The 273,337-nt window shown below is 42.0% G+C and overlaps 7 protein-coding genes, 1 non-coding gene and 1 pseudogene across 21 annotated transcripts; 7 read left to right on the top strand and 2 right to left on the bottom strand.

Annotated features, from left to right (window-relative positions):
• The first annotated feature begins 8,699 nt into the window (after positions 1 to 8,699).
• MTRF1 (mitochondrial translation release factor 1) lies at positions 8,700 to 31,328 on the top strand. 4 transcript variants are annotated; one of them, XM_040991340.1, is made up of 10 exons: positions 8,700 to 8,972; positions 10,338 to 10,723; positions 12,195 to 12,286; positions 13,633 to 13,714; positions 13,909 to 14,016; positions 19,278 to 19,450; positions 21,077 to 21,194; positions 23,557 to 23,693; positions 25,304 to 25,402; positions 31,090 to 31,328. In XM_040991340.1, exons 2-10 carry the CDS (start codon positions 10,510 to 10,512, stop codon positions 31,201 to 31,203), a joined length of 1,137 nt encoding a protein of 378 aa, XP_040847274.1. In that variant the 5' UTR covers positions 8,700 to 8,972; positions 10,338 to 10,509; the 3' UTR covers positions 31,204 to 31,328. The 4 variants fall into 4 exon arrangements, with proteins under 4 accessions (XP_040847274.1, XP_040847271.1, XP_040847272.1 ...); XM_040991337.1 differs by having other exon boundaries at positions 10,298 to 10,723; XM_040991338.1 differs by lacking the exon at positions 25,304 to 25,402 and having other exon boundaries at positions 10,298 to 10,723; positions 31,090 to 31,317.
• A 6,173-nt stretch (positions 31,329 to 37,501) lies between these two features.
• On the top strand, positions 37,502 to 42,047 carry KBTBD7 (kelch repeat and BTB domain containing 7). The gene has a single exon (XM_040991336.1). The coding sequence runs from the start codon at positions 37,740 to 37,742 to the stop codon at positions 39,831 to 39,833; it is 2,094 nt and encodes a 697-aa protein (XP_040847270.1). The 5' UTR covers positions 37,502 to 37,739; the 3' UTR covers positions 39,834 to 42,047.
• A 17,913-nt stretch (positions 42,048 to 59,960) lies between these two features.
• On the top strand, positions 59,961 to 62,019 carry LOC121163788 (kelch repeat and BTB domain-containing protein 6-like). The gene has a single exon (XM_040991551.1). The coding sequence runs from the start codon at positions 59,986 to 59,988 to the stop codon at positions 62,017 to 62,019; it is 2,034 nt and encodes a 677-aa protein (XP_040847485.1). The 5' UTR covers positions 59,961 to 59,985.
• Positions 62,020 to 66,001: 3,982 nt separating this feature from the next.
• WBP4 (WW domain binding protein 4) lies at positions 66,002 to 104,667 on the bottom strand. Of its 2 annotated transcripts, XM_040991333.1 has the most exons (10): positions 104,033 to 104,667; positions 103,230 to 103,302; positions 100,751 to 100,813; positions 100,541 to 100,664; positions 94,549 to 94,731; positions 91,678 to 91,724; positions 91,226 to 91,301; positions 81,753 to 81,943; positions 76,731 to 76,894; positions 66,002 to 67,108 (listed from the first exon to the last, which is right to left on the bottom strand). In XM_040991333.1, coding segments are annotated over exons 1-10 (1,131 nt in total). In that variant the 5' UTR covers positions 104,035 to 104,667; the 3' UTR covers positions 66,002 to 66,900. The 2 variants fall into 2 exon arrangements, with proteins under 2 accessions (XP_040847267.1, XP_040847269.1); XM_040991335.1 differs by lacking the exons at positions 91,226 to 91,301; positions 91,678 to 91,724.
• LOC121163660 lies at positions 74,280 to 75,506 on the top strand (annotated as a pseudogene).
• Positions 104,668 to 104,824: 157 nt separating the features above from the next.
• On the top strand, positions 104,825 to 194,686 carry ELF1 (E74 like ETS transcription factor 1). Of its 6 annotated transcripts, none has more exons than XM_040991331.1 (9): positions 104,825 to 104,874; positions 145,538 to 145,832; positions 170,305 to 170,485; positions 180,917 to 181,024; positions 182,201 to 182,368; positions 183,970 to 184,053; positions 185,014 to 185,206; positions 187,709 to 188,158; positions 192,694 to 194,686. In XM_040991331.1, the coding sequence occupies exons 2-9, from the start codon at positions 145,761 to 145,763 to the stop codon at positions 193,295 to 193,297; spliced, it is 1,860 nt and encodes a 619-aa protein (XP_040847265.1). In that variant the 5' UTR covers positions 104,825 to 104,874; positions 145,538 to 145,760; the 3' UTR covers positions 193,298 to 194,686. The 6 variants fall into 6 exon arrangements, with proteins under 6 accessions (XP_040847265.1, XP_040847261.1, XP_040847262.1 ...); XM_040991327.1 differs by lacking the exon at positions 104,825 to 104,874 and adding an exon at positions 122,345 to 122,719; XM_040991328.1 differs by lacking the exon at positions 104,825 to 104,874 and adding an exon at positions 130,179 to 130,540.
• TRNAE-UUC lies at positions 104,905 to 104,976 on the top strand. Its single transcript has one exon. It is a non-coding gene; the product is annotated as a tRNA-Glu (tRNA).
• A 5,283-nt stretch (positions 194,687 to 199,969) lies between the features above and the next one.
• Positions 199,970 to 231,879, top strand: SUGT1 (SGT1 homolog, MIS12 kinetochore complex assembly cochaperone). Of its 3 annotated transcripts, none has more exons than XM_040991326.1 (13): positions 199,970 to 200,362; positions 200,451 to 200,508; positions 209,908 to 209,998; positions 211,361 to 211,430; positions 211,968 to 212,038; positions 214,279 to 214,332; positions 214,695 to 214,711; positions 217,883 to 217,902; positions 219,798 to 219,894; positions 220,257 to 220,364; positions 223,424 to 223,514; positions 228,337 to 228,518; positions 231,759 to 231,879. In XM_040991326.1, exons 1-13 carry the CDS (start codon positions 200,325 to 200,327, stop codon positions 231,858 to 231,860), a joined length of 999 nt encoding a protein of 332 aa, XP_040847260.1. In that variant the 5' UTR covers positions 199,970 to 200,324; the 3' UTR covers positions 231,861 to 231,879. The 3 variants fall into 3 exon arrangements, with proteins under 3 accessions (XP_040847260.1, XP_040847257.1, XP_040847259.1); XM_040991323.1 differs by having other exon boundaries at positions 199,972 to 200,362; positions 200,448 to 200,508; positions 217,871 to 217,902; XM_040991325.1 differs by having other exon boundaries at positions 199,974 to 200,362; positions 217,871 to 217,902.
• Positions 231,880 to 247,094: 15,215 nt separating this feature from the next.
• Positions 247,095 to 270,300, bottom strand: CNMD (chondromodulin). Of its 3 annotated transcripts, none has more exons than XM_040991039.1 (7): positions 270,229 to 270,300; positions 269,789 to 269,929; positions 262,660 to 262,800; positions 257,707 to 257,820; positions 253,961 to 254,119; positions 250,789 to 250,959; positions 247,095 to 247,310 (listed from the first exon to the last, which is right to left on the bottom strand). In XM_040991039.1, the coding sequence occupies exons 1-7, from the start codon at positions 270,298 to 270,300 to the stop codon at positions 247,095 to 247,097; spliced, it is 1,014 nt and encodes a 337-aa protein (XP_040846973.1). The 3 variants fall into 3 exon arrangements, with proteins under 3 accessions (XP_040846973.1, XP_040846974.1, XP_040846976.1); XM_040991040.1 differs by having other exon boundaries at positions 250,789 to 250,952; positions 253,966 to 254,119; XM_040991042.1 differs by having other exon boundaries at positions 247,095 to 247,307; positions 250,789 to 250,952; positions 253,966 to 254,119.
• Between the last annotated feature and the right edge of the window lie 3,037 nt (positions 270,301 to 273,337).

The following is a 273,337-nucleotide window of genomic DNA, read 5'->3' as shown; positions in this document are numbered from 1 at the left end:
TAGCTGTTGGAGTCTAGCCAAGTTTGGTGCACCCCAGATCTAGTCCACACTTCTGCCAAGGGACACTGCAGTTATTTCCAGACTAGATTGCAATACCCACTGCTGCCCTTGTACTCACCAGTGAGAACCACAACCCAACCAGGGCATCCCTTTTGCTCCCCAACCAGGTCTATTCCCAGCCACAGATCTCTTGCACGTGCCAATGGTTGCTCTGACCCAGCGTGGCATAGCCCCTCCCCTGTCTTGGCCTTTGCGTTTGGATGCGGCACCCTGGCATGACCCAGAAGGCCCCCAGTCCAAACTCTCGCTAATGGGTGCTAGAACCTGGCCCTGCTCAGTCTTCTCCCATCCCTAGCTCATGCAAACTGGTAGGTGTGGCACCTAGCCTGGCATGACCTGAGGTCTAGCCTGTTTTCTGCCATTGTCAGTAAGCTAAGGTTTGCTCGGCCCTGCCCAGTCTGCCCCCTTCCAAAATCAACCTGCACACTTGCCAGTAGATGGAGCTATCTTGTCCAGCCTGCTTCACCCCCAGGCCTGAATCACATGCTCACCAGAGGGAACTACAGCCCACCAGATGGGTTTCCCAAGTTTCCCTACTCGGCCTACTCCCAGACTCAGATTTCACATATGCCAGTGGGTGCTAGGTCCTTGCCCACATAGCTTGCCCCTCCATCTTGGCCTTTGTATGAACTGGTGAATGTAACAGTCCAGCCCACTCCACACCCTGTTTTAGGATGCACATGTGGGTGATGCAACCCAGACCTGCCCAGCCTATTCTCAGCTCCAATGCCTGTGAGTGTTGGCGAATTTCATGGTCACACCTAGCTCAACCCACCACCCCAACTCTTAAGCTAACCAACAGGACTTGTATTTCCACAGGTTTTGCCCACATATCCCTCACAGAATCTACCTCTGGACCTGGTTCTCTCGCATGCTGGTTAGTGTCATGGCCCTGCCTAATGACTCGTCCCCTGTTCCAACTCTCAGTCAGGCACTGTGATCTAGCCCTGCTAGACAGGCCCCCAGTTCTAGCTTCCATGTGTGCTGGCATGTGGTGTTCATCAATGTTCTGTGCTAACAAGCCCAACTGAGTACTCCCATGTGGGCTGGTGCATGAGTCTGACCCATACAGATCTTCCAGTCTCTCCCCTCCAAACCAACGGGCCTCAGTCTCCTTGCTTACCTAAAAGCACAGTGGTCCCATCATTTGGAGTCCCTCAGGATATGATGGACTTATCCATGGAAGTCCAAAGGCAGTAATCCCACTCCCCCAGGTCCTCAGAGCTTGTCATCAGATGGCCAGCAGGCAAAGCCCAGCACTGTTGGAACCCTGGTTGCCCAGGCCAGGATGGCTTCACCTGCCATTGGACAGCCAGAGCTTGCTGCACTCCTCCCACCAGCCAAAAGAGGCCAGTGGGGTTGAGGATCCTGTTTGCGTGCCCCTAGAATATTATTTTTGAAGAAAAGCATATTCAAGATTTTTGCTAAACATAAACCTAATCACAGCTATTTGTTAAACCCTTCCATGACTTTCAGGAACAAACCTAGTCTCTTTAGCTAGCTGTGTGAAACACTTTATGCTCTAGCGACTTCCTATATTTATTTTTCATTTATTTATTTGAAGATACAGCCAGAGCTCAAACTCAGGCACTTTGACGTGGGATGCAGCCATCTCAACTGCTACACAAAATGCCCACCCTCTGCTGTTCTTTGTAGCTTGTATCTCCACTAAACTTCCGGTTTCCCAAGTTTTTATTGTGTATCTGTGCTGCTCTGCTATCTTTGCCTAGCTGACTCCTACTTCAAACTTCAGATTAGATATCAGCTTCTCACAGAAACCATCCCTTTAATCTAATCTAATGTGACTGCCTACCCTATCAAGTGTTCCAAACACTCTAAACTCTAATCTAGCACTTATCTTGTTACGTTGAACTCATAAAGTCACTTATCCATTTGATCCCATTAGATGAAAGTTCTTTTGCTTTGGACAGCTTGTGCCATCTGATTGGGTATTCCATATGCTTTATCATTGGAGCCTGCACACTCATACACACATACACAACAACATTGCTGAATGAACCACCTTCCTGTATCACATAGCATAGCATTTTATATATTGTCAAAAACATATATGTTAACATTTAACCACAGTTGCCTTTACCTCCTCAGCAATAGAAAGCTAATTATCTTTTACTGATATTTGGAAGTTAGGACTTACATCCTGATCTCCCAAACTATAATATAAATAATACATTGCTAAGTATAATGCTACAAGGGAGGAATGCTACATTTAGGACAGTAATTAAAATTATGTGGGAGCTTACAGGAAAAATTGATCGTGATTAGGTGGCTCACAGAAGTGACTTTTACATGGATCTACAAACCAGGAGAACAGCTGGAGTGTTGCCTGTTTTCCTCACCACTGAGTCCCCAGCACCCAAGTAGAACCAGGTCCCAGGTGTTTAGGAAGTCTTGGCTTAATGAAGAGTTTCATTGAATAAATTCCAGATGGAGGTGTCAGTATAGTTAAGAAAAATTGTGAAAGACTTTGAAATGGGTAAAAGATGATGGGATGTCTTATTAATATGTTTCATTCTCTTTAAACTATCATATAGTTTAATAATACAAAACCTTTAAACTATTATATGACCTAGTAAATTGAAGAAAACTGATAATTCAAACAATTTTTAATTTACTCTTTATTTCAATTAGCAATAATTGTGCCTCGGATAAACCTCATTGACTATGATACTGGCACTGTGCAAAGCTGCAAACAATTCTTGCTGATAGAAATACAAACTGTATGCAGGGCAGCTGTTTTTTGTTTGTTTGTCTGTTTGTTTCTTTATTTGAATAGAGAGACAAATGAAAAGAGATCTCCAAAGCCAAGGATGGTAGGGCCAAAACCAAAAGAAGGGGGTGCCCAAGAGGGGCACCCTACAGGCACCAGGGACCTGGGCATTTGAGATGTCACCTGCTGCTTCCTAGGGTGACAGAGCAGGAAGCTGTAATTGGACCTGGATCTGGGATTCAAACCAGGCACTGTGCAATGGGATGCAGCTTATCCCAAACAGCCATATTGGCCACTGAGCCAGAGCCCTCACTACAAGAGATTATTGCCTTGTATATATTGGAAAGTTGTACATCTTTTCAACAATTTCTTTTTTTTTTCTTTTCAACAATTTCATTCCACCATTTATCATAGTGTGTTTATGTGTCTACCTGGGATTTCCTTTAGTCATTTATAATATCTTACTGGTTCATCATTAATAAATTAAAATGCTGCCATGTATTAAACTTTGTATGTGTATAATGAGTCGTAATTCTACTTTTTGAGACTACTTTAGCAATATGAACAAAAAAAGACAAGTCTGACAGTGCATTTTGGATGAAACAGATCATCTGTATGAGCTGAAACAGAAGTTCTTGGAGGATAAAGAGGCCGGGGGGGGGGGGGGGGGGGGTCAGATCACAGAGTGCTAGAAGAATGAGCCTTTTAGCGAGACAATGTTGGCAGCCACACAAGGTCACAGTGCAGCCTCGCTCTCTGGGTTCAAATTCCTTTGGTAAAACCTTGAGCAAATCACCTAGCAACAACCGTGCCTCACTTTGCTAAAAAGGACATTACCATTGAACCTACTTTCTGGAGTGTGGTGAAGGTTGAGTGAGTTAGTAAGATGTTAGATATTTGAAACATTGTTTGAGAAGTATAAGTTCTGAAGGAATGATCACTACCATATTTTTGTTACAGTTCACAGTGTCTCAAATACTTGGAACCAAACATTTTTCAAATTTCAGGATATTTTGAATATGGAAAAGTAAATGCATATATTGTAGATTGTATAATTCTCTTAGCCAGATCCTAGGATGTACCCTGCAATCCGAGACATTAACGTTGCTCCAATAATGTATCAATATTTGGATAGACACAGATATAAATAACTTCACATCAGCTCTGCTCAATCTACCTGTCAAAAGTTCTGACAAGGTCAAATTTAACCATGAAGTTAAGTTATTTCAAAAATTTTCTACTTTCAGAGAATTTTTTAAAATTAGAAATAAGGTTTCTCAAAGTTTTGAGGATTTGAGAATTGCAGATAATTATTGCATTAAGTAAAAAAAAAAGTAGGATTAAAATAGAATTTATAGGGCCCATTGTGGTAGCCTAGTGGCTAAAATCCTCACCTTGCAGCAGCTGAGAGAGCTGATTCATGTACCAGCTTCTCCACTTCCATCCAGCTCTCTGGTTGTGGCCTGGGAAAGCAGTTGAAGATGCCCAAAGCCTTGGGACCCTGCACCCACGTGGGAGACCCAGAAGAGGCTCTTGGCTCCTGGCTTTGGATCGGCTCAGCTCCAGCCATTGTAGTCACCTGGGGAGTGAATCATCGGACAGAAGATCTTTCTGTCTCCCTCTTTCTGTAAATCTGACATTCCAAGATAAATAAATAAATAAATCTTTAAAAATAGAATTTATAAGTTGTTCATTAAAGCAAGATCTTACATTTGATCAGCTTTCTGCTTTTGTCAAACTTTTTAGATTTTTCTTTGTAAAGGCCAAGGAATCATTAATGAGGGAGTTTCGTTTATAGATGTTCGACCTAATAAAGTGGAGGAGGAATGAAAAAATATTTCCATTTTGCCACCCTTCCCATGACATAAATCAATAGCCCTTACTGTCATTTAAAAAGATACAACCAGATATTTTGTGCCTTCTTATGAAATTACCTAGTTTGTCTATGATACAGTTTTGCCAAAAAATAATAAATCTGCATATGATCGAGATTCTAGACCACTTTATGGAAAATGCAGAAAGAAAGGATATATGATATATCTCAAGTCTAGAAAAATCTTGACTGCGTGAAACTCGTCAGGATAAATAATCCAATTTCTTCAAAAATATGTGGCAAGGGATTTGATTGGGGGAGGACATTACAGACTAAAATAAAAATATGATGCCCACTTGCAGTAAACGGAGCTTATATTCTGATACAAACAAAATGAAGAAAAGAAAGTCTTACATAATTAGACATTTCAACACCAACAGGACATAAGCAGCTGTATGTGTATATATATATATATAGTGTGTGTGTGTTTTGTGGGGGTAATGATATCTTTGAAAGCGTTTTTCTTCTGGAGATATGTAGTAAACTAACAGTGAAAAGATAGTAATGTTTTGTATTTGCTTTAAAATAATCTGGGAGCATGGGGAAAAGAGGGAAGGAGGAGGACAACTGAAACAGTGAGTTCTTAACTCCCAAGCCTGGGTCCTAGGTACACGGAGGTGCCTTACACTGGTCTATCTTCAAATGTAGCTGAATGTTTAATAAAAAGGGGGGAAAAACATCTTAAGATACATGCATAAAATATAGATTCTATTGTATTTGTGAAGTCTACCACTTTGGGTTTAAGTTGGAAAGCATCCTAAGGCATATAAAAGGATAAAGATTACTTTCAGTAGAAACATATGAAAACAAATGTATTGGGGTAAAGATTTAAGAATGCATAATTCAGACGGGGAGTACATGAGTTAGGAAAAACATGTAGCACAATATTTAGGAGGACAGACGGTAACAGAGTTACCATGAACACCGGACCATGCTAACAAAGCTGACTTTCATCTATGCAATCTTAGTTTTTAGTAGAACGAGAAGGGAGCTTCCAGGATTGGTTTGTCTTTGCCTGTTATGCACCCCTTCCTTTTTTTTCCTAAAAAAAAAAAAAAAAAGTTGACTTTTCCAGGCCATTTATATGTCTATGGAAATTATTTAAGAGGAATATAGGCTCATTCATGCCAGTAGGTGGTGCCATTCTTAGTTATGTTTTGTTTTCAAGCTAAGAAAAATTTGAGAACTGGTATGAACACATGAAAACTTAAAATGCTACCTTTTCATCCTTCTAATTCTGCCTCTCTAAGGGAAGAGCTTCTGATAAACAAAAAGATTCTTTTGTTTTCCACTTTTTCTTAATCCCCTTATTAAAAGTTTGAATGAAAGTGTGTATTAAATGGGGGAAGGGGTAACAGGTACCATGTCTAGCTAGGAAAGTGGAAAAAAACAAAGCCCTGAAACAACCCAAGAAGCAGATGGATGAGGAGGATAAGGCTTTCAAGCAGAAACAGAAAGAGGACCAGAGAAACTCAACTCAAGCAACTGAAAGCGGAAGGCCATGGGGGAATGTTGCAGGGTGCGACCAAGATCACACCAGACATGTCTAAGGCTTATTAAGCAGTCTTTATTAACCAAGCTTGGTGATAATAGAGCAAAATAGCAAATCAATCAACGGCAATCCAACCAATCATAATCCAACCAAACATAATCCCAAAAGGAACAAATGGTCATTATTCTTAAGTCAATCCATTAAGTTGAAGACCTATGTCCCAGCTTCCCCAACAATATAAGTTATCCCAAGAGACATGCAACAAATAACTGGGACACACTTACAAAGAACCTGGACACACTTACAAAGCTGTAGACATTCACCTTTCCCTGGCTTCTCTGCCCACATTCCACTACTGCCGGGCCCCACCCCTCCTGAAACTCCTGACAGCACACAAACCAGAAACATTATGATAACCATTGCTCCATCTAAGCAGTACACAGGGACCATGCTCAGGAGATCACCTGTCCTGGGTCAGCCAAGAGTGGAGGTGTTAGCATAATGGAAGCACCTGGAGAGAGAGAGAGAGAGAGAGAGAGAGCCCCTGGGCTGCACGTGGAATTAAGAAATCTGGCAAAAAGTAACCTGCTTCTCGCCTCTGAAGTAATGCTGCCCTTGACCCCATGCCGATCTGAACATTCAGCTTCCTGGCTGGAACATCTTTTGCCGCCTGTATTTAGAATGAAGTGTTACTCTCAAGCCCGTTATACATTTAGAAATAAACTTTTATTAAAAAGAGGGGGGAAACACACACCAAACCAAGACAACCAACCAAACAAAACAAGTGTGTATTAAATTAATAACATTTTATTCCACTTTGTGGTAAAAAAATCTAATTAAAATCCCAACTTGTTAATATTCATACTGTGTGCTATCTCAAGATATGATCAAGTACTTAAATTCCTGAGAAACAGAAAGCCAGGTGAATCTTTTTTACTTATTTATTTATTTAGTGGGTGAATCTCCATAGTGTATTATAAGTTGTAGGGTCATGGCTGATGTTCCAAGTGGAAATTTCCCAGGTAAGACCGAAGATTCAAACTTAGCTTGGAACCAGCCTCCACAACCAGTGTGAACTAGCCCTGCAAAGCATGTCCAAGGCTGTGGAAACCCTGGTGGCTTCTCTAAGGAAAACTCCTAAATGGATACTACTGATTGAAAATTCATGCAGAAATTCACAAATGAATCTCTTGTTAATATTTTAAATGCAAAATATTCTCAGAATCAAAAAACAGCTGACAAATATCTTTGAGGAAACAAAGTGCAAATTTTCAGTCCCTACTCCTTTGTAATTTGGGCAGTTTGATCTGATTGAACCTGAATAATGTTCTTGCATATTCTGTTGTTTTGTTTTTGTTTTCCAAGTTGGAGGTGGACATTTAGGTATTCCTAAGAACACTAACTTTTCAGTACCATCCTTAATCCATTCAAATATGAAACTAATTATAGTTACCAAGTGTGTGGTGGGTAGGATCGGGCTGGGTTTCACCACCCATTTGATTTGCGTACAAGACAAGGCTGGAGACAGAAATGATCCTGCAATTGCAAGCAACAGTGTGTGTGTAGGCTGATTTGGGTGATGGACTGTGCCAGACACTGTACTGGCAAGCACACACAAAAACCAGGTCTAGGATCACCTCAAATGATGTATCTTCAGGGATCCCCTCAACTGAACATGTGTTACATATTATTTCTTCTTTATAACTAGTTCTACTTTTAAGTATATGAGAATAGCATAAGAAAAAATATTTTTAAGTCAGTAAGAAGGGTTATTAAGATTTTTTTTGGTTGAATTTTACTATAGTGACTTCATCCAGTTCTCCCATGGGGACGACTGGTGCCCAAGCACTGCCATCATTGACTGCCTCCCAGGTGGATGGAGATCCTTATCCTGTTGTGCCACAGTGACTCCCCATGGAGTATTTCTGCCTTGGCATTTTAGTTAGAAAAACTGAGGCACAGAGATCAAATGACTTATAAATACTATAGCTAAGTCTCTTCCCCCTAGAATATTCAAAGAGAGGCAGTATGTTTACACTTTCCTGGGATTGCTTAATTGGCTTTTGAAGCTCTTTAAGTGGGGGTTCACAATCTGTGAATGTAGGCTAAGCATGTGTATGTAACATTATCCTCAAAGCCCACGAGTTATTTTGGGGTTCTATCATGACTTTTTAAAGATAGGTATATATAGTCTTCTTTGGTATTATTTTTACAAGCAACGGAAACTCAAATTACAAGAGTTAACATAATCTACTGACCTTTTGGATGATGGAAATGATAGTCCTAATTTTTAAGAATTACTGCTTTAAAGGTTCCTAACATAGAAGGCAATTCTAGTAATTTAACCTGTAATCTTTGTGTGTGGTAAAGCTTGATCTCTCAATCGATCTGAGAAAATGTGTCTCTTTGGGTTTACAGTGTGATTGTGAAAACCAAAACTCCATCTTTGGTTCCCGAGTTCGGGTGTAGGATAAACTACAACTCCCAAGATTCCTTGGAAAGAACCTTCCGGCCCTTCTACCCTCTCCATCCATACCCTGGATTTTCGATCTGGAAAAATATGGTACTTTGCGATCTCGCAAAAGGATTTCCATCTTGTTTTACTCCACTGCAACGCACTGTTTTCATGTTGGCCCGCTGCAACGTATACTCAAAGAACTACTGCAGAGAAATTTCGAGACGGGGAGGAGGCGGAAACAGGTGCTAACCCGGAAGAAGCAGTGGTCCGAGGTGTTTCCTGAAGGCTTTGGCTGTCACGGACGGGTTCGGCGTCTGTAAGGAAACATAAACCTGCTTTTTCCCCTTCTGTTTCTTAGGTAGTTAAAATTCTTTTTGTGCTCCGAAGAGGGTATCTTGCTTTATCCCTTTGTCCCTTCCCCCTCACGTTGCCTCCTTCTGCAGATGCTCCACACGTGCGGCTCGCCTGCGTTGTACTTCTGCAGATACACCCACGGCAATGACTTTTCTAAAATATCAGAATAGTACTGCCCCTGTGATGGGTGATGCAAAGTTCTTGGCATCACCCAGATAAAGATAACATTGGGGGAAAGAGGCTTTGTTTCTAAACGTTCATGACCTTGAAAATCACTCATTCTATCACTTCATGAGATGGAACTTTCAGCTGGAAGTATTGCAGCAAAAATCTGTTTTCCTTTTGTTCTGTCTTCTTCCAAATGGAGACACTTCCTCTGATGTGTTTGTGTCTTTACGTACAGACACATAGAAACTTCTGCCAGGGGAGAGTTACCTTGTGTGGCTGCCAAGCCCGGGTGTTTTCTTGCACAGCTCAATTCCAAATGTGATTCAGTATGTTCAGTCTGAAAACTGGATAGTCTAGAGATCATTCTGAGAGACTTCCTAAGCGATAATACTCAGAAGATTTAAAGATTTACTGAACTCCTATGTGAACATATCTGTTAATATATTAGGCATGATGGAGACAGTAAAGGTTTAGTCTAATAAGATTTGACCCTTGTTTCAACTTTGAACCATAGGATTTTAGAGGCAAGGTATTTTCCTAAAACGGCTAATGTTCCCTTTCTCAATAAAATTTTTGTGGACTTTTATTAGTTCTTGATTATTCTGTTGAAAGGGAAGAGAACAGGTAATTATTGCACATAGCCAATACTGCCTAACCTGTAATTTATAAAATTAACTTCTTTTATTATTAGAAGGTAACATGTCTTATCTGTGTAGAAGCTTTGAGAAAGTAGGAAAAAAATGTGAGTTAGGCAAAAGGTATCCATAATTCTACGTTTTATTAACATTTGGTTTTAAAAACCACATAAGCCAGATATTGTAGAAAGTTTTGAAAATACATTAGAGATTATACTGTTCTGTATTGTGTTTTCACATACTATAATTATCATCACTGTTGCTTTTTCATATGACTTCCTTTTTGAGTTTGTTACTATTTGAAGTTTTCTTCCTTTGGGATTTTTGAGCTAAAAGGGAAGCACCTTGTAAAAGTGACTGCAGAATTGAAAAATAGAAGCACTGAGCCTACAATAGCAGGTTGGGACTGGGCCAGGAATTTTGCTTTTTGGGTTGTTGAGTTTGAGACTGTGTTCCAAGAGAGTTGATGCAGTGAACTAAATAAGATTTAGAGTTGATTTTCTCAGGTATATTTATTGTATTTCAGATGCTGAGATGAATCATCACCTGTATATTTGGCTTTTTAGAAATCCATCTTTTACTGGTTCTCTGCAGCGTCACATCCATCTTTATGCTCATCAGTTAAAACACAAACATCTTCATATAAGGCTGCACATTTTTAAGCAAAACAGAAGTCATATTCTCCATCCTCTGTTAAATAAGAGTTGGTCCAGGAGATACTGTCATAAAGACACCCGAATGCTTTGGAAATACAAAGCACTGCAGAAATACATGGAGGACCTCAATAAGGAATACCAAACACTTGATAAGTGTTTACATCGTGTCTCTGTAACTGATGGGAACCGAAAGTCCTTGAACCGAAGACATGCCGAATTAGCACCCCTTGCAGCCATATACCAAGAAATTCTGGAGGCCCAACAAGCTATTGAAGAATTAGAGTCAATGTGTAAAAGTAAGTACAAGAAAAAAATGTTTAAGTACAGGGTTGTTTTTCTAAGTTAAAGTTTTATTGGATTGAGTATTTTTAAAAGCCTTTAAGAAGTAAGTTGAATATGTGGAAAAGATGGGATTTGTTCAATAAAGTCTTATATGTTCCAAACTTTACATTTTCCTGCTTTCTGATAGTGGTACTCTTGTAAGTCTTCTAAGTAAGTTTAGCGAAGTTTTTTTATTGGAAAGATTTACAGAGAAAAGACACAGAAATATCTTCCATCCACTGGTTCACTCCCCAAGTGGCTGTAACGTCCAGAGCTGAGCCAGTCTGAAGCCAGGAGCTTCTTCCAGGTCACCCATGTGGGTGCAGGGTCCCAAGGCTTTGGGCCATCCTTCACTGCTTTCCCAGGCCACAAGCAGGGAGCTTGATGGGAAGTGGAGCAGCTGGACATGAACCAGTAGCTATATGGGATCCTGATGCATGGGCTAGGATCTTGATGCATGGGCTACTACGCCGGGCCCTAATGAAGATTTTTTTTATTTTCTTACTGTATAATGTCACTCAAATTTGTAATTAATTTTGAGAAGTTTGCTTGGCACATAATTGGCGCTTCCAAATGCTTTCTTCTTAAATTCACATAACCTCTTTGAGCCATAGGATCATTATCATCTGTAAGATTAACAAATTGTAGTTCTCTTTTTTTTAAGATTTGTTTATTTGGAACACAGAACAACAGAGAGTTGGTGGAAAGAAAGAGAGGGAGAGGAAGAGAGAGGAAGAGAGATAATAGATATCCTCCATCCACTGGGTTACTACCCAAATCACTACAACATCCAGGTCTGAACCAGGCTGAAGCCAACAGCCAGGACTTCACTCTGGTCTCCCACAAGGGAGACAGGGGCCCAACACTTGAGCCATCCGCTGCCGTAGCAGGAGCATTAGCAGGGAGTTGGAACAGGAATAGAGCATCAACTCTAACGGCATCATAAGCTTCAGCTTTACCTGCTGCCCTGCAAGGACGTTGGAATAAATAATTTCTGAAGACTATAGCTCTACAGTTTTGCTTTTCTCTGGTAATACAGGTACATTTGTACTACATCTTTGTGTCAGGCACTAAACCAAATACTTTGAAAATATTTCATTTGAATGATCATTGGCTGAACCCTTTTGAAATCTGATTAGTCACTGCTTTCCATAATTCTGAACATTGAAATTACAGGCTTTGGGGGATAAAGTCATACAGTTATCATAAATACAGGGGAATTTCAAAAAGTTCCTGGAAAAACTGAATTAAATGTTAAATTTATTTTGTTGCAAAAAAAATCTTTGTAATCCACACACTATCTTTTGTTATATATATTGTCCATGATTGCTCAGAAGGTTCCTCCTGTGCGTGGGGTGGGTTGTCTTCCCAACTGAAATAAAACATTGCAAGGAACACTGAGATAGCTTTTCTGTAATTTAAAAACTTTACTGTTCTTCTTTTTAGGTCTAAATACACATGATGAAAAGCAGTTACAATCACTTGCATTGGAAGAAAGACAAGCCATTGAGGAAAAAATCAGCATGTTATACTCTGAGGTATATTTTAGGTAGACTGATTTAAATAGTGTTAAAATACAGCTGTTCTTGCTAGGCTAACTTCACTGCTTTCTAAACACTGGCTTATTAAGTGTTTCTTGTGTCATTTCAGAGTGGAGTCTGTTATCTGCTAATGTGCAAGACAAGAGAACACATGCTAGTAAAGACATTAATTGCTTAATTGATTGTGGAGAATAGTCAACATTTTTTAAATGTTGGAAGGGTTAGGGTAGGTGGGTTCATAATCCTTAATTAGTGATTGAAAACTGACACTGGGTAGAATGGGATGAAACCTGTGGTGTAGAAATAGTTGGTTAACCCAGATCTTTAGTTAGGACTAGTAACAGTCTTGGCCAACTGAGTCTCTCAAGGCTCATGAACATTTCCTCCTGGACGTGTAAGTAGAATATTGTGGTCTGTCTGCCTTCCAGTTCAGAGGCTGGTTTCTCCGCAGATGGTGCAGAGCCCAGTGCTAGTAGATATTTTCCTCTGTGCTTTGTGCTATCTTCCTGCCTTTAGTTGTCTTACCCTTGGTATCTAGGAAATGGACTATCTGAGGGTTTTGGTGGCTGAAGAAGAGGTATCAGTTGTTATTTTTTTTTTAATGAATTTAATCAGTGAGTCCAAGGCAGAAGATATCTGACCCTTAGTCTAATATTCTCTCCCACAGACCATATCATTTCTAGCAGTGATGAAGTATTTCAGAAATTGGCAATAGGGAGAGCCATGACCGAAACGTACTTTGAGTTTTATTTGAAAGACTTTTCTTTCCAAGAGGAAAGTCGATTGCTTCATTAGGAGCCTTTTTTTTTTCTTTGGGTCATGGTTGAAAAACGATTTGGAATTTTCAACAGTCTTTTAAAATGAGTGGCTCTGCTGAACGAGCATGGGATGACCTGTTGTCTACTTTGATTTATAGCAGGGGAGATTATCATCACATATTAAAGTTCATTTTCTCCAAATGAGGTCTTTTAAAGCTAGGCTTCGATGAAAGAAGCCACTGTGCAAAACTAATTATAAGAGGCAAAAACTCTAGACTTTGATCTAAACTTCTGCATTTTAGAAAATTAAGGTATTTGAGGGGAAAAAGATAATTAGGATATTCTGATAGTGTTATGGACAATATTCTGAAAAGTAGCCTCATTGTTAACATGAATTGAGTACCTGGTTTAGGTCTAATCAGATGTATTTATTGTAGCATTTTAGGAAGAACTTTATTAGGAGTCTACGATTTTGTTCGTTACTAATTTTTAAAAATGTTTTAAAGGCTTTTCTCTAAGTTCAGATGATAATAGCACACTGAAGAAAATGTATACTCAAAAGTTGATTTTTTTTTTCTTTTCTAGCTCTTCCAGAATCTAGTTCCAAAGGAGAAATATGACAAAAATGATGTTATTTTGGAAGTGACATCTGGAAGAACTACTGGAGGTCAATAAAATAATGTTATTATAAATGAAGTAGAAAATACTTTTTACTTGGTATGATATCACTGTGACTTTAAAAGTCCATTTAATGTGTTTAACTTCAGAAGTAGTTATTGCTTATTTTCTAAGAGGCTTGGATCTGGGTATAGCTGTCTTAGAAATTTGTGCTGACTGAATATTTTTTGTACTTTCTTTCAGGTGATATCTGCCAACAGTTTACCCGAGAAATATTTGACATGTACCAGAATTATTCACGTTATAAACACTGGAAATTTGAACTTCTAAATTATACACCAGCAGAATATGGTAGGCATATTTGAGGACTCTGTTCATAGAAGATGCCAAAAATTCTTTTACCTCTCATTTTCAGTAGAACCATATTGTCTAACTTGTAAATTTTATTTATTTGTTTCTTTAAAGACTTTGAGAGATAGGCATCCTCCATCCACTTCCTTAATACCATGCAACAACTGGGGCTTAATCACTTTGAAGCCAAACTCAACCCAGGGTTGGTACTCAATGCTAGGGACCTATCTCCTTGAGCCATCATTTGCTGCCTAGGGTGCACATTAGCAGGAAACTGAATCAAAAGGAAAGCTGAGACTTAAACCCAGGCACTCCAGTGTAGAATCCAATTGTTTTAACCAATGCATTAAATGCCTACCCAGAGTCCCTCTTCATTTATCTATCTATCTATCTATCTATCTATCTATCTATCTATCTATCTATCTATCTTGAGGTACTAAGGCAGAGCTCCCATTGACTGGTTCAATCCTCAGTTGCCTGGGACAACCAAGGATGGATTAATCCAAAGTTGGGAGCCAGGAACTCAACCCAGGTCTTGCATATAGATCACAGAAGCCCAGTTACTTGAGATATCACCACTGCCTGCCAGAGTCTGCAGGAGCAGAAAGCTGGAGGCAAGAGCAGTAGTTGGGTACTGAACTGAGGTACTATGTTATGGGACATAGACTTGTAAACTGGCATCATAAACACTAGGCTAAACACCTGCTCTATTGTCCGGTTTAAAAAACATTTGATCTATATCTGCCAAACACTGTGACTACTTACCTTGCTTTGAAAAGTACTGTATTGTAAAGATATATTAAGTTTTTACACGGAAAGAATTTTAGAGATGTGGCTGGCATTGTAGCATAGTTGGTGAAAGTCACTATTGGCGGGGCTGTAATCCCATATGGATACCCTTCTCCCTTTCTGACTATTCCACTTTTGATCCAGCTCCCTGCTGAAGTGCCTGGGAGAGTATTAGAAGATGGCCCAGGTGCTGAGCCCCTGCACCCACATGGGTGACCCAGATAAAGCTCCTGGCTCCTGGCCCATCCTTGGACTTTAGGCATTTGGGGAATGAATCAGCAAATGCAAGACCTCTTTTTCTCATTTTCTCTCTTCTCCCTTCTCCCTCTGTAACTGCCTTTCAAATAAACAAAATCAATTTTTTCCATAAATTTTATATAATTTATATGATATAATCAGATATTAAAAATTATACTGAGTGCCTAATGATGTTGAAGAACCTAGATGTTTTCTGCCTTTTGTGATTCTGCCTTAATGGCTTGGCTGGGGGCTGTGTGAACTCCAGGCCTGATGGTCTATGTGACACCGACACCCGGCAGGACACCTGGCAGGTCACGTAGGCAGACCACTCCTCGGGAAGGACGTACCTGGTGTTTGATAAGATTCACCACCCTATAGCTCATCAATTTGTACTTTTTGAAAATTGCTTGCTTCAAACCCACCAATAGAAGCCTGCTAAATCATGACTATATAATTAATAGCCTAAAATATATAAGAACGCTGGGCTGTTCAACTGAGGAGGGGGGCGTGGCTCGGGGCTCACTCTCTCTTTCTCTTTTTCCTTCCCTGCTGATCCTGCAACAGCCTCGGCTGCAGCGGCCCTCCCCCTCCAGCCCTTCTCGGCTGGGGAAGTGGCTGGGAGACCTAGGCTAACCTGAATAAACCACCTTCATGCCTTAGCACCAACTTTAGACTTGATGATTTGCAAAATCCAGCACAACAATGTGTTGGATTCTTACAGGAAAGCAGAAAAAGCTAATCCACTTGTGCTTCTTTTCAGGAAACCTGTAATTGATAAATATGTATATAGCATAAAACTAACAGTACAGATCTTTAAACCTTTAAATAACCAAGTATGTTAATTTAGAACACCTGCAGTAATTCTCATTTTTGTCCATTCTTTTGGTTCTTCTGAAAAACTTTTGTCTGCTTGACTAGACAGGAATGCACCATAGTAGAAAGCTCATCACAACTGCAAGTGGGGAATGAGGAGTAATGTAAGGTAAACAACAGAGAAATGGAAGCCAGAATTGAGCACAAGTAAGAGGTAGTTGGTGCAGATTGTAAGTACAGCCTGTGCTCGGGAAGAGGGAGTGCCAGTGCGGGCAAAGGGAAGGGACGACATCCCCAGCAGTGCGGTGCTGGGAAGTAACCCGGGGGTTCACGTACCCACGGCACACTGGGAGCATGGGATGTGACAGCTGAAATGGGCTTAAGGGAGTACTTCTTAAGGGCCTTGAATGTTGAACATGTTTGGTTGAGAGGGCATAGGGAACTGTTGAAGATTTTATGAATTTGAATACTATCTGCTAGAAGACATTTTTAGGAAGATTATTTTGACATCGGTATGAAGGATGGATGAGAGTCTTGATGTAAGAGAGACTGCAAAGAGGTTGTTAGAACAATCTACACACGACTAAGAATTGGGAGGAGTCCCACTCTATAACTCTGAATTTCAAATATATATATATATATATATATATATATATATATTTTAAAAAAAGAATTGGGAGTGGAGATACATGTGAAAAAAAAATCTCCAAAGAATGAATGGGCAATGTCTGATTGTCTGATAGTGGATAAAAAAGTGCTATTGCTTGCTCAAGTGTGTCTTACATAAATATCCTCACCACTCTGATAAATAGATATCACTTATCTTATTTTACAGATCAGGATCTCAGCTCAGAGAGTAAGTGATTAATCTATGGTCCCAAAATAAGTAATAGCAATACTGGGGTTAAATTTAAGTCTGGCTAATGCGGAGCAGGGTCCCAAGGATTTGGTCCGTTTTCTAGTGTTTTCCTGGCCTACAAGCAAGGGAGCTGGATGGGAAGTGGAGCAGCCGGACATGAACCAGCACCCACGTGGGATTGTGGCAGTGAGGACTTTAGACACTAGGCTACCGTGCCGGTCCCAAATAAATATTTTTTAATAAAAGAAGAATCAAAGAACCAATAGTTTGATTGGAGTTTAATAATAGGTTCCATCCTTGGTTTGTAATAATTAGGAGACTTTCAGAGATAATGGCTCACTAGCAAAGTAAGATAAAGATATTTTTAAAAAGTTAAAAAAGTTTTTTTATATTTATTTTATTTATGGGCCTGCACAATAATGGCTCAATGGATAAACCCTCACCTTGCAAGCACTGTATAATATCACACTAGGCAATCAAATATTAGACAAGGGAAAGTGTTTCCCTATAGTTGTATTTTAAAAGATAATTAAAAAATTATAACCTGTGGGCCCAGCGCTGTAGCCTAGCTACTAAAATCTTTGCCTTGGACATGTTGGGATCCCATATGGGTGCCAGTTCTAATCCCAGTGACCCTGTTTCCCATCCATCTCCTTGCTTATGGCCTGGGTAAGCAGTGGAGGATGGCCCAAAGCCTTGGGACCCTGTACCCACCCATGTGGGAGACCTGGAAGAGGCTCCAGACTTCTGGCTCTGGATCAGCATGACTCTGGGGAGTTCTCATTAGGGAGTGAATCAGAGGACAGAGGATCTTCCTCTCTTTCTCCTCCTCTCTGCATATCTGCCTTTCCAATAAAAATAAAATAAATTTTTAAAAAATTATAGGCCTAGGTTATCACTGTTTTCTAACCCCCGTGATACATTAAGCATCAAAGGCTATCAATACTACAAAAAAGAGAGCCATCCAGACATTTTGTGCCTCCTATAATCTTACCCAGAGGCCAAAGCTGATATCCAAACCAGATTATAGCCAATGCAGAAGGTATCAGGACAGGTGGAATTACCCTGAGAACATTCAATCCAGCAAAACCAAATCGTTGGGAGCCCACGTTCCTCAACAGATGATAATGTTTAGAAAATGAATAGTGCACACGGGGCTTAAGACCTATCTGAAAGACCTATCAAAATGTTTCATAGGGGAAGACCAAACAATAGTACCTCGGGCTGCACATTTAGGTAATGAAATTATAATAAGGAAAGGAATAAAGGCATAATGATTATTCCAGAGGGGAGGGAAGAATTATGCCTGGAAAGGGCATTATGGGAGGGATTGTGGAGTTCTTGACAAAGTTCTTTTTGTTGATCTAAGTTGTGGTTACTAAGTCATACATTTGATTCTTACCATTTTCTCTATATGTTTGTCATTTGAAAAGTTTTTTTAAGCAGTTATCTGAGAAGACAACCTAGGCATTAATAATTCTTAGTGTTAATCATTCTGCTCCACAGTGAAGTAAAAGAGAACTTTCAACAAATTCTTAAACTTGGAAGAACCTATAGAATTACTCAATGTTATAAAATTGTTGTTTTGAGCATTCTTGTATATATGATCTAAGTTTGCATGGAGTAGTTCAGTGCAGAAAAGGACCTGCTTTTTTGTCCTGGTTATAAAGGTAAAACTTGTGCATCATAGGAAATTTAGAAACAAATTTACAAAAAGCATAGAAAACAAATGTTATAAAATCTGTTATTCTGGGGCAGGTGCTGTGGCGCATGGTTAAGCCACTGTCTGTAGCCATAGCATCCCAAATGAGTGCCAGTTCAGATCTAGCTGCTTCATTTCCAATCCAGTTTCCTGCTAATGTATCCACTGCTCCCCTGAATCCACAAAGGAGACTTGGATAAAGATCATGGTGCCTGGCTTTGGTCCAGCCTTGGCTGTTGTAGCCATTTGGGAAGTGAATGAGCAGATGGAAGCTCTCTCCCTGTCCCTCCCTCCTTGCCTCTCTCCTTCTTTTTCTCTGTAGCTCTTTTGAATAATAAAACCTTTTTTTGTAATTTTTTTTTTCATTTTTATTGGAAAGGCAAATTTACAGCGAGAAGGAGAGACAGAGAGAAAGATCTTGCATCTGCTGGTTCACTCCCCAAATGGCCGCAGCGGCTAGAGCTGAGCTGGTCCAAAGCCAGGATCCCAGAGCTACTTCTGGGTCTTTCCCGTGGATGCGGGTGCCAAGGCTTTGGGCCATCTTCTACTGCTTTCACAGGCCAGGAGCTGAATGGGAGGTAGAGCAGCTGGGACATGGACCAGTAACTGTATGAGATCTACGTGGTTGCAAGGTAAGGAGTTAGCCACTAGGATACTGCACCATGCCAATAAATAGATCTTTAAAAAAATCGTTCTATTGCACAAAGATAACCAGAACTAGTATTTGTTATGTTTTGTTTAATACATTGTTACATTAATAATTGGAAAATGTAGTCAGACTTTAGGTTAGAATAACTTAGGGTTCTGATCCCTCTTGAAGTAGAATTCATTAATATTTTTGGATGTTGTTTTTTCTAGGTGGACTACATCATGCAGCTGCCCGAATTTCTGGTAACAATGTCTATAAGCATTTGAAGTATGAAGGTGGCATTCACCGAGTTCAGCGCATCCCTGAGGTGGGCTTGTCATCGAGGATGCAGCGTATTCACACTGGGACAATGTCCGTCATTGTCCTCCCTCAACCAGATGAGGTAACTTCCCTGGGAGCCCTGGGGAGCTCACTCTGTGTAAATGTGTGTTCTGCTAAGAAGCCATTACTCCCAGAAATTTTTTTTTTCTCTGAATGGTTATAGATTGGATTTTATCATCTCTAATGGGAAATCTTTAATTCCAGGTAAAGTTGCTCCTCTTATACCTAATGAAGGCTTTTTGATTTATTTTGTTTTGTTTCAAATAAAAGTCACCTTTTTATTTTTAAATTTCAGAAGTAGAATTTAAGGAACTTTTTTTTAAAAAACACCTTGTTTGCGTTTTTTTTAAAGATTTATTTATTTTTATTGGAAAGTCAGATATACAGAGAAGAGGAGAGACAGAGAGGAAGATCTTCCCTCAGATGATTCACTCCCAAGTGACCGCAATGCCGGTGCTGCACTGATCCAAAGCCAGGAGCCAGGAACTTCCTCCAGGTCTCCCACGTGGGTGCAGGATCCCAAGGCCTTAGGCTGTCCTCGACTGCTTTCCCAGGCCACAAGCAGGGAGCTGGATGGGAAGTGGAGCTGCCAGGATTAGAATCGGCACCCATATGGGATCCTGGCGCATTCAAGGCAAGGACCTTAACCAGTATGCTATCACGCCGGGCCCATTGTCTGTGTTTTATTCTAAGTAAAACTAATGAATTCCAGATATTTTAAATTAGTGATGTAATCTCTGTATGAGATTTCTATCTTGAATATAGCCACACTGCCTGTTTGTTTTCTCTAAGAGAATACATAAAGTTGAAAAAAAAACACAATGAAAACTTTTAAAGCCATTACCTGGGGTCAACAGCTGCTTTGCATTTGTGTGATTCCTATATATGTATGTAGCTAAATCTTCAAATGGACTATAAAGGATGCAGCAGATACCATAAGACTTTTCCCCTCAAATCATCCACATCACCTAAGATTATGGACTTTCTCCTAGATAAGCATAAGAACACTATCCATGAAAGTTAATCATAACTGCCTAATATCTAGATCATTCTGTGGATTCTCTGATCACTCTACAAGTATTTTCATAGATAATCTTTTTAGGCATACTTCAATCAAATTTCACAGGTTGCATTTATCTGCCATAATGCTTTTAAGTATGAAACAGTCTCCCCTCAATTATTTTTTATGACACTGATGCTTTGAAATCTTCCACCTTCAGGATTACTCTGATGTTTTGCTCATAGTACTTCTGAACTTGTTCCTTTACTCTCTCTATTATATTGAAAGTTGTATCATAATATTCCATTCCATTATGGTTACACATTTCAAGCAAGAATATGTTCTAGGTATAGTCACAGACGAGTCACATCTTATCAGAAGGCATCAAAGTCAGATTATCCCACCTTTACAGAGCTTTAGTTTGATCATTTAGTTAAGATAGATGGTCACCATATAAATAGCTCCATTGTAAAGTATATTTTTGCCTTTGTAATTACTAAGTGGTTTCTAGGGCACATACACCTATGCTGAAACACCTCACATTCAGGTTTTAATTGTCCAAAAATTCATTGATATTCTGTTGCCTTCCCTCCCGTACCTCCCAGTTGCTCCTTCCTTTCTCTTTTACTTGATCTCATTTCATTGTAAACTAATGATTCAACTTTTATGCTATGCCTTTTGTTCTAGGTAGATGTCAAAGTGGATGCCAAAGATTTGCGAATAGATACATTCCGAGCCAAAGGAGCAGGAGGACAGCATGTTAATACAACAGATAGTGCTGTCAGACTCGTCCACTTACCCACAGGTAAACAAGGCCCTTCATTTTATACTTTCTACAGACATAGAGAACTCTCATTGTCTGGTTTATTCCCCAGTTGCCTGCAGTGGCAGTGAGTGGGCCAGATCATAGGGAAGCACCAAGAATTCAATCCAGGTTTCCTGGGCGAGAAAGACCCTCCATTTGAGCCTTCGCAAATGCTGCATCCTGGGATAAGCATTAACAGGAATCTGGAACCAAGAGCCACTTGGGGAGTGAGGAACTGGATGAAAGATCTTTCTCTCTGTTTCTCCTTCTGTCCATAAATCTGTTTTTCCAATAGATAAATAAATAATAAATGAATAAATAAATAAATAATCTTTAAAAAATAATAATTCTGAAGTCTTTAACATTTCTGTTTTGGGATTGCAAAAAAGTTTTTTTTTTTACTTTTTCACTTTTAAAAATATTTATTTATTTATTTTTTTTAAAGATTTATTTTATTTTATTGGAAAGGCGGATATACAGAGAGGAGAGACAGAGAGGAAGATCTTCTGTCCGATGATTCACTCCCCAAGTGAGCGCAACGGGCCGATGCTATGCCGATCCAAAGCCAGGAGCCTCTTCCGGGTCTCCCACGCGGGTGCAGGTTCCCAAAGCTTTGGGCTGTCCTCGACTGCTTTCCCGGGCCACAGGCAGGGAGCAGGATGGGAAGCAGGGCCGCCGGGACTAGAACCAGCACCCATATGGGATCCCGGGCATGCAAGGCGAGGACCTTAAGCACTGCGCCATCGCGTCAGGCCCTAAAATTATTTTTAAAGGATTCATTTATATTTTATTTGAAAGGCAGATTTTATGGAAAGAAAGAGAAAGAAGGCCTTTGATTCACTAGTTCACTCCCCAAATGGCCACACATGAACTAATCTGAAGCTGGGAGCCAGGAGCTTCTTCTGGATCTTCCACATGGGAGAAGGGTCCTTAGGACTTGGGCTGTCCTCCACTGCTTTTCCAGGCCATAAGCAAAGAGCTGGAGCAGCTGGGACATGAACTGGTACCATATGGGATGCTGGCACCGTGGTGTAGAAGATTAGCCTGAGGTGTCACCACCATAGCCCATGAGCTGCCAGTAGTTTGAAGCTAAGTCTGCTAGCCTAAGCCAGTAGATGGGAACAGCGCAGGTGCTTTGGCAAAAAATTCATATAGGTTAGCTGGCAAGAACAGGAATTTGGAGAAAAGCTCATGAACATGTGGCCATCTTTAAAGAAAATTTTCCATATTTTCTTAGGTGGTAGAAAAAGAGTCCTAGATGCAAGAGAGCTCCAGGCAGATGGCTGGGAGATGGAGGGAATTTGAGAGCCCCTGTCCAGCTCCATGGCTACAATAAAGCAGAGAAGTACGTTTACCTTTGACCACTACCAAAAAGACAAAGATAACAAATGCTGGTCAGGAGGTGAAGAAAAAGAATTCATTCACTGTTGGTAGGAATGTAAATTCATACCACCGTTAGGAAGACACCATGGAGATTTTCCAAGAAATTACAAGCAAAATTATCATGTGATGCTGTCCCATTCCTGGGTATGTAGCCAAAGAAATGAAGTCACTTGTCAAAAAAAGATCTGTACTTCTGTGATTATTGCAGTACTATTCCTAATCACCAAGGAGAGTAGAGGTGATGGAGGATGGGAAGATTGATCAATGGGTTCTGAGAGTCAGTTACATTAAGACAGAAAAAATACATTCTGATATTGTAGAGTGACTCTAGATGTAGATGATGATAACTTTGTATTTTAAGAAAGCTAGAAGAAAGGATTTTGATTTTTTTTTTTTTTACCATGAATCGATGATGTGTTTGAGGAGATGGGTCTATTTATACCAGTTGAAACCTTACATAATATATTCATGTATTGAAGTATCACATGGTCTCCTTAAATATGCATCATTTTCCCGTCAGTTAAAATGCAAACTGGGAGGAAGAGCCAGAGTTTAGGAAATGAAAATGCAGGCTTTGTATCTTCTATCCAAAATGTCTATGACCAGGAGTATTCAGATTTTTGAGTTTTCAGATTTAGTAGTATTTGTATTAGACTCTGCTTGCCAAGAAGCTCTCACCTAAAAATCTGAAGGGCTTCAGAACTCAAGGGTTGTATCAGTACACACAGTTCAGGATTTGGGTTTTTCAGATTAAGGCTGCTCATCCATCTGCTGCTCTGTCTTCTCCAGCAGAATCCAAGCAGCACTCTGCGGCTGTTACCACTGAAACCCAGGTGCACGTTCTGACCCGTGCCAGATCTGAAAGGTTTTCATCTTTTGTCAGCCTTTCTTGGTTGGCTTTTCCTTTCTAATGTTCCTCAGGTCTATCTTAATTTGGCATGTGGAGAAGAGTTCACCTCTGATCCTTGCTATTTTTCAGGATTAGTAGTAGAATGCCAACAAGAACGATCACAGATAAAAAATAAAGAAATAGCTCTGCGTGTGTTGAGAGCACGGCTCTTCCAGCAGATTATTGAGAAAGACAGATGTCAACAACAAAGTGCTAGGAAACTGCAGGTAAGATTAATTTCCTGTAACCATTTAATAACTAAACAAAAGTTATTACTTTATATAGAAAATGTAATGTTTGTTCATACTTAAATTGAAATGTTTCAGCTGGTATAGTGGAGTAATAAGCTAAGCTTCTGCCTGCAATGTTGGCATCCCTTAGGGGTACCAGTTTCCCTTCAGCGTTTATGTCATAACTGAAAATAAAGTCAATAGTTGTTTAGAAGTTGAGGTTTTCACAATTTTTTAAAATTTAAAAACCTGCACCATTCTTATAAAAATTTATTTTACTTATTTATCTTTAAAGAATTCTTTATTTTTATTGGAAAGTCAAATTTACAGAGAGAAGGAGAGACAGATCTTTCATCTGCTGGTTCACTCCCCATGTGGTCGCATTGGCTGGAGCTGAACCAATCCAAAGTCAGGAGCTAAGAGCTTCTTCTGGGTTTCCCATGCAGGTGCAGGGTCCCAAGGCATTTGGGCCATCCTCCACTGCTTTCTCAGGCCACAAGCAGGGAGCTAGATGGAAGTGGAGCAGCTGGAACATGAAATGGTACCCCTATGAGATCCCACAATATGCAAAGTAAGGAATTAGCCACTGAGCAATCAAGCAGGGCCACAAAATGTTACATATTGGAAAGCATACTGTGGGGACAGGGAGGCGAAAGACAAAGAAAAAGAGAAGTTTTTGCCTTGCTGCCCTACATTTGAGTTTAGGTACCTAGGCAGAACCATAGGTGCCTGAGCCATTACCTGCTGCCTGCCAGGATATGTTAGCAGTAAGCTAGAATTGGAAGCAGAGCCAGGACACGAAGGATGCTTGTGTGCTGAGCAGAGTCTTGACACCTGAACTAAATGTCTGTCCCATTCCCCATCTCTTTTTTTATTATGACTCTGTGGGGACAAATTTAATGATGGTGCAAATAAATAAATAAAGTCATACACAGCACCTGGGGATGATGATTGCTACTGCTGGAATCAGAGGATGGGGAGAAGGGAGATTTATTTTCCATTATGTGCTCTTTAAGATGGGAAGATGATTAATTGTTTTGATGATGTATTTGTTGGGGCTAACATTGTAGAGCAGCAAGTGAAGCCACTGTCTGCAACGCTAGCATCACATACTGTAGCACTGGTTTGCAACCTGGCTTCTCTGCTTGCATGTGGCTCCCTTTAACTGTGCCTGCAAGGACAGCAGAAGATGGCCTATGTGCTTGGGCCTCTTCCAGACATGTGGGAGACCCAGATGGAGTTCCAGGCTTCTGGCTTCAGCCTGGTCCAGACCCAGCCCTCCAACCATTTGGGGGTAAACTAATAGATGGAGGATTTCTCTCTCTGTTGTTCTGCCTTTGCAATACATAAAATGAAAGAAGAAGAAAGAGATAGAGATCCTCCATCTGCTGGTTTGCTCCCCAAATAGCTGAAATAACGAGGCTAAGCCAGGCCAAGCCAGGAGCCTGAAACTCCATCCTGTTCTCCTGTGAAGTTCTGCTTCTCACTTTGCAGAGACGACTTAGAAAATACTTAATTGTTAAAAGACAAAATTCATCTTTCAGGTGTATTTTCCATTGTAATGAAATTTTCAGGTTAAATTATGAATGGTTTTTGCTGTGGTGCAGGTGGGAACAAGAGCACAGTCAGAGAGAATTCGGACATACAATTTCACCCATGACAGAGTCACTGACCACAGGATATCCTATGAAGTTCGTGATATTAAGGTAATATTTACTAAATTTGCTGAAATTATTCTTCAGATATACACCATACACAATACTGGTCTCTGTGCGCACTCTGTGAGCGGGAATTATAAACATGATGTGCACCAAGGGCCATCTCAGATTCAAGAGTACCTCAGTGTGTAAATTCATTAGATTCAGGTGTTACAGTTAAGCAGCTGTGAAAAAGACCCTGTGAAGACTGAATGAACACCAGCTACCTAAATCCTGTCTATCCAGGACTTTTTGATAGTACATTAATAATGAGGCAAAGAAAAATTTCCCTTTTGCTGCCAATGGAGGGGGAAGTGAACTTGATAGACTTGGTTCTCTTGGTTTGAGAAGCAAACTGTTTCCAGTGTATTTATAAATTTCACGTCGATTATGCCACTTCCTCTGTCCATGTAGCAGCAGCTAAGGCTTTCTTGTGTGGACATGGAGGAGCTGTGTAGAGAAGGGGAAAGTATTTGCTAATTTCCTTCTCCTCAGGAAATGCAGTCTTAGCCAAATGTGTTTGGCCATATTTCTCTAATTGCACCATATTCTTTCAGTTGTTTTTCTAGTCATGATGACAGTTTTTTTCCCTGAGACAGCCACATTTTTATGGTCTGTAGCATCCTTTATTATTTTTTTCTTTTTTTTCTTTTTTAGACTCTATTTATTTATTTAGGAAAGGCAGATTTATGGAGAGAAGGAGAGGAAGGAGAGAAAGATCTTCCATTTGCTGGTTCACTCCTCAGATGACCAGAGCTGAAGTGATTTAAAGTCAAACACATTCTCCTGGTCTCTGACACAGGTGTAGGGTCCCAAGGCATTGGGCCATCCTCCACTTCTTTCGCAGTGCATAAAGAGAGAACTAGATGGGAGGTGGAACAGCTGGGACACACATATGGGATGCTATTGCTTGCAGGTTGAGGATTAGGCAGTTAAGCTATTGCACTGGCCCTTAGCATCTTTTAAGTAGGCATGAAGGTGCATAGTATAGTAGTCTGTCATGAAACAGGCATGGCACCTGGCCTCCTTGGTTCTAAACATCTGATTTTTGCCTACATATATGTCATTGCTAAATTAGCATGCCTGACCCAGAAGTAATGAGGAAAATAATATCGGTGTATTTCAACAATCACTAACCAGAATTTAGAAAAGAAAGATATTTGGGGCCCGGCGCGGTGGCGCAAGTGGTTAAAGGTCCTCGCCTTGCACACCCGGGATCCCATATGGGCGCCGGTTCTAATCCCGGCAGCCCCGCTTCCCTTCCAGCTCCCTGCCTGTGGCCTGGGAAAGCAGTCGAGGACGGCCCAAAGCTTTGGGAACCTGCACCCGCGTGGGAGACCCGGAAGAGGCTCCTGGCTTTGGATCGGCATAGTATCTGCCCGTTGCGCTCACTTGGGGGAGTGAATCATCGGACGGAAGATCTTCCTCTCTGTCTCTCCTCTCTGTATATCCGCCTTTCCAATAAAAAATAATAAAAATAAATCTTAAAAATAAATAAATAAATAAATCTTTAAAAAAAAAGCGAGAAAAGAAAGATATGCTATTGAAAATAAATGATATAAAAACAACATGGAAAAATGTAACAAAACATGAAAATCTCTGTGAAGGAGGCAGGAACAGAAAAGGGAAAAATTTATCCCAGAGTGCAGTTTCAGTTTGATGGGAGGCATACACTTTAACCATGTACTGGGAAGAATGATGACATAAGAAATAATGCACTGTGTATTTCAAAATTGCTAAAGCTGGGCATTTAAATGTTATCATGACCCATAACAGATACATGAAATGTTGGACTTGTACTCCAGCATGATTTCATTATTCTCCATAGCAAAGCATACCTTGCACTGCATAGATATATACAGCCTCCAACTTACGGTGGTTTGACCTACAATGGTGCAAAAATACACCCCTATGGCAACTCGGTTTTTCCCTTTCAAACAATATTGAGCGAATTACATGAAATATTCAGCATTTTACCATAGAATAGTACAGGTATTAGATGATTTGACACAAGCATCGTCTGGTGTAAGTGTTTGAGCACAATTAAGGTAGGCTAAGCAAAACTCTGAAGTTTAGTAAATTAGGTGTATTAAATGCCTTTTATATTTACAATATTTCCAATTAGGGATGAGATTTTTGAAACATGAACACACTAAAATCTATGGTATATCTGTGTACAATAATTATTTGTCAATTAAACTAAATTTTTATAGTTAAATTCGTATGAAGGACAGTAAAGAGACTAGTAGACACAAAAATTTTAGAAATAAATTGTTTGAAACAATGATAAGAATCTCAACCCCAGAGTAACAGACAATGGATGGAATAAACAGAGTGGATGGAAAAGAAAGGAAATATCTTTGGGACATTTTGCTCAGATCTGCCTTATTCTAGAGCTTGCCCTTCTTTGTGCTCTACCCAGAAAATCCCTTTTGAAATGACTATGGTGTTACATGATCGTGATCTTTAGTGGATTTGTTTGGGGTGGATATCGGAATAAACCCCGTTATGGGTTCTTTCCCAGGATTGTTAAAAAAGGAGATTCTTTTAAACAGTATTTTTTAGTGGCTAAAAATGAATATGAAATACTTATAAAGCTAAGAAGCCACGTTTCTAACGCTGACAAGAAAACATTCTTCAGTGAGAGAAGATTGAGGCTAATAGAATGAGAAAAACAGAAAGTAAGAAATTGGCAGTTGGGCCTGACGGCGTGGCCTAGCAGCTAAAGTCCTCGCCTTGCATGTGCCAGGATCCTATATGGGTGCTGGTTCTAATCCTGGCAGCTCCACTTCCCATCCAGCTCCTTGCTTGTGGCCTTGGAAGGCAGTCAAGGAATACCCAAAGCCTTAGGAACCTGTACCTGTGTGGGAGACCTGGAAGAAGCTCCTGGGTCCTGGCTTCGGATTGGCTCAGCTCCAGCTGTTGCAGTCACTTGGGGAGTGTATCATTGGACAGAAGATCTTCCTCTCTGTCTCTCCTCCTCTCTGTATATCTGCCTTTTCAATAAAAATAAATAAATCTTTAAAAGAAGAAAAGAAGGAAGGAAGGAAGAAATGAAGAAGGGAAGGAAGAATGAAAGAAGGAAACAAGGAAAGAAATTAACTGGCAGGAAGAAGCCAAAAGACCTGGAGACCCACGCTCATGTATTTCTATGGTTCGGAGGTAGCAGCAGCCGGTACATTCCTGTGAGATCATTTGGCATTTTTCCAGAATTCTCCTTTTATTTTATTTGCATTTATCTAAAAGACTATCACATGATGTATCATTTCACAAATTCTGTTTCTCAAACTCTTTGTACAGATTTCTTAGTATGTCTTACTTCCTTATATTGCATTTACACTAGAAATTTCCCCTTGCCTTGGAATTCATTTATTTTAATTTTTAAAAAGATTTATTTATTTTTATGGAAAAACAGATATACAGAGAGGAAGATCTTCCATCTGATGATTCACTCCCCCCACGTGGCTGCAATGACCAGAGCTGTGCCAATCCATGCCAGGAGCCTGGAGCTTCTTCTGGGTCTCCTACGTGAGTGCAGAGTCCCAAGGCCTTGGGCCATCCTCCACTTCTTTCCCAGGCTACAAGCAGGGAGCTGGATGGGAAGTTGGGCCACCAGGATTTGAACTGGCACCCATATGGCATCCTGACGCATGCTAGGCCAGACTTCATTTACTTTTTAACTAAAAAAATTTTTTTTTGCCCTGGACTTTAAATCTATGTATTTCTGTGCCTATTTTCATACTTATTCTCTTTATTGAAACAGCAGCTTACTTGTGGAAATACTATTCTTTTTTAAATTGACTTTTTTTTCTTTAAATATTTACTTTTGAATTTATTTGAAAGATTTGGAGAAAGAGAGAAAAATCTTTCATCCACTAGTTCACTCCTCAAATGACTGTAACAACCAGGTCTGGGCCAGGCTAAACTTGGATTTCATGCAGGTTTCCCACATGGGTATTAGGGAAATACTTGGTCCATCTTCTACCATCCCAGGCATTTTAGCAGGAAGCAAGATCAAAAGCTGTGTAGCCAGGACTCAAAGCAGCACTCTAGTATAGGATGCTGGTGTCTTTACAATGCCAGGGTGTACTTACTTTATAAGCAATTTCCTCATATTCAAAATAAAATTATTCTTAATTTTAAGGTTACATCATAGTGTTTCTGTTATCTGTTTAGAGTTTTACTCTACTGGCATTTTTAGGAATACAAAGATATTAACACATATCTTTTCCTTTAGGGCTTATTTGAAGATGTAATGTGTACACTTAACCTTTCTCTACTTTAAGACTGTTCTTACATCAAAACTTTCAATGTCCCATGTTTCAATATCAAAATTAAAGTATTTCTATTAAGCCAGGGTCTGAAGTTGAATATTTCTAAAATATGAGAGTATGTGAATTCACTAATCCCAACCCCTCTGATCACATCTAGTACCAGAGGTCATTATTTTAGTAATTTTTCAGAGGAAAAATGTTTGGGAGACTGTAGGAGGTCTAATTGAAACAGTTGTTACCTATTGGAGTATTTGGAGGTAATTTGTAATTGCACATCTTTTTCTAAAGTTTACATTTTGAAAATTGTCAAACATATATAAATTTTAAAGACTAGTTCAGTGAATACTACATAACCTATACTGAAGTTTAACAATTGCTACCTTTTGCTATATTTAACTATTTTTTTCCGCCTGTACTTCCTTCTCTCTATATACATCTATGTTAATTATTGAGCCACTTGAAAAAATGAGTTGCAGATCTCAAGGAAGTTTTCCTAGGTATTCCACCAAAGATACTTTTTGATTACACAAGACTAATAGAATTTTAAATTACTGTACCTACAATGTATCAGAAAACTTGTAAATTAGTTACAGATTAAGGATCTTAATTCTAAAGAGATGGTACAAGAAAGATAAACTGGCTTAGTCCGAGGAGGCTCTGTCAGAGCCCGATTCTGAGAGATTGGTAACAAAACACCTGCCAGGTTGAGACATTTCAGTCAGCCCCTGGAAGCAGCATGGTGTGAGTGAGAAGGGTAGGATTGTCAGGTCCAGAATCAAAAACTTATAAGCTACAAAAGAGGGAAGAATTCACCAAGCTTATCTTGCTCAAAATCACCCGAGAACCTAGTATTATGTTCAGGTTGATTCATATTTCTTTCCTTTGTCGTATCCAGAGTTGCTGGAAAGCAAATCTCAGAAGTTCATTTTAAAACAAAATTTGAATTTAAACAATTTGAGAAGAGGTAACATTCTATTTGCTATAAAAAGCCAGAAAAAGTTGCAAATCCTCCCAACAACTGCTTATGATGCTGCAGAACATTAGAAATCCTTTATTGCTATTAAATAATGACTGTAAAGAAATAAAAGGAGTGGGCATTTGCTCTAGCACATAAGATACCAGGTGAACATGAGTGTCCTGACTTTGTAGACCTTTGGACAGCAGGTATGCCTGAAGTGATTGGCTCCCTGCAGCCCATGCAGGAGACTTGTTTAACTTCCCAATGCTAGCTTCAGCTTGGCCTGTCCCAGCCAACACAGGTATTTAGGGAGTAAAGCAGAAAAGAGGAGCTGTGTGTGTGTATGTCTATTTTTGTTTTTTCCTCTCTCAAATGATCTTTGAAAGGTCATAAACATATATTAAACATGTTCTTTCTTTATTTCTAATAACCAAGTTTCACAATAACTCTGTTTTTTTTACCAGGAATTTTTATGTGGTGAGAAATGCCTGGATCATCTAATTCAGAAACTGCTTCAATCAGCAGATGAAGAAGCCATTGTTGAAATTCTTAACCAAAGTCTTAAATCAGCCAAATAAATGCTAATTTATTATAAAACGAAATGGGTCTTTGTCAAGAAGCACATGAAAGCAGGGATATCTTAATGATTATTTGTAAGGTGCAGCTATAAATATATTGTGCAAGTATATTTTAATGAATCAGAATTACATGTCTTGGCCTAATTGCTTATCTTAGGGTTTCTGTAAAGAATTGTCCAAATCTTTAAGCGGAAAACAATCATGCATCATTGAATAGAGAAATATGTTGATCAATTCAAGCTCAGTAACTGTAAAAGAACTGTAGTGGAGTCTTAGAAATTACAGTTAGGAGACACAGATAACTGATTGTTTTCACATAAAGGAAAAGTAGAAGTTCCATAAAGAGGTAGTGTAGTAGAAATTCTTTTGTAAGAAACTTATGTTAAATATTATGAGAGAACATAAGCTAGAAGACCAATTAAATATAAGAATGCTGATACAGGCCCATTGCGATAGCCTAGTGGCTAAAGTCCTTGCCTTGCATGCGCCAGGATCCTATTTGGGCACTGGTTCATGTTCCAGCAACTCCACTTCCCATCCAGCTTCCTACTTGTGGCTTGGGAAGGCAGTCGAGGATAGCCTGAAGCCTTGGGACCCTGCATCCGAATGGGAGACCCAGAATAAGGTTCTGGCTCCTGGCTTCGGATTGGCTCAGCTCGGGCCATTGCAGTTACTTGGAGAGTGAATCAGCAGACAAAAGATCTTTCGTTCTATATCTGCTTCCCTCTGGAAAGATTTTTTAAAAATTTTTATTTTTACTGGAAAGTGGCCTCAAAGGCTAGAGCTGAGCTAATCAGAATCCAGAAGCTTTTTTGGGCCGTCCTCAACTGCTTTCCCAGGCCAAAAGCAGGGAGCTGGATGGGAAGTGGCACAGCTGGGGCATGAACCAGTGTCTATGTGGGGTCCTGGCCAGATGAGGATTAGCCACTAGGCTATTGCACCAGACCAAAGACCATGTTTCCTGTTAAGGAGTATGAGTATTTGCCCAGTTTAATGTTTGTTGACTGTCATTTAGGGCTTACTGGATACATTTAATTAATAACTCTTTTTTTTAAAGATTTATTTTTATTATTTTTTTCATTGGAAAGGCGGATATACAGAGAGGAGAGACAGAGAGGAAGATCTTCCATCCGATGATTCACTCCCCAAGTGAGCGCAACGGGCCGATACTATGCCGATCCGAAGCCAGGAGCCTCTTCCGGGTCTCCCACGCGGGTGCAGGTTCCCAAAGCCTTGGGCCGTCCTCGACTGCTTTCCCAGGCCACAAGCAGGGAGCTGGAAGGGAAGCGGGGCTGCCGGGATTAGAACCGGCGCCCATATGGGATCCCGGGTGTGCAAGGCGAGGACTTAACCACTTGCGCCACCGCGCCGGGCCCAATTAATAACTCTAATGTGGGCAACTACAACTTCAAGTCCTAAAGCAGGTGAAAACATGGAAAAACTGACTCATGCTACTTGACCTTCACAAGTAGAAAATTGTTAGAGACAGTGCCAACAATGGCTAGAACATGCCCCTGTTCCAGAGAAAATCCAAGATGCAATATCTTATCCCAATGGGGCAAAAGCTAGAGGAAAAGACTGGCTCCACAGAGCCATTTGTTTCTTTTAGGTCCCACCCAGCAAATTCCAGGGGATGGTCCCAGTCAGTTCTAAATTGGCCAGAGGATATTAGGGTTATTATATTTGGAATAGCACTTTGTTGAGTACCACCAAAGGTGCGAGTACAATTTGGTGATTGATTTTAATGTGGTTATCTTGATCCCAACAGAACTTCCCTATCAACAGGTAAGGCACTTAAGTCTGTCATGTAATTCAGGACTACTTAGAATTAAGTTAATTAGAATTCATCCTAACAGGTTGGTGAAGTCATCCTGGGCCTTTTATTCTCTTTTTTATTGATGATCTTAAAGCCCCATCATGTGAAGGCATAGAACATAGGAAGACATCAGATTATTCAGAGTCAAGAAGCGAATCCCAATTTGTAGTGACAGAAGACTAAAACAGGATGACCTCTTTCAGACACACCCAGTTCCTTAAGGCTTCCCAGTTATTCCCTTGTAACAAGGATGTCCACCAAGAAGTCCAGAGGTGCTAGACATAGGTGACCGACAATATAACAATTGCAAGTGTTATTGAAAACAACATGGGGAAAACTTGTTTCAGAGACTATTTCTGTGGTTAGAGAAGTGGATTTGGGTGGGTTTTTTTTTTTTTTTTTTGTCTGTTTTTGTTTGTTTTTACTGTGTAGAGCGCCAGAAGCCATGAGGAGGAAGTGCAATGTTCAGTACTTAGTGTTGTTTCATTGCAACTACCATCTATCATTGATGATTGTCCTGCTTCATGAAGACTGCCACTGAGTGGTTTCCATGTTAAGAAAAAATAGCATGATTCAGTCCTTTGGAGAAAACAATTGGAATCAAAGGTCTTGGGAGACCTGATGCTGTGTGCTTAATTTTTGTAAGGTCTGATGAGTTACTTGCTGGGCTACTAGTGAATTTGACATCCCCACTGTCAAAAGTTTTTAATTTACCTATGAGCACATGTGCTGTAGTTTAATAACACAAAGGTTAATTAACAACACCTGATATTCCATCCTTGTTGCAAATAACTTGGGAAGATATTTCTGGAATACATAATCACCAGGGTAAACACTGTGTGATAATATTGTTTGATTTCCTGGGATAATGCTGTGACAAGATTGCTCTACAAATCTCGAATTGCTCTACACTCAACAGTAAGTAAGACTGCCTTTCGTAAGAGTGATTTCATAAGAGGTTTTCACAGATTCCTTCACTAGTCTCATCGACCTGCCAGGAACCATTTCAAGCAATGACAACTTGCTTTTACCTGAATGGGTAACTTAAGATTAAGTAATATTGAGGTTAAAGGGCCTGGCGGCATGGCTTATTAGCTAAAGTCCTCTCCTTGAACGTGCCGGGATCCCATATGGGCGCCGGTTCTAGTACCGGCAGCTCCACTTCCCATCCAGCTCCCTGCTTGTAGCCTGGAAGGGCAGTCGACGACGGCCCAGTGCTTTGGGACCCTGCACCTGTGTGGGAGACCTGGAGGAGGTTCCTGGTTCCCTGCGTGGGATCAGCACAACACCGGCTGTTGCGCTCACTTGGGTAGTGAATCATCGGATGGATGATCTTCCTCTCTATCTCTCCTTCTCTGTATATCTGAGTTTGTAATAAAAATAAATAAACCTTTAAAAAAAAAAACCAGGGTGAATAGATTCCAGGAAGTAGAGTATTCAGCATGTGGATGACAGGCTTCAGATACAGAACCCTAAGGAGTTAATTATCAGCCAAATTCAAAGGAAAACATGAGTGGGACTGCCTCAGGAAAGCAGACATCTGGTCTCTAAGAGGCAACACGTGAAGTCACGAGACAATGCAGCATTTTTAGAAGAGCTCAAGCAGAGTCTGCTGTCGAAAAAACTCATAAATAGCACAGAGGTGAAAGATTTCTTAGGAACCAAAACCTTAGCTTGTTGATGACCAATAAAATCACGAGGAAAAACCAGCTCTTTTATCTTCCTGGCAAAAAGAATGTATATTGCATTATAAAAGATTATGAAAATTGTGAGAAAACTTGAGGAAACAGAAAATAAGGTTAGTAGCAAATTGTGACTGGCAGGAATCAAATAGTACCAGAATATAATGTTAAGGCACCCAGCAACAGATTGGAAAGATGCAGTGTACTGATCCTCCCAGAGCATGCATCCTGCGATCCATCATCTGCTGGACCTTGAGAGGAAGCTTCCTTTATCACTGCATTATCTTTATTATGATTCTGTGGGAAAGAATTCTATAACTTTTTTTGTTTTAGTATTAGCAATTATGAAGTAGATTCTCCTGAGAGGACATGTAATATACACAGCATAAAAGCATCAAAATGAGTAATACTGTTCATTGAGTCTGGCAATTGTATTCACACCCATATAACCACAAGCCCAAAAGGAAGAAAACATTGGCCTCATGTCTGAAAGTTTCTTCATCTTTCCTTCCAGTCCCCCTAGCAAGCTGTCAAACCCCATCTATCACTTGGGCGGCAGTATATCTTATCATTTTTATTTCCCAAAGCTGTTTCAGAACTTCAGGGTCTTGTGAAGTTCTGGCGGCTTTTGCTTGACAAACTGAGAAGCATCTACGTTATTACATGCATCAGAGTTTATTTCTTTTTATTTTCATTATCTTGAGATATTGTTGGATTGTTTCTGTTTTTAGTTAATGTGGACAAAGCTACTATGAAAAGCAGTATACAAGCCTTTTTGTGGATAAAAATTTTTACTTGCCTTTTTGAAATGCCCAGGAGCTACCAGGGAGTATTCTAAAATAGATGCCAACTTATATTCCTATTATAAAGATATGAATGAACTCCAATGCCTCCACGTGTTCACAAAATTTGGTATCTTAAGTGCAGTCATTCTGGTGGTTGTGTAGTATTTCCTCTTCATGAATTTAATTTCCTGATTGTGATTTCAGCATTGGGTAAATGACATTGAGTGCATTTTCTTATGATTAGCCACTGGAATGTTTTTATGGTTATTTTTTTTCCAATCTGTGAGTTACATTTTTGTTTCACTATTTTTTGGTGGGAAAAGCCTGTATTCTGAAGTACACTTTTTCTTTAGGATTAGTGTTTATTTATTCGACCCCCCAAGTCACAGAGGTGTTGTTCTATTAAGAGATAGTTTTAACTTTTTCACTTAGTACTAAGATCCATTTTTAATTTTCACTTTTTGTTTTTTTCATTTAATTTTACTTATTTTTATTTACAATATAAAACGTGGGTCAGGTTTAGTTTTATTTTTTAAATATTTATTTTATTTTTATCGGAAAGGCAGATACACAGAGAGGAGGAGAGACAGAAAGGAAGATCTCTGTCTGCTGATTTACTCCCAAAATGGCTTCAATGGCTGGAGCTGAGCCAATCCAAAGCCAGGAGCCCAGAGCCTCTTCTGGGTCTCTCACAGCAGGTGCAGGGTCCCAAGGCTTTGGGCCATCCTGCACTGCCTTCCCAGGCCACCAGCAGGGAGATGGATGGGAGGCAGGGCTGCCAGGATTAGAATCAGCACTCATATGGGATCATGGTGATTAAAGGTGAGGACTTTAGCCACTAGGCTACCGCGCCAGGCCCTCACATCCAGTTTTTGATTCACAGCCGAATATAGTTGTTCCAATACCATTGCTTCCAAGTACTATTTTTCCTTCAATAAATATAAAATCTATGTCTATGAAATTTAAAATTCAGGTCCTTGGCTTCATTAGACACATTCAAGTTACTCAAGAGTTACAGGTGGTATCTGGCTGTCATACGAGATATAAAATATTTCCAACACTACAGAATATTCTGAGTGACAGTGGTGCTGTATGTCTTACAGGACAATGACTAATATTTATGATTTTGCAAAAGATAATTAATGCCCACCAACTGACACAGTAAGAACAGATATAAGGAAGTAAAAAAAAATCAACCACTGAATCTATATCAGTGTCTAAGTCTCTTTAATTAGTATTAAAAGTGCCGGGGGCAGGCCATTCTCTACAGGTCCGGGGGCCTGCTCTGAGGCGGTCCCCCATCAGGTGCCGCAGGCAGGGAGCGTGTGCGCGCACAGCTCTGTGGTCTCTCTCCTTTTGAAAAACCCACAAGTGTTCGGTTATGGCCTTTTCTAATAGAATCACTTTCCAAAAGCCTTATCTTTAAATACTACATTCAGATTCGCTTTTCCTCCTCTCAGTCTTCACAACAGCGAGTAAATGTCAATGAAAGAAGTCTTAGGGACAGAAGCTCTATTTTCGTGAGAGCAATAAGACAGAAAGTGGAAAGGTGGGGCTGCGTGAAAAGAAACAGTTTCTTCCGGGGATGTAATGGTGCTAATTGCTACAAAAAGAACGTGATACTTGGAATGAAATAATATTTAAAAAATGTCCTAAATGTCAAATAACCTATTAAATATTCTTATCCATAACTTACAAAGAATAAAAAAATTTCAGAAAAAGTTCATACATTTGAATAATTCTGGCCTTCAATGCGAATCTCTTCCCCATCAAATCCAAGAGAATTAACGCTTTCCAGTTGTTAGAAAAAGCGGCCCACCACCGAAAGCTCGCGATATTACACAAACTACTACTCCCAGCATGCAAAGCGGCTTCCGCCGGGCACTCTCTTCACTGGAGACGGGAAGGCCCCAGCATGCCTCGAGGCGCGAAAAGCACTTGGGACCGGTAGTTTTCCTGGCGACTACTGGTTTCGCCAGCGCGGCAGTGGCGGCTCTGGGTTCCAGCCAGCAGGTCCACTGAGGGCAAGCTGAGCCAGAGAAAGGGCGTGGAAGTTAAAGAGGGTGAGTCAGGCACTGTCTACGCGATAAAGGGACGAGGTGCCGGGCGGTAGGGCGGACTTACGTAGGCGGCCGGTGCCGCAGCCTGCTGTGAGGCGCCGCTGTCCCCGCGTCAGCGAGGGAAGGGTGAGGAGGAGCCAGAGCCGCGTCCCTGCAGCCGCTCTCGCCCTCACGCTCCGCCGCCATCTCCACCATGCAGTCCCGGGAAGACGCTCCGCGTTCTCGCCGCCTCGCCAGTCCCCGCGGAGGGAGGAGGCCCAAGAGGATTTCCAAACCCTCGGTTTCGGCCTTTTACACGGGTCCCGAAGAGTTAAAGGACTCGGGCCACTCCGCCGCCCTGCTGGCACAGCTCAAGTCCTTCTATGACGCGCGGCTGCTGTGTGATGTGACCATCGAGGTGGTGACACCTGGCAGCGGGCCTGGCACGGGGCGCCTGTTCCCCTGCAACCGCAACGTGTTGGCCGCCGCGTGTCCCTACTTCAAGAGCATGTTCACGGGCGGCATGTACGAGAGCCAGCAGGCCAGCGTGACCATGCACGACGTGGACGCCGAGTCCTTCGAGGTGTTGGTGGATTACTGCTACACGGGGCGTGTGTCCCTGAGCGAGGCCAACGTGCAGCGCCTGTACGCCGCCTCAGACATGCTGCAGCTCGAGTATGTGCGGGAAGCCTGTGCCTCCTTCCTGGCCCGCCGTCTCGACCTGGCCAACTGCACGGCCATCCTCAAGTTTGCTGATGCCTTCGGGCACCGCAAGCTGAGATCCCAGGCCCAGTCTTTTATAGCTCACAACTTCAAGCAGCTCAGCCGCATGGGCTCAGTTCGGGAGGAGTCTCTGGCAGATCTGACCCTGGCCCAGCTGCTGGCCATCCTGCGCCTCGACAGCCTGGACATTGAGAGCGAGCTGACAGTGTGTCACGTGGCCCTGCAGTGGCTGGAAGCCGCCCCCAAAGAGCGGGGCCCCAGTGCGGCAGAAGTCTTCAAGTGTGTGCGCTGGGCACTCTTCACTGAAGGTGACCAGGACTACCTGGAAGGGCTGCTGGCCAAGCCCATCGTGAGGAAGTACTGCCTGGACATTATCGAGGGGGCCCTGCAGATGCGCTATGGTGACACGCTGTGCAAGTCCCTGGTGCCAGCGCCAAACAGCAGCAGTGCCAGCAGCAGCAGCAGCAGCAGTGGCAGCAGCAGCAGCAGCAGCAGTGGCAGCAGCTCTGTCGTGTCTGCAGCAGAAAATCCACCCCAGAGGCTGGGAATGTGTGCCAAGGAGATGGTGATCTTCTTTGGCCATCCCAGAGATCCTTTTCTTTGCTACGACCCATACTCAGGGGACATTTACACCATGCCTTCACCTTTAACAACCTTGGCCCACACTAAGACCATCACCTCCTCAGCTGTCTGTGTCTCTCCAGATCATGACATCTACCTAGCTGCCCAGCCCAGGAAAGACCTATGGGTGTACAAACCAGCCCAGAATAGTTGGCAGCAACTTGCAGACCGCTTGCTGTGTCGTGAGGGCATGGACGTGGCATATCTGAATGGTTACATCTACATTTTGGGTGGGCGAGACCCTGTTACTGGTGTGAAGTTGAAGGAAGTGGAATGTTACAGTGTTCAGAGAAACCAGTGGGCACTGGTGGCTCCTGTGCCCCATTCCTTCTATTCCTTTGAACTTATAGTGGTTCAGAACTATCTTTACGCTGTCAACAGTAAGCGCATGCTCTGCTATGATCCCAGCCACAATATGTGGTTGAACTGTGCTTCCCTTAAGCGCAGTGACTTCCAGGAGGCATGTGTCTTCAATGATGAGATCTACTGCATCTGTGACATACCAGTCATGAAGGTCTACAACCCAGCCAGGGGAGAGTGGAGGCGGATTAGTAATATTCCCTTGGACTCTGAGACCCACAACTACCAGATTGTCAATCATGAGCAGAAGTTGCTGCTGATCACGTCCACCACCCCTCAGTGGAAAAAGAACCGGGTGACTGTGTACGAATATGATACCAGGGAAGACCAGTGGATTAATATAGGAACTATGTTAGGTCTTTTGCAGTTTGACTCTGGCTTTATTTGCCTCTGTGCTCGTGTCTATCCTTCCTGCCTTGAACCTGGTCAGAGTTTCATCACGGAGGAAGATGATGCTAGAAGTGAATCCAGCACTGAATGGGACCTGGATGGATTCAGTGAGCTGGACTCTGAGTCAGGAAGTTCAAGTTCTTTTTCTGATGATGAAGTGTGGGTGCAGGTAGCACCTCAACGAAACGCACAGGATCAGCAGGGTTCTTTGTAAATATTTTGAAAGTACTGAGGTGTCTCTACTGCGTTGTGGAACATACCTTGACAAGATTCTTTCCTAAAACTGACTAGGACCACAGATTTGATTTAGAAAGGGTAATATTTTGAAATACTAATGTGATGTTCTAAAATGTAAACAGTCTGTGAAATCACCCTGTTTAATAATTTACTCAGCTAAAAGCCCACATTAAAATATGCAAAATGAACCGATTAGTAGCCTTTGTGATTTTTTTCATTATTTGTGTATTCCTTGTGAAAATGAGTTATTTTGGTTATTTCTAGATATATTTACAAATATATATTTGCATTACCCTCATGTAAATTGTTAGATTTGATTTTCATGAGCAATTTACTTATTTTATTTGTTTAATAGAAAATTGGGCTCAGAATTACTGGTAGAGTTTTAAATAATGATAGCTGATTTTCACAATTTTACTCTAGTCCATTTCTGGTACTGTAAATTAAGTACATTTTGTTAGAATAATGATTAGTTTTCTTCCCTTTTGCAAGGAAAAAAAATTAATGTAAGTATTGTTTACTGAATAGTGGTTTCATTTTGGTAATATGTACAATGGTTTTATAAGTTCATAGAAAGTTTTAAAAATCAGGATTTCACTGTTTTAAAGGATTAGCAATTTTATTTTGGAATATAAAATTTGTATTTAGTAAACACCAATTTTGTAACTAAAAAATTCCATTCTAGTGTCACCAAAATATGCTTCTAAATTGACTCCCCTCAACACAAAAAAGGAAAATTTGTTTTATAAATTCACATTGTGATCTGTATGTGATACATGCCTCATGGAGTCAAAGCAACAATCCTTGTTTTCACTAGAAATTTGTTGGGTGATTTAAATTTTTTCTCTGTTGGTCATGCCTTGTTTTAATAGCTTATTTGTGGTCTTAAAATACTTTGGTATTAGTGTTGATGTTTCTCTTCAGCAAGAAGCAACTTAACTCTTGTTTTGGAAATCTACATAAGCTAAAAACAGTATTTTATTAGTATTACTGGTCATTTTGTCTTACCATCTTTAAGATCAAGTGCCAGCAAAGACCTTTAAACTTTAAGATGTATATAAAACTGTTTTCTGTATTACTTAATATTCTGTGTTTTGTAAGTCATGTAAATGTTTTTGATTATCAGCTTGAAGGTATTTTTGTATTAAAAGTTGACAGAAAACTTAAGTGGATGTGGCATTTGGGGCCAATAGTAAAGTATCTTTCCTCTAAAATATTTCCATACTAAGTGGTAGTATACACGGTTATTTTATTATGGCATTTCTGTTCTGTGTTTCTTTGTGAACTGTACTCCAGTCTTTGTTTCTTTCACCATAAGTTAGGGAAAGTCTGGAAAGACAGACTAAATTACGCAAAACTGATATTGCTAAATATGAGAAATATAGGTGCTTACCTTTTGAAGCTTTATTAATACACATGGCTATCACAGTACTTGTACACATGAAATGGTGTACATATACATATATGAATATTTATGGGATATAAATTTTTCTATGGCTGCTTAAAATTATCTTCCTGAATCTTTTTTAAATAACACATTAATCCCTCACCTGTGTTCTCTGTTGACAGACTTTTTACTGTCCTGTTAGAGCGCTGAGGAATCTGATTGGGATGGGGAGCTGAATTTTTTAATGAACACAAAAATGGATAACGCACACACACAGTGTTTTCTAAGCCATTTTAACTGGCTATTTTAAGAACCTACAAGACATTCCTGTTTAACATTTCTACCAAAATAAGATATCTGCTCTAGCATTTCATGTTTCTTCCAAAATGTTACTATATTTTGTGGACTATGGCTAAATTTTGTCCTATATTGACTCCAGGGATGTTATGAGCACTTCTCTTAACATAGAATATTATTTCTCAATACTGTTAATTTTTTATCAGCTTTTCATTAATATCTTGTTGATAGCTTTGTGTTCTGTGAGATTGAGATGTGGCAATCCTTATCTTAAGAGATTATCCATCTGTGGAATTAAGGTGTGCAATTCATAAAAGTTCTCTAATTTGTCACTCTTAATCTTTGAGTTACACTAAATAGTAGTAATATTTTATTTTACAATAAGTTTCTCTTGGGGAGACTTCTGGTTTTGTGATATATTCATGAGATAGGGAGTAGATGTGAACCATTCTTTTATAAAGTGGTTTGTATATGGTTAGTTACAAATAAAATCAATACTAGAACCCAGTCTTCCTGACTTTCTAATTCAGCGTTTTTGCCAAATGTGTTACACCCTTGCTTCATAGTGAATGACACAATTAGCAGTGTTGAAATTCCTTCATGACAAGCTAATCCCTGCGACTGTTTTCAGTTAACAGCATGCGTTTTAACAAACGTTCAGTATAATTTAATTTGCAGGAATACCATTTGTAATCACTTCTATTGCCTCTTATAGCTGTGTGCTAGTAATCTGAAAATCTGAAAACCCAAGTTATTTTAGATAGTTTAAATTCAAATGATAATACAACATTGGAGTTTGCAAATGGATAAAATATGAGGTGACTTATATAGAAGACTATTGCTAAATAACTTGTATAAATTTGGTTTTAGAATTATAATTCTAGTTCTCTTCTGTCACCTATACTGTGCAATGTTTCTGTTTCCTATATTAGTATTTTGATGGTAATTGAGTATGATAAAAACTTATAACCAGTTTCGTAATTCATGGGTATAATGACACTTTGGAAATTCATCCACACACACATGCATCCACCCGTACAAAATAAGAGCACTTGTGAAAGAACGAGGACAGCTCTACAAGTAGGAATTAATTCTTTGTTTCTATGAGACACACATGGTTCGAGTGTCGTAGGAGAAAGGGGCAGTACTATGTCATTCCTAAAATAGCTGAAGACATTTATTGGCAGAATGGGATTTGAAATTTAATGAATTCCTCAGCGCATAAGCAAAGTTAATATTTCTGAAATTCACATTTATTCTTGAAAGCCATTTACAGAAAAGAGGAGTGACAGAAAGATCTTCCATCCACTACATCAATCCCCAAATGGCCACAACAGCTGAAGATGAGTGGATCCGGAGCCAGGAGCTTCCTCTAGGTCTCCCATTGTGTGTGCAGGGCCCCAAAGCTTTGGGCCATCTTGTTGCTTGCCCAGACCATAAGTAGGGAGCTGGATGGGAAGCGGGATCAGTCTGGACACAAACTGGCACCCATAAGGGATCACAGTGCTGAGGATTTAGCCATTGGGCTATCACACTGGGCCCACACATTTACTCTTGCTTAAATATTTAAAACATGTAAACAGTTTAAAGGAAAAATTTATATGCAGTAATGTATATGACGGCTTTGAAGCTTATATTTCACACATGTGAGTGGTATGATTATTCAGAACACTGTATATATTTGTTCTTAAAGCAAAATATGTGTTTCAGATATTTTAAAATACTCATATCATGGCTATTTGTTAATGCATAAATAGCAAAAGTTCTTCTCATAATGAGCAGGAAAATAAGTGGCTGGGAAAAGGTATCTACCAACAACAAAAAAAAACCTGTTGAAAATGTATTTAAAATATAATTAGTTTGGGGCCCAGCATGGTAGCCTAGTAGTTAAAGTCCTCACCTTGCATGTGCAGGGATCACATATGGGTTTGAGGACCCCATATGGATGCTGGTTCATGTCCTGGCAGCCCCACTTCCCATCAGCTCCCTGCTTGCGGCCTGGGAAAGCAGTGGAGGAGGCCCAAAGCCTTGGGACCCTACATCCCCATGGGAGACCTTTAAGAAGCTCTGGGCTCCTTGCTTTGGACTGGCTCAGCTCCTGCCATTGCAGCTGCTTGGGGAGTAAATCAGCGGATGGAACATCTTCCTCTCTGTCTCTCACCCTCTCTGTATATCTGACTTTCCAATAAAAATAAATTATATATAAAAGACACACACACATATATAATTAGTTTGGCACTCAGTTATCAGTAATCTAGGAATGGGGACTTGGCCTGATGTCATTTTTACCAGTTTGTGCTGAAATGAGGGAAAAACATAAAGCATGATGAATGAGTTGTAAAACCAAAATCACTCTGATGGATTTGTTTATTGTAATATTAATAAACTGAAAAACTACAAAGACTCAACTTACATCAGTCCCCTAAACTTTCAAAGTAGATGGACCTTTGGAATTCTGAAGTTTGATATTTAGAATACAGACATCTACATTCTGCTTTGAATTTGAACTCCACACAGCCATAGCTGGGCCAGGCAAATACCAGGAGTCAGGAATTTTTCTGGAACTTCCACCTGGGTTCAGGAGCCCAAGCTCTTGGCCATCTTACACTGCTTTCCTAAGTATGTTAGCAGGGGATAGCTGGAACTCCAATGGGCACCTGTATAGGATTCCAACATCACAGGTAGAAGTTTTACCCTCTATACTACAGAAACAACCCTTTCAATTTTATCACTAAAGTAATAGTTTTACATGGAACCATATAGTATTTAATCTTTTCAGATTTTTTTAAAAAAATTATTTTTATTGCAAAGTCAGATATACAGAGAGGAGGAGAGGCAGAGAGGAAGATCTTCAGTCCGATGATTCACTCCCCAAGTGATCGCAATGGCCAGTGCTGCAATGACCCAAAGCCAGGAGGCAAGAACTTCCTCTGGGTCTCCCACTTGGGTGCAGGGTCCCAAGGCTTTGGGCAATCCTCGACTGCGTTCCCAAGCCACAAGCAGCTGAAAGAGAAGTGGAGCAGCCGGCACAAACCAGCGCTATATGGGATCCTGGCGCATGCAAGATGAGGATTTAGCCACTTTGTTCCTGAGTGTTTGCCTATCTCTTGTCCTTTCTGGCTTTCACATAAAATGATTTTAAGCGGGAAGTTCTAGGTTCTATATATGTTGAAACTTCCTAGTGAAAAATAACTTCATGTAAACTATTTCTTTGTCTAAGTTGCTGTGTAGTAGGACATTGTGACCCTAGAGGGTCAGCGAGCACAGGATTACAGTTGACTGGATAATATTTGCATGAGAACAACCCAATGGCTACTTTTTGTATACCTGATTGGATATCATTTGTATAAGGACAGTTGAATGGACAGACAGTATGTGTATGAGAACACTTGGTGGAATATACAAGACAAAAGGAGTTCCAAACAAAAGCATAGAAACTGTTACTGGGTTTTGTTGATGAGCTCAATACTTCCTCCCTTATCCCATATGACCCTCAGTGTATAAAGTCTGATGCCACTAATAAACTTCCGGCTTTGACCATCAGTCAGGGTCCATGTGTGTTATTATCGGCTCCGTGCACCAAGTCCATCACTGCAGGACAGTGACAGTTGGGGACTATGCAGTGGGTGTGGAAGACAGGAAGGTGTGAAGAGTATTGTTTCATTGCAGGCAAGGCAGCAAGGAATTTCCCGCTGCATGGCAGTGGCCTACAACCACCTGAATGCAGCTCCACCTCCCTTTGCATGGACACTGGACAACCCTGCTGAGAATTCTGTAATCTATTTAGGCGTTGTCTGGTGCTTACTACCAATGTGAGCTTAGAAATTGATGTTGCTGATACAGTTTTATCAAAGGGACCTTATATTATTCATGCTGTCTCTGTCTCTATCGCTACTGCCTCCATTGACCATCCTTGATCTTTCTTTTCTTTTTTTTTTTTCTTGTATCTTAGGAGGTTTATTCCAGCGGGGCAGGAGAGGGGTGGAGGTGGAAGAGATCAGCAGGGGGAAAAAAAGGGGAAAAAGGGGAGATGGAGGCACCTGCGGGCCCCTTATGTTCAGGTAGGCCTCCTAGGTGTAGGGGGTGGGATTGGGAGGGATTGAGGGCAGGCCCCAGGGGATTGGCAACTGCAAGTGAATGCCTAGGGATGATTGGTGAGTGGGCGGGGTTAGGGAAGGGGCTGGAAGATTGTGGGTGGATTCTCAGGTGGAATGCCAGGTTATATTTGATTAGTGGATGGCTAGACCAGCATGAGCTGTGAGGAAGAGGAAATGGTGCAGGGTTCAGGGTGGGATATTGGAATAACGCCTTACATTCATTCCTCCCTTTTGTTATATATACAGGAAGAAGGGCATTGTTCTCTATGGCTTCTTGGAGCTGTTTTCTCTTGGCAGTGGTTGCAGCCTGGTGGGAGGAATGGGAGGACCATCCTTGATCTTTAGCTCCCTCCTTCTGTGATGCTTTTCATCCATTAACTGATTCAAGATTAAGTTGTAGGATGAGGATTGTAGTAGGAATGTGTTACTGATTGATATTCACCATCAACTGAGAACTTCCTTTAAGGTGAAACAAACAGCAGAATTATCCTTGGAAACACCCACTTGACCATGATGTAAAAAGGCTGTGCCAGAGTTTGACTGCTTCTGTATAAATAAAGCAACAGCTTTCTCACATTGTCCATTATGATCCTGGAATTGTAATGGTCCGTTTCGTTCCTCTTTGCACCTCATTCACGCACCCTTCGCGAGTTCTGAACTCAGCTGGAGCTGGACTCTAACTGGCACCAAGTTATTTATATTACTGAAGAAGGTAGGAGCATATTGTTAATTCATTTAATTTCCTAAAGTTCACATGGCCTTAAAGGCATGATTCATAACATTTAACAAGAGTAAACACTTCTCTGAATCCTATGCTGAGGCAGTCCTCTTCTTGTCTAGCCTATGGGCTCATTGCTTGCTTCTCTATAGATCCTTTCTCACATGCTTAAATTCTCCATTTATCAATAATTGTTCATTCTTTATGATTTGTTTTCTTTGCAACAGGGCACACCCCACCATTGGAGGACCATGTCTGTCATTTTCACCTGTTCTTAACATAGTGCCAGGGATGGGATCCGGTGTTTATTAATGGAAATAAATGAACGTATTTAGTGCTGGCTTGAATTTCTGTGAAAATCAACCTTTGCAAAAAAGACATTATTACTCTATGTTAGAGTTATTGTCATGCCAACCAGCCAGCCTCCAGAACCTCAAATTAATTCTAGGTGCTTTTTTCTCCCAAGGACCAGACAGCATTTTAAAAAAAATTTTAGTTTTGGTAATTTTACATAGTTGATTAAGGTGGTTAGGGTCAAGGGCTACTGGATGGTGAGATCACAATTTCCATGTTCTCTTTCTTCCTTCCTTATCTGGGGGGAGACAAGGACAGGAGCCACAACAAGCCTCACAAATGCCTCTGTAACCCAGGAGGGAGGGCAGGCACCTGACACCACCCCAGGTTCCCTGATGTGGGGCATGCTCTAAGGATCCAGTTCTAACGGTCCTGCTCATGAGGTTTCGGTAGATCCATAGTTTCAAATTACTGCTGATCTCACCACCTAGCATGATGAAATCTCTTCAGAATCCTCTGATTGATAAAGTCCACCTTAGAGTCTCCATTTGCCCAGATGTTCACTGCCAACATTTGCCTTGGATAGTTGATCCTCCATTTGTTCTGTCCTCCATCCTCTGTTGTGGTACCAGGTGTCCTCTGCACGTTCCAATGGACTGCCATATCCTCCATGTGAACCTGGATATTCTGTCCACTGCTCCATCTAAGCCACTGAAGCTCAGCTCTGACACATGCACTCCATGGTCAGACCACAGAACCTGCGATTCTTTCCATGTTTAGGGTTCTGAGTCCAGCAATTCAGCTGGGGGGATCCCTAAAGAAACATCATCTGAGGTGATTCCAGACCTGATGTGCTCACGAATATAGGGTCTGGCACAGTCTGTTGCCCCAATCAGCTCATGCATATGCTAGTGGTTGTAATTGCTGGGTCAGTTCTGTCTCCGTCCCTGTCATTTACACAAACCAATGGGTGTTGCAGCTGAACCCAATCCTGCCCACCATACTATCTTCCTTCATGGACACTAGTGGGAGCTGCAGCCTAGCCGGAGTGACCCGCAATAACCCTCACCAGACCAGCTCCCTGCTCTGGTTCCTGTGCTTGCCAGTGTGTAAGGCAGACTGGTCCAGTCTGTTCCACATCCCATTCAGCTCTCATATATGTCAATGGGCATTGAAGCCTAGTTCAACCCAACCAGCTCTACTATCCAGCCCACACACGTGCTGGTGGGTGCCACTCTCTGTCTAGCCATGCCTACCTCAGTCCTGGTTTTCATGCTCACCAGTGGAAGTAGCAACCCAAGAGAGAGATGCCCACTCTTTCCCTACTGAGACTATTCCCACTCCCGGAACATGCACTTTCCAAGTGGTTCTGTACTTCAACTTGACAGAACCCCCAGTGCCAGCATCTGCCAGTTCATGCTGCAGCAAAGCCCAATCAACCCTCACCCACTCTGATTTATGCATGCACCAGTCGAAACAGTCAGCTCAATCTGGCTTCTCCCTGATCTAGCTCACATGAGGCCCACAGGTATTGTACCCCTTCCTGGTTTGGTCTGCCCCATCGTGATTCACGCTCTCCAGTGGGAATAGCTGTCCAGCAGGGCAGCCCTCCACATTCCCCCTACAGGCTTTGCTTCCTCCGCCCTGGTTCTCACATGTCCTTGCCTCACCATTTGCCAATGGGTGCTGTAGTCTGGCCTGGTCCAGCCCACCTCCAATTCCAGCTGATGCTGGTGAGGGTTACAGCCTAGTCCAGCCCAGCAGGCACCCAATCCCAGCCATAATGTGTACTAGTATGTGTTGCGATCGAACCTGGTCCAACCCACACTCTGTTCTGGTGCTCGGATTCGTGAGTAGGTGATGTGAACTGGCTCAGCCTGGTCTACCCCTGACATGTGCCAAATGTACCCAGGTGGGTACTGTTACTTGGCTTGGTCTGGGCTGCTTCTTATCATGGTTCTTGAGCTCACTTGCAGGGACTATGTCTCAACAGAGGAATTCCCCAAGCTCCCCCATCAGAACCTCTCCAATGCCAGATCTCACGCAGACTGGTGGTTCCATGGGTCAGCCCTACTTAGTCCATTTCATGTCCTAGCAGGAAGAGTGGCCTTTCCTGACTGGCCTTCACCTATTCCAGTTATTACTGTTGGATATTTCAGCCCAGCCAAGTGTGGTCCATACCCAGTCACTCACTGCTCACACAAGGCTCCTTAGGGGCAAAGACCTAGTTTAGCCCATCCTACACCTATCCTGATCCTCCAGAGCACTAGCTGGTGCTGGAGTCTAGCCCAGTCTGGTGTGCCCAGCCCAAGTCCACATTTGTGCCAAGGGAGACAGCAGCCACACACATCCAAACCAGAACACAGCTCCCACTCTGGTCTTCACACTCACCAGTGGGAACCCTAACTCAGCCGGGGTGCCCCCTTAGTTCCCCAACCAGGCCTGTTTCCAGCCATAGGTCTCGCATGTGCCAGTGATTGCTCTGACCCAGCTTGGCATAGCTCCTCACCTTTCTTGGCCTTTGCCTTAGATGCTTTGGCCTAGCATCCCTGGCTCATGCAGACCTTTAAGAGCTAGCTCGGCATGACCAGTGCTCCAGCCTGATTTCTCTTCTTGCTTGTAAACTAATGTTTGCTCAGCCCTGTTGGTCTGCCCTCTTCCATAATCAACTCACACATTAGCCAACAGTCAGAGCTACTTCGCCCAGCTTGCCTGACCCCAGGCCTGGACCATGTGATCACCATCAATGGGAATTTCCCATGTTCCCCCACTCAGACCACTCCTGTACCCAGATTTCATACATGCCAGTGGGAGTTAGGCTCTTGCCCAGCATAGTCTGCCTTCCATCTTGACCTTGTAGGAGCTATTGAACATTGCAGCCTGGCCCGCCCCACATCCTGTTTTAGGATGAACATGTGGTTGCTGCAGCCTCAACCTTCCCAGACTGTTATTGGTCCCTGTACCTGTGAGTGATGGCAGATACCATGGTAATACCTAGCTAAGCACATCACCACCCCAACTCTTGAGCTAACCACCTCCCCAACAGAATCTACTCCCGCACTTGGTTCTCTCGCATGCTGGTTAGTGTCATGGCCCTGCCTAATGTGATTCGTCCCCTGTTCCAACATTCTGTTAGGTACTAGGATCTAGCCCTGCTAGACAGGTCCCCAGCCCTAACCCTCGCATGGACTGGCATGTGGTGGTCAGCATTGTTTGGTGACAACAAGCCCTACACAGGACTCACATGTAGGCTGGTGTATCAATCTGACCCATACTGATCACCTGGCCTCTCCCCTCCAAACCACCAGGTCTCGGTCCCCTTGATTACCTGGAAGTAAAGTAAACCTGTCATTGGGAGTCCCATAGGATTGATTCCTCACCCACATGCACAGTGGCCTCATTCATGGACATCCCTAAGCAGCAATTTGACACCCCCAAGACACCAGAGCTAGCCTCTCGGTGGCCAGCAGGCAGAGACTGGTGCCAGTTGACATGCTGGCTGTCCAAAGCCAAGGATTCGCTCACCACATGGCAGCAGTGGCTGTGGCCAGGACCACTGGAGTCCGACCTGACTTGGGTACCGTCAGCAGCTGCCATGCTTCTGGAAGCTCCCTCCACCTAGGCTCCAAGGTCAAACTCCTCTCTAACTTTCAAGTAAGATAAATCTTTTTATTCTAAAAAATGATGCTGTGTCAGGAATTATGACACAGTTTGAGCTTCCACTTGGGATGACTGCAATCCATTCCCATAGTATTCCTTGCAAAAACCATGGAAGGCTGTGCAAGTTTGCCTATTCTGGGCATGGTATTCTGTGCCTGAGGCCTTCTCTGTGACATGGGCTGGGCAGCAAAACTACCATCAACACACAATGGTCAACAAGATTTCCAAGGCTGGGCAGGGCTGCCAGATCAAGGATGGCACAATGATTAAGTACAACAATTCCATTGATTATGACCTGTCCAATAAGAGCATCATTTCTCTGGGTGCCTGTATCCTCTGTGAAATGATCAATGGCTTAACTCACAACAGCAATGACATGGAAACAACAAAGATGACCTAGCGTCATTCCTTGCAGCTTTCCCAGGCTAGCAGGGGCTAGATCAGGAGCAGAGCAGCCAAGACTCGATGCAGTGCTTTTTGGGATGTAGGCATTGCAGTTAACACCTTAACTTGCAGCACCACAACGCTAGTCTCCCTAGTAACATGCATTCAAGCTGCCTCTAAGACTTTTCATGTCTTAAAAGATTATTTTTCTCCAATGCTGAATTGTCTGTGCTAAAGTTTGTCCATTCTCCTATTCAAAGACATCATGGTTGTTACTAATTTTGGCCAATTATTCATAAAACTACTATATCCATGCACAGTTTTTTTGTGGATATTAAATTTTCACTTATTTTTGAGTTAGGACCAAAAGAGCATGACTGCTACATCATACAGTAAGAGTATGAATAGTTCTATAAAAGACTGTCAAATTGTCTTCCAAACTGGTTATACTATTTTACACTCTTACAAGTGAGGAGTGAATGTTCTTTTTGTTCTACATCCTTGTCAGCATTTGATGTTGGTGGTGATGTGAATTGTGCCCATTCTAATAGGTGTGTAGCAATATCACTGTGTCATTTTAATTTGCACTTCCCTGATGAAATATTATGTGAGGCATTTTTTTTATCTTTCCCACCTGCATATCTTCTTTGTGGGGTACCTACTGAATTTTGAATTCAATTTTTAATCAGAATATTTGTTTTCTCACTGTCAAATTTTAAGAGTTCTTTCTATATTTTGAGTAACAGTAGCTTACCAGTTGGTCTCTGGGAAAGTCTAGCTTGTCTTATCTTTCTTTTGACAGCCTTTCACAGAGCATTTGTTAATTCTAACCAAGTCCAATTTACAAACTTGTTTTCTTTACCAAAGCATGCTTGATCATCCCCTAATTCAAGATTATCTATATTTTGTTATCTTTTAGAAATCCTATAATCCTGAAACATACATTTAGGTGTATTTCACATTTTGAATTAATTTTTGTGTTGATATCAAGTCTGTGGCAAGAATTAGTTTTTTGTATGTAAATATCCAATCATTGTATTTGTTGGACTACTATCTTTGTCTACTGTATGGTCTATAGTCTTGCATCAAAGATCAATTGCTTGTATTTTTGTGAGCTCTTCATTTTGTCTATTTGTCTAGTCTTTTACTAGTAGTGCAATGTCCTGATTATTGTGTCTTTAAGGTTTTATGGTGGAGGGCCTGGCGGCGTGGCCTAGCAGCTAAAGTCCTCACCTTGAACGTGCCAGGATCCCATGTGGGCGCCTGTTCTAATCCCAGCAGCTCCACTTCCTATCCAGCTCCCTGCTTATTGCCTGGGAAAGCAGTCAAAGACGGGCCAAAGCTTTGGGAGCCTGCACCCATGTGACATACCCGGAAGAAGTTCCTGGATCCTGGCTTTGGATCAGCACAGCATTGGCTGTTGTGCTCACTTGGGCAGTGAATCATCGGAGGGAAGTTCTTCCTCTCTGTCTCTCCTCCTCTCTGTATATGTGACTTTCCAATAAATAAATAAATATTTTTTTAAAAAAGGTTTTATGGTAGAGTATCACTAGACCTCTAACTTTTCTCCTTCAAAATTGTGCTGCCTAGTCTGGGTCTCTTGCCTCTCCATATTAACTACAGAATCAGTTTCTTAAAACTCATAAAGTAATTTGCTGGAGTCTTGATTGGGATTACTTGAATCTACAGATGAATTGACAAGAATGTACTAGCTAGCTGGAACCAGTAATAACCCACTGACATACATAAAATCTAGCAGAACCAGTTCACATTATCCCCAAAAAAGTAAACATTTTGGAATAAATTTTACCATAGAAGTGAGAGATTTCTACAATGAGAATTGTGAAATATTAAATAAACAGAAGATACCAAAAAAGGAAAAATATTCCATGTTTATGAAATGGAAAGATCAATATCATGAAAACATTCATGCTACACAAAGCAATTTGTAGATTCAATGCAATATCAATTAATATGTTACAGACATTCTTCTTAGATCTACAACAAGCAATGCTAAAATTCATATGGAAACACAAGAGACCACAATAGCTAGAACAATCTTAAACAACAAAAACAAAGTAAGAGGTATCAGAATACCAACCCATTGCAAAGCTTCTATAATCACAGCAGCTTGGTACTGGCAGAAAAACAGAGATTCAGAGCAATGAAACAGACCAGACATGCCAGAGATTAATGCATCCACAACAATTATGCTTTGACAAATGAAATCAAACCAGTCTCTGGAGAAAAAGGCAGGTGCTACAACAAATTGTGTTGCAACAATTGATCCACTTGTGCAGAAAAATGAAATAAGACCCCCTACTTTACACCTTATATGAAAAGTCAAATAAAACTGTACCTAGGATCTAAACCAACAACCTGATACCATCAAATACCAGGAGGAAACATGAGGGAAACTGCAAGATATCATCACAAGCAAAGACATCTTTTAAAATACCACTGAAGCACAAGCAATAAAAACAAAAATAAGTAAATTGGATTAAATCAAGCTAAGAAGCTACTGCACTACAAAGAAAACAAGGTAATTGACAGACGTGGAGAAACATTTGAAAACTACAGAGCTGATAGAGGATTAAATCCAGTACCTATAAAGAAATCAAGAGACTCAACAACAACAAAACAAACCAGCCAGTTGGGAAATGGGAAAATGGTATGGACACGCACTTTTCAAAGGATGAAGTCCAAAAAAACAAGGGATGCAAAACATGCTCAGGATCACTAGCAATCAGAAATGCAAGCAAAAATCAAACAGTGGTTTCACGTCATTTCAGAATGGATATCATCCAAAAATCAAAATCAATAAATTCCAGGAACACATGGGCTGAAAGATACCTGATCTACTGTTGCTGGTACTGTAAATTAGTGCAACTATTTTTGAAGGCAATACAGAGATTCTTCCTAGATCTGAAAAATGGATTTATCATGTGACCCAGCCATCTCACACCTGGTAATTTGCCAAAAAGTGAAATGAGCATATGAGAGTTATTTGTACCCCCACATTCCTTAAGTTCAAGTCACAATATATGAAATCAATTAAGATGTCCATCATTGTGGATTGCAGAAAATGTGGAATATGTACACTATGGGATACTATTCAGCAACAAAAAAGAATCTTATAAAATTTTAAAAAATAAAAAGGAATGAAATTCTGTATTTGTAATATAACAGATGCAACTGAATGCTTAGTGAAATAAGCCAGTCTCAAAAACGCAAATATCAAGTTCTTCTCTTAGATGTTACAGTTAATATAGAATATAAAAAAGCACAGGAGCAGCATGGCCGTTTCAGGATATGTTTGTTCTGTTTCTAACCCACCTATATATTCCAGTAGAACTGTGGACTTCCTACTTTTTATTCATTGAATATTATGATTAGTGGCAAATTAAGCATGTGGATATAGAGTGGATTAACATTATGTTTGTGCACAGTTAAGGGAAAGGAGAGAGGAAGACAGGGAGTAGAGCAACAAAGAAACTGGTTTCTTGGAAGCATACCCATGGAATGCAGAAAGCTGTTTTTTTTTTTTTAATAGTAGTAGAAAAAATAACAAGAAAGAAAATGCTTGTTCTAGATTTACAGGAAACAGGGAACAAACTGTTATTTCAGCTTAATATTCATGAGATAAAATAAGACAAGGAAAAGTCTGTCTGATCTGAATGACAACTCCAAGCCAAAATTGAAAGGCTAGATTTGGATATCTTTTTTTAAAAAGATTTATTTTTATTATTTTTTTATTGGAAAGGCAGATATACAGAGAGGAGAGACAGAGAGGAAGATCTTCTGTCCAATGATTCACTCCCCAAGTGAGTACAACGGGCCGATACTATGCCAATCCGAAGCCAGGAGCCTCTTCCGGGTCTCCCAAACGGGTGCAGGGTCCCAAAGCTTTGGGCCGTCCTCGACTGCTTTCCCGGGCCACAGGCAGGGAGCTGGAAGGGAAGCGGGGATACTGGGATAGAACCGGCGCCCATATGGGATCCCGGGCGTGCAAGGTGAGGACCTTAACCACTGCGCCACTGCGCCAGGCCCTAGATTTGGCTTTCTTATAGACATACAAGGTTGGGGAAAGAGGCATCTGTGAGTCTATAGTAATTATGAAAAAAAAAGTAGTAGGGCTCAGTACATTAGCCTAATGGCTAAAGTCTTTGTCTTGATCGTGCCAAGATCTCATATGAGCCTCAGTTCTAATCCCAGCAGCCCCGCTTCCCATTCAGCTCCCTGCTTGTGGCCTGGGAAGGCAGTCGAGGATGGCCTAAAGCCTTGGGACCCTGCACCCATGAGGGATACCCGGAAGAAGTTCCTGGTTCCTGGCTTCGGATCAGCATAGCATCGGCCGTTTCGCTCACTTGGGCAGTGAGTCATCAGATGGAAGATCTTCCTCTCTGTCTCTCCTCCTCTCTGTATATCTGACTTTGTAATAAAAATAAATAAATCTAAAAAAATTAACAAGTGGACAATAAAACGTCTAAGTCATAAGAGAAACGGTGACACAAAGAGTGGGATGACTTAGAAAAATAACTCTATCTTGGAAAAAAAAAGAAAAAAAATACCTCCCTGTGAATTCTTTCCAAATATTAAATATATTTTTTATATTGGAAAGCAAGGGGTGAAAGAGAGACACAGGATTCTCCCATTGCTTGTTCACTCCCCAAGGGTTGTGAACATGTGTAGCTGGACCAAGTTAATTTCGGACACTAGGAACCTAATATGCCTCTCCCATCTGCATGACAGTGGCCAACTACTGGAGCCAGCACCTGCTGCTGATCTAGTCTGTTTAAATGCAAATGCTACATTGGCCTCTTTAATTTTCCCAGAGAACTGACCATGATAAAGGCACCGCAGTTTCTATAAATGTGTTAGTACTTAAAGATCCTAAATAATCTTACCATTGCAATGAAAAATATCTCAATGTGGGAAAATTACATTGGGTACTAGCTGAACTACAGTCTTTAGAATGGGTTGAACAAGTGAATTACGAAAGTGGTAGAAGAAACATTTTCTTGAGAAGCAGCCACATTGGCATGTTTGTGAGCCATCAGGTTTCTTTTAGCTCTGGGTGTATGCTATTTGTATAAACCGGGATTGTGAGAATAGCTGATTTGCTAGGTATCCACAGAACCTTAAACAGGTGAGTAATGTGGGCTCCATTTTGGAGAGTAACTCTGCAGTGGTTAGGAATTCTACTTGTTGCCATAGCATAACAATGTCATGTACAACTACAAAAGGAAACTAAGGTACTCAAGAGGGTCCCAAGACTTCATTTTTTTTTATGGCAACAAACCTATATTCTGTCTTTTTCTTTCCATGTATGAAAAACAGAGAGGTTTGGACTGGTAATGTGATATTGTGGGTCATGCTGTGGTATCCCATATAGGAAAACTGCTTCAAGTCCTACTGGCTTCATTTTTTTTTCTTTTAATTGGAAAGTCAGATTTACAAAGAGAAGGAGAAATACAGAGAAAGATCTCCCATCCACTGGTTCACTCCCCAAATGGCCACAATGGCCAGAGCTGAGTCAATCTGAAGCCAGAAACCAGGAGACTCCTTTGAGTCTCCCACATGGGTGCAGTGTCCCAAGACTTTAGGCCATTTTCCACTGCTTTCCCAGGCCACAAGCAGAGAGCTAGATGGGAAATGGAGCAGCCAGGACACAAACTCTTAGCAGATGCAAGATGAGGATTTAGCCACTAGGCTACCACTCGTGGGCCACAGCTAAACTTTGGCTCTAGTTCTCCATGGGGGCACAAGTACTTGGGAGTTTGTTGGGAGTTTGTACCTGCTTTTTTCTGGCATAGCTTCTGGGGGAGTAAAATAGCAGATGTATGTTCTCTTTCTCTTTCTGTCATGCTGCATTTCAAATAAATAAATCCTTTTTTTTTTTTTTTTTTTTTTTAAGAAGGCAAAGGCTTTCTGCCCAGCCGGAAGGTAGAAGAACAGAGTGGCTGCTGAGAATCTCAGCTTTCAAAACCCAGGCACCAGAGGAATGTCCCAGTCAGGTGGCTGGGTGTGGTTTCTACAATGGAAAAGCTGAGGCTCCCAGATCCAGAAACACTTAGGGAGAAGGCTGGTGATGGCATTACACATTGATGGAACAAGTTTTCCATAAATAGAATTAAGTCCTGGACAAAAGAGTAAGTAGTTACCGTGGGTTATGGCAGTCAAGGAAGGAGGCATAAACAGGTAGAGGCCAGAGAATTTTTAGAGTAGTGAAATTATTCTGTATGACATAACACAACACAATTATATCTACCACATTTGCTAAAAGTTAAAGCTTTACAGAGACTGATCTCATAAGCAAACTAGAGGCTTCAATATTAATGTGTCAGGATTTTTTTTAGATTTCTTTTAATTGCAAAGTCAGATACATATACAGAGACAGAAAGGAAGATCTTCCGTCCAATGATTCACAGCCCAAGTGACTGCAACGACTGGTACTGAGCCGATCTGAAGCCAGGAGCCAGGAATTTCCTTCAGGTCTCCCACACGGATCCAGGGTCCCAAGGCTTTGGGCCATCCTCAACTGCTCTCCCAGGCCAACTGCTCTCTCAAGCAGGGAGCTGGATGGGAAGTGGAGCTGCCAGGATTAGAACCGGCACCAAATAAGGGATCCCAGCGCATTCAAGGCGAGGACTTTAGCCATTAGGCTACCGCGCCGGGCCCAATGTATCAGTATTTTCAACACTGCATAAGAAAAAACCTAATATAAGACAGTATTAGGGATCCGGTGGCATGGCTTAGCGGCTAACGTCCTCACCTTGAACGCGCCAGGATCCCATATGGGTGCCGGTTCTAATCCCAGCAGCTCCACTTCCTATCCAGCTCCCTGCTTGTGGCCTAGGAAAGCAGTCGAGGACAGCCCAAAGCTTTGGGACCCTGCACCTGTGTGGGATACCTGGAAGAAGTTAATGGCTCCTGGCTTCGGATCAGCGTAGCACCGGCCATTGCGGCTCACTTGTGGAATGCATCATCAGATGGAAGATCTTCCTCTCTGTCTCTCCTCCTCTCTGTATGTCTGATTTTCCAATAAATAAATAAATCTTAAAAAAAAAAAAGACATTATTAGGGACCTGGCCATGGCCTAGCGGCTAAACTCCTTGCCCTGAACACACCAGGATCCCATATGGGCATTGGTTCTAATCCCAGCAGCTCCACTTCCCATCCAGCTCCCTGCTTGTGGCCTAGGAAAGCAGTCGAGGACGGCCCAAAGCCTTGGGATCCTGCACCCGTTTGGGAGACCTGGAAGAAGTTTCTGGCTCCTGGCTTCAGATCAGTGTAGTACCGGCCGTTGTGCTCACTTGGGATATGAATCATCGGATGGAAGATCTTCCTCTGTGTCTCTTTTCCTCTCTGTATATCTGACTTTGTAATAAAAAGAAATAAATCTTTTAAAAAAAGACATTATATAATTGGCGAAACAGAGCAATTTTTACACTAATTTATTTATCTCTGGAAATATCACTGATATACAAATCAACTAAAACATATACACAAACACAGACACACACAGAGGCACTATAGCTTCCTAATTTGAAATGGGCAGGGTTTCATTTTGTGTTCTTCAAGATTTTTTTAAAGATTATTTAATTTTATTGGAAAATAGATTTACAAAAAAATTGTCCATCTTCCAGTTTACTCCCCAAGAGGGTACAATGGCAACAGCTGAGCCAATCCGAAGCCAGGAGCCAGGAACTTCCTCTGGGTATCCCACTAAGGTGCAGGGTCTCAAGGCTTTGGGTCCTCCACTGCTTTCCCAGGTTACATCAGGGAGCTGGATGGGAAGTGGAGCTGCCAGGACACTAACCAGCACCCATAGGGGATTCTGGCACTTTAAGGTGAAGATTTAGTTATTTTTTTTTTAAAGATTTATTTTATTTTTATTGGAAAGGCAGATATTCAGAGAGGAGGAGACACGGAGAGGAAGATTTTCCATTCAATGATTCAATATCCAAGCGGTCACAACGGCTGGAGCTGAGCCAATCTGAAGCCAGGAGCTAGTAGCTTCTTCCAGGTGTCTCACACGCAGGTGCAGGGTCCCAAGGCTTTGGGCCGTCCTCGCCTGCTTTCCCAAGCCACAAGCAGGGGGCTGGATGGGAAGCAGAGCTTCCGGGATTAGAACCAACGCCCATATGGGATCCTGGCATATTCAAGGCAAGGACTTTAGTCTCTACACTGTCGCGCCGGGCACAAAGATTTAGTTATTGAGCCATCGCTGAACCCTACTTCATTTTTTTTTTTTTTTTGAACGGCAGAATCACAGAGCCAAAATCCTCCATTAGCAGGCCAACTCCCTAGATGGCCGCAATGACCAGCCTAAGCCAGGAGCCTCTTCTTGGTTTCCCACATAAGGTGGGGCCCAAGGACGTCAGGCATTTCCTGCCTCTTTCCCAGGTCACAAGCAGAGAACAGGCTGGGAAGTGGAGCAGCTGGGACTCGAACCTGCACCCATAAGAATGTCAGAACTGTACATGAATCAGCCTGTTACACCAAGGCAACAATCTCTCTAGAGTTTCATTTTACAAAAACACTACAATAAAATGTATTGACTTTTGTATTTTTAAAAACTGCATAAGTGCTGTATTATGATGCAACCCAGAAAATATTAAGAGCATTCTATTCTCAAAGCAATATAACTTAGTCTTCATACAATTCTATCAAATATTATTATTCATATTTCCCAAAAGAACCAACACCGCAAAGAAGGCCAAGAAAACACAGTAGTGCGGGCTTACCAATCCGGATTCTATTCTCGACACTCCAAACTGCACGAAGCCGAGGTGAGTGAGCGCCGTCTGCGCCCACCTTCCACGTCGGGCCAGACAGGAAGCCCGGAAGAAAGGTGGCCATCCCCGACTCCCGGCATGCCAAGCGGCCGCCAGCCCGTCACGGGCACGAGCACGGCAGGCGTGAGGTGTGCAAAGCCTTGTGGGAGCGGAAGTGCTCGTGGCCTGTGGCCTCCGTGGGCCCACCGCAGTCCCAGCTCCGCTTTGCCGCAGCTTCGTGGGGCTCCTGGCCGCCGGTCGCTGAAGGTAAGCAAGGCTGGCAGCAGGGCGGGAAAGCTGGAGGGAGACGCAGGCGCTGGCCACGAGGTGAAGGGCGAAGCCCTTCGGCAGCTGGACCTGACCCGCGGTGTCCTGGGAGCCGCTGCCGTGCCAGCACCGGGAAAGGGAGGAGCGAGAGCAGCGTCCCTGAGGCCTTGCCCGCTCGGTCTCTCATCTCCTCCTCTTCCCCTGTTTTACCCTGCTCCCCTCAGGGCTCCGCCGCCATCTCCACCATGCAGGCCCGGGAACACGCTGTGCCTTCTTGCCGCCATGCTGGCCCCCAGAGTGCGAGTCAGCCCAAGAAGCTGAACGAGGGCACTGTGTCATCCTTTTTTACTGGTCCTGAGGATTTAGAGGACTCGGGCCACTCCGCCGCCCTGCTGGCACAGCTCAAGTCCTTCTATGACGCGCGGCTGCTGTGTGATGTGACCATCGAGGTGGTGACACCTGGCAGCGGGCCTGGCACGGGGCGCCTGTTCCCCTGCAACCGCAACGTGTTGGCCGCCGCGTGTCCCTACTTCAAGAGCATGTTCACGGGCGGCATGTACGAGAGCCAGCAGGCCAGCGTGACCATGCACGACGTGGACGCCGAGTCCTTCGAGGTGTTGGTGGATTACTGCTACACGGGGCGCGTGTCCCTGAGCGAGGCCAACGTGCAGCGCCTGTACGCCGCCTCGGACATGCTGCAGCTCGAGTATGTGCGGGAAGCCTGTGCCTCCTTCCTGGCCCGCCGTCTCGACCTGGCCAACTGCACGGCCATCCTCAAGTTTGCTGATGCCTTCGGGCACCGCAAGCTGAGATCCCAGGCCCAGTCTTTTATAGCTCACAACTTCAAGCAGCTCAGCCGCATGGGCTCAGTTCGGGAGGAGTCTCTGGCAGATCTGACCCTGGCCCAGCTGCTGGCCATCCTGCGCCTCGACAGCCTGGACATTGAGAGCGAGCTGACAGTGTGTCACGTGGCCCTGCAGTGGCTGGAAGCCGCCCCCAAAGAGCGGGGCCCCAGTGCGGCAGAAGTCTTCAAGTGTGTGCGCTGGGCACTCTTCACTGAAGGTGACCAGGACTACCTGGAAGGGCTGCTGGCCAAGCCCATCGTGAGGAAGTACTGCCTGGACATTATCGAGGGGGCCCTGCAGATGCGCTATGGTGACACGCTGTGCAAGTCCCTGGTGACAGCGCCAAACAGCAGCAGCAGTGCCAGCAGCTCTGTCGTGTCTGCAGCAGAAAATCCACCCCAGAGGCTGGGAATGTGTGCCAAGGACATGGTGATCTTCTTTGGCCGTCCCAAAGATCCATTTATCTGCTGTGACCCATACTCAGGGGACGTTTACAAGCTGCCCTCCCCCTTGACGGGCCTCACCCTCACTGGAGTTGTCATCACTTTCGCCGTCTGTGTCTCTCCAGATCATGACATCTACCTAGCTGCCCAGCCCATTAAAGAACTCTGGGTGTACAAACCAGCCCAGAATAGCTGGCAGCAACTTCCAGACTCCTTGTTGTGTCGTGAGGGCATGAAAATAGCTTATCTGGATGGTTATGTTTACATTTTGGGTGGGCGAGACCCTGTTACTGGAGTGAAATGGAAGAAGGTGGAATGCTATAGCATACAGAAGAACCAGTGGGTATTAGTGGCTTCCCTACCTCATTCTTTTATGTCCTTTGACCTAATCATATCTCAAAACCGTCTGTATGCCCTCAATAGTAAGTACATGTATAGTTATGATCCCAGCCACAATACCTGGCTGAAGTGTCTTTCGCCCAGGCACTGTCACTTACGGGAAGCCAGCGTCTTTAATGATGAGATCTATTGTATCTGTGACCTACCAGGCATGAAGGTCTACAACCCGGTCCAGGCCCAGTGGAGGCAGATTAGTGGTATTCCCTTGGTGACAGAGAACAACAACTACAGGATTATCAGCCATGGTCAAAAATTGTTGCTTATCACCTCATTCACCCCAAAATGGAAAACCAACCGAGTCACCATGTATGAATATGATAGTACAGAAGATCTGTGGGTAAACATACGCAGTCCATTAGGCCTCTTGCAGTTTGACTCGTACTTTTTGTGTCTCTCAGCTCGTGTTTATCCTTCCTGTCTTGAACCTGGGCAGAGTTTCCTCAGTGAAGATGATATACCAAGTGATTGTAGTACTGAGTGGAATGTAGGTGGGTTCAGTGAGCTGGGCTCTGAACCGGGAAGTTCTAGTTCCATGTCTGATGATTATGATTGGTTTCCAGTAACGCTTCGATGCAATTTGGAACATGACTAGACTTTCTTGTTCCAAAATTGAAGCACCAGGTGTTTTTACTGCTTTGGAAAGTATCCTGTAGGCAGTGCTCTTCCTCTGAGGTAGCAAGGAGTTAAATAGCTACAGATTTGGTGTAAGCAAGGGATATGGTTAAAACACTTGTGTAATTTAATGCCTCGGAATGTCAGCACTCAGAAGAATCAACCTATTTAGTATTTTACTCTCCTAGTATTTTAATGGTTAGTAATGGTTGTGTTTCATTACAGTAATTCAGTCTTCTGATAAAGTTTACATTGTTCTGTGCTACAAGCATTTAACTTAAATTTTAGTTTTTGTAATAGGTAATTGGATAGAAATTGATAATGCTGTTGTGAAAAAAAATATTTTTCTTCAGTATAATGTGTAGAGTTTGAAAATAGCACTGAATAGTGAGTTTTTACAAAATGTGTTGTAACTGAAATATAGTCAGTTTGCTATTAATTTTCTCAACTATGACTAAGGAAAAGTACAAAAAAGTGCATATTATATGTTACATGCATATTATATGATTTTGTATGTTAATACATAATGACTGAAACTTCACTGAATGTCAAAACAGACACAGATACAATTCTGTTCAAAAACAACATTTCAGTTTCAGACTATAAAATATGAGTTTGCAAATCAACTAAACAATTAATCGCAAGAAATTATATGTTGGTATGGTCAAACTTCACAAGAAAATAGCAACTTGCATTATAGTTTTTATGTCTTTAGTGTGTATACCTGATACATGTTTCATTGAATCAGGGAATGTCTTTTTCCTCTTTGGGAAATGACTGAGTACAAAATTATCTGCTTCCTTATTTGAAGAAGTATATGTTATTCTTAAATATTTTAGCTGTACAGTTTTGGTGTTCATTGTTAGAGGATTATTTAGCAGGATGTGCTATCTCCTCAGTGTTTAATTAGCTTTTAATGGTTTTGAGTTTAAAAACATATAAGCTAAAAGTAGTATATTGTTGAGCTCAGTAGTTACTGTCTTTGAACAGTAAAAGTGCCAAAGAAAGACCTTTAAAAGTTTAAGTTGTATAGCATTGAAATTTTGTCAGTCTTTTGAAATTACTAAATGTGCTTGCTTATCAGCTTAAAAGTGTTTTTGTATTAAAAGTTAACAGTTAAAGGACATTGAGAGATGGCACAGGGCTGTTAGCTGAAGCTTATTTCCCGTACGGTGTGCTCCTCTAGAAGTGGTACACATTGCCAGTGTGGCATTTAGACATGCTCGCTGTCTGTGAGCCATGCTCTAGTGTTTATTTTTCTGTCACCATAAGGACATGCAATGTAAGGACAAGTTTAGAAATAGATACTGAATTCCACACAACTGACATTGTGTTTTCCTTGTGAAAACAGATTAATGCAAAAAGGCTAAGGTTACATGTACATGACAACTCAAATACACAGCAGAGGAATATGCTCTTGTGTGTAGGGGGGACTAAGTTTTTGAATGAAATGTAAAATAAAGATAGGAAGAGATGCAAAAGGAATAAAACTAACAGTGTTTTCTTAGTCATTTCAATTGTCCTTTTGCAAATTCTGAAAGATAGTCATGTTTAATATTTTAACTGAAATGCCTGCTTTGTCTCTGTGTCTCTTTATAATAATATATGTGCTTCTTCAGTTTAAGGTGATAATTTACTTCATTTGACAGCAGTGGACTTAACTAAAAAGCTGTTCTTAATAGTGTTAATTTTTTTGCCATGTTTTGCTTACTATTAACTTGTTGCTGATAGATTTTTGTTTTGTATGGTTGAAATTTGATAATGCTTATTCCAGCCAGATTATCTATCTGCAGATTAAAGTTATGCAAAGAAAAAAAAATTCTCCTGTGTGTTATTCTTTACCTCGAAGTGCAGTAGTATCTTAGTTTACAATAGGTTTTTAATTGGAAAGGAGTTTTTCTTTCTTTTTCTTTTAAATTTGAAAGCCAGAGCAACAGAGTGCAAAGCAGCAGCAGCCAGGAGCCAGGAACTTAATCTGAGTCTCCCAAGTGAGTGGGGTCTCAAGGGCTTGGGCTGTCTCACTCTGCATTCCCAGCTTCATCAGCAGGAAGGTTTACTGAAAGCAGAAGAACTGCAGCTCAAAACCAGCAGTGTGATATGGGATAAAATAAAATTAATTAATTAATTAATTAATTAAATCCTTTAAAAAAACCCATTTCATTAGTGGTTTATTTTTCATTTATTTGTCCTGGTAAATACTAATACAGGGATGCTTGGTGCTGGGAATGCTCCCATGGCCACTCCATCTGTCATCTTTGCCCCTTCTGTAACTTGAATTGCCTCCATTAAGAATGATGACTCCTTGGGCCTGGCGCAGTGGCATAGTGGCGCAAGTGGTTAAGGTCCTCGCCTTGCACGCCTGGGATCCCATATGGGCGCCGGTTCTAATCCCGGAAGCCCCGCTTCCCTTCCAGCTCCCTGTCTGTGGCTCGAAAAGGCAGTCGAGGACGGCCCAAAGCTTTGGGACCCTGCACCCGCGTGGGAGACCCCGAAGAGGCTCCTGGGTTCGGTTCGGCGTAGTGAATCATCGGACGCAAGACCTTCCTCTCTGTCTCTCCTCCCCTCTGTATTTCCGCCTTTCCAATTAAAAAAAAAAAAAAAAAAAAAAAAGAATGATGACTCCTTAACCTGCTTCTCGTAATAGGATAATTTGCCTTAGTCTAACTGAAAGAATGCCTTTTAAGTATTTCACTTGATCTTCCCAGTACTTTAAGAAATGTGGAAAGTAGCATGTTTAGTGCTAAGTCTAAATCTGCCTCTACGCCTTCGCACCAGGCCCTAATATGTTTTTTTAAGATTTATTTGAATACTAAACTGAAAGATCTTTCTTTGCTGATTCACATTCCAAATAATGGCAAGGACCAGGGCTTATCCAGGCTGAAGACAGATACTCAGAACTCTACCTGGACCTCCCCCAACTGGGGCAGGAGCTCAAGCACTAATAATTGGCAGGGACCTGCATCTTAAGTGGAGCAGCTGGGACTCAAACTGGCACTCCTGTATGGGGCACAGGTGGCTTGACCACAGTGGTGATCCCTGAAGTATCTGTAACTCTTGCCCATTCGTTGTCCAGCTGTGAGTTGTGCAGTTGCTCCATTTTGTGTTGCTAGTGAAAAAATGCTTCAAGCTGAAGAGTTCCAAGAGTCAAGAAAATGGCACCATTGTCCTCTAAATATCATAATATGGCAGGAAAATGGAAAGGAAACTAACTATGCAGAAGAGGCCAGGTAGGTGCGCTGGTTTCACTTTGTAAAAACCCACTGTGATGAGAACTCCACAAAGCCAATATTAGCGCCCTCAGCATGACTTCATTACTTTGCCAGGCCCCCACTTCTTCCAAGTTTGACAAACACTACCAAACTGGGGACTAAACTTACAGCCTACACATTTTAGGGATCTCACTAAAACCATATCTGAAATCATAGCACAGATTATTACTATAAAACATGAAGGTGAAGAATTTAAAAGAAACAAATAATTTTATTTGAAGGAATGTTTGGAGGGCCCAGTGCAGTAGTCTAGAGGCTACCTCACCTTGCACGCACTGGGATCCCCTATGGGCAACGGTTCTAATCCTGGCAGCCCCACTTCCCATCCAGCTCCCTGCTTGTGGGCTGGGAAGGCAGTCAAGGACGGCCCAAGGCCTTGGGGCCCTACACCCATGTGGGAGACCCAGAAGAGGCTCCAGAGTCATGGCTTTGGATTAGTTCAGCTCTGGCCGTTGTGGTCACTTGGGGAGTGAATCATTGGACGGAAGATCTTCCTCTCTGTCTCTTCTCCTCTCTGTATATCCGCCTTTCCAATAAAAATAAATCTTAAAAAAAAAATCATCTAAAATACTTCTTCATAATGCAGGGGAAAACTAGACTTTTACATTCATGAAATAAATTCACTTAACACCCCAAAACTCTCTAAATATTATTTGATAATACATATATTAGAAAAAGAAAACAGACCTTAACTATTTCACAAAGTTTTTAATAAGCTACAATTTTCTTACATATACACTAGTATCTTAAAAACACAAATTTTTACTACCAAAAGTTAAATACTGTACATTTTATGAAAAATATACTTTTAAGATTTTGCAAGTAATTAAGTCCATCTTTAAAGAAATTTAATCAGAAAACGGAAAAATTCCTAATATGAGTGAACGCTAATCATTTATGAAGCTAGAGGTCTATTTCAGTTCAAGTTTCTTTTATGTACATAGCATTAAAGCATAAAAACAAAAAAGTATTTTCCTGGACATATACTGTTGTAGACAACTGACAAATCAGCATAATGGCTGGTTAAAAGTTACAATGCTTCAGAAACACTTACTGTTTTAAACTCAGCTGGAGCTAATTTTCATTTCTACCTTTGGTCCAGATCTTACCACATATTAACCACTACATTTGAAGTATCTGAGCTGCTCCTGCTCCCTGCCCTTTGACTTTAAATTTAGGAAGGTAAGGTTAGATGCAAATACTTTCCATATAAGTCTCAAACAGGATCTTAAGAATCAATCTGCCACTGGCTGTGAATTTTCTATTTTGCAAGGAAAGTATGTCTGAAGGAGTAAGAATGGAATAAAGCCTTGTTTCCATGTTTTAAATAACAGATACACAGCATCTTAAATTATGACATAATTATCAATTTTTAGACACTGAACATAATACACTGTATTGCAATGCAATGTGGTAGGCTCCATTTTAGGAACAAAGATAATTTTTAAAAAAAAATATTTAATTCACATAAAATACATTTAGAATAAATCTAAATTTCTAGCATCAAAGTAGTTAGAAATACACACAAAGAATCTTTAAGATGTACTGTCTCCATTCTGTCCAGAAAGTATATGCAAGAAGTTCTATTATAATTACTGATCATCACCTCGTTGCCTTAAATTCCTAGCTTTTCCATTTTCAATTCTTCTCTTTTTGAAAACTGGCGCCACACCATCTGCGACAACTCCAAGAGAAGTGACAGTTTTTTCTTTAAATACCACTTTTGGTTCCCCATCATCACCTTCTGAAGTAGATACATACTCATTTTCAGTGCTGGGAAGTTCCAAATCTACCTCCTCACTGGAAGAGAGGTAAAAATAAAACCATTATTTGATAGGTAATGTTTTCATATAACCCACAAATGATCAAAGCCCCAAAACTACCTTTATAATGAAGCTAAAAGTTGGTCATTTTGGAGCAGAAAATTACCCAGAAACACTGATTTTACACACTATTTAGCATAAAAATAATGTAGACTTCATACAGTGTCATCTCTTATTCCTGTTGTGCAAAGGATGGTACATCATCTTAGAAGCTATTTGTGCGTAACACTCATCATATGATAAGCAGTATAAGGACAAGGATACAGAGGGCATTTATCAAAACTGATTTTGCCACAAACTGACAGGTACTCTAGAGGTTTACATTACACATGATGAAAACCATGTCATTTTAATATCCCACTGTAGAAAGCTCAACTGGCTATACTGGGCATCACTTTACCTAGTTCTTTGACCTGATTTGTTGCTTTTTTTTTTTTTAAAGATTTATTTATTTTCATTACAAAGTCAGATATACAGAGAGGAGGAGAGACAGAGAGGAAGATCCTCCGTCTGATGATTCACTCCCCAAGGGAACGCAACGGCTGGTGCCGCGCCAATCCGAAGCTGGGAACCAGGAACCTCTTCCAAGTCTCCCACACTGGTGCAGGGTCCCAAATCTTTGGGCTGTCCTCGACTGCTTTCCCAGGCCAAAGCAGGGTGCTGGATGGGAAGTGGAGCTGCTGGAATTAGAACCGGTGCCCATGTGGGATCCCAGCGCGTTCAAGGTGAGGACTTTAACCACTAGGCCATGGCTGCCGGGCCCCAACCTGATTTGTTGTAAGCAATCAGTTCAGTGGTTATAAAATCAGTATGTGATTAATATAAGATCACAGTACACTATCACCTAGCCATAAAAGAGCAATATCACAGCATACACATCAGTTCCTTACAACAGAATTCTGAACATGAAGCAGAAATATCATTATGTTTAACTCTCTCAAGCGGCTGAAGTATACAAAATGTATTGAGAATCATGTATCCCCCATCTAGAGAAAGTAATTATTAAGCTGACATAAAGAGAAAATAAGAGGTGGGGGGAATGAAAAATCTTCTATTTTGTTTCTTGTGTTGAAATTGTGGTAAATTTACATTAGTGGCTGGTACTGTAGCATAGTGGCATCCCACATGGATGCTGGTATGAGCCCCGGATGTTCTACTTTCCCTCCAGCTCCTTCTAAAGTACCTGAAAAAGGAGCAGAGGACAGCTCAACTGTGTGGGCCCCTGTACCCATGTGTAAGACCTGAAAAGCTTTTTGCTCCTAGCTTTGGACAGGCACAGCTCCACCTGCTGCAGCCACTGTGGGAGTGAATCCGCCGATGGAAGATATCTCTGTCTCTCCCTTTCTACCTGTTTTCTAAAACAAAAATAAATGCTTAAGAAAAAAAAACTATGGGGCCCGACACAATAGCATAGTGGTTAAAGTCCTCGCCTTGAACACGCCGGGATCCCATATGGGCGCCAGTTCTAATCCCAGAGGTCTCACTTCCCATCCAGCTCCCTGCTGTGGCCTGGGGATGCAGGCAGGAAGGCTCAAATCCTTGGGAACCTGTACCCATGTGGGAGACCAGGAAGAGCTCCTGGCTCCTGGCTTTGGATTAGCTCAGATCCAGCCGTTGTGGCCGCCGTTTGGGGAGTGAACCATTGTTCAGAAGATCTTCCTCTCTGTCTCTCCTCCTCTCTGTATATCTGCCTTTCCAATAAAAATTGAAAAAAAAACTGTTGAAAAAATATACATTAAATGCCATTTTTGTTTGCTTATTTTCCCTTAGACTGTCAAAAATGATGCTAATTTCATCTGATGAAGTGTTAAATATTATTTTTATTCTTATTTTGTTAGATGAAATGGGATTTAGAGAAAGGCTCAATAATTTGATCAAATTAAACTGTTACATACATTCTACATTCCTTACCACCCTGACACCAGGTAAAATTAAGAAATTTCAATAACCCAAGTAGCTGCTGCATTTCTAACCTAGCTCTCTGCTGATGAGCCGGGGACAGTAGAGGGTGTCTGAAGACCATGGACCTGTGCCAGCTAGATGCGACGCCTGGATGCAATGCCTGTATGCTAGATAAGGTCTGGTCTGGTCTAGCCCTAGCTGTCGTGGGCATCTGAGGAGCTAAACTGAAAATAGGCACTTGAACCAGAAATATCCTCCTTTAATTTTGGATCCTCTACTGTTTCATATGCCCCCTTTCCTTTTACAATATATATTTGAAAGGCAGAGTTATAGTGGATGGATCACTTGCCAAATGGATGTAATTAGGACAAACTGGAGTCAGGACCCTGGAATTCAATTTGGGTCTCCCATAAGGGTGGGCAAGGATGCAAGCTTTTGAGTCACGTTCCACTGCTCTCCCAGGTATACTAGCAGAGAGCTGGATTGAGGGTGGAACACCTGGGACTCAAACTGGTACCCATGTGAGGTGCTGGCATTGCAGGTCTTTACCCAATGTATTACAACCATCCCTCATTCTTTTTCTGGTAAATAATTTTTTTTCCTCCTGGGAACTACATTTCCTCCCTTTGTATACCTGAATTTGGAGGGCAGTCTGTATTCATTCATGATTCATGGTAGTTAGTTCAGGAATGGAAACCAAGTATGTAATTCCCACTTTGGGAATAGCCATCAAAGAAACAGCTTCTTGGGGCTAGCATTATAGTGCAGTGGGTAAAGCTGCATCTCATAAGGGTGCCAATTCACGTCTTTGCTGCTCTATTACTGATTCAGTTCCCTGCTATGGTCTGGAAAAAGCAAAGGAAGATGGCTCAAGGTCTGGGATCTTACCAAACCCAAGGAGGACAGAGATGAAGCTCCTGCGTCATGCTTGGCATAGCCCTGGTCGTTGTAGCCATCTGGAGAGTGAACTAGTAGCTGGAAAATCCCTTCTCTCTAGGACTCTTTCAAATAAATATATAATTCTAGAAAGGAAATACTCTCTTTTTCAGAGACCTCTAACTGTGAGTAAAATAACTTCTAAAGCTTTGTAATTAGATTGGGGGAGCCTCCTTAGAAAGGGTCAACTCAGAGAAATGAAGAGCTGAAGGAATCAGAGACTGATAAGGCATCACCATGGTTTTGTTCATGCACATATGCAGGCATTGCATACCTGGATACATCATTTCTACCATTTGCAAATAAAAATAACACTGCAGTGGATTATGTATACTAGCCAAAACAAAATGAGTAAAGCAAGAACAGCGACCTCCCTAACCTGTGGTTCTTGGTCATTACAGTTGAGAAATAATGAGATTTTATGTTGCTTGCTTAGATTAAAATATTATTTAAAACATGCTATTCAGTTCAATTATTTTAAACAAGAGTACAGGAAGGGTGGGTCTCAGGACGGGGCATCTCGTGCCTGGATCCCTGACACCAGCCACCACGTGCACGTGGTGAACTGTCCCTGGGTGGCCAGTGCACCATTTGGTGCCTGGCTCTGCCTTCTGGCCACCCGGCCAGAACCTCTGGGGTTTTGGTTCTTTGAATTGCTGCTTAGGTAGCTCCAGGTTGAACCCACTGTGCTTCTAGGACATGAAGTAATCGTAAAGGTTCCCAATGACAGTAACTCTTCCTTTGAAGAACTTGTAATCACTAAACAATGCTGACCACTGAACACCAGTCCATGCAAAAGCTAAGGCTTGGGGCTTGTCCAGCAGGATCATATCCTACTATCTGACATGATGATGGATCAGGAGACTAGTCACATCAGGAAGGGCCATGACATTAACCAGCAATCGAGAACCATATCTGGGGGTAGCTTACGTGGGGGATGTGTGGGCCAAACCCTGTGGAAAGTCTCGACCCTTTGGTTAGCTCAAGAGTTGGGGTGGTGATGGACTAAGCAAGGTGTGACCAAGGAGCCTGCCATCAATCACAGGTAAAGGAACTGACAACAGCCTGGACTGGTCAATGCAGCAGCACCTGAATGTGCATCCTGAATAGGGTGTGGGGTGGGCTGGGCTGCAATGTTCACCAGCTCATACAAGGCCAAATGGAAGGTCAGACTGTGCTGGGCACTGGCCTAAAACCCAATGGCATGTATGAGAACTGGGTCTGGGAGTGGATCAAGTGGAACTTGGGAAACTCCCCTGGCGAGTCACAGCTCCCGCTGGTGAACATGTGGTCCAGACCTGGGGGTCGGACAAACTGGGCAAAATAGCTCCAACAGCTGGCTAATGTGTTGATTGGTAATGGAATGGGGTATACCAGGCAGGACTGAGCAAACCTTAGCCCACAAGTAAAACTAGAGACCAGGATGGAGCACAGGTCATGCCTAGCTAGGCTCTTGCACCTACTGGATTACATGAGCCAGGAACACTAAGCCAGAGTGTCTAAGGCAGAGGTCGGGACAGGTGAGGGGCTGAGCCAAGCTGAGTCAGAGCAACCACTGGCATGCGTGTGATCTAGGGCTGGGGAACAGGCCCGGTTGGGGAGCTAAGGGGACACCCTAGCTGGATTGAGGTTCCCACCAAGGGGCATGTGGGAGGAATGGGGGCTGCGTTTTGGACAGGAAATGGTTGTAGTCTCCCTTGGCACAAGTGCGGAGTGGGACTGGATGCACTGAGCCGGGCCAGACTCCAACACCCTCTGGTGTCCTGGAGGACCAGGGTAAATGTGGGATGGACTAGGCTAGGTCTCAACCCCTATCGAGCCATGTGTGAACCGTATGTGGGTATGGATGAGCTGTGATTGGGCTGAAACATCCAACATCAAGGACCAGTTTGGGTTGAAGGATAGTCAGGAAAAGCCACTGTTCCTGCTGGGATAGGAGGTGAACTGAGTAAGGCTGGCTTATGGACCCCATGGTATGCATGAAATCTGACATTGGGAGAGGTTCTGATGGAAGAGCCTGGGCAACTCCTCTGGCAGGACAGACCCCGCAGGTAAACACAAGAAGCATGATAGGAAACAGCCCAGAACAGGCCATGGAAAGTTTCCCACTGGCATACATTTGACATGGGTCAGGGGCAGACCAGGCTGAATCAGTTCACATCATCCATTGGCAAATCCAAGCACCATAATAGAGTGTGGGTCGAACCAGGTTCGGTCACGACAAAAACCAGTCACAATACAGAATGCCAAGGTGAGGTTGCCTGAACCAGATGTGACCACAGTGCCCAACCAGCACGCGTGACAACCAGGAAAAGAGGGGGCCGAGCCAGCAGGAGAAATATTGGGGGGGGGGTCCTTTGCTGGACAGCTACTCCCATTGGAGAGTGTGGGCTGGGATGGGGGCAGAACAGACTAAGCAGGGCCACAACACCTGTGTGCCTCATGTGGACTAGATCAGGGAAAAGCCAGGCTGCGCTGATTATTCCAACTGGAATTTTAAACAAAATTAGAGTGGGTGAGGGTTGTTTGGGCTTAGCCACAGCATCAGCTGACACTGGGGGCTAGTTCTGTCAAGTCAAACCACAGAGTGCATAATACGGGAATGGGAGAGACCTGGGAGAGAAATAGTGGGCTCCTCCCTCTTGGGTTACCACTCCCACGGGAGGGCACAAAAACTAGGACAGAGGCTGGGGTGGTTAGACAGAGAGGCACCCAAAAACATCCGTGACTGCTGCATAGTGGAGCTGGTTAGATGGAACTAAGCTTTAATACCCATTGACATATACAAGAGCCGAATGGGATGTGGGACAGACTGGACTAGTCTGCTGCACATACTGGCAAACCAGGGTAGGGGGCGGGCCTGGTGGGGGTTATTGTGGGTTGCTCCAACTAGACTGCAGCTCCCACTGGTTTATGTGAGGGCCGAGTATGTGCTGGGCAGAACCAGGCTGGACTGCAACACCCATTGGTTCCAGTGGAAGTCAGGGCTGAAAACAGAACCAACCAAGCGATTGCAACCACCAGCTGAATTGGGGCGATGGACTGTGCCGGGCCCTGTACTTGCTAGTACATACAAGAATCTGGACTGGGATCACCTCAGACAAAGTTTCTTTTGAGATCTCCCCAATCGAATTGCCGGACTTGGAACCCTAACCAAGAAAAGACAGAGGACAGAACAAGTCAATCAACCATCTCAGCTCAATGTTGGCAGCGAAATACTGGGCAAACGGAGACTCTGTGATGGACTATGTCAATCAGTGGATTCTTCAAGGACCTCATAGTGCTTGGAGTGGCAAGATTGGCAGCGATTCATAATTGGTGAACTGTCAAAACCACTTGAGCAAGAACCTTGGAGTATGCCCTACATCCAGGACCTGGGGTGTGTGGGAAACTGGGTGGGCCTTCTCCCTCGATATCCCCCTTTAAACATGAAGGCAACAACATAGAAATAACAGTCTTACTCACTTTCCTATAGCCCTTGAACCTTTTTACCCTGCTTTACTATGTATAGATTGTCAAAAAATATAATTAAAAAAAATTCCTGAAATTGCCGAAGAAAAACATAACACTAATAAAAGCTTTCAGTACATTATAAAAAAAAAAAAAGGAGTAAAGGTTGCCTCTGGATATACATTTTTATTTTGAAGTATTTTAGTGATCACTTTATTAGTGAAAAAAATCTGATGTGTAATCTGTAAAATGTAACTGTAATCTATAACCTGATTAAATGGGAAAATGTTAAAAAAAAAAAGAGTACAGGAAAAATTTCCTTCTTTCTCACCGATATAGGGCAAAAGTACCATGGAGATAGGGACTGAAAATGTGTGCTCCACCCTATCTATGTCTGGAGAAAAATGCAAGTTTGAAACAATATGTCCTAAGGATATTATAGTAACTTATAAAAATAGAAGAAATATTTGGGAATTTGCTACAAATGCAGTTAACAAAGATGAGTATAAGAACAAAGATAAAATACTAAGCCATTAATAATAGTTTAAAAATTAAGGAAAAGAGAAGATGGGGAGAGGCTGGCCAACTAATACAAAGCTGTAGTTATTGGGTAATTAAGTTCTGATAGTCTGTTGTATATCAGCATGAATCTAGTCAATAATGCATTATGTATTATAAAACAACTAGGAGAGGCCACTGAGTGTTCTCATCACAAATGATAATCATGTAGAGCTACTTACTTACTTAGTGTTAATTAGCCTGATTTGATCATTACACAGTATTTGAGGGCATTTCAAAAGATTCACGGAAAAATACAAATACAAGGCATGTTTGTGTGTGTGTGTTTGGTGGGGGCTAAAATGATGTTTAGACCCAAGCAGCGAGCTGTCTGGAATAGGGTCCCACTGCCGCCACGCACCCGGGTCCAGCATGATGCAGAAGAGGATAAAGTGGAGGATGAGGAGAAGGATGACGATGACAGTGACAAAGATGAGGAGAAAAACAGTCACTGAGGAGAAAATGAATATTGACTTTGAAGCTTCCTCCATCTCTGATAGAGTCTGATGGGATTAAGAAATTATGGCATCGGTTTATCCTAAAGGCTCCTGTAAACACTGCACACTTAACAGATCTGTGGAGTGTCATTAAGCAAACAGACGTTCTAGAAGACAGCGATGATGATATGAAGATGACATTTTTGGCTTCAAGAGCCTTTTAAATTTGACTGAAAGGGGGCCCAACGTGATAGCCTAATGGCTAAAGTCCTCCCTTGAACATGCTGGGATCCCACATGGGCGCCGGTTCTAATCCCAGAGGCCCCGCTTCCCATCCACCTCCCTGCCTGTGGCCTGGGAAAGCAGTCTAGGACAGCCCAAAGTTTTGGACCCTGAACCTGAGTGGGAGACCCGAAAGAGCCTCCTGAGTCCTGGCTTCGGATTAACTCAGCTCCAGCCATTGCGGCCACCTGGGGAGTGAACCGTTGGTTGGAAGATCTTCCTCTCTGTCTCTCCTCCTCTCTGTATATCTGCCTTTCCAATAAAAATAATCTTAGAAATTTTTTTTGACTGAAAGGAATGGTACCCCGTGTGCTGAGTAAATCAAAGAGCTGGTTCTAAGTCTATGTGAGAGGAACTATGAGAAGAATACGGCTGAACAGCTGGACAAGCTGTTGGAGTACCCCAGTAACCCACTGAGGTGCATCAACGTTTCCCAACAGATCACTCTGCCCATGCACCAGCATCTGCACAATGGACTCATACAGGCACACAAGACCAATAAACCAGGTGGGAAGTGCTGCTCTACCTTCTGATCAGTAACACTTCCGTGAAAACAGAAAAAAGCAATTCCAAAAAGAAATGGAGTAACTGAAAGAGGAGTTAACATGTGCAAAAGCAGAGGAAGAATTTTTCTCTAACAAGGCAATCCTCAATTTCAGCTACTCCATGCAGGAGGACCGTGACACTTGTCTGGGAGGCAGGTGGTCTTCTGATGATGTTCCCATGAAACCCCTGAGAACTGTGATAGTAATTTCAGCTGAAAAGATGAACAAGATCATGGAAAAACTTAAAGAATATCTCTCTGTCTAACCCATTTGCTGTGGGCAGAACTGAGCTCATCTTTATGAAAATTATCAGAAAACTGTGCAGGTTTACTAAAAAGCTCATGACTTTATTTAAAATCCTTTACAAATGTATGGCTCTACTCCCTGTGTCTGTGACACACTTACAAAATGTGCTTCTTTAAAATTTTGGTCAGATTATGAATGGATGATTAAAAACTTTCAATAAGAAGAAAAACTTGGGGCCTGGCATGGTAGCCTCTCTCTTTTTTTTTTTTTTTAAAGATTTTAAAAAAAATTTAAAAAAAAGATTTTTTTTAAAAGATTTATTTATTTTCATTACAAAGTCAGATACACAGAGAGGAGGAGAGACAGAGAGGAAGAACTTCCATCGACTGCAACAGCTGGTGTTGTGCTGATCTGGAGCCAGGAGCCAGGAACCTCCTCCGGGTCTCTCACATGGATGCAGGATCCCAAAGCATTGGGACGTCCCAGGCCACAAGCAGGGAGCTGGATGGGAAATGGAGCCCCTGGGATTAGAACTGGCGCCCATATGGGATCCCGGCGCATTCAAGGAGAGGACTTTAGCCCCTAGGTCACGCGCCGGGCCCGCGGTAGCCTCTTTAAAATCCTTGTCTTGCACGCACCAGGATCTCACATTAATACCAGTTCTAATCCTGGCAGCCCTGCTACCCATCCAGCTCCCTGCTTGTGGCCTGGGAAAGCACTGCAGGACAGCCTAAAGCTTTGGGATCATGCACCCGAGTGGGAGACCCGCTTCTGGCTTCGGCCTGGCGCAGCTCCAGCCGATGCAGCAACCTGGGGAAATGAATCATCAGATGGAAGATCTTCCTCTGTCTCTCTTCCTCTCTGTATATCTGATTTTACAATAAAATTAAAAAATAAATCTTTAGAAAAAAAAATCCATGGGATAGTAACAAAGATCTCAATAAAATTCATCTTTAACATAAAAAAATACAAATACAAGGTAAGTCTATTTGTGTATAAGATTCGAAATTCAGTTTATACATAATATGCATTCTCCAAGCTTTCTGAAGACTCCCTATTTACATGAACTGAAGCACTGCACCTAATATGTATGTACAGTTATTATACATCACTTATGAACAGTAAAAAGTAAAAGGAGGTATGAGCAATACATTTAATGAGCACAGCATCCCTGAGATTTATGGATATGCTGGGATGTGAAATATTTACTAACAATGGTAGAATTAAAGTTTTGGATACTTACTTAGATTTTATTTCTTCTTTAACTTCTTGCCATTCTCCATAAGGATTTGGTTTTTTCTGTGCTTTTGGTTTTTCTTCTTTTGGAGTCGACGAATTCTGTTTTGGTTGGCTTTTTTCTTTCTGTATTTGTGGTTTAGTTCCTTCATCACTATTTTTCTTTTTTTCCTGAGATGTAGAAAAAGAAACAACACATTTAAAGCCAAATTACCAGGGAAAGAAAAACAAAATTTTCTTAGGTTTTAAAGAAGATTTATAACCAACATTTCAACTCAATAACTTAATTTGTACTAAACATAATAAATATTTTGATCAGCTTTTCATTATAGATAAACTGTTAATGCAGCATCACATAATATAATGTCATGAGTTTCACATTTAAGGGTTTATAAACAGGATGCTTCTATGTCCTCTTTTTTTTTTACGTTAGATTCAATGATTGCTCTTTAAACTATGCCTTTTCTGAATTGATGCCATGTAATAAGACGCTTCTGTTTAAAGAGCTCCTTCAACCCATTAGTCTTAAACAAAATTCATCTTCACCTTAAGCACACTTCCAGAGTCTCACTGGTCTACACTACTAGTAGCCTTTGGAGCGGACGCAGCTTTTACTGGAGTCCCTGTACATGGCTAGGATTTTATGGCACCCTTCCACCTGAGGTAACAAAGATCAGTGGCCAATGTCACGAGTGCCATCAGGCACTAGACTTCAGAGCAAAGTGCACAATCCTGGGTGGGGCCTACAATGCTGCTTTCTTTGCAGTTTTTTCAAATAAATAGCTGCTAAATTATCATTCCCCCTATATTCAAAAGGATTAGGAGGCAGCATCCACTTTCTCTCAAAAATATTATCTGATCCCAGGTCAACTTTTTTTTTCTTTTTTACAATCTTTACATAGTTAATTAGGGCACAAAGTTCAAGGCCAGGTCAATTTTTCAAACAGAATTTTTTTTTTCCCTACTGCATTCTTTGTGTTATTAACGTCTCCTTCTGAAACTCATCCTACCTTCTGTATATTCTCTTCCTCTCCACTGTTTGTAATTAACTGATTTCTGGCAATTACTCCAGATTCACTGATGATTTTGGCATCTCTGGTATCATATTTGTTTTTAACTGGAAAGGTAGATATACAGAGAGAAAGATCTTTTGGGTCTCCCACGAGAGTGCAGGGTTCCAACGCTCTTGAGCCATTCTCTACTACTTTCCCAGGCCACACCACAGAGTTTGATTCAAATGGAGCAGCTGGGACACGAACCAGAGCCCAAATGGGATCCTGGTGCATGCAAAGTGAAGACTTAGTCTAGGCCATTGCACAGGGCCCTCTAGTGTCATTTTCTTCCTATCTGAACACTTGTTGTCATCCTGGGGGCACTTAAAATTTTCTAGTCTCAGTATTGTGATTCTCAAAAACAATTTACCTTAGCTTACACTGTCTCAGTCACTTAATCTTATGTATCTTTCCTCATATATAAAACCCACTACATAATAAAAATACAAAACATTAAAGATAAAAATTGTAAAAAGATCTGTTTATATGAACTGAAATAGTTCCAGGGAGGAAGACACAGAAAGAGAGATCTTCCATTTGCTGGTTCATTCCCTAGACAGTTACAATAGACAGGGCTGGGCCAGGAAGTCTCTCATGTGAGTAGCAGGGACCCATGCAATTGGGTCACTTTCTGCTGCTTTTCCTAGGCCATTAGCAGGAAGCCACATGGGAAGTAGAGCAGCTGGGACATGAACTGGAACCCATAGGGAATTCCAGCATTGTAGACATACCTTTACCCATTATGCCACAATGCCAGCCCTTAAATGTGTGTGTATATGTGTATACACACACACACACAAATATGATAATTTAATATAAACCACTGTAAAGGTAAAATTTTAAAAGCCAAAACTCATCCTCTGATCATAGTTCTTCAATTGTTTCTAGTTTCTGTCCTGTTCTACAATTCCTCCCACCTGCTTTATTTTGGGTGCATGGGTCTAGCATTTTTGTCATCCTATTCTGCTTTCCCAGGCCATTTACAAGAAGCTGGTTTTGAAGGAGAGCAGGTAGGAATCGAACCAGCCCATACTGGGCACACACCAGTGCCCTGCTATGCCACAATGCTACCCCAGGCAATCATTCTAAATACTTTTTCAATAGCACCCTAAATATTTTCATCCCTAGGCCAGCCTTCTGCATATAATCTAAACACTTCCAAAAAAATCTAATTAATAATTTGTATGCTCTTACAGTTCCTCTGAAATTCTATTAAAAAAAAGATCCAACTATATAAATTGATGAAACCTTTAAAAATGTACTATTCGGGCCCGGCGCGGTGGCGCAAGTGGTTAAAGGTCCTCGCCTTGCACGCCCGGGATCCCATATGGGCGCCGGTTCTAATCCCGGCAGCCCCGCTTCCCTTCCAGCTCCCTGCCTGTGGCCCGGGAAAGCAGTCGAGGACGGCCCAAAGCTTTGGGAACCTGCACCCGCGTGGGAGACCCGGAAGAGGCTCCTGGCTTCGGATCGGCATAGTATCGGCCCGTTGCGCTCACTTGGGGAGTGAATCATCGGACGGAAGATCTTCCTCTCTGTCTCTCCTCTCTGTATATCCGCCTTTCCAATGAAAAAATAATAAAAAAATAAATCTTTAAAAATGTACTATTCAACTTTAGTATATACTAATGCTGTTTAGAGATGTTTCTCCAGTCACTCCTTCTCCTAGTTTTTTTTTTTAATTAATTTATTTTTTATTGCAAAGTCAGAAATACAGAGAGGAGGAAAGACAGTGAGAAAGATCTTCCGTCCGATGATTCACTCCCCAAGTGACCGCAATGACCAGTGCTGAGCCAATCCAAAGCCAGGAGCCAGGAACTTCCTCCAGGTCTCCCACGTGGGTGCAGGGTCCCAAAGCATTGGGCAGTCCTCGATTGCTCTCCCAGGCCACAGGCAGGGGGCTGGGTGGGAAGTGGATCTTCCAGTATTAGACCCAGCAACCATATGGGATCCCAGCGCGTTCAAGGTGAGGAATGCCTTGAACTATTTTGCCCTTAGGCCATCGCATTGGGCCCTCTTCTAGTTTTCTTAAGGGTTATTTTAAACAAGTATTCTACTACTTAGGGTTGTCTAAATAATAACATTCACATTCACAGCACAGAATAAGCACAGTCACTACCTCAGCAGATCAGGAGTTAGTGGTCTTAGTGACAGGTTAACTTGAAAATTGACAGTAAAACTTTAATACAGTATTTCATGTTTTGTTTAAAGTAAATTCATCTTAATAAGAAAAAATGGTAAATTAATAGAAAATTAATACAAAGTCATTACAGTGATACTTCTGGAAGATGGAAAGATTATAGGCAGTTTGTTCATGTTTATTATCTGTATTTTGTAATCACTGCTTTAACAACAGACACACTAATATTACTAAAAGGGAAATAATTTTTGTCCCAGAATTGTCCTAAACTCTGGATTATCAAAATTTGCCTATAAACACGAGAGTGTAATATACCAAGGACTTGGCTCTAACACATCACTTAACCCAATATGGGGTTAAGTAGAGAAATTTCAAGCAATGACAAGATTCTAGGTGTGGCCTAGGACTATTTTCTTCCAGTTTCTTTGATTTTACCACCTAATTACACATGGGTCAATGCTCAACTTTGTCACATGGGCTATTTCTGGAGAAAGACACAAAAGCTATACAACTTTAGCAGTAATGAGAAACTTGTGTTTTGAATGCTTTCTCTTCATTGTGGGGCTACTAGCCCTCTTACTTGATTCATTTTCTCTTCCACCATAACTCAGTGGATAACTTATTAATGTCATCAAGCTCCCTATAGCTACTCATTCTTAAAAAGCTATCTACACTTCAGTCTAAATGAGCAAATGGAAGCTAAAATACATGATTCTCTTCTTAACAGAATGTGCTGTTTTTTTCTTTGCTCATACCAATCTATTTTGTTCTTGTTTCCATTGCCCATCTCGTCTGAAGTTTTTCTCAATGATCTCTACCACCAATCTCATGACTTTAAAAAAAAAAAAAAAAGACTTTCTTATTTGAAAGGAAAGCCTCATGCTTCTGGTCAGCTCCCAAATGGCCACAATTGCCAGGGTTGAGCCATCCCAAAGTCAGGAGCACAGAACTCATTGAGGTATTCCACATGGACTGCAGGGACCCAAGAACTTGGGCTACCTGATGGTGTTTTTCCACGTACATTAGTAGTTGGCTAGATTCAAAAGGGAGCATCTAAGACTTGAATTGGTAATCTCAGCATTCCAATATGGGGTGCAGTGTTACAAGTTAGGGTTTAATCTGCTGTGGCATAACATCAATCGCTCTGTGTATTTTTGTAACCATTCCTCTTCATTCTGTCTGCCAGTTAAATGTTTGATGTTTCTCAAGGCTCTTCAAGGTAATATTCCTATATCACCTTTTCAAGATTTAAACTCTTACTAGTATGCTGACAACACCCAAATTACTATTTCCAGCCTAGATGTGCACACTGGCCTGTTCAGACAGCTCTCTGAATGCTACAATGGCCTTTCAAACCAAGGTCCAAAGTGAACTCAACAACTTAACTTCTAAATAAACATAAGTAAACCATTTGTACAGTTGCCAAAATACTGTAGGCCCCCATAATCTTAGTGATGTAACATTCCAAAACTTCTAGAAGCTCAAAACCCTTAATGCTTTACCTCACACATATGTACTTACAAAAAGTTTTTGTTTATAAATTAGGCATAATAGGAGAAAAACAACTAATATTGAAATAGAACAATTATAATGACACAGTGTAAAAAGAGACTTCACTGCATTACTCATGATAATTTAAAACTAACCAATTTTTAATTTCTGGAACTTATGTAATATTATAGGACCACAGGTGATTCCAGGTGACTGAAACTGTAGAAGATGAACACTGTAGGTATGAGAAAGCAATCACATAAGCCTTGAATTTATTTCTATCTCATACCTGAAGTCTGAAGTTTTGTAGACATTTTTATAAACAAAATTGTGAAAAACAAGAACTTACCTTAAATTTTATTGTTAACTTTGGTCTTTCTGTAGAGATTTCTCCTTTTGTCTCCTGTTCCTTTTCAGAATCACTCTGTGAATCTGATGATTTGGATTCTTGTTCGGCACCAAGTGACTTTCCAGTGACTTTATCAGAATGCAAATTACCAGTGTGTGGAATGAAGTCATCAGGTTTTTCCCATTTAGATTCTGTTCAATACATTTTAATAGTCATATTGTTTAGTTACAAATTCTGTTCAAAAGTCATTTCAATATAACACTTTCTGTCTTTTATAATGAAACTGCATCTATTTCATACTATTACCTAATCAAAAAGACAAATTAAATTCACAATCCTCTTGATTTTTAAACTTTCTAAAGTTGATTTCCAACAATCTGGATTTATTATATGTATAAACCAGAACTCTAATGGTACAAGAAGACAGAGAGTAATACAGTAGGTTGACACCAATTTCAGGAAATATAATGAAATTTATTTACAAAACAAGATTTACTGGTGCCTAGCATGTGGGCTCATGAAGACCTGGGGGTTTGGGCTTGCAGGGGTCCAGGGGAATGTGGGATGGACCTGGGGCTCACATCTAGGCAGGCAGAGTGAGCCTGCAGATTTCCCCATCTGCTCTATCGTGGGGGGGTTGGGGAAGGGTAGGAGAGAGCCCTAGGTTAGCATGCTGGCAGGGTGTGCTGGTAGAACGGGCTTGGGGAAATTTGTATGTGTTTGGATCTTGGGTGGGCAGAGGGGAAGGGTCCCAGGCCAGCATGAGTGCCAGGAGCTTGGGATCCTAGATGCAGGCAGAGCTCTAGGCCAGCACACCACCTCACTGGAAGACTGGACTTAGAAAGACTTGGTTGGGGAACCCGTGTACTCCTGGGTGCAGGGACTGTGGATTGCTTGGGAAGGTGGTAAGAGGGTATGTGAGATGGGGGACCGCTGAAGGAGTATGTTGCAGATGAGGAATGACTTCCAAGGGACTTTCCTCAACAAGGCCACTGCACTTGCAGGGAGCCTAGACTGAGTGGTTTGCAGGAGAGAAGCTGGAAGACCTTTCTGGGTGACTGATGCACTCACCCACATGGGAGACCTGAGCTGGACTAGTTACCATGGACCACCACTATCCACTAGCACACACTAAAGCCATGGCCGGGGGTCCATCTGGTAGGGCTAGATCACAGTACAGGACAGCAAGTGTCAGAACAGAGTATCAGTAACGTTAGGCTGGGCCATGACACTAACCAGTACATGAGAGAATCAGGTCCTGGGGCAGATTCTGTAAGGCATATGTGGGCTCACCCCTGTGGAATTACAATTTCTGCTGATTTGCTCAAGACCTAGGGGCTTAGTTAGACATGACTGTGGAACCCTGACACTCATGGGTCCTAGGGCTGGGAATAGGACTGGCTGGTCCAGCTGCAACACCTGCAGGCACACCCAAGAATAAGGTGTGCCATAGTCTGGGCCACAACATCCACCAGCTCATACAAAGGATGAGATGGAAGAGGCAGGCTATGCCAGTAAGGGCCTAGTACCAGCTGGCACATGTGAGATCTGAGTCTGAGAGTGGGCCTGGTGGGGGAACTTGGGAAACTCCCATGGTGGGCAGTAGCTTCTATTGCTGAGCATGTGATTTAGGTCTGGTATTGGCTAGGATGGGCAAGGTAGCTCCACTTGTTGGTGAGTGTGTTGTTTCTAGGAGGGGAAGGAGACCAAGCAGGGCTGGGCCAAACCTTACCTCAGGAGTTGCAGGGGTCAGGCTGGAGTGCAAGTCATGCCAGATTAGCCCATCACTCCTACTAGTTTGCATGAGCCAGGGATGGGGCAGACTCGGTAAGGCTAGGCTGCAGCACCCACCGTGAGAGTTGGGACTGGAGGCAGGCTGGGTCAGATGAGGCTGCAGCATTTGATGGCAAAGGCCAAGATGGGAGATGGGCTATGCTGGGTGGATCAGAGCAACCACTGGCACAAGCACTATCTGTAGCTGGAAATAGGCCTGGCTGGGGAGACAAGAGGACACCCTGCTGCGTTGTGGTTCCCATGGGTGAGTGCAAGAGCCAGGAGAGGGGTGGCGATCTGGGTTGGAGATGACTGCAGTAACCCTCAGCATGGATCTGAATTGGGTCTGGATGTCAATTGTGCCAGATTGGGCAAGACTCCAGTGCCCACTGATGGTCATAAGAGCCAAGATAGGTATAGGATTGGCTGGGCTAGGTCTCAGCATTCCCTGACATGTGAAAGCTGAGTCCGGGCATTGTTCAGGTATGGCTGGGCTATAGCACCCAACAGAACTGGAATTGCTGCGGGCCAGCTGGACAAGGCCACTTTTCCTGCTAGGACAGGAGGTGAACTAAGACTGGGCCAGGGACTTACCAGCGTGCGTGAGATCTGCTACTGGGAGGCCTGAAAGAGGAGCATGGGGAACTCCCTGCAAGTGAATGCAAGAACCAGGGCTGGGGGGCAGCTCAGACCAGGCCACATCAGTATTCACTGGCATACATGTGGGTCAGGTCATATTTGGTCACAATACCAGCCAGTTCACATGAGGGCCAGGACCAAGGGCCATCTAGGTTGGCCTGGTCTATAGCACCTTACCAGCATGAGCTTGAGCTGGGGGTAGACTGGGCAGGGCCAGGCTGCAGCACCTGCTGTCAAAAAATGTCGAGGTGTGGCAGGCCTTGTCAGAAGGGCCATTCCTCTCACCAGCACAATATAGTCCCCGGGGAGGGGAGGAGGACCTAAGCCAGTAGAGGGCAGCAAGGACTCCGTGGTTGAGCCACGCTCCTGCTGGTGAGCATAACTAGGACTGGGATAGATGAGACTGGGCAGGGCTTCAATACCTGTTGACCTGCATGTGAGCTAGATTAGGGGGAGAGCCAGGCTGGGCCAACAGACTGTATCCACAGGTACAGGGCTGAGCCAGAGCAGGTACACACTGGTCAGACTTTGTTGCAGCATTGGCTGGCAAGTGCTGGGAATGGGGACAAATCTGTCAAGCTAGATTGCAGAACCATATGGACAGTGCAAGATCCAGGAATGGGAGAGGGCCCAGTAGAGAAACTGTGGGCACTTCTTTGATGGGCTGCCCCACTGGTGAGCATGAGAACCAGGGTTGGAGGTAGCCCTGGATAGATGGGCGGTGGCACCTGCTGGCATGATTGCGGCCTGGATGGTGGGACTGGTTGGGTTGTGCTAGGCTCTAACACCTTTTGGAGTGTATGAGAGCTGAATGGATGTGGGACAGATTGGACCAGTCTGTTGCACATATGGGCATGCACAGGAACCAGGGCTGGTAGTGGGCCTAGTGGTTTACTGAGGTTGCTCTGACTAAGCTGCAATTTCCGCTGGTGTATATGAGGGCAGTGTTTGGTGGGAAGGGTTGGGCTGGGCTGCAACATTCACAGGCTTGCAAAAGAGATGGGGCTGGAGACAGAACTGATCCAAGCAATTGCAAGCACCCCTGTGTGTGTAGGCTGATGTGGGTGATGAACTGAGTCAGATCCCATAATGGAAAGTACACACAAGAATCAGGTGTAGGCTCACCTCAGATGAGGTTTCTTTTGGGATCCCCTCAACTAAACCGCTAAACTCAGAACTACAACCATAGGGAGAATTGCAGAATCTGTGGTCTGACTGTGGAGTACATGTGTCAGAACTGGGTCTCCTCAGTGTCTAAGATGGAGTAGTGGAAGCATGCCTAGATGCATATGGAGGATATGGCAGCCCACTAGGGCATCTAGCACGACAGCAGAGGATAGAGGCCAAATCAAAATGGACAACTACTGAAGCCAAGCGTTGACAGCAAATATCTGGGTGGAGACTCTTAAGATGGACTATGTGGGGCCCTGGCATGGTGGCCCAGCAGCTAAAGTCCTTGCCTTGAATGCACCGAGATCCCATAAGGGTGCCGGTTCTAATCCTGGCAGCCCTGCTTGTGGCTTGGGAAAGCACTGGAGGATGGCCCAAAGCCGTGGGACCCTGCACCTGTGTGAGAGACCTTGAAGAGGATCTGGGCTCCTGGCTTTGGATCGTTGGATCGGTGCAGCACTGGCTGTTGCAGCTGCTTGGGGAGTGAATCAGCGGATGGAAGATCTTCCCGTCTGTCTCTCCTCCTCTTTGTATATCTGACTTTGTAATAAAAATAAATAAATCTTAAAAAAAAAAAAAGATGAACTATGTGAGTCAATGGATCTTGAAAGGATTTCCTCATCCTCAGAACAATGAAATCAACAGCATTTCAGAACTGTCGAAACCACATGAACAGAACCTCAAAGCATGCTCCTCATTCAGGACTCTGGGATGACACCGGGTGGCCATTCTCCATCCTCAGGTACTGGTGCAGTTAGGATGCTGGGTATAGCTTTTCCCCTTCTCTCCCAGTTACCCCAAGATGCAGCAAGAAGAAGAAAATTGGAAACAATGGTCTCATTCATTGTTCCCCTAATCTTTGACCTTTCCCACCCTAATTAGTAGTGCACTTAGGTATGCACCCTCCACATAAACATCATCAAACACAACAATAAGAAAAAAATTACTGAGATTTTTTCATAAGGTAAAATAATACTGTGCTTCTGAACAAGTACAATTTATCTTTTCTATGGCAGAAGAAAAAACCTTGAGTGGACTGAACTCTACTGCCATCCAGTGGTTCACTAGGCTTTTAGTAAAATGACAACATTAATAATTGTATTTTATATTTTTAGTTTAAAAAGGGAGAGGCGATATAAATTCACTGCCCAAATAGGACAGTTCTAAGAGCAAATGGAGCTCTATTAATAATTACACTGGTTCAGGTATAAACTAAGGAAAAGCCAGTATACACATCCCTTTATTATTACACATAGGATATATTCCAGCATTAATAAAAATATTACTTTCCTTTGTCTAATATTTCACATAAGTAACAAAACAGCATTCAGTAATTTTTAAAGTACCTACTATGTGGTAGATACTGTTCTGGGATCCCACAGAATGTGTATTATCTTTTTACTTTGCTGAAAAATCAATATTAGGAAGTCTACTTAGAGGCATGGATGTCTGAATCTTGCAGCCATGTGGCTGTGGAAGGAAGAATCCACATCAGGTCAGGCTTCCTGCTGGGCATCCCAGCTCCCCATCACTGATGCCAAGCCCTGGGCGAATCCTGGGCCCAAGATCTGAGAACTTCCTCCACCCAGAGTGATCAGGCCATGAGCAGATCTTGGATGGCTCTGGGCATGCTCAGGATCATGGCTCTGTCCACCACCACCATGGTGGTGGGTGGAGTCCAGTAGGTTTGTTTAGAGACATTAACTTCTAAATCTCCCAGCCATGTGGTTGTGGCTGGGAACACCCGGGCCAGGCTTCCTGCTGGAGATCCTAGCTCCTTGTCTAACCAGCGGCAAGCTCTGGGGTTTGAAGGGTGTGGCATTACTGCTTAGGGACATCCACTGATAAGGCCACTTACAGGTTGGTAAGGAATATATCCTGAGGGACAGAGCCACTGTATTTGCAAGTGAGGGGACTGAGACCTGGTGGTTTGGAGGGGAGAGACTGGAAGATCTGTATGGGTCAGATTCATGCACCAGCCCACATGTGAGTATTCAGTTGGGCTTGTTAGCATGGAATATTGCTGACCATCACATGTCAGCCCACACAAAAGCTAGGGTTGAAAGCCAATCTAGCAGAGCTAGATCTGAACAGGAAACAGGTCACATTAGGCAGGGTCATGACACTAACCAGTACGTGAGAACCAGGTCAGGGGTAGAATCTCTGCGGAATATGTGGGAAAATCCTGTGGAAATACAAGTCCCACTGGTTAGCTCAAAAGTTGAGGTTGTGATGGGTTGAGCTAGGTGTGACCATGGAACCTGCCAACACTCATGGGTACAGGGACTGAGAATAGTCTGGGGAGGTCTAGGCTGCAGCACCAACCTATGCATCCTAAAACAGGATGTGAGGTGGTCCAGGCTGCAACATTCACCAACTCAAACTAGCCCAAGATGGAGGGGCCAGCTACCAGGCAAGGCATTAGCACCCACTGGCATGCATGAGATCTGGGTCTGGGAATGGGCTTGGTGGGAAAACTTGGGAAACTCCCCTAGTGGGTCATAGCTCCCGCTGCTGAGCACACGTGGTCCAGGCCTGGGGGTTGAGAAAGCTGGGCAAAGTAGCTCCAAGCATTGGCAGATGTGTGAGTTGGTTTTGGAAAGCGGCAGACCAGGCAGGGCCGAGCAAACCTTATCTCACTGTCACGTGCAGAAAGCAGGCTGTACCACAGGTCATGCCAGGCTAGACTTTAACACCTACAGGTTTGCATGAACTAGGGATGGGAGAAGACTAAGCATAAGCAGGGCCAGGTTCTAGCACCTGCCAGTGAGAGCTGGGGGCATGCCAGGTCAGGGAGACTACCGCATCCAAAGGCAAAGGCCAAGACAGGGGAGGGACTATGCCAAGCTGGGTCAGAGCAACCATTGGAACATGCAAGATCTTTGGCTTGGAATAGAGCCGGTTGGGGAACAAAAGGGACACCTTGGATGGTTTGTGGTTCCCACTGGTGAGTGCAAGCGCCACAGAGGGAGCTGCATTCTGGTCTGGATATGGCTGGAGTGTCCCTCAGCACAAGCAAGGATTGGATCTGGGATGTGCCAGACTGGGCTAGACACCAGCCACCCATTGGTGCTTGTGAGAACCAGTGTGGGTATAAGAAGGGCTGAGGTAGGTCTCTGCCCCTGCTGAGCTATATATGAGCTGTGTCTACGTGTGGACCAGGCTTGGCTAGGTTGTAACACACAACAGTAAGAACTGGAATGGGTGAAGGCTGGTCAGGAAAGGCCCCTATTCCTGCTAGGACAGGAGGTAGACTAACTAAGTACGGCTGGCCCATGGAACCACCAGTCTGGGTGAGATCTGGCATTAGGACAGGTTCAGATGGAGGAGCTTGGGGAACTTCTCTGTCGGGATACAGTCTCTACAGGTGAGTGCAAGAACCACGATAGGGAGCAGTCCAGACCAGGCCAGGGAACGGTACCTATCGGCATACATTAGGCCTATATCAGGACAGAACCAGGCTGGGCCAGTTCATATCACTCGCTGGTGAATCTGAGTATCAGAATGGAGTGTGGGTCAGACTGGGTTGGGCATGAACACAAACCAGGACTCATGAAGGCCAGGACTGGGGGCCGATTGGGCTGGGCTAGGCTGTAGCCCCCACCAGTGTGAGCTGGAACTGGGGGTGGGCCAGGCCCAGCCAGGCCACAGCATCAACTGGCAAATGCAGAGGTGAGGCAGGTCATGCCAGACTGGGCTGCAGTGACCAACTAGCATATGTAAGATGCCGGCAGGCGGGGAGGGTGAGAGGGGAGGAGCTGCCCTGCTGGACCACGACTCCCACTGGTGAGCATGAAAGTTGGAACTGGGGTAGATCAAGCTGGGAAGGGCAAGATCTGGGAGTGAGTGTGGGCCCAGTAAGGAAACAGTGGGCACCTCCCTCTTGGGTAGCTAGTCCCACTGGTATGCATGAGAACCAAGACTGTGTGGGCCAGATAGTGGGGCTGGCTGGGTTGAACTAAGTTTCAGTGCTCAGTGACATGTATGAGAGCTGAACAGGAAGGAAGAGACTGGACCAGTCTGCCGTACATACTTGCAAGCATGGGAACCAGGGCTGGGGGCAGACCTGGTTGGAGTCAGAACTGACCCAGCAAATGCTGCCACCAGCACAAGCATAAGCTGACTGGGGCGACAGACTGTGCCAGACTCTGTACTGGCAAGCACACACAAGAATTGGTATGGAATCACCTCAGATGAAGTTTTTCTGGGGATACCCCCAGCTGAATTGCTGGACTCAGAAACCCAAACATGGGGAGAATTGTAGGTTCCATGATCTGACCATGGAGTGCTTGAGTCAGAACTGGGCCTTCTCTGTGGCTCAGATGGAGCAATGAACAGCAAGCAAATCCATGTGCACATGGAGGATATGGCAGTCCACTGGAACCTGCAGAGGATACCTGGTACCATATCAGAGGATGGAGGACAGAACAAGTGGATCATCCTTCCCAGCCAAGTGTTGGCAGTGAACATCTGGGCAAATGGAGACTCTAAGGCGAACTTTATCAACCAGAGGATTCTGGAGAGAGTTCCTTGCGACTGGAGTGGTGAGACAGGCAGTAATTCAGAACTGCTGAACTGTCAAAGCCTGTTGAGCAGGACCCAAAGAGCATGCTCCACATTGGGGACCCTGGGGTGGTGTTGGGTGACTATTCTCCATCCCAAGATACATGAGTGTTTGCGAGCCTGGGTGTGGCTTCTCTCCTTATCTCTCCCATTCCCCAGATATAGGAAGGAATAAAAGAGAATGTGGAAACAAACAATGGTCTCACCTACCTTCCTGTAGCCTTTGACCCTCATCACCCTAATTAACGATGTAAAAATCATCAAGATAAATACATAAATCTTTTTATAAGATCAACATTAGGGTCAGTCCAGTTTATAATCACATCACTATAAAGGGAAGAAACTGTCACTGAACCTAAACATTTTCTCTAACTCTAAAGTTACATTATCACACTATGTTATTTTATCTCTACAAAATCCAAATTTTTAATTTTATTGGGAAACATTGCTATCACTGGGCAAGTTTGGTGTCAACTTGGAGAGTTAAATGGCTTTCTTCTAAGAGATTTAATGTGGTCTGCACTAACTGCAGCAGTTAAGATGTTACCTGGATACCTAAATGCCATGCCAGAGTGCTTGTATTTGAGTTCTGGCTCTGCTTCTGATTCCAGCTTCTGCCAATATGCATACTAGTAGCCAGCAGGAAATGGCCCAGGTACTAGTGTCCCTGACACCATTGTGTGTGACTCAATGGAGTTCTGGGCTCTTGGTTTCACCCTGGCACAACATCAGCTACGGCTGGCATTTAGGAACCGGAACAGTAAATAGGATATCTTTCTTTTTCTGTTTTGGAAGTAAGCAACAACAAAAAATACTCCCCAAGTTATAATATTATATAGCTAGCAGAAAACAGTTTTATGAAACTACGTAAAATATTAACTTGAACATTTAGATAATTATACACATTTTATAAAAATTTATGACTTCAACATTAAATTAGTAAAATTAAGCCTTGATAACTTCAGCCACAGTTCTACCTATAGTAGAAGCTGTAGGTTTTTCTCCAAAAAGGAAAAGTCAAGCTGAAACAGCTTCCAAGGAAATGATCCTATTTCAAAAACAATCATGATAAATATCAGCAATATGAAAGTTAAAATGCCTTTTTAATGTTTGTGAGTTTAACACCCATTGCAAATAACATCAACACACAGCACAATGTGCTTAGAAATCTTTCTTTTTCATTGTGTTAATGTACATAAAAGATAAAAACCAACATGTTTGCTACAGAACTGTTAGCCATAAACTGAAATTCCCATGTTCAGATAATTCATCAATAGGCTAATCAGTTTCAGTCATAATTTGATAGGTTAATCAAAAGTAATACTTACCTCCTGTTTCAGTATTGTAATAATAGCTGTAACCATCTTCACTTAAACCTTCTACCCAAACAGTCTTCTCTCCTGTCTAATCAAAGGAAACACACACACAAAACCAGCATAAGCTCAAGATCATGACAATCACAACATACTGAGTAACTAAGACAGGGTCAGCTACCCTTCCTTTGCACCTGGCAATTAGAGGGGATCACAGCAATTGCAGCCAGGAACAATCCTTTCCAAATGAACTAGGACATGTATCTTCCCCGAACAGAGTTTCTGGAGAGACATCACATTCCCACCTCCACCCTGCCTTCTAATGAACAGATTTCAGCAGATAGGGAAAAAGTTGGGGACAGCAAGGAGAGGTGAATTTAGAAGTAAATTCACTTAACAAAATTCTAAAACCAGCCCCAGAAGCCAATCACTTCAAAGTCAAAACACTGTCAATGTGCTTCAGTTACCTTTTTTAAGTTTCCTTGAAATCCTTCAGGTTTCTCCCATTGAGATGCTTAAAGCAAAATATATTGCATTTATAAAATATTTTTGATTAAAAAGAAAAAAAAAACTTCCAAGACAGTCATTGCATACAAAATAATGTAAGTTTAAAGTTTTAAACACAACCGAAAAATAAAAAAGAAATCATACATGCCAGTAGTACTCTGCAGAGAATACATATGAGTGCCATAAGTATCAGAAGTTACTAGAACTTCTATAGGAATTATTAGAACCAGGTAATGCTGGCTGCTCTTACAGACTTCATGGAATTCAGGCTGCTAAGTTCTAAACGAAGGAAATGGCTCTTTGACATTGTGTGCAAAGAGACAATGGTACATGGGTAATTACTCAGAACAGGAACAAGCATCCAAGTATAAAAATAAACACTGCAGAAACAAAGAAGTATATAAAGAAGGATGGCGAAAAAAGGAAGCAAGCAATATACACAAGATGGGAAAAAATGCAGTTTCTAAATAAATTTGAGAACAGCTAATCTCTAGGATATAATCACCAATAGTATCTACCTCAGAACTACAATATGCATTTCACTTAATGGTTCAGTGCAAACTGACTATTAGTTCTATGTACTCCAAAACTTACTATGAATCCAAAGATCTTAATTACAACAATATTGTTAGTCCCACTATTAACTCTATGATCTTATTTTCATTCTTCTAATCTTTTTTTTTTAAAAGATTTATTTATTTAAGCTCTTTCTGGTCAGGTGCTTCTGTTACTCTGGCATCTAGACTTTTGGCTGACCCAGGACAGGTAATCCCCTGAGCATGGTCCCTGTGTACTGTTTAGATAGGACAATGGATATAGTAACGTTGTTTCTGGTTTGTGTACTATCAGGAGTTTCGGGAGAGGTAAGGCCTAGCAGTGATGGAATGTGGGCAGAGAAGCCAGGGACAGGTGAATGTCTGCAGCCTTATAAGTGTGTCCAGGTTATCATTGCATGTCTCTTAGGATAAGTTATATTGTTGGTAAAGCTGGGACATAGGTCTTCAGCTTAACGGATGGACTTAAGGATAATGACCATTTGTTCTTTGGATTATGTTTGGTTGGACTGCCATATGGACTTGTGATTTGCTATTTCTAGTATGATCTATTATCACCAAGCTTGGTTAATAAAGACTCCTTAATAAACCTTAAAAAAATTTTATTTATTTATAAGGCAGCATTACAGAGACAGAGGGGAGATGGAGAGAACTTACATCTGCTGGTTTACTCAATAAATGGCCACAACAGCCAGGGCAGTGTCAGGCTGAAGCCAGGAGCCTGGAGTTTCCTCCAATTGTCCCCTGTGTGTGCAGGAGTTAGAACATTTAGGCCACTCTCTGCTGCCTCCCCAGGTACATCAGGAAGGAGTTGGTGAGAAGCGGAACAGCTTGAACTCAAACCGGTGCCCACGTGATGCCAACCCTGCAGGTGGCAGCCTAATCCATTATGCTAGAGTGCTTGTCCCTCGTTTCTAATTATTCTTCATTTTCTTTTCATTTTACTTTTTAAAGATTTGCTTGGGCCCTGGCTCAATGACTACTGCCTAAAATCCTCGTGTTGCACATGCTGGGATCCCATATAGGCACCACACCACCAGCGGACTCCCTCCCCCTGTCCCGCTTTCCTAGCTTTTCTCTTACTCATTTAGTATACTCCTATACCACCTACCCTGTATTTGATCTTTTTGCTGCTTGACATTTCAACTACGTATTGAAAGTCACACATGAATGTTTCTTAGGTACCTCAAATTCATTTCCAATTAAAATTAATTATTGGTCCCATTAAACTTATTGGTGCTTATATTTTACAATGTAAACAAATGACACTATCATTTTCCCAGCATTCCATAGTGTGTACCCAATTTATTTTCCTAGTATCATTCTCAATCATGTTGCCCACAAAAAAAACCTTATGTTGGGATCACTGCCATGGCATAACAGGTAAGGCCACCACCTGCAACACCATCATCTCAAACAGGTTCCAGCTGTGTCTGACCTAGCTCCGTGCTAATGGCCTTGAAAAGAACTGGAAGATGGCCAAGTACTTGGTGTTCCCCTACCTCCTATGGGAGACCCATTTGAAGCTTTTGGCTTTGGTGCAGCTTAGATCAGCCCTGGATGTTGCACACATTTGAGGAGGCAAACAGAAGTTGTCTGCATATCTAATTTTCAAATATGTAAATCATTTTTTAAAAAGCTGGGGCCATGGCATAATAGGCTAAGTCTCTGTGATTAGCTTAAGTATGCCATATGGGCAATGGTTTGTGTCCCACGTGCTCCATTTCTGATCCAGCTTCCTGCTAATGTCCTGGAGTAGCAGTGGAGGATGGCCCAAATCCTTGCAACCTGCATCCATGTGGGAGACCTAGAAGTTCCTGCTTTAAATTAGCTCAGCTCTGACTGTTGTGGCCATGTATTTTCATACAAATTTATGCCCAATAATAAGTATTTTAGTACAGTGAGTTAATTACACACACACACATCACTTCTTGGCTCCCACACCACCGTTGGATAGAAAATTTCTTCCACGGAGTATTTCATCCCAAAGATTTACTACTATTTCTGAAGTACATTTGAAACACCTTATATCTTATGTGCATATAGTTCACAAAACAACAAACTATTTTATTTGTAAGGAAATAATTATTTTGACTAAGTTTAACAATTAGTCGCTATGAGAAGTCTTTTTAAAGGATAATATTTGATAAAATATTATCGCCTTTGATAAAAACTACCACCTTATTGTTTAAATGTTTCAATAATTTAAAAAGTTCCAACACAAATTTCAATTCTGCTAGCATTATTCTCCACTATTTCTGTACCCAGATGACTTACCTCCTGTGATCAGATTGCAGTAGTAATGGTAGCCATCAGATGTCACACCTTCCACCCATCTGCCCTTTGAAGACTCTTTCTTCTTCTTCTTCTTTTCTTTCTTCTGACTTGATGTGGCAGTGGGTGGGGTAGGAGTAGGCGGGGCAGTGCTGGTTATTGAGGATATACTTGCTTTTGGAATTTCTAAAGAAATGACAGGATAAAGCAGCAAAGATATTATTATCATTATTACTATTTCTGCTAGCATAAAATATCGATGTTACTGTCAATCAAAAATCTGACAAGATTTTTACATGAACTTGACACATTATTATAAAGTTTATTCAGAAAAACAAAAATCAAAGAATAGAAAAATTTAAAAGAAGTGAACAGGGGAATTTAATCATACTAAATAATACAACTTTTCCTAGTATTATGCTTATAAAAAATTCAGCAGTGTGGAATTGACACAGGAACAATGAACATGTGCCTCAATCAGAATACCCCAAATGGACCCTGCGTGATAGCGTAACAGTTAAAGTCCTTGCCTTGTACACGCCGGTTCTAATCCCGGCAGCTCCACTTCCCATCCAGCTCCCTGCTGTGGCCTGGGAAAGCAGTAGAGGACAGCCCAAAGTTTTGGGACCCTGCACTCGTGTGGGAGACCAGGAAGAGGGTCCCTGGCTTTGGACTGGCTCAGCTCCGGCTGTTGCGGCCACTTGGGGAGTGAACCATGAGATGGAAAATCTTCCTCTCTGTCTCTTCTCCTCTCTGTATATCTACCTTTCCAATCAAAACAAATAAATCTTTAAAGAAAAAAAAAATGAATTCCCCAGATACACAGCCAACTGCAGAAGCCTAGTGTTTCATATTAGAGAATAAAAGATCACTGAAGAAAGATATTGGAATAACTGGCAAATTATTCAGAAAAAAGGTAGGTAACTATTACTCTTTTCTCATTTCCCATTCCTTTAGACAAATACAAATTGTAGATCAAAAATAGTAACAGGAAAAAATACACAGTGTAACAACGTTCAATTAGTCTTCATAAAAATTTAGAACTCTGTATGGCAAAAACAAAACCATCAACCCCGGGCCCAACGCAATAGCGTAGTGGTTAAAGTCCTTGCCTTGTACATGCCGGCATCCCATATGGTCACCGGTACTATTCCCAGAGGCCCTTCTTGCCATCCAGCTCCCTGCTTGTGGCCTGGGACAGTAGTTGAGGACGACCCAAAGCCTTGGGACCCTGCACCCTCGTGGGAGACCCGGAAGAGCTCGTGGCTTCAGATTGGCTCAGCTCCAACTGTTGTGCTCACTTGGGGGTGGGCCAGGCCAGGCCAGGCCACAGCATCAACTGGCAAATGCAGAGGTGAGGCGGGTCATGCCAGACTGGGCTGTAAGATGCCAGGGCAGGTGGCGGGGAAGGGGAGGAGCTGCCTTGCTGGACCATGACTCCCACTGGTGAGCATGAGAGTTGGAATTGGGGCAGACCAAGCATGGGGAGTGAACCATTGGATGGAAGATCTTCCTCTGTCTCTACTCCTCTTTGTATATCTGGCTTTCCAAAAAAAAAAAAAATAAATAAAATCTTCGGGCCCAGCGTGATAGTGTTAAAGTCCTCGACTTACACATACTGAGATTCCATATGGGCAACAGTTTTAATCCCAGCAGCCCTGCTTCCCATCCAGCTCCCTGCTTGTGGCCTGGGAAAGCAGTAGAGGATGGCCCAAAGCCTTGGGATCCTGCTCCCTACACTCGTGTGGGAGACCCAGAGAGCTCCTGGCTCCTAGGTTCAGACTGGCTCAGCTCCAGCCATTGCGGTCATTTGGAGTGTGAACCATCGGACAGATCTTCCTCTCTGTCTCTCCTCCTCTCTGTATATCTGCCTTTTCAATAAAAATAAATAAATCTTAAAAATAAATAAATAAATAAAATCTTAAAAAAAGAAACCCCACCAAATCTATCAACCCTTGCAGTATTCTATCTAATGGTGGAAAAATTCAAAGCAATTAAAATGTAAATGAAAAAAATGTTAGTGAGAAACAGGTTAAATAATTATTAAATATTCATTATTAAACACATTATGGGTGATTACTGCAATAAGTAAATTACATTGCTACCTAATTTTAGTAAATCTAAGATCATTAGAACCAGTACTGTGGCATACTGACTATGCTATCGCCTACAACACTGGCACTCTATACTGGCCCTGGTTCATGTCCACTTGGCTTCATTTCTCATGAAGTTCCCTGCTAATGTGCCCTGGGAAAGTAGAGGAAGATGGCCCAAGTGCCTGAACACCTGCAACAACATGGGAGATTCAGATGAAGATCCAGACTTGTGGTTTGACCTGGCACTGTCTGTTGCAGTCACTTAGAGAAGCAAAAACTGTAGAAGGAAGATATTTTCATCTCTTCATATCTAACTCTGCCTCTCAAATAGATACATACATCTTTTTTTTTATATTCAAGATCATAAATAGTAAGAGGCAATCCTATCTGGACTCTGCTCCAATGTCCCAACTCTGTAGCCAAGAATTGAGGGAACAAACCTACCCCACGAATTGACTATGTATAGCACGAACTGTGAAATTACTAGCCAAAAATTCTAAAGATATTTGAGCTCAGTAGTAGTGAGATATTTAACGTTTATGTAAACGACGGTCATAGTGAGAAGGACAGAGAGAGAGAGACCATCCATCTTCTTGAGAGCTTATTTGGAGGTTCTAGCAGGGGAGCGCAGCTACTCATATACCCTTGACCCAGACGGGTCCTCCTCTAGCAGGGATGGTCGTCCCCTTCGACGGAGCGCGCAGCTTTGGGAGGGACGCACATGGAGCGGTGAGGGAGGAAGGGGACACCCGCCTAGCCAGCCAGATCAGCCGAATCAACCCTGGTGATTAACGGGGTGATAGATGTCGCAGCCAGATTGCCCTCACATCCGAGGCTCCGAGACCCTCCATCTTCTAAGTCACTCCCCAAACAGATACGACAGCCGGAGCTACTCTGACCCACATCCAGGAGCCTCTTCTGGGTCTCTCCTTTTGGTGCAGGACACCAAGCACTTGAGCCATGCTCTATTGCTTTCGCAGGCCACAGGCCATAAAGCAGGGAGTTGGGTTGCAAGTGGAGCAGCCAGCACAAGAACTGGCCCCCTTAACGAATGCTTGCACTGCAGGCAGAGGTGCTGGCCCCTTTTATCTTTTTTTTGTTTTGAATTTTTGAATTATGTGGTAGATCTATTCTTTCTAACACACTGCTTAATTTGTAAAACAAAAAACAAAAAACCTCCTGCTCTAGAGAACATCACTATGAAAAATATTCAATATGGAAAACCCATTACACATAAAATGGTAAGAATTATTTGCTCAAAGAGCAATATAATGAAATCTTTTAATGTATATAATTAATGAGTATTTCAATCACTATTCTTCATTTTTATTGTTTTTAAAGATTTACTTATTTTTATGGAAGGAGACTAACAGAGAGAAGGAGAGACAGAAAAAGATCTTTCATTCACTGGTTTACTCTCCAAGTGGCAAAAACAGCCAGAGCTGCGCTGATCTGAAATAAGCTTCCTCTAGATCTCCCACATGCGTGCAGAGTCCCAAGGCTTCGAGCCATCCTCTACTGCTTTCCCAGGCCACAAGCAGGGAGCTGGATGGGAGGTGGAGGAACCAGGACAACAACTGGCACCCAGTGTCAACAACTGGATTCCAGTGCTTGAAGGGGGAGGATTAGCGTGTTAAGCCATCAGGCTGGCCTCACTCCTGTTTAATTCTTGTGAGTACTTACATTTTTTCCCTCTCAAAATAAACAAATAGCTTCAACTTCATGGAACCAAACATTATTCTTTCTCCCTTTTAACTACTAATGTCCACGATACTATTTTTTTTAAGATTTATTTTGTAATTTTAATTGGAAAGTCAGATTTGCAGAGAGAAAGGTTTTCTGTCCACCTGTTCATTCTCCAAATGGCCAAAGGCTGGGGCAGAGCTAATCTAAAGCAGGAGCTTCTTCCAGGTCCCTCAAATGGGTGCAAGGTCCCAAGGCTTCTTTCCTAGGCCACAGCAGGAAACCGGAAAGTGAAATAGCCAAGACATGATCCGGTGCTCATATGGGATCCGGCTGCATGCAAGGTAAGGACTTTAGCCATTAAGCTACCACACTGGGCCCCTACAACACAATACTATTTTAGAAGTGTGGCTATCACTGCTTATTTAATGAAAGCAATGTCATCTGCTATTTTGTTTTAAAATCCTAACTGAAAGAATTTAGAGCATCTAGTTTACTACCTGCATCCAAAATCAGGGTGTCTGAGTGCCTTACATACCTCTGCTCCTATCTTCAGCTTCCTGCCAATTCATTTCTTCAGAGACAGGTAAGGGAGATGACTCACGCTGACTGTGTAGCTGCTACTGCTGCGAGGAGACTCAGTACCCAGTTCTCTGCTTTGGCCCTAGTTAGGTGCCACTGCAGGCATATCTGAACTGAACAATTCAGTGATAGCTTACTCAATTTGCATTGCTCTCTGCTTCTTACATTAAAATATTAACAATACCATTCCGTGTTAACCTTTGCAAACACTATACAAGATCAACAACTGAGATACGCTAAATGCCTAGAGTAAGAACACCATATATGACAGCAAAGAAATGTGCACAGCTTAAATAAGAGACTGGCAGAATCATGATTCCTTATGAAGGACTATACACCATTGTAGTAAAATGGGGAAAATCGGCCGAGGGGTTTGGAGTTTGGGGGGGAAATCCCAGCCTATATGAAATTGTACCACATAATTCAAAATTCAAAATAAAAATATACTTTAAAAAATGTGCACAGAAGCTTTCCGCTTTAAAATCCAAATGTAATGACCAAATGCATATTCCAGTTAAATAGTAGTTTTATCTAGAACATTATTGTCCTCAAATCCTCAAAATATCTATCTTTTGATGTGAAATCAGCTAATTTGTCTATAAATGGCTGCTTCACTACAAAATCAACCACGTGAATAAACATTGTTCGTGAGTTTGACGACACAGAGAAATGAACTGTAATTACAATGCGACATTTATCTTCTCACAAATACTGTCTTTCAGCTGCATAATTGTAATACCTAAAAAATTCAAGGTATCTATGAAATTGACTATTCAGGTAGGATGGATCTAGCAGCAGACAACTAAAATGGCAGTATGGCTGCTGTGAATGAAGGTGTTTTAAAAAGTGGTATGATCGGGCCCGGCGCGATGGCGCAGTGGTTGGGGTCCTCGCCTTGCACGCCGGGGATCCCATATGGGCGCCGGTTCTAGTGCCGGCGGCCACGCTTCCCATCCAGCTCCCTGTGGCCTGGGAGGACGGCCCAAAGCTTTGGGACCCTACGCCTGCGCTTCAGACCGGAATAGCATCGGCCATTGCGCTCACTTGGGGAGTGAATCATCGGACGGAGGATCTTCCTCTCTGTCTCTCCTCTCTGTGTATCTGCCTTTCCAATAAAAATAAAATAAATAAAAAAAAAAAAGAAAAAAAAAGTGGTGTGATCAAGCCAGCAGGCTAAGCCTTAGCCTGTGACACCAGCATTCCGTATGTGCGCTGGTTCATGTCCCTGACGTTCCACTTCTCATCCAGCTCCCTCATGCATCCAGGGAAAGCATCAGAGATTGTCCCAGGACCATGGGACCCTGTACCCATGTGACAGACCTAGAAAAACCTTCTGGGTCCTGGCTTCAGAGGGCTCAACTCTGGCCATTGTGGTCATTTGGTGAGCCAGTGAGTAGAAGATCTTTGTTTCTCCTTCCCTGTGTAAATCTGCCTTTCCAATAAAACTTAAAAGAAAGTGACACATTAAGAACAGAAGCACATGAGCAAAAACCCATAGACCAGATATGGCTCTGATGCATAATTGTGGCACTGAGAGTATACTCTAAGTGTACAGCTTCTTTATGGAAACAACAGGAGTTCAATTAACATGGTCTCTGATGTTATTTTCAACACATGTCGCCTATTTTTTTTACCTGACTCTAAGCCGAGCCTTTTCAGATCTTCCTGGTACGCTTTCAGGGCAGCTTCCTCCATTGCAGCAAACTCTTTAGATGCCTTTTCTTCTTCTTTTGCCTTGTCCAGGCTTTTTTGTTTGATCTACATAAGACAAACATAAAAGTGAACGTGAGATGAACTACTGACTTTGCATATAAAAACGGGCAAAGAAAAAAAATCTAAATTACCTCACTGATCCTCTTCGCCACATTTTCCTTATGATTCTTTCCTCTTTCATGAAATTCAACACTCTTAAAAATAAAAAAGAGAAAATTCAGAAATAAACCACATAAAGTTCATAGTAATACAGAAAATATAGGAAAGAAATGTAATACTAAAATGATAATGAGATAAGTGATTAATGTAAACTGACCTTTTCTCTCAAATGATACTAGAGGACTGAACCAAATTATAAATTTTTAAAAATATTTATCTATTTTTATTGGAAAGGCAGATTTACAGAGGAGAAACAGAAAGATCTTCTCCTTGCTGATTCACTCCCCAGATGGCTGCAATACTTGGAGGTGAGCCCATCCGAAGCCAGGGGCAAGGAGCTTCTGGGTCTCGCATGTGGATGCAAGGTCCCAAGGCTTTGGGCCATCCTTGACTGCTTTCCCAGGCCACAAGCAGGGAGCTGGATGGGAAGTGGAGCAGCTGGGACATGAAGTGGCGCCCTTATGGGATCTTCAGCAATGGCAAGTATAGGATTAGCCAATTAAGCCATCATACCAGGCCTGGACCACATCATTTGCTATCATGCTTTCTGGCTAGGGTTCCTTTGGTTCTTAAAATAAGTATAATGAGCATACTACTGGGAAAAATATAAGTAATCCTTGATGACTAATGTAGTGGATATGACTGAAATGAAGACTCCAGGAAGAGATAGAAGAGTGGGGAACCAAAAATCAAAAAACAAAAAGCTTAAGAAATACCTCTCAATACTAAATATTAAAATCATTTTACAGTTTATCACATCAAGTTAGAAACAGAAACAATGGTCTTAGATTCTTATTCTCAAAACTGGGAAAGAAGTAGGTATTTAAAAATTCTTCTTCCATTATAAACAAACACTTTTATGCCACATAGTAATGTACAACTCTTATGGAGGCCAAATATAAATATGCTGATCCTCTGACCCAGGATTTGTGACTTTATTCCATAGACACATCTGCACATGTAGTAGAAAATGATGCTATGTACAAGCTACTCACTATGGCCCTGTTTGAACTAACAATCCAAGTATCCACCTCTAGAGGGCTGGACAAGCTATGGTCCACTCCTTTGGGCTCTGTAACAGGAGCAAAGAAACTCCCTCTGATATGGACACAGCACCAAGATACACAATTCAAGTTTAAAAATCATGATGCAGAACAGCATGTATAGTCACTTATTACTTTTCACGCATGCTAGACTAAGGAATCTATTCGAATACACAGAAAAAAATGGAAGGCTTGACAAGATAATGGAAAGAATGCTAAACTAGGGAATAATGGTAACAGCATGATGGACAAGGGTAGCTAAATGACCGTTACTGCCTATTTAGACAATCAAATATGCTTTGTAAACTATAAGTATCTAGTAGTATGCAGTGAGAAATTTCTGGTAAGCTCTCCAAAGTTCTGCTAATCTAACTTTATATGCTGCATTAACCAGGCTATTCTAAAATACTACTACAAATTCCTCTTTAAAATAGGACTTAGCTGCAACTTCATAAAGTAAATAACTATCCTTTCCCTTTCATATATTGGGTTTTGTCAAGGTGATTATACCAAAGAATATTAAAGGACCATTCAAAATTAAACTGGCTTTGTTTCTAATTAAAGGTTTAATTAACATGAGTTAGCAATTTAAGGAGATAAAGACAGACTACATTGGAAGGGATTATTTGATCCACATAATTCACAGAATCTTTTCACTGCTTGGATATTTCCAAGGAAGAGACTTTCAGCAAAAACCTGTAACATTTACCCATTATAAGGATGTTCTAAACTAGATAGTCAGGACCTTAAGCAACACTCAAAAAGACCCAAACTAAATACTTTGCAGACAACAGTAAATGGATGTCTGCTAACACATCTAGCATTGTTAAGGACTACCATTCTTATGTTTCTTTTTTTAAACTCTGCTAACTAATAAGGATATGAATGCATATTGAACAGACACCTTAGAGTTGTGCAGTGCATTCAAAATACTGTGACAAGTGAGGTAAGGAAAAAAAAATCCTTGACATGCTTGTTTTATGTCTTAAATGTAGGATCCAGAAACCATAATAATGTATTTATCAGAGCCATTATTTTAAAATTAATGCATCATTTATTTGAAAAAAATGCAAGGAAAAAACCACAATAACATAATGTTTTTTATGTTTTAAGGGATTCCTACTTTCATTTTTATTGGCATCTCACAACGTTACATGGTTACAATATTTCAAAAACATGCCTGAGATTACTTGCTTGGTGGGAAATTTGGCATTATAAACGAATTTAGATTGTTGAAAAGAAAGTTCACAGCTTTAAAGTGTAATGATAAACCAACAGAAATCTTTCAATATTTTGAAGAATCAACAGTAATGAATAGGAAAATGGTTTGTAAACTCGAAACTTTGGTCAAACGCAACATTTCACATGAGCACAATAAGTGGAATTTCTCAGAGTGGAATTATCATACAGGCCTATTGTCTGCTATCCAGCACTTGCAATAATCACAGAACTTCTTGGGTTGTGACTTCCAGTAGTCTGCCCTGAAAAAGGAAAAACAAGTCTAGGCTGAGGTGACATTTAAAAAGGTAAAATTCGGGATGTTTTCGATTTTGAAATGTAAGTCTTGGAACATCATGTTATTCTTTTCATTCTTTCTTTTTGGGAGATCGCTGTAATGGAGGCCTACACAAACTCAAGACTTAGCCTCAAATCGAAGTATTTCCACCCAAAAGAATTAAGCATAAGGGCTACCCCGGACAAAGGCAGGTTCCTCAGGGCCTGTCACTGAACACATTTTGTAGCTGAGCTTCAGGGCCACAGTGGGAAAAGCCGAGGCGCGTAAGGGGAGGACAAGAAGTAAAATCATTTTGTTATGCGAGGCTGGCGGCTTCCAGGGGCGCGGCGGTAAAATTACTCAACATTCCAGGCTCCAAGCGCCCCCAGCCAAGGGTCCCGCGCCCCGCGACGGCACCGGTGGGCCGGACGCGGCGTGGCCGCCCCCACGGCCCCCCAGCCCACGGCCCCCCAGCCCACGGCCCCCCAGCCCACGGCCCGGGCCGCACGCCCCCCGGGGCAGCATTTCCCATCCCGCCCAGAGAACAAGCCCCGCAGGCCTGGAGCCGGTCCCGAGCGAGTTAAGGACGCCTCGTCACGCCCCCGGCCGGTCGAAGGGCGGGAGAAGGCGGCGGGGCGGGGGAGAGACCCGGGGGGAGAGAAAGGGCCGCCCGGAGAAACAACGCCTCGTTGTTTGGGGCCTGGGAGCCAACTCACATGACAGCGCCCGCTGCTCCGCGCCGCGCCCGAGCTCCGACTCCGACTCGCGCTCTTCAGGCGGCGGGGTGAGTCGGGCCCAGGCCCGCCGCGAGGCCCACCGGAGCGTCCCGCCGAGCCCCGACACTTTTTTTTTCTTCCTTTTTCTCCGGGACCGGCGTTCTCCAGTTCCCAACTACGGGTGCCCGGACGAGTCAATCCGCGCTCGAGATCGCCTGCTCTTCCCCTCCCCCTCCAGGGGCGGTGCTCCCGGCTCCTGAGAGGAGGGGTCTGTATAAAGGGGTTGAGGTCACTCAGAAGGGGCGAAAGCGCGACGGGACCTCAGCTGAAGGACGGATCACTCAAGCCTCAGCTCCCTCCCCGCCCCAAGCCATCGCGCTTTTTCTCCTCCGTTCTCTCTGCTCTGCTCTCTTGAGACCCAGACTCTTCACCCTCCTTCTAGGCTCGCTGGCTCGGGGCCAAGGAGCTCGCGCCTCGCCTCCGCCCCGAACGCAAACAGCTGTTCCCAGAGACGTCGCCGCCCTCAACTTTGCCAACTAGTCCGCACGCACTTTGACCAGCGGAGCCAACCCGGACTTTGTGGGCCGGGGGGCCGCTGGCAGAGTTAGAGAGGAAAAGGTGAAGTGCCCGCAGGTTGTGAGGCTTTGCGAGTCGCCGCCGGGTTTCGTGCGCCTCGGAGCTTGCCCGTGGCGGCCCCGCCCCTCCCCCGCGACGCCCGCGCGCTCGGAGCCGCTCGTTCCTGCGCGTGGGCAGCGGCGTGGGCAGCGGCGGCGCGAGCGGCCGAGGCGGCGGCGGGAGCGCCCGGCTGTGTGAGCAGCAGCGGCGGCGCTGACGCGTCTCAGGTGGGTCACGGGGGTTCGCTCAGCAACACTTCCCATATGGTCTAGCGGTTAGGATTCCTGGTTTTCACCCAGGCGGCCCGGGTTCGACTCCCGGTATGGGAATGGGTTGTTCTTTTTGTTTACTGTCGCTTTTAGTAGCGAGCTGGAGGAATTTACTTTACTTTCAGTGATTGTATCCGTTTTGCTGTCTTACGTGTAGACGAATGTGTAAAAGGAGATTTTAGCCGGATTGTTACTTGCGCCCGGGAGCTGGGCTGCTCCTTTAGGGAGGCGCGAGGGGAGCACTGGGAGAAGCGAGTGCGCTCCGGGTTCCTCTCCCGCCTAGGGCTCTTGGGGCTGCTCAGTCGGCTGGGAGTTTCGCTTTCTCCCGGGGCTGCTCCCCCGCCTCCCGTCGTAGTTTTCCAGACGTTGGGGAGGTGATGATTAACTCCGGCCTGGCGTTATCTCCTCCTGGCGCCCCCTCGGCCCACACCCTGCTCGGCCGCCCCCTTCCGATCGGTCCGGGGAGGCGCGGGGCGAGTTTGTCCCCCTGTCCTGCGCCCGCGTGTCCTCGCTAGGTGCTCTAGGTCTCATCTGTGGGCGCGGTGTAGACGAAAGAGTCCCCGCAGACCCCGAGGCGCTTCCCGCGGCTTCCCTGGCACCGGCACCCCCAGTCCGGCCTGCGAGGTCCCCTCAACTTGACCTCGTCTCGAAGGCCTGGTAGGAAGGGAGGCTGTTCAGTGTTTTTCCCTCTCTCCTTGAGAAACACACCACGAGCTGCGGGGAAGGCAAATACCACTGTGATGAGATGTCTTGAAAGAAGAAAATGGACTTTGCGAAAGGGCCAGGCTAGCGTCTTGAGCGCCGCTAATTAAAAAATCCTGGTGTGGAGGTGGGGTTTGCCAGAGAACAAATTGGCCAGAGCCCTGGGAGGGGATGTTATAACAAAGTTTCACTGTATTTTTAAATATAGAAGCCCTGTGTTTATTACAAAGACAGGGCAGCTGTGTCAGCAGCAGGAGCTGTAAATGAAACAAAAGCGTTATCTTAAATGCAGTTGAAATTGGAAAACAGGGTCAGCTATAATGTTTAGTCTGTCGAGCCTCTGGGGACAGATGAAGAAGGAAAAAGTGACTCCAGGCGGATGGGCTCCTGACCAGAGCCGTGATTAAGAGTACAAGTCTGGGTGTCTGCTCGAACTGTGTTATAGTTTCAGCTGCATGGTAGGCTTGAAGGTCATCTGTGAATGGGACTTGTGTAATCAGAATTAGTGACCGACCGTTCCAAAGGATTTTTACGAATGCACATACTCGAGTCCTTTACATGTCAGTTGCTTTTGAAGTTACTGATGCTGAGGTTGTTTGTGTTAGCTGGTAGTGGGCAGACTACTGGAAGGAATTAGATTTGAGTGGAATGGGGTCTTCTGATTCCGTGGCCTTGTACGGATCTTTCACCTTCTCTGCTCCTCTGGCTTCAATAAAGAGCTGCAGTTCTTAATAATGAGTTACATACCTCGGAGCTGGAAGAGTTGTTGAGCAATTCATGGGTAGGTAATGAGTGGAAAAGTTTCGTTTAAAGAAGTAGCCGTCCTGTGCTATTGGGAAGAACAAGTAACTTAAGTATTTGGATTTGGAAGGAAGGGAAGACACTTCTGCCTTAATTGCCTCCAGAGAGGACTTAACTTTTGACCTTGAGTTTTGCAATGACCTAGCATCATAAAGTCCCAAACGGTGCCAAAGTAGGTGCTGCGTTAAAGTCATTCTCCAGTGATTACAAACAGTTCGTTTGGGGGGAAGCTGATTATCTGCAGTTGTGTATCGGGTAGAACGTGGCGGAGTGGTGTGAAGTGCGTTACTGTACTGAGAAGCTTGCTTTGCCCCGGGCCTTGAAGAACTGGTTGGGTTTCTCCAGTTGGGGAATGTGAATCGTAAAGCTGAGCTGGGGTGAGGGCACAAGAGCGGGACAGTGACAAGTAGTCTGGTCTGGCGGGAGCATGGAGTGCCTGGAGGATGGGGGGTGGGGAGGGTAGAAAGGAATTTTAACGTGATACCTTTTGACTAGGTAATAGAGTCTTTATGTTGCTAGAATTTTAAAAGCACTTTTATTTCCTCCTGTTTGAAAAATCCAAATAAAGAAGATGTGAAAAAACATTGTTTTAAAAGATTCAAACAATATGGAATGTATATTCTGTGCCCATAGATTTTATGTGTAGGAGTGAAATATTATCTTTTAATTAATGGAATGGAGAGAAGTGACTACTTAGAATTCAATGTATAAGATTGAACTCTAGTTTTAAATTATGAGAATGATCTGCAACTATGTTCCTATTGACTTGCTTTATTGAAAAAGACATTGCTATTGTTAATGCTGCTCATGACTGTCAGGAATACTTGAACTCCTTAAGGTTGGGAGAGACAAGCTGACACATTGGTGAGGGTGGCTATATTGATACTTTTGCCTGGTTACCAGAAAATATTGGTAATCATGTTTTTTGTTTCATTCTTGTTACTTCACCCAATTTTTTGTTTTCTTACTATCTGAAATTACTGTTCATAAGATTAAGGATATTGCTTCAAAAAAAAGCTCATGGAAAAATGGAATTAAAAGAGAAGTTCATTTTGGTACAAAAATTTTGAGGTTTTGTACTGTTTTGTGCTTTTCCCATGAACTTTTTGTTGACTCCTCCCTGTAGTGGGATTGCTCTTGTGCTAAAGTATTCAGACAGTAGTAAACAAGTTGCAACCCTCATGTGTGGCCAGTGCAAATGTTGAGTGGAGCAGTGGCTTTGGAAAAATAGTTTGGAAGTTTCTTCAAATGTTATACAGATAGCTATTGTATGAACAGCATTTCCACTACTAGGTATATACCCAGGAGAAATGAAAACATAGGCCTACACCAAGACTTACATATTAATCTTTGTAACAGCATTATTCATAGGCGAAGAGTGAGAATAACCAAGGTTCCATCAGTTCAAACTGAATAAAAATGTGTTCTATCTGTATGTTGGACTATTATTTAGCAATAAAAAGGAATATAGTACTGAAATAAACTCAAGTATGAATGAAATTCAGGAACATTGCTCCAAGTGAAAGAAGTTGAGCATGAAAGACCACATTTATGTGAGATGTCCAAAATTGGCAAACCTATAAAAAAGGTAGATTAGTGATAGGCTCAGATAAGAGGGGCCCTGTGAGGAAACTAACTGCTAATGTAGGTAGATTTCAGGTGATCACGGTGTCTTAAACTTAGGTTATGATGATTGTTTCACAGTTCTGTAAATAATTTAGAACACTGAATTATACATGTTAAATGCTGATGTTTTTGTATTGGTAAGACTTAAAGATTGAAGCAATAAAAATCATGTAGAATAGTAACTCTAGATTTTACATTTATCTTGAATATTACATTTTTTTAAATGTAATAATTTTATGATGAAACTAATTACTGAAGAGTTATAGGAAGGTAGCAAGTGCTCAGTAAATAACTGATAAAACAAGTTAGATAAGTGTATAGATAATTATTATGTATCACAGTGTAGTAAATACACTAAGGAAACCAAACCAGTGTTCTTTAGTGCTTGAAGGTCTTCCAAATCCACATGTTTCTTTGTGCGAGGGAAGTAGAGAAAGATCTCTTCTGGGAAACAGCATTGGAGATGGGTTTGAAAGTTGTTTTGGCTTTTGTTGGTAGATATTGGGAGAAGGGATTTGGGGTCAGCATTAGAAGAAAGCAAGTAAGAACAGAGCTTATAGTGCCAGTTCCTGATAACTTCTGATTGAGCTGAGGGTACTGGTAGGCTAGAAATAGGAAATAGGACTGCAAGCATAGGACACTGTCGGTGTAGGGTTAGTCAGATCTGATGCCATCACACTGTGTGCTGCCTCCCCCTGCCTGCCCAGTGTGTTTTCCCATGACTCATGCTTAGAGGGAGCCCTGTGCCTTAGAAGTGCCTTTGAGGCTTTTACTCTTCCCTTGTGGCAAATTGTTCTGCAGATTGTGACTTTGGGGTAAGGACTTGGGACTTATCACCACGTGCATCACCAGGTTTGCAGCAGCGCTCTAAGCACCTGGTGAACAATCAAAAGCTATTTAAATGAGTGAATGAAAATCAGAAGTTGTAAGAATTTTGCAAACCCCTGGCAAGAATATTTTGCAAGGTTCTTGAATTTCGGAATTAAGCTAAGGAAAGGGATTTCTGGTAATATTAATTTGCTAGTGGTGTGAAGTATGGATTAAAGGATGGTAAAGATTCCATTTGTGGTATCCATTCACCTTTTTCCATTCCTATCTGAACTTGCACTGTCTCTGTTAGACTTTGACCATGATTGTCTTCTGCAGTGCACTAATGACTCCGAATATCTCTCTTTGTGTTTATTCTGTTCCTAAATAGGGTGATAGCAAAGAAATAGAAAGGAAAGGTCAGATGCAAGGGATTTATTGAAATAAAAATTTAAGATGTCAGAAAATACTAGTAAACTTAAAAAAACAAAATTGGGAAATCTATGGAAATAAAACAAGCTTATAAAAACATAGACTTGTTTTTTGCAGGGGACAGAAATTTTTTCTCTTTAGGTTGGTCAGATGTTAAATTTCTTTTGACAGGCATGTGTGTGCATCTCTGACTTTTTGAACACTGAAATTATGCATTGAATCCAGGAACAAAATTAAGACTATGAGACTGCCACCCTGTGGACAGTATAATGTCAAACTGAAACCTACCAGAAGTAGAGAAAAGTTCTACTAATTCCAAATTTAGTATTTTAGTCTATGTGCTGCCAAAGCAAGCACTCAATTTTAGAATTTTAGAACTGGCTATGATTCTTCCATGTTGGCTTATGTGGTTGTGTTCATGAAAAAGAAAGTTTGAAATTAGTTTGTGCTATGAACTTTCTCTAAGGTTTTTAAATAGAATCTCACATAGAATCAATAGCTGAAAAATGTCACATAGGAACTCAGTAATTCCTTTCAGGTGGTACACTTAATTTGGTCCTGACATATAATTTTAGTGTATAGGACCAATTGTGAATGCTCTTTTCCCCCTTATATTGGTTGTTTCAACCTGTTATAAGTGTGTTTTGTCCTTGAAAGTTAAAGTTCTAACAGGTATATGAAAGTTTCCTCTTTTTTGGACAACTGAATATGGCTTTTTATTCTCTCTCCCTCTTTGTAGAATTCCTTGTAGTTGTTAAAAATTCTCCATGCTTTAATGAATTATGTGAATTGTATTTATGTAACTGAGTTTGGGATATGCTATGTGTTACCTATTTATAGGACAGCCTGCTCAGAGATTAAAGGATGATAAAGTAGTCTGAATCAAAATGATTGTGAAATACTTACTTGCTTTCTGCAACTCAGGAGATCATTTGGCCTTGACTTCTAAAAACAAAAATAAAACTTTCCCAGCAAATGAACTGTTTATGACCTATAATGTCATAAATGGAGTACATACTTGTATTTTCTGAGGTGTCAGTACAGGGTGGGGGTTAGGGAGTTACAGTACAGTGCATAAAATTTGTGTCCCCAATAAAGTAGAAGTGGCTTAAAGCACCAGTTGTGCATTCTTTAAGAACATGATAGCTGAAGAGGACAACTATTTACCTGAGAGATCTCACATTTTGGTAATGAAATAATTGCCAAATATAATGTTAGTGACTTTAAATATGTCAGTCATCTCTCTGAATTTTTCCAGAAAGTATACCGTGGTATAAACACAGTAAGAAACTTTAAATGTTTGATCCAGATAATACTTTTAAATTCTCTTAAATTGCAATGTTTTAGATTCAGAATTTGGAGAACAGGATATAATTCTGAATTAGCTTCTCTTGATACGTTGCTTCTTGTGAAGCTTTTTATCTGTTTCCATGTTTAGCCAAATGTTTTAATTCAGCCTTTCAAATTTGTGGTATTTGTTCTACCCTAACTCTTCTAACATATGCTTATCTCTGATTGCGACTATGCCAACGGTATAGAAGACCTGTTAACCAGGAAGGAGAGACCCTGCCACTGAGCCATCCACTGAGCAAGGCAGGTACTGATCCTTGTTTGAAAGCTGAAGCATAAAGGGAAGGTGGTGACAAGCAAGGTACCAACACAGGTCAATTTGGCAGAGGAAGCTGTTAAGGCAAGGCGGTGCTGGAGGGGAATGAAAGGAAATACTCTGAGATACAAAAGGTAGGCTTAGGGATTCAGAGCTCTGAGGAGGCAGGAGGCATCACCAGGAGATGCCAGATATGAAGGGGAATGTCTTTCCCTTAAACTCCCTTATATCTGTGCCATTTCACATGAACCCCAGTTACTCTGTCCCTTAACATTATGCTTTGAAAAACTGTTATTTTGTACTGTCGATTCTACACTGCCTTCTGTTAGTGAGCATATTTATATAAGCTTTTTACCATGAATTTATAGGTAAAAGAATGTATGTCAACTTAATATAAAAGCAAATTTGTCACCTCATACTTTTAACATGAATATGAACAGGGGGGAAAAAAGCCAAAAACAAAAAGTGTTGGTGCAGATGTGAAGAAATTGAAACCCTTGTGCACAGTTGGTAGGATGTAAAATGTGCAGGTGCTACTTCACTTCATCAGGTCCTTAAGAGGTGGCATTTATTTTAGTCCAAAATATAGTGTTCTGGAACCATCAGGTGTGATAAGTTATAAAGGCTCATTTGTCTCTGTAACTAACTTGTGGGGAACGTCCAGCCTGCATGTCCAGTAAGACCTGGGAAATCATTTGCACTGTCTCTGTGAATGTAATTGCAGACAGGACTGTCTACCTGTGTGACTAGGGTATTGGCCCAGGTTTTTGATTGTTAGCATAAAATTAGCTTGATAATTTTTTTTCTCATTGTAGAAGTGATGCATGATCTTAGCACTCCTGTAATTGATTTTATACTCTGTACTTGTTACCACTTCCTGCCTGCCTTCTGGCTATGGTGCTGCCTTCTGCCCCATCTGTTCCTTTAATGTCCCCAGGTAATAGAATTTCTCAGTATCTTTGCTTCTCTAGTTACCATTTAGGTTTCAGGTCAGCTGTGACTTTTTCAGAAGGACTGCCCTTAATTATTCTAAAGTATATTTTCCCGTTTTTTTTTAAATCTATATGTTTTTATTGGAAAGTCAGATTTATAAGAGGAAAGACAAGAGAAATATCTTCCTTCTGCTGGTTCCCTCCCCAAGTGGCCAAAATGACCAGAGCTGAGCTGATCCGAAGCCAGGAGCTTCTTCTGGATCTCCCATGCAAATACATGCAGATACACGGTCTCAAGACTTGGGCCATCCTGGGATGCTTTACTGGGTCACAAGCAGAGAGCTGAATGGGAAGTGGAACAGCCGGGACACAAACTGTTGCTCATACGGGATCCTGGTAGTTGCAAGGTGAAGATTATTGCTCAGGTTGTGCATCCAAAACTGAACCACGACTTCACACCCTAGACTGAATGGGCAGTTCATGAGTTCTGTTGGTCCAGAAAAAGGAAACGGTGCCAGTAACCTCACTCCCTGCCCCAACAGCTGGAAAGTTGGGACCTCCTGCTTCATTCTGGAATGCCTCCTAAGAATATGCCTGACATCATTTCACAGTTCCATTTAATTATAGTGAAGGAGTGGATTCAGTTACAGGTTGATGAGAACAATTTCAAAATGATGATGGGCCTCATTTGTCACTGATTTAATAATTTCAACCTTGACTATGGGGCGGTGTCCATAATTGAGCTGTCCATAATTGGCCATGGAGGGGTTGATTCTGTGTTCCTCTGCATTGTGCTGCCATTGGGCAGGCTGTACCAGGGTCTGCCACCGTGTAGGCACTCTAAAGATGCAGAGAAATGGTTTCCCTGAAGCAAGCCCAGTTTACTCTTTTTTTTTTTTCTTAAAGATATGTTGTCTTTGTTTGAAAAGCAAAAGTTGGAGGGAGAAATAGACAATTCTTTCATCCAGTGGTTTACTCTCCAAATTACCATAGCAGTTGGGGTTAGGCTAGGTCAAACCCTGGAGCCAGGAGTTTCTTTCAGGTTTCCCACATGTGTGCAGGATCCTAAGCATCAAAAGATTTGGTCATCTTTTTTTTTTAAGACTTATTTTTATTGGAAAGTCATATTTTCACAGAGAAGGAGAGACAGAAAGAGCTTCTATCTGTTGGTTCATTCCCCAAGTGGTCACAATGACTGGAGCTAAGCCGATCCAAAGCCAGGAGCTTTTTCCTGATCTCCCATGTGGGTACAGAGTCCCAAGGCTTTGGGCTGTCATTGTCTGCTTTCCCAGGCCGGAAGAAGGAAGCTGGAAGGGAAGTGAAACAGCCAGGATATGAACTGACCACCCATATGGGATCGTGGTGCATGCAAGGCAAGAACTTTAGCCACTGGACTATCACCCTGGGTTCTTGGTCATCCTTTACTGCTTTCCCAGGTGCATTAGCAGAGAACTGAGACAAACTGGAGCATCTGGGGCTTGAACCAATGCCCATATGGGATGTCAGCATTGCAGGCAGTGGCTTGCTACACCAGTCTCTGCAGGCTGAGACTTGAGCAGGGAGACTGCACATGACTTTTAGGGTTTGTGCTGTGGGATAAACAAAAGCTACAGTAAATAAACATAACCAGTCCCAAAGACAATTTCAAAGAATAATGACAGTGAAATTCATTGGGAAGAGGTATATGGCAGTGGTTACATGGTATGTTTGAGTTGCAGACTAAAGTTTATGAGGCATTACTATCAAATGGGTTTAAAATTAATCTGACTTTCTTGAACATTAGTCTTCTCAACCAGTTTCTTTTTGCTTGTACAAGATGACAGCATGCAATTCTGGCATTGCTTTGTCCTCCTGCAAGGCTCCTGAGAGTCAGATGGCTTTATCTTAGTCTTGTGCTTGTGGTTTTTAAAAAACTGGATGATCAGTAAGTGGTACAATCTTATAACACAATCACTTGTTACTTTAAAAAAAAAAACAGAAAAGAAAACATTTTCTAAAGTGGTTGTTAATTAAATGCTTTGGACAGTGATTTGACTTGGAGTGGAGAGCACCAGAACAGATCAGTTTTCAGTATTTCTTATTTAAATACTCCTTTCCATGGGAACTTTTGCCAGTTTCTTCTGAACTAGGAAAAGACACTGTGTAAGTATAGACCTAAAAGGATAGAAAATCAAAATTTAACAGTAAATGCTACTTTGGGATAATCAGTGCTAAACTATTGAAAATGTTTGGTGGGTTTTCTCTCCTTTTTTGTTCTCTCCCTCTCTGTCAGTATCTCTTTGTAATTTTGAAGTGTTACTTCTAATCTAGTAGCATAGTGGGAAATCAAGATGTAAACACTGGATCAAATCCAGAAACTTCTTGTTACATGCAGCATTTCTCGTGATCATCAAACAGGGCTACCAGGTCCAGCCCTACTAGTTCGTAGATTTGGACTAAGTCAGAGAACTTGCAAAGGACATTGGCCTTTTGTGTCATTTGGACCTATATAGAAATGATGTGAGAATAGTTTGGATTGTGTGGAAAACAACAACAGCGCAAGATTTATCTTTGAGCCAATACTTAATTCAGCTTCCAAATGTTTCATTCAGCAGATATTTATTAAATAACTATTGTGACTCAGCAATGCTGTCTGAAATAACCAATGAGACATGGAAGCACATGAAATGAAATAAAATGTTCTTCCCCTTAGCTCAGAAAAGTAGGCAAGGAGAGTTCTTGAAGGAAATCTCTCCACTTTAGGTTTTTTAAAGCTAGCAGAGTGATTGCACATTGAAGCAGTGCATATATGTATTTCTGAACCAACAATGTGAGTCATGCATCTGTTAGATAATTTACAAAATCCTGTGCAAGCACTGAGAAGAACATGATTAGTTCTTCCTTTTAATAATACACTGAGGAGTGAAAGGCTGGCATGAGATTCACTGGGTGGGGAAGGCCAGAAGGGGTGGAGTGAAATAGCATAACATGCTATGAACTGGTTGGAAGTTTAGCAAAGCTGTATTGTAGAGCATAGCTTATCAGATGAAATACTCAAAGGTGAGGCTGTAATTAGATGGGCCACAGTAAGAATGGGTAGTTATTGTGTATTGGAATTTATTCTGTGGGTACTGGTAGACCAGTAAGGGGTTTTTGTTTTTGTTCATTTTAGTTGGAATAATGGAGGAAAATGTGTGAGAAGTTCTTTAAAAAAAAAATACATTATTGTCAGTGCCAGCATTGTGGTGCAGCAAGTTAAGCTGCCACCTGTTATGCTTGCACCCTGTATCTGAGCACTTGTTTAGTTTGATACTTGAATCATCTGCTTTCCATCCAGCTCCCTGTCAGTGTCCCTGGAAAGGCAGGAAGCTGGCCTGGGCGTTTCTCTTTCCATCCAGCTCTCTGCGGCAGCAGATGTTCCAAGTACTTGGCAGCTTGAACCCTGGGGAGACCTGGAAGAAGCTCCTGGCTCCTGACTTTAGATCAGTTTAGTTCTGCCTGTTACGGCTATATGGGAAGTGAAGCAGCAGATGGAAGATCTTTCTGTCTTCTTCTCTTTGTAAATCTGCCTTTCCAGTAAAAATAAATATTAAAAACAAATATAAAAATTGAATTATTTTTAACCTTTTGGCAGAGGTGTGGTTTACTCATAATGCTGATGCTATTCATCCAAGTTTTATTAGCCATGCTTTGTTCTGTTTTACTGCTCAGTATGGATGTAGGATATATGTTCTATAGTTTATCCCTCTTTTTGATTAAACATTTGAGAACACATTATTTGATTTGGCACTATAACAAGCAATATAATGAATTACTTTATGAAGTAACGATTATCATTGTCCTCTCTACAAAAGTGAAGACAGAGACTTGGAGTTGAAGTAGCCCTGTATTGTACAATTAGTTATTACTTGAATTGAGGCTCAGATCTGGGTCAGCTGCTCCAAAGCCTGTACTCATTCAATAAGAGAAGTTTAGAAAGTTTTTGTTTTTTGACATAATCTAAAATTCCCTACTCTTCTGGCTGTATTTGGTTCCTCTTTCCTTAAAGAGCAAATATCACAGTACTTTACAGAACGGTAACTGAAATCCTAGATAGGCATGAAATAGTCCAGTGTTACTAGTTGATTGCAGCAGCTGCATGAGGTAGACCCTGTCCTCAAGTAAGTTACCAGTTTAATAGGATGGACACAGACTTGTACAGAATTGTTGCAACACAGAATGGAATGTTCTGGGCAACAGAGAGGTAGTTTTTGTTTTGTTTTGTTTTGTTTTTTAAACAAGTCCTCTTTTTTCTCCAACCCCCTCCCAAAAAAGAAACTCCCAAGTCAGAAAACTTTCTCTTGATCCCTTTCTAAACAAACAAAAAATTTTATAGCTCTAGTTTCTCACCCCTCATTCTTCAAACTTTCTCTACACAGGCTTTTTTTTTTTTTTTGCTCTTTTTATTATACCACACCATAAAAACTCAAATGATGTCAAAGTTGCTAAATTTAACTGTCATTTTTTCCCTTAGACCTCATCATTGTTGATCTGTCATCAGCAGAGTTGCCTTTTCCCTCGTGGGAGCTCTTACTGCAGTTTCAGGGAAACACCACGAGTGCCCCTTCGTCGTCTCTCCTACTTCTGAATGTTGGGGTATCCTCACCTTTGTCATTGTTTACCTTTTACACCCATAGCTTTAAAATCATCTACATGTTAATGTCATATATATGTTAACTCTCAAATTGAGCTTACACCTTAACCTTGGGCCTCAGAACTGTATATTCAATTCCAAGGCCATTTGATAACTATTGAGCATCTGAAACTTGATGTGCTCAGGCTTATCATCATTAAGTACATTTTTACTACAAATCTTTTTTTTTTTTTTTTTAAAGAAGTGTTACCTTATTTTAAAGATTTTATTTTTGTTGTAAAGTCAGATTTACAGAGAGGAAAGACAGATCCTCCATCTACTGGTTCTTAATTCCCAAGTGGTCACAGCAATTGGAGCTGATCTGAGCTGGAGCCAGGAGACAGAAGCCTCTTCCTGGTCTCCCATATAGGTGCAGGGGTCCCAGGATTTGGGTCATCCTATACTGCTTTCCCAGGCCACGGGAAGGGAACTGAATGGTAAGGGGAGCAGCTGGCACACAAACTGGCACCCCGTATGAGATCCTGATGCATGCAAAGTGAGGATTTTAGCCACTAGGCTATTGCACTGGACCCAATTAAGAGCATTTTATAGATGTTGCATTTATGAACCATATTATTAATAGCTCATGTTTGTTAGGTGTTTAATAGATATGTAGTATTATTTTAAGCAGTTCATATATGTGAAATAAATCTCTTTAAAATTAGGTTTATTACAGTATAATTTATTAAATAAATTATTACATTTAGTTTGAAAGTTCTGTGAATCATAACATGTGTATGGCATACAACCAGAACCACGTTCCAGATACAGAACATTTCCCTATCTTAAACAGTTCCTTGTTCTCTTTCCTAGTTTGTACGTTCTCATTCCATACTGTTTGAAACTGTTGATAGATTTTCTGTCTTGTTTGTTTTGCCTTTCCCAGAAAATAATATAAATGGACTCAGGCAGTAGAGTCACACCTCAGTATCTGCAGATGGGTCCCAGGATTCCTGGTAGAGAACCACAATTTATAGGTGTTCAAGTCTGTTATGTAAAATGACTTGTATTTGTATATAATTAAGTGCCATCCCCTCATATAGTAATCTGTAAATTGTGTACAAACGCAGTACTGACTAAAATATGATGTGTTTTGAGGGGAGTAATGACCAGGAAAAAGTTTGTACATGTTTATAACAGACCACTTTTTTATTATTATTCTTTGTCTGTGGTTATGGAGGGCCATCTATGCATGTATATATATTCTGTCTAGCTTATTTAATTCAACCTAATGCTTTCTGATTCATTTATATTGTAGCATAGGCAAATACATAAAAAAAATTTAAGAAAAATGGAGGGGTACAAAGGGTGTATGGTATACAAGTGGAGACACTTTTTTTTTTTTAAAGATTGATTTATTTTCACTGGCAAGTCAGATTTACAGAATGAAGGAAAGACAAAGATCTTCTATCCCCTGATTGATTCCCCAAGTAGCCGCAATGGCTGGAGCTGAGCTGATGCGGAGCTGGGAGCCAGAAGCCTCTTCTGGGTCTCCCACACAGGTGTAGGGTCCCAAGGCTTTGGGCCATTCTCAACTGCTTCCCCATGCCACAAGCAGGTAGGTGGAAAGAAGTAGGGTTGCCAGGACACGAATTGGAGCCCATATGGGATCCTGGGCATGCAAGGCGAGGACTGTAGCCACAAGGCTAGCATGCTGGGCCTGTGACGACACTTCTTGGGAGACTCCTAAGTGAGGTAGACCCATCCATGTGGGAGACCCAGAGTTCTATCTAGCTCACTATGCAATTGCTGTGGGCACCTGGGAGGCACAGCAGTGAATTGAGAGTCTTTCTCTGCCTCTCAAATACATTAAGATACACTAATTATTTTAGAAGTTCTGGGGGAAAGGCATTAAAAGGTAAGTTTAGGGGCAGGCATTGTAATAGGTGGCTTAAACCACCTCTTTAGACTGTAAGATCCCATTTCCAGGTGTGATCTGAGATGTGCACTTCTGCTTCTGACCTAGTGTCTCACTAGTACATTCTTGGAAGCAGTGATTGATGGTTCAAGTGTTTGGGCTCCAGCCATGACTTACGAGACTCAGATGGAGTTCCAGACTTCTCATTTCAGCATGGCCTAGCCCTGACTGTTGTGGCATTTGGATTTCGGGAAGTGAACCTTAAAGATAAGTTTATTTTGGTGCAAAACCAATCAAACAAACAACAAAAAACCCACTTTGAAACCCATGTATTGGTGGGGTTTTTTACATATGATACATTTTTTATCAATTTTTAAAGAGGATTTTATTTATTTGTGAGGCAGAGTGACTGGTTGGGAGGCAGGGCGAGCTGAGAGAGAACTCTTCCATACAGTAGTTCAATCCTCAACTGACTGCAAAGGCCTAGACTTAACCAGGCTGAAGTGAGCAGCCACCTTCCATTTTTCAGTGCCTTCCCGATACACCAGCAGGAAGCTGGATTGGAAGCAAAGCAGCCAGGAATGAAACTTGTACTTTGGAAAGGGATGACTTATGTGTGACAGCTGAGTCAGTTACATTATAAAGCTGTCTCCTCTATGTTTTTGCATCAAAATTGACTTAACTGAAATTTAAAAATACATTTGAGAGAGCCAGGGTTCTCCTCCACCCCCACCCTGATATCACCTAGTGTCTATAAATTCCTGGTCTGGTTAGGAGACTGAAATCATGAGGCAGGAACTCAGCCCGAGTCGCACCCACCTGAGCCTTACCACTGCCTCCCAGGGTCTATTTGTCAGAAGCTGGAGTCAGGAACCAGAGCTAAGTATAGAATTGGGCATTTTGGTAAGGAATGTAACCATCACAAACTTCTGCTTTTTTGTTCCATTTTCCATGAACTTTTCATATCTTCCTCATTTGTTGGAAGTTCAAATAGATGTTTTATTGCTGAGTATCATTCTACTAAGTGGATATACCACGATGCATCTATTTATTCATCAATTAGAGGACATTTGGGTTTCTAATATTTGGTGTTTATTTAGAAAAGCCTGTTGTGAATATTTGTATAGAAAACTTTTTTAGACATATGCTTTTGTTTTGGATTGTATTGTGGTAATCCTAACAATTAGTTGGGCCTTAGTCTAATTTTTTAAAATGATGTATTTAGGGCCCAGCGTGGTAAGCCTAGAGGCTAAAGTCCTTTCCTTGAACACACCAGGATCCCATATGGGCCCCAGTTCTAATCCTGGCATCCATGCCTCCCATCCAGCTCCCTGTTTGTGGCCTGGGAAAGTAGTTGAGGGTGGCCCAAAGCTTGGGACCCTGCACCTGTGTGGGAAACGCGGAAGAGGCTTCTGGCTTCGCATTGGCTGAGCTCCAGCCATTGCAGCCACTTGGGGAGTGAATCATGAGACAGAATATCTTCCTTTCTATCTTTCCTCCTTTCTATATCTGACTTTGCAATAAAAATAAATCTTAAAAAAATGTATTTATTTATTTGAACGGCAGAACTAACAGAGAAACAAGGAGAGACAGGGAGAGAAAGAGATATTCCATCTGCTGGTTCCCTCCTCAAATGACTGCAGCTGCTAGGGTTGGGCCAAGGTGAATCCTAGAGCCAAGTCTTTTTTCTCATCCTCCAACATTGGTCCTGGGCCCCAAGAACTTAGATCATCTCTCCTGCTTTCCCAGAGGCACTTAGCAGGTAGCTGGATCAGAAGTGGAACAGCTGGGACTCCCACCAGCATCCATATGGGATTTCAGTGTCAAGGGGGCCAGCATTATGCAATATATAACATTGCTGGCCCCGGTTAGCCTAAATCATATTAAACAAAGTTATCTCACAGAATTATTAAATGAGCACCCAGGATTATTTAGCTAATAAATAGTAGAGGTGGAATTTGGAATACGTTGACTCTAGAACCTGTAATGAATTACTTACCCACTTTTGTTCTTTGCCATTCCAGTATGTGGGGATTGATTTCTTGCATTATACATAAAATGAGGGTATACTTAACTGCAGGTGACATGGTAATGGAAATCAGGAATCATCTCCTTAAGGAACAACTAAGATAAGTTGTTTCTGCTGGAGAAGGGCAGATATATTCCCATTCATTTTATGTCTACATGTTGGTGACCCAAAGTATTTTAAAAAATTATATTCCAGATATGTGTTATCAAACAGCAAGGTGATCTGTATAAATGCATTTCTTCTTTAGTGGTAGAAGTATTCGTACTTCATATATAAAATAATATTCATTTTGTCTTTCTGAAGACCTCTTTCATGCTATTGCTAACCTTGAAATTATGGTGATATACTTACAGAATATGCCCATCTTACTGATTTTCTGGAATGTCTTCACATCTAAATATTTGAAAAAAGAATTTTTTTTATTTGATGTGCAGAAAGAGAAGGAGAAGGATCTGTCTGCTGGCTCACTCCCAAATGCTCCCAACATCCCAGGCTGAGATAGGCTAAGGATAAGAGCCGGAAACTCAAAGGTCTCCCATGTAGGTGACAGGGACGCAAGGGCTGGAGCCATTCCCTGCTGCCTCTGATTCTCTGGTAAGCATTAACAAGAGGCTGAATCAGAAGTAGGGCCAAAACACAGCCTAGGTTTTACAAAATGCATTGCACGCTTCCCCAAACGCATTGCAGCTGCTGTGCTGAATCCTCTCGCGGCCCCCTTCCCCAGTACTCTTTAAGTACATATATCAACTTTGTCATTTGTTTATTTTGACCTCCTTTTCTATCACCCTCTCACCCTGTATAAGTTCTGATTAGGTTAAAAAAAAAGATTAGGCCTACATGGATATTGTCCAAAATGAATTTCAGTTGTGAGAAACAACTTGGGGCTTTCCAGTGAGTAGGGCTGTGAAGAACTTTGTTTCTTTGTGTTTGGGTTCCGACTAAATAGGTAACATCAGCTAAATATGGCATGTAATAATGAACAAATTGGTGCGTTCTCTCTTTCAGTATAATTTTTATTGATAACTCATTCAGCCATTGAGAAATTTCAGTAAGTAAACAACCAGTGTTCAATGGACATAAGTAAGTACTTACCGGGCAGAGTCAGTTATAACTATTAGGTTTTGTAGCAGTTTGTAAAGTTTCTGAGCCAGTGACAGTTTGTGCCCTCATCTGTGCTCTGGTAAAGGAGAATAATTAACTCCAAGGTAATTCACAGGCAAAAACCTTGCTAAATTCTATTTATTTTTTGACTATTGTTAGGGTAAGTCTAGGGTAGCTCATTTTCTGATGTGTGAGAGATTTTAATACGTTGAGGCTTTTAGAGATTATTGAGTAAGTATGCACTCTGTGGCCAGGGAAGTAGTTACAGTCAGGTTTCAGTGGTTTGGGCACCTTTTCAAATGGGTGAAGATTTGGAGAGCAAGGCTTCACTGGTCACATTTGACCCTTTTGGCTGGTTATGTACAGTGTAGGAGCTGTTATCAGTGCACTTCGGAGGTCAGCAATACATGTGGCAAAGTTTTTTTCAAAAGGTAAAACTGACAATCATTTGAAGCAGTAGAAAGGCAAAGTATGATTATATTGACATTTTTTAAAAATAGGGTTTTATCAACCTTGCAGAACCATTTTGTTATGTTGGTTTTTCCGATACTTAGTGTCTGTCTTCTGAAAAACTTTGTTAACCAGATTAATTCACACTTACTTTTCACTGAACTTTGGATTTTCAAGTGGATTATCTGTTTTGTGAATTTATATGTCCACAGGTAGTATGCACTTTGCTAGCTTTTTCAGATTACATAGCAATATATTCCTTTCGTATAAGGGTTAATGAGTAGCTAGATTAGATTCACCAGTCCATTGTTACATTAAGCTCCACGGAGTTTGCTTTTTCTTTTCCCCTTTCATACTTTATTTTTTTTTCCTTTCATAATTTTATTTACTTGGTACATTAAAGTAACTTTTTAAAAGTTAAGGTTTTATTCTTTAAAACAACATGCTGTTAATGTTGCTTCCATGTAGATTGTTGTTCTGCTTTACTGTTATATTTAAATTGTAGCAATTAACATGAGTTTAATCATGGTAGATCTTGTTCCTTGGCTGTACCTCCCTCTTTTCCTACTCATTTCCCTCTGTTTTTTAACCTGTGGATTTGCATGTGTGACCTAGCAGAATAATTGGGTCCACAGCAACATGGGCGTGCCTCCCTTAGATACACTTAGTTTCATGTATGACTCATAAGCCGAAGCACAGACACCACTTCCCCAATCTACAGGAGCCATTTTAACAGCTTAAAACTTGCCGGATTGCTTTTAAATTCCAGCCCAAAGGACTGTATCTAAATGAGAAAGAATGTTTGAAGGTAACTTGCTATGATTTTGTGTGTTTGCTTTTGGCTGTTTCTTGTCCGGATGAGGGGAGAATGGTTCTTACCTGTGGAAAGAACATGGCTGAATGTGTTCTTTGACTCTGATAAAATGTGTGTTGTCAGTCACATGCCTGATTGCGTTTAACTGCTGGGGGAAACTAGGCATTCAAATTTTGGAAAATTTTGGATCTTCTTGGTGAAACTTTTTTGAACTTTTTTTCTTGGTGATTAGCTTACTTTTTCCCGAGTGATTTCAGAGTAAAGAGGCTTTTTCATTTTTTATATACCACAGAGCAAGCCAGAAGCCTAATTCTCATTTTTAAAACTGAGTTGTATTTGTGGATGTTATAATTATTTCTCCGGTATTATAACATTAGAAACCATTCAGGAACAATGGCTTTGTTATTTTAGCTAGATTAAAGTTTTGGGACAACTCTAGCAAGTGTAAGTAGTGTTCATTGACCATTCTATCTCTTTTTCTCTTTTGTAAGTTAATGAAAGTATAATAAGTTATTTCATTCTGCAAATTAAATTTTAAGGAAAGTGGTCACTTAGATAACAAGTCAAAGTCAGTATTAAAGAGAAAGAAAGACTAGAATGATTTATTTACTGATAGAAAAAAAACCGAAGCTTTTAAATTCATGCTGAAAACTTGTTCTGAGTAATAGCCTTAGAAGCCAAGCTGCCTGTACGGAAACATGCTGTTCAATTTTGTGTGTGAAAAGGTATGAGTCCACCTCATGGCCTTCCATCTATATAACACTGTTCTTAAAATTTGCTTATTTCAAATTTTAAAAGCTTAAAGCTTTGTAAATAAAAAGATTGCTGAGTCTTCTCCTGAAGTATTTACTGTCATCGAAATTGTAAGTGTAGATTCTGTTGTGCCTCAAAATACTAGGTATTAAGTTGAGTGCCATAGTAATTTCTGAAGCATTTATGAAACTAAAATGTGAATGGAAATAACATTTAAATATGCAAGGATTAAATGAATTTTTAGGAGATAAAATTGGTCAAGTTAGTTGTTGACCACAAATGCAATTTGGTTCTTTAAGAGTTCTCGCTTACCAACTTCTTAAGTGGTTGAAATCTTTATCTAATGACTGAAAAGATAGACAGTTATTATTTCCTTTTTGAAAGGATTGTTTATATTAGCATCTCAGTTCTGAAATCTCACAAGAAAGGCACAGCGGACATTTTACCAGTTCTGCTCCGAGCCATTTGCTATCCTATTTGTTTGCATGTTGCTGGTTTAGTCAGTCTTTGAGTAAGCAAAGGCTGTATTTACCGCTAGTGCAGTCTGTGACAAATCTTAGGAAACTTGTTTTTCCTTTTTAGTTTTTAAGGACCACTGATCATAGGAGAAAATTCAAGAGGCATGCAAATAAGATTTTGTTTCCTAAAGAGAAGTTGAGTAACTTGGTTTATACAATTAGGAAGTTGGTGCAATTTAAATGCTTATATAAGTATTTATATTATTCGTATTATGTAAGTATATATGTGTTTTTTATATTTGGTCATGAGTGAGGTGAGGTTTAAGTAGAAGAATGAAGGGAAGAAAAGAGGGAGGTAACATAATGCTAGAAAGACTTTATGAAGTAGTCCTCTCCCCACTCTTTTCCTAAGATTGGATGTGAATTAAACTGTCATTAGAAGTAAACATAAAGTGCTGAAAAAGAACGAAGCCTTTCCTCCTGCCTCACTTTTACAGATGTGAGGACACAACAGGCAGAAGAGGTCCTGTGACTTGCTCCAGATCATGAGGTGCCTGGTAGTGTGTTTTCCAGCCTCGAGCTACTTCTTGCTAGTACACAGACAAGTGATACTTTGTTTAAAAGGTCTATATTTCCTTAAGAGTAACTAAAAGCTAATTAAGTTGTTTTGTGATAATTTAGCTTAAGAATGAGGGAAAACCAGCCCACAGATCATGTAAGGGTCCACAGAATCATCTGGTATGATAGAACTCAAAAATCGTTTTAAGTGGATAATTTCTTGTGGCCTTACATTGATGTTACACATGTCCAAACGGCCCTTGGCTGAAAAATAGTTCTCCACACCTGATTAGGTTAGAAGATCCAAACAAATGTCTAACCAATAATTTTGAAAATGAGTTCCACATTATTTCCTTTTTCATTAGAAAATGATGAATTTATTTATCTGTAGTAGCTTTTAACAGAATTTTTGATAGCTGAAGATTTATTTATGATAGTGCTTATTTAAGATACTCCTGGACTCATACAAGGAGATGAGAATTTAATTTGAATTCCTAGATACAAAGACAGGTTTCCACTTTACTTTATAATGTTTTAGAAGGACAAATAGTAGATAGTATGGTACTTTATCCTACTTGAATGTTCGTGTGTGAGACTTTGCATATGAGTTTTAGAGATCTAGAGGTCTCTAAGCTCTTTCATGTTAACTTAAACTGAATTTTCACATAATTAGTAATTCCATTCATTTGTGTTTGTCATGCCTTTTTCCCCTCATCCTTTAAGAGCTTTCTATAAGTATTTTTTAGAATTTAATGGGGAATGCAAAGTCTTTGCTTGTTAGCTTTTTGATGTATTTTATTGGGGTGGTTAGAAGTTTTCTTTATAAATATTTCTGAATCTGAAATTGTGATTTTACAAATCACTTTGTTTTTAATGGTTGGATCTCCTGAATTTTTGAGGGGGTAACACAGTTCATTATTAGACCCTCTACAGTTTGGACATCACCCTCCTCAGCAACAGATAGCACAAAGGTTAGTGATGTGAGCTCTGTCTTCATACATTTAAATATTGGTTGGGAAAACAGGACTTGGGATTGAGAGTAGCTCACTCACTAGATGAATTCAGTGTCAGACTGCCTACAGGAAAGGAGGATTGAAACTTCAAGAAACCAGGAAAGTTTGTCTGGTAGAAATTAAGAGTATTGAAGAACAGCTTTTACTTAGATTAAGAAGCATGTCTTCACAAATAAAAGGAGTGCAAGTGCTTTGAGGACAGTTTTTTTCTTTTTCTATACCTGCCTTTTTCGACCTTTGATTTAGTACCAAACACATAGGAGCAAATAGGTATTATTTGCCGCATTAAAGCCTTAGCTATACTGTTATGCTCTCTTATGCATCAAATCCTGTTGGCTGGGTCCTGCTGAAGTTAGGGATGCCATGTGTTCTGTAGTTGAACCTGAGTCAGGTAACTGCACGTTGAAACTACTTAAAGAAAAAAGGAGAACAGCAACAAAAAACCCCAAACCAACCAAACAAAAAATACTTAGCTACCTGGAATACCTTTTATGCAGTGATTGTCATACTTTAGTGTAAAATCACCTGGAATCAGGCCAGAGATTCTGGGTTCATTAGGTCTAGAGTTTGGTTTTAGCAGTCAGCATTTTTACTAAGTACCTCAGCTTACTGTGATGCAACTGCTTTAAGCCACACTCTTAGAAAGAATGTCCAAGTTTAAGACTATGAAAAGTGATTAATTAGTTGTTTGGTATTTTAATATTTGAATTTTAAGCAACAATGTTTTGAAATCTACAGTATCTAGTAAGGAAGGAATTTGAGTAGTATACTTTATTATCAATATTAGAACCTATTTTGCCTCCTTTTCCTATCCCAATTATTCTTTTCATTGTTTTTATTTATTTATTTATTTGCTGTGCTATATGCCTTTCAATGATCTAACTCTTCATCTTTTCTTTACTTCTTCACTCTATAACCAAGCCACTGCCATATTGACCATGATACATAATTTAAAACTTTTGTTTTAGTGTAATTACTCCACCTCTCTGAATTCTTCCAGTGTTGGCTTTTTTTTTTTTAATTTATTCTTATTGGAAAGGTAGATTTTTTTTTTTAGATTTATTTTTATTGGAAAGTCAGATATACAGAGAGGAGGAGAGACAGAGAGACAGAGAGGAAGATCTTCCATCCAATGATTCACTCTCCAAGTTAGCACAACTGCTGGTGCTATGTCGATCCAAAGCCAGGATCCAGGAACCTCTTCCTGGTCTCCCACGTGGGTGCAGGGTCCCAAGGCTTTGTGCTGTCTTCGACTGCTTTCCCAGACCACAAGCAGGGAGCTGGATGGGAAGTGGAGCTGCCGGGATTAGAACTGGTGCCCATATGGGATCCTGGCGTGTTCAAGGTGAGGACTTTAGCCTCTAGGCCACACTGCCGGGCCCAGAAAGGCAGATTTACAGAGAGGAGAGACAAGAGAGAAAGATCTTCTATCCACAAGTTCACTCACCAAGTGGTCTAAACAGCCAGAGCTAAGCTGATCTGAAGCCAGGAATCCACTAGGGAACAGGATCCAAGACTTTTGGCATCCTTGATTGCTTTCCCAGGCCACAAGCAGGGAACTGGATGGGAAGTGGAGCATCTGGGATATGAACTGACACCCATATAAGGGCCTGGCACAAACAAGACAAGGACTTTAACCACTATGCTACTGTGCTGGGCCCTTAAAGTATTAATTTTTTTAAGTTCAGTTGGTGCTTTAAGGATTCTGTGTTCCATAGCCTTGGAGTCCTAGGAAAACCATCATCCGTTTACTGATGTAAGATGACAGCATTTAAATACCATTCTCTGTCAAGAAATACATTGTGGTTTATTGTTGTTTGAGTCTGGATGAAATAAATGTTTTAATAATGTGATGCTTGGATATGATTTTTGAGGTTGTTTGGAAATTAAACCTTATCACTGATTGAACATTTGTAGGCTTTGCCATGCACTATATCCTGTTTAAAGGGAAATAATTAGCTGTTTAATGGGAAGAGGACTCCAATTAACAGAAAATTAAATGCCTGAAAATGAGCCAGAATATTTTACTCCTTTAGAATCTATTTTATATGAAAGACAGAAAATAACGTTACTACATCATTTAAAATGGTTTGGATAGTTTTCAGCTGCATGGGGGCAAAAATCTTTTGTTAATATGGAAAAACTGCTTAGTAGAAAGTTGCTGTATTGTTTTTTTTAATCAAATAAGCTGTCTACTCTTAAAAAAATGGCTATTGGCCTATACTTCTTGGTTCTAGAAAATAGAGCTATATTAGAAAAATACACATTGTGTTAACTATTCATTATATTGGCAGAAAGAGAAAAAATTGGCAGCTGATCTTTGTGTAAATTTCTGTGCAAGAAATGCCTCTTAATCTTCAGAGAACTTGGGCTTCTCTTACAGAAATTCAGTACTCTTCCTTTATTTACTACTTACTATCGAACAGTAGAATTTCAGCTCTTCTGTATCTTCTTATATTGTAGTCTCATTTTTATCGCTAACATCAAAAACCAAAAAAAAAGGATACCTTTTATAGTTTGTATCAAAAGTAGTTTTATCATTTTTATGTGAAAAAAAATTTCAAAGTGATATGCACATAATCTTCAAAATCTGATGGAATAGAGCATCACTGTGGTGTAGCAAGTTAAGCTGCTGCCTGGCGTATCCGCATCTCCACATCCTGTATCAGGAGTCCTGACTGTTCTGCTTTTTACTTGTTTATTTACTTATTTATTTAAGATTTTTTAAATTTGAAAGGCAGAGTTACAGGTTTAGGGAGAGATCATCTACCCATTGGTTCACTCCCAAAATGGCCAGGCCTGAGCCAGGCTGAAGCCACATTTTGGGACTCCACCCTAGTGTCACCCATCAGTATAGGAACTCAAGGACTTTTGAGACATCCTCATCTCTTTTCCCAGCCATGTTAGCAGGGAGCTAGATCAAGAGGAGCATCCAGGAGTTGAGCAAGCTTGTGTGTGCTTGCATGCAGTGTCACAAGGCCGGCCCCATCTACACTGCTTTTGATATAGCTTCATTCTGTTAACACCTGGCAGGTGGCAGATGATGGTTGAAACCCTGAGTTCCTGTCACCTGCATGGGAGACTTGAATTCCTGGGCCCTGGCGATTGGGTTGGGTCTTGCTTGTGTCAGCCTCAGCTGTTATGAGCATCTGGGGTGTGAATCAGTAGATAGAAGTTCTGTGTCTTTCTGTTTGTCACCTTTAACAATTAACAAAAAAGCCCTAATTGAGAGGTCTGAAAGGAAAAAGCAGCTTTCCTCCCATCCCACTTTCTCTCAGTCCTGCTGCTCAGAAGCAAATACTTTTTAGAAAAAAGTTTTTACAGGCCCTGTGCAATACTTTAGTGGTTAATGTCCTCGCCTTGCATGTGCCAGGATCCCATGTGGGTGCTGGTTCGTATCCCAGCTGCTCTACTTGCCATCCAATTCCCTGCTTGTGCCCTGGGAAGGCAGTAGAGGATGGTCCAAAAGCCTTGTTACTCTGTACCTACATGGGAGGCCTTGAGAAGGCTCCTGTCTCCTGGCTTCGGATCAGCTCAGCTCTGACTATTGAGGCTACTTGGGAGTGAACCAGCAGCTTGAAGATCTTTATCTCTCCTTCTCTCTGTAAATCTGACTTTCCAATAAAAATAAATAAACCTTAAAAAAAGTTTTTACATTTTTAATTTCTTTTTTCTTGGACTCTGTGTTTTGTATTCTACGCTGTTAAGGTTTGTGGAAAATGAAATTAGAAGATAAGTTTAGGAGAAAAAGAAACTCGTGCATTGAGTGTGTATCCTAGCAGTTGAGACACTTGTGTTCCCATGTTGGAGCATTTGGGTCTGATTCCCAGTTCCAGCTCCTGACTGCGGCTTTCTTGAGAAAGCAGTGTTGACTTTAGGAATAGTTTCTTACCACCAATGTGGGAGATCTGGAGAGAACCCACCACTCCTTGCCAGCTGTGGGCCACCCATGTGGGAGATCTGGGTAGAACCTACCACTCCTGGCCAGCTGTGGGCCACTTCTGGCATTTAGAGAGTGAACTCAAGGATAGAAATATGCTTGCTCAAAAAGTAAGTTTATGTTTGGTACTAAAAATTAGGAAACTCAGTTTTTTAATCATATAAATTTTCTTTGAATGTCTTACAGTCATTTCAAAACATTTGTTTTCCAAAATAAAACATGGGAATTTTCTGTCACAATTTCATATTTAGAAGCTGTTGAAGGTAGGGTGAACTAATATGACCTTACACATTAGTATCCTCTATATGATCTTTGTACCTGTTCAAAGTTGTGTAATATAGTTTTGAAACTCTAAATGCAACTGCAGTTGATTATTTTTTTCCAAATTTAAACAACATCCATGTGCTAGCCCAAGAAATACTCCTTGTTTTGTATTATAATACTGTTAGTTACTGGAGATAATTGATTTCGTACATTTATAAATAAGAGCAGAAATACACTGGAGATGTGCTAAGAAGACAGTAATAATTCTTAGATTCTCAAAATGAATGAGATAATTCTTTCTATTTGAAGCCTATTTGTTCGAAGTGCAGTTATTTTTCTTGAAATATGATGTGTTGGTGGGAGGCCAGTGGGGAACAGGAACCCTGGGGCTGTAAATAGGGAGTGCTGGGCCAGGTGGGATAAGAGAGACCTAGAGATAGGGAACAAGAAGTACAATGTGGGGTTCCTGCTAGTGAGGATGAGAAAGAACATAGAGAGGCTATTGAGAAGGACAGGTGGTGGTGGGCCATTTTTTGCCATCATTTCTGTGCTTGAGTTCTTCCTTGAGTCACTGTGAGAGAGTGCCTGCCAGATAACCCTGTCCTAAAACACCACGATCGGAACCACATCCTGTTTGATGCAATGTGTTGAGCTGGTGCACCAGTTAGATTTCTTGAAGGACCTGGTGGCACGGGTAACTGACATGCGAGGATGGGGAAGGACAGCCACGTGGATGGGGACAGGAGCCCTTGCTGGAAGTCAGAAAGCACACAGCGGTGTTGGGAGAATGGTGGGATGAGAAGCAAAGGCAAGGAGGAAAATCTGGAGGGTGAGTCTGGGGACAAGGATGGGAAAGGGCAGAGGCGCTCTACAGCCTCCTCCAGAGACCAGCCACTCCTCTGCCCACTCTGAGAGCCCTCCAACCCCCTTCTCGCCTTTTGCCTTTGCCTTTGTCCCTGGTGCCCCTTGACCCTTCAACACCTAATGCAGAAGGGAGAAGGACTAAGAACACCCCCTACCCTGTGATGTATCCTGTTTTAGTTGCTTTGTGGGGAGATAGAAGGTGGAGTTATTCTTATGTTTATTAAAATAATAAATAAAATGTTTTTCTTTATAAGAAGATACTCAATTGAGAAAATACTTAAGAGACCATGTGTAACACAGTGAATAAAACTGTTGCCTGTGATGCCAGCATCCCATATGGTTGCCAGTTTGTGTGCTGGCTGCCCCACTTATGATCCAGGAGCAGAAGATAGCCCAAGTGTTTTGGTCCCTGCATCCCCTTGGGAGACCCACATGAAGCTCCTAGCTCTTGGCTCTGACTTGGCCCAGCCCTAGCCGTTATGGTTATCGGGGAAGTAAACCAACAAGTGGAAGGTCTCCTTCTCTCTGTCTACCAAATAAAGAAAAAAGAAAAAAGAGGTGTTACTTTAGGAGCACAACATTGACTATCAAGTGTGCATTAAGTTCTGTTTTAGGAAAGACTGGTGATCTGAAGCCCCCGTGGGTTTTATGGGCAGTAAAATATAAGGAATCATTTTGGGTTCTGACTTCGAGAATAACACTGAAATCAAATGAAATTATATTTGTAGAGCTTATATTTAGAGCTTACATAAAAGTTAATCTAAGTAGCTGAATTTACTCAAGATTACACAGAATATGAGGTGTATGAGTGGTGAAGTCATTTTTACAGATTATTTTGTTGGGAGACAGGCAGTAATCCTGAGAAGTGAGCACCTCTATTTTAGTTAGTTAATTATTCCAATCTTAGTATATGAAGTGAGCACTAGTTACAGTTAATTGTGTTTGTTAAAATGGTTTGAAGCAGGCAAGATACGTTTGTTGAGAATTCTGTTTGGTTTCTGTAGAGTGGAGAGTTGAATAAATTCTGTTTGGTTTCTGTAGAGTGGAGAGTTGAATAGATATGACAATAACAAGTCAAAGTTTAGATATATAGGGAAGTAATCTATATCTCAGTACAAAATACTTTGTTACTGACTTTTCATAAACACTTCCCACTGTTCCTACATTTTGTTTCTGATACATACTTTGATATATTTTCACATAAGCTATTGGGCTATTTATAAAACAAGACATAAAGATATAGCAGAGAAGACAGGAAATACTTGACGCTTGTATGCTGTATCTTAGTCTCTGCTTCCTGTCAGTTAAACCGCGATGAGGGGAACAGAGACACAGATGTACATTTGCTGCTTTAATTTCTCATCAAGGAGGAGACCAGTTAAGTACAAACCGTGTTTCCTTAAACTTTTCTCATTTGTTGATTCCAGGGATTTGGAGGCTTGTTTTAATACTGTATGGCTTTTATACGTTTTCTAGTGGTAATTAGATGCTTGATAATAGAAAGTAGAAGGAAAGACACTTTTACATATTCAAAAGATGTTTACTTTTGTGACAGTTTTACAGGTCATAAACTTGTATTTGGTATAAATTCACTTCGAAGTGATAAACTAATATTTTGGTCTTGGAATTTCAGTGTCTGAACACTTATCTATGTATAGCTTTCAAACTTTCTGACAAACTAAATGATATTTAGGGACAACTTAAGATGAGAGATGATGTGGAAAGTCACAGAAGTTGTCTTTTCCAAGAAAATACAATTAGTAAATGATAGAGATGGCACTAGAATGCAGTTGTTTTCATGGTGGGCTCTATTTCCTGTTTAGGAAACATCCATTTTCATTTACTTACTGTTTTACTACTTCTCAGTGATTTAAACTTCTAGGATTACCTCTCTCTGTTCCACTTAGAGTACCCCTTTCCCCCTTTCTGTCTTGGAGAAAAGGAGGTGCTACTTATCTCCAAAGAAAGAGCCTATCCTGTATGTGTGTGTTTGCTTCAATTTTGATTTTATTTCTCACAGATATTTATCCCTTTCTGTTTCCTTATCAATTGGGTAATTTATTTATTTTCATTGCATTGTTGTTTTCTTCTTCATATTATGTACTAGTTATGGATAAGGATCATATGTTATTTCTTTTAGATATGTGTTTATTTTTATTGGAAGGGCAAATTTACAAAGAGAAGCAGAGAGAGAGGTCTTCCATAAGCTGCCTCACTCCCCAAATGGCCTCAGTGGCCAGAGATGAACTGAGCTGAAGTCAGGAGCTTCTTCTGGCACCCATACAGGATACCAGTACTACAAGGTGGAGGATTAGCCGGTTGAGCCGTGCTGTCAACCAAGATTATGTATTATTTAACTGGCGTATGGTAAATTTCGTAATGACTTGTTTGGAGGAATATATACATGCACAGTATTTCTCCATTCTGGAATCAACTTACTAACTAAACAACTATAGAATATTTCTTACCAGTTGTCTTTATGATTTATTTATAAGAAGTAATCTTATGAAAAGTTTCTGTCCTGCTTCAGCTTCCCTCCCCAGTGTGTTTCTCCTGTTAACAAAAATCATGTGTCCTAGTGAAGTTATTACCCTGTCCCAATTAAAAGTAGCTGTAAATTGGACCTCTAAATAAGATGACTGAAAAATAGCTTAGTTATCTTAGGTTGGAGGGCATCAGAAATCTTTAATTTTGGGCTTTATCTATAGAAGGTGCCTGTTCCTCATTATGTGCTTGTTTTTCCATTAAGTAGAAGGAATAATTTGCAGAACCACCTGCTTCTTCTCTTTCTTATTTTGTGATGTCTCTTAAGTTTGGTATGCCCCAGTAAGAAATTTTCTTTTTTATTTTAGCTTATAGATTGAAGTGTTTTTATTAGCAGAGTAAAACTTTTGGCAAGGAGGGCTTAGTTGAGACCCACCTATTCATATTATGCTGTTTTGATGAATAATTTTTTTTCAGCTGAAAGTTAATAAAGGATACTATAGTTTTAAAATCAGAATATCATTAAAAAGTAACCCAAACCTAAGAATTCAAATCTGCTTTTTTTTTAAGGGTTATTTATTTTTATTGGAAAGAGCAGCCAGGACTTGAACTGGTAGCCATATAGAATCCTGGTGCTTACAAGGTTAGAATTTAGCCACTAGGTTATATTGCCAGGACCCTCAAATCTACTTTTTAAAGATTGAAGGAAAAATTACAAAGCTAGGTAAGTTTAATTAAGGAGTTTAAGAAGAAACCAATTCAGTAGTTCTTTTATTTATTAAAACTTGGTTTAGTGGGGCCACTCCTGTCCTGTGGCAGGTTGAGCAGCTGTGCTTCCAAAACAGTTTCTTCTGTCCTGGACCTTTATTTTTTCTGTGTGTTATTTATTGGTAAAGGTCATATGTATTTGTTTTTAAATCAGAAGATGCATGTATGTTTTATTTTGATTATAGTAAAGGCAAGTTTCACATCATTTGCTTTTAGGAAGCTAGTGCAGCGTTCTATAAAATGCAACCACAAAAAAATGAGAACACATCTTATACAATTTGATGAAAAAATTCATTAAGAGAATTTTTTAAAACTTTTATTTATTTGAAAATTGAAACAGACTCATCCATTGGCTTCCTCTAAAAGCCCTGCAATAACCTGGTTGGGATGACCCAAACCAGGAGCCAGGAATTCAGCTGGGGTCTCCCACATAAGTGGGCAGGAACACAACTATTTGAATCATCCCTTGCTGCCTCCCAGGGTGTGAGTTAGCAGGCAGCTGGAATTGGAATGGAGTTAGGACTGGAGCTTAAGCACTCTAGTATGGGATGTAGGCATCTCAAGGGGTATCCTAACTGTTGTGTCAAATGCATGTCCCAGAGATACTCGCATACCATATTGAACCACTGCTCTGCTTCAAATTCCAACATTTGACAATGCCATGAAGGCTCAAATACTTAACTTCTGCGACCCATGTTGTAGACATGGATAAAGTTCCCAGCCCATAGCTTGGCCCTGACTTAGCCTGCCTGTTGCAAGCATGTGGAGAGTGAACCAGTGATGAGCGATCTCTGTGTGTCTCTCTGCCTTTCAAATTAAATAAATAAATGAGAAAAATAATGTGTTCTTTGACTTAGTTTGATAATGTGAAAAATAATGTGTTCATGTGGTCTAATTTGACTTTCAACACAGAGGGTACTCTTAAAAACTGTCAAAGTGTATTCATTAATTAAGAATACATTGAAAAATTATGATGTCTTTTCCTTTCAAATAGCTTACCAGATAGGACATAGGAAATAATTACTGAGTAACTTACAAAAATGAACTTTGTACTCAATTTTGCTACAGTACATGCTGTGACTTGGAATTGATTTAGCTGATTATGATAACTTGTAGGGAAGGTCTTAGACACTTGTCCCTTTGCTGCCCTTTGTTTCTCCACACCAGTGTCTGGCAGATAGGTCCCTAGTGAGTGTGTGTTGGACAGATAAGAAATACATGTAGTATTAATAAAATAAGAACCATCTACTACATAGGAAAAGACAGTACATGTGTCATTCCTGAGGGTAGTTGTAAAGTGAATGCTTTTTGTTAAATCCCAGTATGTTTTTCATTATTAAACTTCAATTCACTAAAAATCAAATTAGAAATCAAAGCAAAATGGAAGCCCTGAGATTACTGCAAGCAAATCAAGCTTGCCTGAACCTGTCTTTGGGTTTCTGATTTATTATCACTTCTTTCCTAATCTTTGAGAATGTGTGAAATTTCTTGTATGTGCAAAATCATTAGTAGGTATTTAGATGTTTGAAGATTAGGTAAAGTAATGTGACATGAGGTATTCCATCAAGTGATAATGTAATGAGCTTTACTGTGTTATTTTATAATTTCTCAATGTACTTATACTCTTTTAAGTATTTTGTTGTTTAAGATTTATTTATTTGGGGCCCGGCGCTGTGGCCTAGCGGCTAAAGACCTTGCCCCAAACGCCCAGGATCCCATATGGGTGCCAGTTCTAATCCCAGCAGCAAAAAAAAAAAAAAAAAAATTATTTGAAAGGCAGAGTTAGAGAGATAGAGAGATGTTATATCTGCTGTTCATTCCCCAAATGGCCAAAATGTCAGGTGCTGGGGCTGAGCAAAGCTGAAACAAGAACCTGATATCCCATCTGTGCCTCCTATATTGGTGCAGGGAATCTAACATCTTGGGCCTTCTTTACTTTCCCAGGCACATTGTAGAAGGATAAATTGGAAGTGGAGCAGCCAAGACTTGAACCAGTATCCAAATGGGATGCTAGCATTACAGGGACAGTTCAGTATGCTGTGCCACAATGCCAGCCCCAGTGCTGAAATATTTCTTAAAATCAAGAATGTGATTGTTGTGTAGACAACCTTGATTTTCTGAACTTTCCAAGAGAACTAGTGCAAAGCTGTAAATTATCAAACATTTCATCTGAAGGTCTAGATTGGGATGCCATTTTCACAGGAGCATCTTTCTTCTGAACATTACCCTGAAAGAAAGTGATATTTTTTTTACTTTTGCTGGTATCCGTTTCTTTGCTTTCCGCTTCTTTAATTTTTACTTCTTTAATTTTAATTTTTAAATTTAATTTTTAATTTTCTCTCTTCTTTAATTTTTAGTTCTCTTTCTTTCCCTCCCTCCTCCTTTCCTCTCCTCTCCTCCCCTCTCCTCCCCTCCCCTTCCCTCCCCTCCCCTCCCCTCCCCTCTCCTCTCCTTCTGTTTTTTTCATTTCTTTATTTCTTTCGAAAGAGTTACAGAGAGAAAGAAAGACAAAAATCTTCTGCCCATTGGTTCACTCCCCAGATGACCCAGTGGCCATGGATGGGCCAGGTAAAAGCCAGGAATTTCATCCGGATCTACCCTATGGGTAACAGACATTCAAACATTTGGGCTGTCTTCCTTTTTTCTCAAGCCATTAGCAGGGAGCTGGGTTGAATGTGGAGAAGCCGGGGCATGAAAGGAATAGAAGTGAGAGGCAGGAAGGGAGGAAAAATATCTCCTTTAGTGATCCACTCCCTAGCGACCCACAATAGCTCAGTTAAGTCAGACTAAAGCCAAGAACCAGGAACTCCATCTAGGTCTTCCATGTGGATGGCAGGAGCCCAAGTCCTTGGGCCATCATTTACTGCCTCCAAGCTGCATTGGTAAGAAGCTGCATCAGAAGGGAGTAGCTGGGACTTGAGCAAGGCACTCAAATAGAAGATGTATGATATATAGGCATCCCAAGCAGAGGTTTATCCTGGGGACCACAATGCCTGGCCCACTTTCACTTTGATTACTTTGTATTCTTTTCATTTCCTTGATTCTTAACACTTACAAACACTATGTTATCTTTACCTTTTCCTGTAGTCATTGCTTTTTTTTAAATTTGGGAGACTTAGTTACAGAAAGAGGGAGAGGCAGAGATCTTCATCTGCTGGTTATTTACCAAATGGCCAGGACAGCTGGGACTGGGCCAAGGTGAAGCCAGAAACCAGGAGTTTGATCTGGGTCTCACACGCGAATGTAGGGACTCGCACACTTGTCACAGTAGCAGGGAGCTGGGACTCAAACTGGCACCCATATGGAATGCTGGTGCTGCAGGTGGCAGTGTATAGTGCTATGCCACAGTGCCAGCAGCCTGTCTTCCTTTTAAGTTTAGATTCTACTTTGTGAAGTATTTCCTTGACTTGTGATCGCCTCCTTCTGAAATAATAAAATACACCAATTTAGCAGCATTTAATTTAATTCTACCTTGTGACATATGGTTGTCTCTTCTTGTTCTTCTGAACTGTATTGTAAGCTTCCTGGGAACAAGGCCATGTACTAACTTTTTGTGTTTTCTACAATACTGATCTTAAGGAAGGTTCAATAGATATTTATCAGCTTTTACCATCACATCAAGTCAGTCAGTAGTAGCAGAGTAGCAGAGATGTGTCTGAAGAATAGACCGTTCGATTAGTTGTTTATACATCAAACAGGCATAATACATCTATGTACTATTAGGAAAACTTAATAGCAAGATCATTATTGCATTTTAGTTAACAGTAACTTGAAAAGAATATATAGTTTTCTGAATATATTGAAGAACATAATTAGTTATAGGAGTAGTATGTAAGATTTTTTTCTGTATAGAATTATACAATAGGCTTATACAAATTCATTTGTAACTTATAAATATTCAGTATCTATATTGGAAAGGTGGATATACAGAGAGAAGGAAAGACAGAGAGGAAGATCTTCCATCCAATGGTTCACTCCCCAAGCAGCTGCAATGGCCGGTACTGCACCAATCCGAAGCCAGGAGCCAGGAACCTCCTCCAGGTCTCCCATGCAGATGCAGGGTCCCAAGGCTTTGGGCCATCCTCAACTGCTTTCCCAGGCCACAGGCAGGGAGCTGGATGGGAAGTGGGGCTACCGGGATTAGAACCAGTGCTCATATAGGATCCTGGCGTGTTCAAGGCAAGGACTTTAGCCTCTAGGCCACCGTACCGGGCCCTTCTTCTATGTTTCAAGAATTTTATAGTTTTGCATTTAACATGTAAGCCTGTGATCCATTTTGAATTATATTTGCAAAGGGAGTAAGACCTGAATCTAGGTTGCTAATTTTGCATGTGAATGTGTACTTATTCCAGCATAATTTGTTAAAAGAATTATCTTCTCTCCATTGTGTTGCCTTTATTTCTTTGTCAGAGGCTCCTTGCCCACATTTTTGTGGGTCTGCTTGGGGGCTGTTAATTGTGTTCTGTTAATCTTCTCTTTCACAAAAACTCCATTGTGTTTTTAGTGTAGCTTAGAAGCTTTGTGTTTAAGCTTGGTTCATGGAGTATTCCCATTCATTTTTTCAGTATAGGTAATCAAATATTCTGTCTGACAAATCTTTGACTGCAGTGTCTCACACTGTTGCCATACCATGATCCTCTCAATGGAAGCCATTGATTTGTGTTATGTTGAGAAGTTAATCATATTTTCATTTTTGATAAGAGGCTCCTACTGCAGGCTGAAGAGCCACTGGATGTGAGTAGATAGAATAGAGGTAATGAGGGCTCCACGGATGAATGCATGAAGCAGCCAGCACCACTAATGCAGTCTGTGGCCAAAAAGGGGTTTAAATGATCTTTAAAGTTAACCTTTATCTCATGGCGTGTCTCTTTAAGAGTGGAACATCTCATGACATTATAGTTTCTATAGATGAGTGTTATGCAATGTGAAAATTAGAGGTGAGGAACCTAGCAGTACAGTAAAATCTTCTGGAGTACCTTCTAAATGTGTTGGCTCAGTGGCACTGTGCAGTGAAACGCTGGTACTGATGTGAATCTGCTCTTTTCTATGTGGAAACCCACTGTGCTAATGCACATGTACTCTCTCCTCTCCTCCCCTCCCCTTCCCTGCCCTCCCCTCCCTTCCCCTGTCTTCTCCTCCTTTTCTTTCTTTCTTTCTTTTTCTTTTTTCTCCCCCCCCCTCCCCCAGGAAGGGAAAATCATAGCCAGAAGAATAAACACTCACAGAAATGAAACAGAATTTCTCTGCAAGTTAATGCTTGTTTGTTGTAGAGAGAAATTCTTTAGCTGCCCAAACAGGTTTTACTGATAAGGACATTTTAACATGCTTTTGTTCCCTGGCCAGGTGTGCTTTGTCAGAGTTCAGAATTTGGATACTAGAAAGAAAGAGTCTTTCACTTAATTTTTAAAGTTTACTGAAAAGCAGTTATTGACATTTTGATAGTTAACTTTTCAGCATTTTTGAGGAGAGAAATTTAAAATATTGCCATGACCAAAGTCAAAACACTCTATTTGAATACTGATGGTTATTTCTCTTTTCATTTTGAATTATGTTATTTTCAGTACATGCTCTGAAAAGGAGTTAATCCTGGGAGCACAGGTATGGACAGGTCTAGGTATGTGATCTGTTTGGCTGCTTTGCAAGGTGCTATAAATGCTGTGTGAGTGTAATCTAATGCCAGGTTGGCCCCAGTGGCCAATGATGGAAAGTGGAGAACTATGTGAAAGAACCGGAATTTCAAGTCTGGGTAGTGAGTAATTGCAGTCTGCCCCAGAGTCCTGGAACTGCTCATCTGAGTGTCAGCAAAAAGGCCATGGCATAGAGAAATCAGCTTGTTTGGTTTGATCATACTGAGTTTTTTCTTTTTCTATTTAGTATGGTTGGAGCTAACGTGAGCTTGTCAGGTTGCCAAGACTTACTTTAACTTTACAATAGTCACAAGAAATTGGCTGGAGACTTTATAAAATGTATCTGGTTGTTATTTATTTATATCAAAATTGGTTACATTTGATAAAAGTCTAGGTACTTCCCTCTTCCCTCTCTGCCCCATTAAATAATACCCAAGATGGAAGGCTACCCTGCCTCCAATTTAAAAAATACCCAATTTAAAGGATGCCCAACTTAAAGGAGCTTTGTGGGATAGCTATTTAAGAGATGTTGATAATACATTCTATAGTATCAAAATAGATTCTAAAAACATATTTTAAAATTTTTCTATACTTTCTTAAAATACTTGAATATTTGGATAAAAAAGAGATTGGGATATGGAAGGTAGTTTCTTTTTAGAATAAAATTATGATAATTGTTGATTATAATCAGGAGTGATGTTTGCTTTATAATTTATTTTTTCCATCAGTTTTGTGGACAGCATGTGATTTTTGGGAGGGCTATAAAGGGAGATTTCTTTCAAAATTGTGGTTCTTTCCTTATTCCTGTAGGATCTGAGAGATGATTATGCCTATTTGGGGAGGTCCACATTTCTTTGAAACTACATTTTGGTGTCTTGTTTTTCCTTTGTCACTTTTTGATGTGGATAATAGCAATAATAACTAAATAAATAGGAAAATTAATAAGTCATCATGTATTTCTTTTCTTTTATAAAGCTTTATTTATTTTTATTACAAAGTCAGATATACAGAGACAGAGAGACAGAGAGGAAGATCTTCCATCCTATAATTCATTCCTCAAGTGACCACAACGGCCGATGCTATGCTGATCTGAAGCCAGGATCCAGGAACTTCCTCCAGGTCTCCCTCGTGGGTGCAGGGTCCCAAAGCTTTGGGCTGTCCTGGACTGCTTTCCCAGGCCATAAGCAGGGAGCTGGATGGGAAGTGGAGCTGCCGGGATTAGAACCGGCGCCCATATGGGATCCCAGGCGCATTCAAGGTGAGGACCTTAGCCACTAGGCCACGCCACTGGGCCCTATTTCTGATCTTTTTTCAAGGTTCATTTTCTTTATTTGTAGGCCAGAATTAGAGAAAGATCTTCCATGTACTGGTTCACTCTCAAAGTCTGTGTCAGGCCAACAAAGCGAGGATTCTAAAACTCCACCCGGTCTTTCATGTTGGTGGCAGGGACCCAGCTACGCATGCCATCTTTGGTTTTTTCAGGCCTATTAATTATTAGCTGGAATGGACACTCACATGGGATGCAGAGTTGCAGGTGGTAGCTTTATCTTCCGAGCCACAACACTGGCCTCTGAAAACACTGATCACTAAGTGTTTTTCCCTCCTGTTAGGGCAAATTTGAAGAAAATGAAGATGTGTATTTTTGGACATATTTAGATATGTTGTTTTTGGAGGGCACTGATGTGGATGTATCTTATACTGGACTTAAAGATCAGAAACTGGGCTACTATTGGAGACTTTTATAATTTTCATGTATATGCTTACCTAAATTTATGTTTTAAACCTTTTAGCTAAATTGATTTTATTTATTACAAAGTCAGATATACAGAGAGAAGGAGAGACAGAGAGGAAGATCTTCTATCCAATGATTCGCTCCCCAAGTGACTGCAACAGCCAGTGCTGCACTGATCTGGAGCCAGGAGCCAGGAACTTCCTCCAGGTCTCCCATGCAGGTGCAGGGTCCCAAGGCTTTGGGCTGTCCTGGACTGCTTTCCCAGGCCACAAGCACGGAGCTGGATGGGAAGAGGAGCTGCTGGGATTATAACCAGCGCTCATATGGGATCCTGGTGCTTTCAAGGTGAGGACTTTAGCTACTAGGCTACCGCGCCAGGCCCACTAAACTGATTTTAAATTGAACAGTACACATATACACAGAGTGAGCTCCCATGCATTGCTGTGGACATTTTGTTTACTTCAATGGCTAGGCCAAGGCCAAAGCTGGAAACCAAGAACTAAGTGCTGTCCAGGAGCTGCCTACTTGAGCCAGTATCTGCTTGTGTCTCAAGGCATACATTAGCAGGAGACTGGAATTGGGAGTGGAGCCAGGACCTGAACCCACAGACTCAGATAAGTAATGCAGGCTCAGGTACATCAACTGGCACCTTCATCACTATGCCAACCAACTACTCCTGTTGTATATTCTCAAGATTTGGATAGATGTATGTACTATAGTCAGAGACAGTTCTGATTCAGGAAACAAGAATTCTAGTTATAGTTTTCTTAGGTTTGTAAATTGTGAGACATTGGGACCTTAGATTTTTTTTACTCAATGAAAAATGAGGTAATAGATCTGGACTTTGTCTTGTCTGTTACTGGAAAAGTTTAAAAACCTGAGCTCTGTCAAATGCTTGTGATAGTGGCTAGTGCTGTGGTATACATAATACGCGAGACCTATGTCTGCTGTTCCTTCATCCCATGTGGGAGCTGGTTCGTGTCCAGCTGCTCCACTTCCAATCCAGCTCCCTGCTAATGGCCTGGGAAAGCAGCAGAGGATGGCTCAAGTGCTTGGCCCCTGCACCCATTTGGAAGACCAGGGGGAAGCTCTTGGCACCTGATTTAGATTGGCCTAGCTCCAGCTGTTTGGGACCATTTGGAGAGTAAATTAGTGGATGGACGTTCTCTCTGTGTCTTTCTTCCCTTCTCTCTGTGTCTCTGCTTTTCAAATAAAAATAAAACAAATATTTAAAACCCTCTGACAAGATAGGCATTATACAGTGGATTAGGCCATCACTTGTGAGTGCCATATTTCATATCAGAATACCTGGGATTTGAGTCCCATCTCTGCCTCTAATTCACTCCAGCTTCCTGTTAATGAGCATGGAGGGCTACAGATGACAGCTCAAGTACTGAATTCCTGCCACCCACATGGGAGACCTGGAGGAATTTCTTGGCTCCTGGCTTTGACTGTAGTAGTCATCTGGAGAGTAAACTAGTGGACTGAGGATCTCTTGCTCTCTCTGTTGCTTGGCCTTTCAAATATTTAAAGATGAACAGACATTAAGATATATAATGGAGCAAGAACCAGAAAATTGATTCCTAAGAATCACACTGATGCCATAGGGTATATGACTGCATAGGGAAGAAGAGCAAGGAAGGTTAAAGAGCATCACATTCCCAGTTAAGCAGGTAAAATGGTTTGCTTTACTTGTACACAGAGGTTCATAAACTGAGAATGTGTGAATCAACAAAATCCTGTCTTTCTCCACCCCCACCAATTGGCTAAGTGATTGTGCAGAGCCATTTCAGTTTGGGTTTATTACTGTGAGTTGTAAAGTATACTATATCTATAGTGTAAAGTATAGATGAATTGCTTGCTTTCCTTAGTTTTCAAATTTTTGAACGATAGTTATTAAAGCATGATAGTAATGTGGAAGTGTCTGTAAGAAAAGTATATGACTGCAGTGGAAAAGAAAGTGAAACTTAACTGTTTAATTTATTTATATAAACTGAGTAAACTTCAGCTTACAGACTTAGGCACACAGGGACTCCTCAGCCTTCCCCATGTTGGTTGTTAATATATTGTTGTTTTGTACTTACCAACAAAGAGATTTAGGAGTAGCCTTTGGAACCTAATATTTTACAGAGAACTTTTGCATTAGGAAACATTCCTTTATTCTGGTTATATTTTCTTGGTGTGGTTTTTAAAATTTATAATAATCATAGCTTTCCTTTTTTATGAGAGTACTTCAGTTATTCATTTTAAAAGTATGTGGATCTAAAATACCAAATAGCTATTTAAGCCAATACCTATTTTTATAATGCCTTTTAAATCATGACTTAGGATATATAACACCAGTTTAGTGGGATCAGAAAATATTCTAGAGCGTGATTACTTCCCCTGAAGACATTTTGCTCTATTGTCTTTGTGCCTGATCACTGTCTTGACAAAAACATAGGCAGTCAGATATTTATTCAGTTGGATTAGGGGGTGCACAGTTTTCAAATGAGACTTGGCGAAGTGTTAAGTTGGTGTAATTGAATCACGTGGTTTTTTAAAATTTTTATTTTTCATGTTACAGCTTCCTAGACTCATCAGTTCTCCCTTGAGTGGTGTGTTGTTTTTAGTAGGAGCATTCTGAACTACAGATTGAAGCATAAGTGGGGATATATTGTGATACAGTTGAGACCTGAGTGGAGCATTGAAAAATGGAGAAGTAAGAGAGGTTGTTCCAGGTAGGGTAATTAACAGAAATTGAGAAAGGAGGCGATGATGTAGTTTGTGCTGGAATACAGGAAATAAAGTCTCTCTGGTAAAGGAAGTTGGTTGGGTGATAATTTAAGGAAGATAATATGAGTAACCTTTGTGGAAGACTAAATATTTTATCTTGTATTCATATGTTTTTCTGTGATTATAGTGAGACTTTTTTTTTCTTTCAGATATGGTACCTATCAAAACTCAAAAAGCCAGCAGTATGTGCTAAAAATACTTTTCCAAAGTTAGAGCTGAACTATATTAAAAGGGGTGGGGCAGATGGGAATGGGGAATTGCTGAGTTGGAATTAAGTATATTGAGTAAAAATATCTAAAGTTATTCCTAATTCTTATTTTGATTTCTAGTTGGGTAAGTTGTAGTGATACATGGTGATGCCTAGAGCCTGGAGTATACAGGATATTGACTTCACTGAAATTAGGAAATCAGTTGTATGATTTGGCCAGCACTTAATAGCTGGACTTAAGTTTTCAGGGGAACTGAGTGAGCATGTCAGCTTAATCTATAAACTTGTTTCTTTAAAATTACTAGGAAATTAATGTCATTCCCCCTCATTTTTTGGATTATATGTATTAAAATTGTGTTATTTTGAAGAACTTGGTGTTATTCTGATTCTATTTACATATGTGCCTTTTCATGTCGTATTTATGTCCATAGCCACTTGATAAAATATTTAATAAAGTTGAAATAAACATTTAAATGAAAATATCCTTCGCTGTTGCTTGTAATGGTAACTTTAAAAAATACAAACATCTTTCACTGGTAGATTTAAAGCATTTTTCCCTCCACTGTGAAATTATTTTCCCTCTGAAGTTGCGTTTCTGTTTTTCTACTATTGTAAACTGCAGTTCTTTGCATGTTCTAATTTGCCATGACGTGGTCAAGTGCTGTTTCCTTCCTGTTGCTGGCAAGCCCGTGCTAGAGATAAGGATACATTTCAGTACATTAGAAAAGAAGCCACTGAAGACAGACTCAAGCATGGTAACTCTAAAAGCATTTTACTTCACAGGAAGAATAGGAAGGGTGGGCTTTTAATTTCTGAGTGTTTTAAAAATACTTTAGGATAGTATTTACCAACCTTAAACTTACTACATTTTAGGTTCTAGTGTATATTAAACCTTACAGAAATGTTGAGTATTTCTGTTAAAAACAAAAGTACACATTATGAAGTTACTTTGTTGGTAGACTGTCCGGTTAGTGGAGAGGACATCGGATGTGCTTTATCGCAGTTATAAAGCTCGTTATTGTTGCTGGACTTTTTCTATTTTTTGTTTTGTTGTTTTAAAGTACCTGGTGTTTTTAACTGTGGAAAGATAAAGAAAGGTTTCCCTTTTTAGTAATCAAAAGCAATCATATTGTAGCATCAGTATTGGAGTATTCAGAGAAAATATGTATCTGCTGTCAAAAAAGAAACCGCTTGTAAGTAGTGTGGATTTTCTTTTAAAAGATTATGAAGAAGCCTCTTTTAAAAAATGGGAAAAAGAAAGCAACAAAAAAGAAGAAGCGAGTTTGAGGACACTATGCTGTGTATTAGCTGTTATGGTCTACATGGATAATTGATCTTTCATAACTAAATTGAACTTTTATTTTTCAGGTCAAGAAGCTTAAGAAAACCTTCAGCAAAATTGCCTGAGTTTGACTAGAATATCATTGAAACCAGAGCATTTGAAACACTCTTCCTGAAGAAAACTTTACGGTCACAGTTATTTGACAAGCTCAGCTGAGGATTTTACCCGCATCAGTCACCATACTCTGCCGCCCATAATTGAGCCTGTTCGCAGTTTTTCTCATGTGGATCTAAGGGGGAATGTTTTATTATGGCCGCTGTTGTCCAACAGAACGACCTAGTGTTTGAATTTGCTAGTAACGTCATGGAGGATGAACAACAGGTAAGAAATCTAGAAAAAAAATGGGTTTTAATGTATGATTGTTTCATTTGTATCAAAAAAGTGTTTGAAGACAATAGTTGAATTTAAATTTTAAGTTAAATTTAAAAATTTAATATTTGAAAGTAATGGGATCTTACATTTTAAGTACCAATTCATTCAGTGAAAAATCTTATTTTTGACTTTGGCAAGGTTGTCATACTTGGAGAATTCAGCTTGTTTTTCTGTAAAATGAAATTTTTACTTTTAGACATCTGAATTGTTTCAGACTTTTGAAAAGTTCTAGAGAATATACTAACTTTTAATGTTTTTGATTAATATTTACAATTATTGGCTGTTTCTTTAAGACCATGAAACAAAGGTTGGCGGTGCCAGAATTGTACATCATTTCAGCCCACAGCATGTGACTCTGAGGAAGTTACTTACTTAGCTTTTTTAGATCTACGTTTTCTCTCTTGTAGATTGAAGTGGTTGAACTAAACGATTTCCAATTTGGCTTTTCCAATTTAAATCCAAGCTGACTTGATAAAAATGTGCATTTTTTTTTTCTATTTTCCATCTATAAATATGCTCTAAAGTGATATTGACGAAAGGCTCTCGGATTAACTCTAGTGTCCCTTGTCAGAAGAATGCTAGCAGAAGCTACAGTGGTTTTTTTTGTTGTTGTTGTTGTTGTTGTTGGGGGGGTGGGGTGGGATTGTATAGTTTACTTCATTCTAAACAAGTCATGTAAGGAATGTAGAACAGTAAGAGGAATAATATGTTGGAGATATTCACTAAAAGAGGACAAATATTTTGAGAACCGGTGGATTTAAAGTATGCCTCATAAAGTTGATTTTGTATTAACATAAGCTTAATTTTAAATAGCTAATTTTCACATGTCACTTTTATTTCAGAAACAGAGTAACTACAGATGATAAAAGATTCTTACTTTTGACAGGGTGTTAGAATTTCTAGTAGTTGTTGTTAAAATGAAGAATAAAACTAAATAAGTCTGTGTAGCTGAAAATTTGGATTATGTTGCCCTAAAATCAGAGTAATCTTGATTATGGGGAAAAGTTTGAGGGAAAGGATTGTTTGATTCCTTTTAAAAATATGATATGGCTTTAATTGAGAGATAATAAAAATATATTTTAGGAGGAGAAAGTGTTTTGATTTTGTTATAAGACAGGATGTTTATGTATATACTAAGGTTTGAAGAGTATATTCACCATACAGCTAGATGAAAGTACCTAATATAGAAGGCAGGCTTGAAGTGGTGAAGTTTGATCTCAGGATGTGGCAGCAGACGATAGAGCTTTCAGCCACTTGTTTGTACGCTCTGTTGCAGTGGCTGTGACACACTTGTGACCATGAGACATGTATTGTACATTATGGTACCATGTTCTTACATGTGTCTACAGAGCCTTCAAAATTCTGTGAAACAATGCTCGGGCACAGTGTAGGATGCGATTATTTTACTTTGGAAAGGTTATTCATTTCTTTATAAAGGGAAATTATGTTGTTAGCTTTACACATGTTTATTTTCTCAATTTTAAAATTTTTCTGTGTAAGCAAATTAGTTTTACAGAGTTTTTTTTTTAAGATTTACTTAATTATTTTTATTTGTAAGGCAGAATTACAGAGAACGAGGCAGAGATAGAGAGAGACTTTCCATTTACTGGTTCACTCCTCACATGACCTCCACAGCCAGGGCTGGGGCAGATTGAAGCCAGGAGCCTCTTCCAGGTCTTCCACGTGGCTGCAGGGGCACAAACACTTGGCCCATTCTTTGCTGCTTTCCCAGGCACATTGGCGTGGAACTGGATCAGAAGTGGAACAGCCAGGACTCGAACTGGCACCCATATGGGATGCTAATTATGCAGGAATGGAAGCTTAGCTTACTATGCCTTGGAGCTGGTTGCTTGTACAGCTATTATTACATGTAATTTATAAATACTAGCCAAAGGAAGTAAATCCTAATGCCCTTTTTGCAGTGAGAAGATTGAGGCTAAGAGATTAGATAACTTGGTGAAATCATGCAACTTCTAAATAGTGGAATTTCAATTTGAACATAAGGAGATTGAGTTTCATTAATAATGATCAATATATTTGTAACGGTGTGTGACAATCTTAGGGATTATAATCAGTGTGGAAAAAAAACTGTTGACCAAATGGAGAGTTCTTTAATCTATTGATGTGATGATAGTAAACTTAACTGTTTCATATAGAAGTAAATTTTGTGGTAGCGGTTTTATTTGCAGTGTATCAAACCCATAGCTCTCCCTCCACAGTTGCTTTAATTTGCTTGAAATATAAATGAAAGTAGTAACGTACTATTTGTAGATTATATCACTTAATAAAAAAAATAGATAATGAAAATTTCTCTTTACCCTTACTCCTTTGTCCTACTGTCCTCTTTTAAAAATTTTGTTTTTTTAATTTTATTTTTTTATAATGATTACACAGTGGATCAGGGTGGGAAGGATCAAGGTTGAGGGAAAATTGGGTGAACTCATTGCTTCCAAATTTACTGTTTCGTGTGTTTCTGGGGGAAGAGGAGAGACAGAGGGGGAAACTACTCATGACTTTCCACACATCCTGGTACCCAGGGATGAGGAACTGCTACCTCGTATCAACCCAGAGTCTCAGTGTGTACGTATTCCTAGGTTTCTGTGCAAGAGGTTTGAAATGATGTCGATTTCACACACTCAATGTCCATTGAATGTCCAGTGCTTCATTCATTGAGGTTTTTTGCTGTCATCCTGTATTTGGGGTAGTTGTCCAGTTAGTTCTGTTCTTCTGCTACACCACCAAATGAGCTGCCATACTTTGCTTTTACAGCAGGGCCTATGTCCACTGCCTCTGCCTTTTTCGTTAAGTAGGACATATTATTGCAGATGAGCCCAAGAACCCAGGCCAGGCGTCCCAAACCCCGCCGGATCCCCCATCCCTGGGGCTCATGAACTCAGCACCCACCTAGTAGGTGGGCCCTAGGACACAGGCCTCTACTGTCTTCTTAAAAAGAACTAATAGTATCTGATGTGTAAATTTTTAGACATATAAAGGAATGAACATAATGAGTTGTTTTGGGATATAAAAATTATGCCAAACTAATTTGGTGATTTTGTTTTCATTTATAAACATTTGTGAATGTATATTGGCTCTTTATCATTTGTTTTCCTACACAATGAATAGGCAATTATTATTTTAGCAGTCTATGATTAGGTCTATTACCAGTATTTGAGGATTTCATACACGAGCAGTCATCATCATTTGGGGGTAGGGACAGAGGCAGTAGGCTTATGTAGTGGCAATAGTGGCACCGGAGTCAGAGTTGAATCCTAAGTCTACTGCTTACAGTCATCTTGGAAAGGTCACTTAAACTTTGTTTTCCTTATATATAAAATGGAGGTGAAAATCCCACCTAATTTGTCAGATTATTTTCAGGATTAAACATTTTATAAAGCTTTTAGAACCAAGCCTATCACAAGTATTTACTGAGCACTGTTGTTCTGCTGTCTGTTATCCTGTGTGTATGTATGAATGTGAGGTAGTGTGTTTTTGTACATTTGTGTGATTGTATCTGTGGTATTAAAACTAGAATTGCTAAATTTGTAGGAGTGCAAACATAAATCATTATTTGTTTTCCTATTTTGTTTATTTGAAAGGGGAGGAGTCAGAAAGAGACAGAGGTCTCCAATTTATTTATTCCCCAAATGGCCACAAACACAGGGCTAGGCCAGATTGAAGCCAGGAGTGGAACTCTATAAACAAGTGGGTCTTCCACAGGAATGACAGGGACCCAGTTACTTCAGCCATCAAGTGCTGCCCCCCTGGCGTACATTAGCAGGAAGCTGGAATTTTAAGTGGAGTTGGGACTTGAACCAGTCACGCAGCTAGGGCCTGCAGGTATCCCTAAGCTGCATCTTAGCTGTTATACCAAATGCCTACTTTTGCATTTCCTTCACTATTAAGTAATGAAGTAGTTTGTACATTTTCTTTATTGTTCATTTGAGTTTTCTGTGAATTTCTTATTATATCCATTGGCCAGTTGGGAATTCTTAGTTTATTTTATAATTGACAGTAAATTCTCCTCTTAGAACATATGTTGAACATGTTTTGTCTCAATTTAATGCTATCTTTTAGTAATGTATCTTTTACCTAAGGAAATTTCATATATTTTTCTTTTTTAAAAAAAAAAGATTTATTTATTTTTATTGAAAAGGCAGATATACAGAGAGAAGAAGAGACAGGAACACCTTCTATCTGATGGTTCACTCCCCAAGTGGCTGCAATGGCTGGAGCTGAGCCAATCTGAAGCCAGGAGCCAGGAGCTCTTCCAGATCTCCCACATGGGTGCAGGGTCCCAAGGCCTTGGGCAGTCCTCAACTGCTTTCCCAGGCCACAAGCAGGGAGCTGGATGGGAAACGGGGCTGCCGGAATTAGAACTGGCGTCCACATGGGATGCTGGCATTTGCAAGGCTAGGACCTTAACTACTACATGACCGCACCAGGCCCCATGTATTTTTTATAAAATTGATTAGCATTATAAATTTTTTAAAAGATTTATTTATTTTTATTGGAAAGGTAGATTTAAGGAGAAAAGAAGAGACAGACAGAAAAATCTTCCATCTGCTGGTTCACTCCCCAAAAAGTCACAATGGCTGGAGCTGAGCCAATCCACAACCAGGAGCCAGGAGCTTCTTCTGAGTCACCCCTGTGTGCTGGGTCCCAAGGCGTTGGGCCATCCTCCACTGTTTTCCCTTGCCAAAGGAAGTTGCTGTTGGGACATGAACCAGTGCCCAAATAGAATTCGTATGCATTACAAGGGGAGGACTAGCCAAGTGAGACCCCAAGTGAGCACTGGGCCAGCAGTATATATTTCTATTATAATCAGCTTTGTGCACTTTTTTCAGTTGCTGATTTTCTTTTTTAAAATATTTTATTGGGGCCTGGTGCGGTGGCGCAAGTGGTTAAAGGTCCTCGCCTTGCACGCCCGGGATCCCATATGGGCGCCGGTTCTAATCCCAGCAGCCCCGCTTCCCTTCCAGCTCCCTGCCTGTGGCCTGGGAAGGCAGTCGAGGACGGCCCAAAGCTTTGGGACCCTGCACCCGCGTGGGAGACCCGGAAGAGGCTCCTGGCTACGGATCGGCATAGTATCTGCCCGTTGCGCTCACTTGGGGAGTGAATCATCGGACGGAAGATCTTCCTCTCTCTCTCTCTCTCCTCTGTGTATATCCGCCTTTCCAATAAAAAAATAATAAAAATAAATCTTTAAAAAAATATATTTTATTTTTCATAGTATTTACATATTTGAGAGAAATACATACCTGTGTGTGCCTCAGATTAGGGTGGGGAGGGTTGAGGTATGGAGGAAGTTGAGTGGGACAAATGTTTCTTTCTTTTTTTTCTTTTTATTCTCCTGCCCTGCAGGGGGAAAGGGGAGGGAAGAACTCTTGCTGTAGAACTACATCAACTCCCAGGGATGGGAGAATGGTCTCTTGATGATTCCTTGGAGAACCTGATGTGGGGAAAAATGTTCCAGGGGTGTTACTTGAATGGTTTTAAAGGTTCTGAGACATAGTTTTATTGCCTTCTTTCCACCACAATTGAGAAAATCTTTCCAAGATCTATTAGCTGACCAAGTCCACCTCAGCGTGTATCCATAGACCCAGACATGTGCTACAAAGCCTGACTAGGAGAGTTGTCCAACCTGGTCTGCTTTCTATCCTCCAACAAGACACTTGACATCCTTTGTTGGCCTAGAAGAACTGGCTGTCATCTCCGTGTGTATCTGAGCATACTATCCACTGCACAGGCATTAACAAGTAAATGTGGCTTAGTCCTGATAGATGCATTCCAACGTTGGATCACGTATCTTGTGATTTTCACCCTGTAGCTGGGATTTGAGTCCAGCAATGTAGTTGGGGAATCCTCCAAGAAACCTTCCTAGGATGACCTGAGACTCAAGTGTGTCAGCTAGTGCAGAGTCAGACTTGGTTCATTACCTGCGTCAGTCAATTCACATACACGTGGATGCTACTACCCATTCAGTTTCGCCCCAAGCCCCATCTCTCACATGAACTGATGGGGGCTGCAGCCTAGCCCAACCCAGCCCACTACAGGATGTCTTCATGCACACCAGTGGGTGCCATGTACTAGTCAGTGCAACTCACAATAACCCCCTCCATGCCCACTGTAGCCCCAGGTTTTACATGTGTGCTAGCATGTGCTGCAGCCTAGCCTCATCTGTCCTGCATCCTATATGGCTCCTATGCACAACCATAAATGCTGTGGCTTAGCTCAGCCAGACCACCCCTAGACCCAGCCCTTACTATGCTACTGGGCATTGCTGCATTGTGCAGCCTGGCCTTTTCCCACCCTGGCTGTCATGCTCACCAGTGGTACCCATAATTCCCCTACCTGGCCCACTCCCAGCCCCAGATCTTGTGTCTGCCAGAGTGTACTGTGGTCCAGCCTGATACGACTTGCATCCAGTCCCAGCACATGCCAGCTGGTGCTGCAGTGTAACATGGCTGGCCTGCACCCGTTCTGGCTCTCATGCATGTCCATGGGCATGGCAGCCTAGTCTAGCCTGGCCCACCTCTAGTCCTAGCTCTCATACTCACCAGTGGAAGCAGTGACCCAGCAGGGGAATCCCCAAGGTTCCTTTGCCAAACCCATTTAGCCTTGGTTTTACGTGTGCCATTAGGTGTGGTAGCCCAGTCTGGCATAGTGTGCTCCATTTTGATATTCACCAATGGGTACTACAGTCTGGCTTAATCCTGCCCACCTGGTCCCAGCTCTTGCTGGTGAGTGTAGCAGCTACCCCCTAGCCTGGCCTAGTCCTAGCCCTGAAGTGAACTGATAGGTGTTGGGGTCCAGCCAGCCTGGCCTGCATCCTTTTATGACTTTTGCTTGTACCAGTGTGTGCTGTAAACTGGCTCACCCCCAAACCTAGGCCACATGTATGCTGATGGTTGCTGCTGCCCATCTTAACCTGGCCTGCCCCCAGCACCAGCTCTCATATTCACCAGCAGGTGTTGTGGCCTAGCAGCAGAGTTCCCCAAGTTTCTGTTATGATGTCCACTCCCAGCCCTAGGTCTTGCAAGTGCTGGCAAATGCTGGCCCCCTGGTCCTGTCTCTCACTGGCTGGTACTACGGCCTAGCCCACCTGGCCCACACCCATTCCATATTACACCAGGGGGTGATTCAGCCTGGTGTACCCCCAGACCTGACTCTCATCTTACCCAGCTGGTACTGCAGCCTAACCCAGCCTATCCCACATCCAGTGCAGCCTACCCCCACACTCAGCCCACACATATATCACCAAGTACTGCAGCCTTGCACCGCCTGATCTGCCCACAGCCTTGGCTCCTGCACTTATCAGTGCTAGCTGCAGCCTAACAGGGGAGTGCCAAACACTCCATCTCCACTCTCTTGCCTACTTGAGAGTACAGTGACCTGGTCTATGGAAGATACTAGAAGTCATTTCTTCCCTGTCAAACATGCCCACACCTACTGCCACTCCAACACATTATGTCCCTAGACACCCTTCCTGAGCCATTTGAAGTCCACCTACTTGGGGACTAGGGTGACATGTCCCGGCCTGGTGTTTCCTATCGTCCCCACATATCTTTAAAAAAAAAAAAAAGATAGAATGGCAGCTATGCTGCTTAGCACAAATTTGGCATTAAGCAGGCCAAGAGAGAGCAAGAGCTCTTCTGTTGATTCACTCCCCAAGTGCCCACAATGGCTAGCACTGTGTCATGCTCAAACCATGAGCCATGTACTTCATGTGGGTCTCCTGTGTGCATGGCAGGAACCCAAACATGGGCCATCTTCTGCTGCTTTCCCAGACTCATAGGCAGGGAGCCAGATTGAAAGTGGAGCATTCAAGACGAACCACAACTCATAGGGGATGCCAATGTTGCAGGCAACAGTTTAACCCACTGTGCCACAGTGCTGGACCAGTATCTGCCATTTTTCATTTGAAATAGTAACATTCTGTTAGGTCAGAGTAAGTGTACTTCATGAAATAGGGCATAAGGAATGGATTGATAGTATTCTTTTTGCCACTTGTGATGTGGAAGACAGGAAGCTGAAATGATGTTACATAGTGAATCATCTTTGTTTTTTTCATCAAAGTACAGATTCTGTTTGCTTTGGTTGCTTTCTTTAAAAAATCTGGGCAGATCAGTGTACCAAATCCATGAAATGCTTAGAAATACACATTTGGCCTAGTGGTTAGGATTCCAGCTTCCTGCTAATGCGCACCTTGGCTGATAGCAGATGCTGGATGGCTCAGGAGGTTGGGTTCCCACTTCTCATGCCTGGCTTGAGCGTCCAGTTTTAGCTTAGCCCACACTGGTCATTGAGGCATTTGAAGATTGAAATAGCCAACAGATTTTTCTCTGCCTTTTACCATTTCCCTCTGCTTCTCAAATGAAAATAAATGAATAAATAGATTTAAAATCTTGGCCATTTACAAAAGTAATGTACAGTGGTTATTTGTTTCTTTTCTGTATATTTGGGAAAGTCTCCACCGAAGGAGTTATACCACAGAGTCTTCCAATTATGAGCCAGATTGCCTTCCAGGGGAGTGTGATATCATATAAGCCATGGGGCTTTCTGCAAATCCAGCGATGGGATGGCTCTGCCTGGTCTAGCATTTAGTTTGGCTTGCTTCCCTGATAGCTTTTGGCATCTAGGAAGCTGATGGTTATAATTCTTTATAGGTGGAGGAGTTGACTTTTTTTTTTTTTAACAAAATTCTTAACTGCTTTCCAGCCATCTTTGTGATGGCTGGAAAAACAGTTAAAACACCCTAATACTGAAACTATAGTTAGATCCAGGGTTGTTCAGTGGTGAACTTTTAGTAGATTATTGTCACTGAGAATTTGGCCTGTATACTATGACATGTGCTTTACAGAGGTGATCGTGTTTAATTCATACAACAGTCTTAGGAAGTAGCTACTCTGATGTTCACTTTGCAGAAGAGTAATATGAAGCTCAGAGAGAGAACAGCCTGCCTAAAATTCCATAGCTAATTGATGAAGCTGCTGCTTGTGTGCTGTGATCTCTGCCTTCAACTCTGTTTGCATCATGTTAACCACATGGAATAGCTATATGGAAATGGTGAAGAGTTTTATTTATTTTTAAAAATATTTATTTTTATTGGAAAGTCGGATATACAGACAGGAGGAGAGGCAGAGAGGAAGATTTTCCATCCGATGATTCATTCCCCAAGCGGCTGCAACGGCCGAAGCTGAGCCAGTCCAAAGCCAGGATCCAGGAACTTCTGGGTCTCCCACGCTGGTGCAGGGTCCCAAAGCTTTGGGCTGTCCTCGACTGCTTTCCCAGGCCACAAGCAGGGAGCTATGGGAAGCAGGGCTGCCGGGATTAGAACCGGTGCCCATATGGGATCCCGGGGCCATGCAAGGTGAGGACTTTAACCACTAGGCTATTGCGCCGGCCCTGAAGAGAGTTTTAAATGTGAAAGAATTAACTGCATTTTGCACTTATGATTTCAACAAAGCGGTGCTCTTTGTTGTAGTTTGTTAGTGTAGTTTTAGGTAGAGTGTTCTTACTACTGTGTATACATTTCTTTAAAAACTGACAGATTTATTGCGACATGATTCATGTACTTATTTTTTTAAGATTTTATTTTTTATTGTGAAGTCAGATATATACAGAGAAGAGGAGAGAGGGAAATATCTCCCATCCAATGATTCACTCACCAAGTGAGCGCAACGGTAGATGCTGAGCTGATCTGAAGCCAGGAGTCCAGATCCTCTTCCTGGTCTCCCATGCAGGTGCAGGGTCCCAAGGCTTTGGGCCATCCCCAGGTGCTTTCCCAGGTCACAAGCAGGGAGCTGAATAGGAAGCGGGACTACTGGGATTAGAACTAGCGCTCAGGGCCCAGTGGCATGGCCTAGCGGCTAAAGTCCTCACCTTGAACGCACCAGGATCCCATATGGGTGCCGGTTCTAATCCCAGCAGCTCCACTTCCCATCCAGCTTTCTGCTTGTGGGATATCCAGAAGAAGTTCCTGGATCCTGGCTTCAGATCGGCATAGCATTGGCCGTTGTGCTCACTTGGGGAGACCCGGAAAAAGCTCCGAGCTCCTGGCTTTGGATTGGCACGGCTCCCATCATTGCCGTCACTTGGGAAATGAATCATCGGATGGAAGATCTTCCTCTCTGCCTCTCCTCCTCTCTGTATATCTGACTTTCCAATAAATAAATAAATCTTTAAAAAAAAAAAAAAAGGAACTAGTGCCCATATGGGATCCCGGTGCATTCAAGGTGAGGACTTTAGCTGCTAGGCCATGGCACCAGGCCCAATTCATGTACTTATAACTTACCTATTTAAAATGTGCGGCTCAGTGTTTCTAACTCTGTACTCAAAGAATGTGTATATTACCAAAATCTGCCTATTTGGGGATGCTTTACCTCTTTCTGTTCTGTGTAATATACATGTGATTTATGATTCGTATTGAACTCCTTCATTGAGAAGCAGAAATTGCTGTCTGATTTATGTAAATAAATTAAACATTTAAGCCTGTTAAAACTTATATAACACCTGGGCTTCTTGACCTCTTAATTGATTCTCAACAAATAGCCACTCACACAGGAACATACCTGTAAGAAAACTAAGACTATTTCCGTATTGTGATTTATAACGGCTTTAAAAAAAAAGAAAAGGCAGACTGAAGACAGTTGTCATGAAAGCACTACACTGGGATTAGACTTTGTTTAAACAGCCCCACAGGGATTTGCAATGGAATTTCAAACATTATCTTGGGGAAGTCTGCAAAGAAGACCATTTCACTTTAGTTTTTTTGTGTTTTGGTGATACGGATTAAGGGGGATGCCAGGCTTGTTTGAAATAGTCAAGTCTGCTGAGACCAACAGAAGTACAACAAATTTGCATCTATATAATTTTCTTAAGCCAAGCTTTGATACGAAAATGTAGTGTGACTACAGTTTACTTGTAGAATCCTGAATTTGCAGTCTGTGGTAATGGTTGAGCTCATGGACTCTGGAGTCACATTGCTTGGATTCAGATTTCAATTCTGCCTCTCCCTGACCGATTGACTGGAAGTGTCAACAAAATAACAGTGTTGTTGTGGTGAGTGGCTTAAGCCATGTGAAGTGCTTAATGTAAGTGGTGACTTTAGCCATCATCATTCATTAGCCCTACCATTTTATTTTATAGTTTATTACTTTGAAAAACTCTCAAAGGTGAACTAAAGAACACTTTTTAAAAAAGGATTTATTTATTTTTATTACAAAGTCAGATATACAGAGAGAAGGAGAGAGAGAGAGGAAGATCTTCTGTCCGATGATTCACTTCCCAAGTGACCGCAATGATGGGAGCTGTACCAATCCAAAGCCAGGAGCTCGGAGCTTTTTCCGGGTCTCCCCTGTGGGTGCAGGGTCCCAAGGCGTTGGGCTGTCCTGGACTGCTTTCCCAGGCCACAAGCATGGAGCTGGATGGAAAGTGGGGCTGCTGGGATTAGAAATGGCACCCATATGGGTTCGTGGTGCATTCAAGGTGAGGACTTTAGCCCACCATACTGTGCCCTAAAGAACACTTTTTACAGAGAACTTCAGTACAGTTTCTTTTCCATTGGGAGTATTCTATTAATTACTAAGCTTAAATCCTTTTCTTTTTTCTCCCTTACTAAGCCCTATAACATAATACTTGACCTGTTTATAATATTTATAATAGAATGTGATTCATAAAAACTAAAAGATTGAGGAAAGAATGTCATGGGATGTTGAGGAGACTAATAGAGACATATAATTACTTTTTCTGCTTTGATCCTGCTCTGGATATTAACTGTGGTACCAAGAAAACATGTCCTGATTGATGTTTTAAATGCTGTGTAAAGATAATTAGGCCTAACCTTTTTTGTAGCCCTTTGTATACTCTTCGGTTTTCACAAGTTACCTTGTGATAGAAATATTAAAAATTTTCTATAGTATGTTACTTTTAACGACCTATGGTGAAATATGTCACCTTTGATTGAGTTACAGGACAAGGTTGCCAAGTCACCCAGAGTAATCACTCTCCAAAACAATTTCTATCGGAAAGCTCGGTGTGGTAGCCTAGCAGCTAAAGTCCTCACCTTGCACATGCCAGGATCCCATATGGGTGCCAGTTCGTGTTCCACTGGCCTCACTTCCCATCCAGATTCCTGCATGTGGTCTGGGAATGCAGTGAGATCCAATAGAACCTGGCTCAGGGCTCCTGGCTTTAAATCGGCCCAGTCTGGCCATTATGGCCATTTTGGGAATGAATCAGTAGATGCAAGATCTGTCTCTCCTCTTCTCTGTGTATCTACTTCCCTATAAGAATTAAAAAAAAAATTTTTTTTCAGTTGGCGTCTGCATTCCTGTTCTGATTTACTGTTACCCTTTTCTTTTCTAAGGTTCAAATTTATAATTTTGAGTACAATTTTTCCTCCCTTCATCCCTCTCTTTTTCTCGCTCTACCTTCTTCCTATTTGAATGGAGCCAGCTGACTCGCCTACCCAATGCCTACAACAGCTTAGTCCTGCATTAGGCCAAAGCCAGGATCCTGGAATTCAGTCTAGGCTCCCACATAAGTGGCTGGGACCCAACCACTTGGAAGTCCTTGCTGGCACATTAGTGGGAAGTTGGAATCCAGAGGAGAGCCAAGGCTTGAACCCAGGTACTCCAGCATGGAATGCAGTTGCCCTGAGTGGCAACTTACCTGTTGTGCTGTATGCCCATCCGTGATTTACTACAATCTTACAGAGGATCTACTTATGGATAATTTGCTTTATTGGGTGTTCATTTATTTCCTCAAACTTTTTTTGACAATAGAGTGCTTGATTTGTTTGTTTATATTTTCTGTTAAGAGACGATACAGAACTGTGTTAGGCATCTATATACTTTAAGCCCCTGTATAAAATATGTTTTGAAGTATATTTTAAGTTTTTGGGGTAGGGTTTACTTAGATTGAGTGTTTTTCATGAAGCAAAGTACATTTTTAACCATGAAAGAAACTGAGGAAATTGTCAGGGAGCAATTCCCACATGCATAAATAATTTGGTAGCCCAAATGGTTCCATGGTCATTTAAATTTTAATTAATTTGAAGTGACAACACTTGCAATAGAATTGGGTCTCTGACTCAAGAGAGTCTAAATTTGGGGCTGGTGTTATGTCACAAAGGGTTAAGCCACCACCTGAGATGCAGGCATCCTGTATCAGTGCTGGTTCATGTTCCAGTTGCTCCACTTCCAGTCCAGCTTCCTCCTACTGTACCTGGGAAGTACTTTGTCTATGCACCCACTTGAGACCCATCTGGAAGAAACATGTAGCTCCTTGCTTTAGTCTGGCCCAGCCCTGGCCATTATAGCATTTGGGGAGTGAATCAATGGATGGAAAATTTCTCTCTCTGGTCTCTCTTTATAACTCTGCCTTTCAAATAAAAAAAAAAGTGAGAGAGACCCCCAATTTTTAAATGTTTTTATTTTTTAACAGATTTATTTTTATTGGAAAGGCAGATATACAGAAAGGAGGAGAGACAGAGAAACAGTCCGTCTGCTGGTTCACTCATCCAGTGGTTGTCATGGCCAGAGCTGAGCTTATCCAAAGCCAGGAGCTGAGAGCCTCTTCCAGGTCTCCTACGCTGATGCTGGGTCCCAAGGTCTTGGGCTGTCCTCGAATGTTTTCCCAGGCCATAGGCACGAAGCTAGATGGGAAGGGAGGCTGCCAGGATTAGAACCAGAGCCTATATAGGATCCTGGCACATGCAAGGTGAGGACTTTAGCTGCTAGGCTACATGCTTAGCCTGACTCCCAGCTTTTTAAAAGGTTTATTGATTTTTATTGGAAAGGCACATTTACAGAGAGAAAAAGAGAGAGAGAGAAACAAACAAACAAACATCCTCCATTCATTGGTTCCCTCCCCAAGTGGCCACAACATTTGGAAGTGAACCAATCCACAGGCAGGAGCCAGGAACTTCTAGTTTCCCACATGGATGCAGAGTCCCAAGGCTTTGAGCCACCCTTCATAGCTTTCCCAGGCTACAAGAAGGGAGCTGGATGGGAAGTAGAGCAGTCATGCACAAACCAGTGTCCATATGGGCTCCTGGCACTGGGAGGTGGAAGAGGGAAGAGTAGTCATTTAGCCAAACACTGGCCCCTAGACCTCAAATTTTCAACCTCTGTGCTAGGAAATAAGATGTAAAAGTAACCTTACATGAAAAAGAGGATCTGGAAAAATAGGAAGTAAATTGTAAAGAATGAAGAGCTTGAGTTAGTAATTGAAATGTTCTCATTTGCAGGTGATGAAGCTGTGTTAGTGGCACATTTTCCAAGGAAGCAGAGAATTTTTTTCTTTCTTTTTTTTTATATTATTATTTGTTGTGACGTTACATAGTTGATCAGGGTGGGAAGGATCTAGGGCCACCTGATATCAACCCAGGGTCACAAAGCAGCACACACTCTGAGTTTTCTGCCCAGATGATGCCGTGGTTCTGATGTGCTGCCAGTCTCGCTGTTCTGTAGATAAGGAGTCCCCTCCAATGTCCACTGGCTGGACTCAGTCAACTCTAGAGTCTCCATTTCTACAGATATTTGCTGTCATCGTTTGGCTGGAGTAGTTGTCTATATTGTCTATTTTGTCTAGTTGTCTATTTTGTTCACCACTCACCCTTATTGTGTGTGAGTGTGTATGTATCCATCTAGATCCACTGTTAGAGGTTTACGATCATTTAGCATGCTTTGTATGAAGCAATGAAGCAATATCCCATTGTAGCATTTATTTGCATCTGCTTTTCTCAACTGCTTTCCTTCCATCCCTGCACCTAAAAAATGCTCAAAACTGAGAAGCTAAAGAAAAGTATTGAAGTCTTTTTGAAGCTTATTTTCTTCTATCGGTCAGGTGTCTGGTTTTTAAACTTTTTATCAAAATATAGTATACATTTGAAAATATGCACAAGTTGTAAGGACTTACTTTGATGAACTTTCAAAGTGAGCACACTTATAGATTAGCTTTTGTTTTTGTTTGAAAGCAAATGTTGCTAAGTCTATATGATTAGATTTGTCAGTTTTTTGGGGGGATTATTCTCATTAAAAAGAAAAAGCATGTCTTCAGAGTATGAATTTGCATCAAGTCAACTTTTAAGAGTATGACTGTCTAAATCAAATTTTAGAAGACTTTTATCGGAGTACCTTGATTACTTTCAACATGTCATATAGTAAAGCAGGTGATTTATTTACATGCTATTTAATTCTTAGGAATACTCCAGAGATAACATTGTTTTATTTTATATAAACAGAAAAACTAAAGTCAAAAGAGGCTAGATATTTTCTTGAATCTAAATTTCCTGGGATATGGTAGAATCAGGCCTTAAAATAAGAACTTGGGCCCGGCGCGGTGGCGCAAGTGGTTAGAGGTCCTCGCCTTGCACGCCCGGGATCCCATATGGGCGCCGGTTCTAATCCCGGCAGCCCCGCTTCCCTTCCAGCTCCCTGCCTGTGGCCTGGGAAAGCAGTCGAGGACGGCCCAAAGCTTTGGGAACCTGCACCCGCGTGGGAGACCTGGAAGAGGCTCCTGGCTTCGGATCGGCATAGTATCGGCCCGTTGCGCTCACTTGGGGAGTGAATCATTGGACGGAAGATCTTCCTCTCTGTCTCTCCTCTCTGTATATCCGCCTTTCCAATGAAAAAAATAATAATAATAATAAAAATAAAATAAGAACTTAAGGGTCCAGCTCAGTGGCCTAGTGCTGAAGCCCTCGCCTTGAATGTCCTAGGATCCCATATGGGTGCCAGTTCTGATCCCGGCAGTCCTGCTTCCCATCTTGCTCCCTGTTTGTGGCCTGGGAAAGCAGTCAAAACCTTGGGACCCAGCACTGGCGTGGGAGACCCAGAAGAAGCTCCAGGCTCCTGACTTCAGATTGGTTCAGCTTCGGCCATTGTGGACACTTGGGGAGTGAATCATTGGACAGAAGATCTTCCTCTCTGTCTCTCCTCCTCTCTGTATGTCTGACTTTCCAATAAAAATAAATAAATCTTTAAAAAATAAGAACTTAGGGGCCCGGCGCAATGGCGCTGTGATTAAGGTCCTTGCCTTGCACACCCCGGGATCCCATATGGGCGCTGGTTCTAATCCCGGCAGCCCCACTTCCCATCTAGCTCCCTCCCTGTGGCCTGAGAAAGCAGTTTGAGGATAGCCCAAAGCTATGGGACCCTGCACCTGCGTGGGAGACCCAGAAAAGGCTCTTGACTTCAGATTGGCTCAGCTCCAGCCGTTGCGGCCGCCTGGGGAGTGAATCATTGGATGGACGATCTTCCTCTCTGTCTCTCCTCTCTGTATATCCGCCTTTCCAATAAAAATAAAATAAATCTTTAAAAAAAATAAGAACTTAAAAATGACTACACTATGTTTTGATAGTGTGTGTATGGTGTATTACCTGCATGATCCAATATCAGATGTGATCATGACCAAGTGAAGTGCCAGTTTTGTCTTTCTGTTTTTTTGTTTTTGTTTTTACCAAAAATGAAGGAAATACTTTCAGGAATGTTAAGTCCTCAAGGCAGTCTCTTGATAGAATGAGGCTTTGGGCTGCAGTCTGATTCCAAGTATAAGATACTTGCTGTGAGGGGAGCTGCTGCAGGGGCAGGGCGGAGGGGAGGGGAGGAAGATAAAGATACAGAACTCAGGATTGCCTTATCTTGGCCCAAGGATATGAAATGAACTACTCAGAAGAATGCTTATTCTACACCTGTCCTGAAAAAGGACAGTTGCACTGATATTTTAAAAAATATGTCTTTGAACCTACTTTATTTAAAATGAAATAAACTGCTTCATAAAATAACTTGGCAGGATGTTTCACAACCATCAATTAACAGATGGAGTTCTGCTGATAGCCACAAGAAGCTTCGTGAACAAGTTACGTGAAAACTATTATGCTTTCTTGTATTCAGAAACCCGTTGACTAAACTTACTTGTTAAATTTGGAATAATGATTAGTGCCTTAAATAGCCACCTAGAACTTGGGATTTTTGGTATATTAAGGGGTCAGCATTTTCCTTCTCTTAGTCTTGATGGTATTGCCACATATGTGATCAACTACAGAACAGGAGACTGGCCAACAATGTTGCAATGTGGACCGCTCTTCCCCCCCCCCCCCAAAACTTAGTTTGATTTTTACTATTGCTGTAACAAAGTTTCTTTGCATTCTTGTCCTAAATTTCACAAGAAAAGACAAATTGCTATATACATTTTTTTCTCTCTGGAGCTGCTAAGAACTTTGATAAAGTTACAGAACAGATGAAAGCTAGCTTATCATGACTTCTTTAGTTTATTGCTGGAAATTTGGATTTTGAAAACTGATCTTTGACATTTTAATAGCAAAGTGATTTTTCCTTTTTAACAATGGTGATTAGTGATTTATTTTCCTAGAAAAAAGGGAAAAAACTGTTTAGTGGCATGAATGATTAAAGCTAAATCAACTTGGAGAACATAGTTTTTGATTGCTGTATTTTTCCTTTCCTTTTTTTTTTTCTTTTGAGCAGTGATTCTTGGATGTAAACTGAACTCACCTGGGAAGAGTTTTTTTTTTCTTTAATATTTACTTTTTTTTTATTAGAAAGTGAGATATACAGAGAGAAAGATATTCCATCTGAAGATTCATTCCAAAAGTGACCGCAATAGCTGGTGCTATACCAATCCAAAGCCAGGAGCCGGGAGCTTCTTTTGTGTCTCCCATGTGGGTGCAGGGTCCCAAGGCTTTGGCCCATTCTCGACTGTGTTTCCCAGGCCACATGTAGGAAGCTGAATGGGAAACAGGGCCCGCCAAGATTAGAACCAGTGCCCATATGGGATCTTGGCATGCGCAAGGTGAGGACATTAACCACTAGGCTACTGCGCTAGGCCCACACCTGGGGAGTTTTAATAGGAAGATCTTGTCAGACCCCCAGATATTCTGAAGTATTTAATTCCATGAGATATCCTAATGGCGCAGCCAAGATTGACAAGCCACTGGTAGACTTTATTGAGGGTCCCTTGATCAAAATGTAAGAAAGTTGTTGATACAGATATTTAAAAGAAGAGAATTTAAGAGATGTTTACAGTTTTTTTTAAAATAGTGGCCAATCCAGTGAGATAGTTTTGTTCCATCATCAAGAAAGTTCATGATTAAATTTTCCCTCATTACACCCACATTTCTGAATCAGTTCCCTGCGGCTGCCCATGGGAAGCAGTAGATGATGACTCAGGTACTAAATTGTTGCCACATACATGGGAATCCCAGATGGAGGTCCAGTTTTTGAAGCTAGTATGTGTATTTCTGAAGTTGTTAAGTTTCCAGTGACCTATACGTGAGCAGTTGCTAGTCAGTCAAATTTACAAGGCAGCTTGCTGCGCACCAGATCAGCAGCTGGAGTTACTGGAGTGTGCAGTTTTCTTCCTTACCTAAGAGGTATTTCTCCTGGGGTTGTTATTTTTTTTTCTATGTACAGATTCAGGCTTGTTACCTAACTATTCATTTTCTCACAACGATTCACAGTTGTTCTGTTTCGCATGTATGGATTAATAGCACGCTGGGGAAACTTGGAGTGAACAACTTTGTACACATATCTTCATTTTAGTTGGCTGGGGGAAATCAAAGTCACAAAAAAATCTTGTGCTTTTCAGGAGAAAAGCATGGACACCTCAAAAGACTATCATATGCCCAAACTAGAGGTGATCTTGGGAAGCACTCTACAGCTCAGAGGAAGTGGTTGTGTACGGAAAAATTGGCATGGAATCCTGAAAGAGATAATACTGAACGTCAGGCCTCCATTTGCAAAACTTGCAAAATCTGTTCCTGCTATAAAATTTTTCAGTATTTATTTGGAATATATGCATATCCTTTCATCTATTTCTGTTTACTATACTTACTACAGTGTAAACAGTTGTATTGTTGGGGGCAAGGATAAGAAAGAAAAGTCTGTATTCAATACAGACAAAGTCTTTTTTTGAATATTGTGACTTGTAATTTAACTCTTGGAGGTGGAGGGTCTTTTATATTAGGATACTTTTTAAAAAGTCTATAGAGGGCCCAGCGCAATAGCATAGTGGCTAAAGTCCTCACCTTGTACACACCAGAATCCCATATGGGCCCCAGTTTTTTTTTTTTTCACCAAGATTTATTTATTTTTATTGGGAAGGCAGATATATAGATAGGAGGAGAGACAGAGAGAAAGATCTTCTGTCCGATGATTTACACTCCAAACAACTACAACGGCCAGAGCTGAGCCATTCAGAAGCCAGGAGCCTGGAGCTTCTCTCATGTGGGTGCAGGGTCCCAAAGCTTTGGGCCGTCCTCAACTGCTTTCCCAGGCTACAAGCAGGGAGCTGGATGGGAAGTGGGGCTGCCGGGATTGGAACCGTGCTCACATGGTATCCTGCTGCGTTCAAGACGAGGACTTTAGCTGCGAGGTCACTGCACTGGGCCTGTCTGCTCCAGGTTTTAAAACAATGTAGTTATTATTATTTTATGTTTACATAGTTGACCAGGTTGGGAAGGTCAAGGACTAGGGGAGTGTGGGTGAGACTCTTGTTTCCAATTCTTCTTCCTCTTCCTCCTGTATCTGGCAGAAGCAGGGAACTATGGGAGAAGCTGTACCCAACCTCGTCATGCCCCAGTACCCAGGGATGGGGATCGGTTCCTAATGCCATCACAGGGTCCCTGATCTGGGGCCTGCTTAGAGGGTTCTGCTCAAGTGGTTTCAGTTGTTCTGAAATGCTGTCAATCTCGCTAATCCAACGATGAATAAATCCTTCCAAGGTCCATCCGCTGACGCAGTCCATCCCAGAGTTCCCATTCCGCCAAATACTTACTTTTTGCTCAACTGCCCCAGCCAATGAGCAATTTCTTCTGCTCTCCTTCCTCTGCTGTGGTAGCAGATATCCTCTGCAGGCCGCAATGGACTGCCATATCCTCCATGTGCTTCTTGGCATACTGTGCACTGCTCTGAGCCACTGAGACGGCCCAGATCTGACACATGTACTCCATGGTCAGACCTCAAATCCTGCAACTCTCCTCATAGTGGGAGTTTAAGTCTAGTAGTTCAGTTGAGTACATCTCTATGGAAACTTCAACTGCAGTGATTCTAGACCTGACTCTGTGTGCTTGCCAGTACGGGGTCTAGTTCAATTCTTCAGCCATGTCATCTGCTCCACTTCTGATCCAGCTTCTTTCTTTTGGCCTGGGAAAATAGCTAACGATGACTCAATTTTTGGCTCTCTGCACCCATTTGAAAGACCAGGAACAAACTGCTGGCTCCTGGCTTTAGATCAGGTCAGCTCTGGTCCCGTGCAGCTTTTTGGCAGTGAACTAGTGGGCAGAAGATTCTCTCTCTCTCTCTTTCCTTTTCTTTCTGTAAATTTCTCTCAGATAGAACTAAGTAAATCTTTAAAAGAAATGCTGGGTATATAATTATGGTTGCTGATAACAACAGTGAAGACACCATCTACATGGCCAGTGGTCATGCTGCTTCATCCTATTTTAGTGTATTAAATATATAATCTCTTGGTTGTAATGTTGTAAACTCGGAAAGTGTGAGAATTCAGGAATTTAAAATACAATTTAACAAAACGAAACTGGGAATGCCCTAAGTATCAACCTGTGCTTCTTGCTTTTAAAGGTGAGGGGGAAAAAAAAAGAAAAAGAAAAAGAAAAGGTGGGGGATTAAGGTAATAGCGTCAGGATTAGAGAGATCAGGTTAGGCGTGCTGGTTCACAAGATCTTTTCTTTTTTTTTTTTTTAAGATTTATTTACTTTTATTGGAAAGTCAGATATACAGAGAGGAGGAGAGACAAAGATCTTCCGTCTGATGATGGTTCACTCCCCAAGTGATCGCAACAGCCGGTGCTGTGCCAATCCAAAGCCAGGAACTTCTTCCAGGTCTCCCACATGGGTGCAGGGTCCCAAAGCTTTGGGCCGTCCTGGACTGCTTTCCCAGGCCACAGGCAGGGAGCTGGAAGGGAAGTGGAGCTGCTGGGATTAGAACTGGCGCCCACATAGGATCCTGGCACGTTCAAGGCGAGGACTTTAACTGCTAGGCCACCATGCCGGGCCCAAGAAATCAAGCACATGTTTATGCTAAGTTGCATTACTTGTGCATTAATCACTTTTCAGAGGGAAAGGAAGATCAAAAGGTTAAATTATAATTTAAATATGTTATATCCATCATTTCAGTTTCTTCTAGGTGTGTTGAAGCAGGAGGATTGTGTGTTTATGTTTTATAATATAATTTCCTAGTTTTTGCTTTATAACTTATTTTATGTCAAAGATAATTCTGAGTAACTTCCTGTTTCCTGAAACAGGAAGAATCATTTTGAAATTAAACAATCCAAATGTGCCTTGGGCTTATTATCCATAAATATCACATCATGACATCTTTGTAGGAAAGGGTGTTCCTGCTTAGGATCTATGATACATATTTAATTTAGGTCATCCTTACGGTTGTAGGTAGCGTCCATTACCTCAGTATGCAGTTCTAAAACACTAAATTTTGAAGACTGAGGCTGCTGAGTTATAATGAAACCATAAACAAGTTCAATATAGAAACTTGACCTATATAGTCAAGAAATTTTTTTGGAAACATTTACAAAAAGATAGTGAGTGCTTTCTTGGCTGAAACATTTAGGTAAAAAACCAAGGTGTTTATATAGTTTTAAGGTATCTTCCTACATTATAATGATTAATTACAAAGGGAAAAATTATAACTTTATAGTCGAGGATAGATAGATATCATCTTAACCAAGTTATCAAAAATACTTAATAGCCCTGAAATAATATATTTGTATTTGCTTTATAAAAGTTTTCTGCCCAGAATGAAAACAATTGAATAAATGAGAAGGTACGATACAAACAAACTGAAGTTGGGGAATAAATTTTTTTTTCAAAAGATTGATTGGTCTGTTTATTTGAAAGACACAGCTGTAGAGAGAGATACATATTGCCTCTTGGTTCACTCCCAAAATGGCTCTAATGACTGGACCTGAGCTGGTCAGAAGCCAGGAGCCAGGAACAACTTCTGGGTCTCCTGCAAGGGTGTAGGGGTACGGGAAGATGGACCCCTGCACTGCTTTCTCAGGCATATTAGCAGGGAGCTAGATCAAATGGGGAGCAGCTGGCACTGGAACTGGTGCCCATATGAGATACCCATCACACAACAGCACTGGCCCTTAATTTGGGGAATATTTTACAAAGCAAATGACCTGTAGTCTTCAAAAGTGTCAAAATTTTGAAAGAGTAAAAAAACAAAACAAAACAAAACCCAAACTGGAGAACTGTTCCAGGTTAAAGTAGTTGTTAGTAAGGAATAAGTGGAATATTTTTAAAAAGATTTATTTATTTTTATTGGAAAGTCAGATATACAGAGAGGAAGATCTTCCATCCAATGATTCACTCCCCAAATGGTTTGACGGCTGGAGCTGCGCCAATCCAAAGCCAGGAGCCAGGAACCTCCTCCAGGTCTCCCACTTGAGCACAGGATCCCATGGCTTTGGGCCAGCCTCGACTGCTTTCCCAGGCCACAGGCAGGGAGCTGGATGGGAAGTGGAACTGCTGGGATTAGAACCGGCACCCATATGGGATCCTGGTGCATGTAAGGCGAGGACTTTAGCACTAGGCTACCACACCAGACCAGAATATTTATTAATTGAAAATTGTGATCCTACATTGGGTCTGAACCAAAAAAAATGTCTTCATTTTTAAAATATACTAGTGAGAAATTGATTATAGTATTGTGCTTTGAGCAGTCTATGAGAAAATAGATGGTAAGTTCATTTGTGCTTAAACATACAAATGAACAGTTTTTTAAAAATCTTTATAGCAAAATACATATTATTAAAGAAAATTTATTTTTGCACTAGAATAAACTAACCTTTTAATCTCTTTCAAAAACTTGTTTTAAGTGCCTTCCTGGTTTTGAAAATTGTGCTATCTTGATGTAGGATATTCATATATAATTATTTAGGAACTATATTTCTGGAATGTTCGTGGTAGCAAAATTATCACTTTTCAAACAAGTCAGAAAATAATATAGGGATAGAATAATAAATATGAGGAGGGTATTTCATAAAGTCCATGGGAAAATGGAATTAGCAAATGTTTATTTTGATACAAAATTCTTTTAAATCCATGTCTATGGTTTTTATGATCTGCAGTTCTCATGAACTTTGGAGTGCTCTTGTAGACATGATTAAATGGTGAAACTGGAAAAATATAGAGTTGTATGGGAATTATTTGTGCTGTGCTTACAACTTCTCTAACTCTGGAATTATTTCAAAATAGAAAGTTAAGGAGGTAAGAGCTTAATGGGATTTGTGCCTAATTAACTGATTTTTGAAGAGACTGCTGGAAATTCTACGTCAATTCCTTATCTGTAAAGTAGGTGAATGTATTACAGAGTTCTTTCATTCTAAAACTATGATTTTATAGGCAGGTAATATTAGAAATAATGTGTACCCTTAAATTCCTATGTTTAAGGAGGACAGTAATTAGTTGACATGATATTGTGTAACCAGCATGTTCAAAGAGAGAGAAAACAACAACACCAACAACAAAAAAAAGAGTACAAGTTCTGAACCACATCCTATGACTTCTACATTGACATTACAATTATTAGTTTATCAATATCATGTCAACTAATTCCAGTACGTTATAAATTGTTACTGATGTAATGTTGGGGCTTTCAATTGATTGGGATGATACTCTTTCGGCTGTACCTTCAGACCAGAGACTGTCTCCCCATGAAACTGATGAACTTATCTGCACAATAAGAGGCTGGAATCTATGCTTTGTAGATGCTTGCAAGGAAAAAAAATCTCAACTGATTTTGATCTGTGGTAATGCAACAAGATGGAAGACTCCACCCCCGGGGGGGTGGGCGGAGTGGGTTTTGGGGAGGGGAGGGGGGAATCCCAGTGCCTGTAAAACTGTGTCTCATGATGCAATGTAATAAAAAATAATAATAAAAAAAAATAAAGAGGACAGGAATAGAAAATTGAAGTTAATTTTCCTGTTTGAGTCAAAAGCTGTTAAAAATAACAAGGTGTCTGTACCACGTGCCAGTGTATGTATTAAGCTCACCAGTACTTCCTTTTGCCTGCCAGACTTTTAAGATTTACTCAATTGTACTTTGCATTTACATTTTGTGTGTCACTTCTTGTTTCATGCTTATGCTTTAATGATATGTTTCTGAACTTCTACATTTAATTTCATTTAAAAATTGTCATTTATAAATTTCCTAATTAAGCTTGGTTAGTAATATTCAATATTAATGGATATTTATGTGATCTTAATGGATAGATACCCCAAAAGATGTCCAAAAGTTTATTCACAAAGTAAAAATTAAATTGATGTCCAGCATGTCACACTTTGGGAATGTTTTTGTGTCAAACCGAAGCTGTTAAGCATTTATTTTCTCTTACCTCTTTTCTCCACCCGTTCCAGCTTGGTGATCCAGCTATTTTTCCTGCCGTAATTGTGGAACATGTTCCTGGGGCTGACATCCTCAATGGTTATGCTGGTCTGGCCTGTGTGGAAGAGCCCAATGACATGATTACTGAGAGCTCCTTGGATGTTGCTGAAGAGGAAATCATAGATGACGACGATGATGACATCACCCTTACAGGTGTGTGGTCTTCGGCAGGACCTGACTGTAGCACAATTTGGGATGATGCCTCAGTCCCGAGGTTTTGGAGCCATAACATATCCTTAGCTTGATATTGAGAGGTTGCATTATCTATAGAAACTTGAGCTTTCCTGAGAGGAGATAACATTTTCTGAGTCATCTGTTGTGTTTGAGTTGGCTGTTTTACTCCAGCTCCCTTTGTTTGTTCTAAATGTAGGTGGTATAGAAGAATCAAAGCTACTCAGTTCATCAAATCTTCATTTATATACCTGGTTCTGTATTCCTGACAACAAAATAAGAAATTGTAAGGGAAGAAATGGGAATGTTCTTTTCCCATTATTGCTGCAGGATCAGCACAGTAGGCCATGGCCCAATGCACAGTAGGGTACAAAGATTTATGGAAGACTTCTCTTGTGTTCACTCAGAGCAAGCAAGATATATATTTTTTAAGATTTATTTATTTTTGTTGCAAAGTCAGATATACAGAGAGGAGGAGAGACAGAGAGGAAGATCTTCTGTCCGATGATTCACTGCCCAAGTGACCACAAGAGCCGGTGCTGTGCCGATCTGAAGCTAGGAGTCTGGAATTTCCTCCAGGTCTCCGTCATGGGTGTTGGAACCAAAGGTTTTGGCCCGTCCTTGATTGCTTTCCCAGGCCACAAGCAGGGAGCTGGATGATAAGTCGAACTTCCAGGATTGGACCCGACAAGCATATGGGATCCTGGTGCGTTAAAGGCAAGGACTTTAACCACTAAGCTATCACGCTGGGCCCCAAGATATTTTAAATTTGAAGAGTAGACTATATAAATTTGAGGTAGAAGTACTGATATTTTCATTATTTTTACAGATTAGTATGTTGTATTTTTTGCCGGTGCGGATGGGAAATTGAGAAAAATAGTTGAAAGTAAATACTTGCATTTTTATTCTTAAAAGAGTTTACCAGAAAAAGGCATAATGAGTGAATCTCTAGATTTCATGGTAGCAAGTATTGTGGCTCATCTTGTCAGCATTACCTTAATGCTGATCACAATGCATGGTATATAAGATGCATTCAGTAAAAATTTCTTGCATAAGTTTCCAAATACTAAAAGTTTTAATTTTACAATAACTAGAACAGGTGATATTAGTGAAAGAGTGTCAGTTGGACTATTAGAACTGAATATTGGGCCTGGCGCTGTGGCCTAGCAGTTAAAGTCCTTGCCTTGAATGCACTGGGATCCCATATGGGTGCCATTTCTAATCCCAGCAGCTCCAATTCCCATCCAGCTCCCTGCTTGTGGCCTGGGAAAGCAGTCAAGGATGGCCCCAAGCCTTGGGACCCTGCACCCGCATGGGAGACCCTGCACCCGCATGGGAGACCTGGAAGAGCTCTTGGTTCCTGACTTCAGATCACTTCAGCTCTGGTTCTAGCCATTGCGACCACTTATTAGTGAACAAGCAAATGGGAGATCTTTCTCCCTACCTCTCTTCTTCATACATCTGCCTTTCCAAAAATAAATAAATAAATAAAATTTTTAACAAAGATATTTAGAAATCCTGTCTTCTGCAATAAAATGGATATAGCTGGAAACCATTACACTTCATGAGATAAACCAGACCCCAAAGGCACATATTGTACATATTCTCTGTAGCTAATATATAGAGTATTCAAAACAGCAACAAATATCAACCAAATAAACCTAAAACTGGATGAGTAAGAATGAAATTGACATGTGATGATTTTATTATCTCTGTTAGTCCTTGCCCGTGCTCCTGTGGAACTGTGGTTTTCCTGCGTTTCACTTGTTCAACCCTGTGTTTAGTGTACTATTCAACCTCTGAATCTCTGAAATGAATTGGAAGTATGATATCACATTAATTTTCTTCAAAAGGAAGGAAATGGAAAGGAAGTATCCATATGTTCTTAGAATTGTGTCTTTGAAATGTATGAAATCTGCTCTTTATACTAAAAATTACAAAAATAAATTAACATAATATTTTAAATGAGAAGGGAAAGGAAGAATGAATTTTCGTTTTGTATGGAAGAAAAAGAAAGATTTGTATGCCTGAGTCATGCTTCAGAATAGCAAATTGTATCACAAATATATGAAAAATGTAATATGACACAGATAAAACCATTAAAAAATTCTTCAGGGATGAGCATTTGGTCTTTTGGTTAAGATCCTTCTTGGGACACCTGTATTCCCTATTGGAGTGTTGGGTGCAAGTTCTGGCTTTGCTTCTTTCTTTTTTTAAAGTTCATTTATTTTTATTAGAAAGTCAGATTTATAAAGTAGAGACAAATCTACTCGTAGCTTCACTGCCTGAGTAGTTGCATCGGTTGGAGCTGATCTGATCTGAATCCAGGACCAGGAGCCTCTTCTGGGTCTCCCATGAGAGTGCAGGGTCCCAAGTCCTTGGGCCCATTCTAGACTCTTTTTCCAGGCCAAAAGCAGTGATCTGTATGGAAGCGGAGCAGCCAGGATATGAACCAGAGTCCATATGGGATTCTGGTGATTTAAGGCAAGGACTTCAACCACTAGGCTACCAAATCAGGCCCCTGGCTTTGCTCCTAATCCTAGTTTCTTTCTAATGAGTACTATGGGAGGCAGCAGGTGATACTCATATTATTGAATTGCTGTTGCCATGTGGGTAGCTTGGCCTGGCTCAATCCTGCCTATGGGAGGCATTTTGGCAAGTGATCTTAGTGGATAAAGTCAATGTTTGTCTCTCAGTCTTTGCCTCAAATCAAATAAAATATTTAAAAGTAACAAACACGGTTCCATGCATGGCATTGGGTCAAGTTGATGCCTAGAATACCAGCATCCCATTTGAGTTCTGGTTTGAGTCCCAGCTGCTTCACTGTAATTTAATGAAAACAACAGCAAAACAAAGAGATGATCCACATGTCCAACCATAGTTTAATGTCTTTCCAGCTTCCTGCCTTCCATATCTTTAGTGGCACACAAAACACTATTAGTTCATTCCTTCTATTTGGTGAGGTATACTTACTGTGATCTAACAGAATTTTACTGTTCTGGGCCCAGCACAGTGGCCAAGTGGCTAAAGTCCTTGCCTTGAATGCCAGGATCACATAGGAGTGCTGGTTATAATCCCAGCAGCCCTGCTTCCCATCCAGTTCCCTGTTTGAGGCCTGGGAAAGCAGTCCAGGACAGCCCTAAACCTTGAGATCCTGCACCCTCATGGGAGACCTGGAAAAAGCTCCTGGCTCCTGGCTTCAGATTGGCTTATTTCCAGCCATTGTGGTCACTTGGGGAGTGACTCATCAGATGGAAGATCTTCCTCTTTGTTTCTCCTTCTCTCTGTATATCTGACTTTGCAATAAAAATAAAATAAGTAAGAATAAAATTTTTTTTTACCATTCCAAAATGAAAATGGGAGATTTGGGGCTAAGCTGTAAATTAAGGCTCTGCCTGAACTGCCAGCTTAAGTACTAGCTGCCCACTTCTGATATAGCTACTTGCTAGAGTCCAGTGCTTGAAATCAATGAAAAATGGGTCAAGCACTTGGGTCTTGCCACCACTGTGGGGAGACCTGGATGGAATTCCAGGCTCCTGACTGAAGCCTGGCCATGCCCAAGTCATTGTAGTGATTTGGGGAGTGTATTAAGAGATGTATTTATTTATTGGAAAGCCAGATTTACAAAGAGAAAGATATTCCATCCTCTGGTTCACTCCCCAAGTAGCCATAATGACTAGAGAAGAGCTAATCTGAAGCCAGGAGCCATGAAATTCTTGCAGGTCAAGTGGTTTCAGGGTTTCAAGGTTTTGGGCCATCCTCTACTGCTTTCCCAGACCTCTAGCGGGGAGCTGGATGGGAAGTGGAGCAGCCGGGCCACAAACTGAAACATATGGGATCCCAGTTTGCAAGAGAAGGATTTAGTGGAGGAATTAGAGCTGAGCATTGCGCTGAGCTCTGTAACTCTTCTTTAAAATAGATAAATAAATATTGGAAAAAAATTCTAAGCATAAAAATAAGGATAAAAGTACAAAAAGAAATAAATTGGTAACAAATGTTGAAAACATGTTTTATCTAAAAAATAGTACAAGGATGCTTCAAAAAATTCATGGAAATATCTATGTATAAAAGATAAATATTTTAAAATCATGCTTTTTTTTCCATAACATTTCCTGCCCTGAACACTTTGGAGATCCTCTGTAGCCAAAATTAAAAAGGCAAATAACTAATAGGCTAAGCTATTTACAACCTGTGTGGTTGATAAAAGATTAATGTCCTTCACGTAAAGAGAGTTGTTGCAAATCAGTAACAGCCCTAAATGGCCACAAATTTTTGAATAGTTATGTTAAATAAATGTAAAAATACAAATGGCTAGAAAGTATGAGTGCTTTTTTTTTTAAAAAAACAAATACGGCTAAAATAAAAATCAGTTTTATTTTTCACTCATTATTTAGAAAATATGACAAAAGATAGCAGAAAGAATAATTTTGTGACACTGAGTCAGTTACAAACATAAAAATTATACTGAAATTTTGTAATACCACTCAAAAATGAGTTATGTTATTATATTTGTGGGTGAAGCTCAGATAAGTCAAAGACATAAGAACATACAGTAAAAACAGGATTCAGAATTATGAGTTTCTATTTATGTGTTTGGAAAAACTAGGTCACGAATTGTGTCTCAGGAACTCAAGATAGAGGCTAGCTGTGGTTGGGGGAAGATAAGACAGACAGAAGGGGTGGGGTGGGGTTGGGGCAGCACTGTGCCATTTCTAGTAAAGCCCCCTGAGAAGTCAGCATCTCATATGCACTAGTTCATGTCCTTTCTGTTCTTCTCCCTGCTAATGGAATAGCAGTTTAAGTTGGCTCAACTGCTTGTACCCCTGCGCCCACATGGGAGACCCACCTGAAGTTTGTGGTGCATCTTTGGTGTTGGAGACATTTGGGTGGCGAACCAGCAGATGGGGGATGTATCTCTCTCTCTGTTTGTCTGTAAAGTAACAACCCAGTTACTACATGCTTGGAACATGCTAAACTCTGATAGGTTTTTAAACTAAAAACTGTTTTTAATTGGTTAGCTAAGTCTAGCTCTTAATTGCATCTCACCAGTTTCATACTGATGTTCTTTTTCTGTTCCAGGATTCTATCCAGAATCACATATCCTTTAGTTATTTGTTCTTAGTTTTCATTTATTTTTATTAGAAAGGCAGAGTTATAGAAAAGGAGTAACAGATTTTCCACTTATTGGTTCACTCCGCAGTTGGCTGAAAGGTCCAGAGCTGTGCAAGTCTGAAGCCAGGATCTTAGAACCTCTTCTAGGTCTCCCTGATGGGTGCAGAGGCCCAGGTACCTGAGCCATTCTCTGCTGCTTCCCCAGGACATCAGCAGGGAGATGGACTGGAAGTGGAGCAGCCAGGACCTGAAGCAGCAACCAACCATAAGTAATGCAGCACCACAGGCAAAGCCTAACCTAATACGTGGTGATTCTGGTCCCTGAAAAATGTACTTTTTTTTTTTTTTTAAAGATTTATTTATTTATTGGAAAGTCAGATATACAGAGAGAAGGAGAGACAGAGAGGAAGATCTTTCCTAGGTCTACTGGTAGACAGAATCCTCCTTAGTGCATCCACAGATCCAGCTCCATGCTGCAAAGTGTGGCCAGGAGAGTGGTTCAACTTGTTCTCCTTTCTGTCCTTCGACAAGGCAGTTGGCGTTCCCTGCTGGCCTTACATGAGCTGTCCCTCATGTCTCCCATGTGCATCTGGGCATGCTGTCCCCTGCACGGGCATCAACAAATGAGGAGGCCTGTCCTGTTACATGCATTCCAAGACCAGACTATACATCCTGTAATTTTCCCACTGGCCAAGGTCTGAGTCCAGAAGTCTAGCTGAGGAGTTACACCAAGGAACTTCACCTGGGGTGACGTGAGACTTTTGTATGTGCCAGTTAGTACATGGTCAGGTTTTGTCTGCCCCATGCACTAGCCAACACATATACTTGTGGTTGCAGCTTAGCCAGTTCTGTCTTAGCACCATAGCTCACATGAATTGATAGATGCTGTGGCCCAGCCCAGCCAAGCCCAACTCAGGCCTGGTCTTCAAGCATGCCAGTGGGTGCTGTGACCTTTTGGAGCAACCTCCAATAATCCCCAGTAGGACCACTCCAGCCCTGGTTTTTGTATCTGACAGTTTCTGCTGCAGCCTAGCTGGCCCAACCCAAATCCCATCTGGTTCTTGTGCTCATGCATGGGCACTGTGGCTTAACTCAGCCCAACCTGTCCCCAGACCCGGCCCTCAGGTATGTCAACAGGTGCTCCCAGTTTGTCCAGCATGGCCTACCCCAAGCCTTGGTTCAAGTGCTCATCAGGGATAAATACAGCCTAGCAGGGAAGTGCCCACGTTCCCCTGCCAGGCAAATTCCCATTCCTGAATTTTGCAACTTCCAGGGGGTACTGTGGTTCAGTATGACATGACTCACGCCCAGTCCTGGCACTTGCCAACTGGTGCTGTGGGCTATTTCAGCTGGGCTGCACTCATTCTTGCTCTTGTGCATATCAGCAGGTGTAGCAGCCTAGCCCAGCCTGGCCTGCCCCCAAATTGGTTCGCTCCCAGTCCCAGCTGTCATTCTTACCAGTGGAAGCAGCAGTCCATCAAGGGAGTCCCCAAAGTTCTCCTACCAGGTCTGCTCCCAGCTTTGGGTCTTGTATGTGCCAACAGTTGCTGCAACCTAGTCTGAGATGGCCTGACCCCAGTCTCAGCATTTGTCAGCAAGTGCTACTGGTTCATCCAGACCCAACCCCAGTCTCAGTTCTTGCTAGCTGGTGCACCAGCCTAGCCCACCCCTCGCACTCATGTGAACTGCCTGGTGTTGTAGTCCAGCCAGCCTACTATCCTGTACCTTGTGCTGGCTTTCACTTGTGCCAGTGTGTGTTGTGGACTGACCCTGCCTGCCCTGATCTCAGGACCAGCTCATACATGTACCAATGGGTGCTTCAGCCCAACCTTGTCTCGCTTGCTCCTAGCTCTAACTTTCATGCTTACCAGCTGGAGCTGTGCCTGGCAGAAGAGTTCCCCAAATTCCCCTACCAGGCCCACTGCCAGCAGTGGATCTTGTGTGTGCCATCAGGTGTTGCTGCCCAGAATGACATGGTCAGCCCCTAGGCCTGCCTGGCACTTATCATTGGATACTGTAGCCTAGCTCAACTGGCCCATACCCATTCTGATTCTCAGCAATGGGTGCTACAGCCTACCACAGCCTGGCCCACCCCAGACATGGCTCTAAGCAGTTGCGTACAGATGGGGTATTTGTTTTTAGTCTTTTCCAGTCTCTAAGATTTCCTCTATGTTTTCTCAGTGTTGCCAATAGAAAACAAAAACTCCAGTTAGGGAGGTTAAAGTAAGTAATTTGCCCAAGATCATGATAACACTGGGAAACAACACCTAATTTTTGTGCTGTTTTCTATTTTTAACAAGACATTTTTCTCAGGAATTTTAAAAAATGGGATTACAAGCTATTTTGGTACAGAAATTTTGAAATCCATAGTTTTTTTTTTTTAAAATAATACACATTGTCCATGAGCATTTTGAAAGACCCCTTATGTATTCACATTTTTTGTTCAGTATAAGCAAGCGAAAGGTTTTTTGTTTTTTGGTGAATCTAGACCTGTTTCTCCCTTATCAATAAAGAAATTGGATTAGTCAGACTAGAAGTTTGTATTGATTGCTCTGTGTGTCTGTGTGTTTTGTGTAATAAGGTAACTGCTATTACATGAGTATTTGTTTTGATTCTGCCAAAATTTTTGCAGTGAAATTTTATGTAACTTGAAGGCTTAGAGATACGGGAATCAGTATCTCCCCTGAAGGAGTATTTATTCCTGTGTGCATTCATCAGGGAAAACATGGTCCTCGGAGAGGACATGCAGGTGAGGACAGTGGATACTGGATTTTTAGGAAAAGGAATTCTGTCTTCCTTTCAGTGCCTCACTGTCTTGGGTTTAAACTTGACAGCAAACGGTAAGGTCCAGATATACTCCTTCCTAGAAAATGGAAGTGCTGTGGAATGTGCCCTATCTTGGAAACCAGATTTCCTATTTTCATGTTTCATCCCCAGCCCCTTTCTTATCTCCCAACTCAAGTTACTGAACACAACCATCCCTGTGTGAGTATTTGTCCTGAGCCTTCCTATTCTGGGTGGGCCTGGGGTGGTGTTAGTGGTAGGCTGCACCACTGAGAAACTCCTGGGGTGGTAAGAGATAGCTTCTTTCTTAGAATGTTAGATGATAAAGAAAAAAAAAAAAACAATGTTAGGTGGTGCTTCAGACCATAAATAGGTACTTCAGAAAGTTTTGGGAGAAGAAAAAAGCATATATATGATGCAAAAATTCATGTGTGAATCTCTCTTTTTTTTTTTGGCACCGAAATCTTCAAATTCTGTTTTCCATTAATTTTCTAGAGTCACCTTGTTTTCATTTGTTAGGGCTGCCAAAATACCACATTCTGTGTAGTTCAGACAAAGAGAAATTTTGGACTTTCACACTTTTGGCAGTTGGAAGTCTGAGATAAGGTGTTGGTGACAGATTTAGTTTCTCCAGAGACCTGTTTCCTGGGCCTTGGACATCAGTCTTCTCATGTACTCATATGATTGTTCCTCTATACCTGTCTGTGCCCGAATTAATTCTAGAGGAACACCAGTTATACAGAATTAGGGTCCACCCAATGACTTCATGATAACTTGATTATTTCTTTAAAGATCATGCCTCCAAAGATAGTCATATTCTGAAGTATTGAAGATTTAGTATTAAAAAATATTCACTTCAAAGGTAGAGTGACAGAAAGAGAGGCAGACAGGCAGATAAACAGACATAAAAAATCTTTCATCTGCTGGTTCACTCCGTAAATGTCAGTAACAGCTAGGGCTTGACCAAACCAAACCCAGGATCCAGGTACTCCATCTGGTTTCCCATGGGTTGACAGAAACTCACATTTTTGAGCCATTATTTGCAGCTTCCCAGGCATATTTGGAGGGATTGAAGTTGAAAGTGGAGTAGCCACAACTCAAACTAGCAATATATGTGGTTTTTAACCCACCGTGCTTTCTTAACACTGACCTGGAGAGTTAGTTTTTTGTTTTTGCTTTTGTTTTTTAATCATAAGTACTAAATGTTATAGTGTAGTCCATGCAGGGCTGGTTTTCAAGAAGAAACAGTTATTTGTTTGAAAAGCAGGGTTACAGAGACAAAGAATTCTTCCCTCTACTCACTCACGTCCCAGATGACCACAATGACCGGGGCTTGGCCACACTAAAGCCAGGAGCTTCATGTGGTCCCCTACATGGATGATAGGGTTCTAAAACTTGCACCGCTGTCTGCTGCTTTCCCAGACTGATTGGAAGCAGAGTAGCCAGGACACATATTGGGGATGCTGGCATTGTAAGCTGTGGATTTACCTGCTACAGTACAGCACCAGCCTCAAGTTTCCTAACATCTGAGATAGACTGTCAGTTCTTAAATGATCACTACAACATTCTTGAAGGTTTCACAGCTTAAGCTGACACCTTTTTGTTTTTAAGATTTATTTATTTATTTATTTATTGGAAAGTCAGATATACAGAGAGGAGGAAAGACAGAGAGGAAGATCTTCCATCCGATGACTCACTACCCAAGTGAGTGCAACGGCTGATGCTATGCCGATCCGAAGCCAGGCTGACACCTTTTGTTAAGACAAGTAACTGTTAAAAGCAAACCAGGCCCAGACTTTGTCCTAGAGGCTGAAGTCCTTGCTTTGAATGCACCGGGACCCCATATGGGTGCCGGTTCTAATCCCAGCAGCTCCACTTCCCATCCAGCTCCCTGGTTGTGGCCTGGAAAAGCGGTCAAGGATGGCCCCAAGCCTTAGGACCCGGCACCCAAGTGGGAGACCTGGAGGAGGTTCCTGGCTCCTGGCTTCGGATCATTGTATGGAAGATCTTCCTCTGTCTCTCTTCTTCTCTGTGTATCTGACTTTCCAATTAAAAAAGAAATGAATATTAACAAGAGAGACACATTTGTAAAAAAAATTGATTGTTGATATGTACCTAAAAAGATCAACCCAATTTATTTTATGATATTATATATATAGAAACAGAATAACCTTCCCAGTGATATCCTAGTTTAGTGACACAGCTGGGAGTTCTGTCACACTAGAGCTTTTTCCATAGTAGTATAGATGTCCATTTGTTTTTTAAAAATACAGGAATTACCAGAGAAATGGCAGATATAGTTTCCTTTCAGAGTGTGAGCTGTATTCTGCCTATAGTGTCATGCAAAGGCTTTTTGTTTCAAGACATTTCTTAATTTTATGCTGACAAAAATTTAGGTTGACAGTATCCACACACACACTCAAAGCCTTAGTGATGTATTTTGTTTAAGCGATCAGCACTGTAAGAACAAGAGGCGTTTTGTATCTAATTCTGCTTTTTTCTTTACATGTATTGTAGTGGAAGCTTCTTGCCATAATGGGGATGAAACAATTGAAACAATTGAGGCTGCTGAGGCACTCCTGAACATGGATTCCCCTGGCCCTATGCTGGATGAAAAGCGAATAAGTAAGTAGTTAAGATTGTTCTTGTTCTGTAGAGTTATTCTTCCCATCTCTGCCTTTTAGATAGTAAATATCAAGGGATCAAAGAGCATATTTTATATTTGAAGGTATGATACTAATTAATAGATAAAAAGCAATTTATTATCAAATATTAGGTTTTGCATATTTACTTATCTTAAACTCATGGACGAAAATACCAGAATTTTAAAGGCCTAATCTCTTATTTAGCTACCTGTGTAGATACTCACCAATGAATAAGCAAAAAACCACCGACAATTTTACTAACACTTCATGGTATAAAATTCACTGCCCAATCATTGATCTGCTCTTAAAGCCATGTTCTCCTTTGAACTTTTCTGACTTTGAAGCAATCATACTGATAAAATTATCACTAAATCAATTGAAGTTATTTATTGTATATTTTTATGTGTATGACAACAGTGTTTTAGGCATTATATCCCTTCCTTGAGCTAACAATTTAATTTTGAAGATAGTTATTTACTTAAATAATCAAAAAAGCAAAAAATAAAGGCCTTGAGAGTGATAGTAAAAGTCCTCTGGAAGTAGTCAATATGCTGGTGGGAGACATCAGAGACAGGCTTTATTGAGAGAGTCTTTTAACTTGGGTTGTAAATTGTAAGCATTTAATAGAACAGATAGAAAAGTTCATTCATTTTAGAAAGAAGAAATTAAACCCAAGAACACAGATGTCTCAAAAAGAATGAATGAAATAACCGAGCTAAAAATGTAAAAATGCTTCGGTATAGCTCAAATGGAAGCTCTCTGTTGGGTATGAGACAAGATTGGAAAGGTAGGATTGGCTTAGATGATCAAAGTTTTGAAAAGCGTACTCTGTAATTTGGATTGTTCTTAGCATAGATCTGTTTCTGTAAAGGTGTAATATAGTCAGACCAGACATAGGATTCAGAATATAACTAGCTCCAGTACGAAGGATGAGGGGCATGCACAAGCTAGACTGGACATAGAAGGTAAAGAAAGACAATGAAATAGTCTTGTTAAAGCTGGACTAAATTAGAGGACTTGATGTAGGGCAGAAGAAATAAAAGAACTGATTCTAAGATTTTGTTTCTAATTTAATCTGTTTGAAACAGAATTGCTTCATGAAATTGTTTCAGTTTATAATACACGAATTATAATTAGTTGGTTTTATTTCCACTAGATAATAATATATTTAGTTCATCTGAAGATGACATTGTTGTTGCCCCAGTCACCCATGTATCCGTCACATTAGATGGGATTCCTGAAGTGATGGAAACCCAGCAAGTACAAGAGACATACGCAGATTCACCAGGAGCCTCATCACCAGAACAGCCTAAGAGAAAGAAAGGTGGGTACTTTTATTTGTTTAGGACAAATAGAGAGTGATGCTGTAATCTAACAATATTTTTCGAGGATTCATTCCACACCAATTCAAATGTATGTAAGAAAAATATTGAGGGTACAAAACAAAGAGGCATTTCTTCATGTTAGAGTCATTTTTGAAAAAATATTTCTTATCTGCTTGAAAGGCACAGCAACAGAGTAAAAAAAAAAGTGAGATCTTCTGTTCTCTGGTTCACTCCCCAGATACCAACAATGAGGGCTGGTGTGGTTAATCTCTATGATGCTAGCATTCCATATGGGTGCCAGTTTGAGACCCAGTTGCTCCACTTCTAATCCAGCTCCCTGCCCGAAAATGTTAGGGCAACAATGTTATTGGGTTTTCAAAGCATTTCATTTACAGACTTTTCAGCAGGAGTCCAAGAATAATAAAGAAGTACCCTTTGTGGTGAGGCTTATTGGCTAAAGTCCTCGCCTTGAACGCATTGGGAACCCATATGGGCGCCAGTTCTAATCCTGGCAGCTCCACTTCCCATCCAGCTCCCTGCTTGTGGCCTGGGAAAGCAGTCGAGGATGGCCCAAAGCTATGGGACCCTGCACCCATGTGGGATACCCAGAAGTTCCTGGATCCTGGCTGTGGATCGGCATAGCATAGGTCGTTGTGCTCACTTGGCGGGGGGGTGAATCATCGGATGGAAGATCTTCCTCTCTGTCTCTCCTCCTCCGTATATCTGACTTGCCAATAAAAATAAATTTAAATATAAAATAAAATAATTTTTTTAAAAAAGAAGAAGTACCCTTTGTATATAGTGAGAGTTTTCTTTCTTTTTAAATAAGAAATTTAGCCAAAACTGTAGCAGGAGAGATCTGGAGCAGCTTCTCCTGGGAGGTTTTCATCACCATGACAATGTTCATGCTCACGATTCTGAATAAGTAAGGGAAAGTTTGTGAAGGTTTCAGCGGAGAACCATTAAGCATTCACCTAGCATCCCTGATGTGGCTCCATCTGGTTTTTTTGTTTCCTAATCTTAATAATGTAAGAAAGTTAATGATAAAGTTAATAATGCAAGAAAGGCTACACTGGTATGGTTAAATGTCCATGCCCTTTTCTCTGGGTAAGTCATTATAAATTGCTTATAAAATGTTTCCAACTTTTTAGAGCTTATGTTGAGAAGTAAAGTTTGGATCTTTTGTTTTTTAAATCCATTTTCTACCACATTTTTGGAGGTTTCTCATATAACAGGCAGATTAACCTGTGTAACTTAAGGCTTTGTTTTGTAAATATCAAGAGTATTCTCCAAAATGTTAAGAAAGCACTGCTAGTATGGTTACCTGAAAAACAAGGTATTTTAGAAACCTCATCTTTTAGGTGAGCCAAAGTATCATAAAGTATCATTCTGAGCATGTTTGTGAGCTAACTAACATAGTGTTATTTTGATTATTTTTATTGAAATTATTTTTCTTTCAGTACATAGCGTTATAAGACCTGTGTCTAAGTCATTTGATACTTGCATTTTAGGGTAACTTATAAAATAACCTGTAAGTTAAATGGTCTAATCTCTTTTACTTTAGAGGGCAAATATTTATGCAGAGCTATTCTAATTTCAGGTAGGAAAACTAAACCGCAGCGACCAGATTCCCCAGCCATGACACCAAATATATCTGTGAAGAAGAAAAACAAGGATGGGAAGGGTGAGTGTACCATAATTCCACTGCACTGTTTGCAAGCCTCATGATGTTCCTAGTGCTTTATGGTGTCTTGTAAGTGGAAACCACCAGCTTCCTTGATATCGTACATTGAAATGGAACTTACAACTTCTAGTTGTAAGTTTATCAGTTTTGCTGGAGTGACTGATAATAAAGTAATTCAAGATCTCTATTTGGGTTATTTTCATTTACGTCTCAAAATAATTTTTTAATAATGAGGCTCATGAACAAATTCAGACAGACTAGATTTTTAGTTTTTAGATACTTTTTTTTTTTGAAAGGCAGAAAAACAAAGAGAGCTCACATTTGCATACTCATTCCTCCACTGCCCGCAGTAGAAGGGACTAGGCCAAGGCTGAAGTGAAGAGGCTGAACTCTATCATTTGAGCATCATCTTCTGCCTTGCAGGGTACAAATTAGCAGGAACTAGCCATGGGCATTGAGCCATTCACTCCAATAAGGGATGCAAGTATCTTAACTGCTGGACCAAATACCCACCTTTCATTGACACTATGTTATGTTGTCTTGGAGTTCTACGAGTTTTATAACTATTGTTCAAATATGAATAAAACTGTAATGGCTGATCTGATGGCTCAACCGTAAGTAGGATGACTATGGAAAGGTTTTATAGAACTCTTTCATGTTTCCTGTATGTGATGCCTCTTTAAAACGTAGAAGAAAAGTACCTAAAAGTGCTTTCTCACTGAATTATCAGACTTACATGATAAGACAGTTCTGTTTGGACATATTACATGAGACTAGTAAAAAGAGGATTAAGATCTTCATTAGACCCTGAAAATGATGGTCATTATATCACCAATACTAACTGAATGTAATTTTTTTTATAAATGTAGATGGAATTTATTACAAAACTCTCAATTCTGTTTTATTGTACTCTTTTGAATGAGTATGTGGTCTTTTTAATAGGAATTATTTTTATTTTAGGAAACACAATTTATCTTTGGGAATTTTTATTGGCTCTGCTCCAGGACAAAGCTACCTGTCCTAAATACATTAAGTGGACGCAAAGAGAAAAAGGCATTTTTAAATTGGTAGATTCCAAGGCTGTATCCAGGTTGTGGGGGAAGCACAAAAACAAACCTGATATGAATTATGAGACCATGGGAAGAGCACTCAGGTATGTAAAGCTTTCCTAGTTTATTGTGTGAAGAAGGTCACTTCCTAAATACTGAAACATTAGGTAACTTTGTAAACACTAAGGGATTAAGCAAATGGTGAATTTATTTATTGAATTGCCAAAATTCAAGTCCTTACTGAAATATGCATTTATTTTTTATAAAGATTTATTTATTTTTATTAGGCAAATATTCAGAGAGGAGGAGAGAGAGAGAGGAAGACCTTCTGTCTGATTATTCACTCCCCAAGTGGCTGCAATGGCTGGAGATGTGCCAATCCGAAGCCAGGAGCCAGGAGCTTTTTCCAGGTCTCCCACACGGGTACAGGGTCCAAAGGCTTTGGGCCGTCCTTGACTGCTGTCCCAGGCCACAAGCAGGGAGCTGGATGGGAAGTGGAGCTGCCGGGATTAGAACCGGCGCCCATATGGGATCCCATCGTGATTAAGGTGAGGACTTTAACCACTATGCTATCATGCCAGGCCCCTGAATTTAAATTTAAATGTTACTTAAAGATTTATTTTATTTTTTTTAAATTTGAGAGGCAGAATTACAGAAAGAGGGAGGAAACACAGAGAGATCCTCTATCAGCTGGTCCACTCCCCAAGTAACTGCTGTGGCTGGAGCTGGGGCAGGCCAAGACCGGGAACCTAGAACTGCATTTGAGCCTCCTGCATGAGTGGCAGGGGACAATCACTCAGGCCATCCTCTACTACTTTGCTGGGCACATTAGAAGGAAAGTGGAGGGCCTGGCAGCGTGGCCTAGTGGCTAAAGTCCTTGCCTTGAACGCCCCGGGATCCCATATGGGCACCAGTTCTAATCCCGGCAGCTCCACTTCCCATCCAGCTCCCTGCTTGTGGCCTGGGAAAGCAGTTGAAGACAGCACAAAGCTTTGGGACCCTGCACCCATGTGGGATACCTGGAAGAAGTTCCTGGATCCTGGCTTTGGATCAGCATAGCATCGGCCTTTGCGCTGACTTGGGGAGTGAATCATCGGATGGAAGATCTTCCTCTCTGTATCTTTGCCTTTCCAATAAATAAATAAATAAATCTTAAAAAAAAAAAAGTGGAGCTGCAGTAGAGCAGCTGGGACCCCAGCTGCCTCCCATATGGGCTGTTGATGTTGCAGAGAACACCTTCATGTGCTGCAGATCAAAGCCTGCCCCAGAATCTATTGTAATATAGGAAGTTATTTTGATTTCCATAAAACCTTGATGGAGACAGAAGATGCAGATAGATCTTGAACCTGAAAATTAAAAACTGAAAAGCTGAAAAATCTAAAATTATACTCAGGCAGGCCTGGTGTGAAAGCTCAACTAGCTACTCTTCTACCTGCAAGTGCCAGAACACCATATGGACACCAATTTCTGTCCCTGCTACTCTGCTTCCTATCGAGCTCTCCCTCCTTGTGGTTTGGGAAAGCAAGAGAGGATGGTGCTACGTCTTAATCCCCCGCATCCACCATGGGATGTCAGGAAGAAGCTCTTGGCTTCAGATTGGCTCAGCTGCGGCTGTTGTGGCCACTTGGGGAATGAACCAGTTAATAGAAGATCTTTTGTCTCTCCTTCTTTCTATAAATCTGCCTTAAAAAAAAAAAAAGTATAAATTGATCCTAGAGTGGATTTTTCTAAAAGAAAAAAAATAGATTTTTCTTTTTTAAAGGTTTATTTGAAAGAGTTACACACACACAGTGAGAGAGAATGAATGAATGTATGAATGAATGAATGAATGAACCTTCCATCCACTAGTTCATTCTCCAGATGGTCACAGTGGCCATGGTTGGGCCAGATGGAATGAGGAGAATCGGCAGTTTCATCCTTGTCTCCCAAATGGGAGATAGGGCTATGATCTATTGCTTTTCCCAGGGAATTTACAGGGAGCTGGTTTGGAACTGGAGCAGCTGGAACAGGAACTAGTAGTGCCCATATGGGATGCCACTGTTATAGGTGGTAGCCTTATACACTATGCCACAACACTAGCCTTGAGGGGTCATATGCTTTGACTCATTAAAGTTAGCATTCATTATCAATAGTGATAAGCAGGAACTCAAGAGAATACATTTTTAAATGATTCTGACATATTTATTACAATGAATATATTAATGCTTTGAGTAATATTTGACATTGTAAACATTTTGAAAGATGGCTAAACTGTTAAGGAAATGATAGCAGGATGTGGAATCCCTTCTACATTTTCTTGAGTTTATAGTAGATTGTGTATCCTAGCAAGTTAGTAGAAGAGTAGATGTTAAGGGCTAGAATAATCTATATACTAGATTCCTAATTAGAATTTCTTTAGATTTAGCTAATAATTTAGATTTAGTTGATAATGAAGACTACCTATACATAAACTTTTTATATTATACATGGAATTACTTATTCATTTACAGGTCTTGTCTCATCTGATTCCAGCTGTGAAGTTTTGTAGGTGATTAGCAAAACTTTATTTTGTTGAGCATTGTTTGTTTTATCGAAAAAATGTTGATGATGTTGTCTATTTTGAATAGGTACTATTACCAAAGGGGTATCCTGGCAAAAGTGGAAGGTCAGCGTTTGGTGTATCAATTTAAAGAAATGCCAAAAGATCTTATATATGTAGATGATGAGGATCCGAGTTCCAGCACTGAGGCTTCAGATCCGTCACTATCTTCTACAACCACTTCAAGTAGGAACCAGGCAAGCCGATCCAGAGTATCTTCAAGTCCAGGGATAAAGGGAGGAGCCCCCACAGTCCTAAAACCAGGGAATGCGAAAGCTACTAAGCCCAAAGATCCCATGGAAGCTGCACAGCCGTCAGAAATTTTGAGGACAGTACAGCCATCACAGCCTCCATATCCTACTCAGCTCTTCCGGACTGTTCATGTCGTGCAGCCAGTACAAGCTGTCTCAGAAGGGGAAGGAACCCTAACCAGCGCTGTACAGGATGAAACATTAAATTCTTCTGTTCAGAGTATTAGGTGAGAATGCAAGAATTACCATGCATATCCTCACATGTTGATGATGACGTTTCTGATCAGAGGTGTTATTTCAGTGGGGTGTAAGTGGCAGGTCCGGTGGTGTAGTGGATTAAATGGCTGATTAGGACACCAGCATCCCATGCTGGAGTGCCTGGTTTGAGTCCTAGCTACTCTTGGGCTTCTAGTTCAGCTTCCTGCTACTGCCCATAGGAGGAAGTGGATACTAGCCCAAGCCTCTGAGTTCATGCCATTCACATAGAAGACTTAGATGGAATTCCTATCTACTAGGTTGAGCCTGGTCTAGCACTGGCTAATATATGCATTTGGGGAGTGAGCCAAGAGATGAAAAATCTGTCATTTTGCCCTTCAAATAAATATTCTGAAATTTACCAGTTAATTATAAGTAACTACAGACCTTCTTTTTTTTTTTAAGATTTATTTTTATTGCAAAGTCAGATATATAGGGAGAAGAGAGAGAGAGGAAGATATTCTGGCTGGGCCCTGTGCAGACTTGTAAAAACTAACTATCATGTGGGCCCAGCATAGTAGCCTAGTAGCTAGAGTCCTTGCCTTACATACGCTGGGATCCCATATAGGTGCTGGTTCTAATCCCGGCCACTCCGTCCCAGCAAGCTCTCTGCTTGTGGCCTAGGAAAGCATTGTCTTTGGATTGGCTCAGCTTTTGCCTTTGTGGCCACTTGGGGAGTGAATCAGTGGATGGAAAATCTTCCTCTGTCTCTCCTCTCTGTATATCTGACTTTCTAATAAATAAATAAATCTTAAAAAAAAAAAGGAAGTAGTTACAGGATGTGGTTAAGAACTTGCATCTTCTAACATGTTGGTCACTCAAAAAAAAAAAAAAATTAGAAACGAATGATCTAGAAACAGCCAAGCATGAGGTTGAAGAAGATTCTGGATGTTGAACATACCTTCAAGTCTTCTAGCTGTGTTTCATCAGGTAAATGCCTGGTACATAGTAGGTTATGTAATAAATTATAATATTCTTGTTCTCTGAAAAAAAATGTATGTCCACCTCTGTCTCTTAATAAATTAGTGATAGTGTAAAAAAAAAACTATAATGTAACCAATATTACAGAATATAATCAGAAATTGAAAATTTCTGTACATGGGGAAAGGCTTAACATGTTGTTTTTCTTCTTAAGATTATTATTTATTTTTATTAGAAAGCCAGATTTATGGAGTGAAGGAGAAACAGAGAGAATGATCTTCCATTCCTTAATAGCTGCAATGGCTAGAGCTGATCTGATCTGAAGCCAGAGGCCAGGAGTTAACTCTGGGTCTCCTGTAGGGTGCAGGGTCCCAATGCTTTGGGTCATCCTCTGCTGCTTTCCCAGGCCACAAGCAGGGAGTTGGATGGGAAGTGGAACACCTGGACATGAACCAATGTCCATATGCTGTCACTTTAAGGGAAGGATTAGCCAATTGAAACATTGTGCTGAGCCTTCATTTTATTTTATAATCTCTGAATTTTTATTGAAAATTATTTTTCATAATTAATAAACCAATATAGTTACAGTTTAGAGACTGTAAGTCTACATATTTTGTGACATACACCAGTCTGTTATAAGGAAAGAACAACTTTTTCTAATTTGAACAAAAGCATTGAACAAAGGTATTGGGCAATATGAAGTATTTCCGAATGTATTACTCTTGTACTCTACCTTAGAGAAGGGAGGAGACAGGTGAGAGTTAGCTATAGCAAGGACTTTTATCTACCCTTCCTTAAAAGTTATATCTGTTTGTAGCTCAAGTTCTTCCCTACTTCAGTTTGCATTGTGTTCTAATGTTTACACACATAAGCTCTTTAGCCAGGTGGCTTATTTCTTTCCAAACATTTTCCTACGTATAGTGAGGATAGTATGTATATGGAGTGGCAAGTCTGTGCATGTTTATAGTACAATCTGTACTAACTCTATGTCACATAGTTTTACTTGCATATACACAGATGTAAATTTTTGGCATGGAAACTTCTGGGGTTTTTAATTTTAAAATGCTTTTTTAAAAAAAGATTATCGTTTTATTGAAAAGTCAGATATACAGAGAGGAGGAGAGATAGAGAGGAAGATCTTCCATCCGATGATTCACTCCCCAAGTGACCACAATGGACGGTGCAAAGCCAATCCGAAGCCAGGAGCCAGGAACTTCCTCCAGGTCTCCCGTGTGGGTGCAGAGTCTCAAAGCTTTGTGCTGTCCTTGACTGCTTTCCCACGCCACAAGCAGGGAGCTAGATGGAAAGTGGGGCTGCTGGGATTAGAATCGCCACTCATATGGGATCCTGACATGTTCAAAGCAAGGACCTTAGCCGCTAGGCCACTGCACTGGGCTCTAAAAATGCTTTTGAGGTTGTGAGAATAGTAATTTGCCCAATTACACTATTATACATTGTGTATGTATATAAAATTTTCATACTGTGTCCCTTATGAACAAATGCTATGTGCCTAAGACATGTTTTTGTCAAAACATGGTTTCTGGTTGTAGGGTTGGGTATCATAGTCAGATTCACATTCTACGTTAGTTACCATGGTTCAGATAAGCAGTAGAAAAAAGAGGAACACAGGGGATTTTGAAAAAGTTACTACTAACTCATCACTAATCTAGACCTTTATTTCTACCTATGGAAATTAACATTTGGTTTATGGGGAACTAATTTAGGTGTTATAAATCTGAAGTAATCAAGTGTCTACCATAAACAAAATTCGGAAAACAAATCAATTGAAATCCAGATGCTGAGTTTTAAAAATTTATTTTACTTATTTGGAAAGCAAAGAGAGAGTACTAACTTCCTTCCTTCTGTTGGTTTATTCAAATGGCGGTAATAATCAGGGCTGGACCAAGCTAAATCCGGAAGCCTTGGACTCTGACTTGTTCTTCCATATGGGTGGTGGGGGCCTAAACTTGGGGCCAGCTTGTGCTGCTGTTTTAGTCACATTAGTAGTGACCTAGATCATATACAGAGCAGCTCTGATTCCAGCTGGTGTCCTGATATGGAATGCTGCCATTGAAAGAGGTGGCTTACCTCACTGCATGACTACACTGGCTCCTGTTTTATATTAACAATGGCTAAATTTCACAACTGTAAAATTTTAAAGCGTATTTTCTTGAGAGGTAAATTGACAGAGACACAGAAATGTCTTCTGTTTGCTGGTTTACTTCCTTGAAATGATCTGAACAACTATGACTGTCCAGGCTGAAGCCTGGAGCCTAAAGTTCCATACAGGTCTCCCATGTGGGTGACAGGGACCCAAGGACTTGGTCCACTCTCTACTGCTTCCTCAGCATATTAACAGCGAGCTGGATCACAATTTTTGGAGCAGCTGAACTTGAACTGTTACTCCTATAACGAATGCCAGCACTGCAGGCGGCAGCTTTGACCAAGGTTTGCCCCACAACAGAAATCCTTTTAGATTGAATCATACTTTATAATTGATGTTCCTTTTTTCTTCAGTAGTAAGATTAATAAGTTGTATAAATCAGATATTTAAAAAAGGATTTATTTTTATTTGAAAGGCAGAGTTACGGAGAGAAGGAAAGAGAGATCTTCCAACTACTGGTTTACTCCCCAAACAGCCACAACAGTTCAGAGATGAGCCAATCCAAAGCTAGGAGCCTCACGGGGTCAGCCATCAGCATATCGGCTCTTGGGCCATTAACTGCTGCTTTCCCAGGCTATAAGCAGGGAATTGGATCAGAAGTGGAGCAGCCGGACTTGGGGTGTGAACCAGATGACAGAAGATCTGTCTCTCCTTCTCTGTAAATCTGCCTTTTCAGTAAAAATAAATCTTTTTTTAAAAAAACAGGAAGCAGAGCAGCTGAGACATGAACTGGCACGCCTGTAGGATGCCAGCCCTCGTAGGTAGAGGATTTGCTTGCTGAGCGATGGCACTGGCCTCATAAACTGGATTTTTACATGAAAGAATTTATATCAAATTTTTATCTTTGATTAAAATTTGTGAAAATTATTTGAGCCTACAAAACTGCCACCGCCTAATTTCTATTTATGTTTGCAAAAACTGGCCTTTCCTGCCAGGAGGAGGTTCCTGACTCGTGGCTTCAGAGTTGGTCAGCACCGGCCATTGTGGTCACTTGGGGAGTGAATCATTGGACAGAAGATCTTCCTGTCTCTCCTCCTTTCCGTATATCTGACTTTGCAATTAAAAAAAAAAAAGGAACATTGAACAAATTTGTTTAAAATCCTAATTTTCTTTCAGGCTGTTGTGTAGAACTTCTCTAAATATTTCAATATCCTCCCTTACCAAAAAAAAATCATACCCCATTTGTGGTAACATGGTACTTTTCAAAGCATTTTTTTCCCATAGTACTCATTTGATGGTGTTAATGGCCTGAGAATTTGTCATACAGTGTTTAATACAGTCTATTGCAAATGTATGTCATCCAGTGATAGAAATAGAAGTGACAGTTGAAATAGTCACTTTTTCAGAATGATTCAGATTCAAGTTTTAAATAATATTACAGTGTGTACTAATTGTCTTATTTTTATGTCATAATCGCAATAGGACAATACAGGCTCCAACCCAGGTTCCAGTCGTCGTGTCTCCTGGGAATCAACAACTGCATACAGTAACACTCCAGACAGTGCCACTGACCACAGTGATTGCCAGCACAGATCCATCGTCAGGTGCTGGGTCTCAGAAGTTTATTTTACAAGCCATTCCATCTTCACAGCCCATGACAGTACTGAAAGAAAATGTCGTGCTACAGTCCCAGAAGCCAGGCTCTCCTCCCTCACTTGTCCTGAGCCCTGCCCAGGTACAGCAGGTTCTCACGAGCAATGTTCAGTCCATCTGCAATGGAACGGTCAGTGTGGCTTCATCTCCGTCCTTCAGTGCTACTACTCCTGTGGTGACCTTTTCTCCTCGAAGTTCGCAACTGGTTGCTCATCCACCTGGCACTGTCATCACTTCAGTTATAAAAGCTCAAGAAACAAAAACTCTTATACCAGAAGGAGATAAAAAGGAGGCTGAAGATAATTTGAAAGAAGACATAGAGAAAACTGAACAACAGCCACAGCCCTATGTGATGGTAGTTTCCAGTCCCAATAGATTAGCCTCTCAGATAGCTGTGAAGCAAAACGAACTAGAGGAACCCAACTCTTTTTAATCAAAGTACCAAAGGAATTGTAGGTGATTAGTTTTTAATTCATTTCATTATCAGTTGTATGTGAATAGTGTGATTCTCATGTTCCACAGAGGTTCTTAAATTTTGTAACTGTTAAAATTAATTTTAGTATTAACTTTGACTTTGTTAAATGAGGGCAGAAAACCACAATGTCTTTGTTCTCCAAATGTTTCATAATTCAGTTGTGAAGGAACAGGCATTTTATACTATGAAGATATTCTCCTGAGATTTTTTTTCAATTGTTTAAGTATTTTGAAAGTTTCTTTTCTAATTTTACATTGTATTAGCTTTTCTGATTCTTTTGTAAATATAGTACTTATATGTGAGGCAAGAGAAAATTTATATAGGAACTGTTTTCATTCCACTTAAGTCTTGACTCTTTCATAGACCAGGAAGCTATTCTATGATTTATTAAAATGCTGATGCCATGTAGATTGCCTGTGTTGGCTGCCCTGTATAACGAACTATGGATATGTGCAATGACATGAAGAATCTTCAATGTGCCCATGATGTGGCTGTGAGCCTGTTTCAGAATCAAGACCATGTATGCAGCCCCAGAGTGGCTTTCCCATTCTAGTTGTGTCACTTTGGGCAAGCCACTTGGTCTTTCTGAGGCTTTAGTTTGTCTCATAGAAGGAAGGGCGTGCATTGGACTAAACCAAATGATCTCCAACTTCCTTTCTAGTTCTAAATTTTATTCTAACACCTATGTTTAAAATGTTTATCAATTAACACATTATCAGGGTACTTTGTACTGTACAGGTGGCTAAAATATTACAGAAAATTAGCTATCCTACAAAGTTCCTTCTTTTATTATCAGTAAGAGCTTCCATGAATTTTTCTTAATTTCTTTATTGACTCTTTAGACCACTGTGCATTGTGCTCCATAAAAAAATTTGCACTGCTGAGTGCTCAATAATATAGTGCTAATCTGAGAGAGTCAAGGCTTTCTTAAGGGCCAAGAAGGCAACTTGAGTCTTTGGCTAATCTGGCTGAATTATCAGTTGGTACAAAAGCATAATTGCTTTATGTTTTGGATCATTTTTATTGGGGTTGATGGGGGCAGGAAACTGCATACAGAGGTAACATATATATATCCAAGTTTCTGAAATGAAAGTTTTTGATTACTTTTTCAACTGTAAATAATGTACATTTCATGTCACAAGAAAAATTGTTTTCTGCAAATTTTTTAGGTTAGGAAAGAAATTTTTGTAGATGAAAAATTATTATGTTTAGAGGTCTAATGTTATATGTTTTCATATTAAAGAGTGAATTTGTATTTAAACAAAAGTTTAAATTTTGGAATCCTCTAAACGTTTTTGTATCCTTAATTCGTTTATTATTAAATAAATCATGTGAAAATTCTGAATATTTCTGTTTCCAGGTCAGTGTTTCTTTAGTGTACAGAGAATACTGCTGTTATTTATGGCATCACTATTTTTATCATGAAAGCTATTCAAATTGCTGAATGTCATTCTGTTTTCCTTTCTGAAAGAAAACGAGCACTTTCTGAACATCACATTGTGCATTATTTTCTTCATCTGTTCTCTGTTACTGTAACAGAATAATACTGACTAATTTATAACGAAAATAGATGTTTTTACTGTTTGAGGACAAGATGTGCAAAGCTCAGGCACTGGCAGGTCTACAGATTCTTAGAAGTCATATTGCAATATATGGTGCCTTGATCCTTGCACTGACAGCAACACTGCCATAAGAGCTTAGCAGGGAAATGAGAATCTTGTCAATCAAAAGCAGTGCACCAACTAGACGTACACACTGTGGGGGTGGGGGGAGGGGATGACAATAATCACTACCCTCATACCTTTCACAAAATTAATTTGAAATAGACAGCTTTGGATAAGCTCAGCTCTGACCGTTACAGCCGTTTGCGGAGTGACCTTTCTGGTTTTCTTCTCTCTGTAAATCTCCCTTTCCAGTCAAAATAAATAAATTTTAAAAAGAAAAGAAATGGGATTAGAAGGTGTTTATTTTTGGGAAAAAAGATTTTGAAACCAGGGATATGAAGGGTCTTCAATGAGTTTATGGAAAATGCCTAATATGCATGGATCTCAAAAAAATTATCTGCATCAAAATAATTCCATTTTTTTCCATGAATACTTACAAGTATTTTTAAAAAGATGTATTTATATATTTTTATTTGAAAGGCAGATTTACACAGAGGAGAGGGAGGGAGGGAGGGACAGAGTGAGGTTTTCCACCTGTTGGGTCACCCTCCCCACAACAGCTACAGCTGACCGATCTGAAGCCAGGAGCCAGGAATCTCCTCCAGGACTTCTATGTGAATGCAGGGATCCAAGCGTGAGCCATCCTCCACTGCCTTTCCACGTCATAAGCAGGGAGCCAGATCAGAAATGAAGCATGCAGGACTAGAACTGGAGCCATATGGGATGCCAGTGCTGCAAGTTGGAGGATCATCCTGCTGAGCCACTCTGCCAGTCTGAAAAGGGGTGTGTGTGTGTGACACAAAAGGCATGATCAACCATAAAAAGACAAATAAAGTGGGGCCATTTTGTGGTATAGTGAGTCAAGCAGGTAGGTGCCTACTTTGCTTGCAAGCCAGTTCTCTACTAATGTGCTTGGGAAAGCAGGCATCCATAAAGAGCCTTGGTTCTAGACCTGGCTGCTCCATTTCTGACCCAGCACCCAGCTAATGTGCCTGGGAAAGCACTGGAAGATGCCGCAAGTCCCTTGGTCTTTGCACCCACGTGGCAATTCAGAAGAAGCTCCAGGCTCTTGGCTTTGCCTGCCAGTCTGCTACTGCAGTCATTTGGGAAGAGAACCAGCAGAAAGAAAGTATGTCTCCCTCTGTCTGTGTAACTCTTTCAAATAAATCTTTATAAAAAAAGATTGGTGTCGCTGTCCTGCAGCAATGGTGCTCTGAGCTGATAACACGCATGCACACTGACTGATGGTTGAAAGCCAAAGTTTATTAGTGGCATCTGAATTTATACATAGAGGATAAAGGAGAAGGTATTGAGCTTGTCAACAAAACCCATCAACTGTTTCAATATTTTTGTTTGGAACTCTTTTGTATATTCTACCAAGTGTTCTTATTCACATGCTGTCCACTCAGCTATTCTCATACAAATGCTATCCCATTAGCCATACAAATGGAACCCACTCAGTTGTTTTCATATAAACATTATCCTATCAATTGTAATCCTGTGCTCCCTGACCTTCTAGGGTCACAATGTCCTTCTACAGATTGGTAAACTGGATGTTAAAACATTAACGAAAAGCCATTAAGACAATGAAAGGCAACTGGGAGAAGATATCTGAACTAAATGTCACTTCCCCTCACTCCCCATGGCTGCAGTGGCCAGAGCTGAGCCAATCTGAAATCAGGAGCCTGGAGCTTTCTCTGGACCTCCCACATGGGTGCAGGGTCCCAAGGTATTGGGTGATCATCAACTGCTTTCCATGCCACAAGCAGGGAGCTGGATGGGAAGTGCAGCAGCCAATATGTGAAAAGGCAGTAAATATGGGATCCCAGGGATGCAAGATGAGGACTTTAGCCACTAGGCTACTGCATGGGGCCCAGCTACTAGTATTTTTTTTTTTTTAACCAATTACCCAACACAATAAACTTGGTTTATGATGGCTGCTGCAGGTGTAGGAGGCGGAATTATTTCAGACCCAACAAATCACTGAAACCTCAGCCTGGAACCAGAAATGAGTGCAGGAGCTGGACACATCACCAGGCTAGCAGAACTTCTGCTATCCAATGACCTACTTAAGATAGACATTCCTGACCTTATCTGGACTGAAATAAAGCCTGTGCCAGCTCTAGTGTTGGGAGAGGTATAAAAACATCTCCTGGGCCTGGCGTTGAGGCCTAGTGGCTAAAGTTCTCGCCTTGAATGCACCAGAACCCCATATGGATGCCGGTTCTAATCCCGGCAGCATCACTTCCCATCCAGCTCCCTGCTTGTGGCCTGGGAAGGCAGTCGAGGACGGCCCAAAGCCTTGGGACCCTGCACCCATGTGGGAGACCCGGTGGAATTTCCTGGCTCCTGGCTTCAGATTGGCACACCACCGGCCGTTGTGGTCACTTGGGGAGTGAATCATTGGATGGAAGATGTTTCTCTCTATATATCTGACCTTGCAATAAAAAGAAATCTTTAAAAGAAAACAAAACAAAACAACAAGAACAAAAACTCTCCTGTCCCCCACCTTGCCTTTTCCCATACTCTCAAAGCCATTTTCCCTTTCCTTGCTGTGTGGAGAAACAGGTCTGAGAGCCAATCTCAATGAAAGCCTTATACATCTTTTCTTTTTTTTTTTTTTAAAGATTTATTTTTATTATTTTTTATTGGAAAGGCAGATATACAGAGAGGAGAGACAGAGAGGAAGATCTTCCGTCCGATGATTCACTCCCCAAGTGAGCCGCAACGGGCCGATACTATGCCGATCCGAAGCCAGGAGCCTCTTCCGGGTCTCCCACGCGGGTGCAGGGTCCCAAAGCTTTGGGCCGTCCTCGACTGCTTTCCCAGGCCACAGGCAGGGAGCTGGAAGGGAAGCGGGGCTGCCAGGATTAGAACCGGCGCCCATATGGGATCCCGGGCGTGCAAGGCGAGGACTTAACCACTGTGCCACCGCCCCGGGCCCTATACATCTTTTCTTTTCACGGATTGCCGGTAATCTAACAGTTTCTTCTAAAAGACATGGAGAGAGAGGGAGAAAGGCCTCTCCTTTGCTGGTTCATGTCTCAGGTGTGGCCTAGCTGCATGCCGAAGCTGGGCCGTGGCTGGGCCAGGTGAGTTCCTCTCAGGGCCCGCACAACCCAGCCCCCAGGGATCCTGTTGCCTCTCAGTGTGTTACTAGGAGACAGCTGGAGTTGAGCTGGGCCCCTTCTGGAACCCAAGGATCCTGATCACAGTGAATGCAGACTCTCAGCATCTGAGCTGCTGGGCCAGGCCCCCTGTGCCTGTTTCCATCATGCAGCAAGTCCAAAAATTTACCCCAGGAATCTGTAATAAGGGTCCTCTTCTCATCCTAGTTATCAGTCACCCATTTCAGATTTCTTTGACCTGCATTCCAGCACTTATCTCCCAATAATTTCTCCTTTTTTATTGGAAAGGCAGATTTGCTGACAGAAGTACATACAGAAAGATCTTTCTTCTTCTGATTCGCTCCCCAAGCGGCAGAAATGGCCAGAGCAGAGCTGATCCAAAGCCAGGAGGCAGGAGCTTCTTACAGGTCTCCCACATGGGTGCAGGGTCCCAAGGCTTTGGGCCGTCCTCTACTGCTTTCCCAGGCCACAAGCAGGGGGCTGGATGGAAGTGGAACCGCCAGGATACTATCTGGAGCCCATAGGGGATCCTGGAGTGTGCAAGGCAAGGATTTAGCACTAGGCTAGTGTGCCAGGCTCTCAACTTCTTTTCTCTCACAATAGTGACATACCTAAAGCATGCAAATCTAGCCTGCCTTCTGTAATTAAAAATCCTGTATCACACACTGTATCAACATCACTGAAGCACCCAAGCTTCTGAGCATACCCGAAGCAGCTCTTACAACCTGGCCTATCTACCTCTCCAGTCTAATGTTGTTTCTTTCACTTGAATTTAGCTCTATAAACTTGAGAGCAAGGGCCTAGCACCGTAGCCTCGTGGATAAAGTCCTCACCTTGCACACACCAGGATATCATATGGGCACTGGTTCATGTCTCAGGTGCCCACGTCCCATCCAGCTCCCTGCTTGTGGCCTGGGAAAGCAGAAGATAGCCCAAAATCTTGGGACCCCACACCCACATGGAGACCCGGAAGAAGTTCCTGCCTCCTAGCTTCGGATCAGCTTGGCTCTGGCTGTTGCAGCCGCTTGTGGGAATTACCCAGTCGGTGGAACAGGGTTTCTCTCTATCTTTCCTCCTCTCTGTGTATCTGCCTTTCCAAAAACTTCTTTAAAAAAAAAAGAAAAGAAAATTTCCTTTAAAAAAAATTAAGAGCATGTTAAGTTTTCAAGCACTCCGTTTTTGTTATCTGAATTGCCTTTTCCCATCTTTCATCAATGAATTCATTAATCTCTGGAGGCGAGCTCAGGCCTTGTATCTTTAAGGACACAATCTCCATACCTGATATTCAATTAGGTGCTCCTCCTGAATTGCTTAGAATAGGCTTAGTTTCAGCTCTTTGAAGGCAGTAAAAGGATTAGTTTAGACACAGTGCAGACGCTACAAATGTTAGCTGCTAGTACCTCTCAATTTCACTGCTTCCCGCTGCCCCCTGTATCCTGTGGAACTTGACGGAAGCTTCACTCTCAGGCCTGCAAAGGTCCAAGGGCAGCGGGGCGGGCCTCTTCTCACCTGCCTTCAAATGGAAAAGTTCTTTTTTTCTCTTAGTCTGGGAAACTGACATGAAAGAAACCCTACAAGGATCGAACAGTACACTGGGACCAATACATTGACCCGGGAACCAGAAGTTTCCTTCCCTTCTTAAGCTCGGTAAGGGCAAAACAGCTTCCGGCACCTTAGCCTCTCAGCGATTGGATCACGAGAAAGCAAGCGGCATCCGGGACTCGGCTCCCGGAAAAAACGACGCAGCCTCGAATGACGTCATGGCACGAAAAACTTGGTCGCCCCGCGGTAGCCATGATAGGAATGTAGCTCACTGTGACCCTACGCGCCCACGCTTCCCGCGCTCCCTCCACCAGACGTCGACACACCTGGCGGGTCCACACTAGGTCACAAAACACCCTTGTGAGCTGCCACTCCTGACGCCCGGCGGAGGGCACGGGGCGGCCTCGGCACGCGGAGAGGGCGGCCATGGCCAACGGAGGCCTTGATGGGCGGAGCCAGGGCCCGCGGCCACAGTCCTCCACCTTCCCGGCCGGCCCTGCGCCGCTGGCCCCGCCCCTGCCCCCCGCGCAGCGCTGCGCGGCCGCTCATTGGCTACTTAGGACGGAAGCTCGGTGGGTGTTTCTCCAGAAGTTTCCCCCTGGGCGGCGGCGGTCGGTTCTGGAGCCGCGGTAGCCACGGTGACTACCAGGGATGGCGGCAGCTGCAGGAGGACCTGCAATACCCCAGACGTGCGTTGCGTTTTTGCTCCTCCTTTATTTTGCTCTTTATTGATTTCTCCTTTCCCTCGGTTAGTGAACTGTGCTCTCTTCCTAGCAGGTTTCCCCAGACCTTCCCAGATGCTCTGGTGGATAAGGACCCCCAGGCGGCGTTAGAGGTGAGAACCCGCTCCTACCGTCTCCATTCTCCCTCAGGGGTTGCTTCTCCCTGCTCCCGGCTCTCCCGGGTTCGAGGCTGCTGTTGGGACTGTCTGCACCAGTACTGGGGTCCACGGTTCTACATTGGACCCGTTACCTCGCACTCCTGTGCTCGCCTTTCGCCCTCCCAGTCTGCCCCAATTCCTTGGCTTCTTCAGAACGAGAAACAGGTGTTCTCTTGCAGGCGTGCTGTGCATGATAGCTTTTTAAGAAAATTGACATCTATGACTAGGAGAGTGAAATCTGGGCTTGGGTTGCTTTTTCGTTTGACGCTCATCCTGTTACGGACTGAGCCCTGTATTGTCGGGTCTGTGTGAAGATCTCCAGAAAGTTTCATGTCCTTGAAACTTTTCAAATGTCCTGTGATTGTTCAGTCCTAACTGCTTTGTTCATCGGAAAATGTTGGTTTTGTGCAAGGTGAGAATTGCTTTGGGCTTTTACCGTGTATGTTTAAGGAAGTACGTTGTTCCGGGGCAGGTGGAAGAAGGATTAAGCTGTAAAGAGGTGTGAAAGTGGCAGTTAAGTAATCACAGAGCCCACGCTGCAGGTGTCAAGGGTTACAAATTAAGCTGGAAAAAAATTTTTAAGGTTTATTTTTATTGCAAAGTCAGATGTAAGAAGGAGGAGAGACAGAGTTGGCCACTCCCCAAGTGACCACTATAGCAGGAGATGAACCAATCTGAAGCTAGGAGCCTCTTCCCAGATTTGCCACTCGGGGTCAGGATCCCAAGACTTTGGGCTGTCCTCTACTGCTTTCTCAGGCAAGAAGCAGAGAGTTGGATGTAAAGTGGGGCCAGCTGGATTAGAACCAGCACCTGTATGGGATCTTGGACTATTTAAGGCGAGAACTTTAGCCGCTAGGCCACCTCGCCAGGCCCTAAAACAGGAAATTCTTATAAGCACAGAAGATGAAATTGTTAGTGTTTTTTGTTTATTTATAAAGACTTATTAGAAAGGCAGATTTACAGAGAGAAGGTGATGGAGAAAGATCTTGTGTCCGCTGGTACCCTCCACTTGTGGCCGCAACGGCCAGAGCTGCACCAGGTCGAAGTCAGTAGCCAGGAGTTTGCTCTGGGTCTCCCATGTGGGTGTGGGGTCCCAAGACTTTGGGCTATCCCCTACTGTTTCTTCTAGGCCACAGACAGGGAGCTGGATGGAAAGTGGAGCAGCTGGGACACAAATTGGTGCCTCTATGGGATCTTGGCATGTGCAAGGACTTGAGCCGCTAGGCTACCATGCCAGCCCTACAGTGTTACTCTTGAACATATATATATAAGGTTAACAGTTTGAGGCCAGAGAGCGTTTTTCCTAGCTCTGATTTCGAAATGGTATTTGTCCCCAAATGTTAAAAGTCTTAGGAGGTGAAATTTGACGTGACAATTAAAAGAAGGATGAGCTTGGGTGCTCTGGAAGGGGTATGCCAGGCTGGAAGAAGAATCTGGGGTAGGGTCAGTTGTCTATTCCAGGAGGCATATAGACATGTATGGTTATAGTGGATGAAAGGGGGGAAGAAAGAAGTGTTGAGAGCTGAGTGTTCTGGCCCTAGAATGAGTGGGAGGTAGACTCACGGTCTTTTTTCCACTGGCCAATTGACTGTCTCAGGGAACTACAAGTGGAAGAGGGGAGCTGATCATTCATGGGCAGGGTTGTTTTGTTTTGTTTTTTGTTTTTAAGATTTGTATTTCTTGATGTCAGATTTACAGAGGAGAGACAAATATATTGCAAGATATTACATCTGATTCACTCACCAAGTAACTGCAACAACTAGAGCTGAGCCAGTAGCTCCTTCCAGATCTCTCACACAGGGGCATGGTCCTAAGGCTTTGGGCCATCCTCTGCTGCTTTCCCAGGCCACAAGCAGGGAGCTAAAGGGAAGTGAAGCAGGACATGAACAGGCACTCATACAGGATCGCAGGGTGTATACTAGGCTACTACAAGGTGCCTGTTCAGTGGTTCTTAAGCAACTAGAGAGCACTGGCACATGGTGCAAATCAGGCACGTTAACATTAGCACACAACAAATTACCCAGTCAGTTGCTGTGGTGTACACCTGTATTAAGCATAGTGCACTTTATTCAGTCAAGAGTTCTACCTAGTAGTGAACAACAGAACTATGCAAATAGATCCTCCCAATTCTATTTGCAGAAAACAACTGCCTGACCTTTAAAAGCTAGATCTTAACTGGAATTGCCACAATCTTTTGATAAGCTTATTCCCTTCCCTTAGGGGCTTTCAACGCCCCAAGGTCAAGGTAGAGGTCAGATTAAGGACACAGCCCAGAAATGCTTTGGAAGATCTCACCTAACCTTACTGCCACCATTTTCTCTTGGCTGGGCTCTCACAAGCAGGTTGGGCTGGAAATCAGAGACTAGGTCTGATAGTGCTTTTCGATTCTGCCTATAAAGATTTCAAATCAGATGATGAAGGCTTCTGGAAGTATTGGTACTGGATGCTACTGTTTGAGGAAGCATTTAGAATTTTGATCCCACAATTCTAGATAGGTGTCTTCTGAGTCTTTAAAAATCCATTTTATGGGCCCTGCGGCGTGGCCTAGCGGCTAAAGTCCTTACCTTGAACATGCCGGGATCCCATATGGGTGCCGGTTCTGATCCCGGCAGCTCCACTTTCCATCCAGCTCCCTGCTTGTGGCCTGGGAAAGCAGTCAAGGATGGCCCAAAAGCTTTCGGACCCTGCACCCGTGCGGGAGACGTGGAAGAAGTTCCTGGCTCCTGGCTTTGGATTGGCATAGCATTGGCTGTTGCGCTCACTTGGGGAGTGAACCATTGGACGGAAGATCTTTCTGTCTGTCCTCCTTTCTGTATATCTGACTTTCTAATAAATAAATAAATCTTTAAAAAAAATCCATTTTATAAAAAGTTGCTTTTAAAGATATTGATGTAATGAATTTCACTGTCAAATTATATGCTATCTTCCTTTTTAAAACTTACTGAGGTGTGATATCTGTCGGTAACAGGTTGTAAGTCTGTAGGTTGATGAGCTTTTGCATGTGTGCTGTAGCTAGGTCAAGATACAGAGCATTTCCATCCACAGAACTTCCCTTACTTAACTACTGACTTCCAGGGGGACTTCCATCAGCATCAGTTACTGGTATTTGATCTTGCTCTATTCATAAACAGAATCATACAGTAGGTGCTGTGTTGAAAATGTCGGTCCTGCTGTTTAGATTGGATTGCAGTATGTATATACATTGTGGTGTGAAGTGCTAGTTCATTTTCATTGGTGTATACTGTTCTGTTACGTGGAACAGTTTATTCTAAAACTGAAAGTGTGGGTCATTATAGTTACTAATGCAAATAAAACCACTATGAATACTAAGGAGCACATGGGCTTTGATAAGCATTTTCTCTTGGTTGTATGTACAGCTGAGAGTTCTTCGTATGTGTGTGTGTGTTTTCTGTGTGTTTGGATTAACAGTTTCAGCATGACCTGGAAAATCATTAGAAATGTGAGTTATTAAATGTTTTTACAATTTCTACAGTCCAGTACTTCTTACTTACCCTTTTTACAAAGGATGGAAGGAAACCAAGACCCAAAGTAATCCATGTGAGCTGTCCTGGAGACATACATGCAGTCAAGTAGAGGCAGAATGACAGTCTAAGGGGCCAGTGCTCTGGCATAGCAGGTAAAGCAAGCCACAGTCTGTGTTGCTGGCATCCCATAGTGTGCCAGTTCAAGCCCTGGCTATTTCACTTCTAATCCTGTTCCCTGCTAATGTGCCTGGGAAAGTAGCAGTGGATGGCTGAAATGAGGGGACCCTTGTACTCATTTGGGAAACCTGGAAGGAACTTGAGGCTCTCAGCTGGCCCGGGTAACCAGTGGATGAACATGTCTCTCTACCTCTATCCCAACCCCCAGCTCTGGCTTTCTAATACATAAACAGATCTATGTCTATTTATTTTTTTTTTTTTAAGAATGGGGGCTTTAGGGAACATTTCCTTTTTATTTTCAAATTTAAAAGATTTTTACAGAGAGGGAGAGATTGAAAGTGCTTCTATATCTGCTGGTTTATTCCCCAAATGGCCCTGACAGCCAGAGCTGAGCTGATTGGAGCAAGGAGCCTCCTCCCATGTGGATGGACTGGCCCAAGGACTCAGTCCATCCTCTGTTGCTTTCCCAGGCCACAAGCCAAGAAGTGGGTCAGAAGTGGAGCACCCAGTACATGAACTGGTGCCCACATGAGACACTGATGCTTTCATGTGGAGGCTTAGCTAGCTATGCCACTGTGTCAGCCCCAAGACTAATTATAGCATCAACTTGTTAGAAATGTATCTTCTTGGAGCTGGCAGTACTGGCATCTCGGTGAGTACTGATGTGAATGCGTCCTGCTCTGCTTCCAGTCTAGCTCCCTGGTAATACACCCAGGAAGCTGCAGATGATAGCTCAGGTCCTTGGGCCGCTGCTGCCACCTGAGGAGATCCAGATGGAATTCTGGACTCCTGACTTCATTGTGGCCGTTTGGTTCTTCTGCTTGTCCACTCCTCAGATGACTGCAACAGTTGGGACTGGGTCAGGCCAAAGCCAGGAGTCGGGAACTTAATCCCATGCTCTCATGTGGGTACAGGAACACAAGAAACTGAACCACCTTCCACTACTTTCCCAGGCACATGAGAATCTGAATGGGAAGGAGAGCAGAGGATCTCAAACCAACATCGCTTTGGGATGTGAGCAATGCATACAACGTGGCTTAACCTGTTAATCTGCAACATTAGGTCCTTAGGGTCTTAAATTGTATCATGTGGTCTGGCAGGTCAATACAGAATATAGAAGCTGTGGGGGCCAAGGTTGTGGCTTAGTGTGTAAAGCTATAACGTGCAATGCTGGCTCATCTGGGCTCTTATTCAGTTCATATCCTGCCCACTTTGCTTCTGATCCAGCTCCCTGGTAATGGCCTAGGGAAAGTGGGTAATGGTCGAAGTGCTTGGGCCCTTGCCACCACTGTCAAGAAACCCAAGTGAAGTTTTTGGTTTTAGCCTGGCTCAGCTGTAGCTGTTGTAGCTGGGAGTAAAGTACTGGCAGAAAGATCTTTCTACCTCTCTCTGTAACTCTGCCTTTCACGTAAGTGAGAATTTAGAGGGACAGAAGGTGATCTGGATTATAAAACCTGATGGGGATTGGAATCGACCCAAGAAATGATCAATAACTTGGGAATGGGTCAGGTAAAAGATGGATGTTGGCATCTGGGGCATTAATTGAGATCACGGAGGGGAATTTTTTATATGTATATAAAATTCCCCAGACTCAGGGGTGTTTCTGGTAGTTTTGGCTTACAGAATATTGTAGTTGGTATTATTCACTAATAAAAGATTGCATTCAGGATAGGGAACTATTTGAGGGGTGAAGATGGTTTTGTCTGTTCACAATTTTTACATGTTTTTTAATTTAAGAGAACTTTCATCCTCTGTTCATTCCTCCCAGGCCCGTGGTGACCAACCAGCGAGTGGGCAGGGTAAGAGCCAGAAACTCTGCTGCAGGTGTCGCATGTTTGGGAGGCAGGATCTAGTTAGTTGAGCCTTCCGCAGCACCTCCCAGGTGGAGCTCAGATGAGGGCCATGGGCATCCTAGTGAATGGGTTCACTGCCAGGCACTGTTAAGGATTTGCCCTAGCCCAGATCACTGCCGCAGTTCAAGACAGATTTGTGACAAGTATGCATTAACATGGTGTGATGTCCTGGGCAGTTAGCAGGAGTGAAGAAGAATGCTACCAGAGGAAGCTGGAAGTGCTATACCATAGGATAATGTTCATTAGGTTTTTGTTGTGTTTTTGTTTTTTTTAAGATTTATTTTTATTGGAAAGGCAGAACAACAGAGAGGAGAGACAGATCTTCCGTCTACTTGTTCAGTCTCCAGATGGCAGCTGGAACTGAGCCAATTTGAATCCAGGAGCTTCTTTTCAAGTCTCATGTGGGTCTTGAACAAGTATCTCAGAGCATGCCCCACATCCAGGACCTGGGGTGGGTGGGAAGCTGGGTGGAGCTTCTCCCTCAGTATCCCCTTTACCTCACATATATGAAGGAAACAATATGGAAATAATAGTCTTATCCACTTTCCTATAGCCCTTGTACCTTTTTACCCTAATTAACTATGTAAAGATTGTCAAAACTATAATTTAAAAAAAAGTTTCATGTGGGTGCAGGATCCCCAGGACTTGAACTATCCTCCATGGCTTTCCCATGCTGTAAACAAAGCTGAATTGGATGTGGAGCAGTCAGGACAAGAACCAGTGCCCATATGGTAGGCCAGCTCTACAGACAGAATTAGCTTGTTAGGCACAGTACCAGTCCTGGAAATGTTAGGTTTTGGGAGGCTAGCAGAATGTTAGACTAAAAGGTCTGGTCACTGTTAGGACAAGATCAAGTCAAGTCAGGGAGGAGTTAACTGGATTGATAATCAGGAGCTATTTGTAATTTTAGAAGGTTGTGACTAGAGAGGCAACTGGTTTTTAGTTTATAGGAAAAGAAATGAGAGCAAGTACAAAAGTCTAAGGAGAGAAACTGGTAGCTTCCATTGCCTCTGAGTGCCAGATAAAAATCTAAAGAAAGCCCAAAACCCTGGAGTCCTCCTGGTCTCATTCCCTGTGTTTACCCCATGCCAGACCTGCTGGTTCTAATACATTCCAGCTCACACTGCTCCTGATTGCTTGTACCACCCACTCACAGCCTGAACTTACATAGACTTTCCTGAGAAATCTTTGTTTCTAATCCTGCTGTTGTAATGTGTTTGTCATGCAACAGCCAGAATGACATTTTTAAAATGTAGTTTGAACTGTTAAAAAGAAACGTTTGTATCCCACTTAAGGTCCAAGCTGCCTGGCTGTAAGAGTGGAGGCAGACATCTTGTTCTTCACCTTCTACATCAAGTAGAGCTTGTCTTTTTCTGTTGCTGTGTGTTGAGCTCAATCCTAGTACCTTTGGTCTTGCTGTTTCATTTGCCTGCATTATTCCCATTCTTGATCTGTTTTACTTGGGGAAGCTTATCTCTACATTTCAGCTGAAATAACACTTGGAGAAGACAGCTTTTCTGTGTAAATCTAAATTCTGAATGCAAGCTTCAGGACAGCAGGATTGCATTTATCCTGTTTATCAGTGTAGTTTGTGGGTTATAGAAGGCACTCAGATGTGTTAAGTGACCACTAGTGGGCATTATTTGCCTTCTAGTGGTTCAGAAGCTGAGGCTAAAGGTTAACTTGCTCTTGGTTGTACAGCTTGGAGACAGGCATGTTTCTGCATTTCTGAGGAATCAAAGCCAGTTGGAGAGATCAGATGATATGACAATGGTTTTGAGAGTTCAGCTGCAATTAGGAAACTTGTTACGGTACCAGTTCTATAAGGTTATATGGGATTGTTTATATCCCTCCCTCCCTCCAACAGTGCTAGGTAGTTGGTGGAAGAAGTGTTGCTAGTCTTGTGTTATCTATGGCTGGGGATTGCTAGATGGCCATGAAATCAGACTGAGGTACTGGCTCCTTCACCATTGTCACAGTAAGGATTTCTGTATAATAGTATCTCTAGGTATCTGTTTTTGAGAGCTACAACTAACTTGTTTAAAATGTATTTAACACAAATCTTGCCACTGTGATCAAGTTGTTGGCACTGAAAACCTTGCCTTTACAGAAACTTGCATTTAGTTTCTTTGTGTTGTAGCAGAGAGCAAATACGTGTGTGTCTGTCTTTAAAATTGCTGTTGTGTGTATTACATCCCTGTGTCTGGTTTTGGTCTGACATGTCTTTTTTTTTTAAGATTTATTTTTTATTATAAAGTCGGATATATAGAGAGGAGGAGAGACAGAAAGATCTTCCGTCCAATGATTCACTCCCCAAGTGAGCACAACAGCCAGTGCTGCGCCGATACGAAGCCGGGAACCAGGAACTTCTTCCAGGTCTCATGCGGGTGCAGGATCCCAAGGCTTTGGAAACGTCTTCGACTGCTTTCCCAGGCCACAAGCAGGGAGCTGGATGGGAAGTGGAGCTGCTGGGATTAGAACCGGCACCCGCATGGGATCCTGGGGCGTTCAAGGCCAGGACTTGTAACTGGTAGGCCACACCACCGGGCCTGATATGTTTTTAAAAATAGTTTTTGAAGTGATAATTGAAGTATTAATATAACCTGTGATAGTGTTTTTGACCATAATTTGTTTTCTTCTGAGACTAGATGTCTGAAAATATATTTGAGTAAATGTGTAAGAAGCAGTGTGCTAAAGTCAGAATTTTAAGTTTGGTGTAAAATGTTATTTAGCTTAAATACAAGAAAGTATCAATCCAGATGTTAGGGAAACTTGGGGTAAATAAAGGTAAATAGAAGCAAATATTTGGTTAAAATCTGCTTTGAAGTCAGTCAGACTTGTGTTTTCTCTCAGGTACAGGCTTGTCAGTAGCCAGGAAGCGTGAGTGAATGCTCCCTGCAGGTCTGGGGGACGGGCATTCTGAGGGAACAGCAGATGCAGAGTACTGCAGTGTTTGAGGAGCTGTGTGGCTAGAACGAGGCAAAGGGACAGGAGTAAGGAGGGAGGATCATGCAAGGGACCCTGTATGTATGAAGGGGTTGGGGTTTTGCTCAGATACAGCAGGAAAGAAAGGTATTGGGAGTTGTACAGAGAACTCAGGTCTTACTGACATTGCTGCTTGAAACAAGGCAGTGGGTTAATGTGAAAGGCGATTGGGAATTTAGATATGTTTTCCCTGGTGCATTGTTTTGTAAGGCTTGTTTCACTAGTTTACTTGTGGAGCTAGTAAAGTATGTGCAGTGCATCAGATATCGGCCTCACTAATTGTGTGAATTCTTGTTGGATCACTGTTGTTCTAGTGACTACTTAGTATGGCGATTTCGCAGACTAGCACAAGTTTTAATTCCAGTGTTAACTATTGGTCTGTTGATACTGGTTGCGAGGTTGCATCTGAACTTTGAACAGATTGTTGTAGTCTGTTGGGCTGTTTATCACTGAAAGAACAGAGGAGGCCCAGGTAGCAGTGCGCTCAGTCTTAACTTCCAGTTATTTTTTATTGAACAGCTACACATTTTTCAGGCATCTTAAGTGCTGACATGACATTTGGCGTCTTCTCCAAATAAGGTTTGTGCTGGCTAATCTATATCAGCTTCACTTCCCAGAATAGATCAGGTGATAGTGGTTATCCTTTATTGTGTTCATATTACGAGCTTGGGGTTGCTCGGTGTTTTTACGTGGATAGTATGCTTTCGGATGGATGCAAGAGAAGGGAAGATAGTCATCTTACAAGGAAAGCCTCTAAACTTGTTTCTCTGTTATCTTTCCTTCATATAATGTGAAATAGATTACTTGATTAAAAATATTATTTTAATTGGAATTCAACATGTTTGTGTTTGTAGGAGCTGACAAAGGCGTTGGAGCAGAAACCGGATGATGCACAGTATTATTGTCAAAGAGCTTATTGTTACATTCTTCTTGGGAATTACTGTGGTAAATTTTCTTACAAAGTATATTTTCTAAATTACTTATAAATGTTGTCCAATACAAGATGTGTCAGGTTATTATCTCTGCAACAAAGTGAAGAAGTAATCCAGGCTTAGCAAACATGTTGAATAACCACCATTTAAATTTTGTGGATATCTTTGTTCAAAGGGAACAGAATTTTTCAATTTTGTCATTAGTGGATACACTGATGAAGAGAAGCGTAATATTTAATATTTCACAGAATTTTCTATGGATAATGTTGTAATGCATTTGTTATGTTTTAAGATTTATTTGTTTTTATTGAAAGATTTACAGAGAGAAGGAGAATCAGAGAGGAAAATCTTCCATCCATTGGTTCACTCCCCAAGCAGCCACAATGGCTGGAGCCGCGCCTATCCGAAGCTAGGACCCAGGAGCTTCTTCAGGTCTCCCACAAGGTGCAGGGTCCCAAGGCTTTGGGTCATCCTCGACCTCTTTCCCAGGCTGCAAGCAGGGAGCTGGATGGGAAGTGGATCAGCCAGAACATCACCATATGGGATCCTGGTGTGTGCAAGGCTATGACTTTAGTCGCTAGGCTACCACTGGGCCCTGTATGTATTTGTTATTTCAGAATACTTTTCAGATTGCTTCTCAGCTTTTTGGCTAAGATCAAGTGAAGCATACATTTCAGAATACTTTTCAGATTGCTTCTCAGCTTTTTGGCTAAGATCAAGTGAAGCATACATACATTTCACTAGGTTTGGTAGCCTAGTGGCTAAAGTCTACATCTGAACATGCATGGCATCCCGTGTGGGCGTTGGTTCTCATCCTGGTGGCCCTGCTTTCCTTTCCATCTCCTGCTTGAGCCCTGGGAAAGCAGTTGATGGTGGCCCAAAGCCTTGGGACCCTGCATCCATGTGGGAGACCCAGAAGAGGCACCGGGCTCCTGGCTCAGCTCCAGCCATTGAAACCCCTTGGGGAGTAAATCACTGGATGGAAAAATTTTTCTCTGTCTCTTCTCTCTATATCTGGCCTTTCCAATAAAAATAATTTAAAAAAAATACATATTTCTGTATTGTATATCTTTTAAAGTTATTCTGCTTGGGTGGGTTAAAACTCAGTGAACTCGTAATGAAAACGGCTGATGAACTCTGACACAGAACTTTTGCTCATTGACTGAAAAGCTTTAGGAACCTGTTAAAATATTTGGCCACTAGGGAAAGTAGGAGTGTACTATTTAGTTGAATTGTCTATTGATTGCATTTCCCAATTTAAAAATGGCCTTGTACCAACTTGAAAACTTTAATTCTAACTTGGATTTAGATTTTGTATTAGTATGTGCTGGGACCTGTGGATTAAATGGTCTGAAAACCCATCTTTTGTATACAGATGCTGTAGCTGATGCAAAGAAATCTCTCAGACTTGATCCCAATAATTCCACTGCTCTGCTGAGAAAAGGGTATGAAAAAATTGCTCTTTCTTTGGCATGGACTCTGTAACAGGTGTTTAATCTGAATGAATTAAGTGTAAGCCTTACATAGAGTTGTGTATATATTTCATAGCTCAGATACAATCTTAAATAAAACTTACCAGTTTTGATGTAGTATCTGCAGTATGTGATAGGAGATAGGTAGCGTGTGTTTAGGTAGTGAAGAATGAAGTAACTGAAATTTCATGTCTTTTATCGTTTGGAATTTACTGCATTGGATTGACGAGGACTTTATTCTTCAACCAAGCTGAATGAGCTGTAATGTGAAAGCACTGTACCTATGTTACCTGTGTTTGTTAAAACCAGTTTGTTTTGCCTTCTGATAAATGACTACCTCATGTAAAAAATCCCTTAAATTATATTTTGAAATAAGTACATAAAGTATTGTATTACAGAGAATATCTTGACTACATTTTCAACACTGCAGAAGATCATGTTTCTTCATTCACAAGGCAGTTTTTCATGACCTTGTGTGTTCATTTATTTTTCATATGTGTGTTGATACAGGATATGTGAATACCATGAGAAAAATTATGCCGCTGCTTTAGAGACTTTTGCAGAAGGTCAGAAGTTACATAGTAAGTATAAATTGAGACTTGTATTTTAATCATTAAAATTAATCTATTATTTCCTCATCTTAAATACCATGTTGCATTTTGCTGCCGTAATCACGAGTAATTGTAGAAACTCAGCATCTATTTTTTTCTCTTTGGTGACATTTCATGTTGATTGCAGATTTTGAATTCACTTAGGTTGATTAAATTGTCCTTTAGCATTTGAATTAGATACTGTTCCCATGAGAAGCCAAAAGCCACATAAAAAGTTAGTGTACTCCCTACTTAGTCTGGATTTATTTTTTTTTTTAAAGATTTATTTTTATTATTTTTATATTGGAAAGGCGGATGTACAGAGAGGAGAGACAGAGAGGAAGATCTTCCGTCCGATGATTCACTCCCCAAGTGAGCGCAACGGGTCGATACTATGCCGATCCGAAGCCAGGAGCCTCTTCCGGGTCTCCCACGCGGGTGCAGGGTCCCAAAGCTTTGGGCCGTCCTCAACTGCTTTCCCGGGCCACAGGCAGGGAGCTGGAAGGGAAGCGGGGCTGCCGGGATTAGAACTGGCGCCCATATGGGATCCCGGGCATGCAAGGCGAGGACCTTTAACCACTTGCGCCACCGCGCCGGGCCCTGGATTTATTTTTTAATGGACAAAATAAAATGTGATAATTGGTTTCCTTGTTCCAAAGATTATTTTAAATGTTAGATTGCAGAGATGAAAATGTTACAGCAGTCTTGAATAGAGAGGTGATGTGTAAGTATGGTTAAATTATGAAAGTACAAAAGTAATACAGATGTTAAGAACGTGAGAAGGAATCTTCAGAAATTTCATGGAAAACATGTTACAATCAATTTGAGTGGATTTTAGTGTTTCTTGCTGGAAGAAATGTGTATTTATCTTTGTATATAAAAGGCACCATTTTCTGGTTCATTTTCCAAATTTCTGTAAAATGACTGGGCCAGGATGAAGCTGAGAGTTTAGTTGAAATTTCCCAAACACTTAAGCCATCTTCTCATACCTTCCATGGTGCAGGGGAACCTGGAGTAGGGATCATGGAGACACTTTGATAGGTGATGCAAGGATTATGAGCAGAAGTGTTTTTTAAAGATTTATTTTATTTTTATTGGAAAGTCAGATATACAGAGAGGAGGAGAGATAGAGAGGAAGATCTTCATCTGATGACTCATCCCCCAAGTGAGCGCAACGGCCGGTGCTACGCCGATCCAAAGCCAGCAGCCAGGAACTTCTTCCAAGTCTCCCACATGCGTGCAGGGTCCCAAGGCTTTGGGCTGTCTTCAACTGCTTTCCCAGGCCACAAGCAGTGGGATGGGATTAGAACCAGCACCCATATGGGATCCTAATGCGTTCAAGGTGAGGACTTTGGCTGCGAGGCCACAGCGCTGGGCTCAAGTAGGAGAATCTTAACTACTGCATCAACTGCCCAGCCTGTCAGCTTTTCTGTTTAATTAACTAACTTATTTGTAAGTTGCACACACACTTGCAGATTATCATTCTGCTAGTTTACTCTCCAGACAGCCTCAGTGGCCAGGGCTGGGCCAGGTTGTATCCACAAGCCTGGAACTCCATTTGAATCTTCCACATGGGTGTCAGAGGCTGAAATAGTTGGGCCATCTTCCATTGCTTTCTCAAGGCACATTAGTGGAGAGCTGAATTAAAAGTGGAGCAGCCAGGACTAAGCCAGTGCCCACTTAGGTTAACTCGTGCCAAAATGGGAGCCTCAGACTCATCTTGTTTCATCTTGCTGTCTTAATAATGTCCCTTCTGCCGTGTAGCTTTAGAGATGTGACGAAACCAAGGACAGTTCCTGGTGTTGATTGGATAGGCGTGGCAACAAGAAAAGCCACTACCAGAACATGTAGGTTGATGAGGTAGCTGCACTGATTGCAAGTTGAGATCAAGAGAGGCTTCTCAGCCTCAACTAAACTACCAGTTGGCAGGATTCCACCTCATCCTTGTTTAATTGATTTCTTGAGTATGTGAGAGAAAACTCCATCAAGAGCAGGAGGGTGGGAGGAAATGTAGATTGTTTCTATCTGGAAAACGCAGTAAGGCTAGAGGTTTGTTTTTTTTTTAATGATGAACAAGGATGTAACAGTAAGATAGGATAATCTATTAAAGTGTGTGCTTGTTTTACTGAGTGAATTCTCAGTACCTAGAACAGTGTCTTAGGACATAGTGATTGTCAGTAAGTTTTGGTCGATGCAGATGAATGTTGTTACAGTCAGATCTCTTTCTCCAGGTGCAGATGCTGATTTCATTGTCTGGATTAAAAGGTGTGAAGAAGCTCAGAATGGTCAGTATTTTTTGTAGGTTTTCTGTGGTCTTTGAATTGAAAAAGAAGTGAATGTTTGAAACTTGGATTTAGACAAACTTTTTAAAAATTTTAATTTTAGTAGCCCATGATAACTTAGATGTAAGTAGATACATGGTTTATTTCCTTGTTTCTTAAAAAGATTTGGGCGAATTTGCTTTGTATATCATGGCATTACCAGTAAGAAATCACTAAATAGTTTAAAATTATTTTGGAATGCACAATTCAGCCAACTTGTTTGAGCTGTTATATGGGTGTATCTATGCCATAGAAGTCATCAGTGTAGCTTTGCTTATATATGCGCTATCTGAAAATGTGTTTGTTTTTTTCCCCTATTATAATAGGATCAGAATCTGAGGTGGTAAGTCCCAAGTTTTTTTCCCTCATGTTTTTAGTTACTTAAATTTCATGCATACAATATAGTTGAAACTGGGCTTAGGATGACCTGTTTGTGGGTACAGAATTAATTCCTCTTAAACATTGCTTTCTTTACTGGCTAAAGTAAAGTAATATTGATGAAATAGACATTTATGGCCCAGTGCAAATGCCTAATTAAATCCTAGCCTTGCATGTGCTGGAATCCCATATGGGCACCGGTTCATATCTTGGCTGTGCCACTTCCCTGTCTAGATCCCTGTTTGTAGCTTGAGAAAGCAGTCAAGGATGGCCCAAGGCTTTAGGCGCCTACAACCTTATGGGAGACCTGGAAGTGGTGCTTGGCTTCAGATCGACTCAGCTCTGGCCATTGGGACTACTTGGGGATTGAACGGCAGATGGAAGATCTTTCTGTCTTTGCTAGCTGTATATCTACTTTTCCGATAAAAAAAATAAAATCTTAAACATAATAAAAATTGAGTTATTTTGATTCAGTGTATATAGTTTCAGTTACTTTGGTATTTTGGAATAATGCTAAGAAGATTCTTTTCAATAAAAGGTCATCAAACTTGAAATAATTTAGAAGGCTTTTATGGTAGACTAACAACAGCTGTAAGTAAAATTGAAAATACTTTTATTTAACTTAGTGTTTGGTCACTTTGCATGTGCAGATTATTAAGTTAGCAAGAGTTACATTGAAGTTGAACACTATTGATTGAAGTTTTTTGTTGTTGTTGTTTTGTTTTTTTTACATTTATTTTTATTGGAAAGGCAGATTTACAGAGAGAAGAGGAGACAGGGAGGTTTTTGACCTGTTGGTTTACCCCTGCAATGGCTGCAAATGCTGGATCTGAGCTGATCTGAAACTGGGATCCAGAAGCTTTCTCTGGGTCTCCCACATGGGTGCAGAGGCCCTAGGCTGTGGGTCATCCTCCGCTGCTCTTCCCAGGCTGCAGGCAGGGAGCTGGACTGGAAGTGAAGCAGTCAGGACATGAACCTGAACCTATATGGAATACCAGTGCTTACAGGCAGAAGATTAGCAAGTTGAGCTACTGTGCCAGCCCTTATATTTTAAATTTTTTACTGAACTTGGGCTTCTAAAAGTTACTAGTAGTTTATAGGTTTTAACCAATCAGCTATGTGTTTAGTCAGGAAGTAAATGGACAAGGAAGGAGTCTGAAAATAATGTGTATTGTTTGCTTTCTAGCAGTGAGGGACTTGGGGCAGGGATCCGGTAATCATACACATGGGCTACTGATGATCAATAGTTTGTTGACAGCAAAGGATTTTTAAAGACGAGGGTCACGCGGGCAAGGAACAAGGTTCTGAAACATGACAGCATGTATGGGAGGCATCCAAGGGGAAGACAGTAAACAATGTATTCTGTTGGCAGGCTACCAGTATTTAAATAACATCCCGGAGGAAAAGCACCTTTTCTGGATCGATTATCCAAGCTTCAGGATTAGGGAGTTCCTGGCCTGTGCAATTCCATTCCAGCTGTCTTCAGACCTCTGCCATGAGTTCCCGGAGCTTTGTCTCAGGTGCACAGCTGCTTAGTGGTTTTACACTGTCCAGGATTCCCCTTGTCCTCTCCTCAGTTGTCTTCTACGATGTGTAGTCCTTGCCTTTCTGCATGGGCAGTTACTTATTCCTTTTCAGTCACTTTATTAGAGAAGACTTATTTTGTTGTCTTCCAGAATTAGGATATTAATAACGTTACTGTTTCCTGAGATGTCTTAATATGTAAACGTGGGCTAAAAGAGCTAATGCTTTTAAGCACATTGTTAGATGCAAAATATATGTGCATGTGTTGACTGGGGTTTCAAGGTCCATAAAAATGAACTCAGCCATGTTTGGACCTTCATGCTTTACCCATAGACAGACATAATGAGTAGAGAATAGATTGTAGGAAGTCCTTAAGAATTCTTCCTTCCTTCACCTGCTAGTAGCTGTGTCATGTGCTCTAAATGAGGTTTGTATTTGACCTGAAAACAACAGAATGGTATTTGAATAACAACTAGTTGGTCCAATAGCACAGACAAGTTGTTTACACTTAATAAATCGTGTCACTGCTGTGGTTCGGCTTAGTTTTATTCTGCTACTAGGATAAACTGGAATGTATCTCCCTTTTTATGATGTAAGTTTGGATATTTCTCATTTCAAAACATTAGGGAGTGTAATTGTTAGTTACACTGTCGGCTTTCAAGTGGCCTTCCAAATCCCCATCTCTCCACTTCACATTAAGGGATGATGTGTAGTAGCTTTCTGAACCAGGACAAGTTCTTGGGTTGACATAGTGTTAACTTGCATATGTGTAGTTTGGGAAAGAATAGGTAAGTCAGGAATGATTATTTTCTCAGGCCATGTGTGAACAAGGAAGCCATGAATGGAAAAAGTAATACTAGGAAACCTCCATAGAAATCTTCTTTTGTGGGTTCCAGAGCATCATTCAATGTCATTGTAAGCCTAAAGGCAATTCCCTCCTCTTAAAAATTGTTTTAAAATCCTAGAACTGGGATTTTATTAAGTGACCTTTTCTAGTCGTATAGGGTTTTTTTGTTTCTTCTTTTATTTTAAAAGAAGTTTTATTTGTTTTAAAACATTTGTTCATTTTCTGGGAGAGTCAGATTTACAGAGAGAAGGAGAGACAAAAGATTTTCCATCCACTGGTTCATTCCCCAAACAGCTACAGTGGCTAGAGCTGAGCTGAGTTGATCCAAAGCCAGGAGCTTCTTCTGTGTCTCCCACGTGAGTGCAGGGTCCCAAGGCTTTTTTGCCCATCCTCGACTGCTTTCCCACGCCTCAACCAGAGAGCTAGAAGGGAAATGGAACTACTGGGATATGAATCATGCTCATATGAGATGCTGGTACATGCAAAGCGAGGATTTCAGCCACTAGGCTATCATGCTAGACCCTAAAAGAAAACAGTTTTTAAATTAAAGTCAATTATATTACAAAAATACAAGACATTCTGATTTTTTGTGTGTGAAAACTGGTATTTAACAATTGTATTATGCTTTATCTTCAAGATTTTTATATATACTTCCTTGTTAAACTTTCACTGAGTACATTAATGATACGTGCATTTACATATGCAGTTGCTAAACTAATGTGAAAAACTCTTGTTTCATTTTTTCCAAATTAGTCTGCATCCCAGCGGACTCAGTCAAAAATCAAGTAAGTGTTTCTTCATAAATGTAAATACTCATAAAGCATGAACAAATGATTTAATAGTAAGCAGGTCCTTACCATAGAATTGTGTTGGAGCCTAATGATATTTTTTTTCTTTTATTATTTTATGATATATTTCCATAGCCCTGAGTTTTTCCTTACCTTCTCCCCATGTTCCCTCCTCCCTACCCCAACTGAGTTCCCTATATTACTATAGTATAACTTCATAAATTGCCATTGTCCATGCCCACAATGATGAACATATGACTAAGAGTCCAGCATCCTGTTGTCAAGATATAGTAATAGTTTCATTGGGAGTCCATCTTTGATCTGGAAGTAGAGATGCATACTACGTTGTATTCTCACATCTGGATATGATAGTCTCCATTACACAGTAACTATACATCCTCTTAAATGAAAAGCCACAATACAAAGTCAACAACAGGAAGAAAAGTAGAAAGAAATCCTGGCCTGCTTTCCCAGGCCACAAGCAGGTAGCTGGATGGCAGGTGGGGCCACTTGCATTAGAACTGGTTCCCATATGGGATCCTAGCATGTGCAAGGCAAACACTTTAGCTGCTAGGCTATTGCACCAGGCCTCAGATTTATTTGTTAGAAAATCAGATACATAGAGAGGAGAAGAGACTGAGCAAGATCTTCTGTCCACTGATTCACTCCCTGAGCAGCCTCAACGGCCAGAGCTGAGCTAATCGAAAGACAGGAGCCTCTTCTGGGTCTCCTGCCATAGGTGGAGGGTCACAAGGTGTCCTCCACTGTTTTCTCAGGCACTCTAGCAGGGAGCTGGTTGGGAAGCAGAGCCGCCAGGATCAGAACCGGTGCCCAAATGGGATCCCGGTGTGTCGAAGGTGAGGACCTAGCCACAAGGAATACCATGCCAAGCTCCAAACTGTGAAACTTAAAGTTCATTTAACTAAAGTGATTTTTATTTGAATAATTAGAAAATGATTTAGAAATGATCAAACAGTGCATTTATGTTCTTTATGGGGAGTTAAAACATGAGCCTGTTAAAACTCCCAAGTGAACTAGGGACTGTGGCAGCAGCAGGTATTGGGAACATCAATAAAAATTACAATCTTGGCAGCGTTAAACAATCTGATAAGCTATAGTGGGGCACTATGCTTGATCCTAGCTGTGACAGAATAAACTGTTCTGCTCCCATGCAACTTCAGAGATTTTAAAAGTGAGGACTGTGAAACACACAAAATTGGGTTCTCTAGACATACTAATCTCCTTGGCTACCTTGAGACTGAGTGAAGAAGTACACAATTTTGAGGCTGGTAGCAAGTTACACTTTACTTTATAATTTGGTTTCTCTGCTGTTAGATGTGTTCATGGATGTTCGAAGCTGGCTCCAGGTAAGAGAGCTTGGAGTGTTGCTCATTCTCGCCTGGTTGCACTGCACCACTGTCGCTTTTCTGACCCTAGATTTTCTTGTCTGTCAAAGAGCTGTTCCTGTTAGTGTTAGATTGAAGTGAATGTAGTACTCCCGTGAATGTAGAAAGAGTGAAAAAAAAACTGGCAGCTGAATATCAGAATCCAGAAAAATCATGGAAGTTTAAGTAAATTGAGAAGGTTTGGCTATCTAGCACCTTAATGTTTCTTGTTTTTTTCTGTTAGTACAGACAGTAGACAGTATCTTCAGATAGTTTTTGTAAATGAAGAGCTGTTTTGCTATTCAGGTTTCCTATAAAATTTGGAGGAAAACTTTACTGGTTTTCATTCATACAAAACAGATCATAGAAAATTAGTTACATAAAATCGTTTTCTGAAAATCAACAACCGTTTTGCTATTTTGTTCCTCAAGGTGGAGCTGTTTATCAATCTGATTTTTATTTTGATGAAGTGCTGTTTTAAGTTTCTTTTTTTTTTTTTTTAAATAGGTATGACTGGTATCAAACAGAATCTCAAGTAATCATTACACTTATGATCAAGAATGTTCAGAAGAATGATGTAAATGTGGAATTTTCAGAAAAAGAGGTCATTAGTTTTGAATCTTTTTAAATGTTGAGATTAAATGCTGTTATTTGGTGTATTTCATAATAACCTATGTGATTTCGAAAAGTAATGTAGAAACTGAGTAAATCTGAAGCATTGCTTTTAAGCTTAAGTCATTCTAAATTTTGAGATCAGACTAGGTTGAAGTTTGGTAGCCTTTTTTTGGTGATTAGCATTCAAAGTACAACTTGATTGATAGAAGTAAGGTAGGATTTGGTTATTTTTGTGTGGTGTATGCCATGTAAAGATTTGAAATCTGTAATTATGCATTTTAATAATTTATTAAATATTTCAACCTTTGTTACATACATTTCAAAAGTGTGATTTTGATATTTGTTCACTAGTTGTCTGCTTTGGTGAAACTTCCTTCTGGAGAGGATTACAGTTTGAAACTGAGGCTTTTTCATTCTATAATTCCAGAACAGAGCACATTTAAAGTACTTTCAACAAAGGTAAGAGTTATTGCTGGTAATTTGCATAAAACACAGCAATGCTGGTGGACTAATTGCCTATAGAGTTATAAATTTATGGATTTTTTTAGTCACTTATCTCTGAAAGGGACAGACCAAAAAAAATGCAGATTTCAATTACAAAGGTTTTATGTCCCAAGCTCTACTGTAGTGGCAAGTGAAAGTCACAGAAGAGTGGGCTGAGCTGCTACTTGGGTGTCTGGAGGTTGGCGCAATTTCTCAGCTAGCTAATCCTGTACCTGTACCTGTACCTGTACCTGTAAGGATGTGGTTTTTGTCCTAGCTGTTGCACTTCCCATGAAGTTACCTGCTTGTAGCTTTGAAAGGCAACTGAGTATGGCCCGAAGCCTTGGGCTTTTGCAATCACGTGGGAGACCCAGAAGAAGCTCCTGGTTTTGGATTAGCTCAGCTGCAGCCCTTGCAGCCATTTGGGGAGTGAACCCTGAATGGATGATCTGTTTCCTTCTCTGTAAATCTGCCTTTAAAAAAAAAAGAAAAACCAAATTGAGTTCTGGCTAGTACCCTTTGTCCCCGGTACCATACTAATGCATCATTGGAGGCAGCAAGTGAGCTGGGGAGACCCTTGTGCGTTCAGGTCTGTAACATCTTTCAGACTGTTGCAGCGCATAAGGAGAATGAATTACCATATGGAAAATCACCTTTTCTAGTCCGTCTGAATATCATGATGGCTATGCCATTCTGGTACATGAAAAATCAGTAAACTTTAAAAAAAAATTCCAACAATTACATATTTGTGATAAATACATTTCAATTAAGAAGTGTTTTTAAATAGATAATGAGCTGTAAGATGTGACTAACAATGCCTATTCTTTTAAACTAAGTTTTAAATTTTAGTTTATTTTGAGGAAATAATGAGAATCCAAATTACATTTTGGGTGCCTAAAAATTACATTCCTTTACATTTCCAATAAAACATATGTAAAAGCAATATTTAGAGATTATATTATGTGTTACTCTGAAGATGTATGTGTTAGTGTAATTTAGCAGGAAATTTATTGACTGAAAATAAAAATCTGACTCTGGTTTTCTACCTTCATCACAAAATGGTTACAGGGCTGAATTTTTTTTTAATGCTTCAATCCTTTTTTATTTTTTAGATATGTTTCTTTATTTTGATTTTTTGAATTATGTGTTACAATTTCATATGGACTGGGATTGCTCCCTAAACTCCCATCCCCGACAGATCTTCCCCATTTTTTTTTTAACATGTGTTTATTTTTATTACAAAGTCAGATATACAGAGAGGAGGAGACACAGAGAGGAAAATGTTCTGTCCAATGATTCACTACCTAAGTGAGCACAACAGCCAGTGCTGAACCAGTTTCTGAGCCAGGAGCAGGAACTTCTTCTAAGACTCACACACGGGTGCAGGATCCCAAGGCTTTGGCCATCCTCGATTGCTTTCCCAGGCCACAAGTAGGGAGCTGGATGGGAAGCTGGATGGGAGCTGCTGGGATTATAACTGGCGCCTATATGGGATCCCAGCGCATTGAAGGTGAAGACTTTAGCCTCTAGGCCACACCACTGGACCCAGATTTTCCATATTTTACTACAGTGGTATAATCCTTCATAAGGAATTATAATCCCATCAGTTTCTTATTTAAGTGTAACCCAGTGTTGCTGTTATAATGCAACATGCATCCCTGCTTCTAGACAAAAGATGGATTCCCAGTGAAACTTTGGACAAATATAGGCAATGGGATGCTGGACTTTCTGACTTTGTACCAGGGCTAAATTTTTAGCACCTGTGAAATGAGAGCTATGGAGTACATAAGCTCTGTAGTCCTTCCCAATACGATCCATGTGGAGATTGCTGATACATGAGTTCTTGGGAATGAATGGTAGAAGTTGACTCTTGTATTATTCCTTTTTTTGTATACCAGTCTTATACCATACTATGTTATTAACATTTATTTTTCTTGGAAAGTCAGATTTTGAAACAGATTTTCCATCTTCTGCTTTATTCCCCAAGTGGCTGCAACGGCCAGAGGCCATGAGCTTCTTCCAGGTCTTTGACGCAGGTGCAGCTTTTGGTGGTTCTCTACTACTTTCCCTGACCACGAGCAGGGAGCTGGAAGGGAAGTGGAGCAGCCAGGTTATGAAGCAGTGGCTACATGGAATCCTGGTGCATGTAAGGCGAGGAGTTGAGCCACTAGGTTAAAGCAGTGGAATAGACTAAAATAATCTAAATTGGATTGTGATGTTAACTCTGAAGGAAGCAAAGTATCTTTTTTTTTTTTAACTGTTTGTATAGGTGGAACAGAACAAAGTTTGATGGTCCCCCAAGATTACAATATCATTCAAATTCTATTAACATGCGTAATAAATGAATTTTTATTTTCTTTTTAAAGATTGATTTGCTTGAAATGCAGAGTTAGCTATCCACAGTGACCACAATGACTGTAACTGGGCTGATCTGGAGCCAGTAGCCACATAGCTTTCAGGCACTCCAATACTTGATTGAGGAAAAGCTGTTTTAAAAGAGAGTGAAGGGCCCTGCGGCATGGCCTTGTGGTTAAAGTCCTCGTCTTGCATGCACCGGGATGCCATATTGGTGCCGGTTCTAATCCCAGCAGCTCCACTTCCCATCCAGCTCCCTGCTTGTGGCCTGGGAAGGCAGTCGAGGACGATCCAAAGCCTTGGACACTGTACTGGTGTGGGATACCCGGAAGAAGTTCCTGGAGCGGCATAGCATCGGCCGTTGTGCTCACTTGGGGAGTGAATCATCGGACAGAAGATCTTCCTCTCTGTCTCTCCTCCTCTCTGTATATCTGGCTTTCCAATAAATAAATAAATCTTTAAAAAAAAAAAAGAGAGAGCCTGGGGAGATTTCTAGACTTTGTTGTAGCCACATAGAGCATGTAGCCGCATAGAGCATGAGCATATTAAAGGGTGTAGAAGCAAATTATTTTATAGTTCTTTGTATAATTTAAGGAAACTTAAAGACACAAAAATTTTGTAAGTTTTGTTTTTTAGTTTTATGTATTTTAAATTGAATAATGGATTTTATTTTCCTCCAGATTGAAATTAAAATGAAAAAACCAGAAGCTGTGAGATGGGAAAAATTAGAGGGGCAAGGAGATACTCCTCAACCAAAACAATTCATAGCAGGTTTGTTTTTTGGCCTTTGCTGAATTTTGAATTTATTGTACACCCTAGTTAAAATTAAATAGTAATAAACATTCTATCTGCTTTTCTTACTTTCCTTTGATAAGATGTATTGAGTATAATGAGTTTGCTTGGTAATGAATACAAAGTAACCTTTCTTAAAAGGTTTCAGTTTCTTTAACTTTAGGAATACAGATGCTACATTAGCTCCCTGCTAATGGCTTGGGAGAACAGCTGAGGATGGCCCAGGTCCTTAGGCCCCTATATGTCAGAAACTTGGAGGAAGCTCCTAACTCCTAGTTTTGGATTGGCCCAGGGTTAGTCATTGTGGCATTTCAGGAGTGAGTTAGAAGATAGATCTGTCTCTGTAAAACTGCCTTTCAAATATTTTTATAAAGAAAAGTTTTAGTTATCTGGCTTTAGATTTAGTTGTGCTTCTAGCAATTCTGAGCAGTCTATTAAGGTGGTAACAAAGTAGAAGACAGTTGGGACTGCAGAACCCCACTCGGTGAGATTGTAGTCGCTGACCTTGGGACAGGGACCGTTGGAATCTGCTCAGTGGTGGATTTTATTAACTTAGCTCTGAGTTCCAAAATAGTCCTTTGATTTCTTGGTGTCTGCTCAAGGTTTTAGGTGGAACAAAAGATAATGACTCATCAGCTGTTTAGATAGGCCTTAGGTGGTCACCTCAGAGTTCATAAAGTCGCCTGGCTCTGTGCAGTCTTGATTACATGTCAGGCCAGGAGATGTTGATGGTGCAACACACCAAATTGTCACATAGTTGGCATCTGAAGGAATTCACCTAGAGTTAGAAACTGTTCAGTCTGCCCACATCTGGGCTGTTCTAACCCATTACTGATTGAAAAGACAAAATTCCTTGGTTTGGGGCTATCTGTTCAAAGTTGGAATAGATGAAGGCAATCCAGACCAACTGCAGTCTGGCCCTATAACTCCTGGACCTCAAGAAGTCTGTGCATGCCCTCCAGCTTCCCCAAAGGATGGCAGTGGTGCCAGAATGTGTCCCACTCACTGGAAAATAGATGTCTTCCTAATGCCAGGCTAGTCTGTGAGGACACAGTTGGGGGAGGAGGCTATGGGCCTTCCCAGGTGCAGGGTCTCAGCAAGGGAGGTAGATCAAGCTCCAGGCTTCAAAGGGTGACTGTAAGATCCCTTTAATTTTCTCCATAAGGCTGGAGGGTATACCTTCGGAAGGTGATCATTAGCAGTGTGTATCTGTTGAGTTTCCATGGTTTCGCCTAGCTCAGCCCATCACCATTCCAACTTAGAAGCCAACCAGTAGAAACTTACAGTTCTATAGGGTTGGGCCCACATATCCACCACAGAATCACCCCCACCCCCTGGAACTGGTTCTCTTGCATGCTGGTTGGTGTCAAGGCCCAGTCTAATGTGACCCATTCCCTCATCTGACACTCGGTGTCAGGTATTGGGATCTAGCCTTGCCAGACAGGCCCCCAGCCATAGCTTGTGGGTGCACTGGCACGTAATAATCAGCCGTGTTCAATGCTAACAAGCCCAACCCAGGACTCCTATGTATCCTGGTGTATCAATCTGACTCATAAAGATGTTTAGGTCTCTCCCCTCCAAACCACCAGGTCTCAGTCCCCTTGCTTACCTGCAAGTACAGTGGCCCTGTCTGTCGTTGGGTGTCCCTTCAAGATTCATACCTCCCTTCCACGTACACTGGCCTCATCCGTGGATGTCCCTAGGCAATAATTCCATACTCCCAAGACCCCAGAGCTCCCAACCAGGTGAACAGGAAGCTAGAATCCCTAGCAGGAAACCTTATCCGGCACAGGTTTTCCCAACCACAGTAAGGTACCTGTGCTGCTGCTCAGACTTAACTCTGCCCAGCAAGATTGAGTATTTTCAAAAAGAGACAGTTAAAGTAGTGTGTTGCTTAATTCTAACCACAGCTTGGGACTTTCCTCCTATTATACAAGGCAAGAAAACACAAGCAGCTTGGTTAAAATCATCCAGCAGTTTTGTTGTCTAGGACTAAAATCCAGATCTTTACAGTCTGAGTGTGACTCTCCTGTTAACCCTGTGTGTGATACTGCTTGTTGAGTTCTTTTCTAATCAAGGAATCAGTCTCTACCTAAGTACTTTATAACCATTTGATGACTTTTGCAGTTTTTTGAATAGGAAGTTAAACACTTAACCTTTCAGTAGTTATCTCGTTGCCAGTTTCTTCACCCGTTTTTAATTTATAATTTGTTTTAAACCAAATGTCTTAGATTTTAAGATGTTGTTCTCGCTTTCCTGTTATATTTTTGTTAAGAATTAATATGCTTGTCAGATTTCCTGTGTACTGCAAGCTGGAGACTGGAGATAAGGGTAAATCACTTTAACTTATCTAGACCAGCTTATCTGTTAAATGGAGATTAAAACCTCTATTCCCATCTTTTCTAGAAGTCAGTGTTAGGATTAATTAAATCCATGTTTCCTAGGCTCTTAACATATTTTGTCACGATTTGTTTTCTTTGGCTACTAGTAAAAATGTACAAAGATAGAGGGAGTTTGTACTGGAAAAATGCTGATAGGATTTTTAAAACAATACGTTTGCCTGATTTTCCTCAGCTGGGAGAAAGCTGGTTTGCAGGTATAGAGGAAGTGGTTAAAGTCCTCACCTTGTTTGCGCCGGGATCACGAATGGGTGCCGGTTCTAATCCCGGTAGCCGTGCTTCCCACCCACATCCCTGCCTGGGAAAGCAGTTGAGGATGCAGTTGAGTATGGCCCAAAGCTGTGGGACCCTGCACCCACATGGGAAACCTGGAAGAAGCTCCTGGCTTCGGATTAGCTCAGCACCAGCTGTTGCCACTTGGGGAATGAACCATTGGACAGAAGATATTCCTCTCTGCCTCTCCTCTCTGTATATCTGCCTTTCCAATAAAAATAAATGAATCTTAAAAAAACTATCTAATTCGGGCCCGGCGCGGTGGCGCAGTGGTTAAGGTCCTCGCCTTGAACGCCCGGGATCTCATATGGGCGCCGGTTCTGGTCCTGGCGGCCCCTCTTCCCATCCAGCTCCCTGCTTGTGGCCTGGGAAAGCAGTCGAGGACGGCCCAAAGCTTTGGGACCCTGCGCCCCCGTGGGAGACCCGGAAGAGGCTCCTGGCTTCGGATCGACCGTTGCGCTCACTTGGGGAGTGAATCATTGGACGGAAGATCTTCCTCTCTGTCTCTCCTCTCTGTATATCCACCTTTCCAATAAAAATAAATAAATCTTTAAAAAAAAAACTATCTAATTTGAGGAAATTATAAACCATTTCCATAAGGAACGTTTTTGTACTGATGGAAATTTTGAACCAGGTGGTTTTTTTCTTTTTCTTTTTTTTCAAGATTTATTTATTTATTGGAAAGTCAGATATACAGAGAGGAGGAGAGACAGAGAGGAAGATCTTCCGTCTGATGATTCACTCCCCAAGTGAGCGCAACGGCCAATGCTATGCTGATCCGAAGCAAGGATCCAGGAACTTCTTCTGGGTATCCCACATGGGTGCAGTGTCCCAATGCTTTGGGCCATCCTCGACTGCTTTCCCAAGCCACAAGCAGGGAGCTGGATGGGAAGTGGAGCTGCTGGGATTAGACCCGGCGCCCATATGGGATCCCGGGGCATTCTAGTTGAGGACTTTAGCCCCTAGGCCATGCCGCTGGGCCCCTGAACCAGGTGTTTTTAAAACTTTGTGCCTATGTTATCCAATAGACAATGTGTTTGCCCTGTGTACCTATTGTATATCTGAAATAAAACTGGGCTGTGTTGTGAATGTTAAAATATATACCAGAATTTGCAGTCTCAGTATGGCAAACAGTATAAAATATCTTTGATTTTTCTGTTGATTCCACATTTTTCTGTTGATTCTGTTGAAATGGCTACTGGTTTTAATTTGGAACTGGAATTAAAGGAGACCTTCCAACTGCTGGTTCACTCCTCCTTGGCTGAAATGCTCAGGGCTGTGCCAGGCCAGAGACAGGAGACTGGAACTCTGACTCTGGTCTTTAAAATGGGTGGCTGGAACCCAAGTACTTGGGTCTTCTTCTGCCTTCTAGGCACAGTAGCCAGGAGGAAGATCAATGATAAGTTGGACAGCCAGGTGGCATTAGCATTTAAAAATTTTTAACATTATAAGGTCACATTTTTAGTCAGCATTGTATCTTGCTTAGAAAATGAAAACCGTTACTGTTACAATATTTTAAATTATTTGTGTGCATAATTTATGTGTAATGTGGACATTGAAGTCTTGATTGTCAAATGTGGTATTTTCTACACTCAGATGTTCCATATTTTTATACCGAAGTAATCTTATGTTTTTAATGTGGGAAAATGATGAAATCTTAATTACTGTTGGGTAGCAGCAAGGATAATATTTGGTGTATTTTAATCTGAAGGGTATGTAAGTACCTCAGAAAAAACTACATATTTAGTATTAACATTTTATTTACAAGACAGTTCTTAATAAAAACTTTTTTAAAAAATAAGGCTTTTTCAGTTTTGTAACTTTTCTAGAAGTGTAAAAATTCACATATATTTTTTTCCTAGCTTTTCCTATTGACATGAAAACTGCTTTTAATGTAAATTGTGTCATGTGTCAACAGGTTACACTTGGGAATATCTTTTGAGTAAAATAAACTGTTATGTTGTGCTAATTTAAAATATAGGTGCATAAGTCTTGGTACAGATCTGTATACAAAATGAGACATTTAATATAAACATGAAGTTCAGAGCCCTAAACAATTTACTGACGTACTCTATATACCATGACATCATCAAAAATGTGTTAATACTTCTGCCTTATTTACTTTGTAGATGTAAAGAACCTATATCCATCATCATCTCATTATACAAGAAACTGGGATAAATTGGTTGGTGAGATCAAAGAAGAGGAGAAGAATGAGAAGTTGGAAGGAGATGCAGCTTTAAACAAATTATTTCAGCAGATTTATTCAGATGGTTCTGATGAAGTGAAACGTGCCATGAACAAATCATTTGTAAGAAAATAATCCTTGCTTTAATTATTATCCTTTAAATGTTATGGGATTCCAATTTTCAGATATTTTAAAAGAAAGGCTGAAGTAGACTTTTAAAAGGCTAAAACCAAATTCATGTACCATAGCTGGAATACCTCTTTGAATCGGCTTTGAATGTTTCTTTTTGTTCTGAACCTTGACTAATTGTTGAGATAGTTGAAGACTTGTGAAGAAATGAGAAGTGAACTATTCCAAAGAATCTTGTTTTTCTCAGTGAGTTACAACTTGGAAGGCTGAGAAATACCCAAGTATAATGGTAGAAGGACAGGCGTATTCTTAGTTGGATTCATCATTGGAGGTGAATGAGCTGCCTCTGATTACCTTCTATAATCATTTGTTTTCAATGTTATCGATGAAGAATATAGAAAGGAAACTTCCAGAAGAGTTTGGCTAGGAAAGATACATGATAACTTACTGGATTAATAACTTATTAAGAAAATTTAGGCTTTGACTTGTAATCAGTTGTCTTTTACCAGAAACTGGAAATGCCACATGCACTCATACTTGAAGTAGAAAGTTAAATTTGGCATTTAATAATCAAGTATTTCATTAGTACATCCAATATTTCATTTGAAATATTTCATTCACATGGTATTCATGTGGATACGTGGTTTTTTTCACTATTGATGCAATTTTTAAAAATTTTTTCAAGTGTTTTTTTTTTTTAACGCTCACATTACTGTTATTTAGGAGTATTGTGGTGAAAGTGTGGTTTGGATATTGGCAGTTAGGGTAGAGAACAGTTCTGTGGTTTGTAGGGATTGCTTGTGCTGTGCCGTTCTCTGGATAGCCATTCCTACTGTACTGTCCTTATGGGATGCTTACCTTGCTGTGCCACAGTGCCTGCCTTGTTTTCATTTTAGTAACAGTGTTCTTTGTAGAGCCAGGGTACTTAATTTTTATGAAGTCCGATTTGTGGATCATTCTTTTGGTGTCAAATCCAAGGATCTTGTCCCTAACCTAGAATTTAAAGATTTTCTTTCCCTGTCTCCCACATTTAAAAAAAGTTGTAGGGGCAGGTTAAGCTACAGTCACACACTGTATTGAAATGCTTGGAATTATTCCCACTTCAACTTCCTACTGATACAGTGGAAGGCAGCAGGAGGTGGATCAGATCTGTTTTCCCTGGCACCCATGTGATAGACCAGAGTTACAACTCTCGGCTTCATCCTGGCCTAACCTTGGGTTGCAGGCATTTGAGGAGTAAGCCAGAGGATGGAAAAACATTTCTCTCTCTCTCTCTGCCTTTCATATAAATAAGTAAATGTTTAAAATTGAGCCCCTCTCTTCTCTTTAGTTTTATTGTGTTTGTTGCTCTAGCACCTTGTATTGAAAAAGTTATCTTTATTCAGTTGCTGTTCCCACTTTCTCAAAAATAGTTTCCCATTCTTTTATGTTGATCTCTGTCAATATTGCTATGTGAATACCATGTAAGTCTGAAGTGGGGCGGACTCATTCCTCATCATCTTATTCTTAAACTTCAGAATTGCTTTTAGGTATCCTTGCTGATTTTTCCAGATAAATTTTACAGTAGTTCTGTCAGTGCAGTAGCATCTTGGTTAGGAATTTGGTAAAAATTGCATTAGTCATCAGTTTTCATTTCTTTGAATGATGCTGCAGTTTCTAGCCTCCAAGTACTAGATGACAATTTTTGGTTTACTCTTGTTACTTCGTTGCAGTTGCTGGGTTCTGTTTTCAGTCCCGACTTCCCCTGGAACCAGTGGGTGTTGCAGTCCAGCCTGGTTCTGCCCAACACATACTCGGCCTTCACATAAACAAGTGGGAGCTACAGCCCAGTCAGAGCGACCCACAATAACCCCCACCAGGCCTGCCCCTACCCTGGTTTGCCAGTATGTGTAGCAGACTAGTCCATTCTGTCCCATATCCCATTGAATAGGGTCAAAGAAGATGGCAGGGAGATGGTGACGTTTCTTGTTTGGAAGATAACTAAAAATATCAAAAAGAACTGAGCAGGAGACAGAACCCCGTACAGCAAACCCCGAGTAAGGGAGACGGAGCCACTGAGATGGCTCAGTGGCTGGATCCTCACCTTGAACATGTTGAGATCCCATATGGGTGCTGGTACTAATCCTAGCTGCCCCACTTCCCATCCCTCTCTCTGCTTGTGGCCTGGAAAAGTAGTCAACGTCGACCCAAAGCCTTGGGACCCTGCAGATGCATGGGAGACATGGAAGAAGCTGCTAGTTTCAGATCAGCTCAGTTCTGGCCATAGTGCCCACTTGGACAGTGAACAGCATCAAGACAATCATGCATAATGTCACGTACTATGGAGTGACAACAGCTGTGATGCTGCTGTGTTATGAAAGTTCATTCTAACTGTAGATGTGGTTTGTCTCTGCCATTGAAAATCTTGATTTTCAATGTCAAGATAGGATCTTTAAGAGGTGGGAGCCTAATATGATGTTTTCATTGGGACCTTGGAACAATAGCCTCAAACTACCCTGATTATCAGGACAGAAATGCTATAAAGGAGCATACCTGACCCTTCCCTCCCACTCTGTCTTCCTGGCGAGTCATATGGTCTTTTCCTTCCTCACAAATTCACCCCATGATGTCAGGTGGTTCTCAACAGAGTTGGCATCCCGCTCTTTGGTCTTTTAGTCTCCAATAACCATAAGCTTTTTTCCTTCATAAAGGACCCAGCCTAATTAAAGGAACAGAAAATGGACTAATTGACTTGAATGTTATTTGGCACCTATTTGTATTTTTAACTGCTAGGTTGTGCTACATTCAGTAGATTGTAGGTACCCACACTGAGACAGTGTGGGTATGTAATTTGAATTTTGTAACATTTCAGAATAAAATTTAATGTATTTGGCAGGGAAGGATATGAAGTTGAGTTTCTTAAGTTCTGGAGCTTAGTTAAAGTTGTTTTTCTACATACATTTATGTGTTAAATAGCAGAGGGAAAAATGGTATCTTATACGGCAGTGTATATGAACGTGATGCTCTTACCATTTGGAATTTTTGGGCTTCACTAATCTATCATCTAACATTAAAAAAAAAATGTTTGAAGCTTTTATTGTGCCTATGGATGTTGTGTTTGATGTAACAGTTCATACTTAACTAAGTTTATATTGAATTTTTATTTGGGACTGTGTGCCTGGAACCTTTTTAAAAAATGTCTTTGACCATTTTTGATCATATGTCTCTGCAGCTAACTTTTTTTTTTTTTTCCAGATGGAGTCGGGTGGTACAGTTTTGAGTACCAATTGGTCTGATGTAGGTAAAAGAAAAGTTGAAATCAATCCTCCTGATGATATGGAATGGAAAAAATACTAAATAAATGAACTTGACAACACTGTATCGCATAAATTCACCTAATGCTCATTGTGTGTTGATATTACATTATTGACTTTTCAACACTGAGTGTCTTTTTGAAAGATAATACCTCTTTACCTCTTTGTGCTTTAGAAATTATTTTTCTTCAAGTGTTCTAAGAGTAATGAAGAGTGATCAAATTTTTATCACTTCTGTCAGTGATGGTTTTAGACATTTTGAAACTGAATGAAGTATTATTTACTACTAGATAGGTATTTCCATTTAGTTGTAGGAGTTGAGAAATCCTTAAAGGCATATTTTGGGTTATTGCCTTATTTTTGATGCAATATTCTGTAATCTGTTAGACCTGGCAACTTTGAATGAGCATAAAATTTTCAACTTCAGTGTTACTGTGTTGGCTTTTAAAAACTGGTTTTAAATGGAGTTATAAATATAATTTTTCTATGAAGAAATTTGATTTACTTATCTTTGTCTTTAGTTTTTAATGAGAGACTTGAGAATTACTTACCAGAAGGAATTTTCTGCCTCCCCTTTTTTTAAACGGGAAGTATTTATAAGTTGTAATTGCACTGAGATTTTGATCAACACTTTGCAAATTCTTGTAGCAAACCTGAGGAATTTTTATACATTGCAGTTTCCATTGTGTTGATGTTAATTAATGAAGCTGGGACAAGGAAAGATCTAGTGAGATTCAGCTTGGCTTTTTGCCACCGCCAGATTCCTGAAACTACAACACTGGTGGTGGGTTCCCCCCCCCCTTTGGAAAATCTGGTATCATGTTCCCATTATGACCTTGTTTTCATGGTTTATAATAGCATTGTGAGAATAATTATGTATCTACAAGGGTACTTCAGAAAGTTTGTGAGAAAAGGTAAAAGATAAGTTGTTTTTATACAGTAATTTTTTAATGTCTATATAGGTTTCTTTGATAATGCTTGTCTTCATGAAAAACACTATGCATGGATTTCAAAATGTTTTGCAGCAACTTGAACCTTTTAGTTGCATGTTTTCTTGAACTTTTTGAAGTACCTTCATATTTAGTGCTTACCCTGTGCCTGCGATATGTAGGTAACATGAAAAGAAACAAACCAAAAGACATGACCACTAACTCCAAAGACTTCACAGAGTTAACGGAAAAAAAAACTCTCTTGAAGGGATTATGGAATAGTTGAATGCTTGACTCACTGTAATTATAATTGTAAGACAAAGTGTTCTGTGATTGGAAATCTTTTTCTTTTTTTTTTTATTTCATTGGAAAGGCGGATTTACAGAAAAAGAGAGGGGGAAAGCTCTTCGGTCGCTAGCCATGGCTGCAATGGGCCCGAGCTGAGCTAATCCGAAGCCATTAGCCAGGAGCTTCCTCTAGGTGTCCCACACCTTGCAGGATCCCAAGGTTTTGGCCCATATTTCTGTTTTTCCAGGTTGTGAGCAGGGAGCTGGATGGGAAGTGAAGCAGCCAGGACATGAACCGGCACCCACATGGTATCTGGTTCTTCAAAGGGGAGGATTAGCCAGTTGAACCAGTGTGGTAGGGCAGAAAATCTACATCATTTTAAGCTATTGTAAAGTCTTACTAAAGTCTTAAGACCTTTAAGACCTTACTGTGTTTTCTGACTGTAGTTTTTTCAACTGTTGTGTCCAGTAGGTTGAGCTCTGTTGTGTCACTACATTTGTGAGGTGTTAGTGTATACACCAAGGTGAGGGCAGGGTATGAGAGGGAGCGATCCTTTCAGCCTCTCAGAGTAAGGGAGTTGGTAAGACAACTGGCTGTCTGTGGGCTGGTACTTTCTTAGTGCCCAAGGCAGTTAATAGAACTTGTTTTAAACATGCTGGGTGTTTTCTTGGTCTGCCCACTTTGAGTTCACTAGCTGCCATTTTGTTTCTTGATCGCTTAAGGGAAAGATAAAATTCCTGCTTGGATGAACTTCTGGAAAATTCTCCAAAGAGAGACAAGATAGGGATTTTTGTTTTCTGAGTGTAAATATTCTCAGAATCATACATCCTAAGGTGGAGGGAAGCTGTTGAGGAACAGGGCAGACAAAACTGTATCGGTGTCAGGATTCTTAGTGCTGAAATGACTTTCACCAAGGTTTCCATCAGGCTTTGGGCTTTTTTTATGTGTTTGTTCCTTTATCAATAATCAGTAGGGTCTGAGAATTTATTATTACAGCCCATATTTCTAAACAAGGAAATCTTAGAAATGATTATAATAATGCTAGGATTCCCCCTGAAATTCATAGTAACACTTTTGTTTGTGCTTACCCGCCAGCTACATTTGCTTCGTGTCGAAGATTCAGGGTTTTTCTGGTCTAAATGAAGTTTCATATGTGCCAGACTAAAAGCATTAGAAAATTGAACCTAGCCTAAATACGTTAATTAGGGAATATATCAAGGTGATTTGGAAAAGTAGGCTAGGCAGCTCCCCAAAAGTGTCGGTATTGTATTTTGGCATTCTAGATAATGTAAACTTGCAAGAGTCTAGAAATTGAAGAATTTTGATTCTAATAGCCTCCTAATTTTATTCTTATTGTTTATGTTAGCATAGATGTTATTTTGTACCACTTTCTTTTCATTTTGCTGTTTTTATTTATCAAATTTTGGTTTGCTTAGTCCTCAGATTGTTTGTTCACAATTTGCATTTTTGGTCCGGTGTGGAATTCCATTCTTTTTTCTAATCTAGAACTTCATGTTTTTATTTTTATGGTAATTTGTACCTTCCCAGAATCCTTGCACTTCTTCAAAGAGTCTTGAGTGGCATATAATATTTTTTATATTCTACTCTCTTGTGCTTGTTTTAGGTGGCTATGCTTTGAATACAAACCAGCAAATCTAATTTTTAATTTTCTGCCTGTGTTTTCACCCATTCACACTTGGTTACCAACCAGCTCTTGTCATTAACATACGTGCTTACTAGTCACTTTTTTTTTTTTATTGGAAAGGCGGATATACAGAGAGGAGAGACAGAGAGGAAGATCTTCCGTCTGATGATTCACTCCCCAAGTGAGCGCAACGGCTGATGCTATGCCGATCCAAAGCCAGGAGCCTCTTCTGGGTCTCCCACGCAGGTGCAGGGTCCCCACAGCCTTGGGCCATCCTCGACTGCTTTCCTGGGCCACAGGCAGGGATCTAGAAGGGAAGCGGGGTTGCCGGGATAGAACCGGCGCCCATATGGGATCCCGGGCGTGTAAGTCGAGGACCCCAACCAGTGCACCACCACGCCGGGCCCTACTAGTCACTTTTTAAGATGATTTGATTTCTTTGTCTTCACATGGGAAGTTTGCATTAGTAATTTTTTTGAAGATTTTATTTTTCTTGGAAAGTCATGTATACAGAGTGGAAGAGAGACAGGAAGATCTTCCATCTGTCCGTTGATTCGCTCCCCAAGTGGCCACAACGACCAGAGCTGAGCTGATCTGGTCTCCCGCCTGGGTACAGGGTCCAAAGACTTTGGGCCGTTCTCAACTGCCTTCCCATTCCACAGGCAGGAAACTGGATGGGAAGCGGGGCTGCCGGGACACCAACTGGTGCCCATATGGGATCCCGGCACATGGAAGGCGAGAACTTTAGCCGCTAGGCTACCGCTCAGGGCCCTGCATAAGTAAATTTTGAATTGGTTCATTTTTCGGTTTTTTAAAAAATTATTATTGATTATTCTTAATAAGGGAGTGTGTAATTTTCTTGGCCATGACAAGGGAAATAATTGTGTGTATCTGTAAATTTTGTAGATGACTTTAAATAAGAATTTAAAGTAGACATAGAAACAGGTAGAAATATTTGTTGGTTGATTTTGCCTTTTTCTCTTTGTGACCTGCATATCAACTGAGAAATGGTTCTGTGAGATAACATCCTTGACCCAGAATTGCATGCTTATTTATCGTTTGAAGTTGTTGCTCTTTCTTCTTGCAATTTTCTTGTCTGTACTAATATTCATTTCTCTGACTTGCAGTTCTTACTGGCATTTTTAGAAACAGGCTTGAGAGATATTTGACCATTTGGTCATTTGATCTGAATTCTTTTTTTTTAATTTACTATTTCTTATTTGAAAGCCAGAGTCAGAAAGAAAGGGCAAGACAGATCTTTATCCGCTGGTAGTTACTTTAGGTAATATAGGGGTCAAATCATAAAACACAGAGGTTAAGGGTCATTTAGGGGACCAGCAGAGGATGCTAGGCCTCCACCTGAGGAAGTAACATCCCATTCAGACACTGGTTCAGGTCCCAGCTGCTCCACTTCCCATCCAGTTTCCTGCTTATGGCCTGGGAAGACATGTCCTTCACCCATGTGGGAGACTTTGGATCAGCTCAGCTCTGGCCATTGCCGGCATTTGGGAACAAAGTAGTGGATAGAAGTTTCTCTGTCTCGCCCACACTGTGTATTTCTCTCTGTGATGTTTTGATTTGTGCTGAGGATGTTGTTTTTCCTAAATTCAGAACGTCACAGAGCAGCGTGTTACCCTTAACAACTATTGCACATATAAGAAGACTGGCATGTCATGCTGATCAAAATCTTGCTGTTCTTTGACTCTTCCTAGTTTTCATTGTGCAAATGATGAAATTGTGTAAGGATTTCTTTTCTAGAAACATTAGGGAGCTTGTGTCACTGAATTTCTTCAGTAAGACTTGAATGATTCAGATTAATTTATTCCCAAGTTGTGTTAGCGTTTTATGCGTAACATTAATTTTCATTTTTTGTTTCTCTTTACTAGTTTTGCAGTGCCTTGAGATTTATGTTTTAAATTATTTTTACATTGAGGTTTTTCTTCATGACTTTATTTTCCCTTATTTTAAAAGATTGAGTTACACAGAGATATTTCAAAAATACTGTTTAACCAAAGGCAATTTTTAGTTTATCAGAAAGAACCTAGGAAAATAGTCCTTAATGCCTGCTGGGTAGTTTTTAGAAACAGTGCTAGACAATACAGCCAGTAAAGCTTTATGCAATAGAGAATTACTGCACAAATGCTGTATGCTTGCTGCTTTGTTAGGTCTATGGAAAGGCATTATTGCATAAGTGCATGGACTCTGGTATCAAATTGGCTATATTGCATGCTACCTACGTGGAAGAATGTGAATATGTAATGTCATGTTGACCAGCATTTTTATAGCTCTAAAAAGGAGATGGTGGTTAGTGTCCACCAAATTGCCTCTTACAAGTCAAGCAACTTTATAAAATTGTGCAATTTATATCAACTCAAATCTTAAAAAGTGAAATTTTTGGTGCATGTGAATTACAAAATATATACAACCTGACGTGGACTTAGAATATATTTATATATTTTCTGCAGTAATACTAAGATGTTTAATTGCAAAAGTTGGCACAGATCCTTCTAAGTATATTGCCAAATAAATGGTATATTTGTACTGCATTATCTTTTATCACCCTGTATTCTGAATTAAAAACCACATCTTGTCCCGAGAGTTTTGAACAGAAAATTGTATACCTGTGTATATACAGCTACACAACGAGCATATGTGCTTACGTTACATAGAACTATCAGATGATCTTACATGCATTTGATCTGGGAGATTATATTGTAGAGAAAGCTATTTGCATTGCATGTTCAGTCTTTGAAGATTTGGAATTCTGTCTGAAGTGAGTGTTTCAGTTAAAACTTAGTAGTATAATTTACACCATCAATGCTTTATTTTGAGAGGCAGTTAGGAGGTTGGAGCTCCATCTACTGATTAAATTCTCAAAGACCACAGCATTCAGGGCTGGGCTGAGCCAAAGCTAAGAGCCTGAGACTGAATACTGGTCTCCATGTAGGTGACGGGAAACCAATCACCTGAAGTATCGCCCCTGCCTCCAAGGCCTGCATTAGCTAAAAGCTGGAGTGAAGAACTGAAGGCAGGAAATCAAACCCAGGCATTTCTGTCTGGAATGTGGGCATTTTAGCAGCTAGACTAAATGTCTACCTTAAACTTTATACTTCTGAGTGCTCACGGGCTCATAGGAGAATCTTTAATTTAAATGACTAATTTATTAAACCAGATCTAAAATATGTATTGTCAACAATAATTTGAGTTAATGGTGGCAAAAAATGAAAACTACATAAATGTTACTTGATTTCCTTTAGAAATTGTGTGATTTTTAATTCCGTTTTACTTTTGAGTATCAGTAAAATTGCTAGGATTTATTATAAAAAATAAAATTGTACCACTTAAACTACAAATTCTGTCTTTTTGTTTTCATCAGTGAAGACAAGTTGATTTTTTTACCAGGAGTTAATTAGTTGCTTTTTTTGGGTAGGATTTATGTATGTATGTACTTGAAAGGTAGAGTTAGATCTTTCATTGCTTGTTCAATCCCAAAATGATACAGCTGCCAGAGTACCCGAGTTGAACCACTCTAAAGCTAGGAGCCAGGAACTTTCCAGGTCTCCATGGAATCCACGCAGTTGGGCCATCCTTCACTGATTTCCCTGGCACATTAGTAAGGAGCGAGGTTGGAAATGGAGCAGCTGGAACTCAAACCAGAGCTCATAGTGATGCTGGCATCCAAGACGGTGGTTTTATGTGCTGTACTTCAGTGCTGGCTGAATCCTACTGTTAACCTGCAGAGAATCAGTGTGGAGTCAAGCATGAAGACCTGCTGTTGTCTTGGTCTCGGGTTCATTCCCAGCTTTTGCTAGTCATCTGGACTCAGATCTCCTCTTTTGAGGCTTGCTAGTGTAGGCTAGGGATGTGTCATTTAGTGGACATGCTAAGAAACAGTACTGTGTGTTGGCTATATTTTACTGTTATTTGGAAAATGAGTTTACTGTCTTTCTAGTTTCTACTCTATCACAAACATAGCTGTTCACTAATAAAAGGGGTACTTTTATGAGTTCTGATCTTTAATAATTGGTGTTCTGTGATCCAAGTGAATTAGTTCATCTGAACTATTTTTTGTAACCCTGAGTTACCTCCTGGGACTATGAGGTCAACTTAAGGTGTGACCTCTGTTATTTAAAGTCCTTGTTCTCATCCCTCCAAATTCTAACTCTGCTTGAGCATTTGACCTCCTCTAAGGAGGGAATCCTTTCCTAGAACCCCTTTTTCAATTGCAGAGGCAAATTGACAGAGAAGAGACAGGGAGAAAGATCTGTCACCCATTGTTTCACTCCTAAAATGAGCAAAACAGTTGGAGCTATACTGATTCAAAGCAGGAGCCAGGAACTTCAGGGCTTCCCAGACAGGTGCAGGGTTCTAAGTTTGGCCCATCCTTCATTGCTTTCACAAGCCACAGGCAAGGAGCTGGAAGAGAAATAAAAAGCACCTGAAACATGGGATCCCAGCATTTGAAAGGGGAGGATTAGCCAATTAATCCATCGCACAAGCCTAAAGTTTTGAGCCTCATCTCTTGTCATTGCTTTGTACACCATAGCTCCCACACAGTTCCACTCCATACAGAGTACATTTGAAGCCAGCAAATTTTGTGTTTACAAACTATATAATTGGGTTTTATGGAAACCAACATTGTACAGTACTGCTTGAAGCTGCCTTCTGCAGTGCCATCATCTCATATGGGCCCAGCTTGGTTCCCAGTTGCTCCGCTTCTGATCCAGCTTCCTGCTAAAGGCCTGGGAAAGCAGTGAAAACGGTCCATGTCCTTGGATTCCTGCACCCACATGGGAAACCCAGATGATGCTCCTGGATTTGGGCTGACCCAGCTCTGGCTGTTGCAGCCATTTGGGGAATAAACCAGAGATACGGAAGATGGATCTCTTCTTTCTCCTCTGTCTTTCAAATGAATAAATCTTTTTCTAATAAAGATAATTTAGGCTTTGTAACCCTTACAGTCTCTTACATATTTTCCTTTTTTCCTGTGCTCTGAGTATGCTACTTATTTTCATTCCTTTTTTTCTCACCTGGGACTTGTCCCTTCTCTGATATGTCAGAACTGAATTCATATTTCACTTCCAGGGAAACTCCAGTATTCTGCTGTTTCTCTGTCATTGACTAAACAGAAAATGGGTTGGCTTATTTGTTTAGGTTTGAGACATTATTAGGTCCTTAAATAGAGAAAAGCCAAAACCACATGATTAATCAGCATGTTTGAAAATTTCTGCTCCTTCTTTATCAAATCATTGCATTGTAGTTGACTTGTTTCTCTATGGTGGAGCTGCTCCAGGGCAGGGTGACTGGTTTCCATCTTGGTAGCATTGATACATGCCAAGTAGACCCTATGAACTGAATGTGTGGATGCCTTTGCCCTGAAGATCTTAAGACTGTGGATTTCACTGTTTCCTTCTCTTAATTCTACAGTTCCCTAATAGAATGTCAGTACTGTTTTTGAATTCCTGTCTCCATACCTTCATAATAATTACACACTGAATTTGTGCTTCTCCCGAGGAACCTGTCACAGTGTCCTGTATTGGGGGTAGTTACAGCTGGGTCTGTTTTACTTTGTGTGTCTTGGCCAAATACCATGTTAATTTCCATCTTAGATGCAGAGAGTGCCTTTCAAGATGTATTTATTTTTGCTGGAAAGGCAGATTACAGAGAGATCTTCCATCCATTGGTTCACTCCCAAAAGTGACTGCAACAGCCAGAGCTAAGCAGATCCAAAGCCAAGAGCTCCTTCTGAGTTTTGCCCCATGAGTGCAGAGTCCTAAGGATTTGAGCCATCCTCTGCTGCTTTCCCAGGCAATAAGGAGGGAACTGGATGGGAAGTGGAGCAGCTGGGACATGATCCAACACCCACATGTGATACCGGCATATGCAGGTCAGAATTGGCCACCTGAGCCATTATGCCAAACCCAACATAATAATTGTAAGTAGGTTTTTAATTATGCCCAGAGCGAAGTTTTCTGTTTCACTAGAGGGAGTAACAGTTATGTAATAAGAGTGTGATAATACAATTTAAAAATTCTACTGTTTGAGACTTTGCAGTGAGAGGGTGCTGATTTTCTTGGTCGTCGTTCAGTATCAGTATTTTTAAATCAAATATATATGTCCTTTTTGAGGAAGGAACTAGAACTGGTGTTCTAACTAGGTTAATCATTCTTGCAGCAGAAATGTTGAACCCAAAAGACCTTGAGTGGAGTAAGAGTGTCTGCAGGTAAAGAAAGCCAGTTTGCATAGAATAGATTTGGACATGCATGCAAGGCTGGAAAAGTCCATTCCAACTTTCAGTGGAACACTTTGATCTCTGAAAGCCCCAATTTTTAAATATTGAAAACCAAAAGGCCTTGTGTACATTCTTGTTTGCAACAGAGTTAATGCTCTGTAGGTCTGTGATATTAAACTGTATGCTTTCATTTGAGTGAGCTTTTACTTTAACGTTGATTGAATAATGAGGTAAGTGGAAGTAACTTTGTTTCTGCTATACGAAGTTTATCGTATTCATTCCTTTACTAAGTGCTTGAGTGCTACATTTGAGCTGGGAGATTGTTCTGAAGTACTGCATATACTGTGGCAGATAAATTGTGTTAAGTACTGAAGTGGGAAAAAATCTGAGAAGACTTTAGTTGGAATTTTGAGATAGAATACCAAGTGAGAAAACTCACTGAGAAGTGATATTTAATATGTTCTTTATGTGTTAATATCTTTATGTGAAGAGTCAGCAATGGAGGTACCAGAGAGACTGACCCAGGTAACGGAAGTGCTGAGTGTGTGCTGAAGCCAGAGTGCCTCCTGTGTTTGTGTATGCGCGTGTGGCCATTCTGTGAGAGCTGATGTTTGCACTGAGGGAAAGGTGAGGGTTGGGGATGGAGAGAGGATCCAGGGCCAACCTGGGGAAGGTGTGTCAGCTAAGGCAAGGGCATCTGTCAGGCTTAATTTAGGAAATGAGTGTCATCCCCTCTGCTACTAGAACTTCATTGTTAAAATTGTTCATCACAAATTAAAAAATTAAGACAAAATTGTTCATCACATGTGCATGTGATGAAAAAGGCTCCCGTCTTCTGGATCCCTCCTTTGAGGCAGCTGTGTTGTCCTCAGTGCCAGCCCTTTCGATTTTTCCCAGGGGTCTGAGATGGTGATTTAGTAAACTCTCCCATGTTATCCTGCTTGTGCTTTCATCTTACTGAGGTTTATCCTACAACAGCTTCCCAGAAAAACATCCAGGGGAATAGTACAGGGGGCAGATTGGGGAAAAAATGCGTGTGTGTGTGTGTATTTGAGCTCTTCTGTGAGTGGAATTGTCTTGTCTTTTTAATTTTACAGTGAGTGATAGGCTAAAGAATTTTAGGTTGGAAAGAATTTTTCCTGTTTGGAAGACATCACCTCATTGTTTTCTAAAACGCAGTGTTGCAGTTTGGGAGTCATTGCCAACTCTAGCATAATTTTTGTCCTTGTTGTTTTTCACCTCAGTTGGTTGGCATTGGGCCTGATGTGGGGGTGGGTTCTCTGTGAAATAAGTTTGTCACTTTAGATTTGAATCTATATTGTATTTTTAATGTGATAATTATCAATGCAAATTAGCTTCTTCCAGTCAGTGGAAATATTAGCACCCAGTATTATAAGAAAGTGAAAATGTAGTTCATACATCTAGTAGGAATTGCAGTTTAACTCTGAATATATTGATGGTTCTGAGGTGTATTTGTGGTATTTGAGAAACCCTCAGACTGAATGCTCTGGTTTTTTGTTGTTGGAAAGACAGATGTACAGAGAGGAAGAGAGAGAGAGAGGAAAATCTTCCATCTGCTGATGGATTCCCTTAGTAACTGCAGTGGCTGGTGCTGAGCCAGTCTGAAGCCAAGAGCCTCTTCCATGTTTCACATATCGATGCAGGGTCCCAAGGCTTTGGGCAGTCCTCAACTGCTTTCCCAAGCCACAAGCATGGAGCTGGATAGTAAGTGGGGCTGCTGGGATTAGAACCAGCATCCGTATGGGATCCCAGGCGTGTGCAAGGTGAGGACCTTTATCAGGCTACCGCACTGCACTCTGATGCCCTATTTCTAATTTGTTTTCCTTACACATTACGTTACAGGCAATAACACATTACTGTAATCTTTATTTAGCAAAGCCATGTCTTATTCTGAAATGTAAGTACAGTTACAGCAGAATTAGTACTGGGAGGTTGGATTAAATATAGATTTCTTGTACGTAGGGATTTACTAAGTGTGGTGTTGAATTTAGTATTTAATAGAACTATTAAAATCAGATCAGCAAAGCATGTTTTTATAGGCCATCTGCAAAGAGTAGAGAAGCTTTAGAACCTGTTATTTAAACTTATATTTGCATTCCATCCCCTGTAGATATAAGGACACAAACCAAAGAAAAAGTCAGATTTTAGAGCTGGAATGTCTTTTAAATACTTATTTCCAAGTACTTTGTTTCACAAATGCATTTTTTCTGTAGTTTTTTCTTTTCTTCATAAAAACATTTAGTTGTTGGTAGAATTAGTCTCAAGTTCTCTTTTTTTTTTTTTAAAGATTTATTTTTATTATTTTTTTATTGGAAAGGCAGATATACAGAGAGGAGAGACAGAGAGGAAGATCCTCCATCCGATGATTCACTCCCCAAGTGAGCGCAACGGGCCGATACTATGCCGATCCGAAGCCAGGAGCCTCTTCCGGGTCTCCCACGCGGGTGCAGGGTCCCAAAGCTTTGGGCCATCCTCGACTGCTCTCCCAGGCCACAAGCAGGGAGCTGGAAGGGAAGTGGGGCCGCCGGGATTAGAACCGGCGCCCATATGGGATCCCGGGCGTGCAAGGTGAGGACCTTTAACCACTTGCGCCACCGCGCCGGGCCCAAGTTCTCTTAAAACTTAATCTACTGACCACCTGATTGGATTGGGCCAACATTTTTTTATATAAGGCAGTGGTTATAAAATTTAAAGATGAATAATTTTCATTTAGTAAGCTTATTTTGCAAAATGTAGGCCGTGTTGGCTTTGCCACTGAAATTATTTAATCAATAGGGTTTGGGATAAAGGCCAAAAAGTATGTATTGTTAATGAACTGATGGTTTTGAAACGGATGACCCGGGGCACTGATCTGATTTCACAGAGTAAAGGGGAGAATAAAGAAATAAGGTTAGTATTAATCATTGCTTCTTTTTTTTTTTTAAAGATTTTTATTTTTATTATTTTTTCATTGGAAAGGCGGATATACAGAGAGGAGAGACGAGAGACAGAGAGGAAGATCTTCCGTCCGATGTTTCACTCCCCAAGTGAGCGCAACGGGCCGATACTATGCCGATCCGAAGCCAGGAGCCTCTTCCAGGTCTCCCACGCGGGTGCAGGGTCCCAAAGCTTTGGGCCGTCCTCGACTGCTTTCCCAGGCCACAGGCAGGGAGTTGGAAGGGAAGCAGGGCTGCCGGGATTAGAACCGGCGCCCATATGGGATCCCGGGCGTGAAAGGCGAGGACCTTTAACCACTTGCGCCACCGTGCCGGGCCCAATCATTGCTTATTAATTTTAGGAAAAAGTAAACAGCTAGTTGGAGGTGTGCTCTGTAGAAGTATTTGTTTCCCTCTCAACTAGAAATAAAGAGCAAGGGCCAGTGCTCATTTGTTGCTCTAGAGTCCTGCCAGTATTGTAATTAAGTTGAAGACATACAACTGTCCCACTGCACATGGTCAGAAAACCTGTGGGGCCAGCACTATGGCCTGTGTTTGCAAGGCCAATATCCCTTTTAAGTATCCACATTCCTGTCTTGGCTGCTGCTCTTCTGATTCAGCTTCCTGCCATTGTACCTGAAAATGCAGCAGAAAAAGACCCAAGTAAACCAGGCCACTGCCCTGCAGGTGGGAGACCCAGTTGGAATTTAGGGAGTGAGTCCGTGAATGGAAGCTGTCTCCCTGTCTTTGTTACTCGGTCTTCCAAGCAAATTTCAAGAAAAAAAAAGTGTTTCCATGATTGTAAAATATTTAGGTACTATTTAACCTGTTATTTGGAAGATATTACTAAAATTGAGCCACAAATACTAGTATGTTTATGGATAGCCATTGCAAAGTACTGATTCATACTGAGGCACATTACACCTTTATTAGCAACTGGAATTTGATTATACATACATATTGGGTGAATGTTAAACAATTGCACTGCTTGAGTAAAATGTAATGCTCCATGTTGATCTTTTTTTACTGTGTGATTTTTAGAGTCCCCTCAATCAACAGGAATATGGCTTTAATTGAATAAAAACTGCCCAGCTTTTAGCAGCATTATAACCCACTAGGAGAAATCCGTGCTTGACTAGTTTTTCCTGGTCATATTTATTTTACTTTGTATTACTTTTTTTTTTTTTTTTTTAAAGATTTATTTTTATTATTTTTTCATTGGAAAGGCGGATATACAGAGAGGAGAGACAGAGAGGAAGATCTTCCATCCGATGATTCACTCCCCAAGTGAGCGCAACGGGCCGATACTATGCCGATCCGAAGCCAGGAGCCTCCTCCGGGTCTCCCACGCGGGTGCAGGTTCCCAAAGCTTTGGGCCGTCCTCGACTGCTTTCCCAGGCCACAGGCAGGGAGCTGGAAGGGAAGCGGGGCTGCCGGGATTAGAACCGGCGCCCATATGGGATCCCGGGCGTGCAAGGCGAGGACGTTTAACCACTTGCGCCACTGCGCCGGGCCCTACTTTGTATTACTTTTTTAAGATTTATTTATTTTTATTGCAAAGCCAGATATACAGAAAGGAAGAAAGAGAGGAAGATCTTCTGTCCAATGATTCACTCCCCAAAGGACTGCAATGGCCGGTGCTGTGCCGATCTGAAGCCAGGAGCCCAGATCCTCTTCCGGATCTCGAACATGGGTGCAGGATCCCAAAACTTTGGGCCATCCTCAACTGCCTTCTCAGGCCACAGCAGGGACCTGGATAGGAGGTTGAGCTGCCAGGATTAGAACTGGCACCCATATGGGAACCTGGTGCATTCAAGGTGAGGACTTTAGCTGCTTAGCCACTCTGCTGGGCCCCACAGCTTGATTTGTAAAAAATCATTATGCTGCTGCTTAAAAACAGATTGTAAGGGTTTTCAGCACTTGCTTTTCAAATGGCAAAGTCCACACATCTTTTTCCCTCAATTACCTTTTGTCTTTGTCCTAATTACCTTAAGGTGACTCCTAACCCAGGCGACTACCTGCTTATATGCTGGCAGCACAGCGATTGCCACAGTGTTTATTTTATGGTAGATTCCATTATATGCGGTTTTAAGTAGACTCTAGGAACACATTTGCAAACGTAGGAAGGACCATTACAAATTATGAATGGGTCCCAGCACCATAGCCTAACGGCTAACTCCTTGACTTGTATATGTCAGCAACCTACATGGGCACTAAGTAGTGTCCCGACTGCTCCATTTCCCATCTAGTTCCCTGCTTGTGGCCTGGGTAAGTAGAGGACAGCCCAAAGACTTGGGACCCTGCATTCGTATGGGAGACCCAGAGGAAGCTCCTGGCTCCAGATTTACTTGGCTCTGCCCGTTGCGGGCACTGGGGAGTGAGCCGACTTATATAAGATCAACTCTGTGTGAATCTGCCTTCCCAATAAAAATAAATCATCTTTTAAAAAAAAAGGTTATGTACAATTGGGGCCAGTATTGTGGTGCAGCAGGTACTTGGCAATGCCAGTGCCACGGGTCACAGCACCAACCAGACTGAATGGGGCTGCTCTGCTTCCAGCCCTGTTACTTCCCCTGGGAAAGAGCTCAAGCTGGCCCAAGTACTTGGGCCCCTGCCACCTGTGTGGGATACCAGCGTGAAATATTTTCCTCCTGCTGCTGAGTAAAATTTTTTTTTTTTTAAAGATTTATTTTTATTATTTTTTCATTGGAAAGGCGGATATACAGAGAGGAGAGACAGAGAGGAAGATCTTCCGTCCGATGATTCACTCCCCAAGTGAGCGCAACGGGTCGATGCTATGCCGATCCGAAGCCAGGAGCCTCTTCCGGGTCTCCCACGCGGGTGCTGAGTAAATTTTTTTAAAAAAGGGGGGAATTTATGTAAAACTTTGGGGTCATTTGGATTTTAGTCATGACATGATTGAAAAGAATTGAAGTGTATGAGATTTTTAGCATTGTGAAATCATTCATGTTGGAAAGATTACCCAGCCCATTGGCAAAAAAAAAAAGCAAATTTTAAAAGCAGGATGATATTTTATACTTAAACCGATCTTTCAAATATATTTGCATATACTAAAGTTTTGGAAAGCAACTGAGAAATACTCTTTAAAATGTCTAGAATAATATTTTTCATGTTGAGATAATATTTTTCATGAAAAATATTTTTCATGAATGGACTTTGGTCCCTTCAGCATTAGAGTGTGTCATGCTGCTTTGGTTGTCTCGGTTACAGCACCTGGTAAATGAGTTTACACCATGCCCAAGATCCGGGCTACCCACCAACTACAGGGCATGACAACTCTGCAGGCTGAGCGGCAGCCTTGGTAATTATAGGGCCATGGGTAGTAGCCCCCCAGGGGCTCACAGATCTTCTGGCAGTGGGTGTAACTCCGCCTGCATTCTATACAGCAGATTCCTTCATGATCCAGTCGGGGGTCGAATGTCATGCTTTCCCCTTCTTGCTGCTGTGAAAGAAAAGAGAAGTGTTAATATTTTTGTTTTCATCATGAGATTATAGTATGCACATTACTTCAGATCTCCCTACATTTTTATTGCTGAAAGGAATTAGCATAAGGGGTTAGCATTGTGCCTAGCTACCCAGCTTTCCAGATGGACACCCACTGAAGTCCTGGCTGTCGTGTTTCCAGTGCAGTTCCCCTGCTAATGCATTGGAAAAGCAAGGGAAGATGCTGCAAGTCGGTGAGTGCCTGCACCTTCATGGGAGACCTGGAAGAAGCTCCTGCTTCCTGGTTTAGGCCTGGCCCTGCCCCGTCTCTGCTGCCATTTGGAGAGTGAGCCAGTGGATGGAAGATTTCTCTCTCTCTCTCGCTCAAATGCTGCCTGTCAAAAAAATAAATCTTAGAAAAGAAAAAAAATAAGCATAATGGTCTTTCCAATCTAATAAGTTTTCAATCTTACAAACTCATCATTCAAAATTCCTTCTGACATCAAGTCTCAACATTAGCAGAAAGCTTTTGGTGTTGAACACATAATGAAATTTCTCCTTGCCTTTGATTGGCCATTGTTACTATTCAGAAGTTACTGAGCATGTTATAAATAGGAAAACAAAAGTATTGTGGGTGAGAAGTGGCATCTCTGCTTCCTGTACTTCTGGCTTCCCAGGGTGTGCATCTTCAAGGTCATCCGGGGGCACTGGTTCTGGGGAACGCTGTCCATTCACTTAGTCTTTCCTGCCTTCATTTCAGCAGTTCAGTGAGGCTGTTACTACAAGCATAGGGATATCACAAATCTGCGACACTCAGAAAAGGGCCTCATAAAAACAGTAAAATTTCAGGACCTTAAACTTAATCTTCTATTTCATATGTGCTTTAATTATAGCTACGTAAAGTCAGGTAATCTCCATTTTTTGCTGCTGGAGAGAGCATAATCTTGAAAGGAGTTGACCGGAGTCTATCAGGTTTTCTTTTCCAAGGATTTCCAGAGGCAGAATTAAGGAAAACTTTCCCACTTGCTGTTTGACTCCCCAAATGACTTCAAAGGCCAGGGCTGGGCCAGGCTAAACGTGGGAGCCAGGAGCTGCTGCTAGGTTCCCCTGTGGGGACAGGGCCATCTGCTGCTTTCCCGGGGGCATTAACAGTGAGATGGGAAGGGGATGGAGCAGCCAGGAGTCCAGCAGGATCTGAGTGCAATGCTGGTGCCAGAGGTGGCTGCCGAGCCCCTGCACCAGAATGCCAGCCCCAACAGTGCAGTCTACTGCGATATTAAAGGACCCTGTGGAGAAGATGGTTAATGTAAATTCCCTAAGCCTGTTTCCTGCATAAGGTGGATTCTGATATATCTAGAAGCCTTCAATTTTTGTATGAAGTGATTTTTTTTAAAACAAGTTTGAACATAGTGAAAAGTAGAGAAAACTATACCAATATGCGTAGGTGGGTTTGACGATTCTTAATTTTGTCACATTTACTTTAAGTTCTGAAGTGACTAACAGACTTGAAGACAGTGACATTTCACCGATGAATACATTAGAAGGTTCCTAAATAAGAGGACATGTCTGTGTAGCCACACTGCCGTCAGTATACCTACTGTTTCCCTAGTAGTATGTGATAAGCTGGTGATCACATTTTGTCATCAAAACATGCCTTACTCTGTTAACATTATTTTTAAAAATTATTCACACGCTAGTTTTCCCTCTCATTTCTTAAAATAGGTTTGCCTGGGATGGCAATTGATTTCTCCCTTGCAGGGGGTTGGAGGGAGGAGAGCAAAAACTGTTCCCCTAAACCGGGGCTATAAAGGTTAGGACTAAACGGTTGGGGAGAAATCTGGGGTGGCTGTTCCAAGATTTTTCCCTGAAGGAATATGTGAAGGACTGACTCCGGGGGGGGCGGGGGGGAGGGATGTTCTAAGCATTTTGTGCTTAAAGCTCAACATAGAATAAAGTAGAAAACATAATTGGAGTTTTTCAAGGCGTGTGTGGAACTGGGGCAGACAAAAGTGACATCCAGCCCTCCATAAAAGGGCTGATGCCCTAATCCCCTGAGCCATGCTCAGCTAGCCCAGCCACCCCGGGAATAAACCATATTGAATTCTGTTTGCCTATTCAGACTTTCATTTTTTTATTCTCTGAAATCAGGGAATGAAGGGCTGTGATGTCCTGAGTTTTCTGATAAGCCTTAAGGTTCATTTTGCTCTAAATCTTGCTGCAATACATCTGCAACACATGAAATGGTTATGGGACTGCATATACTAAGCAGAAAAAAAGACAAATGACTATGGAAAGATAACCTTACACATAATTAAAGACAGGCAAGATAAACACCTGGGGATATAATTAACACCTGACAGATTGGCAAAACTTTTTAAAAAGTTTGATAATTCATGGATCCTTTTGTTGCCATTTGTCGGCATGCACAGTTGGTTTAATTCTTTGGCAGGCAATGTGGTACCCTGTATGAAAATGTGAAATTCCCACCTTTGACACATCAACCTGTATTTGTGCTGAAGATATTTTATAATTACCTGCTTAGAAGAGGAATGATGTAGTCACTGGCAACACTGCACAAGGAGCTGCTGCCCACGTGCCCAGCTCTGTGCCGAGAGCTTTGCCTGTATTTCTCCACTTACTCTGCAGCGTGCAGTACAAGGCTGTATGCTGTATGTATACTTACATGCCCACCCAGAACTAGTTAGATTCTGTAAACTTGTCCATCTCCTGTGGTAGTGCTCAGTGAACAGCCATTGAATGCTCGAGGTATTCTGGCAGGAAGCAGAACAATCGTCCCAAAGTACAACGGGATAAAGCTGAGTATGGAAGTGTGTGCGCGCGCATGCGTACTTAGACTAACATGCATTGTTAGCTCCAGGAAGAGCAAGCTGGCAGGGCCACTCCGGTGCCCTTCTGTACTGATTTTAAAAGTATGTGTGCATTTTCTAAATATTAAAAGCAAGTTAGAAATAGGAACTTGTGCTTGCACTCCCTGCAGAGTCTTACAATGGTAGATAGCATCGGGCAGAAGGGCAGCAGCACCCAGGGTCAAGCTTGGAAAAGTCTCCCCAGTCTAAAGTGTTTTTATTCAAGGCAGGAGTCTGGCTCCTGCCCGGACCAAGCTCCCCGCCTGGGGTGTGTGTGGCAAAAGCAGCTCCTCACGGCCTGCACGGGGCATGGGGAGGGCCAGGCAGGAGGGAAGAGGACGCTGCTTCCGTGCATGCCTCCAGGGCACACCGTTGGAAATAGTGTTAAGGCAAGTTCTTGATAGGAGTTTGTTTTCGCGCGTTTGCTGTAACTCAACAGAGCAGAGTACAGAGAACAGCCGTGAATTCAGGGCTCCTTCCAGCGCGGACCTCACACCCCAGAGGCCGCCCTGAAGTGTTCCCACGCTTCTTTACAAAATTTGCCACGAACAGGTGGGAAACCCCGAGTACTCAATTCGGGCCTCAAGTGGAAACTGCTTGTGCCAGGCTGCCTGAAGCTGGGGTACGCACGTGGTACGGGTTGTCGGGGTTGAAGGGCTCCGCGTCCTGAGCGCCGGGGTGGCTGCCGTTGTTCACTCCTCCCGGGCCCGGGTGGCCCCGCAGGCCACCGCGCGGCCGCCTTGTGGTGGTGGGGACAGCTTTGCTGACCACCTCTCTTCTTTCCCTCCGGATTTCTGCAAACATTTTTGCAAGTTAATGTCTTCACTTGGCCGATTAAAGAAATCAAAACTATCAACATGAAAAACAAGGACATCACCGCGCATACCTGGCCAGAGACTTACTTCTTTCTTGCGATGGCTTTTGTGCTCATGAAGCCTTATGAACTATAAGATAACCGGGTTTGCTTGTATAGTACTAATTGAGGCTAACAATAGAACATCGCTGACAAATCTCCATTCTCAGTATCCTTGTTTCTTTGCCTTCCTTCAGTGTAGGGGTTGAGAGAATAAAACATCACTCATTTCTCCTGACTCTTGCAGTTAGGAGTAACGGGGAGAGGTATTTCCCAGCAGCGAGACACAGGCACAGTATGCTAGCGCAGTTTCTGGGAAAGCTTTTTCTTCCTTGCTAAAGCTAAGTTGCTTTCTTCCATCTTGTTTTCCTGTCTGGAACACAAACATGTGCAGAGCGCCACCGTGTGGTCATCTAGTGGTAGGCACAGGATAAAGAGCCAGCCTGCCTCGTGCTCCAGAGTCTGTAGATGCACACAGCGTGTTTGCTGGAGTCTCTGTGGATTAGGTAATCTGTTACTTGCAGCCCTGGATATTATTAATGGCATAAAGCTTTTCAGCTTTCCAGGAGCATATGACCTTGAGTGATGATTCTTTAAAAGAAGCAGGTGCCAGTGTACATGAAGGCATCCAGGCTCAGACCAGGTGTCCTGGTCGGGGTCATGAGCAGTGTGGCAGAGCCAGGAGTCAAGCGTGAACTGTGGCTTCTGGTTAACCACACTGGCTCAGGGAGATGCTGCAGCAGGGCTGGTGCAGAGTGAACCTCACAGTGTGGACCTGGGTGTCCCGCTTTGGTTGCTTCATCTAAGATGAAGATAACGGTGCGGATCACAGCAGAGGAACAGGGAAGGTGAAGGTCCGCGGCTGAAGGTGCCAGCACAGTGTTAGACACACAGCAAACCCCCGAAAGCTAGAGGACGGCGATTGTATCAGGCCTTATTAGTCATGAGGTCTTTAATGAGGCAGCAGGGAGGCCTGAACCAGCCTGGCTGGGTCACTTGATCATGAGCTTTAGTTTCTTTATAAAATGGGAACGGAAGTCGTGGCCCCACGCAGCTCTTGCTCAAAATTGAAGGAGCAGGAAATGTAGTCCTGGACACAGTGTCCGCACACGGAGCTCAGCCCACACACCCCCAGCTCATGTCCCCGTGTCCTGCCACCCTCCACAGTGTCCCCAGCAGCACAGCTATCTGACACTGGCTTCGAGTCCAAGGGCAGCTGCTGAAGGGTCCTGTGGTGATGCTGGCGGGCGCAGACGGGCTTTCATTAGAATTAACTGGTGGGAAGATGGGCACTACTGGAGGGGAATTCTGGCTTGATTTTGATTTATGAGAGATGAGTGGAGAAAAGTTCATTTAGAGTGTGTATGGCATTGCATCTTCGTGTATATGTCCTTCCTGAGTGTTGGGGGAACACTGGGTCTTTACCCAATGTGGGCCAGCTGTGGGACTGGGGCGGGGACCTGAGCAACACCTTGGATGTGGGGGAAAAACTCTTTCCTGGGGTGGGGGGAGGTGACTAATACGTATCTTCTCAATCACACTGTATGATTTTCCTTAGAGTATTTTATGTCTGTTCTCGCTACTGTGTAAAACGCTGGGTGGATGTTGAGCCCTACCTGGTCTGCCCTGGCACACCCAAGGTGCACTGAACAAGCACATGCAGCGTAAGGGGCTTTCCCAACTGTGGGCCGGCTGCTGGGTCAGATGTGGGTAGGGCCTGTGCTCAGAGCTGCACACGGTGGCTGTGCGAGGGGGAGACTGGTCCACCTTGATTACACAGTGCGGAGAGCCCCCAAACCCACCCCAGGCGGAGGCACATGGGGCAGTGGAAAGCGCCAACGTGCCAGTGGCCGTCCTGTGGGTTATAGCACCCCCGTGTGGGCAAGACTGGGAATGGCAGCAGCACGGCGTAGGTAGCAGCGTTCAGACAACCCCACTGCGGGGGCAGCCACTGTATACTTTGTATACACTGTATACATCATAGTATACTTTGTCATGGGATCCCACGTGGACACTGACACCTACCAGCTTCTCCAGCCTTGGGAGGAGAATAGGACTTGTAAATCTGAACAGTAGGCTAGTCACTGCAGACTGGAAAAACAGAACTTCCTAAACCTGCTGGGTTCGCTTTTATTATTCTCGAGAAAAAATATGTACAACGAAATATACTGCTTTAACCGACTCCGCACACAGTTCAGTGGTACTTGGTGCATTCGCTGTGCTCTGCACCCATGACCACTATCCGTCTCTAGAACTGCTTCACCTTACAGAAAATGAAAACTTGGCACCTGTTCAATATTGTCCATTCCTCAGCCTGCCGCCCTCCCTTCCCTGCTCACCCCCTCCAAGTCTGCTTTGGTTTCGATTTTGGTTTTGTTTTAATTTCCATGCTGCTCTCTTCTGGCGTTCAGTAACGTTCTTCAGAAAGCATGGCTCCTCTCAGCTGTGCCAGGAAAAGAACTTCCTTTCCTGCACCAAGTGGAATTCAGGGCAAGCAGCCCAAAGGGTGGCTACTGCAACTCCAGAGAACCCACATTTATTTCTAAGGACTGCTCAAAAGCCATGAACTTGAGGAATCTCAGCAGCAGCTTTTGGCTGTCCCATAATTCTAGGTTGGAACATCATAAGGAGCTGGTGCTGTGACAGCTTTTTATTCCCTCGATTCTATGCCTTAGGAATAAAAAAATAAAAAATAAGAAAAAGGAGGGGGGAGTGAAATTGGAAGGTGCAAACAGCCGATGTGAAGGGCACTGCGGAAACAGGTGGGCGTGTGATAAATAACGGCTGCCGGGCTGTGTCACCAGCACCCCTCCACCGGGCACCTGCGCTGCCTCCGCCCTCGGCCTTCTCTGCCCTCGCCCCTGCTCATTACTGAGAGCCTGCCTCCTGCTCCCTCCCCCTCCATGCTCCCTGATGGGCCTGGGGAGGGGCGCCGAGATCGGCGGATGCGTTACCTTTTGGGTATGTTGGTCTCAGCCAGAAAATCGGAAGGTCGCCACAGAGCTCCAAAACCTTAGAGCTCAAGAAGCTGCTGTCCTGCACAGGCTGTCCCATGGCCACCCAGATGAGGGAGTCCTGCTCGTGTTTAACTGGCATGATCCTGCCCTCCTGCAGGCAACGAGAAGGACAGGGGTTGAGCCAAGAGGCAGCAGAGTACACACACACACTTATGCATAACTGATGCAAAACTGCAGGCATGCATGGGGTGTGCGCACACACTTCGAAGTTCCAGCCCTGCTTCTGTCTGTTTCACAGTGTTGGGCACATCTCCTGTTCCCCTAACTTTCGGTAACTACAGCTACAGCGTGTGAATATGAGTATCCTGGGATGAAGTGAAAATTACTTGATACCAACTTGAAGATTTAGATTAATCTGACGTTTTTGATCAAAGACATTTTTGAGGAAAAGCAATCGAGCAGACCCTAGACTCCTGTAAAGAACATAGGAACCCTTCATTTTGAAGTGAAAAATCTTGCGAGGTTTTATTCTGCAGCTTTGGAACAACAACAAAAAAAAACATTGGGAAAAAAAGCAAGCTATTGGTGCTTTAATGTCTGCAGTTCAAAGTGTTACTTAACATAAACCATTTCTGCATTTCGCAGCTATAACAACACGGAGTTTGGATGTTCCTTGCATCAAGCACACCACTGGGACTCAAAAGCTAAACCCTGGATCTCTCCTGCAGTGAGATGCTGAGAATGGTTTCATAACCCAGGGGACAAATTTACTTTGCCAGGTTGCTGCTTTCATGTATTTATTGGTTTGTAATGGGTTGGAGAAATTAAAATGTTTTCTCCTTATTTTTAGCTAAAAGCAGCACTTCATTGACTCTTGCTCCCTCAGGCGAGGGCTGCATTAAAACAACTTAAAAGTTATTGGAGGCAGCTAACATTCAGGTAATCCAGTTATTTACCTTAAATTAAATGACTCCATGCAGGAAATGAGTGCTGAGTACAGTATCTTTTTTTTTAAGCTATAGGAAGCTGATGAAAAATTTATGAGAGCAATTGGTGCATAAATCTCCCCCATCATGGTCTAAAGTGTGTGGAGGAGAGTGGGCTGATTGGGATAATGCGTATAGATGCATCGTACAAGCCATGCATGTTAAGTCAGCCTCATGCTTGCAGTTGCCTCCCCAGCCTCCTTCCCAATAACTGCTCTCGGTGAAAGCTGCACTACACCAGGTGCCAGGAGAGACACCCAAAGGCCCCGGGGTGCATGGTGACTAGCACTAGGCAGGCAGACCCAGGCCGGAGTTGGGTAGGGGCTTGGAGGCACTTCATTTGTTGCTGACTAAAACTGAAGTCATAGCTGGCATCGCTCCACCCTCAGCTTGACTTTGGAAGTCAGGGTGAAGCTGAGCCATGTCACCATGTTTGAGGCTGTTAAGAAGGATTTAAACAATAAGCATACTAGAGACAGTGACAAAATGAACACCTACAGCCACCTGTTCATACACTGCTTTCTACAGAGAAAGAGCGCCCCCGTGTGTCAGTTACTGCACATGCAGTTTTCTGCTTTCTACAGCCATAGACATTCCTTACGCACACACAACTATCTCGATTTGTTTTTATCTAGAAGAGGAGCCGCTGTGCATGATCTAAGTGACTAAAACACAAGATGGACAACTCATCTCGATGGTCTAAGAATCAGATACAAAGATTTAAATGCAGAAATCAGAGCAAGTGTTTCCTACAGTGGTTAAGGCACATGCATCCCGCATGAGGGTGCCTGGTTGAACCAACTCCGGCTCCTGAATCCAGTTTCCTGGCAACGCGGACCCCGGGAGGCAGCCTTGGTGGTTCATGCCATGGGGGCCCGCCCCCCACGCAGGTGACTGGATTGCATTGTCCACTCCTGGTGCTGGCCCTACCCCTTCTGTAGCTGCTGTAGGCAGTTAGGGAAGAAGCGAACAGGCAGGAACTCCCTTCTCTCCACATATTCCTTTTTTTATAGCTTGGCCGCTGCCTCAAATAAATGTTTAAAATCTAGATGCAGAAATACCACATTGAATCATTTTTGAATTCAAAATAATCATTGCAGTTGTTATCTCCTGAAATGGTGGGAATTGAGGTATGTGAAGTGTTCATGAGAGAAAGATGGTTAAAATCCTTTGATGATACATGTCACCCGTTGTGATCTGCATTTTAGAAAAGCTGAAGTGACAAGAATGTACAGAAGTTTAACTTTACCTCTGGAAAATATGTTACACACACAGGGATCCTCCAAAATGTTAACATTGGTTATCTGTGGATATGTGATTGTGGGTGATTTTCTTCTCTATTTCTGTGTCTCTTCAGTCTTGTACAGTGGCAAGGTCTTGCTTTTGTTTAAATCAAAAGGGGGCGGGGGGAAGCTCCTTTGGAGAAAAAAGCCAGGCAGACGGTACAGTGCACATCTGAGTTTAGGTCTGAGCCAGCTGTGGCTGGGGAGCCAGGAGAGCTAGTCCTGGGTCCATGTGTGGGAAACGGGGCCAGCATGAGAATTCACGGCTGTCAGGGAAGGATATCGCAGCGAGAGAAGCCAGAGGATGAGACTGCGGGAGGCTGCGGTCCCGGGTTTATGCTCAGCAAGTTGACACTGCGAGCAGGACTCACAAGGGGCACACAGTCAGTTGCAAAGAATGACAGAAGCATCTCAGGGGATAAAGGCAGGGGGAACTGCAAGTGGCAATGATGAGCCAGGGGCTGGGGTGGGCAGCTTTGAGATGCTCAAAGGTCTGTTGTGAGCTGTGCTTTGTTTTGTTTGCAGACACCTGCTGCCTCTCCTCTGGGGGCAAACAATTGGGCAGTTTCCAGGCACCTTGGCTTACCCACAGTTTTCCTCTTTGGCCTTAAGGGAGCTGGTACTTGCTCTAGTTCCCTCGCAGGGATACTGGAGGGCTCGGAGACGATCACAATAAAATTAAGAATAACAAGCAGGGACTGTCTCTTTGTTAGGTAGCAACTTCTAGGACATGGGCACAGTGTGCACACCCCCAGCTTACAGATGGCAAAACTGAGGCTGAAAGAAGCCTAACCCACAGAAAATGTCAGAGCTGGGTTGTAAGCCCCCACTTTCAGATTCTGTAACCTGGTTTCTTCCCATCATCCCCTGCCACCACTCTAGTGGAAGGCAAACATGGACGGGACCACTTTGTGACCCCCTAAGGTATTATAAGAACATGTAAAGTGAATCTGCCTGCAATTCTTACATTTTGAACACCAAGTTCCAAGGTAACAATAAGTGGAAGATTAAGGCAGAAAAAAAGTCCTCCCAGGCCTTACACACAGAAAAGGAATGAGAGGCATGGTAGGTAGCTCATTTCTCTGGGCTGAACTTGAAGCAGCAGGATGAAATCCCAGGGGCCACCATTCCCAGCTCAGACACCTGACCCTGACAGGAGGCATGGATGAAACAAAATGGCTCCTGGGGTCCCTTTACTCAAGAGCCTCTGCTGAGCGAGCTCCCTAACATCAGGGGACACAAAGCCGGGTGAGGGTCAGGCCGCTTCCTGTCTTTGGGAGCGTGACTTCTCCAAGCCAGGCCAGGGAAGAATAACCCAGTGGAAGCTGCATGACAAAAAACTGTGTAAGTTTTTTTTGGCAGAACCTGGCTCCTCATCGCCACCTATCTGGGAACTAGACACTGAAAAGGTTTTGGCCTTCCAACCCTGAGTGCCCAGGCCTTGCAGCTGTGCCCTTGACAGTACCCACCAGCTCAGAAGAGATGCTCTGCTGGGCCGCGGTGCCCACCTCGGGAATGCGAGCCTTCACCTGTGCTTTGATGTAGCACTTCTCTCCGCCGGCGAAGTAGATCCCTGTGATGCCCTAAAAGAGAAAAGCAGGCCCGTTGTTTCTGTTTGTTTTCTTTCAGCAACATGTTAAATGTCTGTTGTGAGCAAGGCACTGTTCTAGGTGCTGGATATAGGAAATCGCTGCTCTCATGAAACTTAACTTCCAGCATTACTGACCAACAATAACAAAATAAGAGGGCTACTGGTGTAGCATATTAACCCACCTGAAACACTGGCATCCCTATGGGCCCTGGTTCTAGTTCCTGTTGTTCTGCCTGCAGTCCAGCTCCCTGCTGATGGCCTAGGAAAGCAGCAGAGAAAGGCCGAAAGCCTTGGGACCTTGCACCCACGCAGGAGACTCAGAAGAAGGTCCTGGCCTTCGGGTTTGTCCTCACCGCTCACTCCCGATTCTGCAGCCCCCACCTGCACTGGCTCTGCAGCCTCTCCTGCACCTGTCACCCTCGCTGTAGCAGCGGCCCCTGCAGAGACTGTGAGAGCACACTAATCTGGCCACCTAGCCATTTGCACGATCTGGCTCCCAGCCCAGACAGCAATGGTCTTAGCCATTTCCTAGGTGTCTTTAATCACAGCCAGGGTTGGAGACCACCAGTTTAGGGAGAAAGGGTACTTGCTATTTTAAACAGCTGCACTTGCCCTCCATCAAAAGCCCTCGGAGGACTTGCTATATAAGACAGAGAACTCTGGGCTCTGTATTTGGTTGGTCTCAAGTTTGCACATCCCACAAGTTCTCGGAGGTAGTTGCTGCTACTGCTGTTGGCCACGGGAACATGCTTTGAGGACCACTGCCCTTGGCGTCCTCCACAAAGGCCTGCTGTTCCTATTCCGCATGCAAATCGATGACTAATCACTGGGAAAACAGAAAGAGACTGGAGAGATGAGTGTCTGTCCATGTGATGTGTTCTTTTAACTTCAAGCACTAATGTCCTCGGGACATGAGAAGTGCGGGAGGCAGCACCAGAAAATCGTTATCACACCTCCCAGGGAGGAAACTCATCCTACTGAAGGATCCACAGCGCCAACGTGAATCCAGTATTGAGTTAGCTCTGACAGCCTGCACACTGCCGAGAACTGAAACCCCGGAGGGAGCTGACTTGCGGGAAGGGATTCACACATATTAGCCACCGTGTCTAGCACAAATCCACATCAAGCAGCCAGATACATCACAAGATTAAACAGAGGGAACTAAGTGCAGCTCAAGAAAGCCAAGCACATCTTGTGTGTTTTGCAAACAAGCCAGGCCTTGGGAGCTGGTGATAATGAGGAAGGTCACTCATGAAGGCGGTGGTAAAGGTTTCAGGGATCTAGCGTTGTTCTTGTCAGGTGAGTCAGGGATGCACCTTAGCTCTACAGACTTTCTTGTTAGACAATCTTATGTCTATAGAGTAAACCAAGAATCTCTAAGGAGTGCCAGTGGTCCTGTCCCATGAGAAGACTGTGGTCACGACTGGGGTGCTCCTGGCTTCCTTTAGGTAGTGGTCCCAGATGCCCCAACCTGGGGCAGCCCCCAAGGACTACCCATCCTGGGCCTGAAGGTGAAACCCTGCGTAGTGTTTCTGTCTACACCCAGAGCTGTTTTACATATAAACGCAATGTGATTGTTAGCATAGTCTTAATGTGCAAGTTCGCCAGAAACAGTTACTGTGGAAATGGAAAGAAAACAGCACCTTGGTCCACATGGCTGTTAATTTACCATCACACACTTGTGTCTATCTGCATTTTAGGCTGCAGCATTGAAAATCATTCAACCACCGACACGAGGCCTGACTGTATTATGTGTTGTGGTACATTAGGCTGAGCAAGCCATTTTCTTAGGAAGTCTGTATTTTCTTATAAATTATGTTCATTTCATTTTTTCCCTTATGTTACATTTGGAGGCTGTATTGATTTCTTAAATCAACAACCTACTTAGCAACTAGATAGGTCATGTTATAGCTTTTTTCCTCCAGCTTTGTAAATCAAGATTTTCAAATAGCCCCAAAGGCAAAAGAATGGTACAGTGAATACCCATCTACCCACCAGCATTGATTCGTTTTTAATTTCTAAGCAGGATATTTGTTAAATAAATGGAGCACCGAATCCGAAGCAGATTAGCTTAAATCAGCAACACCAATGCTTGTGTGGATGTAACCTAGAATGTGACCCATTGTTATGACTGGATAGGATTTGGCTCTCTAAACTCCAAAACCCATTGCTAATGGATTCAAGGATTCTTGGTCCAATTTTGGCATTGAAAGCAGGGCCTTTTGGAAATGACTGGATTACATTTGCGGGGGCAAGGTGTCCAGATTGTGCTGATCACATCATATGGCATTTTAAGGAGACATCATGCAGGGCCAGAGAAGCCTTTCCTGTTGAGAGCCATTTGGATATTTACAGCATCATTCACAGGTCATCCCAAATTATCAACCTACAAATGAGCATGCCTTGGCAACCGAGGGTGCCACAGAGGGTACAGGGAGAGTGTGCTTCTGGGCCTGTCCTGTGATCCTGCCTGCCCACACCTTGCCAGCCTCCATCAATCGTCGATCTTGAACTGTGAGCCTCCAAAACTGTAAGCACATGTAACTTCTCCCTTCCTAAATATTCCTCTACCATATTTTAAAGTAACAACAACAAGTTTGACCTACAAGCTTATACACCATGACCTCGCCCAGTCTTAATCTCAGAGTACATTTTCTTCAGTGCTTTTCCCTTCTTCGTTCTCCTTGGGCTTTGGCGAGATCTGAGTGGGGCCCTAGGTGAAGAGGGAGGCTGTTCGTTTACAAGCAAGAGACTTTTATAACCTGGCCCCACCACCATTCATATCTACTTTTCCCTACAGTTGGCTGCCATGGGCTACTTGGAATTCTGGAACAGGTTTGTGCATTCTTCCCAGCCTGAAATCACACCCCCTGCTCCACTCCCCTCTCGGTTTGAAGTCCTAATCATTCCCCAAGATCTGATTCAAATTACTATCTCGGTCAAGCCTGCTCTGACCATGAGCAGTACTGCCTCCTGAGCTCCACAGCACCTCATCCACAACTTATCTCCATGTTATTCCTAGGCCAACCCAGAGCCATTCTGTGTTGTCTGCCTCTTGGGCTGGACTGGGAGGGGTCAGTCATCTTTGCATCCACTAGGCTGAGAATTGTCCTCTGCACACAGTAGGCCTCAACCAACCCTTGTTGAATTTGACTGATGCTTTTAAGTATGGGGGAAAGGCACAGCAGGTACCACAGAAGCTGACTCGTGCTTTTTCCAAAGTCCAGGCTTGTTTAAACCCGTAACAGGTACCATCCATCAAAACCATGTTTTACTCACCAGTTCTGACTTAGAGCTATGTGGATGCTATCAGAAAGAATTGATCAGTTTATAAAATATTTGTAGCTCTGTTGGTCTATGGGAACAAAACACAATCAATAGCATCATAAGAAAGAGTCCAAAGAGTATAAAACAGAAATACAGGTTTGGGATTAAACTATTTGAAAAATATATTCTTGATACATGAACCTGTCCAGAGAGATGGAGCTTTTTCTTATTCATCTTTATAGTTCCCTTTGCATAGATTGAAATGGTGACACATTGTAGGTATACAGATTTGCTCCGGACTGAATGATGTGTGTGTGTGTATGAGTCACATTTTATTATTTTATATTGAGTAGTACAAAGAAATACTGTCTTTATCCTGGGCTCTGCAGTAAAAGCTTTTAATAGGTCTAGAGAAATTATACTTGTGCACTGACCAGAATCATTTGCAAAGTGATGATTATACCAAGCACAGCAGGGCACATGCAGAGCTGCACAGTCTGTCCCCAGGGCGGACATCACCATGCGCAGAGCCCAGCTTCCATCACAGGGGATCTCGCGTTGGCGTCTGCCGGGGATTCACAAGGACTTGTGAAGTGTGTCTTGGTACCAAAAAGAGGAGTGCTTTCATTCAGATGAAAAACATGGTTAGTTCTTCTCCTCAATCAGAATAAGGTGGGTCGATGAAATGTTTGTGGACCAATAAACTCCCTGAAGAGACATTATTTTCAAGAGCCTCTTTTCATTATGAAGTTTCACACACAGAGAATCATGCCTCTTTGTCATTGTTGTAACATGAGATGCCTGTCCCTAACAGGAAATTCGGCTGGAGTGACACTTTAATTTGCAGATGGATGTAGAAGCATAACTGCATAGCGTAAAATCTCAAATTGCTTGTAAATGCTTTCTTTTTCTTTCTTTCTTTCTTTTTTTTTTTTTTTTTTTTTTTTGTAAAAGCAAAAGTTTCCTTTTCAAAGAAAATTCTAGTGTTTTACATGTAATAGGCCCCGGACAGAAAACATGCCATAACAGGGAGTCTCCAAAGTCAATTTTCTGGATTAAATGAGCAATTAGAAAAATTGAGAACAGTATGTCACAGATCCCACCTGTTGTTGATGAGATTATTAGGTTATTACAATTTCTCACCTCTTTAGAAATTCAAGCTGTTGGCTTTGTAACCTTCTGGAATGATTTCAGCATTTTATTCACATTAAAGAAAACAGATGGGAATGGAATAGGTCCTTCAAATCTTTCTGCCAAGACTATATAATCCCCGGAGAGCCTACTTTTTTCAATGTTCATTTTTTTAAAATCAAGCTTTATTTTTATTTCCACGCCAATATGTTTTATTTCCTAGAAGCAAAAAATTTCGAGTACCAAAATTATTTTTTTTGAACTGAGAAAATTCATCATGAGGAGCTGTTTTCAGTGTGGTCCCTTCGGCACGTGGGCATGCGGCCTGCATTCAAGGGTGGTTATTTCTAGGATGTGTGTGTAAGAGGCTGCTTCTTGAAGAGTCCCTCAGGCTTGCCTGGTTACACTCTCTAAATGCATGAAATATACTTACATTCTGGAAATCATTAACTTCAATGGCTTCTTCAGCTCCACTTCCCATCTTAAAGGTCTCCAAGTTGTTCCTAGCATCTATTTCCATTGACCCATCCTGTAATTTCCCATTGATACTCATGGTGTAATGGACGTTGTAAATCTGCAAGTGAACATGAGAGTTAGTGATGCTTTCTTTTTCCAGCAATTCAAGGCTTATCTCTAGACCTGCAGTGCATGAGCGGCCTCTCTTATTTTTCAGAGATACAGGGCAGCACCTGTTACAATAACACATTTACAAGGACTTCATCTATATACCAATTACTCATTTCAGCGAGTTCTTTAAAAATACCATAAAGGGGGCCCGGTGGTGTAGCCTAGCACCTAAAGTCCTCGCCTTGAATGCGCCGGGATCCCATATGGGCGCTGGGTCTAATCCCAGCAGCTCCACTTCCCATCCAGCTCCCTGTTTGTGGCCTGGGAAAGCAGTCAAGGATGGCCCAAACATTTGGGATCTTGTACCCGCGTGGGATACCTGGAAGAGGTTCCTGGCTCCTGGCTTTGGATCGGCGCAGCACCGGCCGTTGCGGTCACTTGGGGAGTGAATCATTGGACGGAAGATCTTCCTCTCTGTCTCTCCTCCTCTCTGTATATCTGACTTTCCAATAAATAAATAAATCTTAAAAAAAAATACCATAAAGGTAAAACCTTTCATAGTCCTTGATACTTATTCAAATAGCTCAATGTTTTGTAATCCTGGCTGTACATTAGAAGTATCTGGGGGAGGGGGGTGGGCCCTGAGCAATAGCCTAGTGGATAAATCCTCACTTTACATGCACCAGGATCTCATATGGGTGCCGGTTTATGTCTCAGCTGCTCCATTTCCCATCTAGCAGCTTCCTGCTTGTGGCCTGGGAAAGCAGTCGAGGACAGACCAAAGCCTTGGGACCCTGCACATGCGTGGGAGACCCCGAGGAAGTTCCTGGCTCCTGGCTTCGGATCAGGTTAGCTCTGGCCATTGAGGCCACTTAGGGAGTGAACCAGCAGATGGAAGATCTTTCTGTCTCTCCTCTCTGTATATTTGCCTTTCCAATCAAAATAAACAAATCTTGAAAGAAAGAAAGAAAGAAAGAAAGAAAGAAAGAAAGAAAGAAAGAAAGAAAGAAAGAAAGAAAGAAAGAAAGAAAAGGAAAGGAAGGATGAATCCGGGGAAGATTCGTCAGGTGCCATGCTTGCATTTCATCCCGAGCCAGTCAATCAGAACCTTGGGGATCGGGTTGAGCACTGATGTTTCTTTCTACTCGGTTCTACCACGCAGCCGGATGGAGTGACAACCACTGACAGAGAGATGGAAACCGAGGAGGCAGAGAGCTAAGTGGGCAGGTCTAAACAAGTCGGCAATGGCATCTCAATGTGAGAAAGCTTCTAAACATTTTAAAAATCCTTTGATTAAGATTAGTCTATAGTAAGAACTGCAGACAAAACTCATACTTGCTATAGAGTAGCATTCGTAGAGAGCAAGGTGAGTGTACACATCTGTTTCAGCTCTAAATGGGAGTGACTTAATGACCCTGTGGGACGGCATATGCTGTAGGACATTTTATTACGGTGAGCCTTGTGTGGGAGGGGGGAGGGAACTTGACCTTGTAGAAGAGCACTGGTCCAGCAGTAGGAAAAGTAGGTGACCACGCCACTTATCCCTGGTCCTAGGAGTTGCCTTGAATGGAGATGGAGGTGTCGGACCTCACAGATGGTTTTCATTTATGTCTGCAGAACGTGCAGGCTTCACAGGTGTGGCACAGGGGGGAGGTGGTGGAACAGTGGGACTGTGAGCTGCCTTTCCAGCCTACCCAAACTAGAGTGGCCCACCTCGTGTTGCATTTATCAGTAGGATTTTGTTAGGAAAAGTTGCCGCTTAGAATTGGTCTGCAAAGGTGTCCACTAAATTAGATGAGCCAATGGGCTCACTTAGCTTAGCCTGTAAACAAAAGATTGACGTACTTGAGAGAGGGTGAGACAGGAATTTTCTATTTTCTAGTTTACTCCCCACGTGGCTGCAGTAGCTAAGGCTGGGCCAGCTTCCGGCAGGAGCCTGGGACTCCATCCAGATCTCTCAAGTGGGTGGCAGGGATCAGTACTTGGGCCATTACTGCTGCCTTACCAAGTGCATTAGCAGGAAACCGGTTTGCAAGTGGTGTAACTGGGCCTCAAACTGGCTTTTTCATATAGGATGCAGAGATCCCAATAGTGGCTTAACACACTGCGCCACAAATCTGCCCCAATTTAGACATGCTTTTACTACACTGGCTTAAAAATATTCCACTCCTGCTCCTGCCCAGTAGGCTGTGCCCTGCTAGGTCTTTGTGTGGTGGAAGTCTTGGGACTCAGAGGTGTAGGTATCTATGGATGACCCAATATATACCTATATACACATATATCTTGTATGAGGGTATCTCAAAGTAAGTGGAAAGCAGATTCAAAAGATAAATTTGTTCATGCTTATGAGGGGCTTGTAAAAAGTTAATTGAAATGCATATTATAAAAATACCATGCACAGATTTCAAAATTTTGGAGCACCAAAAGAAGCTTATTTTCAGTTTTCATTAACTTTGTGATGTACAAAAGGTATACCACATAACATATATCTTCTACATGTATTTATATATATTTTATATATACTTGCACATGTAGATCTTTAAGAGGGAAGGAATGTGAACGGATGGTCCCGCTGCTGCAGGAGAGGCCAGTCAGTGGGAACTGCAAGCAGCTGGGATGTGAGTCAAGTCTGAGCTTCCTCCATCATTACGGAGAATAACTGACACGTGGGCAAACACTGCAAGATGTGTCTGTTGCTACTGACTCACAAACGGTAGAAAACTCACAATCCCAAGACCCACAGAGCACTATTTGACCGGATCAACAGAAGTGCAGCCATAGCTTTGCATTCCAGCAACCTTCTTGTGCAGCAGCTTTCATTCAATGGGACAGAAAAGATCAGCGCCTCTCAGCTCAGCCGTGCCTCCCACCCCTGTCTTCCCTTCTGCCCAACTGGGATGCCTGCCGTTTACCGCCCTGAGATGCCCTTCTGCGAGCTCCGAGTGCACAGGCTGGAGCAAAGCCCATCAGCCTGCCTTCACATTGCTCCTCAGGTGCTCCTTAGGATCTGCTTTCCTTGGCTGAGCCCATGCTTTCTACAGGTAAGGTTTAGAAGGCAGGCTCTGTACAGTCTGCCTGCGCAGCCACTGTTTACAGGAGTTCATGAAGACTGGCCCTGTTAAAGGAGCCCAGCAGGGACAAGCATCCTCCAGCGGGGGACAAGAGGCTCCTTATTAAAAAAAGGAAAGGAAGCGTTGCACATAAGCATGTAACGGTAAAACAATGCAACATGCAAGAACTTACTGCTTTCCAGATTCTTGGTGATTCCTTTTTTTTTTTTTTTAAATTACAAAGTCAGACTTACAGAGAGGAGGAGGAGGAGGAGGAGAGAGAGAGAGAGAGAGAGAAACACACGAAGATCTTCCATTTAATGATTCACTCCCCAAGTGACCACAACAGCCAGAGCAGCCAGAGCTGTACCGATCTGAACCTGAGGCTTGGAGTCTCTTCTGAGTCTCCCACATGTGTGCAGGGTTCCAAAGCTTTGGGCCGTCCTCTACTGCTTTCCCAGGCCACAAGCAAGGAGCTGGATGGGAAGCAGGGCCACCGGGATACGAACCAGCGACCATATGGGATCCTGGTGCATGCAAGGCGAGGACTCTAGCCTCTAGGCTACCGTGCTGGGCCTCCAGCTTCTTGCCGATTCTTAAGGAGATGGAATGGCAGTGCTCAAGAGTGGCCAGTGCTCTTCATTTCACTTTCCTTCTCCATTACCCTTGCCACCTGCCTTCTAACAAAAGCTCCCAGCAAAGTCCTGCATCCCTTGCGACACAGCTGCATCCCACCTTGCTTGTGAAGTACACTGCACAGGGACTCCCTGAGAGGCCACAGGAGAAGCGGGCAGGGGAGAAGGCAGTTCTCAGTTCCCAAAGTGCTGGGCTCCGGGCTGGTTGCTGGAACAGTGGCTGCATTCTTTGCTGTAAGCCTGTGGAGCCGTTGGCACCTAAGGCTATTTCTATCCTAGTACAATGAGGTTTGTTATTTGCCAAAATTCTGCTCAATAGGGTGCTTTTCACAGCCAAGGATATTTGCTAATGAGTTTTTAATAAGACCTGGGTTTTATAAGATTAATTACATAATGTTTGGGAAAATGTCTGGAAAAATTGGTCTGAGAAGAAAAGCCCCAGCAATGCTCCCCTCTCGTTGCCCCACAGGGTGGGCTGTCCACTATCTTACATGAGCAGTAATGTTCCATGGTTCACTGCCTGGCTCTCTTTACAATTAACAGGCATGAAAAATGGCCTCAATATGTGGACCCTGGTTAGGAGGGCTCTGGTTAGGAGAAAACCAGTCTGAAGGGGATTGGTCTGCAAGCCAGGGAGAGCTGCTGAGTCACTGCAGGTTCTCTTGCACAGCCCAACACAGTGAGGCTGAGGCACAGATACTGCCCAGCCAGTGGGCTATCCACCGCATGGAAGGCCTTTCTGTTGGACACACACTTCCCCTTTGAGGGGATGCTTCTTGAATGATTTGGAGTTGTGTTCAGGGAGAGCAATGCCATGAACGTACTTTACACTTGGCATCACACTGGCTCCAGTACGTTCGCAATTTGTTTTACAGAAGTAAGTAATATGGATCCACATCAAACATTTTGGGAGGAAAAAAGAAAAAGACGCTTCCATTTCTTTTTCATTCTCCTATCTAGGAAACAGCAATAACTTTGATTGTTGGCAATAAGATGTGATTCACTATTCCTCTGTATTCTTAAAAGTTCATACTGCTTTCAGACAACCCACTGTCTTATGGCAAAGATATGAAAAAAATGAGCCCACTTATTCCATATAACTGTGCAGTCTCTTTTTAGAAGCTTTCCAGTAAGCTACGTTTGCCTTGAATCATTATATTCCAAATAATATTTTAATATATATCATGTCCCAAATCTCTACAAAAAAAAAGGCAATGCTTATTTTTTATCTCCAGATAACCTATACCATGAAGGGTTTGTTCATGAACATATAGCATTTACATTCTACATCATCAGATTTCTCACCGGAAGGGGGAGGTGGTCAGGTGCGTGGTTAAGACATTGGTTAACATGCCCCTGTCCCACATCAGAGAACCTGGGTACGAGGCCTGCTCTGGATGGGACACCAGCTTCCTGGCAGGCATCAATGACAGCTCCCGCAGCTGGGTTCCTGGCACCCATCTGGGACCTGGATTGAGTCCCTGGTTCCTGGCTCAGCTCCAGCACCGCCCAGCCCCTGCAGCCACTGGGAACCTAGCCAGCAGAGGAGAGTTCTCTCTTCTGGTCTGTCTCCTCTGGGGTCTCTCTCTCCAACAAACTTCTTTTGAGATTTTTTTTTTTTTTAAAAAAAAAAAAAGAAGGTGGAGGGTTACAATAGCTCAATTGGCTTATCCTCCCCCTTCAACCACTGGAATCCCATATGGGTGCAGGTTCGAATCCTGGCAGCTCCCTGGTTGTGGTCTGGGAAAGCAATAGAGGATGGCCCAGAGCCTTGAGACCATGCACCCACATGGGAGACCCAGAAGAAGCTCCTGGCTTCGGATCAGCTCAGCTTCGGCCATGATGGCCATTTGCGACGTGAACCAACACACAGATCTTTCTGTCTCTCCTTTCTGTAAGTCTGCCTTTCCAATAAAATTAAATGCATTTTATTTGTTCTTTACTGCTTTCCCAGGCCACGAGCAGGGAGATGAATGGGAAGTGGAGCAACTGGAAATGTCAACCAGCACCCATATGGGATCCCCGCGCATGCAAGGTGAGAATTTAGCCACTAGGCTATCATGCTGGGCCTAAAATAAATAAATAAATATTTTAAAAAATGGTTTAAAAAATTCACAAAGTGAAGACAATGTAAACTCTGCTGAATGGAGATACAGATGTTGAAATCCTGTTCAGATTTGCTGCTTTCAAGAAAGAGAATCTGACCTGGCTTCTATATTGAAAATACAAATACATTCAGGCACTTTCCAAGCACACACACAACAGTACAACCCTAATCTCACAAATTTATGCTGGCAAATTTGATATAGTTTCTAAAACAGACTCGGTGCTAAATGGCCTGCTTATCTACATTAGGTATTTGAGTTAAAAATACAAATTACGCAGTGACTACAGAAGATGTGATGTGTAAAATGGGTGAATTGCTTTCAGCACCATTTTCTCTAAGTACTGGAATCTGTTCATGCTTTTTGAATTTCATGGTGGGAGAAGGGGGGCTGTGGAGCAGCAGCTACAGATCCTTTGAGGAGCGTGATTAGAAAGTCCTTTGTGTGCACGCCGGAGATGGAATGCTTTTCCATTAGTTGAGATAAGCTCATAGCAGAGCCGGTGCGGTGGTCATCAAGATAAAATGCCCTCTTTCACATAGGTGAGTGCATGCGGAGTATTTGGAGAACACTGGAACTCTGCCCAGTCGGGTTAGAAGGGGCCCGTGTGCTCCTGGGGAGCTACCAGGCTTTAAAATAAACAAATGCATACACAAAATGTAGGGCAGCTTTTCGTGAGACCTTGACCACTCAATCACAAGCCAGCAGGCAAGAACTGATTGTTAAAGACACTTGCCTCCTCTGAGGAAGCGAGCTTAATAAGAGAAGGGAGAGTTTTAATGGACAGGTTGTCTCTGTCTCTTTCTTACACATACGCACGTTTTCTCAAAGATTCGAGTTCATCCAAAATAATGCGTGTGAATATCCCCCTGCTGCAATCTTTGTCCTTGGTGTGAATTGTACAGTCTTGTCAGAGAGCTGTCTCAGTGTCTCTTTCCCGTAACTGAGGCCGCATCCCGGTCACACACTGGCTTTGAGGCTGGGAGCACAGTTTCTCCAACTGTCCCTGTAATTTCCACTGCCCTGCTCAAGACTTTCCTGAAAACCCTACCTCGCGGAGGGGGCCGCTGCGGGGAAAGAGGCTGGCGCACCTGGACCGCGCCTGAAAGACGGAGTTCCAGGGACAGCCAAGGGAAGTGTGCCCCGGGGGGCCACTCTCTGGTTTCGCCTAGACCTCCCCACCCCCCGCCGCCCTCTGTACTTACATGGTTGTCGCTCCCTTTCCAGAAGTAGAAGGCCCCGATGGCCCCGAAGAGCAGCAGCATCGCCCCAGAGATGAGGACCACGGCCCCAACCTTGAGCAGCCGCGCTGGGCTGGAGGGCTTCACTGTCACAGTGGCGTAGGCCTGCAGGCGGGGGTGCGAGAGGGTCGGTTCACTTCTGCGCCCGTCTGGAATCTGGGTGCATTCATCGGGTGCCCCCAATTCGCCACAGGCTCTCCGGAGGTTGAGGTCCAGCATCCCGCAGATCCGCACTCTGGGTCACCTGGACGGTGCTTCCTCCCTTGCCCACTCTGCACCGCGTCTGTCTGGGCAGTCTGTGGTCCCTGCGCCACCCACGCACGCATTTGGGCACCCACGATGGGCCCCCGTCCCCCGACCCAACACGAGTTGAGCCGTACAAAATCCCAGGCGGTGGTACTCACCGGTGGACTGCAAAACTCGACCTCGTCGGGCCCCAGCAGGGCAATGGGAACTTTGTCTGAGAGCTCGGGCATGGCTGTGGCGGGCAGGCAGCCGGAGTGTGGGGCACGAAGGCTCGGCGGGCCTCACTGCGCTCTGACCCTCTGTCCCCGCGGGCCGGGCGTTTCACTGCGCACCAGGACCGTCCCGCCTGGGCCGGGCGAGCCGTCCCCACCCCTGCCAGCACCGCCCCTCTCCTCACTCCGCCCTCGCGCTCCGGGGCAGCCCCCTGAGCACCTCCAGTCTTCCTCCCAAGATCCCTTGGCCAGTCTCAGAGCTGTGCTGGCTATTTTCCACAGAATCTGCACCAGCAGGCGAGTGAGGGACCTGAGGAAGTGGGTCTGTGCTGCTGGAGAGGGGATACTGTGCCACAGGTAGGCCACCTTTGCACTGGCCCCTGGGACTAGAGTATGGAACAAGGACTTGACCGGCTCTTTGTCACAGGTGTCTCTAGGCTAGGGCTGCAGCAAAGGTGAATGCCACAAGGGGGTGGGGGGAAGGTTGGAGAGAAGGAGTTAGGGAGGCCAGAACAAAAAGTGCATTCTGTTTGGTTGACTAAGTTAAACAGAATCGACAATGACCTAACCCCCACCCAGCACTGTTGTGTCCAAAGGAATGACTAAAACAGGTGTGCGCATGTTTCTAAATTGGTCAGTGGACAGTTTATTCTCTTTGGGGAAGAGTCCCTGTAGGGACCGGATGGCACACTGTCTCAGCTGCCCTGGGCTTTCTTCCTCTGCGTTGGGCAGAGGCCTCTGCTGAGGCTGCCGTGAGGGAGAGGAGCAGGCACATGGCGGGGCTGGAGGGATCCAGAGCATGGCCGTTTGGAGGTCAGGGCAGTAGGAGGAGATAGTGTTGAAGGATCATGGAAGACCCAGTTATGGCAGAGGCTGAGGACGGCAGGGTAGGATGACAGGTGGGATGGGAAGGGAAGAGGCAGAGAGCTAGCAGGACTCGGGGAGCAGTAGATACAGGGAAGTCAAGGAGGGCAGGCTGTGGACCATTTGAGCTAGAGGTTGGGATTTAAGCCAGCCATGGCTTCAGCAATGACACTGCTAGTCTGCTTTGTCCTACAAAGCCTCTGGCAGGGTCCCCATCCCTGCCAATCCCTGGGGTGCTGCTCCAGGAGGTGCACGGGCCTCCATTCCCATGGGCATGCATTGCAGGAATATCAGTGCAGGTGTAAGAACAAAGAAGTGGGAGATGATCCAACATGAAGCAGCACTTGTGGCTTAAAAAGCGGAGTTCTAGAAGGATGGGCCAGCAGTGTCAACTGCTGAGAAACAACAACCAAACACTCCAAAAGGCCCTGGGGTTTTGCATGGAGTCAGACACAGGCAGTTTGCTTTAGGGGCAGTGGGGGGGTACGCTACACAGGCTCTCAGAGAGCCTCAAAATGCTCCCCCTTCCGATTACAAAGTGTTCATTTCCTTATATAGAGTTTCTTAGAAAACTAGAAGAACAAAAATGTAATAGAAAAAATATAGACAAAAGAGAGGAATACACAATTCTCAGAAGGAATATGAATGTCTATGGAAAAGTATGCCTGATGGCATTTATAAAAAGATATGCAAATTAAAAGTATACTTGTTTACTTATCACAGTGGCCAAAATAAAAAAAAACACGTGTTCTAGCAATCTGTTGGGGAGCGAGGCCCTCCCACAAGCTGCTGTGGGTGGATGAATTGGTATAACTTCTATGCAGAGCAATTTAATTCCAAAAGGCAAAATGCAATTTCATTTCTGTGGGTTTATCCTACGGATGCAGTCACAAGGGTGGAAAAAATCCTGCGTGTGCAAAGATGCTCACTGCAACCCGTTCATTGGAACAAAAGATGGAAAAATAATATTCAGTGTGGCGACTTCATGGTGCAGCTTCACAGTAGGATCTTGGCAGCTGTTTGAAGGAATGAGGCAGCTTTGGATCCTCGATACAAAACAGTCGCTCAGATATTTTTTAGGTGGAAAAAAGCAAAGGGTAGGAAATGTATACAAATGCCTCCTTTGGCAAGGACAGCCCCTCTGAGAAGTATCTAGTTATATATTCTGTGTAAGACAAATTCCAGGCTGGTGATAGTTTGGCCCAGAAGAGTATGTGGGGCGGGGAGAGGCAGGCAAGATGAAAATGCTTGGCTGAGGGTGCTCTGGCCCCTGTATGGGAGACATGTATAACTATCCGAGAAATGGGAGAGTACAATGGAGACAGTGAATGGGTGGGGAGAAGATGAGGGCTGCAAACGTAGCAAGTCTCTGGCTTTGAAGGGAAAAAGAAAGCAAGGGTAGACTACATGTAGGAGATAGAGAAACATGATTGATTATCCCCTTGCCTAGCACTGCTAAAATGATGTTTGAAGGCTAAAGGAAAAGAGGTGTGAGTGACAAAGCTTGAAAGGAGGGACTAGGCTAAAAGATAAACTTTGAGGAGGCAGGTGTTTGCCTAGAGGTGAAGACACCACTTAGGATGTCTGTCTTCCCAGAGCGCCCAGGTGTGAGTCCCAGCTCCACTTGCTTTTCTTTTCTTTTTTTTTAAGAATTTTTTTTTTAATTGGAAAGTCAGATATACAGAGAAGACGTAAGACAGAGAGCAAGATCTTCCGTCCGTTGATTCATTCCCCAAGCGGCTGTAATGGTTAGAGCTGCACTGATTCAAACCCAAGAGCCTAGAGCCTCTTCCAGGTCTCCCACGTGGGTGCAGGGTCCCAAGGCTTTGGGCCGTCCACGACTGCTTTCCCGGGCCACAGGCAGGGAGCTGGGAAGCAGGGCTGCTGGGAATAGAACTGGCGACCATATGGCATCCTGCTGCATGCAAGCCGCTAGGCCACGCCCCCTGCCCCACTCCCACCCCCGTTCTAGCTTCCAGCTTCCTTCTAATGGTCACCCTAGGAGGCAGCCATTGACGGCACAAGCACTTGGGGTACGGCCCTCTACGTAGCAAATCCAGATGGAGTTCCTGTCAGCCAGCTTCAGCCCAGTGCAGCCACAGTTGTGCTGGGTATTTGGGAGTGTGAATCAGCAGATGACATCTCTCTCTCTCTCCCTCTCTCTATGGGACTTAAAGCCACAAGTGATGAA

The sequence above is a fragment of the Ochotona curzoniae genome, unplaced genomic scaffold (genome assembly GCF_017591425.1).
Source record: "Ochotona curzoniae isolate NIBS_2020 unplaced genomic scaffold, NIBS_Ocur_1.0 contig_64, whole genome shotgun sequence".
Classification (NCBI taxonomy): Eukaryota; Metazoa; Chordata; class Mammalia; order Lagomorpha; family Ochotonidae; genus Ochotona; species Ochotona curzoniae.
This window is presented reverse-complemented; position numbering and strand designations above follow the sequence as displayed.

Bases quoted from the DNA above. Each gene is read 5' to 3' on its own strand.
- MTRF1 (XM_040991337.1), top strand. From the start codon at position 10,306: ATGAATCATCACCTGTATATTTGGCTTTTTAGAAATCCATCTTTTACT. The intron at 14,017-19,277 runs GTAGGCATATTT...TGTTTTTTCTAG, and splicing joins TTATACACCAGCAGAATATG to GTGGACTACATCATGCAGCT. The intron at 21,195-23,556 runs GTAAACAAGGCC...GCTATTTTTCAG, and splicing joins ACTCGTCCACTTACCCACAG to GATTAGTAGTAGAATGCCAA.
- KBTBD7 (XM_040991336.1), top strand. From the start codon at position 37,740: ATGCAGTCCCGGGAAGACGCTCCGCGTTCTCGCCGCCTCGCCAGTCCC.
- LOC121163788 (XM_040991551.1), top strand. From the start codon at position 59,986: ATGCAGGCCCGGGAACACGCTGTGCCTTCTTGCCGCCATGCTGGCCCC.
- WBP4 (XM_040991333.1), bottom strand. The intron at 94,732-100,540 runs GTAAAAAAAATA...TCATTTCTTTAG, and splicing joins AAGGCTCGGCTTAGAGTCAG to AAATTCCAAAAGCAAGTATA. The intron at 67,109-76,730 runs GTAAGTATCCAA...CCTCTCTTCCAG, and splicing joins AAAGAAGAAATAAAATCTAA to TGAGGAGGTAGATTTGGAAC.
- ELF1 (XM_040991331.1), top strand. From the start codon at position 145,761: ATGGCCGCTGTTGTCCAACAGAACGACCTAGTGTTTGAATTTGCTAGT. The intron at 145,833-170,304 runs GTAAGAAATCTA...CACCCGTTCCAG, and splicing joins TCATGGAGGATGAACAACAG to CTTGGTGATCCAGCTATTTT. The intron at 184,054-185,013 runs GTGAGTGTACCA...TTTTTATTTTAG, and splicing joins GAAAAACAAGGATGGGAAGG to GAAACACAATTTATCTTTGG.
- SUGT1 (XM_040991323.1), top strand. From the start codon at position 200,325: ATGGCGGCAGCTGCAGGAGGACCTGCAATACCCCAGAC. The intron at 211,431-211,967 runs GTATGAAAAAAT...GTGTTGATACAG, and splicing joins ACTGCTCTGCTGAGAAAAGG to GATATGTGAATACCATGAGA. The intron at 223,515-228,336 runs GTTTGTTTTTTG...TTTACTTTGTAG, and splicing joins ACCAAAACAATTCATAGCAG to ATGTAAAGAACCTATATCCA.
- CNMD (XM_040991039.1), bottom strand. From the start codon at position 270,300: ATGCCCGAGCTCTCAGACAAAGTTCCCATTGCCCTGCTGGGGCCCGAC. The intron at 269,930-270,228 runs GTGAGTACCACC...CCCCGCCTGCAG, and splicing joins TCGAGTTTTGCAGTCCACCG to GCCTACGCCACTGTGACAGT. The intron at 262,801-269,788 runs GTAAGTACAGAG...GTTCACTTGCAG, and splicing joins GGAAAGGGAGCGACAACCAT to ATTTACAACGTCCATTACAC.